Below are 238,565 nucleotides of genomic sequence, written 5' to 3'. Positions count from 1 at the left end.
TGAATAGCCAGCTGCACATTTTTTCCAAAGTTCTCCCAACAGTCTGTCAAATCACATTTGTAGACGAAAGCAAGAATGCATTCTCTACTCCATTTCCTCTGGTTTGTAGTCTTTGCAACCTATTGCTATATTGAAGCTTTGGTGAAATGTTTTATTCCTGTGAAGAGAAAATCTATAGCTGGTGAAATTGTCCTTATAACTGGAGCTGCATGCGGCATTGGAAGATTCACAGCCTTTGAATTTGCCAAACTGAAAAGCCGACTGGTTCTCTGGGACATAAACAAGGTAAGGCAATTATTCTACTTTAGAATTAGGGAATTAACAAGATTTTTTTTTTAAAGGGTGGGGGGGTAGAGGGAGGGAGAGCAAGAATAATAAGCAAAAGGCTCACAGACATTCCTGGAAACCAATCTAAACATATCTGTGGGACAAGTTCCAATGGAAATACAGTACGCTTTCTTTCTTTTTTTACAATTTTTAATTTTTATTAAACAAACAACACCCACCCACAATAATCATCTTGCATTACATCTTGTAGAAAGTGTGTCAAATGGTTACAATTAGCTTTTGTGCAACTCTTCCACAGTCATCACTTAGATTCATATCAAATGTCAAAGTTCTTAATGAGTCTTACTTTCAACATATCATAGTTCTCATTTGACTGAAATTGTTTTAGTGTCCTTTTGCCTAGAATAATGCATAGTTAAAAAACACAACCACCTAATGGCATTTCATTAATTATTACAAAGTCATCCAATAGCCTTAAACCTTTATAACCTATTCTAAACAAGAATTAGTTGAACTCATTTATTACTTCTATCCAGTTTCCTCACCTCCAGCCAACATAGAAATATACCTTGTTACCATTATCAACTATTTATTTAAGCAAGCAATCTAAAAATTACTAAATTTGAATTGAATTGAATTTGAATTGATTTTATTTGTAGGCCGCCCTTTTCCCTGAGGGGACTCAGGGCGGCTCACAGAAAACCAGGGAGGGGGGAATACAACACTAAGACGACAACACATAATAAAATAATACGCAACATGCATACAACATTCGGGCGGGGTAATGGTCCTACTTACTAATCATCAAACTTAGCTATTTTGTTTATTATCATATTTTCAATAAAACAAGTATTACACACAATTTATTTCTACAAGCTGCTTTCTTATTTTCCAAACGTAACAGAAAGCGCACTGTATTTCGGAGGAGGAACCAATGTCCCTATGGTACGGACGTGCGATCTCGATGTTTTGAGACTGCAGCCAATACTTTTGCCATTGGGGGGTTCAATTGGACCTAAATTGTCCCGAAGGCACGTAGTCTTATTTCTTTTGCCATTTGTGGAGTTAATTTCCTGTTTATTTCCTTGGTAAAGTTTTTATGGACATCACTCCGCACCTTGTTGTCTGGTTATTTTTTGGTATAGACTCTATCTTCTTAAAAATTCTCCAAGTTATTGTAAAATGTGATTGGTTGCTGTTTTCCTCAATCGGCCATAAGAGGGAGCCAGAACGACTGTTAGCTCTCTGTTAGATGCTGGGCTGATCTGATCTGAGTGTTTTGGAAGCTGGCTGTTAGAAAGTGCTGTGAACTATTGTAAGTTTTGCAACTGCTAGCAAACTTTGAGTACCGGACTATTTGATGGACTCTGATACCTCTATTTCCATGAAAGTAAAAGCCTATTTAAACTGCAGTGTCTCTGTATGCTGGTTTATGTGTTGTACAACACCATTCTCACAATGCTTCTCTGAACGCACTCGCTCTCCCAACCGGGAGCTTACATAACAGTTACTATGGTATTTTTATTGGAAAATAACAGAGGAAAGGAAGAACATTACAATGTTTAATTGTTCAATGTATTACCCTGTTTCTCTGAAAATAAGAACACCCGCCCCCGATAATTATCCCATTTGGGCTTTTGAATGCATGCTCTACAATAAGCCCTCCCCCCAAAATAAGCCCCCCAATAAGATTCCTAAGTCCTAACAGCAATGTTCCCGTTGTCGGCATACTGTATAGTAGTCTGCCTGTGCGCAGTTCACTGTAAAATGTTCTGCGCATGCGCAAAGAATAATTTACATTGAACTGTGCATGTGTGTGCACATGCATCTGGCACGCGCTTGAAGCAAACCAGTAGTAAAACTGGCAGCAACCCACCCCTGCATATGACCCTGTTTAAAAGTTAGGAAGGGGAGAGGAGTGAGGAGGTGCTACAGCACCCTCCCCCCATACACTCTTAAATCTAACCACAGGAATGATGCAACACACATACACATACAGAGAGAGAGAGCGCTTAGCTTTTGGAAGACAATTGGCTACTTGCAGGCGCTAACTTTATTGTTTTAATGTCATCTTTTTCTTCAGCAAATAAATTCCACATAAAGGAGCAAAGGAAGCTTTTCTTACAGCTACAGAAAGTTTGTGCATATGTATATGTTTATGCACACAAGAATACATGCGTTTGTATAAATCGCTTGAAGGCCAATTTTGTGGTCAGTTGCTTGTTTCGTTGTAGCACCAAAAATGTATAAAACATGAAATGCAGAGCAGAAAATGTAGTTGATATGTGGGTGGTTTGCTTCAGAGCAAACGGGTGGGATTCAGCCGGTTCAGACCAGTTCGGGCGGAGCGGATGCTAATTTTGCATCCGGTTTGCCGAACTAATTGTTGCAAGGAGGATTGTAGGAGACCATCGTGGCTGGAAATGGGGCCCAGGAGGTGCATGTCGTCCTGTCCCCCCTGAGTTCCATTTTCACTGGCAGAGGGCCATGACCCCGGCCCCCCATGGTCAAACACAACACTGATGTGACCCTCAATGAAATCGAGTTTGACACCCCTGATATAGGTGGTCATAGATATTATCTTAACATTTTTTACTCTTTCTCCTATAGACACCCTTATTTACACCATAGAAATAAGACGTGGGTGGAGCCTGAATCCAGAGTCAAAAGAGAAATCAGCCTGGAGTCATCACGTACTCTTATCTAGTGACAATGGTTAACTAGATTCTTACACATAGGTCAGAACCATGAACTAGCTTAACTGGAATTGAACATGTGGCCATTACTCTTTGAATCCTGTCATAAGTCAAGCTAGTCCTGGTCGCCACAATGCAAAAAAGATGTTGAAACTATAGAAAGAGTGCAGAGAAGAACAAAAATGATTGGGGGCTGGAAACTGAAACATGAAGAATGGTTGTAAGAATTCAATAGGTTCTAATCTAATGAAAAGAAGGACTAAGGGGGGATGTGATAGAGTTCCAATATTTCAGGGACTCCTACAAAGATGAGCGGGTTAAATTATTTTCCAATAGTGCATGTGCAGGGGATCATGGGCAAATGTGCGGAGGCGGTGGATTGCCCATATATGCATGGGTTGGAGCAGCGCCCTCTGTGCTCCGTTTTTGGGGTTCGGGAGGCTTTAGGGAGACCTGTTAGGCTGAAAATGGGGTGTGGGGGTGTAGTGCCCCTGTGGCCCATTCTTGGTCTCAGAAGGCTTCAGAGATACCTGCTAGGCCCAAATCAGGGTGTGGGGAGAGTGCAGAGGGTGGTGCGCATTTGCGGGGGAAGCACAGCGGCATGTGTGCATGCGCAGGGGGCTGGGGCACATTGCACTATGAAGGTGAGCACGCAAGGAGAAAAAGGTTAGTCATCACTAATACAGGGTCTTCTGTTTGAGCAGGGGGTTGGAGGTCCGAGAACCCTTTCAACTCTATTATTCTATGTTCTAACCTGAAAGGTGTCTCCACCTCTAAGTCAAATATTACCTTCTAGAACTACTGATTAGTGGGCTGGAAGAAGCCAGAGAAAAGAAATATTTAGATAACGTAGCATTCAACGGGCAAGAACTGTTAATTAAATAGATTAATTACATATATGGGTCCCTTGCTTCCTGCTACATCCTTGACAAAGAATGCCTTGTGTTGTTCAAGATTATCAACTAAATTGAGACATTCCAAGATTACAATCGCATTGAAACAGGAAACAAATGATTTTATTGTATGGTACTTTTTATTACTGATCTCAAGGGATGGCCCAGTTCATTCCAATAGAGGCCAGGCACATCTGTGGAAACTTGAGATGAGTCTCAATGCTCCATACATTAGTATAGGATTTTATAGGGGTTCGTGCTAAGACTACTTGACCCTAAATCCACAAAACCACACCCCTTACGGTCCGCGGGGAAAAAAACCCTCTCCATGGAACCGGTCCCTGGTGCCCAAAAGGTTGGGGCACCGTTGCTCTAAATCATCCTTCTATCTTACATTCTCTATTTCCAAGACACAATGCATCCCCTGGTGAAAACAGGACATGTATAGTGGCCAACTGAATGGGACCTTTAGGCTCCTACCATTGGCCGCGCCCAGTTCTCCTCCAGCCACCCGCCTCAGCCCATTCACAGTCAGCTTTCCTCCTCTGCTGACCCTCCCCTGGTGATTCTCCCTGGACAATGGGCCTCTGGCCCTCCACTCAACCCATTCACCAAGACACTATTTGTTCCGGATGTTTCGCTCCATGAGAAAAGAAGCCGCCAGCCAATTGGGTGGCAAGCGGCAATGATGGTGCTGCGAAGGGTGACCGAGGGGGCTGGGAGGAGTATGTTATTGGCAACAGGTTACAGAAGAGAACAAGATCTGGGGTGTGGGGGCAGGCAAACGCTGCCAGTGCGTAGCTTGTGGTGGTGCTGGGGCGGAGCATTGGCCAGGGAGAATCGCCGGGGGAAGGCCAGCAGAGGAGAAAAGCTGGTTCTGAATGAACTAAGGCAGGTGGCTGGAGGCAAAATAGCAATAGCACTTAGACTTATATTCCGCTTCATAGTGCTTTTACAGCCCTCTCTAAGCGGTTCACAGAGTCAGCATATTGCCCCCAACAATCTGGGTCCTCATTTTACCCACCTCGGAAGGACGGAAGGCTGAGTCAACCTTGAGCCTGGTGAGATTTGAACTGCTGAACTGCAGCTAGCAGTCAGCTGAAGTAGCCTGCAGTACTGCACTCTAACCACTGAGCCACCTCAGCTCTTAAAATGGTGGGAGCCTAATGGTCCTAGACATGTGACCATCTAGTTCCGACTACTCCTTGGACAGCGTAATGTGGACATGGCTCTCCCATTGATTCAATTAACAGTCTAGTGTCAAACTCAAGGCCTGTGGGCTGGATCCAGCCCCCGGGGTACTTAGATCTGGCTTGCGGGCCGCCCTGGAAACAGTGAAGGACCACCCATGGTGCCTCTGCCAGCGAAAACGGAGCTCGAGAGGACTGCTGGCAGGCTGCAGGACATTGAGCTGGCCACGCCCACCCCAGCCACGTCCACTCAGCCCCCTGAGATCAAACACGACCCTGATGTGACCCGCAATGAAATCAAGTTTGACACCTCTGATCTAGTCCATGTAGAAGGAAGCATCCTTTCACAGAAGCCAATCCGTGACTCTTCAGAATATCTATCTTGGTTTGATCATACATGAACTTTAAATTCTCGAACTATGATTTTGTTGGCACTGTAGTAACTTTTACCCCCTTCTTTGATTCAGTAATATTTTGTTGGCAGAACACAAAAAAAATGAATTATATTTATTCTTTCTACTGTTTGTAGAGTGGCCTAGAGGAAGTCGCTGAAGACTGCAGAAAGCTGGGAGTCGAAGTATATCCTTATATGGTGGACTGCAGCTCGAGAGAGGAAATCTACGCTGCGGCTGAGAAAGTAAGAACAGTGAATGTCTGTCTTCTTTCCCTAGTTTTTATAAAGTTTTGGAAAACAAGCTTTAAGCACATTCTAATGAACTTAAGAGACTGCTTATTTTCCCTTCCTATTCAGTATGATATAGTTCTTATGTTGCATATAATAGTTTTCCAAATTGGGTATTGGTATTTTTTCATTCCTTGATATATAGCTATATCAGTCCTCAACTTACAACAGATCATTCATATTTACAACAGTGTTGAAAAATATGACTTATGACCAGTAGTGGGATTCAGACAGTTCGTACCACTTCAGGAGAAAGTGGTCCGAACTTTCTGAGCAGTTTGGTGAACTGGTTGTTGGAGGAAATTATTAAGGCAGAGAACCGGTTGTTAAACTATTTGAATTCCAACGCTGCTTATGACCATTTTTCACACTGACAACCTTGGTATCATCCCCATGCTCATATGATCACAATTCAAATGCTTGTCAACTGATCCATACTTATGACCGTTGCTGTGTCCCAAGGTCATGGGAGTCACCTTTTGACCAGCAAAATCAGTGTGGAAGCCAGATTCCCTTAACAACTGTGTCACTAACTCATCAACTGCAGCGATTCACTTAACAACTATGACAAGAAAGGTCGTAAAATGGGGCAAAATTAACTTAACAAACGTCTCACTTGACAACAGAAATTTGGGGCTCGATTGTGGTCATACGTTGAGGACTACCTACATATATTTATTTATTTAACTCCATCTCACCTACAAATGCTCCTGTGTTTGCTTTCTACGTCATATTTTTGTCCAGTGAATGCTTGCTTGTTAATTTGAAGTGTTGTTGTTAGTTGCAAAGTCGTGTCGGACCCATTGCGACCCCATGGACAAGGTTCCGCCAGGCCTTCCTGTCCTCTACCATCCTCTGGAGACTATTTAAGCTCACACTGACTGCTTCAGTGATGACTCCATCCAGCCACCTCCTTCTCTTTCGTCCCCTTCTTCTTCTGCCCTCAGTCTTTCCCAGCATTAGGCTCTTTTCCAGGGAGTCCTTCCTTCTCATTAGGTGGCCAAAGTATTGGAGTTTCATCTTCAGGATCTGGCCTTCTAAAGAGCAATCCGGGTTGATCTCCTCTAGGACTGCCCGGTTTGATTGCCTTGCAGTCCAAGGAATTTGCAAGTGTACTTTAGTTCAACTCTGGCAAGGAGCCAACAAAATTTTAAAACAAAAACAAAGGGCTTTTGTTTTACAACAATAGTTTCGTCATATAATTGTTGTATGTATATAGGCTGATTGTGTCACTTGCCCCCTAAATCAGCCTATCCAGATGTCTCAAGACTTCAGCTCCCAAAACTCTAGTGTTGACATACTAAATTACAGCACATCTATAGAATGCCAAGCCTGATCTTGTAAATGTGCTTTTTTTTTTTCTTTTAAAATATTCAGTCTCTGCACGGTCTATTTGGCAGCCCCCCCCCCCCCAAGGAAGAAAACCAAATTTAACCAGTGCACAGTTTAATCATTTCTGTTTCTTAATTTTAAAGGTAAAAGAAGATGTTGGAGATGTTACTCTTTTAGTGAATAATGCCGGTGTGGCATTAACAGGAGAGCTGCTTTCCATCCAGGACAAGCAAATACAAAAAATATATGATATCAATGTTCTAGCTCATTACTGGGTAAGTATCACTGAGAACTTAAATTTTAACTATTTAATTAATATTAGGAATACAGGGCTTAAGCTTAATTGAGCTTACAGTACCACCAAGTACCTTAAAAGTGTGATCATAACTAAAGATATGTTGGGGAAGCTTATTCATCTGCCAGCAAAACCAGTTTCTGCTACCTGCTTGAAAGTATTTCACATGGAAGTATTACTACCGCTTTATAAAGTCTTGATATGACCATGCTTGGAATACTGCATCCAGTTTTTGGTCAAGATGATTAGCGGGCTGGAGGCTAAAACATATAAGGTTGACTCAGCCTTCCATCCTTCCGAGGTGGGTAAAATGAGGACCCAGATTGTTGTTGGGGGCGATATGCTGACTCTGTAAACCACTTAGAGAGGGCTGAAAGCCCTATGAAGCGGTATATAAGTCTAACTGCTATTGCTATTGCTATATAAAGAAGGCTTGCAGGAATTGGATATGTCTAGTCTGATGAAGAGAAGGACTAGGGGCAGTGGTGGGTGGCAGTGGTGGGTTGCTATTTGTTTTACTACTGGTTTGCTCATGCGTGAGCGTTGTGATCGCGCAACACTTCCGCGCATGCGTAGAAGCTTCTGTGCGAAGAATCCGGGTGGGTGGGCGGAGCCTCCTGCCACTGCCGCTACCGGTTCGCCCGATCCAGGCCGAACTGGTAGCAATCCACCTCTAATTAGGGGAGACATGATAGCAGTGTTCCAGAATTTGAGGGGCTGCCGCAAAGATCAAGGGGGTCAACCTATTTTCCAAAGTACCAGAAGGCAGGATAAGAAGCAATGAATGGAACCTAACCAAGTAGAGGCCAATTTTTATTTTATTTTAAAACTGTATACTGTTCATTCCCGTTAGTGGTCCTGCACATATATTTTGCAAGTGTAATTAAAAAAAAAGTTATTAGATCTTTGCGCCAAAACTCAGGCAAACTTTTTTTTTTAACTCTCTAAAAAGTCTCAGTAAAAAAACTGTTTTGAGTTGCATCCTTCTGTAAGAAGCAGACCTTTTTAACAGTAATTTCCACAATGAAAGTCCCATGGAATTATACAGGATTAACAAAGAGACTCCTGAAAGATCTAAGCATATGAGGGAGCATGTATAGGCCTTAAAAGTCCAGCAAGTAATTTGGTCTCAAGTCACATAAAGCTTTATATACCCTAATGCATATCCTGGACCACATCCAACCCTTTGGCTGTCCCTGACCAGCCAGTGTGCGGTCAATCAGAAATTAGAAATCTAATAAACGCAACTGAAACGCAACTAATAGCAATAGCACTTAGACTTGAAGGCCCATTCATCATCTGTATTACCACCCTTTAGGGCCAGGGATGTCAAACTGGGTAGCCTGTGGACCGGATGTGTCACACGCAGCTCACGTCCACCCCAGCTCCATGAAAGGGGGAAATGTCGCAAAAGTCACGTGATGGCAACATGACGCGGCGTGTTTGACACCTGTGCTTTAGGCCAATGGCTGTATCCAGCCTCTTTTTGAGGACTGCCTCAAAGATCTCAATGTGCTATTCTAACCTTGAGGTTATTATGGTGGCCTCATTGTACAAAAGCCGAGCCTGAACTTGGACGGGAGAAGACCTAATATAACTAAAGCTCAAATCCAGATCATTCCGGATCAATTATTCTCAAAGAAATAGCCTATGGCTGAGGTTAAATATTTCCTATTATTAACAAACGAGAATATTTGTAGCACAGGGTTGAAATGTGGGGTCCTTGATGCTCTCTGAGGTTGTTTTCTTGCTGATGTTTCATTACTCAAATGACCGTATTTTTCGGAGTATAAGACACATCTTCCCCCTCTAAAAGAGCTTGGAAATGTTGGTGCATCTTATAGACCAAATATAGCCATTTTTGGCCTTCCAAAGCCCCACCCCTGGGCCGTTTTTTGCAAAAATTGAGGCGCTTTTGCCTTCCCCCCAGCGGCCAGGAGCACTCTGCAGGCTTCAGCAGGGCTGGGGATGGCAAAAATGCCCCTGTTTTCCACAAAAAACGGATGTGTTTTTGTCTTCCCCCACTCCCCAGAATCACTCTGCAGGATTCAGCAGGACTGGGGGAAGGAAAAAAATCCCTCCGTTTTTGCAAAAAAAGCGGCCCATTTTCCACCCATTTTTTGCAAAAACTGGGGCGTTTTTGCCTTCCCCCAGCCCTGCTGAAGCCTGCAGAGTGCTCATGGAGGGCTGGGAGGACAAAAATTTTTTTTTCTTACTTACCTCTTCAAAATCTTGGTGCGTCTTATACACAGGCGCGTTTTATAGTCCAAAAAATACGGTAGGTAACATCATCAGTGCTAGTCAGTCCAATTACCAAATATGAAAAAAATAATATATTTTAAGAAAGTTAATTCGTATGCATTCATCAATGCTCCTGTATCACATTACACATATGTATAAAACTATTACGTTCACACTGCTTCCAATGATTATTGGAGGGGGAGAAATCATCTAATTATAAATAGCATGCACATCAATTATTCAGTTTAAGAATATGTGTGCTTTTGAATGAAAAAATACAGAAATGTAACCATACTTTTTTTGGGGTCACACATGACATCTTCATTACAGACAATAAAAGCTTTCCTGCCAGCTATGATGAAAAATAACTACGGTCATATTGTCAGCATTGCATCCGTTGGTGGGTTTGTGTCGGTTCCTTTTCTGTTCACTTATTGGTAAGTATAAGAGTCATGTGTTTTTTTCTATTGAAATCTAAAAGTACCATATTTTTCAGAGTATAAGACGCACCAGAGTATAAGACGCATCAAGGTTTTGAAAAAGCAAATTAAAAAAAAGTTTCTGCACACTGCAGACCTCCCAAAAATGGCCCGTTTTTCGTGAAAATGGGCCCATTTTTTTTTTAAAAAAAAATGTCACGAATAGCCTTTAGGAGGCTTATAGAATGCTCCTGGGGATTGGGGGGGGGGATTGAGCAAGAAACGGCCTGGTTTTCGCTTATTTCTGCCCTCCCCAAGCCCCAAGAGCTCTCTGAAAGCCTCCTACAGGCTCTGCATGGCCATCTTGGTGAAGGAGGTGGGGTTTGGGAGGCAAAAAATGCTGTATTCAGTGTATAAGATGCACCCAGATTTCCAGCCTCTTTTTTGAGGGAAAAAGGTGTGTCATACTCCGAAAAATACAGTAGTTTGTTTTGGAAGAAAAATGCCCTTAAGGGAAAGAAAAAAAAATTTTTTAGGAACAGTGTCAATATTCATATGGCTCTTTTGCACCATTTTGGGGTCAATGCTAGTTCAGAGAATAGAATTGGGAGCAAATTGTACTGACCTCCCTCTGACATGCAAGAAATGCTGGCATAATAGCAGACCAATAAAGCAGGATTCTAGTATGGGGGTATTTATATGGGGTATTTAAAAAAAGGGACATGCTCAGCATTACAAGACAAGATAGAAAGTATCCCCATGGTCATGTGATTTACATTCGGATGCTTGATAATTGACTCACGTTTATGACAGTTGCGGTGTCTTGAGGTCAGGTGATCCCCTTTGCGAACGTCTGACAAGCCAAGTCAATGGGCAAACCAGATTCATTCAGCAACCGTGTTACTCATTTAACAACTGCAGCAATTCACTTAACAAACGTGTCAAGAAAATTTGTAAAATGGGGCAAAACTCACTTGGCAAATGTCTCACTTAGCAGCATAAATTCTGGGCTCCATTGCGATCATACGTTGAGGACTACCTGTAGATTATAAACAGAGATTAAACCCCACACCCTTCTAGCACTGAAGAAATTACCTAGCTGGGTAATGAAACATCTTAATAAGAGCCGTGGTGGGGCAGCCGTCAGAATGCAGTACTGCAGGCTACTTCGGCTGACTGCCCGCTGCCAGCAGTTCGATACTTCAATTCTTCGATACTTCAATTCTTCCCGGCTTGAGGTTAACTTCCATCTTTCTGAGGTCGGTAAAATGAGGACCCAGATTGTTGCGGGCAATAGGCTAACTCTATAAAACACTTAGAGGGGGCTGTAAAAGCAATGTGAAGCGGTATATAAGTCTAAGTGCTATTGCTATCTTCAAGAAAACAGCCAAGCTCAGGGAGCACCAAGGACTCCACAGTTCAACCCAGAGCTACATATATTTTCTTTTACTGCTGACATTCATGAGAAAAGAAAGCCATCAGATCAGAGTTGCATAAAACTCTGGTCAATATTATGTTGCTTCACTTTGTAAGCTTGTTTATAAGCCTCTTGAAGGGATTATTGCATTTGCCTAAGTCCATGATGGTGGTTATACGTTCCCTCTCTGCATATCAGGCACAGATCAAGCCAGACTTCCAGGACCTAGAGTTCTACATTGCATGGGACCAAGTCCAGCAGGAAGGACAGCATGTTTCTGGTCCCATAAGCCACAGAGTTTCAGTTGGTGGGGAACCCACCCCTTGGAGCAGGGGTGTCAAACTCAAGACCTGGGGGTGGAGGGCGGATCCAGCCCATGGGGTTCTTAGATCTGGCCCACGGGGCCGCCCTGGAAACAGCAAAGGATCAGCATCTGCCAGCAAAAATGGACCTCGAGAGGGTTATGGGAGCCCCCCCCCCCCAAGCTCTGTTTTCGCTGGAAGAGGTTGCAGGAAGCAATCGCAGCACAAAACAGAGCTCGGGAGCCCGTTTTTGCTGGGCAAGTGCTCAGGCCACCATAGTCATCCGCGACACGAGTGACGTCGAGCTGGCCATGCCCCCCAACTACACCAACTCACGGTCAAACACAACCCTGATGTGACCCTCAATGAAATTGAGTTTGACACCCTACTTGTGCTCCAATCGCAGCACAAAACAGAACTCGGGAGCCTGTTTTTGCTGGGCAAGTGCTCGGGCCACCATAGTCATCCCCGATACGAGTGACGTCAAGCTGGCCATGCCCCCCAATTACCCCAGCTCAAGGTCAAACACAACCCTGCTGTGACCCTCAATGAAATCGAGTTTGACACCCTACTTGTGCTCCAATCGCAGCACAAAACAGAACTCGGGAGCCTGTTTTTGCTGGGCAAGTGCTCGGGCCACCATAGGCATCCCCGACACGAGTGACGTCGAGCTAGCCATGCCCCCCAACTACACCAACTCAAGGTCAAACACAAACCTGATGTGACTCTCAATGAAATCGAGTTTGACACCCTACTTTGGAATATCAGGTGAGATTGGCCCCAATTCTGCCAGCTTTCTGGAAAACCCTCAGAATATTGGGCCTGGGCAGCCCATGAAGGGCCTGTATAGTTTTAATTGCATTCTTTCCTGTCTTTTGGTCGTTACAGTTTTGAATTGGTTTTAACTGCTTTAATAGAAAGATTAAGGTTCTTTTCTCCCCTAATTTTCCTCTCCTGTTTAGCTCCAGCAAGTTTGCTGTCATCGGGTTTCACAATGGCTTTACCAAAGAATTATCTGCTTTGGGAAAAGATGGGATCAAGACTACCTGCGTGTGTCCATTTTTTGTAAACACGGGGCTTGTAGAAAACCCAAAGTCAAGGTAAGAGGCAAGATGGGTCTAGTTAGCAGAACAGTTCCCCAATCTTGGCAAGACATGTGTCTGAGGAAATTCTCGATCCTCCAAGTCATGGTTGTCCCAAAGGTGCTTTTTCAAGAAGTAGTTGGACTTTCTAGTTTTTCTCTGAAGACATTTCGCTTCTCATCCAAGAAGCTTCTTCAGCTCTGATTGGATGGTGGGGAATGGAAGGATTTATACTCCTTGCAGACAGCTTGCCATTTGCATTCCTTTTAGAGAACCCTTAAGGCCCTCTGGAGGTTTATCTGTGTCATCAGGGTCACCTGAGTGGTGCAAATGGGTGTGGCACCTTCTTGGAACTGTTGAGAGACATTAAGACATGTGGAGGTCAAGTTCAACATGCTGGTTGCGGAATTCTGGGAGTTGAAATCCAGACGTCCAGTTGCCAAGGTTGAGAAACACTGGCTTAGATGCACATTGCTAATCATTTGAAACCAACAGAATCTGGACAGCATATTTTGGGCGTTTCTCCCAAAATGGCTGCCATGGGAAAGAGTAGCTAGGTCAAAACCTCAGGGACCACAGGAAAGTTGATGAACCTTTCCCTCACCATGGCCAGAAGCTTCTTCCCTCCATCTTGCAACTTTATTTTTCTGGACAATATATGCAGACTTCTGAACCAGATGCTGGACTGCCATTCTCTCTCCCTCCCCCTCCCCCCCCGCCCTCTTTCATAAATGCTTTCAAGGCCTTTTGGCTAAGATCAAGTGTAGCTTTCAAGGCCAAAAATATTCCTATAAAAAAAGATAAGTTATCGTGGTGGCTGCAAAACAGGAACTAGTGTTCCTGCATCTTTGAGATCATGGTTTTGTCACAGTGGTAGGTTCCAAAAAAATTTAGAACCTCTTCTGTAGGTGCGGCCTGCTTTGTGGGAGTGGCTTGCCGGCCATGTGACTGGGTGGGAGTGACTTGCCAGCCATGTGACTTGGTGGGCATGGCCAACTTGTAAAATGTGGTGAAACTCACTTAACAACGCTCTTGCTTAGCAACCAAATGCTGGCTCAGAAACCCTGGCATTTGAAGCACGCAAGTCTTAAAGCTGTCAAGTGACAAGACCCTTAAACCCCTAAACCTTTAGAAAAAAAAAACCCAGGGGTGTTCAAACTTGACAGCTTTAAGACTTGTGGACTTCAACTCCCAGAATTCCTCCTCTCGCTCTTCATCTTGATGATGTGCAGACGGGCAGGGGGAGGGAGCTGGAACCGGTTCTAAATGGCACTGTAGATTTGTGGAACCTCTTCTATGGAAGAGGTTAGAACTGGCAGGAACCCACCCCTGGTTTGTCACCACCATATTTGAGCAGATAGAATCAATATCTCTGATAACTGTAGTCAGGGGTGGGCTTCAAACATTTTAGTAAGGGGTTCTCTGCCCGGTTGCTTGGTAGGGCGTGGCCATGGTAGGCGTGGCCCAGTTGGCCTCCTGCACCACGATGGTGGGAGTTTTTGCCCTCCCGAGACTCCCGAGACTTTTCTCGAGCTTCTAGAAGGCCGAAAACAGGCCTATTTCTGGCCTTCCCGAACTTCTGGTAGCCTTTTTTTTTCGCCCTCCCCGAGTCTCCGCGCATATCCCTGCACTTATCTACATCCAAAATGGGCTGCGTGGAGACTCCTGGGAGGGGAGAGATGGGCGGGGCGGGGCCAGCCAGGAATGGGATTTGGGGGTTCTCCGAATTGGACAGAATCTTAGTTAGTTTTCCCAAACCCTTCCGAACCCCTGGCAGCCCAGTCACTTCTTTTAAAATATAATGAATTAATAGCTCACCATTAATAACATTAACAATTATAAATTGCAGGGTAATACCTGTTTTGAAACCTGAGGCAGTTGCAAAGAGGCTTGTGGATGGGATACTCTGCAATCAAAAGAAGATCGTGATCCCATCTCCTCTTGCAATGTTCCCTGTGATGGAGACGTACGTATGCAGAGTGCTTAAGGGCTGAATTTCTGCACTGACAATTAGATTTAAAATACATGTTGCAGCATATCGGGGGGGGAAAACCCAAGCAATTACATCAACGTCTTGCATTGAAGATAGATGTTGAGATCTTTATTTAATTTTCTTGTTTTTTCCCCCCCAGAATTCTTCCAGAGCGTGCTATGGTGGCTTTGGAAAAGTTTCTGAGTGTCGGATTTGATGTCAAGAAACAAGAATGACTCAAAGTATCAAAGCTTTTCAAACGTTAAGTCATGTGCAATCACATTTCTAATATCATGGTTTTATATTCCTTATGCAAACTGCAAAAGCTCTATTCTTCACAAAAATCTATATTAACATATCATATACTGGTGTGAGTTTATTTCTTCCTCACAATAAAGAAGACGTAAACGTAACTTCAAACTCATTGGGGTCTTTTTAAAGTATTTTCTGAAAGAAAACTGAAGATCTCTAAATTCTGTGTGATCTTGTTTCATGTTTGCTTTACTTATTTGATCTCATGTGTGTTTTAAGGAAATTAATTGGCACAATATCTCAGAAGTAGTGTTGTGGCTCACCAGTGGCCAAGGGAGCTGGCAGCAGATTCGGACAGTGAGGAGGTTGGGGAGGAAGATGGGCCAATCTTGGAGTCTGGGGAAGGCTCTGTTGAGGGCTCTGTGTCAGAAGCAGAGAGGGGGCCAGAGCCATATGTCAGTTATCAGCTACCTTCAGTGTCAGACATCAGTGAGGCAGATGAACAGCTGGAGCCTGTTCCCAGTGTGTGCATGCGTAGAGTTGCCAGACGAAGGGAACAGCTAAAGAACAGGGGTTGACTTGGGAGTATGGCCACAGATGGACGATGAATGGCCTCTCCCAGAGGAAATAAAAGAAGAGCGAAACAGGAGTGAAGTTTGCAAGAGACAATTAGTTTGCTTCATTGGTTTGTGGCTCTCTGAGACTCCTTGCCAAGTTTTGCAGATAACAGCCTGTCAGATCTTCAAGCCAGATAAGGTCTGTGACTGTAAATCCTCCCTCAAAAGACGTTGCTGGATGTGAATGAGCAGAATTCCCAGTAAATTAATAAAAGGGTTTTTTTGTCGGGACAAGGACTTTGCTTCATGCTCGGGAAGCCTCGGTCAGAACAAGAAGTGACCGCCATGTTGGGAGCAACATGTTGAAATTGTTAAGAATAGAAAACACCCTCTGAAGGAAAACTAAATTGGAATGGCAGGCCAAAAAAGATACGGAAGCAAGACATACAAATATTAGCCTGAATACCAGATAGCTGTGCTATCATTGTGCAAATATGTCCTTGTCATGTCTTTACAAATGTTCATCCAGAAACCTCTACTAATCACCCGACAGATCATTCCAGAATGAAGGAATGGAAGACAAGTGTTTTCGGACACATTCACTATTGTGAGTAACTCAATAAACCTACCAAAGTGTAGCAGTCTTAACAAGGTGCATCTGTTAAGGCCATTATTATAAAACCATGTTTCTTTTCTCAGAAAACACTTTTAAACAGGCAAGTTGCAGAGCACAAAACAGAAATACTTTGCCTAAATGTGGTTGTAAGGATTTTGGTAGAAACCCAAACAAGTCATCTTCACCTAAAGAAATCTCTTGAGAACAGTGCTCCACCCAAAGCAAGGAGCAATAAATCAACTGCAAGGATGGTTGGAACATCACCTGTTTTCCGGCTACGAAATCATAAAGGTAGAAAAAAATGTAGACATGTGCTAAGCCATCATGCATTTGACGGACGATATCACTTCATCCCACATTCCTCTGTTTCTGAAGTAAAGAAATGCCAGTTTTCTATCCTTTGCATTCATATTTGGACAATAAAATAGCAATAGCAATAGCAGTTAGACTTATATACCGCTTCATAGGGCTTTCAGCCCTCTCTAAGCGGTTTACAGAGTCAGCCTATTGCCCCCAACAATCCGGGTCCTCATTTTACCCACCTCGGAAGGATGGAAGGCTGAGTCAAGCCTGAGCCGGTGAGATTTGAACAGCCGAACTGCAGAACTGCAGTCAGCTGAAGTAGCCTGCAGTGCTGCATTTAACACTGCGCCACCTCGGCTCCAAATGTTTTCCCACTGGAGCTGCAAGTTAACCCAAGTTAAACACTGCACAGGGCACATTCGCACAAACTTCACAAAGGACCACCTCTACTATAAATATTACCAGCCAACTTGTAAGCTACCTCCAGTGCTGTTTCTGTGCTCTCAAATAAACTGTTTCTGTGCTCTCAAAATCTTCAAGCAGCTGAGTCCCATGTCATTCTTATGCAATCCCGTCTTGGATTTAGAATACAGAATAGCAAGAGTTGGAAGGGACCTTAGAGGTCTTCTATTCCAACCCCCTACTTAGGCAGGAAACCCTACACCACTTCAGGCAAATGGTTATCCAACATCTTCTGAAAAACTTCCATTTTTGGAGCATTCACAACTTCTGGAGGCAAGTTGTTCCACTGATTAATTGTTCTGTCAGGAAATTTCTCTTGAGTTCTAAGTTGCTTCTCTCCTTGATTAGTCTCCACCCATTGCTTCTTATCCTGCCTCAGATGCTTGGAGAACAGCTTGACTCCCTCTTCTTTGTGGCAGCCCCTGAGATACTGGAACAGTGCAAACATGCAAAATGTTTCTCCTGAGTTATATTACTCACTCTGGCAATGAAGCATGTTCAGAAAATCAAGCAAGTTCAGAGAATGCCCCAAGAAAAGCCAACAATTTATAAATAGTCAAGCTCAATCTCTTTTATCATACTCCGCAGGCTCTGACATGAATAACTCATACCTCTTGCCACTCAAAGAATTGTGTAAGTCCCTGGATAATTATTTTCCCAGCAGTAACTATGTAAGTAGGGTTGTAGTACAGTAACTGGCTTATTGAGTCAAATCTCAATTGTTTTGCCAAAGCAAACAAATCATGTTCTAGTTTAGCACAAAGCATGGCCACCCTCACTTCTTCAGCCCTCTCCCTGCTTGTGAGATTGTACAGAGCCATTATGATTTGACAGGTCCAATCAATGGTGGGATTCAAATAATTTAACAACCGGTTCTCTGCCCTAATGACCATCTGGGTAGGTGGGGCTTGGTGGTCATGTGACTGGGTGGGCGTGGCCAACTCAAGATCATTCAGGTCAATGGACGCTTCGCCTTAGCTGTTACAATGTAATAAGGGTTAACCGGAGAGGCAGTTTCTGTAAGCAGGTCAATAAAGATTAGGCTAGAAACAACACCAGAATGTTTCCTTCCTGCCTTCCTTACAGGATTAGCCCTGTAAAGTGGAAAAAAAACAAAAGGAGATTTCTTCCAACAACCGGTTCTCCGAACTACTTAGAAAGTTACCAACCGGTTCTCCCGAATAGGTGCGAACTGGCTGAATCCCACCACTGGGTCCAATCCTCTGATTCTAAGCTACGCTCTTCTTCTCATTCCCAGCTGATGAATCAAACAACCTTAATTCATAGTTAATTCATAATTAATACCTAGGCAATATGAAGGCTGTATTTCCCTTCCTAACTGATAAAAGCTTATCTCAGCTTCAAGGTGTGCAAAATCTGCAATTCTTTGCAACCTGGGAGTCAGATAAATAAATACGATAAATGGTGAGAAGGAGGTAGAGAAGGCCTTTAATTTACAGGAGAAGAGGTGACACAACACAGGTGAGAGCCACGAGGAAGAGGTGTTTGAAATAAATTTTGTGTTAAGTAACCTCCTGAGAGTTTACTCTTAAAAGATTTCAAGATTTTTGTTTTTATACCCTCATGTTACCATATATTTATCTAAAATGTGTGATTCTCATCTTTGGTTTGCCAGTTAAACTGCCTTGACAGAATCCCAAAGAGTGGGATCACACACAGGAATATTTAAGGAATAATGGAAGTCATTATTCACACTTCTCTTGGTCATGAACCAGTGTTTGTTGCAACCATTTCACTCCCAGCAGTTGGCTTTTCTGTTCATTTTCCTAAATTCCATATTAGTTCTACCCACCCTACTTCTGTTACCAGACTCCTGCAAGTCCCTTGGGCTGCAAGGCGATCAAACCGGTCAGTCCTAGAGGAGATCAACCCTGATTGCTCTTTAGAAGGCCAGATCCTGAAGATGAAACTCAAATACTTTGGCCACCAAGGACTCACTGGAGAAGAGCCTAATGCTAGGAAAGATGGAGGGCAAAAGAAGAAGGGGACGGTGGAGAAAGAGGTGGCTGGATGGAGTCACTGAAGCAGTGAGCTTAAATGGACTCCAGTGGATGGCAGAGGACAGGAAGGCCATGAGATAACAATGGGTCAGACACTTCACGAGTAACAACAACTTCTGTTACCAGCCTTTCTCCAAGCTTGCAAGAAGGTAGAAGAGAGTAGAAGTCCATTATTTATCTAGTCCAATTATCTGTCAAGCAGAAGATTCTATACCAATGATGGCTAATCTTTTTGGTGCCGAGTGTCTGGCCTTCAGGTGCTTTGGAGAATAGGTTGACCCCCAGATTGTTGCAGAAAATGACAGGCTTTAGACTTCTCAGGATACAGGAGAAGTTTATTTGGCAGCCAGGTTCAGAAAGTTAGCGAAATAGCTAACATTGCAAATTCTGAACAACCTTCATCATCAAAAAAATCTAGTTAATTTTTGATGATTATTAAGTAGAGATTTTAGTACCTTATAGACTGTTTTAGATTACCATTGAATGTTTATCCATTAACATAAATTTACTATGATACTAATAGAGAAATAATAACCCTAGTTAGGATAAATAACCAGGCCATAGAAATGCTAATGTATATTTTCAGTGATTGTCAAGTAGAAATGTTAATATCTCTTAGATGTCTAATGTTTATTCTCTTAGCACGTAATTAACTAATTTGGGATTGAGGGAAAAGTCCTATAAATCTTATTAATAAATCATTGTTTAAAGATGGCTATAAAGTTATAATATTGTGTGAGCCTGGAGAGGAGAGGTGAGATAAACAGTAAATAACCTTTAGTTATTTACAATGAAATGTTAATGGACAATATTTAATGATACATACAGGTGTGTTACGGTGGGGGAATGCTTAGATATCTTACTTAACCGAATTAATTTTAGAATATGTTATAAAGGTGCAATGTTATTGGAGATTTATTGAAATTGCAAATAAATGCCAGTAGGTGGTTGTGTCTTCTAATATAAATGATTCTAGATAAAAACATGTTTAAACAATGGCAACTAAATGAGATTTATGGTACAGGGATAGTAAAATACATAATTTTTCTTTCTTGACTTAAAATGTACAACCTGATTTGAATGAAGCATATGTAAGGATTGTGGAAGAAACGCACAGAATATATTTGTAACCAATTGATACGCTTTCAACCGTGGCACGACAAAACCGCGGTCCACTAAAGCGCGCCTGATTAAAGCGCGTACCTGACGTCATCAGCAGCACGACAAATACGACCACGGAGAAAAAAGGGCGCTTTAAAAAGCGCTTTTAAAGCAAGCCGATTCACGTAAAGGTAAGGGTTAGGGTTAGGGTTAGGGTTAGGTTAAGGGTTAGGGTTAGGTTTAGGGTTACGTTAAGCGTTAGGGTTAGGTTTAGGGTTAGGTTAAGGGTTAGCGTTAGGTTTAGCGTTAGGTTAAGGGTTAGGTTTAGGGTTAGGTTTAGGGTTAGGTTAAGGGTTAGGTTTGGGGGGGTTAGGGTAAGGTTTTCGCGTTAATTTTAACTTTACCGCTCACAGCATGATGTTTTCGTCGTGCTGTGATGACGTCAGGTACGCGCTTTCGTCAAGCGTGCTTTAGTCTACCGCGGTTTTGTGGTGGAACCGCTTTCAACAAGATGTAATGAAAGTTGATTTTTTTTTGTTTTTTTGTTTAACTAAAACAATAAAAAAAAGTCTCAAAAAAAAAAGGCAAGCATACAAGCAAAACATATCTTAGGGCTTATCTTCCGGAATCACTTTCTCTACTTCTAAGAGTGCAATTTGAATATAGGAGCTAGTATCTGAAGCTTCATCTTCCTTGAGGGTATGTGGGATTAGGCTTTCCATTAATTATTAACTCCTTTTCAGCCCATATTTCTTTTACAGACCTCATAACAAACTGTTTAAACAAGGATATTATGCAATGGAGGAACACTAAACTTGCAGTTCCACATAATAAAAGAAATAGCATTTAATTAATCCAACCTGTTCCTGGTAGCCAAGAGAACCACACATCTGTTCCTCATACTTTTTGACCAATAGAGGAAGCTCGGTCTCATAGTTCTTGGATCACCTCCCGGACTGCTCCTGATTTATTCATATAGAAGCAACAATCTTTTCCCAGGAATACACATAGCCCACCCTTTTCAGCAGTTAAAAGATCGATGGCCCGCCGGTTCTGTAACGCGATGGTTGCTAAGGAATCTATTTGGTCCTGTACTTCAACCAAGGTACCAGCAATTTTGTTCAGGCTTTCTCTGAATTCTTCCGACAGTTGCCTGAACTGTGTAATGGAATGGGTCATTCCACCTACACCCGTTCCAACTGCAGTCCCTATTCCCAAGATTGCTAATAATGGAATTAGGAGTGGCACTCTTTTCTGGACATGTCCCATGAGGGGTACAGGGAGGGCCTGTTCCCCACTTACTACCCCCATTTTGGGGAGGAGGTATACTTGGGTGCATGTGCCAGTCCAATTAGTGGGCAAGCACAGATAGGCATTTCTCCCACATAGAAAGAAAACTCCATTTTCTCCTACACATACGCCGATGTTCATGGAGAAGGCATGGGCTCGGAGGTTCCTTTCATTAGTCCAGACTTGTAAAGTTCCTGCTAGGAACATATCAGTCAGGGGCTGTAATGGAACTTCTTGATTAGGGTCCATTAGCTTATTCCTGAGGACTGGACCTTCAAAGAGATATTGGGAACTGGCGTTTCCAGGGGGAAAGTAGCAATAGCAATAGCAGTTAGACTTATATACCGCTTCATAGGGCTTTCAGCCCTCTCTAAGCGGTTTACAGAGTCAGCATATTGCCCCCAACAATCCGGGTCCTCATTTTACCCACCTCGGAAGGATGGAAGGCTGAGTCAACCTTGAGCCGGTGAGATTTGAACAGCCGAATTGCTGAACTGCAGTCAGCTGAAGTAACCAGCAGTGCTGCACTCTAACCACTGCACCAGACTCCCGTAGTGGACTGTATTGAGAGCCAAATGGGTAGTTGGGGTGGTTGGAATGGCCTTGGGCAGCTTCCAGTGGTCAGATTCCTCTCCCATCGGTTAAAAACAATAGGAGGTGGGAGCGAGAAAGTGACTTTCTGTTGGAAGATCTTGTGAGCAGAGGGAGACATGCTGCGAGTCAATTTTACGTCTACAAGGGTTTTCCTGGGGGCAAGGTACATTTCAGATGGGCATTGTTCCTCTGATAGTGACCCCCACAGGAATGCCAGGCTCCTGATATCGTTTGATGCACAAGGAGGGTGACCCTATAACTTCTACACCAACTGCTATGGGCCCCAACGATGGGGAGATGGCTCATCCCCAGTCTTTTAAGGGCGTCATACAGATCGCCACGTAGCTGGGCCTCTGCCGTTCTAGTTCCCCATCTACCTCCCTTGTCAAAAACTATCGTAGCTCTGGTCTTTTCCCAGAGTTCTGACTCCACTGGCACTGCATGATAAGATGAGGGTCCAGCAGACAAACACAAACAGCATTTCTGACCCAGGGCAGGGTCAAACTGATTGATTAAGCTTTGTCCTAATTCCAACACTCTTAACATGTAATCCCCTTGTCTTAACTATTGCAGGCAGGGCTGGGTTTCAACCGGTTCGCGGCGGTCCCTGCGAACCGGTTGGTCACCGAACCCGGAAGTAAGTAACTTCCGGGAACGGCAAAGCCCCCCCCCCACGCCTGCGCGCGCGCCCACTCCTTACCCGGTTTTGATGAATTCTGCACTTCCACGCATGCGCAGGACGCATACAGCACCTGCGTGATCCTCCAGGAGCAGCTGGAGCATCGCACAGACGCTAGTACGCATGCGTGCGCCGCACGCATGCACACGTGCGCGGCGACGACGCCGGCCTCGTTCCAACCGAACCGGTTGGAACGGGCGAGAAACCCACCCCTGATTGCAGGGGTCCGTTTTCCTTAGGCTTTGCTCTTTTTCTTACAGGGTTTGCCAAATAGTTGGCTGGAAGTGTTGGAATTGGCTTGCGGTTTCATCCCCAAGCATACATAATCCGCCGCTGACGGGACCAGTTCCCCACCCTGTAACGGGTTTTTATCTTGTTCTCCGGAATTTTTGACATCCTCGGATCCTTCTTCAAGAGCTAAGGGAGTTTCTTGGGTATTTTCGCAACATGGGGAGTTAATAGTGAGGAAGGTATCACTTAGCCTGCCTTTTGCCAACAACAGCCAAAGCCACAAACAATTCATAATTATTCATTACACAAGAGTTTCTTTTACACAATTCCCTTTTGCCTATAGATTCATCACATCAGGGAGAGGGTAAAGGATTATATGTGGTTTGGCGGGTTACAGCATCGGCTGCTGGTTCTCCACAAGACCAAATCTTATTTGCTAGAAACACACAACAAATTATAATAAGGATAATCAAACTCACAAAAATAAAAGATATAGTGGCTACAGTTATAAAAGCTTGCACCGCCATATTCTGATAGGTGCTTAAATTCTCTAATTCATCTTGCAACTGATAAGTTGGAACGTTGTTTTCCTTCCTTCAATTCTTCAGCCTTACCTCGAGAAACCAGCTTCCGGTTGTGATTCCAGTAGGGCTTTTTCTGCCCAGTAAGAGCTTCCCGTTGCCGGTAGGAAAGCTTATAGGTGGCGTTTCTTTAAACGTATTACTAAGGGATGGGATTCATCTGAGTCAGCCTCCCAGTATTCTTCAGCGGCTGGTTTAATGCGGGTCCAATGAATCCAAGACTTGGATTCTAAAACATTTACTGCAAGTGGAGAACACATAACTACAGTATACGGGCCCTTCCATCTAGGTTTCAAGTTCTCCCCTTTCCAGTGTTTTACCCACACTCTGTCCCCCACCTGAATATTATGACTGGAATTTGTTAAAAATGGTGGGGTAAGGGAAACACAATACTATTGGATTTCTTGTACTTGCTTATTTAATTCTCCCACCATTTGATTTACCCATGAGGCCCTCCCAGCTGTCCCAGGTCCCCTACGTGATTTTTCAAATTAGAACTTATTATTAGTGGTCGTCCAAATATCATTTCAAAAGGGGACAGTTTGAGTCCTTTACGTGGAGTACATCTTACAGACCAAAGGGCTAAAGGTAAGGTGTCAACCCATTTAAGGTGGGTTTTGAGACACACCTTAGTTATCTTCTCCTTAATAGCGCGGTGCGCGCGTTCTGAGCAGCCAGCGCTCTGGGGATGCAGAGAACAGTGGCGCCTCCATTGGGTCCCTAAAGATTTTGCTAGCTTTTGGGTTACTTGATGCACAAACTCTGGCCCGTTATCTGATGATATGAATGAAGGAATTCCATATCGGAGCACGATGTCTTTAAGTAGGATTCTAGCTACTTCACGGGCTTGCTTTGTCTTTGTGGGGAAAGGCCACCCAGTGTAATTGCACACCATGACCAAATAGCTTTATAGAGTCCACCCTTGGGCATATCTGTGAAGTCAACAACTAATGAATCCATGGGGTAATACCCTTTAGGTTGGCTCCCAGGGGGAAGTCTAGGTCCTTGCCTTGAGTTAACTTGGGCACATGTGTTACATCTTTCACTGGCATGAGCACATAGAGAGTGAAGGCGATCGATGTACGCTATACATTGAAGCGTCTCAGCTAATGCAGTTTTCCCCATGTGCGTTGTTGAATGGGACTCCTTCACCACTTGCCAGGCAATATTAGCGGGTACAAAGATTCTTCCGTCTGGAAGTACATACCATTCTCCCTTTTTTAGTCCGTTCAAGTCTACAGTCGCTTGGAGTTTCTAGGGCTGAGTTCTTTTGGCATTTCTAGCGCTACGTAAACTGATATATCTCGCTTCTTTATCAGCTGCCCTATTCCCTCTGGCTATTTCATCTTGTCCCTTCTGATGGCCTTTACGATGCATAACAGAGACTTTTTTTGGCATTTTTACTGCAGCTATCAGCCTTTCAATTAGGAAGGGGTGTTTGATTTCCTTCCCTGAGGCCGTTAAAAGACCTCTTTCTCTGTAGACAGCAGCATGAACACGCAAAGTGAGAAAGACGTATTTAGAGTCAGTCCATATATTTACTCTTTCATCCTTTGTCCTCTCTGATGCTTTAACTTTAGGATTTAACTCTAACTTTAGGCTTGCCTGCCTCTTTGTGCTGTGCCAAGGGGTGGTGGGTCACATCCATCCCCTGAGCTTACTTTTGGGGTAGGGCTTATATTAGGCCCATCCAGTGGTGGGTTTCAAAAATTGTTCAAACCTGCTCTGTGGGTGTGACCTCCTTTGTGGGAGTGGCTTGCTGCCCATGTGACTGGATATGAAGATACCGACGACACTTGTCAGAACCACCTTAAATTACCTCACACACAGCACTGGCATGCATATGAATAGGATGTAAACTTGTTTTTTTAAAAGGCATCTTTGTGTTGCGTTAAAACAACTTCAACACACACAATGTTCTGATTGCACCACAAATGCAGTAGTCATCCTTACTTTCACAGAGGCACTGAGTTTTATAAATATGAGCATGATAGTGTAGGATAATCATATCCAAGGACCCGTGGTGGGTTTCAAAAAATTTTGGAACCTCTTCTGTAGGTGTAGCCTGCTTTCCGGGTCCACTGGTGGAACCTCTTCTAACCGGTTCGGTAGATTTGATGAACTGGTTCTACCGAATAGGTGCGAACTGGTAGGAACCCATCTCTGGGCCCATCCCAAAATATCAGGCTACGGTTTGTTTTCGGGTGGATCTTACTTTTGGGGGAACATGGTATTATGTCCATCCCAGTCCTTCTTTTTCTAGACTAGCCTTACCCAATTCCTGCAACCGTTCTTCCTATGTTTTAGCTTCCAGCCCCCTAATCATCTTTGTTGTCCTTTCAGTTTTTCAGATTCTCAACATCTTTTTTTTAATGCTGTGGTGACCCAAACTGGATGCAGTATTCCAAATGAGGCTTACCAAGGCCTTATAAAGCAGTACTAACATCTCATATGTGTTCTTGATTCTATCCCTCAGTTGATGCAACCTAAATTTGCATTGTCTTTCTTGGCAGCTGCAGCCACTGCTAGCTCATATTAAAATGATTGTCTACTGGAATCCCACGATCCCTCTCACAATTAGTGCTAAGTTGCAAGCATTATTAAGACTTTTGGAAACAACATCATTTTTATGCAGCCGTGAACTTCTTGATCACCGGGCAAAGGGTGTGTTGAAAGAAATGTCCTTCTGGGTTCAGCTCCAAGTGGGGAAAAAGACACTGGAGACATGGAGGTGGGCGTGATGTGGTGGGCATGGTTTGGTGGGCATGGCATGGGAAGGACGTATTTTTCGGAGTATAAGACTCACCAAGATTTTGAAGAGGCAATTTTTTTAAAAAAAGGTTTTTGCACTCTGCAGACCTCGTAAAAATGGCCTGTTTTTCATGAAAACAGGCCCATTTTTTTCATCAAAAAAAGGACATGCATGCATAACCTTTAGGAGGCTTATAGAGTGCTCCTGGGGAACCGGGGGGGGGGACGAGCAAACAGATGGGCCATTTTTTCCTCATTTTTGCCCTCCCCAGCCTCCAGGAAAGCCTCCCAAAGGCTATGCACAGACATTTTGGTGAAGGGGGCGGGGTGTCGTGAGGCCAAAAATGCTGTATTCAGTGTATAAGACGCACCCAGATTTTCACCCACTTTTTGAGGTAAAAAGATGCTCCTTATATTCTGCAAAATACGGTAATTGCACTTAAACTTATATACTACTCCATAGTGATTTTTGGCACTCTCTCTGACCCATTTAAAAATGTCAGTATATTGCCCACAAAACTCTGGGTCCTCATCCTTGAAAGAATGGAAGAGTGAGTAAGGCCTGTAAGCCATCTTTTGCTTTGGGCCCTCAGGCCTGCCACATTCAATGCTGTGGGAAAATGGGAGGAGGCGGAGGATTATATGGAGTATGGGAGATATATATATATATTCATAATAACATTCCGTTCTCAAAGAGCCAAGGACATCTTGCCCTGCATCTGGAGGGGTGTGACTGGGAGGCATCTCCAGTTGGGATGGTACCTGATTGGGCCATGTGATGGACAGGTAGGTGCTGGGCAGAGTCTGAGACTTTCACTTGGGTGGGGAAAACCTGGAAACTTTCAGATTCTGGTTTTCCCAGATGTGCCAATATGACATCTCTAATAAAATGGAATTTTGAGGAACTTTAAGCCTCAAAGTCTTATTTCGTTGGGGGTGTTACTTGGAACCCAGACAGCCAGTCAGGATCGAACTCCAACAGTGATGAAATTCTTTTTTTTTTGTTACTACTGGTTCTGTGGGGGTGGCTGGGTGGGCGTGATATGGTGGGCATGGTTTGGTGGGCATGGCAGGGGAAGGATACTGCAAAATCTTCATACTCTCCCCACTTGGGGGCCAGCCAGAGCTGGCATTTGTCGATTCTATGATCTACTCAAAATTTGCGCTACCGGTTCTCCCGAACCTTTCAGAAACTGCTGGATTTCACCCCCAAACTCCAGGTTATAGACAGAGTTATCCTGTAATACTGCATTCTAACCATTCTGCCATCAATCTGGATACAGTTGAATAATTGCACATTAAAAGTCGGCTTGGCTCCAGGGCTTAGTTTTTTTAATGCTTTAATCTGTTTTGTTTTCATCATTCTAATATGGTTTTATATGTTGTTTTAACTCTTGACTGGGAGCCACCCAGAGCTGGATAGAAAGTGGACGTCTCAAAAAAACATTTCAAAATGCATTAAATAAATATTTATAGCCTAATTTTGAACCTTTCAGAATTGGCAGGAGTTGGAAACCCGCTAGAGCCCTGTGATTAAGAGTTGGAGGAGGACCAGAGAGATTTGGCTCAAGTTCCCCTTTATTTATGAAAGTTCAGGGAGTGACATTGGATCATTCACTTCTTTTTCAATTCAAGTTGCCCCGCAGGGAGCTTGGTGGGTGAAGAGGACAAAAGGAATCTTGAAAAAAACTTGGGCAGCAGTAACAGAACAATACAGAGTTGGAAGGGACCTTGGAGGTCTTCTAGTCCAATCCTCTGTTTAGGCAGGAAACTTTATACCATTTCTGACAAATTCCAATATCTTCTTAAAAACCTCCAGTGTTGGAGCATTCACAACTTCTGGAGGCAAGTTGTTCCACTGATTAATTGTTCTCACTGTCAGGAAATTTCTCCTTAGTTCTAAGTTGCTTCTCTCCTTGATTAGTTTCCACCCATTGCTTCTTGTCTTGCCTTCAGGTACTTTGGAGAATAGTTTGACTCCCTCTTCTTTGTGGCAACCCCTGAGATATTAGAACATTGCTATCATGTCTCCCCCAGTCCTTCTTTTCATTAAACTAGACAACCCAGTTCCTGCAACCGTTCTTCATATATTTTAGCCTCCAGTCCCCTAATCCTCTTTGTTGCTCTTCTCTGCACCCTTTCTAAAGTCTCCACATCTTTTCTACATCGTGGCAACCAAAACTGAATGCAGTATTCCCTGTGTGGCCTTACCAAGGCATTATAAAACGGTATTAACCTTTCACGTGATCTTGATTCTATCCCTCTGTTTATACAGCCTAGAAGAAAAATAGGGTGAAAGCATTGGATATTTAATACGGTAGTTGTAACATATTTATGAAGTAGAAGATATCCGAGGAAGACAAGAAGAGCAGATTCTTTTTTATGAAACCTGAATGATCCTTTCTTCAGGGTCATACTCTAAAGTCCCATATGAAGAGGTAGGAATAAAGAACATTGTAAAATGTTCTTTAATGGGTGGAGGGGAGTCATATTTCCTGATTGACTGATTGTGTGGATTCTTGCCTCATCTTGGTCTTACTTAATCTCCCAACTCTAGCTTCATATATATTCAGGTTAATTTATCTCTTCTTTGAAACTCCAGTGAACCAGGAACAAAACGACAAAGTATTGTCTCGTGAAATTGCAAGCACTTGTTCTGGCATCGTCTGATTAACCGGGGGAGAGGAAAATAAAGCATCTAGCTCAGGGTGTGTCAAACTCAATGCTTGTGGGCAAGATTCAGCCAGCAGAGTGTTTAGATCTGGCCTGTGGGACCACTCTGGAAGCACCGAAGGATCCAGCCCGCAGCGCCTCTGCCACTGAAAACAGAGCTCAGGAGCGCCGCACGCAGTCCTCCCAGGCTCTGCTTTTCGCTGTGACAGCCTCCTGTCACCCTCTGCCAGAGAAAATGGAGATCAGGAAGGGACGTGCACATTTTCGCTGGCAGACTGCTCGAGCCACCACAAACGCCCCCGACATGAATAACATCAAGCTGGCCATGCCCCCTGGCCATGCCCCCCCCCACCTCCCAAGATCAAACGCAACCCTGATACTGCCCTCAATGAAGTCGAGTTTGACACCCTTGCTCTAGCCCTAAAAGGACGTCCGTGTAGAACTCAGGGTGGGCAATTAATTTTCCCAAGGTGCCACATGAGAAACTGGGATTGTTATGGAGGGCCGAACCAATGCGACCAACAATTCCTCTGAAGGTACATAGGCCCGCACACATTTACATCAGGAGTGGGTTCCAGTAGGCACCAATGCCGTTTCGCTCGTAAAAAGCGGGGGAGAAAAGCGGGGAGAAAGCTTCCGACGATAGCGCGGCTCATAGCTGAGCCACGCGATCCTCGGAAGCTTTTTTTTAACATTACCGCTTCACAGAACCAAGGAATGTAGTCCCTACAGGTTAGGCCAAACAAGGCTGAACTGGAAGGAGAGAAGCAACCAAGAATTAAGGACAAATTTCCTAACAGTGAGAACAATTAATCTCTGGAATGGCTTGTCTTCAGAAGTTATGGGTGCGGCATCACCAGAGGCATTTATGAAGAGATTGGACAATTTTTGATCTTTGGCTCCTCTCTTGCTGTCCTTCCCAGTCTTTCTCTGCTCCATCTGTGCAATCACCTTTGCCAGAATGTGTCCGAAAAATATACTTATTATTCTTTCTCTCCAGAAGTAGACTTCAACTTCAAATAATGCAATTTACAGCTGATGAAAGAAATGTCCTTCTCGGTTCGGCTCCAAGTGGGGGAAAAAACACTGGAGACATGGAGGCTGCTTGGAAAGATGGTTTAATGGTGGACAGGACCACATGGCTTGAGCTCCTGAACAGAAAAGGTGATCACATGCTTCAATGTTGGGTGGAGGAGAAGAGAAGGGCCGAGGGAGGGGCTCGCTAGGCTTTTTATAACCTGTTCAGTCCCACCTCTCTGTTTCCTGTTCCTGTGTAAGAAATGTATTCTGATTGGTTGTCAGACTCCCGTAGGGCCATGCAGGGGCAACTCTCTAGGCTGCGTTTTGAATCCAGGTTTGGTTGAGTTCTCAGATGCCATGTGGTCAGTTGAGTAAAGGGCCAATATTATCATGCTTTAATCCCATCTCACTGGAGATGAAGTGGAGAAGCCTTTATTATGTAGAGGGACTAGCTTGGCTTCCTTAATGGCCCATTGACAAAGTGGGGATGGGCAGGAAGCTACAGGGAGCTATTCCGTCTTTTAAAACGTGTTTCTTTCTTTTCACATCCAGAGAAATATTCTGCCTTTTCAATATTTCCTAGGATATTTCATTTTTCTGGGAGAGGGCTGGGTGATAACTTCCTACACAGGACACTCAGGGCAGGGAGAAAGCCAGACAAGAGCCTCAGTCCTATGTGGTAGGTCAGATGAGGAGACAGACACCACAAAGACTACTGGAACTCCACTTTATTGTTGTGAGGTGTAATAATAGAACCTCAAAATCTTTCCAGTATCCCTCTGCCCCATCTGATACCATACAGAAAACCCAAGGCAAAGTTTAGACAAATATTTTATGAAGGGCTTGCCTGGCATCACACAGCTGTTCCTATTGAGGTAGGTGCCCAGTCTCTCTTGCAGCTGCAGGAAGTTAGCGCCCAGCCCTCTCTTAGAAAAATGAAATATTTTAGGAAATATTAAAAGGGCAGAATATTTTCCCTAAAAGGGAGGCAGAAACTCATCCTCCCCATCTCCTTTGTCAATCAACTATTAAGGCCTGGGCCAGTCTATTCTACATTACAAAGATCTACCTCTTTCAGGCAGAGCCATAATAGGAATCCCAAAGCCCTTTCATTACATCATCACCCAGCAAGGCTCAACCAAGCCTGGGACTCAGGACAGCCTACAGAGTTGCCCCTGCCCATGGGAGTCTGACAACCAATCAGAATACAAGCTCAAATTCAAAAGCCCAAAGAGGACATAAAACTAGGGCACTCCCAGGATCTCTTCCCTTCTCCCCCCCCCCCAAGACCTCAAACCATCTGGTCCTGCCCATCATCAATAAACCATCTTTCCAAGCAGCCTCCATGTCTCCAGTGTCTTTTTCCCCACTTGGAACTGAACCCGGATGGACATTTCTTCCAACAGAGCCTAAGCCAAAATGTTCTGTTCAGAACTGTGACCCGAGAGCTTAGATGTGGCCACTGCACCTAGATTAGCCATATTAGCTGGCAAATCATCAACCACAGCGTCCATGGAGCATCATAGATTGTATTCCCAGCAAAAACTTTGTTGGGAGAAGAAACTCCTTTAAAACTAGAACAGCTAAAGGAGAATTTCGGTCTGCGTTTCTCATCTCAACTCCCACAATTACGCAGCCAGTTCTGGGAATTGAAGTCCACCCGTCTTAAAATTGTCAAGGCTGAGATGCACTAATCTATCTTGAATATGGATTAGGGATAAGATGAAGGATATACGTGTATTAAAAAGGGAAATTACCAATGCAAATTCATACTGCAAAAGGTGACATGAGGACAAGCCCAAAGTTATGGGTTGCTACCAATCTGAACTGCTCTACTGATTCTATTGTTTTGAATTGTTTGAGCCTGTTTTACTGCTATGCTAGTTTTACAAGCTGTCAAGTCACCAAGTCTAATCTGTTGATTTATTTACCATCTGCTAATGATAAACTATCCACATACTGGGTAGACTACTAAATCCCGCATGCATGTGGAAACAAAGACTAGAGAATGTGCAGAAATCACATTGCTAGTGACGTGAGCACCCCCTGTTGGTGGAAAGGCAGAATATAAACTCCAGGGAGAAGGAATAATTTAATAAATGGAAGTTTACTAAGGCTATGGCTGTTTTATATGAGGACAAGATAGCAAAGCAGCTGTTGGGTTCATGCTCGCTTTATAGAAGTATGTAAACATACCAGAGGTGGGTTCCTACCAGTTCGCACCTATTCGGTAGAACCGGTTCGTCAAATCTACCAAACCGGTTAGAAGAGGTTCCACCAGTGGACCCGGAAAGCAGGCCACACCTACAGAAGAAGGTGGTGAAACCCACCACTGACACACACACACACACACTCTCACACTGACAGAGAGAAAGAAAGGAAGAAATAAATAAAAAAAGAAAGAAAAAGAGTGAAAGAGAGATGAAAGAAAAAGAAGAAGAAAGGGACAGAGAGACAAAAGGAAGGGAGAGAGAGAGAGAGAGAGAGAGAGAGAGAGAGAGAGAGAGAGAGAGAGAGAGAGAGAGAGAGAGAGAGAGAGAAAGAAGAAAGAAAGAAAGAAAGAAAGAAAGAAAGAAAGAAAGAAAGAAAGAAAGAAAAAAAAAACACATGGCTGGCAAGCCACTCCCACCAGGTCACATGGCCAGCAAGCCACTCCCACAAAGGAGGCCACACCCACAGAGTGGGTTCCAAAAAATTTTGAAACCCACCACTGAAACATACTATGTTTTCTTTATAGAAATATATAGAACTATTGATTTGCACAAATATAGATATCACAGAAATATGATGGCAAAGAGCAATGGTGGTGCAGTGGTTAGAATTCAGTACTGCAGGCTACTTCTGATGACTGCCGGCTGCCAGCAGTTTGACAGTTCGAATCTCACCAGGGTCAAGGTTAAGTCAGTCTTCCGTCCTTCCGAAGTGGATAAAATGAGGACCCAGATTGTTAGGGGGCATATGCTGACTCTGTAAACCACTTAGAGAAGGCTGTAAAGCACTGTGAAGCGGGACATAGGTCTAAGTGCTATTGCTATTGCTACTACAGGTAGTCCTTGACTTATGACTGATTACTTCGTGACTGATCAAGTTATAACAGACATTCTTGAGTATACTTACAACCTAGTTCCAAAGTTCTGATGAATAGATGCCCGTTGCCAACCAACTCAGTTTTGATCACGTGTCCATGGAGATGCTGCAACAGTCATAAGTGCCAGGACCAGTCCTAAGTCATTTTTTCAGTTGCGTTGTTTCTTTGAACTGTTGCTGAATGAATGGTTGTAAATTGAGGATTAGCATGCTAAACAAACCAAGTAACCAGTTTTCCAATATTTGAGGGGCTGGCATAGAGAGGAAGGGGTCAAGCTATTTTCCAAAGCACTGAAGGCCAGACAAGGAATAATGGATGGAAACTGACCAAGGAGAGATTCAACCTGGAAATAAGGAGGAATTTTCAGACAGTGAGATCAACCAACCATTGGAACAGAAGTTGCCTTCGGATGATGTGGGAGCTTCATCACTGGAGGCTTTCAAGAAGAGATTGGACTGCCATTTGTCAGAAATGGTATAGGATCTCCTGCTTGACCAAGGGGGTTGAACTAGATGATCTATAAGGTCCCTTCCAACTCTGTTAATCTGTTATTTCCATCCATTTAAAAAAATATTTCAAATAAGATCAAGAGTTTCTTTTTGAGATAAAAGTCTTTCTTTGCCTGTGGAAGGAGATGAAGAAGATTCCTTGCAACCTACATGCTTATGAATTATCAATTAATCATATTAATTAATATGATTAAGATCTAATTTCCCCACAAACCGTTTGACGAGGATTCTCCTTCGGACTCTCCTCTTCATGCAGGCAAATGTCCCAAGGGTGCTTTTTCAAGAGGCAAGTGGACTTTCTGGTTTTCTCATCCAAGAAGCCTCTTCGGGTTGTGACTGGATGGTGGGGAATGGAAGGATTCTCCCATTCTTTTATTCTTCCAATAAATCCTTCCATTTCCCCACCATTCAGTCAAAGCCGAAGAAGCTCCTTGGATGAGAAGCGAAATGCCTTCAAAGAAAAACCAGAAAGTCCACTTGCCTCTTGAAAAAACACCCTTGGGATAACCATGACCTAGACGCAGTGGTCTCCAACCTTGGCAACTTTAAGACCTGTGGACTTCAACTCCCAGAGTTCCTCAGCCAGCAAAGCTGGCTGAGGAACTCTGGGAGTTGAAGTCCACAAGTCTTAAAGTTGCCAAGGTTGGAACTCTGGGAGTTGAAGTCCACAAGTCTTAAAGTTGCCAAGGTTGGAACTCTGGGAGTTGAAGTCCACAAGTCTTAAAGTTGCCAAGGTTGGAACTCTGGGAGTTGAAGTCCACAGGTCTTAAAGTTGCCAAGGTTGGAACTCTAGGAGTTGAAGTCCACAGGTCTTAAAGTTGCCAAGGTTGGAGACCACTGACCTGGAGGACTGAGAATCTCCATAGACATGCAAACAAATCTGCTGACATTGGATTTCACCATAATCTGAAAGAAGAATGACACATTTTGGAAAGGAATCAAAATTGCATGTCTGTGCCTTGTCATTATGAATTCAGATTTTATCAAAGCTGAAGAAATGTGGTTAAGTCAGGCACCGGCATTCTTTTGGGAGGGCTGATCTGTTGTGCAGTAGTGATGGGGATGGAATTGTATAACACAAATGCAGATGTACACATGGGGGAGCAGTGAGAAAGAGAAAGAGATTGTCTCTTCCAAATGCAGTATACAATACTAGTAAAAAGTGAGTATAGGCTAGATCGTGACTTACAACCCCAATTGAGCCCAGCATTTCTGCCATTAAGTGAGACATTTGTTGATTGAGTTTTGCTCTATTTTACGACCCTTCTTGCCATAGTGGGGAATGGAAGGATTTATATTTAGCGTATTTTTCAGACTATAAGATGCACCGGAGTATAAGACACACCAAGATTTGGAAGAGGTAAAAAAGTTTTTAAAGGTTTTTGTACTCTGCCGGCCTCCCAAACCCTCTGCACGCCTAATTTTTTGTGAAAAACGGGGAATGTAGAGAGTTTGAGAGCCTGCAAAGTGCTCCTGGTGACACCCCCCCCCCAAATGAGCAATAAATGGCCAATTTTTTGCAAAAAACCAGGGCATGCATAGGCTTTGGGAGGCTTGTAGAGAATTCGTGGAAGCTGGGGGAGGGAGGAAAATGAGCAAAAATGACCTGTTTTTCACTCGTTTTTGCTCCCCCCAGTCCCAAGGAGCACTTTGCAGGCCTCCCAAACCCTCTGCACATCCATTTTTGTGAAGGGGAGGGGTTTTGGGAGGCCAAAAATGCTGTATTCAGTGTATAAGACGCACCCAGATTTTCACTCTTTTGGTGTGTCTGTTTGTGTGAAAGGTGCATCATGCTCCAAAAAATATGGTATATAAGTTCCCCTCTATCCTGTTAGACAGAGGCTGGTTCTGGCAGGCACTACTGGCAGTTTGCTCCTGTGGGCGCTCTGAGCGCTTGATGCGCACTGTGCACGCATGCGCAGTGCAATTAAAATAGTTCTGTCCATGCATGCGCAGAACTGAAAAACAAGATGGCGGTGCCATCAGCATGGAACTGGTTCAGGGGTGTGGCAGGCCTGGCTCGGTGTCGGTTCCAGCGACCCAGGCCGCCAAACCACTACCGGTTCGGCTGAACCGGTCCTAACCGGTAGTAACCCACCACTGCTGTCAGAGCTGAAGAAGCTTCTTGGATGAGAAGCGAAACATCCTCAGAAGGAAAAAGAAGAAAGTCCTGTTGCCTCCTGAAAAAGCACCTTTGGTTCAAATCAGGTCGGGTGAACGATGGCATTGATAAAGGTACGATGGATGGCAGTGACAGAAATGAAACAGGGATGGAATGCATTATCCTGAGTAATGTGTGAGTAGACCACTGAATAGGAGGATTCCATGTGGTAACATTTTGTCCAAGAGCCTACATCTACACACACACACACACACACACCTACACACCTGGACACAATTACTGAATGAGTAAAATTCATCCAGCTTGCTCAGACAACACTGGCAAAGTTACTACTCTATAAGTTGCTATAAGAAGAAACCTGTTGAATAAGCAAATCAAAAATGACTCTCCGCTGATTTATTGAATTCATTTTTTTCTCCACCCTTCCAGTCAAAAGGGCTTACAAAACAAAGGCTTACAAAAACCTCTCCTGTCATTAGACTGTCCAGGCCCTTGGGCGTATACTTTAAAAACCTCACCTGTGAAAAAAGGGATTAGGGAGGAAAGGTGATGCTGATGAGTTCAGGTATACATTCAACTCTGAATCACCTCATATTGTAATACTACATTTACGGTATTTGTTTGTTTGTTTGTTTGTTTTGGAAATTTATATGGCTGCCTACTTGCTCACAGTGACTCTAGGTGGTTTACAAGCAGTAAAAACACTGTAGGAAGTTATCATCCAGCCCTCTCCCAGAAAAATGAACTATCCTAGGAAATATTGAAAAGGCAGAATATTTCTCTGGATGTGAAAAGAAAGAAACACGCTTTAAAAGACAGAATAGCGGCCTGTAGCTTCCTGCCCATCCCCACTTTATCAATGGGCCATTAAGAAGGCCAAACTAGTCCCTTTACATAATAAAGACTTCTCCACTTCAGCTGCAGGGGAATGGGATTAAAGCATGATAATATTGGCCCTTTACTCAACTGACCACATGGCATCTGAGAACTCAACCAAACCTGGATTCAAAACGCAGCCTAGAGAGTTGTCCTTGCATGGCCCCATGGGAGTCTGACAACCAATCAGAATACAAGATCAAGATCAAAGGCCAGAGAGGGGGTAAATCAGGGTATCAGCATCTCAGTCCTTTTTCCCCATGGCCCATTGACAAAGATGGGGGCTATGAAGAGTGAGTCTGCTTCCTGCCTAAACACACGTTTCTCCATTTCTGATGCAGGGAAATATAATATTCTGCCTTTTCAATATTTCCCAGGATATTTCATTTTTCGAGGAGAGGAGAGTTGGCTTCTAACCTCCTACCGTAGCTTACTAAACTACGTCTGCAAAGCTTCTTTCGCGTTTCTCAAAATAATGGGTGATTTAAGAGGATTAGCTTTTATTAGCACACAACCATCGCTTGCTGCCCAGTTGTAGGAGGCAGGATATTGGCAGTCATCCATGTTCATGCCAGATGAAGCTCCCAGATGCTCAGTGGCCTCCGTTTCATTGTTGTGAACTGAATTAATCACAGATTCCTGCCCTTCAGTGAAAAGCAGACATTCCTGTCTGCCTCATTAGAGGCTCCTTTTGTCTCTACACCCGTACTCTTTCCAAGAATGACTAAATACAAAGAGATTCCAGTCCTAATAGCAGTGTCATAAGTTTTTGTATATATATAATTCTGAATGGTATGCTCTTTCTCTCTTAACAAGAGCCCTGTGGACTAATCAAACGCTTTAACTAATTCTCCTGTAGCTCTGGAAGCTTTTCCTGGGATATTGGCATTTTGCTTTGCTTTTTGTTGATTGTTGCTTTTATGGTAAGGTTTATATTGTTTTTTACAGCACATAGGTAACATCTTTGTTGATTCATTTGCTGAATAACCACAGATGGGGGGGGAACCAAAATGAGGGGGATTATACAATAATTAAAGAGGAAGCACTTGGTGGTATTTAGTAGGCAACAAAGGTCAATATAATATGATAACTCAAACTCAGCAGAGACTAAAGATTGTTGTCCTAGGTTTCTATATGGAAGAACTGGGAACGAAGCAGTCAATAAATGTATCGTGTTTCCCTGAAAATAAGACAGGGTCTTATTTTCTTTTGACCCCCGAAATAAGCACTTAGCCTTATTTTGGGGGAGGTATTATTTTTGAGGTGCAGGAGATGCCGAGCGTGGCTGCTGCTGTGTTGCAATATTTTGGGGAAGGTCTTATTTTAGCATGTGTGCTCAAAAGCCCGATTGGGCTTATTATCTGGGGAGGTCTTTTTTTGGGGGGGGAAACAGGGTACAAGTGAATGAAAGAACTGGATTTAACTGATTATAGAGTAAATTCAGCTGTTTCTGTTGGCCTTTATTTACCACATCTAAAAAATTTGTAGACTTTTTATGTTGCTTTTGCCACAGACAATGCGCAATCACTAATTGTAGCAGATGGGAAACATTGCTCATAGATGGTTCAATGACATCAAGGTGCCAGAGGTGGCAGGAGATATTCTAGTTGCAAATGTGGCACAAACTCAATCTTTAAATGACTTCAAAGGAATGCTAGGACAGTGTTTTTCAACCACTGTGCCGCGGCACACTAGTGTGCCGTGACATAGTGTAAGGTGTGCTGTGGGAAAATTACTTTATATATAGTCAATATAGGCACAGAGTTAAATTTTTTTAACATTTTCTAATGGTGGTGTGCCTCGTGATTTTTTTCATGAAAAAAGTGTGCCTTTGCACAAAAAGGTTGAAAAACACTGTACTAGGAGGTCTTCCTATACTATTGTCTCCAGTGAAGGCAGGGCATCTATCTGAAGGTACACGCTTGTCTATACAGTGAGTGAAAGATGATGAAAACATGTTAAGTATGGCAAAAGAAGTTACAACTTTTTAAAAACTGCCTTTTTGGAGTCAAGGTGTACCTGAGCTAAGCCAAGACTTTATCTGGACTCTGTGGAATAGCAGACTGCTTGACAAAATTGCAGGGACCTATGCTGCCTTGTTGCCAATAGCACTGTAACTTTGACAAAGATGTGGGGCGAGGTGGGGGTGAGATGTGTATTTTGGAAGAGAACAGAGTAATAGGTAATAATAATTGAACAGTAATAGCATATATAGTACATGGAATAATAATATAATTTAGTGTAAACATTTGTTGTAGTAATTGAAGAAGAATATATTATAGCGATAGTTGTCATAGTAATGGTAAAGCAGCAATAGTATAGAACAGTGGTGGGTTTCAAAAATTTTTAGAACCTCTTCTGTAGGTGTGGCCTGCATTGTGGGAGTGGCTTGCCAGCCGAGTGACTGGATGGGAGTGACTTGCCGTCCATGTGACCGGGAGGGAGTGGCTTGCCAGCCATGTGACCGGGTGGGAGTGGCTTGCCAGCCATGTGACCGATTGGGAGTGCTTTGCCAGCCAAGTGACTGAGTGGGAGTGGCTTGCCAGCCATGGGACTGGGTGGGCGTGGCCAACTTGTAAAATGTGGTGAAACTCACTTAACAATGCTCTTGTTTAGCAACCAAAATGTTGGCTCAGGAACTCTGGCATTTGAAGCACGCAAGTCTTAAAGCTGTCAAGTTACAAGACCTTTGCACCCCTAACCCTTTAGGGAAAAAAACCCCAGGGGTGTTCAAACTTGTCAGCTTTAAGACTTGTGGACTTCAACTCCCAGAATTCCTCCTCTCGCTCTTCATCTTGATGATGTGCAGATGGGCGGGGGGGGGGAGGAGGAGCTGGAACCGGTTCTAAACGGCACAGTAGATTTGTGGAACCTCTTCTATTGAAGAGGTTAGAACTGGCAGGAACCCACCCCTGGTATAGAACCATGATGGCGAACGTATGGCACGTGTGCCTGAAGTGGCACATGGAGCCATGTCGCCTGGCACGTGTGGCATTGCCTGTTCCTCTTCTGGGTTTCTGGTGTGCATGTGCGCATGACAATCACCTGGGCCTTCGTGTGTGTGGCAGTGCCAGAAACTGGAAGAACTAATCTTATGTTTTCTGGGGTGAGCATGCGTGTCAGCCAGCTGATCCTCACATGCACATGCGCAGCAGTAACGGGAAGACTAGCTGGAAACGGGAAGTTTATTTCCCGGTGCACGTATGTCCCCTGGCAGCTCCTCTTCCAGGTTGCGACCAAGACGAGCGCATGCCCACTCATATGCACTCCCTTTTCATTACTCAGTGCCAAAAAGGTTCACCATCACTGGTATAGAATATAGGAAGCAGTCACATATTATTTGATATGTTTATTTTAACAAAACATTTCTCCGAATCCATGGCATCTCTAGGTGACTTACACAATTACTTCCTTCCCACAACCCTGGCATCATTAGATGCCACCTAGGATGCTGAGCGACTGAGAACCATCTTTCTAGATTTACGTTCTCTGAAGAGCTGAGAGGCTGCAGAAAGACTCTGAAATACCCACAATGATGGATTAATACAACACAATAGCAGAGTTGGAAGGGACCTTGGAAGTCTTCTAGTCCAACTGCCTGCCTAGGCAGGAAACCCTATATCATTTCAGACAAATGGCTATCCAACATCTTCTTAAAGACTTCCAGTGTTGGGGCATTCAAAACTTCTGGAGGCAAGTTGTTCCATTGATTAATTGTTCTAACTGTCAGGAAATTTCTCCTCAGTTCTAAGTTGCTTCTCTCCTTGATTAGTTTCTACCCATTGCTTCTTGTTCTACCCTCAGGCGCTTTGGAGAATAGTTTGACTCCCTCTTCTTTGTGGCAACCCCTGAGATATTGGAACACTGCTATCATGTCTCCCGTAGTTCTTCTTTCTATTAAACTAGACATACCCAGTTCCTGCAACCGTTCTTCATGTTTTAGTCTCCAGTCCCCTAATCCTCTTTGTTGCTCTTCTCTGCACTTTCTAGAGTCTCCACATCTTTTGTACATCGTGGCGACCAAAACTGAATGCAGTATTCCAAGGGTGGCCTTACCAAGGCATTATAAAGTGGTATTAACACTTCAAATGATCTTGATTCTATCCCTCTGTTTATGCAGCCTAGAACTGTGTGGGGCTTTTTTTGGCAGCTGCTGCCCACGGGTGGCTCCTATTTAAATGGTTGCCCACTAGGACTCCAAGATTCCTTTCACAGTTACTACTATTGAGCAAGGTACCACCTATACCAGTGATGGCGAACCTATGACACGCGTGTCAGTGCTGACACGCGTAGCCATTTGGGGTGACACGCACAGGATTTCATGCGATTCATCCTCGGCTCCTGCACGGCCGCCGAGGATGAAAGAATCTGTGCTGGAGGAACGGGGGGGACGTGTGATCTCCCCCACTCACACTCACTTACTGTATCGCCGCCACCCCTTTCTGAGCGCAGGGGCTGCTGGTAAGGCGTGCGTGCCGTGCGCACACACGTCATCAGCGCGGCGAGGGAGGACCCGCAGGAGAGGAGCGCGGGAACAGTGCGCGCCTCTCTCCAGTCAGGCCGGCACAGAGAGTCTTATGTTTTTGTCGAAGTGACACACAACGCGAGTTATGCTCGATTTTTTGCCGATTTTTGACACACCACGCCAAAAAGGTTGCCCATCACTGACCTATACTGTACCTGTGCATTTTGTTTTTCTTGCCTAAATATAGAACCTTACTCTTTTCACCATTGAATTTCATTTTATTATAGTGCCCAATGTTGGTGTTGATTAGTTGGTGAAGATGACAGAATTCACCAACATGGCCAAATTCGTGTTTGATTATGGAATGGACAATAGCATATATTAGTGACCGGATCTCCGTTGTGAACTTTTGGCTGAAAACAGAAAAAAAATGATTTATGGGTTAGAAAGGGTAGAATATGGAAAGAAGAGTGCCATGATGTAAGCTCAGAGAGAATAAAATGTAAATGCATTTAGAACCACTGTAAAGAAGTTTGGAAATTGCTTCTTTGTGTGTGTGTGTTTTTTTACTTATCACTTTTCCTTTTCTTATTATATTTCCTTTTCTTTTTTTCTTTAAATTATTTTTATTTTGCAGATTCTGCAGACACTGTGTGTGTGTGTGTGTCTGTGTTTGTGTGTGCTGTGTGTAAAAGGAGTCCAGCTGGCAGCTGTCATCATACGATGAAATCCCGCCCCTTTATAATGGGATCCACATACACAAGAGGCAGGGATTTGATTGCACAGTTTTAGATACCATTTTGACCTTTAGGGGACCTGGCTTTTTTTCAGTAAACTTCAAATGATGATGATGATGATGATTGATACTGTGCATTACAATTCAAATTGTCCTACAAGAGGCAATCTTTCAAGCTTTGGAAGGCTCCTGGCGCCTTTAAGGAGTTGGTACTTTAACAAGATTGGAGAACGAGGCGCTTAACTTGCTTCGCCTCCGGACATTACTACGATTCCCATCATGCCTTATCCGAACCTTAAAAAACAATCCTTTGATCGCAACGCATGCGCAGAAAAGAAAAACCTCTCCTGGAGGCGATACGTCTCGTCCCGACCCGTCCCCCCCCCCCTCTCTCTCACACACAGAGAACGGTAAGGAGCCGCTAAGGGCACCAAAAACAACCGCATGCGCAAACCAGTCGTTTTAAGCTCTGGGCGCAGACGCGCTTACCCTTTCTTCCACCTTCCCTCAAGTTTGTTTTGGTCTGCCCCGCCCACTTTCTGGGTTTTTTTTCTCCCTGCCCCACCCACTTCGCCCCCGCGCCAAACCACGGCGCCTGCGCATTCTCATTGGCGTTTGACGGATGGGGAGAGCGCTTGGCGGCGGCGGCGCGCGCGTGGACGGTAACGGTCCTCGGTGCGGCTGCCTGGGACTTGTGATGGAGGGAGGGAGGCGGGGAGGCTCAGCGAGGGGGCGACGGGGCTCTGTACCTGGAAAGGGGAGAGGGCTGGGCGTTTGGCTTTCCCGAAAAGCCGCCATATGTCTTCGGGCTTCTGCCTTCGCGACAGGAAGGCACTCTGTACTTGCCCAGAGGCGCTTTTCTCCTTCAAAAAGCACGCTTTCCTCCCGCATCCTGACGTTGCAAGCAGGCAGAGGAGCAGTTGGACCAAACATGGAAGGAGTGGGGTGGGAATTGGGTCGAGGGAAGGCAGCTGACTCTCCAGGTGGTCCTCCACTTACGACCATTACGTTGCTAAGTGAGAAATTGATTCAGTTTGGTCCCGTTTTACAGCTTTTCTTGGTGTTAAATTAGGTTGTTAAGTGAATCTGTCTTCCCCATTGACTTTGCTGAAGGTGGCAAAAGGTTTGTCACACATGATTCAGGCATGCGGCAACAGGTGTAAGTGTGAAAAGTGGTCTTAAGTGGCTTTTTTTCAGTGCCGGTGTGACTTTGAACGTCCGTTGAACAACCTGTTGTAAGTCGAGGACTAGTTGGGTGAAAAGACATGGGGGGGGGGGTCGGGCTACAAGCTACAGTTTTAATCTTCAGTCATGGTGGCTTGGTTTGGAATGATGGCTCGAGAACATCTGGGGACCCAAGGTTGAGAAAGAGAGGCTGAAGGAGTTGTGTTAAACCTAGGGGGGTTAATTTTTGCATTTTGTCTTATGTATTTTGGGGGCGACGCGGGTTTTGTGTGGATGGCTAGAAAGAGTGTTTGGAAATCAGGTGGGGAGAGCCTACTTGGATGAAGGAGAAGATTTTGCCATTGGGTGAAGGATCCAGTTCTCTTTGTAAGTGTATACAGGATATATTTTTTTAAATTCTCAAGATGACATCATGCAGGATATGAGGAAAAACATATAAGAGGAAACCAACTGAGTAAGAGAGTGTTTCAGATACTATATGTGTGAAGTATATATATAAACTTTTAGAGAATGACAAAGTAATGGAAAAAGATAATTTCAAGAGGGGAAAATGGGTTATTATGAAAAAGAATGATGAATGCTAAGAATGATGACCTTTAAATGAACAATAAAAGGGAGGAGAATTTTAATGCATTACACACACCCCTGACTGAAGGTTCATGTTACTAGCCTAACATAATTGCTCCACTGTTAATTGTTTCCTGCTTATGGTTTCAGTGAAGTCTATAAAACATTTATAGTTACTTGAACTAGGAACTCGGTAGAAGGAAGTTACATAGATGCTTGCTATGTTATGCCTTGGCTGACTTTGAGGAAGCTATGGCGTTGGTATTTGGGCTGTTATCTTATTTAGAATTGCTGGTTTTGTATTAGCAATAACTCCTGGGGGAAGGAATTTCCCAAATTACCAAATGTTATTGCAACATAAATGGTTCATTCTTGAGATCTTGCAAGGGTAAAATGTGTTCATTTCCATCAAAGCAGCATAATTTTCCAGTATATCTTATACTTTAAACAGTATATTTTATTGTGAAAGATCACTTATTTTGAGTTGGAAAGTCAATGCTGTACAGTATATAATACTTGAATTTTGTATCGGTTGTACTGATTTATGATCAGTTTCTGGACTCAACTAAAAGTCTGGAAGGATTTAAAAAAAAAATCTAGCATGGTTTGAGAGCAGATTATGACATCAGTTACATGCACGTAAACTTGCCTTTGTTCTTGTGAATTGGCCTCCCAGGCATACTTTCAGTCACATCTCTAGTATGATCACAGAGAAAACTACTTGATTCACCTATATTGCAAAACTGATTGCCTAAAGAAATCTAGCTCTCTCTGTTTAATCCTCTGTGTAAAACCAAAGAATTAAAAATCCCCAAACTGATCTTTTTATCCTCCTGCACATATTATTATAGAAGCCGTAGGGGTGCGGTGGTTGGAATGCAGTACTGCAACCTACTTCTGCTGCCTGCTGGCTGTCTGCAATTTGACAGTTCGAATCTCACCAGGCTCAAGGTTGACTCAGCCTTCCATCCTTCCGAGGTCAGTAAAATTAGGACCCAGATTGTTGGGGGCAATAGGCTGACTCTAAACTGCTTAGAGAGGGCTGTAAAGCACTGTGAAGTGGTATATAAGTCTAAGTGCTATTGCTATTTTATCTAATGTTGTGTTCTAGCAAACATTGTTTTAAATTGGTAGAGATATATCATTTTTGTTACAGAGAATATATTGATTAATATCTAATTCCATTGGCATTTGTGCCTTCAATCAAATTCAAACTATAAGAAGGTACTCTTCCATTCATATGCATAGCATGCACATTTTTCTCCATTCTTTCGACTTTGGTGTAGTATTTGCCTTGAAATAGTGACTTGGTCTGCTGAGTTGTGGATCACAGAACAGCGAAGTCAAGAAGCTCTTGTTCTATTATTTTACATTTCTCTCCTTGGTGCATATGTCAAAGGTTAGCCGTAGTTCAGGAAAATGTAGAAGCTGTGAGTGAAGCAAGTGAATCGGTTTGTATGTGAAAAAAATGTGCATTCCAACTCCAGGTCTGATTCCAAAGACAAAATCCTGAAATGAATATGCTCAAGCATTTAATTCTGCAGTCCTAGCCTTGCCTAAATTTAACTGCTGTTCACCTACATCAGGGGTCAGCAAATTGCGGCTTTGGAGCCGCATGTGGCTCTTTTATCCCTCTGCTGTGGCTCCCTGTCTTCAGTCAGCACCACAATTTTGAGAGGAGCTTCCGATTAGGAACGGGGCAAGCAGAGCGCGCCAGGAGGAGACTCTATCTCAAGGGATGGCTTTTCCGGTCAGCTCCACAATTGATAGGGCTTTCAGTTAGGACAGGTAGAGGAAAAAAGGATGCCGCGCTATGGTGGGGGAAGCGGACTTCCGGTCGACTCCAGAATTGAATGGGGAGCTTCCGGTTAGGACCTTTGTGGCTCTTTGAGTGTTTAAGGTTGCTGACCCCTGACTTAGATTTACAAGGTGTTGCCAACCTACAACCACAACTGAGGCCCAAATTTCTCTTGCTAAATAAAGACAGTTGTTAAGTGGGTTGTGTCCCATTTTATGATTTTTTGCCCACAGTTGTTGAGTGAATCATGCAGTTGTTAAGTGAATCTGGCTCCCCCCATTGCCTTTGGTTGTCGGAAGCTAGCTGGGAAGATTACAAATGGTTGACCCTGGGACACTGCAGTTGTGATAGCAATAGCACTTATATACTTTACAGCCCCCGCTAAGCGGTTTACATAATCAGCCTATTGCACCCAACAATCTGGGTCTTCATTATACCCACCTCGGAAGGATGGAAGGATGAGTCTATCGTGAGCCTGGTGAGATTTGAACTGCCAAATTGCTGGCAGTCAGCAAAAGTAGCCTGCAGTACTGCACTCTAACCACTGCGCCACCGCGGTTCTTAGTATATGCCAGTGATAAATACATGCCAGTTGTCAAGCGCCCAAATTTTGATCATGTGATTATGGGGATGCTGCAACAGTTGTAAGTGTGAAAGTGTGAAATTATTTTTATAAACGAGATATCTTAATTTAGAATAAATAAATTTTAATCAGCAATTAAGTTATGGATTCAGTTTTGGGTAAGGATATTTTTAATATATGTGCATATACAGATGTAATGCATGCACACATTTCTTGGGAAGAAAATTTCAAAATTTTATTTCAGCTGACGGCTCTATTCAAGAAACACCAGAGGATCTTTATTTATCTAATTTTGTGTTTTGCTTATTCTTTCTTTGGAGGTCATCATTTTAAATATAGATCTCTTTCCTCTCAAGTAATCTTGAGAGATGAAACTTGTGACTATGGAGATTCATTTCCAAATTTAGCAATGAAGAGAAGGGGGATAGATATTGTGTCTTGTATTGTGTTGTGACTAGAATGGAACATTTTAACATTATTAGAAGTAGATTTAACATTTTCTGGTTTATTGTGGAACAGCTTCAGACAAGTTGGGTGCCATTTCTATTATTTGAGAGTTATTTCTGTGAGTGAATACTGTTCATGGTTTTTTTTAAACTTTGCAACAACTGCTACTGCTTTGCTCACTTTGTTACATAAATCACAGGGATTCTCATGCAGAAATGTCACAAATAGCCATAACATGAATTTGACATGTGATTTATGGCGTGTCTTAAGATAAAGTTAAGATGCTCCATTTTCTTTTTTTTCTTTTTTTATTATTATTTTTTATTTTATCAATTTCATATATACATTCACAATTATATGATCTCATAACTGTTATTAATAATATGTATTTATAACATTTTTCCCTACAGTTGACAATATACTTGAAGATTGCTTTCTTACCATCCCATAGATCCATCTTATCTTACAACGGTCCTACTTCTTCTTCCCTCCCTCCCTCTTTCCTTCCCTCGTTTCTTCTCTCCTACTCTCCTTCCTTCCCTTTTCCTCCATTTTCTTAGGGTTGACAGCCTTGCTAATTTTCATATGGTTCATTGAGGGCTTCATTGCAAAAAGTTCCAAGTCACTGTTTTTAAAGTGTAGGGCCATGATAGCAAGCCTATGGCACGCCATAAGTGGCATGCAGAGCCCTCTCTGCGGGCACACCAGCCATCGCCCCAGCCTAGCTCCACCACGCATACACGTGCACTTCCCACAGCCAGCTAGTCTTTGGGGCTCTGCTGCACATATGCGGGAGGCGGGGTGCATGCTGGGGGTGTGCCCACATGCATGGGGAGGTGGGACGCATGCGTTGTTGCTTACATTTAAGCAAACTAATCGTCTCCTGCAAACTCCACTCTCCTTTCACGCCTCTTTTATTTCCTCTGGGAGGGGTCATTCATCATCCACATGTGGCCTTACTCCCAAGTCAGCCAAGTTAGCTGTTCCCTTTGTCTGGCAACTCTGCGCATGCGCACTTTGGGAACAGGCTCCAGCTATTCTTCAGCCCCACTTATCTCCAACTCCAAAGGCAGCTGATAACTGTCAGATGGCTTTGGCCCCCTCTCTGCCTCTGACACAGAGCCCTCATCAGAGCCTTCCCCAGACTCCAGGACTGGCCCATGTTCCTCCCCAACCTCTTTACTGTCCGAATCTGCTGCTAGATCTACTGGCTGCTGGCGAGCCACAGCATAAGGCCTATTCTGGGGATCCTACCCCTAGATTCTTGTTCATATTTTGGAATACGGTTACTTGCTTTGAGTTAATTGTAGGCTATAATTCAGAAACCACCAAGTTAGAGCATACTCTGTAGTTCCCATTACTGATGACTTCACCTAAACTAAAAAGGTTTCAAGCATTTTTGTTTAAAGGTATAATCCGCTTAAATAGTAAAAGAGTAAATTTACGTATCTGTGGTAAAAACATCTAATCTCTTCTCAGCAATAATTACCATTTTGATTCACAGTTCTTCATTTACGCTGAATTTTGACTAAATTGTGTTCATGTGTTGGTACAGAAAACTGTTTGCATCTAGAAAAAAAGAGTGTCCTACAGTTTTGACTCTGAGTTCAATAAAATGCCCCCCCAAATGTCAGTGTGACATGATCTATTTCTTGTTTAGTAGAAAGATTGCCAATTTTCAGTGATTCTTCATGCTATACTAAATAAACCTGCAGAACATCACGTGTCCTTTGTCAGCATATACAGAAAATAGGCATCATGAGCTTCTAAATGTCGAAGACAGTGCATGATTTCACCTTCCTTGATTGTCTCTTTTCAAAATATACTAATTTTAGTTCCCGTCAAAACCTATAAGCCCCTTTCTTGATTCTCCATTTATTTGCATTGATCTGTTCAAAGAAGCAGAAGAGTAGCTGGCAAAGTATTTGTGGAAATATGTGTTTCAGGCATACCATTGAGATAAATACTGTATTTTATGTTTTCTTTTTAAATCAGAAGATATTGGCTATACCCAAATGGATGTCCGCTGGTGCGCATAACAGGATGTGTGCTGGGTCTTTTCATGGAGACTAAAAGTACACTTGGAAAAAGATTAACAGCTAATGGCTTCTGAATCAATGGTACCAGAGCAAGGAAAACATACGGTGACCGGAAAAAGACATCAAAAGCAGGAAAGGACACCTTTGAGCTGTGATGGGGAAGACGACACATTTGTATTTGAAGCAAATGAAGCTTGGAAGGATTTTCACAGCTCTCTTCTCCATTTCTACGAAGCTGGGGAGCTTTGTGACGTGACGCTAAAGGTAGGGATTTATAGTTTTCTATATAATTTTGAGTTTCTGTATGGAATGTCCTGTGTATTTTGGGAAGTACTAGAAGAGGTATTTGCTTTTCATCACTTGTGTTTCCACTGACTGACTGGGAATGGATTTCCAGCATTTACATTGCTCTTTTTATTGAAAAGTTGCTAGAAATCTTATAATAGGACGGTGAATACTTGTTGAATCTTGCAATGGCTCTGTATAATGATGGGTATGAACACAAATGAAGAAAAATCACTTTCTGTCTAATTTAAGGATGTATAATTATTAGAAATTTAGTACCTAGGCAAGTTCACTTAGCTGGCATGAAATATACCATTGAATGAACTTGTAGGATGAAAATGTACATGTACCAAGAATTTTTGCGCAAGTAAGAGATTCCTCCATCATGCCCATGTTAAGAGAGTGTGGGGGGGGTTCTTCTTTGAATGGAGAAAGAGGTATGGTAGCTACAATGGGTTACAGTGTATTGTGCAAATAGTTATAAACAGGTTATAGCTGAACAAACATTTTTTGCACCAACAATTTAGCTAACAGTTAAGCAGAAAGTCGTTAACATAAAAGATACGTTGAGTACATGTGTATAATTTATCATACAGCTTTTAAAAAAGTATAGAGGAGTTGAGTAGATATAGTGATAGTTCTGATTCAATTAGCTACCTGTAAATAATGAAAAAGGCAGCAGATTCAGGAACAGAATAAATTTACTAATCATTAATTGTAAAATAAAACAGTGGCCCCCAATCTTTTCAGCACCAGGGACCGGTTCCCTGAAGAGAGGATTTTTTGCAGACTGGCGTGGGCATGGTTACATGCTGCCTGAATCCTGCAGATGGGGCTTTGCTTGGTTGCGTGGCCCAGTTTCTGGTGTGCCTCACACCAGTGCCGGTCCATGGCTGGCCGGGGGTTGTGGTTGGGGGACTCCTGAAATAGAAACTAATACTTCAATCATCTTCAGGCAGGAAGAAAAAAGGGAAAACTGGAAAAATTTATACCAGTCAGATAAGTAACACTTTCTAACAGTAGAAGCAAAATGAAAACATTTGCAAGAATTTTCAATTTACTGAAATATCAAAAAAACGTATTATCAAACATTCTATTTGATTTGTGGACTTGCGCGTTCCTTTAAATAATGGGCCTTTAGTAGCTTAACTAAATAACGGAGGGCACCTGAATTCTACCTCCAATACTTATTTTGTCATCTTGCTTTATTTTTGTACTTTCACTTCTGAAAATTGAGTTTGATCAGCTATCCTGGTATTAAATGTTCTGGGCTTGAGAACATGTTTTCAACCTAGGATCAGTTTTTGTGGGGTCAGGACAATATCAATAGAATGTGTGTTTAAAAACCCTCTTCAGTGTTCAAGACTCATAATTTTACTTAGGCGCCGTTGTCTCTGTTTTGCCTTAAGCTAAAGTGAGCTACTGTTAACTTTCTTATATGTTTTACTTCCAGGTGGGCTCAAAGTTGATTACCTGTCACAAGCTTGTCCTGGCTTGTGTAATACCTTACTTCAGAGCCATGTTTCTTTCGGAAATGGCAGAAGCTAAACAATCATTGATTGAAATCAAAGATTTTGACGGTGATGCCATTGAAGACTTGGTCAAGTTTGTGTATTCCTCCCGGCTAATGCTGACTGTTGACAATGTCCAGCCTCTCTTATATGCTGCCTGCATTCTCCAAGTGGAGATAGTGGCCAAAGCTTGCTGTGAGTACATGAAGCTGCACTTTCACCCTTCCAATTGCCTGGCAGTGAGGGCCTTTGCAGAGAGTCACCACCGCATTGACTTGATGGACATGGCTGACCACTATGCCTGTGAACACTTTGTTGAAGTGGTGGAATGTGAAGACTTTGTGAGTGTATCTCCTCAGCACCTTCATAAACTCTTGTCTTCAAGTGACCTGAGCATTGAGAATGAAAAGCAAGTTTATTGTGCTGCTATTAAATGGCTTTTGGCCAATCCCCAGCACCATGCTTTATGGTTAGATGCAATAGTTGCTCAGGTAAGAACCACATGAGAGAAGGATAAAAGTGCTGTTAATACCTGTAATGTTCCTCTCATTGTATTTTTAAAAAAAATTATGATGGTATGTTCAAGCAGCCATATTTCTTTCTTTATGTAGCTTTAATGGTATATGTATAAACTGAGCACAATTGGTTCTCTTAACTTCAGCCAAATAGGTGTCCTTTGCTTTTGTTAAATTCAACTCCTTCTGTCCATTGAGACTTGGAGACAGTATGGAAATAGATTCCATTCATCTAGCCTTCATATATCCTAGTGTTTTCCCATCCAGTTACTGATTAGCCTAGGTCTCCAGGTTGAAAATTAGCAGCCAGAAGATGGCCACTGTTGTTACAGATTTTGTTGAATATTGACGGTCCTGCACTATATAATTATGTAAATGACCACCTGCAGCATAGAGGCAGGATGACCAAAGAATGCCTTATAGGAGAATTGGAATTAAATTTATTGCTATTTGTCCTCAAGGATATTCCCTCTCCGTATAGTCCTACTAAGGTGAGATAATGTCTGTAGTTCGTTTTGAATAAATGACAGTATCTGGTAGGTTCATTAATGGAGCTGATCTTTACGGCGTGATAATTAAAATGGCTAGCTTTCTATTTGCACGCTTTTGACTATTGAGCTCAAAAGATATTCTTTCAGGACTTCTTCAATAGGTAAGCCATTAGGAAGCAGTTTGGTAGCATCTCTAGTGGTTCAAAGTGCTTCGTTCCAGTCTGAGCTTGCATTGCAGTGTTATCCTAATGAAATATGCATATTACACCCTTGCACTGGTTAAATAAAATTAAAACTAGTTTAACCAACCAGACTTGTTGATAAATCAAGGTTATTTATTCTTGAAATTCATTGCCATTCATTGAGATTCATGATACCATGCCAAGTTATCTGGTCAGAGTAGGCAAAATCCCCATATCCTTGGATAATGCAGCAGTAAGAATGAAAGTGCTCTGTAACCTGGCATCCTCTTGTTGGTCCAAGTGAAATGGGAAGATGTTCATTTCGATCTTGATGCTGTTCAATTCATCATTTTTGTTTGTTCCCTTAGGTACGCCTGCCCCTGTTACCTGTTTGTTTCCTCATGGGAGTTGTTGCAAAAGAACAAATAGTCAAGCAGAACTTAAAATGCCGAGATTTGTTAGATGAAGCAAGAAACTACCATCTTCATTTAAGCAGTCATACGGTACCAGATTTTGAATATTCTGTTCGGACAACCCCAAGGAAACACACAGCAGGTATATATTTTTTCCTGATACGGCGCTGGTATAGGTGTGAAAATTTCTTGTTCTGTTAATGAGTTCACAGAGTGCTTTATTTGATACCTGCTGAATTTTATTAATTAATTTAAATCTTATCAAAGAAGCTCCTCTCCATTTTGTTATTTTTCCCGTTAGGTGTCCTTTTCTGTGTTGGAGGACGTGGGGGATCAGGAGACCCATTTCGCAGTATTGAATGCTACTCGATAAATAAAAATAGCTGGTTTTTTGGTCCTGAAATGAACAGTAGAAGGAGGCATGTAGGAGTAATCTCTGTAGGAGGTTTGTAAGAAGAAAATTCTATTTTCAAATAATTCTGTATTCTATTGGAGCTTATGATTCAGCCATTCTCTCTACCCTATAATCACTGTATTTCCCGAGGAGGAGGAAAGTTCTGAATTTAAGATGATTACCACTAAAGCAAAGCAAAAAAGATAGTTGGGAGGGAAAATAGGACTAATGTCCCATGTAGTGCACAATGTCCTCATTTTTTCAACCTAGGAAATCCCCCCTAATAAATTTCTTAAGAGACATGAATATTGGTTTGTGCATCACGGTTGTGTCTGTGTACACTTGCCATAAACCACATTCCAAAAATAGCACCAGAGCAAAAATGAATTACTAATATCTATAATTCTTCATTTATAAAATTTACCTCATCTATATATACCAAGCTCTCTCTGTCAAACACAAAATTGCATTATATTTCATGCATGTATGAGTGACGCAGTGGCCTAGAGGTGGAGCTCTTGCCTCACGATCGGGAGGCTGTGAATTCAATCCTAGGCAGAGACAGATATTTCTCTCTCTGGGCACAATGAAAGTATATCTGCTGAACAAAACACTGCATTGCCGACAGGAAGGGCATCTGGCCATTAAAACACTCCGCTAGCTCCATTCAGTTGCCCAGACCCTGGGGGGGTGGGGAGAACCTTTCAGTTAATTTTGCAAAACATTTATTAATTACAATTGGCTATGTCTGAGCAGATTGTAATATTAGTGATAAATAGCAATAGAATAAGATGATGGGCTACTCTTACTTTACTTCCTAAGAAATATATTGCCTGACTGTTTCAGGTAAAGTTTATGCTGTGGGTGGGCACGATGGAAATGAGCACCTAGGCAGCATGGAAGTGTTTGATCCGCTCACAAATAAATGGATGATGAAAGCATCAATGAATACCAAAAGGTAGGTAAATTTGGAGGAATGGATAGATTCATATGAGACATTGTTTATTACATAATTGACATGGACCAAGTAAATAAACACATCCAGTCCCCCCATAATCATCATTTTTTATTGTATTTATTATTCACATTTGTACACCCCACCAAAAGCAATTCTGGGCAGCTTACTGCAAGTGGATAAAACAACAAATATAAAAACAGCAAATCTAAAGCTACATAACGTCATCATCCAAAATAAATTTGCAATATGGGGAAAGAATGATGGGACTATGAAAGATAGATGAGGCTTTAAGATTAAAAGAACAAAAATCAGTGCAAAGCAATCATAAAGTTCTTTTAAATATCTCATTTGTAGCTAAAGTGGATTAGGAAAATATTTCAGACAATATAAGTTGTAAAACAAATTAGCTTCTCAAAGTTGGCAGCTGATTGATTGTGATAAAGGAAACTAGGGGCAGACTGGATATTGAAATAAAAACATTTACTGAAAATAGATAATTTATCATGTACAGAGTTGTGCAAAACCAGTAGGTTTTTTGTTTATTACTGTGGAGACACTTTCAAACTTCTGTTTGCCAGAGTAAGTGGAAGCAGAGAGACTTTTGCTGAGCCAAGGCTTACACACCAGTTACAACTTTACCTGGACTGGGAAGTCTTGGCAGTAGTAATTCTTAGCCTTATCAGCAGGCATTTTGGCCATTGCATCCCTGCCAGCATAGCACTATCCTTAAAGACAAATCAGAGGATAACATACAGTGTCCAGGATGTTAACGGATGAGAGCTGCCGTGTGAACATAGAATATATGTCCAGGCACTTCATTGGTTGCTGATATCCTTTCAAGTTTAATTGTGGGTGCTGACCTATAAAGGCTTATACGACTTGGCTCTGTGGTACCTAAAGGGCTGTCTCCTCCAGGTAGACCTGGCTTATGTGTACTCACTGAGAGAAATCAAAGGGCTATGGGCTTTGCTGTAGTAGCCTTCACAGTATGGAAAACCTTGCCTTGAGACTGGCGGTATACCTAGCATGCTCCCTAACGAGTTTCCATAAAGCAGTTAAGATGGAGCTTTTTGAATGGGTTTTTGGAAGCTCACTGATGGGGAAAGGTGTTGATTGGTTAGTCATCTTCTTCTTGTGCCATATCTGTCATTGGACGCTGGCGATCATCTTGGCAATCCTATTTTTATCAACAGCCACATGAAAAAGTGCTGTTGAGTTTTGGTCCAAACCGATCCCTTAGATTTTGAAGCCATGATGTTCTTCTTCTGCCTGGACCTCGTTCATGAGTGAAGAATGCTTTATTTTTCTGGGTGTCGCATCACAGGTCCAAAATAGTCTAACTTTTGCTTTTTTATGATTTTAATGAATTCCCTTGGCTTTCCCAGGCGGTTTATCCCTTGGTTAGTCTAGTGGTTCTTTTTGATGACTTTACCGTATTTTTCGGAGTATAAGACGGACCTTTTTCCCTCAAAAAAGAGGGTGAAAATCTGGATGCATCTTATACACTGATTACAGCATTTTTGGCTTCCCGAAACCCCGCCCCCTTTGCAAAAATGGTCGTGCATAGCCTTTAGGAGGCTTCCAGAGTGCTCCTGGGGGCTGGGGAGGGCAAAAATGAATGGAAAATGGGCAATTTTGTGCTCATTTTTTGCCCCACCCCCACCCACCAGGAACACTCTACAAGCCTCCTAAAGGCTTTGCATGCCCTTTTTTTTCACAAAAAAACAAACCCATTTTCACGAAAAATTGTCTGTTTTTTTGGAGATCTGCAGAGTGCAAAATCTTTTTTTTTTTTAAATTTGCCACTTCAAAATCTTGGTGCTGGTGCGGCTTATATTCTGAAAAATACGTACATATTTTCTTTTTCTTTTTGGTAAACTATAAATAAAATTTGGGTTTTCTTACATTACATGTTGACCTTTGTTACCCAAGTGAATTAAAGATAAAACTACATATACCTTATAAGGAACAATGGCTCAAGTGGTTGGAACTGGGCAGGAGGTTAATGTTCAAGACCCAAGAACTACCCTGGGGCGGGGTTGAGCTCTTGTCCTCCACTCCAGCTCCTGCTGGGGACATGAAATGAGCCCCCAGCTGAGTGTCCCCAGGGCAACAATGATGTCAGCGGCTAATCCTTTCAGTCCGGAATTGCCTCAGGGCTTCTGACACGAGTGCAAAAATATACCTTATGAGTACATTTGCTGTTTTATTTTTAAATATAGTTGGATAAGTGACAGTCTGCATTTTTGCTAGGAGAGGAATTGCTCTGGCCTCTCTTGGAGGCCCCATTTATGCCATCGGAGGCTTAGATGATAACACTTGCTTCAGTGAGGTGGAGAGATACGACATGGAATCCGACCAGTGGAGCGGCGTTGCCTCTATGAACACCCCTCGCGGAGGAGTTGGCTCTGTAGCTCTTCTGGTGAGTCCCTTGTGCAGCCTTGAAATGGACAGCAAACATTGCCTGCCACAGCCGAAATAGTAAGATCTTATGGTGTCCTTCAGTTATAACTATATTCAGTTCAGAGGCTATTTTCCAGTAGTAAATGAGATGTGGAATGGAACAGGTGAGAGAAATACAGCAATGTAGTAGTATAAACACCTAAGACAGTTCAATATTTTTCAGAATTTTGCACTAAGTTTTAGTTTATCCAGTTGGATTGCAATTTTTATTGTTTCATTATTTTTACAATTTCAATGTGAGATAGTTAAACTTAGGCTGACAAAGGTAAATTAATACATGTGTTTTAAGATAAAGTATGGGTTTGTTTACACACATACACACACAAATTTATAGAATCTTCCTTTTTTTTCTCATTTCAGAATAATGTATATGCCGTTGGTGGGAATGATGGTGTAGCTTCTCTGTCTAGTGTGGAGAAATATGATCCTTATCTTGATAAGTGGATAGAAGTGAAAGAAATGGGTCAGCGGAGAGCTGGCAATGGGGTTAGTGAACTTCATGGCTGTTTATATGTGGTAGGTGAGTAACATTCAGCCCTTTCTCACTTTTGATCCCCTTATATTCTCATAGCCTTGCTTGAACTTCAATAATAGAAGCAGATTATGGTGAAGAGAAGACACCGGTTTTCTGTTACATTACAGCCAATATCTAAGGAGCTGCCCCAAAGAAGGGGAGGGGGGGAGGGTCAACCTAATCTCCAAAGCACCTGAAGGCAGAACAAGAAGCAATAAATGGAAACCAGTCAAGGAGAGAACCAACCTAGAACTAAGGATAAGTTTCCTGACAGTTAGAACAGTTGATCAGTGGCACAGCTTGTCTTCAGAAGTAGTGGGTGGTCCATCACTGGAGGTTTGTAAGAAGAGTTTGGACAACTACTTGCCTAAAGTGGTATAGGGTCTCCTGTTGAGCAAGGGCTAAGGAGGCCTCCAACGTCCCTTCCAACTCTATTATTCTGTTAAGTATGAGTGTCTGTGAACTCTGACTGATGAAGGAGCAGGTGTGGGGGATGGACAAGCAGATTGGACATGGCATGTTGAGTTACGCTGAGGACTTAGTTTGGCCAGTTAAGTTACAAGAGTCTGTTTTGGTTTTCAGACCCAATCTCTGCATGCTCAAGGGAGTGAGGAGAAGAATCTTCATCAGATTACTTCACCTTTAGAGGGTTAGTTTTGGCTAGTCAACAAACTAGTTACTTGCTAGTCAGTTCCCCTCCTCTCTGCTTACATGTATGTAACATTATTATACTTGGTAATGTTAATTTGCAAATGGTATGCTAAAGTAATAGTTTTCCTTGGGGTGGAAATAATTGTGATGGGCAATCCATCTTTTACAATAAACCTATCATTGCTTGGGTGAAGAATTCTCTTAGTAGATCTATTGCATTTTGATACGATGTTTGAATAACAGAATGTATGGTATGCTTCCAGTGGTGGGTTCCAGGTGGTATGGCCCGGTATAGCCATACCAGTAGTAGCTGGGAGCAGCGGCTACCATACCGGTACAGTGGCTTGTTTTGCCCACCCACCCGCTTTCCATAGCTGTTTATAATGCGACTGGCCAATTGTGCATGTGCGGGCGGCACTTGCGCAACCTCTGCCGAGCAGCTGGGTGTCACAGGGCGGTGGGGTGTGCAACATGCATGCCCAACTAGGACGCCCGGCCCCATGCACAGCGTACCGGTTGTAACAGGATCCGGAACCCATCACTGTATGCTTCCTATATTGTGGGGCTATAAAGCCATTAATTACCAAGAGTCATGTACCTGTCTGTCTGTTCTTGTGCAGGTGGTTTTGACGACAATTCTCCACTTAGCTCGGTTGAGAGATTTGACCCTCACACTAATAAGTGGGAATACGTAGCAGAACTAACAACTCCTAGAGGGGGAGTTGGCATAGCAACATTAATGGGCAAAATTTTTGCTGTTGGAGGACACAATGGGAATGCTTACCTGAACACAGTGGAAACCTTTGATCCAGTAGCAAACAGGTAATTGGAAGCCCTCTTTGTACTCCAAGCGTTTGAAAGTAATGCTTCACAATGTGGAAGAGCACATGCAAAGCTCTATATGGCAACCAATTCAGCTACTTTAACCATTTGTAAGGAAGCTACTCCGTACTCTTTACATTTTGTCAGGTCTCACTGGGTGATTTTTCACAGCTCTTTTGGCTTGTTCACTTCTTAGTTGGCTGATTAAAAGTAGGAAGACTTTGGTATAGTCAGTTTTAATATATAATTTTCCTGTTTTTACATACTACTCATTAAGCAGTTTTTTTGACTCGATATAAATCTCTACATTTTGTGCCATGAATCAATCTTGAGAAGATCGTCTCCTTGAATGTGGAGTAACTTGAGGATTTTTAAGCAAGCACTTGCTCTAGGAGAGAGGCAACATTAAGGTGCGGATTGGCATCCTGCCTCACTTTTCTTCAGGATTAAGTTTGTAGCAAAAGCTGAATTGTTAATGTGTTTTCAACAGTTTATATATTAAGGGAGAATGTGTACAAAAGTTTTAAATTTGGCACTTTTATCTGTTTGAATCTCTTTTGTTACTGATTATTTTTATACAGTTTGGTTCATCCATTATGTCATCTCATAATGTGATTTTTGGATCTCATTTTGGCTTAGTTTGCTATGTTAATTCAGCCATTGTGATTCAAACCATAGTGCAGTATGAAATCCATCCAGTGATTGAAATCATATGTTGTTATGAATCATATGTCAGGGTTCCAAATAGCATTCTCAATCAAATAAGACTCTGAGGCTAGAGGTTCCTCAAAGTTCCAATTTATTAGAGAAGCCACGTTGGCACATCTGGAAAAACCCTAATGTGAAAGCTTCCAGATTTTCCCCACCCAGTTGAAAGTTCAAGACTCTGCCCCAGAACCCACATGTCCATCACATGGTCCAATCAGTCACTGTCTCACAAGGAGATTCCTTCCAGTGAGGCCTCTCCAGGTTCCAAGGCAAATGACCTTGACTCTTAAGAAGGAATGTTATTTTGACTACATATCTCCCATGCTCCATACAATCCCCACTCCCAGTTTCCCACAGCAGAATATGTGGAGGCTTGAGGCCCACTGTAAAAGATGGCTTCCAAGCCTGACATCATAATTGTCAGGGTTCCAAATAGCATCCAAAATTAAATCAGAGCCCAAAATTCCAATTTATTAAGAGAGCCATGTTGGCACATCTGGGAAAACCCAAATCTGAAAGCTTCCCGGTTTTCGCCACCCAGTTGAAAGTTCATGAACTTGCCCCACACCCACCAGCCCATCACATGATCCAATCTTTCACTGCCATGCTGGCAGTTCCACCCATCCAGTTCTGGTCAGGTGCAGAGACAAAAGATGACCTTGGCTTTCAAGAAAGGAATTTTGTTTGGGCTACAGACACGGGTGGGTTTCGACCAGTTTGCACCGGTCCCTGCGATCCGGTTGGTCGCCGAACCCGGAAGTAAGTAACATCCGGGAACGGCGAAGCCCCCCCCCCCGCGCCCGCCCGCACACCCGCGCCCGCTCCTTACCCGGTTTTTTCACATTTTGCGCTTTACACGCATGCGCAGAACGCCTGCGCGATCCTCTAGGAGCAGCTGGAGCATCACGCAGACGCTAGTACGCACGCGCGTGCTGCATGCGTGCGCGAGGATGCCGCGTGCGTGCGCGAGGACGCCGCCGGCCTCGTTCCAACTGATCCGGTTGGAACGGGGTGAGAAACCCACCCCTGGCTACAGAGCATCTAACTCCGTACAATCCCCCCTCCCATTTTCCCACAATAGAAAAGGCATAGTAGAATAATAAAAGTGTGGCAGGCCAAAGATCCAAAAGGAATACGGCTGCAGGCCTGAAAAATTTATTTAATTGTAGTTTGTTGGGTGCATCTCTCTTATACAACAAGCTATGGCATCATTTATGAGCCACGGTTTCACAATAGTTCACCGTTTTGCTGACATGGCTTAGCATTTGTGTGATTTCCAATCTTGGTTTCAAATGATCCTTACTGTTCCATCTTCAGCAAACTTTTCTTCGTGTGTTTAATTTCAACTTAAATATTTGAATGGACACCAAAATAAAAGTATTTTAAAATTGAATTGGTACACGAGATTGAGATGTATTTAGCCTGCAGGCTAACTTTTTTCACATTAAGATCAGGAAAAAGCAAAATAACTTGACTTGCATTTCTTTTTTCTTTTCTTTTTTTCTTTAGATGGGAGCTGGTGGGCTCCGTGTCTCACTGCAGAGCTGGGGCAGGAGTTGCTGTGTGTGCTTGCCTAAGCAGTCAAATTCGTGATATGGGTCAAGGTTCCAGCAACGTGGTGGACTGCATGTGAATTTGGGTTGAAGCCTGCTATGATTGTGAAATGCTTTCAGCCTCCTTTACTATTGTACAAAGACTTCTGAATGTTTAAAGCAATATATGTAAATATACTAGGATATTTTTTTGTATGAAAATCTGAGTGCTGTGGAAGTTTTAAAATATTTACTTACAATAAAAACTTGAAAAAATATTGAAGTGTTCAACAAAAATAGATGTCATTCAATGGAGGCTTAAAATACGTCCCTTTATCTTCACAGAAAATTTGATGAGTGATTTCATTTCAGTCATTACCTTACAAAGTATTCCAGAATGTAACGACTATCAATCTTATTTTGTAGTTTTCTCAGATACACCTTCTGAAGTGCTTATACATTAGAAGAATTCACTAAGACCCCACAAAGACCTCTATAAAGTACCATATTTTTCGGAGTATAAGACGCACCGGAGTATAAGACACACCAAGGTTTTGAAGAGGCAAATAAAAAAAAAAGGTAGGTAGATAGGGAGAGAAAGAAAGAGAAATACAGTGGGTAGGTAGGGGGAGAGAGAGAAAGTAGTGAGGTAGGTAGGTAGATAAAGGGATAGAGCGAGAGTAGGTATGTAGGTAGAGGGATAGAGAGAGAAATAGAGAGAGAGATAAATACAGTAGACAGGTGTTTCAGCTGGCACAGCACTTGATCAATGTAATTCTCATCGATCAGTTAAAGAGCTTTCCAAAAGGAAAAAAAAAGTTTTTGCACTCTGCAAACCTCCCAAAACCGACCCATTTTTCACGAAAACGGCCCCATATTTTTTTTTCAAAAAAAGGTATGAATAGCCTTGGGGCTTGCAGACTACTCCTGGGGGGGGGGGCAAAAGGAGCAGAAAAGGCTCATTTTTCGCAAAAATGGGCCTGGTTTTTGTCAAAAAAATTGCATACATGCCTTATGGATGCTTATAAAGTGCTGCTGGGGGGGGGGGGGAAACAGCCCATTTTTCCTCATTTCTGCCTTCCCCAGCCCCCAGGAATTCTTTGAAAGCCTCCATAAGGCTATGCACGGCCATTTTGGTGAAGGGAGCGGGTTTTGGGAGGCAAAAAAATGCTGTATTCGGTGTATAAGACGCACTCAGATTTTCAGCCTTTTTGAGGAAAAAAGGTGCATCTTATATTCCAAAAAATATGGTACACATCTACTACTATTGTAATGTGGAAGACATTTTTTGGAGGGAAACCATGTCTTCCATGAGTCAATGGACAAAAGCACCAATGGCTACCTGGGTTTTTAGAAATTTTAGAAACTAAAATCAAGATTAACTCAAACCAGGGTTCCAAAAAAAACCCTATAGCTGGTCTTTGCTTCTAGTATTTTCTTTCTGGATGTCTGATCTTGAGTGTCCTTTCTAAATTCTCAAAGTCAGTGTGGCATATCTGTAACTATTCTCAGTATTTGTGCCAAGATGGATTTTCAGAAAAGGCTAATCGTCATTGGGGTGGGGGCGGGGGGTTGCAAATTCTTGGAACTATTGTGATACATGCCTGGTTTAATGCTCCTGGCTGCTAGCCAAGCATCATGAGTTGTTGGACCTGTTTAGCATGTATTGGTTCCCATTCTTGTAGTAGTGTGTCATTGGCTTTCATGAATTTCATCTTGTAGGGTACAGCTGCATTCCCTCTGCCCCATAGGAGAGCCACCATCCTATGTCCTGTTCCACAATGCATTTTTCTTCCCTTGAACATTCTGAAAACCTTTTTTTCCCAACTTTTCTGCTAAACGTCATTGGCAAAGTCATTTCTTCTCCCCGATTGCTTTCCTAAGATGAAAAATGCCCTTTCTCTTTCCCAGATGTATTGTGCAAAAAGTAAGGTGACAGGAGAGCTGGTACACCTGACAAGAAATTGGTTTTTAAAAATCTTTTCTATTTATTTACAGGACAGCCCTATAAATGTGCAGAGAGGTCAACCCATTTTGGTTGAAAAAAGATTGAATTGCTAGATGAGTGATAAGTTTTGATGTGGCGCTTGTTGTGGGCTCAATTTAATGCCAGTAGTGAAACGGCAGCCTTGATTTTGGAAAATCTAATCTTGTGGCATAGAGATGTATGGATAACAACAGCCATTATTCTTGCTGAAGATGCTATGGTGTTAACACTGTATTTCAACACATCTGTATGGTACACCTTTGTGGAAAAGTTAGGTATTACATGGACTTAACGATTGTCTTGATTACTGTTATCTTTTTCTAGTGGATCCAAATTTTCCATTTGTAGAAGATTAGAGCCGAGGTGGCGCAGTGGTTAAATGCAGCACTGCAGGCTACTTCAGCTGACTGCAGTTCTGCAGTTCGGCGGTTCAAATCTCACTGGCTCAAGGTTGACTCAGCCTTCCATCCTTCCGAGGTGGGTGAAATGAGGACCCGGATTGTTGTTGGGGGCAATATGCTGACTCTGTAAACCGCTTAGAGAGGGCTGAAAGCCCTATGAAGCGGTATATAAGTCTAACTGTTAAGTCTAACTGCTATTAGTATGTTTAGATACAACAGGAAGATAAAAGCATTTTCTGTGAATGTGGAGATTCTCAGGTCAGAGTTGTCCCAAAAAGTGTTTTTTCAAAAGGCAACTGGCCTTTGTTTTTCCTTGAAGGGGATTCACTTCTCATCCAAGAAGCTTCTTCAGTTCTGTTCTTCAAAGCAATTTTATGAACTAAAGCAGCAGCTTAAGATGAGAAACGTAATATCTTCGAGGAAAAACAAAGGCCAGTTACCTTTTGAAAAAATTGGGATCTTCCATGAATTATATTTTTTTTAATAGACTGGAAACTTATGAGTAGAAAAAAGAGGAATTGCCTGGGAAATCTGGTTAGCCACTCTCATGTTGTGCGCCGAAATTTTTTCATAGACAACCTTCAAAAATTCTTGCCTATCAAATTGCATTAAGCAGCCGTTTCCAAAAGAGGGCGCCAAAGAGCCACATTTACCACTCTAATAGAGCAGTAGCATCAGACAAATTTGTTCTGTGAAATTTTTATCTTGAACCATGAGACTTTTAAAATGGAAAGCTGCTCTAAAGTTTGGCTTAGTCTGATTTAAAAACTGCCGTAGGCTTGCTCATTACCTCAGTAACATAGACAGATAGGACTTCCCTACTAGCATTGAACCATTTATTTAAAACAATCGGAGCACCAGCCTAGCGTTCTAAGGAAGAATGTATGTGTTAAATCCAGAGTAGCTGCATGATTTATACATATGCTGTAAGTAGATCAGGAACCTTTGCAAGAGACTGTGAAACTCACACATATAGTTGGTATCCAACATAAAATCTGCTGATTTCTCTTGAGGTTCCACTGAATTGATGGGATTCCTTTTGCCACTTGAGGCACTTAAGATTGGAAGAACAGATTGAGTCTAGGAGTAAAACATGCTAATGATACAAGTCTCTAAAAAGAGACTATTTGGGAAGAGGTGGGAATAGTACATTTTTTAAAATCTAGGATAGCTGGAAAGACTGTACTCCAAATCCTGCTATATAATAAGTTGGAAAAGATTGATACATGAAAAAATTATGGTATTTTTGACGGACGTCCACCTTTATTTCTGAGGTTTGGCCAAAAATAAACGCCACACAGCAAATCATGGGTTCACTTAATGACCACGCATATTTATCAACTGTGGCGATTCACTTCATGACTGCTGCAAAAAAGATCATGAAATAGGGTCAGTTATGTTATTGGACACTTTATGACCATCATAAATTTAAGATTATCTGTAATCAAGAATAATCATTTAACGACCCCATAATCCCAAGCGGAGTGGAGTCTGGGCAATTGAATGGAGCTAGCAGAGTGTTTACTGGCCGGATGCCCTTCCTGACGCCAATGCGGAGCTTTGTTCAGCAGACAAAAAAAAAAAAGGAAATACCCTTGTTAATGATTAATGATCATAACAACTGACACAAAAGATGCTGCTTCATTTAATATTTATTTATTACCCCACAGAATTTAAACAAATCAATCTGGAAATACCACCAATATACAGGGCAGAAAATATTTACAAGATGGAGACACAACATCCCATAATAAATTTAAATGTACAGATTTTTTTTCCACTCTGTTCCCATGGTTTCTTTATTTTTAAAAAAAGGATAGTTAAGAAGAGAAATTGCCCTTTAAAAATAAAATTGTCATCAACCTAATAATGTTCAGTCCGCATCTCCAGTGTCAATGGAACTTGCAAATTATTAAATTATGGTTATCTTAGATATATAAGAACAATTTTAAATACATTAATTATAATTCTAAATAAATATCTGGGAAGAGAGCTGCTTTCAGCCTGCAGCTTCATAGACCTGTGTTTAAAAATGGGAAAAAACATTTATTTCCTGCTCCTTGGATGGAGAACTGAAAGCTTGACTCTGGGTAAAATTCATGAAACATCCATGTAGAACTGGGAAACAGAATTTAGAGTAGGGATGAAATGGGAGTCTGCTCATTCATTAAATTGGTCTTTGAGAGAGAAAAAAAAATTAAAACCATAAGGATCTTAAACCTGATCCCCACAAATGGACTTTTTCTCTGCAATTCCGTGTAAATTAAAACAAACAAGGGGTTTGGGGGGGGGGGGAATCACAGAACACAAAAGCTTTTCAAATTGGAGAAATACTTCTCTGGAAAACTGAGAAGTTTTTCCTCCCCTTTGATTCCGGAAGAGGTTCTATACAGCCTTTTCTGAACCAAACCAAACTTTTTATTTTATTTTCATGAAATGAAACCTCTATTGCTTTTTTTTTTTCTTCCCCCGCTACCATTTTATGAACATATAAAACCAGTCGCACAAATGCACCGCAGTCTTTTCGTTTCTTTTTTCACAAGAGAGATTAGTCATCTGAATCTCACCTGGGAGATTCTGGGATTGAACGTACTTTTGGAATAAAGTGCTCAAAGAGAGTGGGCTGAAATGGGGCCCCTTAACAACTGAGGATTCTTTATATCAGAATATAGATCCTAAAGCAAAAGCAGCAGCAAAGCTGGTTCCGGGGTTATTCGGGAGAGAGAGGGAGAAAGAAAGAGAGAGAGAGAGTGAAGGAGCTAGCGGGAAATTTTGATCCTGAGTCTACAAAGACTGATGGGGAAAAGGGAGGGTTATGCGGTTTGCAAATAGGGAGACAAAACACAGGTAGGAACACTCCTCCGTTTCCCATCCATGCTAAGAGTTTTCGTATCCGTTTAGTGTGATAAGACAGCCAGTACAAGCAGCCCACATTCCCATACTCAGACCAAATCCTTCCCTGGGGAAAAGCAGGTACCGATCCAGTTGCTTTTAAAACCTCATCTTTTGACGCACGTCCCGTCCCAACACCCCCCCCCCCAATTTCCTGAGATATCACTGCAGCAATGTTGGGAGTTCAAATATTTCCGATCGAGAACCTGTGACGTCCCTGTATAAATAGAATGTAGTGCTCACGGAGACTAATACGTTGGACTGGGAGGTGCCCCAGAATTCCCCCAAAACCTGACACAATCTCCAAATTCTCAGCCAATCTGTCAGTGACCTCAAGCAACATCTTACTGACAGGAGGTCTCGGCAGATCAGGAAATCGGAGTATTAGGTACCCCCAAAAGGTGGCTGATGACTGCAGTACAGGAAGCATTGGGAAAGTGGGCAGGGCCTACATACTTCTGCTCTCTGCCCAACAGCAATCAGGATGTTGCTCTTCCCCATCTTTCTACAGTTGCAATTTGAAAATGCAGGCAATGCAAGATTCCTATTACCCATCAATGCATCTTGCACCGATTCGGAAGGCTTCAAGGTCTCCACCTCGTCTTCTTCAAAATTAAATAACTTGGATTTAAACACTTGGAAAGGGGGGAGGGGGGTGTTTCTCTAAGTAAAAGTAGGTTATTTCTGGAAATCTTTATGTTCCCTTGTTTTTTTAATCCCCTCCCCCTTGTGGGGACTGCATTATCCCCAAATCAAATCTGCCCTGAAAGAATCAGTAAGATTCTCTACAATGAGTCTATCTTCAAAAGGTGGAACCGTGAGGTTTATTACTAGTGTTGGTAAGGAAATAAATCTATGGTAAAAATAAGAAATGCTCTACATTAACTCCAGAAAAAAATCATTGTCTGCCCTTACAGCAAATATACAACTTTTTGACTCTGAGAATCAGCCCAGAAGAAAATAATAATAATCGCACTTAAGAATCATTTATCTGGAAGATATTCGCTCTCCGAGTGGCCTGCTTAAGTCAAGCGATAGCAGATGCAAATGGGAGAATTAAAAGCACGGCTGAAAAGAGGGGGGTAAAATACATATTTTAGAGGAAACCAGAATCCTTGTGTTTCTTATGCTCGACAAGCTATGGGAAACAAATAGCTCATTCACTGTGATTTTTATAAATTAATAAAAGAAGCAGAGAGAGGTCTGTGGACCAGAGAGAACTATCCGTACTTGCATTGAAGAATCGAGGGTTTTCCAGGGAGACGGAAGCAAAGTATCTTACAACGGAGGAAAGAGAATCCTCTGAAAAGGAAAAGGATCATAAGGAAAATGAGCCAATCAGTGTCCCAGCCAGCACGAATGAAAAATTGTGTAGCAACCAAGGCACTATCTGAACCTATCATGTTAGGGAAGGTGAACTGAAAAGGGCACCCTTCAAAGTTCCTCCCCTCTCAAAGATCTTTAAATATCTCCCAACACATTTTTATAAAAGTATAAGAGGCCCCTTCAAATGCCACTCCTTTTATTTGGTGCTAGGGAATTCTCCCCCTCCTTGGCCTGCTACTCTCTGCGTGGAGCTCCTCAGATCTAATGGAGTAGCATCTTTAACAGCAGTGATGGCAACACCCATTCCCCTTAGTAATGTATTTTTATCACAGCTACTCCAGGGATGAACCGGAAACCGTATCCCTAATTTAGAGAGGGGCGTTAGGAATCAACATCGCATCTACTGGGTGTTCTGCTCAAACGTGAATCTGACACGGTAGGCCGCCTTGCGAGATTGTCAACGTGCCAAGTGCAGAATCATGAACTACCACCCAGGATAGCTGAAAACTGCTACAACTGCTCCTACAAAGAGAAGAAAGAAAGAAAGAAAGAAAGAAAGAAAGAAAGAAAGAAAGAAAGGAAGGAAGGAAGGAAGAAAGAAAAGCAAACTAGGAAGAAGAAAAACCCATGGGATAGGCCTGCTACAGGTCAGGAGAACAGAAGAAATAGTGCAACAATTGGCCACTCGTAGCACATGGAGAAGCGAGAGGGGCAGGAAGACGGCTTTTTTAGTGTGAACAGAAAATTCAATTTATGGCTGAAGAATTGCTTCCTTCCACCTGCCAGAACTGAGATGAGTTGGTTATTTATACTTAAAAATAAAATAATAAAATTCATCATTACGCACTAGACCCTCTGGATATCAGCGCATCCTTAGATGCTGTAGAAAATTCTTTGGGAAATGGATTTCGACGGTGCTTCTTCGTGTGTGCTGACTGATCGATTATCTTGCTGGTTATTCATTACGAGAAATGTTTATAGACCATTGAGACAAAGAAACCATGATGGGAATGGGGAGGGAGGGAAGGGAAGTGGGGGGGGCAGGGGTAGAGAAAGGAGACAATTGCACTTTGTCCTTTGAAAGAAAGGCATCTTCTACTTTGAGGCCTCTTCTTCACTCTCTTTATCTTCTCAGTGGCCCATTGGCATAGTAGGAATGCAATCTCTAATAAAAGTTTTCCAGTGGTGCCAGATCCCTTCAATCATGCTTAATTCCAAACTTGTTCCATGTGCTTTTTTTTTCTTTTTCTCCTTCTTCTCTTTTTTCAAATCCAACCAGTCAGCCCCATTCAAGGCTACGTTTCGGAGGCTTTCAAAGTGCAAAAGAATCCAAGGCAAAAATCTTCACCTTGAGTCACCCATTAAGGCATGTTCGATTCCAGTCTCAGCCATTGCAATCCATGACGGGTGTAGTGTACAAGTTCGATCATACTGCTGTTCAGCGAGAGAAAGCAGGCGGCAGCGTTGAGCTTGGAAAAAAATTCTGAAAGAGGGAAGGGGAAAAAGAAAAAAAAGAAAAGCATCATGTCTGATTCTTTCGTGAAACATACTGAGCCAGAAGACTCTGGTTCTTAAAAACAGGTAGAACACATTTTCTCAACCTTGGCAACTTAAAAAAATAAATTGTATTAATTTTCTATTCCTTACATTTCTTACTGCTTAATAAACCTCGTGTTATCTGGGTATTTAATTTGCTAAGTAATACAGATTCTGTATTGGGGATGCGGGGGCTCAGTGGCTAAGATGCTAAGCTTGTCGATCAGAAAGGTCGACAGTTTGAATCCCTAGCACTGTGTAAAGGAGTGAGCTCCCATTACTTGTCCCAGCTTCTGCCAACCTAGCAGTTCGAAAGCATGTAAAAATGCAAGTAGAAAATAGGAACCACCATTCTGTGTGCCTTCAGCGTTTAGTCATGCCGGCCACATGACCACGGAGACGTTTTCAGACAGCGCTGGCTGTTTGGTTTGAAACAGAGATTAGCACTGCCCCCTAGAGTCAGGAACGATTAGCACATATGTGCAAGAGGAACCTTTACCATTATCTTTACCTTACATATTCTATTCTTAATCCTCACCCCTTTTTTCCCAACCACTGAAAGATATGCAGATTTCCACTCCCAGAATTCCCAGGTCAGATGCGTACTCTCTCTTTCATTCTACTCACATGGAAAACTTCAACAGAATGATTGATCATGAAAAGAGCTTTACTTTTAACTTAGCGTAGACATTTTTTTTCCCCTTAAGTAATTTTCTACCTCTTATTTTCTTCAAAACTTTGGCCTTGGCTACCAATTGGGGTTACTTGAAGATACTAGTCCAATAAGCAACCACTTTATTAGTCATGCAATAATTCTCTTTTATGAGAATTAGGATTATCCATGTATTGCAGGCTACGCCAATGACGGCAAACCTTTTTGGCACCAAATGCCGAAAAGGCCGCGTGGAAACATCGCATGCGCCTGTGCGTGCTCGTCGGGGCTGCACTCCGGAAAAGCCGAACTTCCAGGTTCTAGCGCACATGCACGCCCAACGATCAGTTGGCTGGCACGCATGTGCAGGCCGTTTTTTGGCATTGCCACGCATGCGAAGGGATCGCACTCCAGAAAGGCTGAACTTCTGGGTTCTGGCACACATGGGCATCCGACAATCTGTTGCCTGGCACATATGCGCACACTGATTTTCGGCACTGCCACATGCACGCTGGACAGCTGATCATCATGCGCATCAGAAATCCGGAAGACAAATAGGCAAGGCTGCACATGCCAGGCAACATGGCTTTGCATGCCACTTTGGACACACAGGTTCACCATCATGGGCCTGCGCACTATTAATACAGCAACAATGGTAGAAATAATCTGGCCCAACCAGATGTTTTTTGGGGGTCTGGGTCTTCCTGGTGTCCTTCAAATGAAGAATTTGTACCGACCACTGATGATATTAGCCAGTTTGGAAAATCCGCAAGACAACAACCAAGCTCAGAGAGAGGGCCAAAGACTCTTCATTTCAACCCTGACCAACAAATATTCCCCTTTATTGGTCATTTGTACGGAGGAGTGGTGCGGTGGAGCTCTTGCCTCACAATCAGGAGGCTGTGAGTTCAAATCCTAGGTAGAGGCAGATATTTCTCTCTCTGGGCACACTGGGAATATATTTGCTGAACAAAACCCTGCATTGGCGACAGGAAGGGCATCTGGCCATTAAAACATTCTGCTGACTCCATTCAGTTGCTCAGAGTCCACCCTGCGAGGGATTATGGGGTCGCTAAAACACGACCTTGATGTTGATTGGTAATTTGTACTCAGCTGATAAACATCCGATTTACAGGAACCAATCAAAGTCATACTTGTTTTATTCTGGCTGGAAGTAGATCCTGAGGGTGCAAGCAGAGTCTCTTGTCAGCAAGGAAAACCAAGGATTATTTAGAGGTGCTGCTAACCTTCAGATTCTCCCAAACAAACTTGCTGAGCCATGTGCACAATTGTCCTCAAGGGGAATGGGGACTTTAGGAAAATGGATTTGGAAGTCAGTAGTAAACAAACAAACAAACAAACAAACAAACAAACAAACAAACTTACTCTTATTTTTCCTAGCCAGAAGATCAGCTTGTTCCCAGAAGTCGTAGGCGTACAGAATATAAGAAGTGATGTTAACGAAGGAGGAGGTGATGGTCGGGATATAATGAGGGACGCTGACTGAGGAGCCGAGACTGCTACTTCCACAGCTGCTGGCACTGGAACCCGTCTGGGAGCTGACTGAGCCAGCCGGAGAAGGGATCGGGGAGAGTGGAGAAGGGGTGCCAATGCCCCTGAAGGAGGAAACACAAGTGGGCACCGCATTACATTCAATAAACACACAACGTAGAACCAGACACTAAAAAGGGATGAAGTCTAAGGAGGAGGCATGAACAAATCAAAGGGGGGGGGGGGATAGCTGAAAAGGATTTCTAACAGGGGTGAAATCCAGCAGGTTCTGACAGGTTCTGGAGAACCAGTAGTGGAAATTTTGAGTAGTTCAGGGAAGCAGCAAATACCATCTCAGGCAGGCCCCAAGTGGGGTGGGAATGGAGATTTTGCAGTATCCTCCCCCTGCCACGCCACGCCCACAGAACCGGTAGTAAAAAAAAAAATTGAATTTGACCACTGATTTTTAACCTTTATTTCCAACAAGGGGCTAAAAGAGGAAACGAGCGTGCCCGATGGCCAGTGCATGCTGACTACTAGTGATCAACCCAAGGAGGGAAGGAAAATGGAGGAGGAGATTTTGAGGGAATACAGACAGTCCTCTGGTTGATTGTCCTCCAGCGACCATTCAAAGTTGCAATAGGTACTGAAAAAGTCCTCACACTTATGACTGCCATAGTGTCCCCACAGTCACACGATCAAAATTTGGGCACTTGGCAACAGGAATGTACCGTATTTTTCGGAGTATAAGATGCACCAAGATTTTGAAGAGGCAATTTTTTTTAAAAAAAAGTTTTTGCGCTCTGCCAAAAATGGCCGGTTTTCTTTGCCAAAAGAAGGGCATGCATACTTTAGGAGGCTGATGGAGTGCTCCTGGGAGCTGGGGGGCAAAAATGAGCAAAAAATGGCCCATTTTTTGCTCGTTTTTGCCCTTCCCAGCCCCCAGGAGCACTCTGGAAGCCTCCTAAAGGCTATATACAGCCATTTTGGTGAAGGGGGTGCGGTTTCGCCAAAATACAGCCACAAATGCTGTATTCAGTGTATAAGACCCACCCAGATTTTCACCCTCTTTTTTTTTAGGGAAAAGGGTGCGTCTTATACTCTGAAAAATACGGTATTTATGATGACTGCACGGTCCTGGGGTTGTTTGCGACCTTCCGACGGGCAAAGCCAATGGGGGAAGCTGAATTCACTGAAAGACGGTACAATTCATTTAACAACTGCAGCTATTCACCGTTGCCTAAGAGGTTGTAAGAGCAGGCATGATTCACTTAATTGCCTTATCGATCAATACCTTGTGTATTTTCCGAAATCTCTTGCTCTACTTCCCTTCCTTCTTTGGTTGATCCCCTATGCTCAGCATGCATTGGTCACCAACAGAAACTCTGGTGCTAATTCTGATTTTAAGTCGAAGTCTATCCTAATGCTAAGCTTTGAACAAGTGCATTTTAGCCTGTTCGGTCACCAGCACTTGTTTAAGTCCTACTGATTCCAAAGCTATTTTGATAACTTTTGATTACCCAACCTGGTGCCTTTTCCTTCCGTTAAGACTTCAACTTCCACGTACCCCTTAAGTCAGCATGAATTCTATTGATTTCTAAATTTATGACGAGGGCCTTGACATTACAAAGGGTGGCGTATTCTGCTTTTGGAGAAAAGTTAATGCATTCTGTTCTGCCCAGGACAGCAAAGATAAAAACATGCATCATAAACCAGCTTAAGAAGGGAGGGAGGGAGGGAGGGAGGGAGGGAGGGAGGGAGGGAGGAAGGCCTTGCTCTAAACTATGGATCCTATGAGTTTTATAACGGAAGAAGGATTTGAACTCAGATCACCTCATTCCAAATCTACCTTGTGATACATACGTTATTTTTCAGAGTATAAGACCCACCTTTTTTCCTCAAAAAAGAGGGTGAAAATCTGGGTGGGTCTTATACACTAAATACAGCATTTTTGGCCTCCCGAAACCCCACCCACTTCACCAAATTGGCTGTACATAGCCTTTAGGAGGCTTCCAGACTGCTCCTTGGGGCTGGGGAGGGCAGAAATGAGCAAAAAATGGGCCGTTTATTGCTCTTTCTCTCCCCCCGCCCCCAGGCCCCAGGAGCCCTCTATAAGCCTCCTAAATGCATGCTCTTTTTTATGAAAAATGGGGCCGTTTTTGCACTGCAGAGTACAAAAACTTTTTTTCTTTTAATTTGCCTCTTCAAAATCTTGGTGCGTTTTGTACTCCGGTGCGTCTTATACTCTGAAAAATACGGTAGTTTCCTTTGAGCAGAATGCTAGGCCATCTCTACATCCCTACTCAAAAGCTAACCCTCCGAATTCCACAGCAAGAGGCCATCAAATAAAAAGTAATAAGCAAGAGCCTGAGACATTAACCAGCAACAATTGTATTTTGAGATCATCAAACTGGTTTCCAACCAATTCATACTTTTGGTCTACATGTAACCTTACAATTAACCAGAAAAGAAAATTAATGTTTGTAACAAGAATTAGTTTGTGGTATTACCTTCCGACGCATGGAGAAGGTGCTTGGGCAATTCTAGAAGAACTCTGTAATAAGCAAGGAAATTCTATTTAGATCGCAAGTAACTTCAACTCGTGTTCTTATTTACACAAAAGGGAAACACTTATTTTTCATGAACGTTTTATTTATTTAATCAAACAATCAAATTTATTGGCCTCCCATCTTACCACAGGGTAACTCGATTTAATATTAAAATGAAAAATAAAACTATATAAATCAAATACAGGTAGTCCTCAACTTACGACAAATGAGCCCAAAATTTATATTGCCAAGTGAGACATTTGTTAAGTGAGTTTTGCCCCATTTTACAACCTTTCTTGCCACATTTGTTAAGTGAATCACTGCAGTTATTAAATTAGTAACATGGTTGTTAAGTGAATCTGGCTTCCCCATTGATTTGGCTTGTCAGGAGGTTACAAAGGTACATGAGCCCAGGACAATGCAATCGTCATAAATCTGAGTCAGTTGTCAAGCACCCAAATGTAAATCACATGGGGATGCTGCAACAATCATGTGTGGGAAACGGTCCTAAGACACTTTTGTCAGTGCTGTTGCAACTAAATGAACTGTTGTAAGTAGAGGACTACCTGTACTACAAAATCTGTGCTACAAAACTTTAAAAATACTGGTGGAAATAAAGTGGAAATACGAAAAGATCCCTACAGATGAAAGTCTAATAAAAAAAATATTAGAAAGTGCAGAAATGGATAGATTAACGCTTAAAGTTAAGGAGAAGGAAGACAAAATATTTTTTAACATGGGATTTCTTCTACCAATGTTTAGCTAATAGAAACAGAAGTTAGAAATCTAAAAGTTTAAGAGAATGATTATATACAATGAAGGTTTATTAATATGGATAAGCAAATATTATGTGATTATTATGAATGTTATGGATAGTTATTACTATTATTGTTTCTCAAAATTAAGTGTACCCAGACAGCATAGTGTTCATATAGATATTGCATTTTTATGTTTACTAAAGATAAATGTATAAATAAAATATATATCTAAAAAAAAACTTTAAAAATTGTTAGAGTATTCATGACTGGGAGAGACTTAGTAACAAGGTCAGCCAATGAATAGGCATAGCAACTAAGTCAGCCAATGGGAGCTTAAACAGATCTGAGTCTGTGCTGAGAATTGAAACTGAAACAAGACTGATCTTGTGTGCCCTGAACTCTGAGATGAATCTGTTCTCTCCTGCTCGTCTTTGGCTTGTAACTTCTACACGCTGAAAGAATCTACTATTGGCATTGTACATTTATTCATCTGTTATTATGTATATAAAGAAATTAATGAACCCAGCGGAATCAGTTATCAGTCTGTGCTTTCTGGATTCGATTTTTCTGCAACAAACTCTGACAAAAATACTTGTTAGTTCCATGTTACACTGTTCAGATATTAATCGTTCACTTGGGAAAACCATTCACCCACTGGCATAACATTGTTGGAAATACCCTCCCTTCCACTTTCAATTGAAACTGTTCACTCTCTACCTTGAAATGTTCATTAAGAGTCCGGGAATACTTTATTGCTGTGTCCTTCTTGTAGCGAAACATTGCCATGTAGAGAATGGCTTGGCAGCGCATGCTGTAAAAAGATAATGAACATAAAACACATGCAATTCTTTAGAACAGGGGCGTCAAACTCGATTTGATTGAGGGCCGCATCAGGGTTGCGTTTGATCTCAGGGGAGGGGGGGGCTGCCTGGGGGCGTGGCTTGCTCAACATCACTTGTTGAGGCCCCGTTTTCGGCCACACCTGCAATTCTTTAGAACAGGGGCGTCAAACTCGATTTGATTGAGGGCCGCATCAGGGTTGCGTTTGATTTCAGGGGAGGGGGGGCCTGCCTGGGGGCGTGGCTTGCTCAACATCACTTGTTGAGGCCCCGTTTTCGGCCACACCTGCAATTCTTTAGAACAGGGGCGTCAAACTCGATTTGATTGAGGGCCGCATCAGGGTTGCGTTTGATCTCAGGGGAGGGGGGGGGCTGCCTGGGGGCGTGGCTTGCTCAACATCACTTGTTGAGGCCCCATTTTCGGCCACAATGGCCTCCTGCAGTCCTCTGAAAACAGAGCCCGGGCGGGCCGCGCATGGCCTCTCCAAACTCCGTTTTCACTGGCAGAGGCAACACAGACTGGTCCTTCATTGTTTCCAGGGTGGCCTCATGGGCCAAATCTAAGCATCCTGCGGACTGGATCTGGCCCAAGGGTCTTGAGTTTTACACCTCTGCTTTAGGACCTTGTTCCCCATAGTTGAAGCGCTGTCATACATTGCATCAAAGCAAAATAGAAAGCATTTTTAATGTTTTTTTTTCTAAAACTTAGAATGCTTGGAAACAGAACACAGAGCCACTCACCAAAACACAATGAAGATTTTTTCTTGTGTGGTTGTTGAAGAGTCCGCAAAAGATTTTAATGTCATTATGAATCTATGGGAAGACAAACCACACTTTATTTTAGTTCCATCAGCATATAAAAGCATAATACTGGGATGCCCTGAACTAGCAGTGAAACAGAAAATTCGTTTACAGAATTGGGCAGATAATGGGGGGAAAAAAATCCCCAAAGATTCCAACAGCAAAGTTTTTCCAGGATCTAATTTCATTTAATTTCTAATATGGTGCATCTTATACTCTGAGGCGCCTTATACTCCGAAAAATATGGTAACTGGTTTACTCAAAGAAAAGAAACTATCTTTGTTTCTACTTAGGCACCATTTCCAGATTTTTGTGCTGAAGGAGAGAAAGAAAAATGAAACGTTGAGACTTTGGGTTTTGCCGATTAGATGAACTTGTTGTTAAAATTATTGGCTAGCACATGTTAAGCATGTATAAAATTAAAAACTTGAGGCTGCTTTGTTATTAAGTTATGCTACTGTGCTCAAAAGTCAATGTTTTTCTTTCTTTTTTCCTTTTTGCTTTATGCCGTTTTGTTTCCCTTTTTTCTTCCCCTCTTTTTCCACTGTTTTCATTTTTATTCCTATTTTATAGTTTGATAAGTTTATTTTAAAAAACACACACACATCAATTGAATCAGAGAAGGTGACTTCAACGAACCAGATGTCTAAGTGGAAGCTCTTGATGTTGAACAGAACGAGAAAATAATTATATGTAGGAGGATTCTCAGTGCTCAAGAGTCTGCAATGCAGATGCTGGAATGAAGCCATTATTTTGATAACAGAACCTCAAAGCAGCTGTTGTGGTTGGGACTGATAGGAAAATGTAAACATGCATCCTCCAGTCCAAATTAATAGAAATTACTTTATCTTGCTCTTTTTCACGATTAAGTAGGAGTGTGGAGCAGTGTGGTTATATCTGAGGAGTCACTGTGCTGCCAGATTCTTCAAAAAACGTTAAAAAAAGAGAAAATCAAGATACAGCTATTTTTTTTTGGGGGGGGGGGAATAAAGGAAGAAACGGATATTTAACTTTTTGTTTATGGAGGTTTTATCCAACAACTAAGCAATAACTTCTGATAATTGCCCTCATTATTTAAACAAAGCAAAGCAAAAGGAATATAGCAAAGTTACACTAGCGTGTGTGTGTTTTATACATGTTAACGAAAGGAAAGATAAAAACGGGAACTTAACAAGAATTAAAATATGAGACACACACACACACATAGAGAAAGAAAGTGTTAGGTTTCTCACTTCTTTTTATACATTCGCTAATTTGCATTATTTGAGAATATTTAGGCTCCCTTAGACGCATAACTGTAAGTGATTATATTGGCTTCCAACTATTCGTAAATACATGAGCTTATTCCAGCCTTCACTAAGAGGTTCTTGACCTCAGTAGGTTTGTCCACTGCCTTTTGCAGGCCTCCTGAACTAGAAGTGCTATATCTGAATCTTATCTGAAGTGGGCTCAGAGCACTTGCTATATACTTCTTTCCTTAGCTTCAATGGAATGGAATAGAATGGGGAAGGTAAAAGGGGAATGGAAAGGAAAAGGGGGAATGGAACAGTATGGCTAAGGGTATATATATACGGATAAAGGTAAGGATAATGATAGAATAGAAAGAGTAGAGTAGAGAATAGAATAGGAGTAGAATAAGAGCAGAATAAGAGCAGAATAAGAGTAATAGAATAGAACAGAGTAGAATAGAATAGAGCAGAGTAAGGAGTAGAATAGAACAGAATAGAATAAGAGTAGAGTAGAATATGGAATGGAGTGGAGTGGAGTAGAGGAATAGGCTAGGCTAGGAGTTGAATAACAAAAAGAGTAGAAGAATAGAATGGAATAGAATTCTTTATTGGCCAAGTTTGATTGGACACACAAGGAATTTATCTCCGGTGCACTGCAAGGAATAAGCTCTCCGTGGACATAGAAGCAATGAGTGATAAATCATGATCCTAGCCATCATAAAAATTCATTCACTATAAATCATAAGATACAACCCTAGACTAGAAGGCCCAGACAATAAAAGGAAGACAAAAACAATATCTAGAAGGGGAATGGTTTTGGATAGGAGTAACAACAGGGAAGGCCGGATTCACAAGATAGGCAGAGAACCAAAAAAAGCTACAGGGAAGAACAGTGAACTCAAGGTGGAACCTTCTGAATATCAGAGGAAGAACCTGAAGTCAGCAGGTTAGAACAGAAACGGTTGTTTACTTACTTAATGAGGTCTATGGTTTCTGCAAACATGGTGTAGGCTGGCTTTGGTGAGAGCGGGTCTGATTCCATTGCAATGCCACACTCAATGAAGGATAGGGCAGCATCCAAGTATTTGAAGGCCTTTCCAACTTTGTCTGTCTATTGGGAACACAGTTAGCACGGATTAACCCACAAGCCAGCCAAGTGAGGCATTTTAGTTTTCCTGACATACTTCCACCGTTTTGTATACAGGCACTAACTATATAGTCAACGGCCATTCCAGAGTTGCAGTCGAAGGCATTGGAAGAGCACCAGACAAAAGGGATTCAATTCAAACGTTATAGTGGGCTTGGTGGCTTCAAAACTAAATTACCTAAAGCGATTGGTTTCCTACAATGTATTAAGTTTTTTTTTTTAAGTTAGGAAAAACAGTATGATGAATCTAGCCACTTTGAACTGAACCTCAATCTCAATTTCTCTCCTATTAGAAGAATGGAATAATTAAGCGCAACGGAAGACTCGCTAGGAATGAAGGTGGTCTATTATTGGGAATTGTAACATATTTTTATTCACCTATACCAGGGTCAGCAACCCGTGGCTCTGGAGCCGCATGTGGCTCTTTCATCCCTTTGCTGCGGCTCCTTGTCATCAGTCGGCTCCACAATTGATAGGGCTTTCGGTTAGAACAGGTAGAGGAAAAAGGATGCCACACTAGGAGGAGACTCTATGGTGGGGGAACCGACTTCCAATCGGCTTCAGAATTGAATGGGGGGGGGGTCCGGTTAGGACCTTTCTGGCTCTTTGAGTGGTTTAAGATTGCCAACCCCCTGACCTATACAATTCTTATCGCTTTTCTGAGTGAGAGGATATCCCCAAAGTGGATTTATAAAGCAGACTGACCATTTAATAAGAACCTTTCAGGTATATTGTGAAGCATTTGTTTGTTTACCAGTCCATGTGGATATGGTGATGTTGTCCTCTGTGTCTAAGTTAATTCAAATCATCACACTAGAGGAAGTATGTTTCTTCCCCTTAACTTGGATAATGTTTACAGACATTCTCAACTATCCAGGTCACGGCTATCCCAAAGCAGTGGTGGGTTACTACTGGTTCGGGCGCATGCACTCGCTGCTTCATCCGGGAGGGTGGGTGGAGCCTCCTGCCACCGCTACCACCAGTTTGCCCGATCCGGGCCAAACCGGGAGCAACCTACCTCTGTCCCAAAGGTGCTTTTCCAAAAAGTAACTGGGACTTTTTTTTCCCCTTGAAAAACGTTTTGTTTCTCATCCAATAAGCTTTGAACTGAACTGAAGAAAGTTTTTCAAAGGAGAAAAAGAAATCAAAAAAGTCCAATTGCCTTTTGGAAAAGCACCTTCCGGATTTAACTTAGTTACATGGCGTTATGCAAGAAGTTTTGGGTGTCTCGTCACACAAAAACTTTTAAGCAACAAAGAAAGTGCTTTATCTTTATATGTGAACAGAGGTCAACCCCTTGGCAGCCTGCCTCCTCCGTCTTTCAACAGACTCTTCCAACCCCAGAAGAAGACAGCTTCCCAGTTGGAAATCTCCACAGTTTTGACCTTGGAGTGGGTGTTCTGAGATGGAAACATTTCCAATTTGAACTGCTTGGCAAAGCTTTCAACTCGCTCTCGATCACAGAAAAGACATATGGCAAGAGAGATTTCATCTCAATTTTTAAATCATGACAAGAGAGCTCTTTGAAGCTGATCCATGGCTATTTCTCGAGGTGGGTTTGCTTTATCCAGCAATCCCTCAAGTTAACTGTACTATTTGGAGCCCAGCCTATTCACACTCACTTGCAACTTTTCTGCAGGCAAACCTACCATTGCATCAGCTTTGTGCTTCAATCTTTTGGCTTCCTTTAAGTGAAATTCTACTGGATGTTGTCTGAAATAAACCAGAGAGAAAAGGGTTTTTCAGAATAGCCAAAACATATCACATAGACATTTTATTTCGCAGTTCTGAATGAACAGCCAAAAGATCTCTAAATATTTAGTAAGTTGTTCACTGTCAGTGAGCTTATATAATCTATTCTGACCTAGGCTTCCCCAAAAAGTATAAAACAGATTCCTGGTCCCGGCAAAACCCCTTTTATTAAACGAATGTGAATTCCTCTCATTCACATTCAGCAAAGGCCTGGCAAACAGTCTTTCAAAGGTGAATTTATGACCAGAGACCTTATCTAGCTTGGAAAGCTGCCATGTAAATATTTACCAAACACAGTGCAGTGCAAGGAAAGACTTGGCACAGAGTCTCTGAGATTCACGGACAGATCTTCACACTCCTGAAACGAACTAATGAATGACCGAACGAACTGTTTCCTGCACAAGCCCACTCCCCTTTCGCTCCTCTTTTAGTTCCTATGGGAGGGGCTAATCACCTGTGGCTTTACTCCCAAGCCAACACCGACCCTGATTTCTTAGTTGTTTCTTCTGGCAGTTCTGCGCATGTGTACACTGGGAACAGGCTCCAGCTGTTCCTCTGCCTCACTGCTGTCCGGTTCCGAAGGCAGCTGAGAACTGCCAGATGGCGACGCAGAGCCCTGGTCCAAGCCTTCCCCAGCCTCCAGGACTGGCCCATGTTCCTCCCCAACCTCCTCACTGTCCGACTCTGCTGCCAGCTCTGCTGGCCACTGGCGGGCCACAACAAAATCAACCCAGCAGGAAAATAAAAACCCAGGTGAAAACCCAGGCTGTTCCGATAGGTTACAACAGAAATGGAGCTCTCAAAAGACAACCTATCACAGCCAGAAGGAAAAAGAAAATATTCTTACCGGTGAGGCTTGCTTTGAGGCTTCATTGGCTTGGAGGTACCGTTTGGCAAAGAAGGCACTGGGAAAGGGTTCGGGACATCATCTGCAGAGCCCTGGAAAGATGGAGAGGAAGAATGTGAAATACCTGTAACTCAGTTCACAACAGAACATTTGCATTCTTCAACGAGCATGCATTTTTATTTCTCCCAGCATTACTAATTGTAATATACAATGCATATAATGTGTGGCATGATAGCAGTCTTCCAGTAGTTGAGGGGCTGCCACAGAAAAAAACGAAGTCAATTTATTCTCAAAGCACCTGAGAGCAGGACAAGGAGCAATGGGTGGAAGATCATTAAGAAGAAATCTAACTTAGAACTAAGGAGAAATTTCCTGACAGTGAGAACAATTAATCAATGGAACAGCTTGTCTTCTGGAGTTGTGGGTGCTCCATCACTGGAGGTTTTCAACAATACACTGGACAACCAGGAATGGTATAGAGCCTCCTGCTTGAGCAGAGGGGTGGACTAGAAGACCTCCAAGGTCCCTTTCCAACCCTATGATTCTATATTTTAATTTGATCTCTTCTTTTTATAACCACGAGGACGCTTGTTTTTTGTTTTTTTTTTACAAATGCCCCAAACAGGAAACAACTTTGCATCCATCAGTGTTAAGAGAATCACAATATCCCAACATAATCTCAATTTCTGAATGAACTGCACATGGGGTTGTTTTAATTTGGGAGGAAACGATGAGTCACTTAACAGCGTTCTGAAAGACCCTGTTTTAGAGACTAAGGCAGACAAATTTCCGCAGCAAAGAAATATATTATCTTCACAGTCGCAATCGAATGACAAAATTACACAAATTCAAAAGCTGAGAAGCAATCTCATCAACTGATAGCTCGGGGTTATTTTATTCTGTACATTGGACTTTGTTTTCTTGACTGTAAGAAAAGTTATAAAAAAAAGAAGGGGAAGGCAGCGAATGAGGTGGCTGGATGGAGTCACCGAAGCAGTCGGCGTGGCTGAAATAGACTCCAGAGGATGGCAGAGGACAGGAAGGCCTAGAAGAACATTGTCCATGGGGTCGCGATGGGTCAGACACGACTTCTAACAACAACAAATCTCATTAGAAAGTCAATTTTGGTCAAATTGTAGTTTTTGATGGAGGCCACACCATAATTAGAAGAAAAAAAAACCCCTGGTTACATATACGATAGTTAAGCACATTTCATCCTATGCTTAAAAACAAGATGCTTCTGATAACTATTTTATCTCTTGTCTTGAGGCATCAACGTTAAAAGTTCTCATTCAGCTCTCATGCCCCAAACCCATTGACAAACTTAAAGATGATTTTATACAATCATTCGTAAAAGCCACCTAGCCTGCTGGCCATCAAGGTATCTGAATTCTGAATAATGCAACAAGCAGGTATATTACAATATCTCTACTTCTCTCTATATTTAAAGAGAAGTTTAAGCATTCCCCCATTTTCCCATCGAAATTTCTAGCTGGGATATCCACTATGGAGAATATACCTGCAGCAGCTCATATATAGATACATTTTGATCCAAACAACTGTGATATGTAAGACTCCTTAGGGGGAAGGAATCGCCTTCACTATAGAGGCGGTCCTCGACTTATGACCATAATTGAGCCCCAAATTTTTACTAAGCGAGACAGTTAAGTGAGTTTTGCCCCATTTTCTTGCCACCGTTCTTAAGTGAATCGCTGCAGCTGTTAAGTTAGTCCCCCGGCTGTTAAATGAATCAGGTTTCCCCATTGACTTTACTAGTCATAAGGTCACAGAGGTTGATCACACGACCACGGGACACTACAACCGTCATAAATAAGAGCCAGTTGCCAAGCGTCTGAATTTTGTCCAGGTGACCATGGCTTTTCTGCAATTGTTGTAAGAATGAAAAACCACCGGAGTTTTCAATGCTGTTGTCACTAAACAAACTTTTGTTGAGTCCAGGACTAGCTGCATGGTGATATCCACAGCTTTTAGAACTGTTGCTCTGAATATCTATGGGGATTCTCAATCATCCAGGTCATGCTTGTCCCAACGGTGCTTTTTCCCCCCTTCTTTCAAAAGGCAACTGGACTTTGTTTTTCCTTGAAGATGTTTTTGCTTCTCCTCCAAGACGCTTCTTCAGGTTCTGACTGTCAGAACTGAAGACGCTTCTTGAATAAGAAGTGAAACGCCTTCAAGGAAAAACCAAGCCCAGTTGCCTTTTGAAAGAAGAAAGCCAAAAGCACGTTGGAGTGCTCTTCTGAACAACCCAAGTTCCAAGAATGATGTGTCCTTCAATAGAAATGATTTACACTTACTTTGTCACTTTTGGAGTTTTCCAAAGGTTTTCCCTCCAATTTCCTGTGCTTGGAGGATGAAGATTCCTTGTGGCTCTCTTTGCTCTTGGCAGTGCTGACCGTGGGACCGGGAACTTGATAGCAGGCATCGTTTTCAGTCTTTGGCCTCTTTTGAGCTGTCTTAGGCGGCTTCTGAGCAGGCTGCATGGGAGACAGTGGTGGTGGCATCGGCAGTGGCATCTCTCTCCTTTGCGTCTCTGTTGCCGAGAGCTTTGACATCCTAGGGAAAGGAATAACCAGGTCAGGGTGAATTCGAAGGAATATTACTTTAAAACTGTAGCATGGAATAAAAATTAAGCGCACAACACCCGAGTTCACTGGATAAAAGATACTGAAACATGCAGATAACTAATCAACATTTTCATCTTGAGCCACAAAGGGAGGAAAAAGTCAGGGACTTTTGGCAGATTAATTAACATGCTGATATTCTTAAGCAATAGTAAAAATGCATACAAAGGCACTTCTTGGATCTGAACCAAAGCTAAGTATATTGACAGGCTATAGGTTTCTTAAAAAGTTGGGTGTGGCAAAGATGGGTTCCAGCTGTTGGGATTCAAAGAACTTTCCAATTGTTTAGAATTCAGATATTCACTTGTGAGTAAAATGTAAAATAGATGTGCGATAAATGTACTACTAGTTTACATTTGGGATTAACCACTAGTAATTTTCAGTTCCAATTAAATGACACCAATTCGTTTCAAAACACTTTATTATCAGCTTTTCTAAGCTCATCAGAAATTGCTACTTAACTGCATTCACATTTTTAAAAGAGTGTTGCTGGTCTTCCCAAGAGAAAATACATGTCATTAACATGCCTATGTATGCACAGATATTAGAATAAAATGTTTATCCATGCAAGTGCATTGATTAAAAAAAATCTTGCACAAAGTATCCATTCTAAATTATATTGTCAAGGGACACCAGAGTATTTGCAATGGAACCCAGATTATTTTTTTAGACATTTCTATTTTGCCTCTATTAAAAAGAACACAAGACAATATAAGAACCCTCTACACACAACACACACATAAACTTTGCCTTACCTCCTAGGGAGCTAAAATTGAGCTGAGGCACATTGAGATAATTTGAAAGTAAGTCTCTCGACTCTGACAATTTCCCCAGCCTTAATGAAGAAGACTGACTCTCTATTAGAGCTATCGCATTTAACATGGATTCTATTTTGTTTTGCACACTTAAGTGTGCAAACCTAAGCAAGTTGCCTTCAGACATTCCTCATCCCCCCAGACATAGGTAGGACAAAAAGCTAGTCAAACTCACCCTTTTAAGTCTAGCTTGTCATTTGAAAGGATTATTTATCACCATAAGATATTCCAAACAGCAATAGCACTTAGACTTATATACTGCTTTACAGCCCTCTCCAAGTGGTTTACAGAATCAGCCTATTGCCCCCCAACAATCTGGGCCCTCATTTTACCCACCTCGGAAGGAAGGCTGAGTCAACCCTGAGCCTGGTGAGATTCAAACTGCCAAATTGCAGTCAGCTGGCAGTCAACAGAAGTAGCCTGCAGTACTGCATTTTAACCACTGCGCCACTGGGGCTCAAATGCTGTTGATCAGCTCATCTGGTATTGAGGGAGGGGAGGAGGAATGGATGGGACACCTTGTCCTAAACATCTAAATACCACTGCTGGCCGGGAGATTCCGGGAGTCAAAGTCCACCCTCTTAAAATGATTGAAAAACACTGATCTAGGTGAGCAATGTGCAGGCAGCTCTGTGATGGGACAGGCATGGAAATAATAAATACATGTATGCATTTATTACACATGCATGTTATTATAATAATACACGTTTGCACTTTGCATTTACAAACAAGATCAGGAACATTTGCTTCCACACACAAACAGACCCAGCCCGGGTTGCATGTTAAGAGATTGACCCAGGGATTATCATTTTTAGGTAGTCAAAAAGACAAGTTATCTTATCTGCAGCTCCCAAAATTTACTACGTGCTTCAGAAGGAATCCAAAGGAAAGAACAGTGTGAACAAATGCTTAGTATTAACGAAGTCATTGTTTGCTGATACACAATTAATTTAAACAACCAGAAGTTAAAAGTTTAAATGTGGTTATTAGGACAGAATTTCAATTTTAATTGTATAGAAGTTAGATTTCTCACTTAAGAGAGAACCATAATAATTTTGTTGTATCTTTGTTCTTATTAGATGACTAATAGGCAAAAAAAAAAATTAAAATCACCAAAATTCAATGAAGAAGAAGGGAGCCGAGTGTTCTACTTACTAGATTTTACTACTTTAGTTTTTCTACATAACAGCTTTGTACTCACTTAGTTTTACTGGAATCTTTATGGCCTAAAGATGAGGAAGATTTGGTTTCTCTCTCCAGCTTGATCTTCTTCTGATCATTTCTCAGTGCATCTTCCTGCTGATGAAGAAAAAAAAAAAAGAGAAATATAACCCTTAAATACTTCAGAAGAAGCTGCCTTTCTGACTGCACACCTGTGCAACATGGAAAGCCGCACACCTGTAGCCACATCAGAAGCAACGATCAACTCTACCATGACCAGCAAGACTAAGCTCAGCTGTTATCCCATCCTGGTTACTCTCGCCTTCTTAAAAGTAAATCTTAATTCATTCTGTTGCCAATCGTCAGAGGGTAAGATAACACCAACATTTTAGGGGGAAGAGAAATTCGAAACAGCCTAAAGGGGACTCATTATTTAGAAGGCAAAAGAAATGGTTTCTCTTGGAAGATAACTTGGAAGGAAGTTTAGTCTAGTGCCATGATGGTGAATCTGTGGCACGCAGAGCCCTCTCTGCGGGCACGCAAGCCGTCGCCCCAGCTCAGCTCCACCACACACGTGCACGTACCTCCCACCAACCAGCTGGTTTTCAGATCTCTGCTGCGCATGCGCGGAGGGCAGCACACATGTGGGATACGCAGGTGCATGTGAGGGGGGTCACTCGCACATGCACAGGGATCATTCATGCATGCACAGGGTGAATGTGTGTGGGTCACTCACGCATGCACGGGGGCCGGGGGGTCGCATGTGCATGCACACCACACACACGAGTCATGCACGCATTGTGCTATGGGCGCACATGCGCGCTTCTGGCACATGACGACAAAAAGGTTAGCCATCATCACTGGTCTATTGGTTAGGACACCAGGGTAGAAACCAGGAGACTGAGTTCTAGTCCTGCCTTAGGCATGAAAGCCATATTGGTGACTCCAGGACAGTCCTTCTCTCTTAGCCCAATCCATCTCACAAGTTTCTTACTTTGGGGAAAATAGGAAGAGTGAAGAATATTAAGGACTTTCACAGCCTTAAATTACTTATAAAATAATGAAGGTATAAAATCATAATAAAAGACATAAATAAAATGAAAGAAGGGAGATTGGATGGCGGCCTCATAGGACTGCTATACCGCAAGCTTCTTCTCACAGGCTGTATAATTAAACTACTGTACTACAGTCCAAAAGGTCCATTGCAGTGGTTCTCCACCTTCCCAATGCCGCGACCGTTTAATACAGTTCCTCATGTTGTGGCGACCCCCAACCATAAAATTGGTGTCTCGGTTCCTACGACCATCGAAACTATGTGTTTTCCGATGGACTTAGGGTGACCCCTGTGAAAGGATCGTTCGACCCCCAAAGGGGTCCCGACCCACAAGCTGAGAACCACTGGTCTAATGGCTGTTTCCCTGGGTGAGACTGAATCGTGGATTATTACCAACATTGTTGGCTTTTCGTTGAAAAAATATGATGCTTTTAAAATTATGCAGTTTACAGATCAGGGAGGCATAGAAATGAAAGGAAAACGTTCACATGAGATTTGAAACTCCACCTTTAATACTGCTTACTAATTCAGCAAGTTTTTTTCATCCAGCAGGCTAAATTATAGCATTGTCATTCTTTTTTTATTACACTTGTAGTGAGTAGAATACACAAATGAAATAGAGGTAGTACTATTAAGGAATCTACTATTAAGCAATTATTGTATTAATCAATTATTTAAGACAACCTCATGACCAACGTAAATTGTTTGGGCAGCCTCTATGCCAGTGATGGCGAACCTATGGCACACGTGCCAGAGGTGGCATGCAGCGCCCTCTGTGATGGCACGCAAGCTGTTGCCCCAGTTCAACTTCGCTACGTATGCGTCTGCGCCTCCCGCTGGCTAGCTGGTCTTCGGTTCTCTGCTATATATACACGGAGGGGGCAGAGGGCAGGTGCAGGGATGTGGGACAGGTGCAGGGCCACCCGCATGCGCATGCGCAGGACACATGCGGGGGCGCACATGTATGGGGCCCAAATTTTTTGTTGCAACTTTTGTTGCTAGGTTTTGCCCCATTTTATGACATTTCTGGCCACAGTGGTTCAGTGAATCACTGCCGTTGATAAGCTAGTAACCTGATTGTTAAGTGAAGCTGGTTTCCCCATTGACCTGGCTTGTCAGAAGGTCCCAAAAAGTGATCATGTGACCTCGGGAACCTTGCAACCGTCATTAAGTATGAACCAAGCACCTGAATTTTGATCACATGATCATGGGGATGGTGCAAAGGTGAAAAACTGTGAAAAACGGTCCTGTCACTTTTTCTCACTGCGTTGTAACTTTGAATGGTCACTAAATGAACTGTTGTAAATTGAGGGCCACCTGTTCTCTCGCCTTTCTTTTCTCTCTCAGTTCTTTCTCTCTCAATACTCTTCATCTTACATCTCTCTCACACACACATCTCTCTCATCTTTAATCTCTTTCTCTAATATCCCGTTTTTGTTCCTAGAAAAAAACGAGGAAGTTTTGAGAAAACACTTTTCTGAACACCCTTCTATTGATGCAGATAATTAGATCTTAAAAGAGCTGCTTTGAGATCTTTATCAGAATCTCACTTCCTAGACTCCATTTGATTTGAGGGCCACATCAGGGTTGGGTTTGCCTGGGGGGGGGGGGGCTGCCATGACGGCCTACTGCAGCCATTTGTCAGCAAAAACAGGGGAAGCCATGAGCCAGTGGTGGGTTCCGGCCAGTACGCCTCGGTACGGGGGTACCAGTAGCTGCTGGGAGCAGCAGCCACCCTACCAGAATGGTACCCACCCGCCCGCCCTCGTTCCTTACCTGTATTTAAGCCAACTGGGCCATTTGTTTACACGCGCGCAGCATGCGGTGCCTGCACAACGCTCCGCCAAGCAGCTGGAGCATCGCAGGGCGGTGGGTGCGCATGCGTGCTCAGCATATGTGCCCATGGTGGACACCCAGCCCCATCGCAGCGTACCAGTTGCGACGGGATCCGGAACCCACAACTGCCCTGAGCTCCCTTTCGCTGGCAGAGGCACCCAGGGCTGGTCCTTTGCTGTATCCAGGATGGCCCCCGTGGGCCAGATTTAAGCACCCTGCAGGCTGGATCCAACCCACGGGCCTTGAGTTTGACACCCCTGTCCTAGATACTGGTACAGCTACTAAATAGCAACTGTGAAAGCTTGAAAATTACCTCTTTTGCTGCCTGCATATTATTCCAACTCCTCCATCTTCCACTTAGAAGCACTTATTCTAAAATAAGTTAATTGATCTAGAAAATCCTATCAGCGGTTGAGATTGTAAGACTTGGTTATTTGTTTTCAAAGTTTCATTTTGCACCCTACCTCCATTGGCTTTTTGAAAATTGAAATTCAAGATTTTATCCAGTCCTCCTACAAGTTAGAAAGTCTGTAAGTTAGAATTTTATGTGACCTGAAACCAAACAGTGGGAAGTTAATAGTTCTTCATAAATTGTACATAGTTAAGCTATATACCACATTTTTGGAGTATAAAACGCATCGGAGTATAAGATGCACCAAGATTTTAAAGAGGCAAATTTTTAAAAAAGTTTTTGCATTCTGCAGACCTCTCCAAAATGGCCTGTTCTTCGCGAAAACTGTGTCCCTGAATTTACCTAAACCCACACTAAATATATATTTATCATAAGTCCAAAGTTTCATAGCCAGTAAATCCCCCGTGTTGATTACAGTTTTCTTCCTGTTGATGTCGTTGGTTTAATTTTATTTTTCCCCGTCTGGTTTTAATAATCCATGCAATGCAAAAAGGAGCAGAGTTGCTATCCCTAAGAGTATAAATTCATGGATTATTAGCTTTATCTTATTTTGCCAACGCTAGAGCCACCCCTCCTCCGCCCAAGTCTCTTACCTTTCTCTTTTTGAGAGTTTTGCTTGGCGCCTCTGTGCTTCTTTTGTCGATACCCTGCTTTGTCATACCATGGCTGTCTTTCAGTTCGTGTTTTTTAGGGAAGAGCCCCTTCTCGGGTGGCTGAGGGATCCGCGAGAGGAGAGCCAGCTCAATTTTAACCACAAGGCCCGGCAGGGCGGGGCAATCCCTCAAGGGCGACAGCAACTTCTTATCCCTGATAGGCAAAATATATTTGTCCCTTTGAAGTTCCTCCTTGACGGTAACCGATACCTTGGAGCCGTTAGTTCTACTGGTGGCAACCCCCCTCGGGCTTTCACCGAGAGGACTGAGTGGCAACGGTTCCAGGACACTTCCCGCCACCTCTACTTTTGCTTCATCGTGAGCAAATAAGGTTTTAAGGGTTTTGTGTTTTTTCTTCTCAGTGGTTTCTGGGACAGTTGGTTTCGATTCCTTCTTGTCATCAGATTTCGGCCTCCCTTTCGTTTTCACCTTCGGCTTGTCTTTGGAAGACTGGTCTTTGGCCCCGTACAGTCCGGGGGGCTCACTTTCAACTGTTAGGCCTCTCTTTGGTTCCTCCTGTACGGTCGCCTTGTTGGATCTCCTCGGTTGCTTGCTGCCCACCGTCTGGTGGAGAGACTCTTCTGCGACCACAGGCGACTTTTGGTAACTGCGTTTGGTAGGGAGATGGACATCTTGATTTGACCGGGAAACTCTGCTACCGCTTTTGGAGTGACCGTCTGTCATCGGACATTCCCTCTTGCCTCCATTGCCACTGCTAGAGCTGGCTGTTTTTCCTTGTCCTTTGCTCTCCTGGACGCTGCTTCTGCTATGGTCATCTTCCAGGAAACTCTCTGTGGGAGATACTGGCTGGTTGACTTTGATCAGCCAGTTGTTCAGCTGCCAACATCTGTTGGAGGTTTGTGGATCAGGCTATGGAAAAGACAAAGGAAAAGAAAAAAATGAACGCATGCCCAAGAGATTATCAAAAGTTGCATGGAATCCTGCTTTAAATTAATAATTGTCTGCACTCCAGTTTGAACTAAGAGATTGATGAATCACAACAGACCATGACTACTCAACCTAGAAATAAGGAGGAATTTTCTGACAGTGAGAACAATCAACCAATGGAACAGATATTGCCTTCGGACGTTCATCACTGGAGGCTTTCAAGAAGAGACTGGACTGCCATTTGTCAGAAATGGCATAGGGCAGTGATGGTCCAGAATGAGTGTTCAAAGCGTGCACGCCTGAACCCCCAAAATGCAATGCACCTGTGCCCCCACACACGCTGCCCCCTATCCATGCGTGTGCATCCCCCTGAAAGTGCCCTGCCCCATGCATGTGCGTGTCTGCACGCGCACTGCCCCATGCATGCGCACACGGGGGGCCCTGCACGTGCCCCACACCCCTGCACATGCACCCTGCCCCCTCCGTGCATATACAGCAGAGAACCAAAGACCAGCTGGTTGGCGGGAGGCATACACCCATGCGTGGTGGAGCTGAACTGGGGCAAAAGCTGGCGTACCATCAGAGAGGGCGCTGCGTGCCACCCTTGGCAAGCGTGGCACAGGTTCGCCATGACGGGGTAGGGTCTCCTGCTTGGGTGGGACACATGACCTACAAGGTCCCTTCCAACTATCTAATCTAAACTAATCTTATCTAAGTAGATTGACTATAGGGACACAAACAACAACAATATTTTTTGCTACGTTACGTGTCCAGAGACAAAAGTGTACTCTACAAAAAACAGATTGTGCCATCCAAAGGTATCTTTTTCCTCAAATGTTTATCTTCCCTCGTTATCTCCCAAGGCACATGACCCTGGATGGCTCATAAAAATATCATCAAAACATCCCTGCCGGGACTGTTTTGTTATGTGCAACCACGTACCTATTATCATTAAAGGCTAAACAAATAGTATATATTAAATATGAAATGCGGAAATACCCTTGAAAGTTTTTACGGGGGTTTAGTTTAGCTGTTTCCTCAACTGGGCACTTTCCAAAATCTCACTGTCAGGTCTGGGAACTTAAGTCCTTCTTTTGAAAAGACACTGATTTTGGAAAAGGCTGAGCTATGCTGTACTTATGTGATAATGACTGGTTAAGGCAGAGTTCTTCAAACTTGGCAACTTTAAGACTTGTGGACTTCAACTCCCAGAATTCTCCAGCCAGCAGAGCTGGCTGGAGAATTCTGGGAGTTGAAGTCCACAAGTCTTAAAGTTGCCAAGTTTGGGGACCCCTGTGTTAAGGTCAGGGGTGGGTTCCGGTAGTCACTACTACTGGTTCGCTCGTGGCTGTGCAAGGCGCGCCCACTTTGCGGGCATGCACGTGCTTGGTGAGCACTGCATGCGCATGCACAGTACAATAAAAATTGCTCTGCGCATGCATAGAAGCTAAAGACAAGATGGCGGTGCCTATGGCGCCGCCCGGAGAACCGGTTCAGGGGCGTGGCAGGCCTGGGTCGCTGCCGCTTCCAGCGACCCAGGCCACCAAACCACTACCAGTTCGGCCAGACCAGTCCAAACCAGTAGGAACCCGCCCCTGCTTAAGGTTTCCAAGGAGGCCTAAAACTTTCTACCTAGCCATGCAATTTTGAATGGTCCTCTCTATGTAGGGAAGATGCTAAAAAGGAAAGAAAGAAAAATAATAGTCGCCATTCTTTTTTCCTGTCCCAACGAGATATAGGAAACACATTATGTAAAGCGGGCTGGGGCACAATCTGTCAGCGGGTTAGCTTCCCAAGCACTGAACAGAATGGAATTCAGGAGGGGGGGGGGCTGAGGAACTGGCAAAAGAAAGATAGAATTTGAACATGAGCCAAATTCACTGCGGAGAAAAACATTCCAGAATATCTTCCTCAATGCATCTTGGTTCTAAGCCCCATCCGCCTTTCTGGTCAGGAAAACAGAAACACCACACACACACGCTCATGCTATTGTTTCATTACATAGGAAAAAATGCAGACACTTCCTATGGCCACAGTTGGCCAAAGAGTTGAAAAGAATTCTGCAGGAATTATTATTTATTCTTTTCAATCCTGTCTATCAGCAGGATAATTCTCCCAAACCAGAACAGAACAGGACGGAATTTGGCCTGTCAAGAGAAGCCAAATGGAAGAAATACCGAGTTTGAAAGGGCTGGATCCAGGCACGAGTTGTGAAGGAAGGAAGGAAGGAAGGAAGGAAGGAAGGAAGGAAGGAAGGAAGGAAGGAAGGAAGGAGTTGTGAAGAAAGAAAGAAAGAAAGAAAGAAAGAAAGAAAGAAAGAAAGAAAGAAGGAAGGTAGGAAGGAAGGAAGGAGAAAGAAAAAAGAAAGAAGGAATGAAGGAAAGACAAAGAAAGAAAGGAAGAAAGAAAGGAAGGAAGGAGAAAGAAAAAAGAAAGAAGGAATGAAGGAAAGACAAAGAAAAAGAGGGAAGAAGAAAGAGAAAGAAAGAAAGAGAAAAAAGAAAGAAAAAGAAGGAATGAAGGAAAGAAAGAAAGAAGGAAAGAAGAAAGAAAAAGAAAGAAGGAGTGAAGAAAAGACAAGGAAAAGAAGGAAAGAAGAAAGAAAGAAAAAAGAAAGAAGGAAAGAAAGAAAAAAAGAAAGAAGGAAAGAAAGAGAAAGAAGAAAGAGAAAGAAGGAATGAAAGAAAGACAAAGAAAGAAAAAGAAAGAAAGAAAAATAAAGAAGGAAAGAAAGAGAAAGAAGGAATGAAGGAAAGACAAAGAAAGAAAGAAGGAAGGAAAGAAGAAAGAAGGAAAGAGAAGGAAAGAAAGAGAAGGAAAGAAAGAAAGAAAGAAAGAAAGAAAGAAAGAAAGAAAGAAAGAAAGAAAGAAAGAAAGAAAGAAAGAAAGAAGGACTTGGGGAGGGGTGTTGGGCAAGAGTATACTGACTGTTCTAATGTCTCAAAGGTGCTTTTTCCAAAAGGCAATTAGACTTGAAAGATTTAAAAATGAAAATAAAAGCTCACTAAGTGCAGGTGGTCCTCGATTTACAAGCACAACAGACCCCCGAATTTTTATTGCCAAGTGAAACATTTGTTAAGTGAATTTTGCCCCATTTGACAACCTTTCATGCGACCATTGTTAAGAGAATCCCTGCAATTGTCAAGTTAATAATTCAGTTGTTAAGTGAATCGGACTTCCCCATTGACTTTGCTTGTAAGAAGGTCACCAAAGGTGACCCCATGACCCGGGGACACTGCAGCCGTCATAAATATGAGTCAGTTGCCAAGCGTCTGAATTTTGATCACGTGACTATGCAGATACAGCAACGGCTGTAGATGTAAAAAACAGTCAAAAGTCACTTTTTTCAGTGTCGTCGTATGTTTAAACTGTCACTAAATGAACTGTTGTAAGAAGGAGATTACATTTACATTCAAGTAAATGTCTGATTCCTTGGGATTGCAGATTTTGAAGGGAGGCATATTTTTGGCATCTCCCATTAACCAGAATACCTAAATCCATTGTCATGGTTCCAAGTAACACCCCCAACAGAAGTCATTATCCAGAAGGGATCATCCATAAGATCGATGAAGATCCCTTGAAAACAGGAGGAAAGAATCTTGTCTCATCCACTGGTCAAATAGAACTCAGAATTCAATTTTTTTCCCTCCCATTCTCTCATCTCCATTTCTTTTCCTTTTGCATGGTATAAAGATTTTAGACACTTATTTAGTTAAGTAAATAACTTTAATTTATATAGCTCTCCATCTCTAGCACATGATGTTGGACAGTTTACAATTAAAAACAGAACCTATTAAAATAAAATGCAATTTAAAAAAAGAGACAAAGTGTATAAAAATCCAAATAAAAAAATTGTACATTAGTGCAGGGGTCACCAATCTTTTGGACCTCAGGGATCACTAAATTCATAATTTTAAATCTAGTAAATTCTAATATGAATCAGTGAGGGGATGGAGTCCTTCGGGCACTTAGCTTGGCCGCCTGTTAGCGGAGAGAAGCGCCCAGGGTCAACCCTAGGTTTGCTATCCATTGCAGCTAGGAATCTCAAATACGGCCAAGAATGAATGTTTCGTCTTGTAGCCAGTCCAGGCGCTAAATTGTCCCCCCTGCAAACTCTGTCTTTTGAAGTTTTGCCTGCCACTCACTGAAGCGCATGGACTCCCAGGGAGGAAGAGAGGATAGGGCTGGAGCTACTAAACAGGCAGCCAAGCTAAGTGCCTGAAGGACCCCATGACGTCAGTGCGCGGGAATTGCTTCAGTGAGTCGTATCCGGCCCAGGACTGTAGTTTGAGGATCCCTGATTTATTGCAATATAAAAAATGCAAAGATTTTTCTGCGGACCACCAAAACTTTCTCATGGACCACCAGTGGCCCACAGAACACCAGTTGGGGACCGCTGTATTCGAGTATTTGTTGCCAACAATCTAGTTTTCTACATGTACAGAATGATATCATTCATTTTCCGCCAAAGTAGGGTAATTCAGATATAGAATTGCTGCCTTGGCAAAAATTATGTTACGTGTCCATAGAAAAAAAGTGTTCTCTACCAAAAATGTTTTTGCATCGATCCAAAATTCCTTCAACATGTCGCTATTCTACCACGGCAATAGATGATGAAGTCAACTTTTCTTTTTTGTTTCCGAAGTCGTTTCAACCTAGGCCTGCTTTTAATTATGAAACTGGTGCTTTTTTCCTATTTTGATTTCACAAGTAGGTCACTGGAAGTCTCCAAAAATGAAGAAACCAAGCCAAGTAAAATTATATGGCGCCCACCCAAGTCCAAGGGGGAAAGAATAATAATAACAGGAGGAGAAAGAACTTTGCTTACAGGACTCAATGTTCCATACAAATTCTTAACTAACTTTTAAAACTTTTCTCAAAGGGTTATTTTTGAACTTTGTACCGTCTGCTAAATGCATACATAAGCAACCAAAACAGGGAGGACGAAAAGGCCCGAGTTCAAATTTAGAAACAGAGTTGGGGTGCTGAGTAACCCACATAACCAGCAGGGATCCAAGTTCAAGTACTCTTTTGTGGATACCCAAAACCTGGAGAACATGACCGTTATATTCAGAGAATGACTTAGAATGCTTCCATGTGACAGATGGCCTTCAAAGAGGATATGATTAATTGGCCAAAAGTTCAGACACACTGCAATTTTATCCTTATACAAGTTTTCTTTAAAAATGGCTCCTGGTGGTTGAAGAACATCTACTGTGAATTTTTAATTTAATCGGTCAGTGGAGAAAAAAATGTATTTTCCCACTTCCCTTATTTCATTCAACAAATGAAAAGGCGCCAGAATAACTGATTAATATCCTGACTCTATATTTAACTCTTTTTGAGAAACTAGCAGATCCCCATTAACTACCATATTTTGGGGGGTATAAGACGCACCTTTTCCCCTCAAAAAAAGAGGATGAAAATCTGGGTGCATCTTATACACTGAATACAGCATTTTTTTGCCTCTGGAAACCCCACCCCTTCACCGAAATGGCCGTGCATAGCCTTTAGGAGGCTTCCAGAGTGCTCCTGGGGGCTGGGGAGGGCAAAACGAGCAAAAAACACAGCCTTGGGGGGGGGGCATTTTTGGGAGGTCTGCAAAGTGAGTGCAAAAACTTTTTAAAAAAATTTGCCTCTTCAAAATGTTTGTGTGTCTTATACTCCGGTGTGTCTTATACTACGAAAAATACAGCAACTACATTTTCACAAAATGACTGGACTTGTGTTCTGTTGGATTGCAAACTCTCTAATTCCTGATCAGCATGGCTAACAGCCAGGAGTTGTATTGCAGCATATTTTGGGGTGGAGGGGATCAGAAAAAGGGGAAAAAAACATTAACTCTTTCTGTGTAAATTCTAGCTGGTGGTTCCATGTGGAAAACCCTGGTGGTTCCATGTGGAAACCACAGTATTATAGGCTGGCTTTGCTTGCTTAACAGAGGTAATGTAGAAAATAGGGAGATGGTGCAAAATTATCCAAAACATGGTAAGAATAGTTTTCTTATGCATGTTCTTGTACAAAGAGGGAGAGAAACATTAAAAAGGAAATCACTGTTAGACCAGTGTTTCTCAACCATGGCAGCTTTAAGACGTGTGGACTTCAACTCCCAGAATTCCCCAGACAGCATCTTGAACATAGTAAGGTGGAGAAAACACTGATCTAGACCCAGTTTTTCAACAGTGACAATTTAAGAGATGTGGACTTCAACTCCCAGAATTCCCCAGACAGCATCTTGAACATAGTAAGGTGGAGAAAACACTGATCAAGACCCAGTTTTTCAACAGTGACAATTTAAGAGATGTGGACTTCAATTCCCAGAATTCCGCAGCCAGCATGGCTGGCTGGAGAATTCTGGGAGTTGAAGTCCACATGTCTTGAAGATAGTAAGGTTGAGAAAACACTGGTCTATGTTACAACTATTAACATGTGCGGACTCCAACTCCCAGAATTCCTCAGCCAACATGGCTGGCTGGGGAATTCTGGGAGCTGAAATCCATACATCTTAAAAGTTGCTACGGTTGTTAAATACCGATCCAGACCACGCAAAGGACACATTTAGAAAATGGACGCTGTACCTCAGGTGTCGAGACTCTTGTTGGCGGATCTGTTCCCTCGCTGTCACTAGAGCTGCTTTCGGATTCAGAATCGGAGGAACTGTCCGAGTCACTTGTGCTTTCGGATTCTGCACTGCTGGAAGGAGCCACGGCCACACTCTCAGGCTGCGATTGTGGGGCACTGCAAACGAAAAACAGGAGATAAAATTAGAAATGGGGGTGGATCATCTTTCTGAATTCTCTTCTGCTTGACCCTGTGAAGCGAAACAGTTCAATCAGCACAACTTGCAAACATGACACCACTGTTCGCCAATCAATGTCAAGACCCCAAGAATGACGGAAGATCTTTAGTGAGATTTTAGAGGCTGAGAAGGATGCTGCTAAAAATAAAATACACGCAACAACGAAGAGGGAGATTTCCATAGTTAGGCTGTGTTTGAGTGATGTAACTGCTGGCAACGTAAGGAACCTTGAATGCTTTTAAATCTAACTGCCGAAACATGCTGCAGGCACTTGAGGCCAAAACCTCTGTTGCTAAGTGAGACAGTTATTAAGTGAACTTTCCCCCATTTAACAAACTTTCTTGCCACGGTTGTTAAGTGAATTACTGCAGTGGTTAAGTTAGTAACACAGTTGTTAGATGAATCTGGTTTCCCCATTGTCAGAAGGTCAGAAAAGGGGATTCTTATGACCCCAGGACACTGCAACTATCATAAATATGAGTCAGTTGCAAAGCTTCTGAATCTTGATCATGTGACTATAGGGATGCTGCAATGGTCACACGGGTGAAAAATGGTCATAAGTCATTTTTTCAGTTACTTTGAACGTTATTAAATGAATTATTGTAAGATGACGACTACCTGTATTTTCCTTCCCATGTTGAACTTTTTATTAGTTTATAATGTAGCATACACAGAAAATATAAAAGTAAATAATAGGAAAAATAGGGAAGGAAAAAGGGAAGAGAAAAGTGAGGGAAAGAAAAGGGGGAAAAGAAAGAAAAGGAACTGACTTCAGACTCCCTTTGGTGCAGTAGAATAAGATATTAACATCAAACCTCACTTTACTTTTACATAATAGTTTAAACTAGCCATTTCTATAACAACAAATCTGTCTGATCGGTAAAGCCCAAAATCAAAGTTTCATTTTTTTGTCCACCTCAAGCACAAAGTCCAGAAGTGGTTTCCAAGTAGAAATAAAAGTGTTTGTATTTTTTTCTTTGATCAGGACAGTCAATTTAGCCATCTCTGCTAACCCCACCAGCCATTTCTTCCACTGTGGGACTTGAGGTGACCTTCCATTTCTGTGCGCAGGGGAGTCCTGCTGCTGTCAGGACTTCCTGTATTTTCCCGAAGAAAAATGTTACATATATCTGTCTGCAGCCTTCCATTTTCATCTTCTTCCGTTCTGTATTATTCCAAATAAAAATTCTTCAGTCTGTGTACATATGAGAAATCAATTTGATTGGCTTAAAAACCCAATCTTAAGACATATTTGTTCAAAATGAGACCCACATCTTGCAGGAAATTTATTGTCCAGAAAGTTTGCGTGGTTTGCATTCTTTTGAGGGCAATCGAGCCTCTGCGTCTATCCAAAGAAATTCTTGCAGTGCCAGGCATAGAAACATACATCATCCGACAAAGAATGCACTCTACCGCTGACCTTCTCCCTGCCGTATTTGAGTAATAGCTAATGGAGTTGCAGTCACTGGGCAGATCAATAGCGGATCATTCATTACAGCACATATTTAACAGAGCATGTGTGTTTGTGAGCACACATTACTTGCTCCATTCTTAATATACTGTCAGTGCTTGGTGGGAGTAAAAGCACAACATTTAATTTCTAACTCTTTCTTTACCCAGTCAATATACATTTAAAATAATGGGACTGAGCACTTTAACAATAAGTACTTTAATGCTAAATAATTGCAGAGGGGGGCGCAATGGCTCAGTGGTTAAAGATGCTGATCTTGTCAGATGGAGACTTTGCCCCAGCTTCTGCCCGCCTCGCAGTTTGAAAGCACGCAAATGGAAGTAGATGAGCAGAATAACAGCGTTGGAAGGGGCCTTGGAGGTCTTCTAATCCAACCCACTGCTCTGGCACGAAACCCTGTACCATTTCAGACAAATGGTTTGCCCACTCTCTTCTTTAAAACTTCCAGTGTTGGAGCATCTACAACAGGGGTGTCAAACTCAATTTCACAAGATCAGGGCTGTGGTTGACCTCTGGGGGGACAGGGCAGATGTGGCCAACTGGGTGGGCGCAGCCCTCTTGATGTCACTCACTTGGCCACTCCCCAAACTGTTGGCATGTCTCCTCTTCACCCTGGGTAGACCGGGTCGGAGCCATGCTGGCTCGTTGTTTCCTCTTCGCATTGGGTAGACCGGACTGAAGCGATGCGGGCGGGCCCCTTACATTTTCCAGGACGGCCCCACAGGCTGGATCAGAACCACATCACGGGCCAGATGCGGCCCGGGGGCCTTGTGTTCGACACCCAATCTACAACTTCAGTTCCACTGATTAATTGTTCTCAGTGTCAGGACATTTCTCCTTGGTTCTAGGTTGATTCTTTCTTTGACTAGTTTCCATCAGAGATGAGTTCCTTGGTTCAGCCGAGTAGATAGTAATTTGGCCACGCACCTGGACTGGTTCTATCGGCGGCAACATCTTGTTTTTTTGCTTCTGTGCATGCACAGAAGCAATTTTTTTACTACTCTGCATGCACGCATAGCGTGTCCCTGAGCAAACCGGCAGTAAAAGAAGCCGGAACCCACCCCTGGTTTCCACCCATTGCTTCTTGTCCTGCCTTCTGGTGCTTTGGAGAATAGCTTGACTCCCTCTTCTTTGGGGCAGCCCCTGAGATATTGGAACAGTACTATCGTGTCACCCCTGGTCCTTCTTTTCATTAAATTAGACCTACCCAATTCCAGCAAGCATTGTTTATATGTTTTCGCCTCCATCTATTAGATTAATAGGTACCACTTCGGTGGGAAGCTAACAGCATTCCATGTGCCTTTGGCATATAGCCATGCTGGCCACACGACCATAGAAATTGTGTTTGGACAACAATGGCTCCCTTGGCCAAGAAACAGAGATGAGCATCGCGCCCCAAAGTCAGATACGATTGACAGGGAAACCTTTACATTTTTTTAATTACTATTTCTAGAAACAAGTTCAATTTGTGGAGGTAAACTATTGTTTTGGGCTGATTCACACCTGTGGTATTTGTATTACAGGTACAACAGCATTACAAATTGTGACATTACACATTACAGAAGTGTGAGGATTGAACTCATGACCAATCCTCACACTTCTGACTATCCCAGTATCCCCTCTGGCCAGATGATTAAAATTCAGGCGTTTTTGCAACTGGTATGTATTTATGATGGTTGAAACCTTCCAGGGTCACATGACTGGCCTTTGCAAACCTCCTCTGCTAGTTCCGACAAGCAAAATCAATGGAGGAAGCAAGGCTTGCTTCACGACGATGTGGTTCACTTAGCAACGGCAGTGATTTGCTTAACAAGCTTGGCAGAAAAAAAGGCAGTAACAATGGTAAAACTCATTTAACAGCCTTCCCTAGCAACGGGATTTCTAGTCCCAAGTGGAGTTGTAAGTTGAGGACTACCTGTGGTACTGGACCAAAACTTTACTATCACATTGCACATGATAAGAAACCTCAGCATGAACTAATTATTTTCTCTCTCTCTCTCTCTCTCTCTCTCTCTCTCTCTCTCTCTCTCTCTCTCTCTCTCTCTCTCTCTCTGTGTGTGTGTGTGTGTGTGTGTGTCTGTCTCTCTCTCTCTCTCTGTCTCTCTCTGTCTCTCTCTCTCTCTCTAAAACACAGCCTATGATAATTTTTCCAACAATAGCAAGCATTTGACTGGCACAAGTGAAGCAATGCCTTTAGTTGAAAATGCTCCTATCTTAAGGTTTGCATGCTGAAAAATGCCTTGCATTCAACTCAAACCGCTTGAACTCCAATATAATTAATGGCTTGTTACTGAACTTCCCACACACCAAACTGCTTGAAGTTATTCTTCCTCCTCGCTCCATATTTAAACCGTAATCTCCTTTTATTCTGAGATTTGGTTGCTTGTGTTTCTTTTGGGAGGGCGGGGGGGGGGGGTATAAGCATGCATATACTTTTCTAATGTATTTGTTTAAAGAACAGGGTTTTTTTAAAAAAATTGCCCAAACTAGTGGATTTTGCATCGCTTAAAGGCAAATTTTCTGCTAATTCCAGATCCACAGTTGAAGAATGCAACAGCTTCAGGAACAAGGTAATTACTAGTGTCAAGTTCAAGCATCATGGAGTGAAATATTAGCAGTTGCTTAAACAGCTTATTGGGAAATATGCCCAAAAATAATATGCATTTGGAATCAATACTTTTATCCTGAAGGACGCTGCTCAAAACTTACAGTGTTTATGTTTCCAGTAAACAGAAACAATTTTTTACAGATACCGGTAAATACCCTCCAGCTCAGATTCAGAGTTTAGTCGTGAAGCTTTTACTGTGCATGCATAGCCTTTATAGAGTGCTCCTGGGGGTTGGGGGGGGGGGCAAAAACAAGCTAAAAACAGCCCATTTTTTGCTCATTTTTGTCCTTCCCAGCCATTTTTGTGAAGGGGGCAGGGTTTCGGGAGGCCAAAAATGTTGTATCCAGTGTATAAGACGCACCCAGATTTTCACCCTCTTTTTTGTGGGAAAAAGCTGCATCTTATACTCCGAAAAATATAGTACTTAGCCAATATTTGAGACTGCTCTGAAAATTATGAGTACATTTCTGAATACGCATTGTTTCAAACTACCTAATTTTCCTCCATGAATCTGATATTAGCATACATAACAGGTACTTCATATCATATTTACTATTCCCTCTGCAAACTGAATGTTCAATGAGTTATTAAGGAAATAATCATTATGCTCCTTCTTATTATCACAGTCTTGAGGTCAAGGAACACTCAGTATTTTTCCAAGTTTTAATAACTTCTGTTGGTTTCAAATCAGCCTTACAAGTATTTCATCTCTTTTAACTTTTCCTACCTTCTGGAAACTTTTACAGAAATTTCTAGTTACACATAGTGAATGTTTACCTCACCCCCACCCACCCTCGTCCCGGCCTCACAATTCCCTCTTATTCTACATAAAGGAATTGTACCTTGGAGGTGTTGATGAGGAAGACGGTTTATCAGAAACCTGATAAAAGGGAAATACAAAGACCAGTCCATACAGAAAATGAACTACAAAAAAATGTAAATGCAGTCTATGAATTATAAAGATTAATCTACCCCAACCATGTGCCCTCCAGATGCACTATATTAGAACTCTCAAAATTCTTTGCTAGCCCAGCACAAAGGCCAGGAATTCTGTGAGTTGCACACAAGGTTAGGGAAAGACTGATTCATAGGTGTGTGTGTCTGTGTGTAGACAGACAGACAGATGATAGATAGATAGATAGATAGATAGATAGATAGATAGATAGATAGATAGATAAATATGGGAGAGAGAGGCAGGCAGAAAGACAGAAAGAGATAGAGAGAGAGGTAGGTAGAGATAGATAGATAGATAGATGGATGGATGGATGGATGGATGGATGGATAGATAGATATAGGTAGAGACAGATAGATAGATGGATGGATGGATGGATGGATGGATGGAGGTAGGTAGGTAGGTAGGTAGGTAGATTAGATAGATAGATAGATAGATAGATAGATAGATAGATAGATAGATAGATAGATAGATAGATAGATAGATATGGGAGAGAGAGGCAGACAGAAAGAGAGAAAGAGAGAAAGAGATAGATAGGTAGAGATAGATAGATAGATAGATAGATAGATAGATAGATAGAATGACAGATATAGATAGATAGATAGATAGATAGATAGATAGATAGATAGATAGATAGATAGATAGATATGGGAGAGAGAGGCAGACAGAAAGAGAGAAAGAGATAGATAGATAGGTAGAGAGAGAGAGAGAGAGAGATAGATAGATAGATAGATAGAATGACAGATATAGATAGATAGATAGATAGATAGATAGATAGATAGATAGATAGATAGATAGATATGGGAGAGAGAGGCAGACAGAAAGAGAGAAAGAGAGAAGAGATAGATAGATAGATAGATAGATAGGTAGGTAGAGATAGATAGATAGATAGATAGATAGATAGATAGATAGATAGATGGATAAGATAAGATAAGATAAGATAAGATAAGATAAGATAAGATAAGATAAGATAAGATAAGATACTAACTTGGTCATCGTCACAGTCTTCACTGTCGCTGATCTCTAGATCTTTATGCAATGTTCTGAAAAGCAAAGAAATCACCAGTGTCGATCAATACTCACTTATGAACTACCTTAAATTCATTTTGGAAAATGCAAGCTTAATTCTCATGCAACGATCTTGGGTTTTGTAGGCCATGTTCACAGTCGAGATTGAAAAGTTTTACCTTTGTAAACTTCCCTGTTTAGTAAAGAAAGTGTCCTAGGCAAATTACGGTGGACACAGTAGTTTTTCAGAAAATGTTCTTTATGGAACACAAATTTCAGATTTGCGCTGCAAAAAAAAAAAAAAAAAAAAACCCAACCCAACCACATCCTCTTGAAAGCGAAGGAGACTCATGCTCCGCTCAGTGTTGCCTAATGCAGAAAACAGCCATGCCATGAAAGAAAATCTACAATATATGCTCCTATAAATATGATTCTGCGATATATTCCTAGGCATTGAAACAATTCCGATAGGCAAAACAAAATCCTCAAAGTCGGTCACAACAATAAACTACTTAAAGCTTGCCATAAAAAGAAACGTGGTATTAACGTCTAGTTTACATTTACTGAGATTTGGAGAACGGCTATGGGTAAATTGAGCCGAGAACAATTTAACGATATGTAACATAACAAATTAATACATTAAAATGAGAAAATAATTTGTTCTAATTAATTAAGAGAATTAATTCAATAGTTCCTCTGTGATGAATAATTAAATATGTGACACTTAAAACTCTTAACTCTTTCAAAGCTACCTGTAAAAATCGTGAGAATCTACATGTGACATATGCAGGGAAACTTCCAAAAACGCAGAGCTGAATTGAGTTAAAATAAAAATCATTAAAATAGCACCCTAAGATGTTTTGGTTTCAATTCTGAAAATATAAGAATGTTCTTTGCTCCTTCCAATAACTTCAACATTGTGCTCAACGTGTTAATGTTTCTTTTTTTTTTCCCATTTATCCACAGAAACTGAAGAATACAGTATATTGAGCTGTTCTCAAAATGCGGAAATATGATCCCTTTGGGGGTGGATCCCTGGCAGGGGGCTTGCTATCAAACAAATAATGCTTTTAAGAGCCAAGAGAACAAAGTGATGGATAACAAATCCAAGTGAAAACACAAGAGATTAGTTTCTAGATAAGATCTATTTATTTAAGCCTGCCAGCTGGCAGTCCTTTTTAAGTATACCTCTTCCCCCAACCCTGTGGGCGACACACACACACACACAGACACACACAAAAGACTGAGTATGACTGATTAAAAGTGTTTTGTGCCATGTGTTTGGAAATTATTAGAGTGCCTAGAATGTACTCATGTTTTGGCAGAAGAGCAAGTCACAAGTACCCCAGCATTTCCTGGAAGGCCTTTATACAGCATTTGTAGACCTTAAATCAATAATTGATTCAATTCCCATACACAGGTCGTGGTGATTAAAACATTCCTCCATGTAACAGCGACTCTTACATCTCAAGATACTATCAGGATGTCCGAGGACAATTGTCTGTTCAAATAGGGTCTACCACATGTTGGCTTCTGATGACCTTATACCTTATATCAAAGCAAAGGTTATGATATTCTCAAGAAACAAACACGTACGGATGGGATGTAGGCAATGTTAACAGACACACACACACACACACTCACAAATCTGTATCCAGGTTAAGTCCCAAGTTTCCTGTCTACTGGACAGCAATTACATACGGGTGGCACTTAAAGTTGTTAAGGCCAAGAAAACCAGTCAAACGATATAAAATTTTCAGATGGGTAGCCATAAAGATTCCCAAAACTGAAAAATATTCATTAAAATGTTTATATTCCAGACCCTCTGATGTATTCCCATTGTGTGTTTACGCTTGGAATGAGTGATGGCCCTCTGCAGTAGAGTGGGGTTGCTTAAAATATTGACTTGAGTAGAGATTTTTATCTTGATCTTTGACCTCCAGTATCCTGAATGATTATATTTTCTTGGAAGAAAAAAACTTGAAAATCGCATTTAATATTTTAGATTTTCCAGTCAGTTTCTGAGAAGGTTAAGATTATATTCAGGTCGTGGTTGTTAAGATATAAGCCACCAAAAATAATTTGATGGGAGGAGGCCAAGCCAAGAATCTTTACATTATTATTTAATCTTGCTTATGCTTCACATCTCCTGATGAATGTCTTACCATCAACGTCTCTGGAAAAGAAATATAGCAAGGTTAGAATTGACTGATCTACATGCAGACAGACAAACAGATGTAACCATGCACCAATTCCTGCACTGCTGCTAAAATGCAGGCACTCATTCAGACCTATTAATACCCCTTCTAACCAAATTAATAGTAAAACAGAGTCATTATACAATCGTTTATCAGATCAGTCATTACAATAAGACTGTGTGTATGATTGACTGTTAAATATGTTTTAGCAGAATAGCTGATTTATAATCTTGATACTTTATAGATGATGCTAGGCTATTAAGTGAGAATATTTTTTGTGCTGAATATTGATTGCACCCAAACTACTTTTTGACCATAAATAAAGACTATCTAACAGTTACACACATCTAGGTTTTCACCAACATCAATCAAGGAAATAGTAATAGCACTGCAGACTTATATACCGTTTCACCGTGCTTTACAGCCCTCTCTAACCGTTTTGCAGAGTCAGCATATTGCTCTCAACAATCCGGGTCCTCATTTTACCGACCTTGGAAGGATGGAAGGCTGAGTCAACCTTGAGCCAGTGAGAATCGAACTGCAGAATTAGCCTGCAATACTGCATTTTAACCACTGCGCCACCACGGCTCTTTCAACTATACTGTATGAAAGAAAAATGTTTGAAAGTTATTTTAATCATTTCTGTCACTATTTCTCCTTCAGAAGATATGCAAAGCAGCTGAAATTTACACATATTTTGCATGCAAAAATCTTAGCTTCCATCCCTGCCAACTCTAGGCAGAAAGGATTCAGGATCAAAACTAGAGAGATTTGTGAATAAGTTGTCATATGATTCGGGGCTAAATGTCCCCAAATTACTGTAAAGTAGCCTGCATGTTACTAAAAATCTGTTATTAAAAGGGGGGGGGATCCCACTGGAGAGAGTTTTAAATGAGAAGTCAAAACTATCAACATATATCTCGCTATCGAGGGAGAATAGGAAGAAGACGAACACCTGCCTCCATTAGATCTATCATCATCATCATCACCACCACCACCACTAGTCATAATACTATATACCATATTTTTCGGAGTATAAGACGCATCGAAGTATAAAACGCACCAAGATTTTGAAGAGGCAAATTAAAAATTTTTACATTCTGCAGACCTCCCCAAAAAAATTTCTTGTCAAAAAAAGGGCATGCGTAGCCTTTAGGAGGCTTGTGGAGTGCTACTGGGAGCCGGGCCCCCCCAAAAAGGAGCAAAAAATGGCCCATTTTTCACAAAAACAAGCCCATTTTTTTCTTTTTTTTAAAAAAGGGCATGAATCACCTTTAGGAAGCTTATAGAGTGCTCTTGGCGGCTGGGGGGGGCAAAAAATGGCCAGTTTTTTGCTCATTTTTGCCCTCCCCAGCCCCCAGGAACACTCTGGAAGCCTCCTAAAGGCTACGCACAGTATTTTTGCAAAGGGGGTGGGGTTTCAGGAGGCCAAAAATGCTGTATCCAGTGCATAAGACGCATACAGATTTTCAGCCTCTTTTTTGAGAGAAAAAGGTGCATCTTATACTCCGAAAAATACAGTAATTATATTGTACCTTCTGTATATTGCAGTCTTCATGATGGGCCTCCAGATTATCCATAATCATATGACACAAAATCATTCCGTGACACTGGCAAGTTACCGAATACAATTACTAGCGGGGAAATCAACCCCTTGTTTAGCCTTGATTAGTGTAAACACACATTCTAATGAAGTTTGGTCCTTCGGCATTTGTATTGTACAACAAATCCTATTATGTAAAGGAGGAGATATATCAAGGGATTATGTCGGGATCAGTAAAACCCCAGAAGGCAAATCCTTCAGCTACCTATTGAAGTTAATAATAAGATCCCCTGCATGAATGTTCCTTTTCTTCCTGGTTCTATGGTATCGATTTCTACAAACACTATAAAACAAACAAGACACGGTTATCCAAGGAGAGGAAGTCTAAACACTATGCAGAAGAATTGTGGAAAAGCACACAAGAGAAAGGTTCACGTCCCACATTCCGAACTGGTACAAGATTTTTGAAAATTATTCTTTTGTTCAATGGGCATCTCGTGGGCGGTGACTGTGCATTTACCATAGTCACAAGTAAAGGAAGTACCCCAAAAAAGGGGACAAAAATGATTTCATTCCATCCATTTACATCCCATCGTTTACAGTTTTCCTTTCAGGTACTGATTAGATTTAGATTTATTTTGTTACATTCCACTCTCTCATTCCATGCTTCCTCAGTTCTCATGGGTCTTCTGAACTGATCTACAAACCATGCAGAATAGATGATGGAGCTAACTATTGGAGTTCAGGGATCTCTGGTTTCATGTTGCCACATCATTCATCTAAGCACGTCCTGGGAAGACTGCTTTAATAAAACTTTTCATGAGACATTAGTAGGGACATTCAAAAGGATAAACTACAACCTGCTAAGAGTTTAGAACTGTTTAGGCTTTCATTCTGCACAGTGGACTAGTAGAAATAAGAACAACTCCACAATTGGTCATCTTAACAAATGCACATGCCATTTGTTTGGTACATTTAGTTTGATATAATGGTTAAGACGCCGTTCAGCCCATGTCACAAGGTTGCTGCTAGGGGGAAAGAGGGAGCACAATGTTTCTTTATGTTATACAAAATAAAATGATAGATAAGGGGTCAGCAACCTGCGGCTCTGGAGTCACATGTGGCTCTTTCATCCCTCTGCTGCGGCTCCATGTCGCCAGTCAGCACCACAATTTTGAGAGGAGCTTCTGGGGTTTTTTTGGCGCCAGGAGGGGACTCTATGGCAAGGGGCGGGTTTTCCGGACAGGTAGAGGAAAAGGGACGCTGCACTAGGAGGAGACTCTATGGTGGGGAAACCGGACTTCCAGTTAACTCCAGAATTGAACTGGGGGTGGGGGGCTTCCAGTTAGGATCTTTGTGGCTCTTTTGAGTGTTTAAGATTGCCAAACCCTGGGATGGATGGATGGATGGACAGACAGACCTGGCAGTGCATCCTTATGGTTGCACATTATTGCTAATTGGTCTCATCTCTGTTGGTAGGAAACCACATCATTCTGGGAGTTGAAATCCACCCATTTTAAAGAGTTACTGAGATTGGGAACTTTTTATGTGTGTTTGTGCGCGCATAAATAAACCAAAACATAATTTCCCCTCTTTAAAATAAGGTGCCATTGTAAAGACTACTTTTATTGTCCAAAGATGGCCGCTATTTATTTTCCCATTATCTTAGCATGGGTGTCTTCAAAAAGACAGACACAAACTGTCTCTATTGGCACATTATTAATAGCTTCCAGATAAGCTATGAATAATGCAGCAACAACCTTGCAATCAATGGATTTTTGCCAGGAAAGGACGGGACGCGCCATTCATGAGTCAGCAGTCTAAAAAAATGGGAAAACGTGAAGAACGTTCTGTAGGGGAAAAATTCTAGAAAATTTTAAGAGGAGAAGCAAAACTTAATGAAGTTACATTTTCTCAAAAGCCCATCCCCTCCCTTTCTGCATTCTAAACAAACCCTTTCAGACACAGTACATTCTACATTTAAAATCTGAGATTCAAGTTCAGTGAAATTTCAAAACGTATTAAGAGTACCGAGAATATTTCTCAAATATTTTAAAGCCTGTCTTCTTAAATTGTGACTTACAATGCAGATATAATTTTTAGCACTGCTAAGCTGAGAAGACAGTATCAAGACCACTACCAGATTTTTTTAAGGTATTGAATTTTTAGGCTTGCTGGAACTGGAGGAAACAAAAGAACCCATGCAAGGTTTTTTTTTTTAAAAAAAATATATTATCTACTCTCCATCAGGAACTGTCTGATCTCTCTTTTAGTCACTGCCAACTAGAAACAATGAGCTTGCCCCTGCTCTTGTAAACAAGCAAAGAAGCTTCCATTCCAGCAAAGCCAGGTGTTAAATTTGAGAGCCAAAGTCAAGAATGAAAAAGCCCTTTGGGAAATCCATGTTTGCTCTGTAAAGCTGCATGCTTAATTTGGACGCACAGATGCAGAGGGATTTCAGCCTCTAATTAGCCAGCACAAATGCTGCTTGTTTTTAGTTGGCTATGCTATGCAACTGAAGTGACTCAAGGTAGCTGGGATTTCAGGTGGTCACAAGGGAAGGGAAGCATGAAGGGAAAGATAAAGAGAAAGAGAAAGGGAGGGAAGGATAAAGAGAAGGGAAGGGAAAGATAAAGGGAAAGAAGGGAAGGATAAAGAAAAGGGAAAGAAAGGGAAAAGAAGGGAAGGATAAAGGGAAAGGAAGGGAAAGATAAGGAGAAAAGAAGGCAAAGATAAAGGGAAAAGAAGGGAAGGATAAAGGGGAAGGAAAGGAAAGATAAGGAGAAAGGAAGGGAAAGATAAAGAGAATGGTTCATCACTCAGCAGAAGAAGCATGAAAGAGATTCAGTGATAGCCTTATCTCCTTATGTTGTTTAATTATTGAGACTACGGTCATAAATTATCTGTATGTAGTATCCAATACACCCTTCTCTTTCCTTTATCCTTCCCTTCCTTTCTCTTTATCCTTCCCTTCTTTCTCTTTATCTTTCCCTTCCTTTCTCTTTATCCTTCCCTGTCTTTATCTACCCCTTCTTTTCTCTTTATCCTTCCCTTCCTTTCTCATTCATTGGGGATGCAAGTTTTCCTTGGCAAGAGAAAGGAGAGCATCCGGATATTGCTTGCCCTTATATAAATAAGCATTAACCATTTTAAAACACAGCCACATCCAAGGACTACACCCCATGTCCAGACATAATCAATCGAAAAGGATGCAGACAAAACACTGGAGCTGTTCTTTCATATTAGAGCACAAAATCCTCCCGGGCAAATAAGCCCGCTATTCTAAATTTGGCATGGGGGGATATGCATGGGGCCGATGATTCACAGGAAGACAGACAAGCAATTCTGTCTCGAAAGCCTGTGGAGTAATCCCTTTTCATCCTTGGTTATAAAGAGCTTGACTTTTTTTTCCCCCTTGCTCCTCTAAGACCAATCTGTCGCTAATTATATGGATTTAAGGTGCTCCTCTGGGGGATGAGATAGGCCGGAGGGGCAAGGTAGCAACAGTCTGAATTATGTATTTTCTTGAAAGAACTCTTACTGCACGGTTCCAAAACATGAGGGTGGTTTCCTACATTTACCGTACAGGTAGTACTCGACTTACAACAGTTCATTTAGTGACTGTGCAAAGTTACAACGGCACTGAAAAAAGTACCTTTTTTCACCGTTATCACTTTTGCCTCACAGTCACATGATCAAAATTCAGATGCTTGGCAACTGGCTCGTATTTATGACTTATTTATGACCGTTGATGAGTAGCAAGGCCATGCAATTCACTTTTCTGACCTTCTGACAAGCAAAGTCCAATGGGGAAGCCAGATTCACTTAACGACCGGGTTGATAGCTTTATCAACGGTGGTGATTCACTTAACAACAGTGGCAAGAAAGGTCATAAAACGGGACAAAGCTCACTTAACAAATATCTCGCTTAGCAACAGATATTTTGAGCCCCAACGTGGCCGTAAACCGAGGACTACCTGTATTTCATTCAGGGGAAATCATCCCCCTCTCCCTCCCCCCAACATAATTAGGCACAGCATAATTTAAACAGCCGTTATCCTTGGTAAAGCATGATCAGCCAAGCTTAACCTCTGCAGTTTTCAAGTAAGCCTGCTTTAAGTACCGTAGCACTAATATAACTGCTATTCTCTTTCTTGCAAGAGAAACTAACTTAGCGAAACTATGCAAATATAAAAAATGCTTGCTAGAAAAGGAACTAAATAGCTACGTAACGTTCACATGCAGCAAGTACAGTCTTGACTTAACATTGTTAGTTTAACGACAGTTCTGACGACCTTGGGGGGGGGGGAATGATTTACGACCACCCCTGTGGTTACACGGTCACAATTCGAGCTACTTGGCCAATGGCTCACATTTATGACCGGTTGCAGTGTCCTGTGGTCACGTGACAGAGGTGGGTTCCTACCAGTTCGCACCTATTCAGTAGAACCGGTTCGTCAAATCTACCGAACCGGTTAGAAGAGGTTCCACCATGGACACGGAAAGCAGGCCACACCTACAGAAAAGGTCCCAAAATTTTTTGAACCCCACCACTGGTCCTTGGATATGATTATTCTACACTATCATGCTCATATTTATAAAATTTAGTGCCTCTGTGAAAGGTAAGGATGACTACTGCGTTTGTGGTGCAATCAGAACATTGCGTGTGTTGAAGTTGTTTTAATGCAAACCAAAGATGCCTTTTAAAAAACAAGTTTACATCATATTCTTATGCATGCTAGTGCTGTGTGTGAGGTAATTTAAGGTGGTTCTGACAAGTGTCGTCGGCATCTTCATATCTGGTCACATGGGCAGCAAGCCACTCCCACAAAAAAGGCCACACCCACAGAGTAGGTTCGAACAATTTTTGAAACCCACCACTGTCATGTGACCATGATTTGCGCCCTTCCCAGCGAGCTTCCCCAACAGAAAAGTCAGTCAGGAAAGCTGAATTTGCTTAGTGATCGTGTGTGTAGGTTAAAATAGTAAAGAAACTGATCATAAAATCGGGTCCAGGGATGACTTGCTTTGCAACCTCAACGACTCTCGATGGAATTACGACCCAATTGTGGTCATAAGTAGGGGGTGGTATTCACTTTCCTTCCCTACCGGCTTGCAAATGATAGCGCGTACGTGCGTGCATGTGCTCAGCCTTACACACATGCGCTTTTGGCTTTTAAAAGTGCCTAAATGGGATGCCACAGAGCCGGGGAGCATGGGCGAAGCCAGCCACAGTTTCCGCTACTGGTCTGAACCAGCAGACACTGGTCATAAGTCAAGGACGACCTCTATGGTATTGTACATACTCCCATTAAAAAAACACTATAAAAATGTCAGAATTCTATAAATGTTTTCATCCAAACTTCTCCCTTCCTCACCTTTAAACTAGTAAGCTTACATCTCTTCATGGCCACAACTGCAGTTCTCACACTCAAGAGGAGAAAGCTTTCAATTTCATGCTAATATAGGTTGCCCTAAAGGACAAGATAATTTTTTTAAAAAAAAAAAAAACCCTCTTGGCTTCAGAAAGTGGTCTGCTTCTTTTTTCGGTAGCCCTTTTCCAAAATAGTCTTTCTGCCCCAGGTGTAGATTTTCAGCTCCCGTGGCTGGAAAATTATAAAATATACTGAGTTTTGGTGTACATAGCACGCAGCGATCTAAATTGGAAGGGCTATCAAAATAAATGCATGACATCACGCATAAGCAATGAGATGCTTGAAGGCTCTTTCCATGCCTTGGTGATCTATTTTGTTCTTTAAATGATGGGGAGAACTTGAGTGAGTGTTTTATAGCAAGCAAATCCTCCTGTGGGAATTCCATGAAAATTTCAAAAGTGCCCTCAATATCATACAGCAAATATTTCCAAGAGAAGACAGCAGATTAATTAAACCATTTGAACTTTTTTTGAGACCTGGGATGTTTCCGGGAACATTAGAAAACCATTATGTGGTTACTTGCCCTCACTTGTTTTTGGCATCAGCCTGTCTCCAGCAATGAAACCTGGTAAACATTTTGTTTACTTGCAAACAGTTCGGCCCAGTGGCAAATCCTGAAGAGTTGCTGACTGGAAAAATGTATTCATCTATTAGGACAGCCAGGCAGGATGGAACCTGTGCTTTGCTTAAGTAAGACGAAAGCCTTGGCAGAGATGTTAATCTTCCAGAAAACCCAACGCTATTCTCTAAAATCCCCTGAGCTTTCTTCCCACATCCATTTATCTCCCCACACACTTCTAGATGTTGTTTTTCTCCCCCCCCCCCCTACAGAACAAAATCAAACAAAAATCACACTGGAGTCTACTGAGGAGCAGACTCAAATTGGAAATGGTTGTTAAGGAAGAAGCAGCTAAGATATACCTGCAAAAGCCCTGCTATAATTTTAAAATATTCCTGGGATTTCAAACACAGTCAAGCTTAAGGCAAACATCTCATTTTGCTAGGGAAAATATATTATTTATATCCTGTATTTCAGAAGTGTGTGTGTGTGTGTGTGAGAGAGAGAGAGAGAGAGAGAGAGAGAGAGAGAGAGAGGGAGGGAGGGAGGGAGGGAGGGAGGGAGGGAGGGAGAGAGGAAAAAAGAGAGCGGGTGAGGGAGGGAATGAGGGAAAGGGAGAAAGAGAGGAAAAAGAGAGAGGGGGGGGAGGGAGAGAGAGAGAGGGAAAAAAAGAAAGGGAGAGAGGGGGAGAGAGAGAGAGAAAAAAAATATCGTCCTTGACTTACAATCACAATTAAGCCCGAAATTTCTCTTGTTATGGAATACATTTGGAATGTCTCACTTAGCAACTTAGGAATTTGGCTGCATTTTACGATCTTTACCTTGCCACAGTTGTTAAGTGAATCACTGCCGTTAATTTGGTAACATGGTTGTTAAGTGAATCTGGCTTCCCCATTCACTTTGCTTGTCAGAAAGTCACAAAATGGGGTCACATGACCCAGGGGCACTACAACTGTCATAAGTGTGAGTCAGTTGCCAAGCAGCTGGATTTTGATCACGTGACCATGAGAATGTTGCAACGGTAAGTGTGAAAAACTGTCATGATAAGTCACTTTTTTCAGTGCCGTTGTAACTTCAAATGGTCACTTAAATGAGCTGTTGTAAGTCAAGGACTACCTGCAAATGAATTTTTTTTAAAAAAACCCTTCACTGACTGCATGGTCAAACAGACAGCCTGTTTTTCTCAACTGTAGCCAACTCTGCATTGAAGGTACTAGTTCTTAGTAAAGGTAAAAGTTCCCCTTGCACAGATGTGCAAGTCGTTCCCGACTCTACTGGGCGGAGCTCATCTTTGTTTCAAAGCCAAAGAGCCAGCACTGTCCGAAGACGTTTACGTGGTCATGTGACTGGCATGACTAAAGTGCACGAACGCTGTTACCTTCCCACCAAAGGTGGTCCCTATCTTTCTACTTGCATTTTTACATGCTTTCGAACTGCTAGGTTGGCAGAAGCTCGGACAAGTAACAGGTGATCACTCCGTTACATGGTGCTAGGGATTCGAACTGCCAACCTTTCTGATCGACAAGCTCACCGTCTCTCTCTCTCTCCCCCCCCACACCCACCCTCCCTCCCTCTCTCTCTCTCTATGCATACACAGACCCACACACAGACCCACACACAGACCCACTACACAATACACTTTATCCAACCTAAAACTGAAGCCAAATGCAGATAGAAAAACATTTTCATGGAAACTGGAGAATACTAGATGGAAGGAGAAAAGATGCTCTCCCGGTTCCTTCTTTCAACGTTTTTAATTGATATTACCGCCGAACTGCTGACCTTTCTGATCGACAAGCTCAGAGTCTTAGCCAGAGTCACCCTAGAACTAGTTCTTAGAAATACCCAAATGATCTCCTTAACAGTATCTTACACATAAAAAAAAAAGTTGATAAGACTATCAGGTTGTTGCCAAATCCCTAATCAATTCAAATAAATATAATTAATTTAATTAATTAATTTGCCAATTGGAGTGTACTATATCTCTGTCCTCGTCGAACTTGTTGAATACTTCGCACAAAGAGTAACCATGTTTATTAATGTTATAGTAACCCTATTATTTTATTTTTTTGCAAGTAGAGAATCTCCATTTGAAGCAGGCAAAGGCAGTGCCAGAACCTAAGTTGCTCTTTCTGCAGCAGTCACATTTCAATTAAGTTAAAGCTACCTGCAATAAATCTCCTCTCATTCACTAATGACTGGCAGATTTCGCTAATGAATGACAAACACACCAAGGGTGGAAAAAATACAGTGACTTACGACGTCCGTTGCTGAGAAACAGACAAAGTCTTCAAAGGCGCATCACACTGTTCTGAAAGACACCAAGGGGGCAGGGAGGGAGAGAAGAGAAGATTTGGGGTGATGAACATTTTGGATTTTTTGCATTGTTTTCTATTGTCTTTTCTCTTTTTTCTCTGTCTCTCTGTGACATTTACGACTTAGGCAAAACTTTTCCATTTTTATTTTTAATCCCTAGGTTAAAAAAATGTGATACTTCCAAATAGTCTCAAATGTGCCCCTTTTTTTTCTTCAAAAGGCAACTGGACTGTTTTTTTTCCCCCTTGCGGAATAAGAAAACGTTTCACTTCTCATCCAAGAAGCTTCATCAGTTCTGATAGAGGGGAGGTTGGGGAGAGAGAATTTTTTCTTCTTTTAAAGAAAAAAGCTCCCATTGAGATAACTATGATCTGGATGACTAAAATCTGCACAGACATTTATTTACCTCCAAACACGTTGAGGGATTTTTAAAAAGGAACTTTATAATGAGTTTGATTTGTCTCTACCCCATTAAATATTATAAGGTTGGATAAATATAAACAGACTAACGCTAAAATGAGCTAGCTTGAGAGAATGGTTGCCAGTAAAAATCCATTAAGCTTTTTTTTTCTTTTTAAAAGAGGGCAGAATTAATCCATGTTGCCTTCTAATATTCATGACATTGCCACGTATGAGACGTAGAAAATAATGTTTTAAAGGATAGGTGGATGATGTTTTCTAACAGCACTAGCAATTTCCATTGTCAGAATAATCTGAAGCAACAGATTTCAATATTTCATCACTGCCCCCATCTCCATAGGCATGTTCATGCTTTTCTTTTCACATCTTTTGCAATGTGCTAGTGACCCAATGACACATACATTTTTTTTAAAAAATGTTATTCGTTTTTTAAAGCTTAATTTTTATTGATCATCGCCCAGAGAAAGATGGTGGTTTTAAAAGTGTGAAATACAAACAAATACCTAATGAATGAATAAATATGTCTTGTGACATCTAAAAGCAGTAGAACTGTGATGGCAAACCCATGGCACGTGCGCCCGAAGTGGCACACAGAGCCATGTTGCCTGGCACGCGCAGCACTGGCCATTCCTCTTCCGGGTTTTTGGCGTGCAGGAGCAGGCACCGATCAGCTGGCCTTTGTGCGTGCAGCAGTGCTGGAAACTGGAAGATCTGGTCTTCCGTTTTCCAGCATGAGCATGTCTTCTGACCAGCTCACCTCCTACCCTGTTTCCCTGAAAATAAGATCTCCCCATATAATAAGCCCAAACGAGCTTTTGAGCGCATGCGCAAAAATAAGCCCTCCCCTAAAATATTTAACCGCATGCGCTGCTATTTAAGGGGGGAGGGGGGAACATACCTCACATGCACCTGCCATCCATGAGGAACGGCCTCGCGGAGGCAGTTTCCGCAAACTCTAGCTATCACGCCCCTTCTCTTACTAGCGACTGCAAAGAGCAGCAAGCCCAGCGATGCTAGGGGTGGCAAGAGTGTGCCAGAAAGAAAGAGAACTTCCGGCCCTCTCTGGATCAGCTGATCTGTGGGCCACAGGCTGAGATTAAGGGGCGTCCTGCACCACAATAATAATAAGACCTCCCCGAAAATAAGGCCAAGTGCTTATTTTGGGGGGGGGGTGTCAAAAGAAAATAAGACCCAGTCTTATTTTCGGGGAAATATGGCAAAACTTATCAGAATCAAAGATTGCTTCACTTAATCTCTAGCCAAAAACCTGAGATGCCATTCCTTTTTTTCACATTTTATGTTACATGAATTCTGTGTGTAATCTGTGAAAATGAACAAATAACAGCAGGTTGCGGCAGTTTATAAGTTTAAACTATGGTCTTTATACTTACTCTGAATTACTGATCCAGGCTGCTGAGTTTCCTAGAAAGCAGAAAAGGAGGGATTTTTATAACAACCCAATAATTTTAGGGGTAAAGTAAACATAAGCAAACGTAAGCTAAAAAAAATACTGCACTATTTACATTTCTATTTCTTCTTTATCATAATAAATATGTATTTCTTTATAATTGCCATCATCATATTATTATAGTATTATTATACTGCCTAGTACGTTCCATAGTACTAATGTTAACATTCTAAATTGAAAAGAATAGAAAACAGGGAAACTATGCATTTATTTCATTTATTTTTGTTAGGCACAAGAAACCAGGAGTCAGAATAAAGTAAAGAAAGCACTGTGGGTTTATTCCAAGCAACCTATACCCAAGAATATGAATTAATAACAGCCAAGCTCCAGATAAGAATCATGGACTTTAAAGGGGGGCGTACTTGGGTCTCTTTTGCAAGTGTGTGGATTCCGGTTTGATGACGTGTTTCACCCCACCCTTGGGCTCAACCTGGTCATCTCCTACAATTTGCACCCGACACATACCACCACCTCTCATGATGACTTACAAAACTAGCAGGATAGGAACAAGAAGGACTGGAAGAAAAATGTTTTCAATTGTGAAAGAATCGGGGCAAAAATCAAACTTCTGTTAAGAAGCAATTCCAGGATCTTATAAGTAGTTAAAAAGCACAAGCAGAATAACAGTAGCAGTTGTGAGATTATTGGCATCAAATAATGGAGCATAGTGGCTCACATGGTTAGGATGCTAAATTGGAGGTTAGGAAGCCCACGTTCAAGACCCGAGTGCTGTCCTGGGATGGGGTAAGCTCCCGACCTTCGCTTCGGCTCCTTCCGGGGTCATGAAAAAAGCCCGCAACTGGGCATTCTCCGAGCAACAGTGATGTCACTGGATAATTCTTTCAACCCAGAAGGCCTCAATGCTTCTGACATGAGTGCAATGCAATTGGCATCAAGTAAGTAACTCGGGAATTATATGTCTTTGGGCATAATGAATACATCTAGTGTAGCTAATTTGTTATGGATGTCCTACACAACTCCTAAAATAAACAGGCAAGTATGACCATAATGGGGAATTCTGGGAGTTGCATTTACTCTTGTGGAGTGTATTCCCACATTGTAGAAGGCTTCAGGCATTTAGGAGTTAAGGGAAGAGAAGTTCTGAATTATGACTTTCTACTATGGAACATTTGTACATGTCATGATTGATAGGAAGACTTACTACCTTTTCTTGAACATAAAATGACTCACCTTTTAAGCTACATGTTAAACAAAACAATGATTCCAAAAACATAAACATAACGAATATTTACATGCCCAGAGAGATTAGTTCAAAGCAACACTTGCACAAAAGAAACTATCTTTTTATGACTGTTTGTTTTGTCCTGCAAACTTTTCTTCTTTGCTAGAAACAATACATTGCTAAAATGAGTTGAATGACATGCATTTTCATACATTAATTCACATAGATGGAATGAAAGATTTTGTTTCTTCACCTTTACAGGAAATGGAAACTTTGATGGCTCAGCTGTGCTAGGAGTATGGATTGCTGTCAAAGGAGGTGGCCATGAATGGGTCATTTCCTGGGAAGAAATTGAGAAGAACAATAATCAGCTCTTAATTCCTAACTTTTATTACTTCCTCAGCTGCAAAAAGAATAAGAAAATCTTCCAACAGTAACATGGGGATGTAACTGAAACATTATTTTTCTCGGCTTTTGCATCCTAGATTTGGAAGTGATCTTTGAAACTATCATCAAAACAGTCAGACTTTGATTCCTTAATATTTGAACACTCTGCATTCAGAGGAACGCATGCTATCCTTCTCTTCTCCTTTCATATTCCTTTATCTTCTATTCCTTTCTACAATTTTGAATGTGATAAATAATGGCAATGTGTGGGGCAGCATTAAGAGAAAAAAAGGAATATCCCAATATGTATAGGGAACCCAATCCAAATTCTACCCCTCCCTTTCTTTTTTCTGAATTTATCATATTTTTCAGAGTATAAGATGCACCAAGATTTTGAAGAGGTACATCTTTTAAAAAAAGTTTTTGCACTCTGCAGACCTCACAAAAATGGGCCCATTTCTTGTCAAAAATAGGGCATGCATAGCTTTTAGGAGGCTTATAGAGTGTTCCTGGGGGTGGGGCAAAAACGAGCAAAAAATGGACCTTTTTTTGCTCATTTTTGCCCTCCCCAGCTCAAAGGCTATGCACGGCCATTTTTGCAAAGGGGGCGGGGTTTTGTGAGGCCAAAAATGTTGTATTCAGTGTATAAGACACACCCAGATTTTCACCCTCTTTTTTGAGGGGAAAAAGGTGCGTCTTACACTCTGAAAAATACAGTCGTTTGAACTATCTTTTAGTATTGAAAAACTCTTCAATCAAAAGTTTTTTTTTTTTTAAAAAAGGAAGCCCAATCAAAATAAATTCAGTGGGTTTTTTGGATTTCCAAGTTGTATTTCTTCCAACAAGCCAAAGTTTGAAGCCAAATTGTTTTTGGGATTCCTGCTTTATTAAAGATAAAATAAACCACAAATTGGATTTCCTTATAAAGTTTAAGCTTGGATAGGAAGTTCTTGGTCATCTGTGCTAGGACGAGGAGCCCAGCAGGACACAAGAATGCTTTTTTTGTAACCAAGAAGCCAAAATTTCAGAGAATGATAACTCATCCGCTTGGATAAACACAAGACAATGTGTTGTTTGTAGTCCTTCTATTTTATTTTAAATTTTTGGTCTGAAACCAGAAATTATTTAAAACATTCAAGATGATATTCTGCTTGAAGCCTACTGATCAAATTCTGCAGCAAAGAAACATGAGCAGCATTATAGACCGGGGGGGGGGGGGAGAACCCTACATTTTGATGATAATGATGACCCAGTCATTTAAAAAAAAAAAAACATGAAATTATTACTGCTTCCTTTATGGCATCTTTTTCCACTTAATGCGAATATACTCACCTTCAAAATTTCTTCAACACAATGGGCTTCATTGGAGTAAGACTGCTGAAAAACATAAAGAGAAGAATTGTAAATCCATGAAATTAGGAGTACATTCATGTACAGAAAGATACATCACAATACAAGATTTGATGTACAATATCTATTGCAAGAGAAAACAGGAGTGATGAATGTTGGCATGAGCAGCTAGTTTAAAGACAGAATTTTCTCTCCCTGCTTTTTGTCTTAAAAGGAGATTATTATTTTTTTACGGGTCTTCAGTTAAACTATACAGCAAAATCTGCATGAAGACTACCGTTGACCGACCTAAGACCAACAGTGAGAAACAAGTGATTGTGTTGTTTAACTGGCTGAAGTTGTGGCAGGTTACCTTAACCCACATTAATAGGAATTCCTGCACGGAGGTGAGTTATTTCATCTGCAAGTCAAACCTGAGCTTCATGCCTTAAGAAGGAATTTCTCACACCATGCCATCACTGTCGTGAACTATTTTTGCTGCTGCCTGGAAAGCACACAATATATTCATCACAGGAAGCTGCTCTCTTGAGAAATAAGCTCTAGTAACTGCCATTAGAGGCTATTCTCCAAAGAATAATCCCGCTTCAACTATAGATGAAGCGGGGTTTTTTTCCCTCCTGTTTCTTTCAAGACTGATGCCACACCCCATCACTGCTCTGAATGCTCAGAAATTCACCTCCGTCCATTACACACATGCTTAAATGCTCCAGCCTTCAGAGGGAAGTAATTTTCATCTACACAGTACTGAGAATAAGGCAAGTCTCGGCATGATTCCAGCGTATTATTCCAACATGTTTTAGCTTCCAACAGGCAACTAGAGTCAAGCTTCTTCAAACAGAAGGCAAGTGCTTAAGACAACTGCTTAAAATTAAGGGGAGGGGGGAAGGGAAATCTTTAAGAAATAACATTCATAATTAAGCACTGTGTAAAGTACCAGAGTTAATCTAGCAATAACGAGAAATCTAAAACCAAAACGTTGGTGAGAAACTTGTGAACCAATATGAACATTTAGAGGAGTCCTCCCACATCTTTAGTCTTCTGGGGACCTGACCTCTCTCATCTCCTCCGTTGTTCACAACTTCAGTATAACCCGTAATTCGCTGGACTGTGTAGAGTAGGGGTGTCAAACCTGCAGCCCGCATGCATCACGTGCTGGCCACGCCCACCCCAGTTTAGCAAAGTGGAGGGAAATCACGATACATCACAGGATGACGATGTGATGACGTGAGTTTGACACACCTGGTGTATAAACTCCTCACCCCACCCGACTCCACCCCAACACACAAACTCTGCACCTTTCATCTACTATATTCTCCCTTTCTTCATCCTGTCCCTTACTCTTTTGCATGTGTTTCCTCAGTCTTCCATCTTCTTAATAATTCAATATTAGATGAACATTAACTTTCCGTTTTCTTATCATTATGTGCATTATTTATCACAAATTATTAATGAAAGCATTCCATGTCTTCATACCAGGTCAGCTATTCTGTCAGCATCACTCCATTACATAATCAGGAAAGAAAACTAAGAGACTCCATGGTTGGGAAATCCAAAGTACTTTTACTAATTATAAATGGTAAGCAAGCAGTTGCGAAGCAAAGTCTACTTAATTAGGCGCGAAAGCGATTGATATATAGAATAGTCCATTCTCCACCCCTTAGGATCATAGCTCCAGGCCAATCATAAGTCCTTCAAGTGTCAGGTGTGAGATAACTTCAAACAGGCATCACGAAGATGGAATGTCGAGGCCGTTAATCAACGCGGGAAGCTCTCACGCATGCGCCATCCGAGCATCTCGAACATCCTAGAAGATTCCTCCAGCACATCAATTAACCCCTCCCAAATACCAGCCCTCCCTCCCCGTTTCATGGCAGCTGAAGCAACAGCAAGGCAGAAGCTGACATATTCTATGAAAGGTCTCCCCAGGGACCAGTCTTTTTTTTTAAACTTAGTTTGGATAATGAAATGCCTGCAAGAAAACAGCCAAGCTCAAAGAGGACCCCTCAATTCAACCCTGTGCTACAAATGTTCTCCTTTATTGGTACCAATGTACGTTTTCCCATGGATGAAACTGTTCTGACCTAGGCTTCACAAAATCACAAAGCAGATTCCTTGTCTTGACAAAACCCCTTTTTATTAAGCTAATGTGAATTCCTCTCGTTCACATCCAGCAAAGTCCTGGAAAACAGTCTTTCGAGGGTGAATTTACAACCACAGACCTTATCAGGCTTGGAGAGCTGCCAGGCCAATATCTTCCAAACACAATGCTGTACAAGAAAAAACTTAGCAAGGAGTCTCTGAGAGTCACAAACAAATCTTCACGCTAATTAAACAAATTGTCTCCTGCAAACTTCACTCTCCTTTTGCTCCTCTTTATTCCCTATGGGAGGGGCCATTCACCGTCCACCTATGCATTTACTCCCGAGTCGGCCCTTGTTCCTAAACGTTTCTCTTCTCCTGGCAGCTCTGCACATGCGCACATCAGGAACAGGCTCCAGCTGTTCTTCTCCTCCACTGATCTCCGACTTCAAAGATAGCTGATAATTGTCAGACGGCCCTGGACCCATCTCTGTCTCCGACACAGAGAACTCATCAGAGCCTTCCCCAGACTCCAGGACTGTTCCTCCCCAACCTCCTCACCATCTGAGTCTGCCACCAGCTCCGCTGGCGGGCCACAACAGAAACCAAAGTTAAGTTGTAGGACTGATTTACAAATTTTACAGTAGTCTAAGACTTCCCAGCAGGTTGTAAATAACTTCAAGGGGGATCACACTATTGCCTCAGAACTCAAACTTGGACTTTTGAGTATGACTCATCTAATGAAATAATTTGCTTTACTAGGAAGGGAGCACAAAAGTTCATCAGTTCAGGGGTCAGAATATCACATTATTTCAGAATCACAGGGCTATAATTTTAGAGAAAGTATGCATTGTTTCCTGCAGTAACCATCTTAACCAAATTGCATAGCGAATAGATTTATATTTAAACAAAGATCCACTGTATTTATGAGCCAGTGTGTGGAAGGCAGGATGCTCAAGATAAGTCTTTGATCAAGGCAAGATTATACTTACTGTTTCATATTGTGTTTGGGACTCTTGCAAGGAACTCCAAGCCTAATAAAGCTATCTGAGGTACATATTCAGCAAGTTCTCTTTTGCAACCCCTTCCCGCCCTTGAAAGTGAGACAGATGCATGCTTCCATAGAGCTTTCATTTTTGTTAGGAAAGTTCGTAAAGAAGAATTGCATACTTTATTTGATACAGTCTCTAATTTCCAAACATCATAATTGCAAATAGTCAGGAACCATTAAAAGAAAGAAAGAAGGCTTGGCTGGAAGGATGACATCTTGTCCTTTGCACGTCAATTTGACAGTCATAAATAATAGTATTTTCAGGAGAATGAGCTACAACATGCTCTAGTAAGATTGAGGAAGACTTCCTCTCTGCTATGGTTTTTAGAAAACTAGTGAGGATATGATTTTGCTCAGATAGAAATGGGCGATATTAATTATGGCTTCCTCTAATTCTTCTTCATTATCCGAGCCCTGAATTAAAGTGGATGGTGTTTTTTTTCAAATCAGATAAAGAAAATCAAGAAACCACTTATTACTATATAACCTTAATCCAAATTTCTGTCTAGAGCAGTGGTTCCCAACAATTTGATTTTTTAATGGGGGCAATTTGAACCTGGTTTAAACCAAGGGTAATGGCCTTTTAGGCTTCCTCCGTGAGAGTAGAGTTCACTTTTTGAGTAAAGTATGAATTATATGTCACGGGGAGGGGAGGGATCAGGATTTTAGAGATGCTTAGGTGGGGCACGGCCAAAAAAAGGTTGGGAACCCCTGGCCTAGAGATATAGAAACTTGCTAAATAGCACCCAGCAGTGGGTGAGTTCGCATCTAATGGCAAGATTCAAGCCAATGGCTACCTGGCTAACATTTCACGGTGTCAGTTATACCGCCTGCAAATTCTCACTATATCACAAAGTGCTCTTGAACAAACAACAAGTCTTTCCTTTTGCTCTTCATTGAGTACAGCAAACACACAGGGCTATTTACAACACCCATAAAGCAGCACAGAGGAGAAATCGGAGGCTCAGAAAGGAAACCAGTTCAAGATATTGCTTATATGATTTTTTATGACCCAATCCTGAAAGGTTTTATTCCTAGTCAATGTATTCATTTTCTCTTTATTTTTATTAACTTGCCGAACCAGTCAATAAAAAAGGGAGCTTGTTTTCATGCCCATTAGGCACGTGACACAGGCAAAAGGACGGCTATTACTAAACACTGTGAAGTGCACGCAAAATTTCCAAGTTTCACAAGACCACTAGGTTAAATGTAAACATAGCATATTTTCTCTCCAACATGGTGGGCTCCGATTTCTATATCCAAAGAGGAGCCTCTTTGGAAAGAGATGGCAGGCCTTCATAGGCATAAACAATTAAAATTTGTATTGTCATAAAACCAGGAACGAGTCACTTAACATCTGCCTTGCTTAGCAACAGAAATTCTGGTTCCAGTTATGGTTGTAAATCGAGGAACACTTGTCCATAGGTAAAGGTAAAGGTTCCCCTCTCACATATGTGCTAGTCGTTCCCGGCTCTAGGGGGCAGTGCTCATCTCCGTTTCAAAGCCAAAGAGCCAGCGCTGTCCGAAGACGTCTCCGTGGTCATGTGGCTGGTATGACTAAATGCCGAAGGTACACAGAATGCTGTTACCTTCCCACCAAAGGTGGTCTCTATTTTTCTACTTGCATTTTCACATGCTTTCGAACTGCTAGGTTGGCAGAAGCTGGGACAAGTAATGGGAGCTCACTCTGTTACATGGTGCTAGGGATTCGAACTGCCGATCTTCCTGATCGACATGCTCAGCGTCCTAGCTACTGAGCCACCGTGTCACTCTACTTGTCCATACTAATTTATAAATATATATACAAAACTGTGATGACTACATAGTATACTTTATCCAACCTGAAGCTGAAGCCAACTGGAGATAGAAAAACATTTTCATGGAAACTGGAGAATACTAGATGGAAGGAGAAAATAGGCTCTCTTGGTTCCTTCCTTCAACATTTTTAATTTATATAATGAATTTTCAAAAACGAAAACCTTGCTCCTGAGATATTCTGAGGCCAACCTTTCTTGCTCCTTCTGCTTTGAGGAGGCATTTGTGTCCACAAACCCATCCTATACTTTCACCTGCAGAAGTTTCCGTTGTCACCACAATTCTCTTGCTTTTGTAAATGGGACTTCGGTTTCATCTCTTCATTTTAAAAAGGAAACTACACTCCGCCATCTTTTCAATTTCCACGTCAGGACAAAAACAAACAAACTCTAAAGCAAGGGTGACGAACTACAGCCCTTTTATGACTTCAACTCCCAGAATTCCTGAACCAGACATGTTGGCTTAGGAATTCTGGGAATTAAAAGTCCACCAGTCATAAAGGGGCCATAGTTCCCTACCTCTACTCTAAAGGTACATTTTCTGGTTTTCCAACCAGAGAATTTGCATGTTCAATGCCCAGTATCAACACCTTTTCCTAAACTATATCACAGGGTGCAGAGATTTTAATTTTGTACGTGGTCAGTCTTGCTGCAAGGGAACCTCAGCATTTATCTGCTAAACCACAAGTCAGCAATAAATCCTCCGGATGGCCTTTAGCTCAATTGCGCTCTCTCTCTCTCTCTGTCTCTATTTGTACTTGGTAAAATGAGAACAAGAGTCACCTTCCTCTCTGGATCAGCAAGCGAGCAATATATATATATATATCAGCCAAGACTCTGCAAATTATTCATAATAATCTTTTTTTCATAAGTGCATCAAAATGGTTTTAGACATTTTGAAGTTAAGCGCATCCAGTTAGAATTATAAAATAGTATAAGCCAATCTGAAGGGCATCAGATTGAAGAAGACTCAGGTTGAAGAAATTGTGCTAGATAAGAAAACGACTTATCGTGTTCAGTTGTTTTCTTAAGTCCCTCAAAACATCAAAAGGATATTGCAGGTCAGGGGAGGCAAGTTGGCAAAGTGATCAGTCTGTGGGGGTTTTTGTTTTGAAACAAAATTCCAATTTTAATTTTGATTACCTTGAAAAATCCTTTGTTATAGTTGGATTTCAAATCTACATTCATTCCGATAATTGTCTTAACTTGGCTATTAACGGCCTCTTTTACATCGGAAGCAAAGGATGATCTCCCAAAGCCACTCTTATAATTATCTTCCAAAGTGTCGTTTCAGAAAATGGTGGTGGTTGTGATACCAACCGTGTTTCCCTGAAAATAAGACAAGGGTCTTATCTTCTTTTGACCCCCGAAATAAATGTTTGGCCTTATTTTCAGGGAGATCTTATTATTTTTGAGGTGCAGGAGGCGGTGAGAGTGATCACCTCATGGCTGACTGCTGTGTTGCGCATCACTAGGCCTGCCGCTCTTTTTGCGGCGGCCATTAGCATGGCAGAAGGATGGCGGTGGCCAGGGTTGCGGGACCGGCTGTTAGGCAAGGGCATGTGGGGTGCATAGGGCATGTTCCCTACGCCCTTTCCCCCCTCCGGCCTTGCCTCATCTCGTGTTGGCGGGGACCGGCTGCACATGTGTTTAAATATTTTCAAGGAGGGCTTATTTTCGGGGGGAGGGCTTATTTTAGTGCATGTGCTCAAAAGCCCGCTTATTATCCAGGTGGTCTTATGTTCGGGGAAACAGGGTAGTTTTTGTAAGGAATCCATTTTCAGTAGAGATTGAGAGGCTCTTTTTCAAAGGAAAGTTGAATGACTTTCATGTGGATTTTTAAATGTTTTTAAATGTTTTTAAATGCGTAGGGTAGTAGATGTGCTTGATTGCTAAATACAGAAAATTTAGAGCCAAACCTGCCAATTGTCTATTTATTTCACTCTTCACTCTTCACTCTCCTAAACACTATGCACGCCCTTTTTTTGACAAAAATGGGTCCGTTTTTGCAAAAAATGGGCTGTTTTTTGCTCATTTTTGGCTCCCACCCCCAGGAGAACTCTACAAGTCTACTAAAGGCTATTTGTGCCCTTTTTTTGAGGAAAAAAAAGTGGGCCCGTTTTTGTGAAAACCTCCCAAAACAGTTTTTTTGCGTTTTTGGGAGGTCTGCAGAGTGCAAAAACTTTTTTTAAAAAAATTGCCTCTTCAAAATCTTGGTGCACCTTATACTCTGGTGCGTCTTATAGTCCGAAAAATACGGTAGTTGAACACAAATGTCAGCTACAAACAAAAACCTAATTCCCTGAATTTTTGCATTCTTAATGGCCAACTAGTTCGATCTCCCACAGGATGTAAAAAAACTCTTTTATTGAATGCATGTCTATTTGCATGTCCTGGTTATTTCCCTCCCGTGCCCCCCCCTTTGGAAATTAAGATTTGCAAATCTTCTGGTTGGCGGCTACAAATCGTTAATTAAATCCCCCAAAACAAACAGGGAAAGTTTTAAATATACGTAAAACATACCGCTCCAGGACAGGAATAGAACATTCTGAACTTCTACAGAACAATCTGTTGACTCCTCCATATCATGATGATTTGGCTGACCACTGTCGGAAATAGTAAGTTCTATATACACAAAACACACACACACACACACACACTTTATAATAGGCTGTCTGTTGTGGCTCAGGCAAAACATGAGCAAGGATACGTGACCCACACAAAAGAATCCGGCCTATAGAGTGAACTCAGGCTGAGAAGACTGAATTCTAATATCAAAGTCATTTTGGATCAGTCCTTTATATTCTTAGGACAAACAGCTCCAAAGTCCTGCATTCTCCAAATAAGTTAGATCTGACACAACAATTCCCAACAATTCTTTAGCTCAACCTAACTAAAGTTTTATGAAAGTTATAGAGAACACATTTGAAGAAGATACAACCGTGATTGCGAACCTATGGCGTATGCCGGAAGTGGTCGCCCATTGCTCTTCTGAGTTCCGGCACGTGCATGCACTCCGGGGAAACTGGTCTTCTGGGTTTCGGCACTCCCACAGAAGCTGTTTTTCCAGTTTCTGGTGCTCCCTGCCCTGTGCACACGTGCTCCTGTTTCGGCACTCGGTGCCAAAAAGGTTCGCCAACACTGAGATGCAAGATCAGAAGGCCTACCCTACACTTTACCCTTGTGTAGGCTTGAGCGAAGGTCACCAATCACCTGGTTTCATAAGATATACAGAAAGAGTTTTTTGAAGTACTCTCTCTTCTGAATTAAGATTTTACCTAAATCTATTCCACCATGGAAAGAGAAAAGCATAATACTTTCTTGTTTACATAAACATTCTCTGTTATTATGGTTAGTCCTGAAGCAGGAATATATATATATATATAAATTAAATAAACATGTTAAGATTTCCCCAAGAATCATCTAATCCAGGGCTGTCAAACTCGCAGCCCGTGGGCCAGATGCGTCATGTGCTAGCGACGCTCACACCCGGTGTAAAGAAGGGGACAAAAGTTGTGATACGTCACATGACGCTGCCGTGATGCCACGACTTTGACATCCCTGATTTAATCTGACTCAAATCTTTGGCTGATATACTTGGTTAAGTTCCACTGTACATAATGATCTTCCTTTTAAAAGAGGAGTTGAATTTTGTTTTAGGTCCATGATAGCAAACCTATGGCACGCATGCTGCCTCCCTCTCCGGGCACGCAAGCCACCTCCCCAGCTCAGCTCCACCTAGCATGCATGCGCGCCATAGGTTTGCGTGCCCCAGCTCAGCTTCACCTAGCATACACACGTGCCTACCGCCAGCCGCCTGATTTCTGGGTTGCATCCATGGGGGCAAGGTTCATGTGCACATGTATGGGGGGTTGCATGCACATGCGTGGGGGCGTGGCGCCTCCCACACCACACCCCTATTTTGGTCCCAAAACAGGGCACGGAGGGATCAAGTGCACATGCGTAGGATGGTGGGGTGCACTGCATTATGGGTGTGAACATGCACACGCTGTTACACACTCACGCTTTCGGCATGCGAGGACAAAAAGGTTAGCCATCCCTGTTTTAGGTAGTCCATTATTTACAATAATTCATTTAGTGACCATTCAAAGTTACAAGAGCATTGAAAAATGATTTATGACTGTTTTTCACACTTACTCCATTGCATCTTCAAAAGATCAAAATTCAGATGCTTGGCAACTGGCATGTATTTATGTGATCCCCTTTTGCAACCATCTGACTAGCCAAGTCAATGGGGAAGCCAGATTCACTTAACAACCATGTTACTAATTGAACAGCTGCAGTGATTCACTTAACAAATGTGGCAAGAGAGGTCGCAGAATGGGGCAAAACTCACTTAACAAAACTTTTGGGTTCAACTGTGAGCGTAAGCCAAGGACTGCCTGACTTTTTTAAGGATTACTACATCAAAACACTTCTCTTTCTTTCAAATCATCACACCTCTTGTGTTCATTTTTGCAGTCACAATAAATCAGAAAAGTTACAGCAAAACGCATACAAGACTGAGAAAAATGAATAGAATAGCAGCTGTAAATACTTATCTACATGGGTTTTAAACCTCAAATTTCTGTTTTTTATATAATTGTAGGCCACCCATGAGCTAATTCATTCAATATTACACATACACACATACACACCACACCCAAATCCCTCTACTGTAATGACGTTTTGATGTCAAAAGGACTGATGATATAGCTGTGTAACTTGTAGAAACTCGCTGCTGTGAGTATAGCTAATGAGTATTGGGTTAATACAAATCTGATTTACCCAAACCTATAACTTCCAGATGTGTTGAGATTACAATTCCAAGAATTCCTCGTCACTTCTGTCCCAACTTTCCTGGGAAGGCCCTGGGTTGGGGTAAAGTTGGTATAATATATGTTGCCATCAAGGCAGAAAGCAAAACACTATACACACTATCCAGAAAAGAAAAACTAATATTCTTTTGAGATTCTATTTTCCGATGATCAGAATTGTCCACAGCTGTAATTTATAGCTTTATTTCAGATGTCACATCAAACCACTGTTAAGAAATACTCCAACTGGGTTTACATCTTGCCAAGCCTTTATGTACTTCGCTTGGTTTTGGCTTAGCGTGTTGTGAGAACTCAGCTCCGGTAATTTGTAAACATGGTTTATGGCTAAGTAAACACAACAAAGTCAGCCAGCTGTCATTATTCAAAATACATGAACTCTGTTTATAGGTTGACACCATGCTTGCTGGACAAACTATAATTCACAGCTACTTATGCCCGTGGAGACCTTTGCACCTAATTTTTATTCATTTGAGACAAATATAATGCAAAAACTTGATTTGACATTATGACTACAGGCAAGCATGGTCCCTGATAGTTTGTTTGCTCACCCATCACTTTCCTGACATCACTTTCTTACTGCATTTCTTGACAAGTGTGGAAAGGAAGCTTAATGTTTGCATTTGCAGTTTCCCATTATGGTCAAATATGGGAAATGTTTGTTTTACAATAATTGTTAGGAAAACAGGTGATTACTTAAAGATTTGATCCTATATCTGTTTAGACAAGTCTGGAAAAGCGTACACTTTCAATTTCAACAGATAGCATACTGAATGCTAATTTTATACCAAAATACAGGTTTTAGCTATTTATTTAAAAGCTAAAATTCACGGAATGGCAGACTGTATGAATTGAATTGAATTGACTGCCTGATTTCAACCTTGTATTGAACAGAGAAGATAATATCTTGCAGCACATCTATCTTAGCAAAATGCAGCCCGACTCATCTCTATAATTTCAGTAGGACTGTTCCTTCCTCCTTTACCAGCCTAATTCTCTGCCCCGCCCCACCCCCACCATCCTAAGATCACACTTGGAATACTGCATCCAGTTTTGGTCCCACCAGGGTGGGATTCACCCGGTTCAGACAAACCGGATACTAATTTTACATCTGGTTCGCCAAACGAGTAGTTGAAAGGACTGGCTGGCCCCGCCCATCGTGCCCCTCCCCTCCTAGGAGTCTCCATGCTCTCCATTTTGGAGGCCAGGTAAGTGCAGGGCCCATGAGGATGCTCTGGGATGGCGAAAAATGGGCCTCCTTGAAGTTCCAGAAGTGGGTCTGTTTCCAGTCTTCGTACCCTGAGGGAGGTCTTTTTTGCCCTCCCAGAGGCACGGGGAAATTCTCTGGATCTGGGGAAGATGAAAAATGGTCTCCCGAAAGTTCCAGAAGTTGGGAAATGGGCTTGTTTCCTGCCTCTGGAGGGCCTCCAGAGCCTGGGTAAGGTGAAACACACACCCCCCCTCAAACCTCGTGGTGTAGAAGGCTGAGTAGGCCACTCCCACTATGGCTACACCCACCCAGCAACCAGGCAGAGAATCGGTTGCTAAAAATTTTCACCTCTGGTCACCATGATATAAAAAATTGATGTTGAGGCTTTAGAAAAAGTGCAGAAAAGAATAACAAAGAAGATTAGAGGACTGGAGGCTAAAACATACGAAGAACAGTTGCAGAAATTCGGAATGTCAAGTTTAATGAAAAGAAGAACTAGGGATGACATGATAGCAGTGCTCCAATACTTGATGGTCTGCCACAAAGAAGAGCGGGTCAACCTATTCGCCAAAGTGCCTGAAGAAGAGAAGTAACCTAAAACTAAGGAAAAAACCCCTAACAGTGAGAACAATCAACCAGTGGAATGACTTGCCTCCAAACGTTGTGGGTGCTCCAACAATGGAGGTTTTTAAGAAGAGATTGGACAGCTATTTGTCTGAAATGGCATAGGGTTTCCTGCCTGAGCAGGGGGTTGGACTAGAAGACCTCCAAGGTCCCTTCCAAATCTGCTATTCTGTTATCACCATTGCAATTGCTTGGGAAAGTGATTCTCCAGCCATTTGTGCCATTTATTCTCCAACTCAAGAATGCGATAATGGAAGGAAAAACAAAATGGAACCCGGCATGAAGATTTGAAATACAAGCAAAAACGCACACAAACACACAACACACATACTTGTTTCTATTATCCTTCCTGGCTTCAGTTATACTGGAAAAAAGAGGGGTTCAAAGACTGAGAACACAGACGTAGAAGCCAGCTGGCTCCTTCTCAGAGTAGTAAAAAGTTATGAGCTGCAGTGCAGTGAACAGTACAGTACAGCCCTGAGGCATCTCCTTATGCAGTTTTGATGAATCGCACTTCAAAATGTGGAGCTACCTTTATCAGCATGCACCCTGGTTTGCTTAGCCCAGAATGTCTATCTTTTGGAGCTTGTAAGCCTGTTGTTAGAAGATACTAAACAACCACACTCTTTTCCTGCATATATGTGGCCCTAAATTAAAAGTCAGCATGCTCCAACGTATCTCTGTCACCTTAAATGAAGCATAATGTGTCGCGTCACTGAACATTTTCGTTCCAATTCAAAACACACGCAGCATGTCCTAATCGGACAACTTATGCCACAAGGCACCTCAACCAGCAAGCCAGACATTATTTCCACCACAGAGGCTTGGTTTTGATCAGGCACATAACAACCAAATCTTATCTCATGTTGAAAGTGAGCCTCCACGCTGTCACAGTTTGACACTGTCAAAGGTGAGGAGATTGTGAACAAGGGCCTCACAATAGCCATAACCTTTCCATAAGTCAAAGACGGAAAACTACCATATTTTTCGGAATATAAGACGCACCTTTTTCTCTCTCTCTCAAAAAAAAAGGCTGAAAATCTGGGTGTGTCTTATACACTGAATACAGCATTTTCAGCCTCCCAAAACCCTGCTCCCTTTGCAAAAATGGCCATGCATAGCCTTTAGGAGGCTTCCAGAGTGCTCCTGGGGGCGGGGAAGGGCAAAAGTAGGTGAAAAATGGGCCATTTTTTGCTCGTTTTTGCCCTGCCCAGCCCCTAGGAGCACTCTATAAGCCTCCTAAAGGCTATGCATGCCATTTGTTTGACAAAAAAAAACAGGGCCCATTATGGCGAAAAATGGGCCGTTTTTGGGAGATCTGCAGAGTACAAAAACTTTTTTTTAAATTTGCCACTTCAAAATCTTGGTACACATCTTATACTCCGGGAAAAATACGGTACCTATGGCCCTTTTATGACTTGTGGACTTCAGATCCCAGAATTCCTGAGCCTGTACACAGCCTGTATGTATGGCTGGCTCAGGAATTCTGAGTGTTGAAGTCCACAAGTCATAAAAGGGCCACAGGTAGTTCCCCATCCTTGCCATACACTCTGGAAATTAAGTGGACTCACAGACACTTGCCTTTTGGGTTCAGAAAGACCAGAGATGAGATGCTGCACCTTCTTTTGCAAACTTAGATTTTGCCCAAGGCGCCCTTAAATCTCTTAAAAGAGGAAGTAGTGATACAGGCAAATTGGCTGTCAGAAAGACTTGATAGGATTAACGAAGCTAATGATTATACATAGCTCCCAGTTAAGAGTGTTGGCAAGAATTAATGCAAGCTCAGCACTCTTCTTTCACTTGCAAATGGGAAGGTCATTTCTCTCCCCACCCCACCCCCCCTCTGCCTGGGAAGTTAGGGGTAATTGGGTTGAAATGGGAGGGAAGAAATTTCCAGGGAGTTCTCGCTTCCCCTTTTTCAAAGGAACACTGCATGACTGTTCTCCTCAGCTATTTCAAAGGGGCATGCTTTTTAAAACAATGGCTGCGTTGTGTACTTCCGAAATACATGTCTGGAGAAAAGCAAAACATTCTTTTCGGAATTTTACACATTTTTCTGACCCAGTGACAGATCATTTAGCGCAGTCTACAATTCAAGGCCTCTGATAAAATATTTCAAAAAGAACTCTGATTAATATCTATTTGGGGTTTAAAGCTCCAGATTTGGTAGTTGTATGTTTTGGAACATAAAAATGATGTATTTAAAACTAAAACAAAAAAAACAGGGGAGGATAAAGATCTGAGGAGAGACTCAGTACAGGTGAAATATTCACAACATTGATTTTTCCCCCCTTTGATATAATAATTGTGAGTTTCAAGAAAATTGTTTATCTCTGGCACAATGGATTAAGGCTGTAATTTCTTTTCAATTAAGTGGCTTTTCTGTTGTTTTTCAGTTTACTCTTTTGTTCACTGCGCAGTTAGTAAAATGGAAGGTAATATAATCTGTTTATATAAATATAAAAACAAACTAGAGTATATTTTCAAATTAGTTAGTCAAATCTGCCCAAATCTGCTAATCTAATTGCACAGTTGATGCTGTCACACTTTAGATAAGGCGCAACAGAGATGTGTAGAATAACAAGTTCTTTATTGACCTATTAAGATACAGGATTCTGATTAATTGAACAATAGGCTTAAGCATTACTATGCCACTCAAATTCTAACCTTAAAGATTCACTATAATAATGCCTCTGTCACTGAAACTAAACATCCCACTTGATGGTTGGATTGCAGAACTAAAAGAAATTCAGGCATATGGAACCTTTCTGGAGGTGCAGCTGAAAATTCCAGTTCAGGAAACCATCATTCAAGAAAGTTGGGCGCACCTGACAAAACTCTATCAAAAGTAAGGTAAAGGTAATGGCATATGTGCTAGTCATTCTCGACTCTAGAGGGCGGTGCTTATATCCGTTTCAAAGCCGAAGAGCCAGCGCTGTCCGAAGACATCTCCATGGTCATGTGGCCAGCATGACTAAACGCCGAAGGTGCACAGAACGCTACCTTCCAAAGTGGTCCCTATTTTTCTACTTGCATTTTTATGTGCTTTCAAATTACTAGGTTGGCAAAAGCTGGACAAGTAACGGGAGCTCACTCCGTTATGCGGTGCTAGGGATTCGAACCTCTGAACTGCCAACCTTTCTGATTGACAAGTTCAGAGTCTTAGCCACTGAGCCACCGCGTCCTCTATCAAAAGTATATGGACACAAAAACATTGTTCATCCCAATGGTTTATACCAGTGTTGGCCTGGTGAAAATGGGGAATTCTGGGAGTTGAAGTCCATGTATCTTCAAGTGGCCAAGGTTGAGAACCTACAGTCCCTCAACCCTGGTTTCCATCAGTCCAAAAAGTACAAAGGTAGAAAGAGCCACCACCATATACAGATTATGTATCGGGACCAAAATCTAGGTATAAGAAGAAATCAAATGTACTCACTTAAAAGCAGTTATGATGTTTTAATACAATAGAATATAGAACTCAAGATTTTTCAGCATCAGCCCAAAACTCTGCAATTCCAGCCCAAGCATATCCAGTAGTATTCTAATGCCATTCTACTTGTGTCTACTCAAAACAACTAATTAAAAACAACCTGCACTTGGATATGAAACACCTCAATTTAATTGGGGTGTGAAGATTAGTGAAGTAGTGGAATACTTCAGTTGCGTAATTGATTTTAAGAATATCCAGGTACTGGATATTTTAAGAGATCCAGATCTCTCACAGTAGGTGGCAGTACCTTGCCTCCTTTTGGAAAAAAAAGAAAGAAAAAACCCTAGGTAGGATTACTGTTTTGGTGGGAGACAATCAGGAAACTAGGGCTACAGTCTAGACCGAGATGCCAACAACATTCTAAGTTAAAGGTAAGGTTCCCCTCGCACATTCATGCTAGTCGTTCCCGACTCTACGCAGCGGTGCAATGCTCATCTCCGTTTCAAAGCCAAAGAGCCAGCGCTGTCCGAAGACGTCTCCGTGGTCATATGGCCGGCATGAGCAAAGGCGCACAGAACGCTGTTACCTTCCCATCAAGGGGGTCCCTATTTTTCTACTTGCATTTTTACATGCCTTCGAACTGCTAGGTTGGCAGAAACTGGGACAAGTAACGGGAGCTCACTCCGTTACGCGGAGCTAGGGATTCGAACTGCCAAAACTGTCGACCTTTCTGATTGACAAGCTCAGCAGCTTAGCCACTGAACCACCTTAAAAACATTGTAGAAGTCAATATCAAGCAATATCTGTGCCGTTGCCGAGTAAATAGCATGGACATGTTCATGTAGCAAAGTTAAACTCAACACATTTTTAAAAAAAACTAATAATATAGTTTCACTCTATTGAAGATGGATTTTTATAATTCAATTCCTGAAGATGGGCAACACACCTATTATTTCTGTACCAGCAGAAATGATTTGTAGGACAACTATCATCTAGAATTTTGAGGTGCTTCCTGCAACTGCTAAGCATTACATCGTGCAAATGTTTTCAACCTCCACAGTCTCCAGTGGTTCTCTTTAATATCTGGAGATAATTGCCCTTAACGACTGATGATTCCAGACTTTCTCTTTGTTTCAGGTGTTGCTTCCTATCTGCAAAACATCCCACTGCTCTCTCTGAATTGAAACATCATCTGTATTCAATATATACTACATACATAAAACATTTAACCTTGGAAAGGATCCAAAAAAACCATGCCCTTCGCTAAATATAAAAACTAAACATAAAAACATTAAAGGGATGTTAACTGGCCTCCATCTATAAAGCAGCTACTCCCAATCATTCCCAATCATAATGATCTCAAAAGCATTTTTTTTACCCAGCCCAGCAATCCTCATTAAAAGGATTGGTGAACAGGAGAAACTTGGTTATCGTTAGAATACCTATGGTAGGGTACATCTCATGAGGAATGGTTTTGGAGGAAGGAGAAAGGTAACCAAAAGGAGGGAGTGGAGAAAAAAATGGTACGAACGAGAAAGCATGTGAGAAGGCATGGGGACATGATTCAGTAGTCTTCATAGCAACTAGATGATTACCATGGAGGAGGTGCATGGAAGCCAAGGCAATCAAACTCATTCATGGAGCAGCCATTGCTAAGAATCACACACTACTCCTGGTGAAAGGAAACCTATCAGGTTCCATATGCCAAAGTAATTCAGGGCTATGTCACAAAAAGCCCAAAAAGTATGTATAAAGTCATTGCTTTATGTTGAAAGTTCTTCAGATGTTGGATTGCAACTCTCATAATCTCTTGCTCTTGGACATATTGATTGAGACGAAGGGGCATTTGAGTAGACACAGGGAGACTACTAAATACCGTCCCCTCGTCTTAGGTATTAGGAGAATGTAATCACAATGATGTCAGTATCACCAAAAATAAAAATGTTGATGCCAAGGCCTGGTGCAGGAGTTAAGTTTAAGTTTTATTTTATTTATATGCCGCCCTATTCCCTAAAAGGGACTCAGGGCAGCGAACAACTTAAACGGGAAGGGGAAACATACAAGTACAAAATAAACATATTAAAATGACCAACAACCACACCTGTCGAGAGGGGAGGGGAGCTCATCAACCCCAGGCCTGCCGACACAGCCAGGTTTTAACGGCTTTTCGGAAAGCAGGGAGAGAGGTGAGGGTCCAAATCTCCGCGGGGAGTTCGTTCCAAAGGGCCAGAGCTGCAACAGAGAAGGCCCTCCCCCGGGTCCTAGCCAGATGGCATTGGCTGGTGGATGGAACCCAGAGGAGGCCGGCCCTGTGCGATCTAATGGGTCTTTGGGAGGTAATTGGCAGCAGGCGGTCTCTCAAGTACCCAGGTCCAATACCATGGAGTATCAAACTGGCGGCCCATGAGCCGGATGCATCATGTGCAGACCTTGCCCACCCCAGCTCCTGCACTAGGCCTTGACACCAACACCACAAAGGCAAACAATGTCACTATACGCCACGATATGTCATGTGATGGGATCGAGTGGCTTAAAGCTCCACGTTAACAAAGAAAACTATAAAGAGAGCCTGAAAGAGCCTAAAAGCTAAGAAGCCTAGGCTGAGTAACCTAGGTGAAATAATAGTCTGAACTTGCGCTATTAAAATCAACTTGCAAGAGAAACAAGATTCAAAATTGTTGGGCCCAACACAGCAGCTACTTTAGTTGATTATTAACAACAGATGGGAGGTGAGATTAAGCAGTCTCAAGAATAATTAGATTGACCAAAGACAGAAAACAGAAATCTTGCCTGCACGTTTCCAGCTTTGTTGACACCACAAAAACCTGGGAACAGTGATTCATCCACAGTAGTCTTGATTAAAGATGGTATTCATGGTGGAAGTTTTTAACAGGCATTATCTTATTTTTTTTTTCAACTCCATTTTTATCTCAAGAGGTGGAAAGAAGGCAGAAACAAATGAACAGATAGTCATCCAAGGTAAACAACGTCCATAATTTCTGCAATGCTGTTTTCCAATTAAAAATAAAACGAAGCACGTATATGACTAACAAAAAAATATGTGTACAGTACTTTGTGCACCAGCACATATTAGAGGAAACAGCTTGCAAAAATGAAACCTATTCACTTGCTTGTAAATAGGAAATGAAATATTTAGGTTTTTCTTTTCTTTTTTTGTTTGCTTTCTGCACATAATTTGTCAAAGCATTTGAAGAAGCACACATACAAAGATGCACTGGAACTTAACTGAAAACAAGTACTGTTTTTAGAAAATTGAGTAATGCCGGGATAGCTAGGAAGAATTGGGGTAGTCCTTGATTTACAACAGTTCATTTAATGACCATTCAAAGTTACAATGGAACTGGAAAAGGGAATTATGACCGTTTTTCACACTTACAACCATTGTGGCATCCTCATGCTCACGTGATCAAAATCCAGCTGCTTGGCAACTGACTCACATTTATGACGGTTCTCCTGTCCCTGGGTCATGTGATTCCCTTTTGCAACCTTCTGACAAGCAAAGTCAATGGGGAAGCCAGGTTCGATTAACAACCGGGTTACTAACTTAACCACTGCAGTGATTCACTTAACAACTGTGGCAAGAAAAAGGCGTAAAATGAGGCAAAACTCGCATAACAAATCCCTCACTTAGCAACAGAAACTTTAGGCTCAAATTGTGGTTGCAAGTCAAAGACTTACTGTAAAGGTTTTCCAACCCAAAGGATAAAGTATTTAAGCTGTGTTTGTTGCACAGATAAACACCAAGCTGTAACTAAGCAGGAAGATCTGGCAGCTTAAGAAAAGAGGGAAAAAACATGTAGGTATTTAGACTCTGAGGAAATTGTATGCGCAAAATAAGACTCAGCTAAAGATAGCTGGGATTCTTGCTATTGTAACATCCAGTCATAAATTGACATCCATATCCCTTCTTTCTGAGTTAGCAGCAAATAACTTTTGACAATATTAAGAATATTTAATGCCTGATGGAATACTTGGTGTTTTGCAGATGTGGGAGGAGAAGAGACTCTTAGATGTGAAATAGTGAAATTGCATTCATTCTGAGGAATCAAAGCAGCTTTTTCAACTGTCTCTCCTCCCCAAGTCTGCTAAATGGAATGAATGTGCATTGGGATTTGGAACACGCAAGGTGAGTTATGAAACCTTTAAACCAGCCAAGACTAGCTTTTTACAAAATCACAATGCCTGCCTTAAACCGAAAGGAAAATACATTTAAGCTAGGATTTAGTTTGGACTTTCAGTTCTCTCTCTCTTTCAGTTCTCTCCCTCCCACTCTACCTTCCTTTTTCTTTTTCTCTCTTCTTTTTCCTTCCCGCTTTCTTCTTTCTTTCTTTCTTTCTTTCTTTCTTTCTTTCTTTCTTTCTTTCTTTCTTTCTCCCCCCCCTCTCAATAAAGTTGGTTTGTTTTCTTATTTAGAACATCTTACTTTCTGTATTTTTTTTTCATTACAAAAATAAACAGGAACACTAGGCAGGAAAATAAATGGTTATTAAATTTCCCCTCTTTTGCGTGAATAAAAACAACAGACTGGAGGAAGGCTATGAACTCTTAGGGATATAGCTATATAAATAAGGGCATAGCAAAATAGCTGCAGGAGGTTAACAAATCATGCCCTTCAAAAGAGCTAGGATCAACTCTAGTTTTGGCTTACATGCTATGCCAATCAAATGGTATTCTCCAGCTATTGCTTTGCTAATTAATGTAGAAATGCTATAGAATGACGTTAATTTTAGCTCTTTTAGATGCAGACATAAATTTATTGGCTTCTATAGTTTGGTCAAGAAGAGCTGCAAAATTCAGAGCATTCTCCCAATCTCTAGTAAATAAATATACAAATAATTACTGTATTTTTCAGAGTATAAGCCACACCGGATGATAAGGCACATCAAGATTTTGAAGAGGCAAATTTTTTAAAATAATTTTTGCACTCTGCAGATCTCCCCAAAATGGCTGTTTTTTGTGAAAACGGACCCGTTTTTGATCCAAAAAAGGGACATGCATAGCCTTTAGGAGGCTTGTAGAGAGCTCCTGAGGGCTGGGGAGGGCAAAAACAAGCAAAAACTTCCCTGTTTTTGGCTCATTTTTGCCCTCCCTAGCCCCCAGGAGCACTCTGGAAGCCTCCTAAAGGCTGTGCACAGCCATTTTTGCAAAGGGGGCAGGGTTTCAGGAGTCTAAAAATACTGTATTCAGTGTATAAGACGCACCCAGATTTACACGCTCTTTTTTCAGGGAAAAAGGTGCGTCTTATACTCTGAGAAATACGATATTTAAGTATCCAAAAAAATAAATGAGATCAAAGGAAAAATAGTACAGGTAATCCTCAACTTATAACCACAATTGAGCCCAACATTTCTGTTGCTGAGTAAAACATTTGTTAAGTACATTTTGCCTCATTTCATGATTTTTTTTTTGCCACAGTTGATAACTGAATCACAACAATTGTTACATTACTATCATTGTTAAGTGAATCTTCCCCATTAACTTTGCTTGTCAGAAGGTGATCACATGACCCCTGGACATGGCAACCATTTTAAATATGAGCCAATTGCTAAGCATCCAAATTTTGATCATATGACTATGGGGATGCTGCAATGGTCATAGGTGTGAAAAAGGTTCAGCAGGTTCTGGCCAGTTCTGGAGAACCAGTAGCAGAGATTTGAGTAGTTCGGAGAACCGGTAAATACCACCTCTGACTGGCCCTGCCCCCTTCTATTTTCTGCCTCCCGAGTCCCAGCTAATCGGGAGGGAATGGGGATTTTACAGTATCCTTCCCCTGCCACACCCACCAAGCCATGCAACGTCCACCAAGGCACGCCCACAGAACTGGTAGTAAAAAAATTGAATTCCACCACTGGTTGGAAGTCACTTTTTTCAGCGCTGTTGTAACTTCGAAGAGTCGCTAAATGAACTGTTGTAAGTCAGGGATTTACACATTGCCATCTCTTATAAAATCTTTTGGTACTGCCACATGACTCCAAGTATTTGGTAGCAGTGTCGCAACAGGGACTCTGAAGGAGTTCACAGCAAGTTCCAAATTTCTAAACTTGCTAGAATGATATTAGGATGATGATGATACAAATATCAGTCTCAACCAACAGGGACAGATTACATCACATTTGATAACCAGATTTTCTTTTACAATCCTGATTGATTGATCAAAGAAAAAAAGGTCTACCCATTAAAAGCCACCAAGTACTTTTAAAAAACCCTCAAGCAGAATGCTAAGGGGGGGGGGGGGGGAAGCAATACTAAAAATACAATTGGCATTCTTTTTAATTAAAATGATGTTCTACCTGAAAACCAATTGGCCTTCACTGCTCCTCCACTCTTTAAAGCAGTTTTTCCCAATCTTAGCAATTTTAAGATGTTTGGACTCCCACTCCCAGAATTCTGAGAGTAAAAGTGCACACATTTTAAAGTTGCTATGATTGAGAAATGTTACATTAGATGAATGCCAAGAGAAACAGGAGAGTCCAAAACTAAATCCTGCATGTACTACTAAAGATAAAAGAGAATGACAATGATATATATACAGTTAGACCTCGACTAAGAGATGCAGTGGCTCAGTGGCTAAGATGCTGAGCTTGTTGATCGAAAGGTCGGCAGTTCGGTGGTTTGAATCCCTAGCACTGCATAATGGGGTGAGCTCCCAGCTTCTGCCAATGTAGCCGTTCAAAAGCACATAAAACATGCAAGTAGAAAAATAGGAACCACTTTGGTAGGAAGGTAACAGCGTTCCGTGTGTCTTCCGCATTTAGTCATGCCGGCCAAATGACCACAGAGACGTCTTCGGACAGTGCTGGCTTTGAAACAGAAATGAAATGCCCCCTAGAGTCAGGAACAACTAGCACCTATGTACAAGGGGAACCTTTACCTTAGTCCTCAATTTACAAGTTCATTTAGTGACCATTCAAAGTTATAACGGCACTGAAAATAATGATCTATGACCATTTTCCACATTAATGACCATTGCAGCATCCCAATGGTGACGTGGTTTAGATTCAGATGCTTGACAACTGACTCATATTTATGACGGTTGCAGTCTTCAGGAGTCATTTTGTGACAATCTGACAAGCAAAGTTAATGGGGAAGTCAGATTCACTTAACAATCATGTTATTAATTTAACAATTGCAATAATTCATTTAACCAATGTCGCAAGAAAAATCTGAGCTAATCCACATGACCTTTGGAAACAGATTGCCTGCCCTAATTGGACCTTACTGGAGCCAGTATCAACGTTGTTAATGTCTGACACAACTTTAAAAAGGTCTGTAGCCACCCCTTCTAGATTTGACTCATTTAAGGAAATCCAAGAATCACATTCTTCAGACATCAGAACTGGTATATTTGCTTGATTCATAGTTTGTCCAAAAGCACATGAACAGGGATGCCAAACCCATTATTAAAAAAATCTTGCTTGTTATTAATGCTTATGTTAACAGCTAGAAGGAAAAAATGGGTCCATCCCCACCACCCAATTCTATGCAAGTACACTGGAAAAAGATCCCTTGTGTTATTTTGGTATAGAACATTTTTATTTATGAAATAGGATTGCACTAGTTTGGTGCTCTCTTTAATTCATTTTGATTCTACATTTTACATTCATTCTGTTTATCTAAAAGGCTTGTTCCAAATAATTTACCCTTAAAGTGGGAATATTAAGATTTATTCAGAATAAAGTAAAAGTACTCTCTTTTCTAATGCTCATTTGTATGCTGATTGTCCTAAGATTCAGTCTTGATCCCATTGGGTACATAAAATACTAAACAAGCAACTTGGCATAAATTTTATTTAACTACCAGTAAAAGAAAAAAAAAAGGCCTTAGAGATAGGAAGCAAATGAATAATTGATGAAGTAGCCTTTCATTTAGCTTGTAAAAGTCAAGCCTATAAATGGGAAAAATGAAAGCAAATTAAAAAGAATCATGAAACCCTAAGGCATAAATCCGATATATGAAGACAGAATATTCCCACTATATTATTATACCAGAAGAATAAAGTTGTTGGGGTAAAAAAAAGAGACTATTGATGATTGCCCTAACTTTCCATTCTTGGACATTGTGGAGAATTAAAATACTACATTATCTTCCAAAAGCTTGCGCTTCTCCAACAGCAATAGCACTTAAGACTTATATACTGCTTTACAGCCTGTTCTCAGAGGTTTACAGAGTCAGCCTATTGCCCCCAACAATCTGGGTCCTCATTTACCTCCGAAGGATGGAAGGCTGACTCAACCTTGAACCTGGTGAGATTCGAACTGCCAAATAGAAAGCAACCGGCAGGCAGCAGAAGTAGCCTGCAGAACCGCATTCTAACCACTGCGCCACTGCCACTCTTAGAAGCCATATAGCAATGATGTCACCAATCAAGTAAACCAATCAGAAAGAGCTCTTGATCAAGGAAAGACCAGTCAAATTATCAAGGCTCTCAGTAAAAGAATATTTGTAGCTGAGGATTGAAATGAGGGGTCCTTGGTGCTCTGTGAGCTTGGTTGTTTTCTTGCAGATGTTTCATTACCCAAACTAGGTAGCATCATCACTGATGTTATTCGTAAGGACCTCTCGTATCAAGGTTCAACTTCACAGAGACTTCTGTTTCTCATCCGCAAACAACTGCAAATCAGACTTTTGAATATATAATATAATAGAGCATTCTTCTGCAGCTTGGCACCTCCAGATGTGAGGAGTTCAAGTTTCCCTAATGGCCATTTTGGCTGATAATCCAGCAAATTGAACTGCAAACACTGGGGTGGGGGGAGGCAGTTTGGAAAAGACTGTGATAGGGCACTGCCTAGAAAAGTGGGAACTTCTTTGAAAACTATTCAATAGACATACACCCTCCTCTACTTGAGAAGGTACCATATTTTTGGAGTAAAAAACGCACCTTTTCCCCTCAAAAAAGAGGCTGAAAATCTGGGTGCGTCTTATACACTGAATACACCATTTTTTGTCTCCCGAAACCCCACCCCCTTCACCAAAATGGCCGTGCAGAGCCTGTAGGAGGCTTTGAGTACTCCTGGGGGCTGGGGAGGGCAGAAATGAGCAATAAATGGGCCATTTTTTGCTCCGTTTACCCCCCAGCCCCCAGGAGCACTCTATAAGCCTCCTAAAGGCTATCCATGCCCTTTTTTGATAAAAAATGGGCCATTTTTTGCTCATTTTTGGCGTCCCCCCCCCCCCCAGGAGCACTCTAGAAGCCTCCTAAAGGCTATTCGTGCCTTTAAAAAAAATCTGGCCTGTTTTTGTGAAAACGGGCCATTTTGGGAGGTTTGCAGAGTGCAAAAACTTTTTTTTATTTGCCTCTTCAAATCTTTGGTGCGTCTTATACTCTGGTGCATCTTATACTCCCAAAAATATGGTAAATACAGTTGGACACATGCAAGTTACTTATCAGATAAATTGATCCAGTGCACTAATCTTTTCATCAAGGAATCTTAATAGGATTTCCTAAAATCTATTTAAAACTGTATTTTGTTACTGGCATGGCCAAACAGAAGCCAACAGAAGAAGCTAAGCAAGGTATAAGGAGTCATTTACTGCTGTTGTTGCAAGAGCCGTTATCAAAATGCACGTTGCCTGCAATAAAAAGATTAAAATTTCCTGACTTAAACTTGACTCCTGAGAGCTTCATGGACATGTACAATTTTTCTAAGAAAAGAAAGTATTCTTTCTTCTGAGATGATTTTTTGCCTTCCCTACCTACCAACTGCTGTGGTAGGCAGGGATATCTGCCAATATTTAAGGTAATATATAGATAGCTTTAGAACTATTTGCTGATAGATCTTACCTTCTATTAATTAAGGGAATTGTATTTAAAACTACCAAAGATGGAGGCTATTAACAAATTCTGAGGAAAAAATAAGCAGTTAAGTTCTTGAGCAGAACACTTGAAGACAACCAAATGTACTGAAAATCAAGTTAAATCAAGCAATTTCCATGGGTTGACCATTTTAATTAGTTTCATTTGTTGGACTAAAAAAATGAGGCCAAATTATGTTTTACACCATTACCATTGGGATTATATGAAAGCATGGGATAGAATAAACTACAAGATTCTAGATGTCATGAGAATATGGATGGGATACCAGCTGGAAATTCTGTTTAGATGGCATCTTGATTTCACAGTGAAAGACAAGACATGACAACAAAGGAGAATGAACAAAAACAGTTGTGCATCCCGATTTGCACTTTCTGCCAATCACATACAGGCAAAGCAATGTTTTGGCCCTTATCAAGTCAGCTGAGGTCAATTTGCCCCAATGTGGTAAATATAGTAGCAAGAATAATGCCAATATGCAAATTTTCTATTACAAAGCCACTCCCCTTTGGGCAGAAATGACATTATGTCACAGTCCTAACAACATGCCCCGTGTGTGTGTGTGTGTGTGTTTGTTTTTAAGCTAGATCAGTGAGCATGATAAAAATGGTGTGCGCTCCGAGTAGGAAGGAAGTACATATACACAAGAGACACTCACCAGACTAAAACATCTCCCCGTAGTATAATGAGTCTTTCAAAATGATAAGACATGGAGAAGCTTCAAGCCAGAGCAGGCCTTAGGGCCTTTAATGGTCTTCCACCACAACCAAACCATAATATTTGATTATAGTTTTCCTTGAAAATATCACCAACTGGAGTCTATTCATTTTCCCCCCACCAAAAAATAAATAAATAAAATCTTAGGGCCTTCTGCTCCCCAATTAGAAAATCCTTATCTAAAAGAACAATAGTAACATGTATCTTAAAACTCTAGATTTCTATCTTGCCATATAGACAGAGGGCTGTTTATGGAGAAGAGACACCAAAATTATTCCAAGCATCCACCAGATTACATGGCATGACATCTCTGCAATTCCCCCCTCTCCCCCCACCCCCAACATTTGCACACACCTGGCCAATGTCAAGAAAGTTTCTTCTGCCCCAAATTCCTCTGTTCGGGGATGGAAAGAGAGAACTGTCATCCTGGGAGCAAAGTTTCAGGTGTCCATGACATGCAACCGGCCCTACAGGTAGCTTGATTGCTTAGCTTTGATAAACGCTACCTTCAGCTACTGCTGAGTTGCACATTTCCCCAGGAACTTCCGAGGAACGGATGCCCTGGAATCCAAGATGCAGCTTGTCAATTATCCGTCAAATCCTTTGCAAAGGAAGCGCGGGCGGGAGGAGGAGCGTGACTCTGCCCGAGTGCCTCACCCACACCAAGCCGTCCTTGTTTACAAGCCAAAAATTCGCTGGGAGAGCTACTTTCTACCTCTTGGCTGCAAGCAGGGCATCAGCTGGAAGACGTCCCTCCTTTGGGCTACTGGTAGCACGTGCCAAAACATGACCTCGGTCCATCCTCCATAGTCACCTCCTTTGCTGCCCCCCTCCCCCCTGTCCCTCCTATGGAGAAGATACCTGAGCAGCCACGGCCAGTTTCTATTTGTGGCGGGGCCAGAGGGGGGGAGAACTTACCTCCGTGAACATGTCTTACTGCCTTCCTACATGGCAACAGAGGTTTCCTGTTTCCATACATTCCCCTGCCAGCTGTAATCAGCATCAATAACATGAGCGTCTTTCGCTCTGGCAGCTGGAGTGGCAGAGCTGACAGGAAAGAACTTTCACTTCTCTCCCCTCGCACTGAGCCATGCAAAGCCAGCAATCGCTCCCAGGCATAACTCCCTTGGCGTTTCTCCTAAAAAACGCTCCCTCAAGTGCCGGTTGCTAAGCAATATTCGCCATCGTGTGTTGCCCCCCCCCCACGCGCTCCCCGCCGTCCCTTGCACGTTTGAAATCGACAACATCTGTCCCGTTCTGACTCGTGCTGAGCACCTGGAGGAGAGGGGAAGCTCAAAAAATAAATAAATAAATAACAATAAACCACAGAGGGCAACGCGCATCGGCAAAGCTGTTTCGTCCGCGTTCCTCTCATGGCTGCTTTGGTTAATATTTTATTTCTGGATTTACACAGGGAGGGGAAATGCAGCAGCTGCACCCAGAGGAAGGGCAAGGAAGGAAAAATCCAGCCCAAAGTCCAGTGGGAATGCAGCAAAGCACATACAAGAAAGTTGCTTTTTTTGTTTTCTACGTGTTTCAATATTGTGAGCCGGCAGAATTTGGCTGTGATTTATTTATTTGAAGGCCATTGTTTTCACTCGCTGGAGTATCCCAGATAAATATTTAGCCACAGAGTTAACTGCTTTATACATACATGCACACAAGCACAAGCCCTATTTTCAGTTATGCCATTTTGTACCATATAAAATACTTTTCTTTCATTTATGTTATTAAATTTGTAAGGTTGTTTTTTTTAAAAAAAATAAGTGAGTTTTCATTAAGCAGTTCCTTTAAAAGGAGCACTAAATTAAGATTATTAATAGGCAAGGAAAGAGACTTTAAAAACTATTTTCAGGCATTGGTTTCTCTTTCCACATTAAGGTTTTGTAATCACGCATTCGTAAGGTACTTTTTTTCTAGATGTATTATCTTTCTCAAAACCTAAGTCAAAAGAAAAAAAAGCAATTTAAGTGGCAATTAAAAAGCATTTTATCACTTTTGCACTTTGCATATTTAATCTAACTCCACAGTATTTTTCAATTTAAAACAGAATTTTTTGAAGATTCTACTTTAATTTCACAGCTCATTAGAAGAGAAAGTGAGAGAACGCTTCCCAAAAAAACCTTATTTAAATAATGTTAAGTCATTCTTCTCTTTTTGCTGATTCTTACAATGAAAAAGGAAGAAGATAAATTCAAATCTTTTTTTAAAGCAAGAAACAGCTGGCAGGCCATTTTAGCAGCAGTCTTTTAGTTCTTTTTTTTAATTGTAGTCCTGTATTATATATTTTTTCCTTTATTTAATATGATTTATATAGCTGCCCATCATGCCATTATGACCCTGGGCGGGAATCATAGAATTAAAGCCAATGATAATAGAAACAAACAATAACAATACAACAATATAATGGCATCTGAGGACAATCTAACCCAATCCATGCAACGACAATTACAAAACAACAACAACACACACACACACCTGATGGGGTTACTCAATCGCTAAAATCCATGCCCAAGGGAGCATTTAAAGTTTTTACATCCTGTCTATTCAGCAAGGAGAACAAGGCAGCTCACAACATACAAATATTACATTTTTTAAAAGCACTTTCAGTTTCAACACTCAAAGTGTGTCAGCAATAGGTTGAAACTGCACTTCTAAGTGATAGCAAGCTTGAAAATAGCTAATCATTATTTTGAAAGTGCATTCTCATTCATGAGCTGGATTTTACTCACTGTAAAATCACTTTGCTGTACAAGATAAAATACAAGAGGAAAACCAATGAAAACTTTACAAAAATGCATATTCAAAAAAAACCAAAAAACTAAAATCGAACAGTATATGTAAATTTATTTTAAAAGTTGGCATATTTTTCACAGGAATATGAAAGTGTGCATTAAGTCGTACCATTTGTATAGCAAGACTTAAATGACCAAAATAAAAGACAAAGGGGAGTATTTGAAAAATATAAAGGACAGCTTTGTAAAACAAAGGACTATATAATAAAGAACATATAGTTACTGTAATCTAATATAGAATAACACATTTTCAAAAACATGTTCTCTGACCAGAACTGAAGCCAATGGATATTAAAACCTAAGAGGGAAATTCCCAAATAATATACACATAAAATATAGATGTATAAATATAAACAAGTTGTATATTCAAAACTACTTTCCTCAGGAAATGTTCATTTTCTTCACAAGAATAATTGTGAGGCATCATGAAAACCTTCAAAATGTAGGCCTTGTCTTCACAGACAGCCCCAATTTTTCCAAGTGAATCATTTTTTAATATTTATTCATGTAAGATAAATTATCCAGCGGAACCAACATTAAATCACTACAAAACCTAACCCAACTGTTTAGTGATAGTGTAATTAAATAGTCAATGAAGTAATGGAGGGGACAAAATGGTCGCAAATATGAGCTTCCAGAAACAAGTTAGAAAACCCTTGATAGGTGATATTTAATTTATAAAAGGAAGAATTCGACTACTTTTGCAAATGTATGAGGAACTTGCCACAAAATATTATCCAGAACAGCTTGTGGCCCAATCAGCTATGCCACCCAATTACCCTGCAGTAAGATGGGCAGCCAAATCAATAAATAAACAAATACAAATACACAAACAAATAATCATTCTATTGACTTTAGCAACCCGCTCAGCATCTGTGGCTACTGAAAACAATTATAAGGAAGTATAATTAGTATTTGCTGTATTCACAACCTACCTTTTCTTCGATAAGTTCTTCATGACCTGTAGCGTATTAAAGATCATAGGCCTAGATATAGTAGATTAATGTCTAAAGCATCAGGGAGCACTCAACCACTTTGAACCAAAAAGGTGGCCCTTTCAGATCTTAAGTCAGCTCACCACAATATCTTTGCATACTGATGAGCGGCATCACAACACACCGGACAACACCGCAACCTCACGTTTGATCCAGCAAGATTGCACCAACTTCTCTTTAAGAAAAACTGGACGCTGCCATTCCCTAGTTAACACTGAAAATAACATATATTAACTTATCTAAGATGATAATGATTTCAAGCACATGCACACTCAGAGACCTTCCATAAATCTCCTGGTGAAAACAACAATAACATTGGCAATAGAAAGGAATAAAAATTCATGGCAGACTGAATAGCAGAAGTGACACCACCAACTTATCAAAACTTACAAAAATAGATGCTGTTGTTTCAAAGGGCACAGTTCTTAGCTTATTAACACGACACCACTACAATATTACCGGTGCTTCTTACTAATTATATCGCTTTTCTACATCTTGCCTTGTTTGTAACTGTTTGCCTGTCCCCTGCTCCCAAGTAGTATTCAAATGTTTCTTGCTGGTTCTTGCTTTCATCTTTTATTTTTAAGATTGCAACCATCGCACTAACACATAGAATGACCCAACAGCTTTATAATTTCTCTCGACATCAAATTTGGCCTATTAAAACTAAAAGCCAAGTTGGTTATTGCTCCAAACAAGATAATATCTAATCACCAGCAATCTAGAAAACAACATAAAAAGATCAACAAAATCTTTAATACCCTTCTTCTTCTTCTTCTTCTCTCTCTCTCTCTCCCTCCCTCCCTGTTTTATCTGGGTGACATTCACCTTTCTAGCTTGTTAAGAACAACAGCTTAGCAGAAGGATTACCTCTGAAATCAGTACACACCCTTTACGTTTACCAAAGCGAGGTGCGGTACATAGCCAATCCAGAAATCCTTCCACTTGACTATACTGTTCGACACAAGATCCTTTTGTGAGATTGTAGAAAATAAGAGAGCTGCATTTTAGATGGGTTTTACTGAAATTTGGCTTGCACGTTTGTTTGCACTACTACCAAGATACATTCTGGCAAATAGAGGGAAAAAATAGAAAATATATTTCTCCCATAGGGCTACGGTGATGAAGACCTCGTTCTTGCAAAGGGATTAGCTAAGCAGCTTGGCAGCTGAACAGAGACAGCCAGGACAATTCGTACTGGGCCTTCATCTGTTTAAAAACGATTTTCTTAGATTTTTAGGAGTGTTCTAAGATGAAACATTATACGCATTCAATGTGGGTTGAATGGAATCAATGCACATACAATTGGAGCCAGCAGCTGCTACATTCATGTATTTGTTTTTATACTATCAATCCCCTAATTTGGTGAATTTGAGAGTAGAGGGCAGCGATGCACCAAAAAAATAAATGCAGCTTATGAATCACTTGAGGAGATCCCTTTTTCAGCTTGCCTGCCCACACCCACCCACCAGTTCTTTTACTTTTGCATGGTCTTTTGATTCGGGATTTTTTTCAAGGAGAAAAATGGATGTCTAAAGTTGTGGAGAGGCCGGATTCCCCCCAAACTGGGATAATTAGTTGGGTATGTGCATTTAAAGCTAAATGTTCCCCTCGCAAATATGTGCTTCCTGATTCTAGGGGATGGTGCGCATCTCCGTTTCAAAGCCAAAGAGCCAGTGTTGTCCGAAGATGTCTCTGTGGCCATGTGGCCGGCATGACTAAACGACGAAGGGGCACGGAACGCTGTTACCTTCCCACCAAAGTGGTCCCAATTTTTCTACTTGCATTTTTACGTGCTTTCGAACTGCTAGATTGGCAGAAGCTGGGACAAGTAATGGGAGCTCACTCTGTTACGTGGCGTTAGAGATTCGAACTGCTGAACTTCTGATCGACAAGATCAGCGTCTTAGCCACTGAGCCACCGCGTCCTGCAAACATGCATTTAGGGAAGGAAAAACTCTTCGGAGGTTTTTTTAAAACAAAAATAAAAACAAAAGAACAAAAATAACATGTTATTTCAGCCACTAGAATTTTTTCTTTCTTTCTTGGTATAATATATGAGAAGACAACTCTTCAAATGGTGGTCTCTAAAAAGTTTTTTTCTAAAGCATTCTAGGAAGGGTACAGCCCAAAACATAAATGATGCATAAAATAAGAATTGACATTTTCTTAAATCCCAACTAGTTTTTAATTTAGATGATTGGTAAAAACGGTTTTGATTCCAAACAAACACTAAATCAATCTTTACAGATGCGACTCATACACATGCTGCTGGTTTTCAAGTTCACTTCCCACAACAGGAAATGAAATTATAACAGCAGTTTCATAGCAACATTAACTTGAGTTGATAAACCAGAGAGTTGCACAAATCTCTGTTTGCTGCAAACCTCAAGAGCCAGGTGTGTATATCAGGCATAAGCCATGGTTGCTTAATAAAAGCATCATTACTCGTTGTTATTTCAAATTCTTGTTCCCATAAACATACATCACAGCCCATGAGCAATCGTGCCTTTGCATTGCTAGACACTTCCAGCTTATCTGCCATAACACCCACGACCACTGTTAAATAGTAATAGCACACAAGAGAAAGAATATAAAATAAGTAAGTCAGGAAAGAAAGGTTAATTAAGATATTTTCATAACTTTGCACGAGTGAAAGTCATTTGTTTTTGGAGCCCATAGCTACTCATTCTGCAAACTATCACCCAAATGTCTATATCCCAATAACAGAAAACACAATTTCCTCTCAATCTGAAGTTAAGGGACATATATTTACAACCAACATATAGAACATAACTTTCTTGTACTAAATTCTTCAGATTTTGCTTGTCTAAAAATTCTAAACTGGATGGTCTTATTGATCGACAGCTGCCAGGTTTTTCTGCTCAACTTTCCCATTATTTAAAAAATATTCTAACGTTACAGAAATAGATCATTTTATAATGACTCCTCCATTAAGAAGAGCAAAATAAATTAGGTTTCCCAGTGAAGTATCTTTTGTATCACAGCATGCTTAAGTCCAAATGTGTGGCTACTTGAATCCCGGAATTGGGAAGATGTCAGCCTTTCAAGCAACCAGAAGACTGACACAGAGTTAGTGTTTCTGCAGTACAAAGTGATTCATAACACAATTCTCCACAATAGATTAATAGGAAAGACAATTCCTGTGTTCAGCTGGAAAAAGCTTCACTTTTCAGTGCTGCCAAGAGCTGAAAACCGTCAACAGTTAATTCACAGCTGCAAGTGACATACAAGCGTTGAAAAATTCAATGAGCTAGTCATTATTTGATGAAAAAAGTGATGTCAAAGGAACACAAAGGGGAGGCAGAATGGAATTTTGTGCACTGTTTTCGAGCAAAATCTCCATAGTATACAACTCAATCACAGTTAGCCCCATATCAAACATAGGCCAAGCGCATATCCTTGTTACTGGCAACTCTGGGAGATCGATTTGAGCTTTTCGTTCCATTACTAATTCAAAACGCTTGATTCTGCAAACGCATTTTGAAAAATAATTCTAGTTGGCTCTCCACTGGGTTTGAATTTTAACTGCTGCTTTTGTTTCTTTAATATTCTTTATCAGTAATGCTTAAGAGCACAGCAGTGATTATTATATTATTTTAACTCTCTTTTATGATGTGGTTTGGGGAAGAAAGGTAGGTTGGGGAGAAACTTGTTCTAGTAAGTGAACAAGATCAAAACTATTTGGCTTAATTGCAAGAAAAAAAATATCCAGGAAGTTTGTAAGGGCTTGAGGCTTAATTCCCCTAATACTATATAGAGCTCCAGATTTTTATTATTTATTTATTTATTTATTTATTTATTTATTATTAATTAGACTTATATACCGCTTCATAGGGCTTTCAGCCCTCTCTAAGCGGTTTACAATTTTTTTTAGCAAATTGAGTCAGCAACTTGCCCCCACAGTCTGGGTCCTCATTTCACCCACCTTGGAAGGATGGAAGGCTGAGTCGACCTTGAACCGGTGAGATTTGAACCGCTGAACTGCAGATCACAGTCAGCTAAAGTGGCCTGCAGTACTGCACCCTAACCACTGCGCCACCTCGGCTCTTTATAGACAATATAACAATAATAATGCCTGAACTTGACAGCCAATTGAATCCTACTATTTACTAGAGATGCCACCTAACACAAAAAAAGAAAAAATGAGTACATCAGTACACACACACACACACACACACACACACACACACTTTTGAGTGAAAATTGGCATCACATTCTGGCCACCTTGTACAACAGTGCTTGCTCAAATGACAATTTTTTAAATTCTGGGAAACAAAATTATAATAAACATTGCCATCTGCCACTATTTTGCCCTTATTTAAAATATGTCAAAATCTATCCTTTAACACCCCCCGCCCCCAACTCCTGGTCTGTGGACTGGCACTAGTCCACGGTATGCCAGAAACTAGGCTGCACAAATAAGTGAAGCCCCCTCCATGGAATGCCAGCAGCATGTGAAACCACGTCCATCCGTCCCCCGGTCCACAGAAAAACCTCTCTCTACAGAACCAGTCCTTGGTGCCCAAACGGTTTGGTGGGGGCAGTTTTAACAGATGCAGGAACACACCTATTATATAGATATTATCCTATTGAGGGTTATGGCTACAAGTCCCAGAATCCACGACAAACTATCCCATATTTGGTTCCTGGTGGAAGAAGATGCTCCATTAAAAACACGAAACAATCAGTACTACTGTCTTTCCTAAGTTTATGCATCCTTTGGTAAGGTGAACTACTTGAGTGCATAGAGCCACACTAGGGCTGAGTAGCAACTGATTCTCATCTTAAAGAGCCCCATAAAGAGAACTTCTATGGAGCATGTTCAATTCTGATTACCGTCCTACTTAAAAACGCATGACCATACCCAGCCTATGATTTTGGATATTAATTATAAAAATAATTGTGTTTGGTTTTGAGGCCAATGAACAATCAAACCGAACACAACTAGTACACCAACCTCAATTGGTTCCGCAGGTATTTTCAATTTGGGCAAGTTGGTCTTGACGTTGGTTTTTAAATTTGTTATTTTCCCATAGGACTGTTCCTGGTATTCCTCCGGCAGTGGCTTGAGTTCGGGGGACTCGTCTGGCGCCTGGTCTTGGCCATCCATTGGTCTAACGTAGGCAGTGGGTTTCTGTTGTATTGCACTGGTTTTTGATAAGGATGAGGGAAATGTCTGGTTGGAAAGCTGAGCATTGACAGCTACAGTAGCGGTCGAAGTGTCCTCGTTTTCATTACCGCGTATGCTGGTCGGGAGCTCCTGAGACGGGGAGCTACTTTGCCCACGCTTTTCGATCTTACTGCTGTGGGATCTGGAACTGACACACTGGCCGGAATGTAGAGGGGACAGAGGTGGTACAGTGGAAGACAACGCAGACAATAAGGGAGAAAGTTCCATAAGTGAGGGTCGTGTCTCAGGTGCAGTAGCTTTTTCGGTGGACTTTTTACTTTTTGGCTGACATCTACCGCTTTGAAGTCCTTCAGTCTTGCAGCTCTTTGCGGGACCTGGCTTCTGATGGCTAGGCAATCCGGCGCTTTGTGAGGCTGGCTCCACCCTGGAGTGAATTTTTGGGTGGGAGCTGCCTCCAGACGGCACGTCCGAGCTATGAGCTCCCCCGTGTTTGCGGTGGTGGCTGTGGTTCTGGAATGGGGCGCCAGTCTTTTCAGAGAAGAGAGGGCGATCGGCTTTAGACGGTGGGAACAGAGGCATGACACTTGTAGGGATCCCTATGAAATTCTGATAGAACTGGTTGACGATGAGCTCTTTCATCTCTTCATAATTGCCAAACATTTTCTGAATTCGGCTAGACAATTCATCGGCTTTGTTATTCTGAAATGAGACAGAATGCCAAGGGGGGGAGAAAAAAAAGCAGTGAAGAAAAAAAAACAGGAAGAGCAAGAAAAAGCAGAAATTAGACATGAAGCTATGAATTAAACCCAAAGAGCTGACTGTCCATCAGCCTAAGAGCTCACTGATCAATTTGCAACCATAGCACAGGTTTTCTAAGAACCTGCAAACTACAACGGCTTGCAGGGTGTTCTTTGTGCGAAGGTGCAATGTCATGCAACTAAAATTACTCCACTTCCTCCAGCAGTCCTTTGAGGGTAGCCTGAGCCTTTTTAACACATTGCTGTTAAGGGAGAGGAGAGTACTAGAGTCCCAGACAGATATTTCTATTTTTTGAGGCAATAACCCAAAAATAGATGGGAAAGAAATGGCACCACAAATTAAATAAAATCTAAATATAGGTACCTTAATATACCTATGTGGCAACAACAAAAAAGTGAATATTCCATGCATTTGGAAAAAGTATTGCATATCTTTTGTATTCACCGACCACAACATTAGGGGGGGGGGGGAAGGAAAGGGTAATTCTTGACAAATTATCTTGATAAATCATTGGCCTACATAGAACTGCAATTTCTGGGAATAAACTATCTTCCTAACTAGGAAAGGCTAGAGGTAAGGTCTTGCTTGGACTTTAGGCAAATGAAAGGATGGTTCAAGAATAAAATGGATATAAATTTTACAGAGGTTAATGGCTGTCACAATCACGGGGACAGCGATACTAAGGTCTGGAAAGGTGGGATTTATTTATTTACAGTGTTTAGATAATTTATATGGCCACCCATTTACTTTCAAAGACTCTGGGCACCTTACAAAAAGTAAAAATAAAAACTCAATTTAAAAAAGAGTGAAAACAATACCCCCCCCCTTCCAACGACAAGAGGCAATCAAACAAGCCATTTGATGAGTTCCATCCCACTCTGGGTTCCCCAGGCCCGTTGGCAAAATCAGATCTTTGAGGCCTTGAGAAAGCGTATGGAAGGGAGACCAGGCTAATCCCCACAGATTTGATATTCAAAAGGGATGGAGCCACCACAGAGAAGGCCCTTCTCCTGGGTTCCGCTAGATGTATCTCTTTAGAACCCACAACATTCCCTGCTTCTCTGGTCTAGGTGGATGTAACCAGGAAGAGATGGTCCTTCAGATAACCTGGCCATGAAGAGCTTTAATGACAACCAAAGCTTGAACTGCACCCGGAAGCAAATCTGCAACCCGCAAGAGAGATGACACAGGTGCACACCTGGGTCTGCACAAAATCATATGGGCTGCTGCATTTTAAACCAACTGAAACTTCTGGGTGCTTTTCAAGAGCAGCCCCATGTAGAGCACGTTGCAATAGTCAAGGTGGGAGGTGACTAGGATAAATGTCTTAAGTTTTGCAAAAGCTTACACCACCCATACGGTGTATTGCAAACAAAATAAAACACTGGCTTAGCACGAAGGATAAACCAAATCTAACTTTAAAATCCCCTTGAAGCAAAGAGGCAAACTGGAACATATAAAACGATCAGCTCACTCTATGATATAATGGAGATACGCTATGGATACCTTGTAAGGCGCTCCAAAAAGGGGAATATCTGCAGAGAACGGTTCTCTCTCTTGATGAGCTTCCTGATTTCGCCTTTCTTTTGCTTGAATGCGGAGCAAATTTCTCTCTTCATTGTACAAGCTGTTGGGAGAACAAGCATTTCATCATGAAAGCAACACATTTTCAACTGACATTTTTAACAATTTCAAAGGAAGTTGGGTAACTCAGCAACTCAGGAAACAACACATAACGGTTAGTTTCACAACCCCACATATATCCACTTAGCTATAGACATACAAGTAGATATGCAGAAAAACCTTTGTGGGGGGGGAAATAGCAAATCTCTGAATGGCTGTATTTCCCAAGGTTACCAAATCATTGTTCAATGTGGCTTTGTAAGTTTGAAGGTTGCATAGTTATTCATGATGATCTTCATTTCAGCCACTTTTTGGATCCAACCCTTTAGGAAATAATAGCTTTCATGCTCAAAGAGTGAATGGAAGAGGTTAATATTCTAAACTGAATCAAGAAGTGTTGCTTACTTTAGCAATATAAGATCCAGTTCAGGTTTGAAACTTACACAACTTGTCTGACACAGTAGGCAATTGGGTAGAGGGAAGGAATGTTATGATATATGCAACAGCTTCTTGGCTTTTCTAAGCATTACACAATTTCAACATCTACCTTAACACATTTCACAACAGTTGTCTTTGTGTCTTAAGGCCCAAGAATATCCAAGAAGGATGAATGCCCTCGTATTTACAAAAAGTAGTTGTTTTCAAAAAGGACTTATTGCTCTCCTAAGTTGCAAAGGGTCCTTTTTAATGCTGCTCTATTTCCAATCTTTAAAAGATTAAACAAAAAGAAATAAGAGTCTGAAATTTCCCTAAATCAGGGTCTTCCATGACTGAATGAACTGGCGTTTTCCCTTCTAATGTTTTATTCTAAGGGTAACATGATAGCAGTACTCCAGTATTTAAGGGGTTGGGACAAAGAAGAGGGGGTCAACTTATTTTCCAAAGCACCTGAAGGCAAGGCAAGAAACAATGGATGGGAACTAATCAAAGAGAGAATCAACCTGGAGTTAAGGGGAAACTTCCTAACCGTGAGGACAATCAACCAGTGGAGGAGCTTGCCTTCAGAAGTTGTGGGTGCTCCATCACTGGAGATGTTTAAGAGGAGACTGGACAGCCACTTGTCTGAAATGGTATAGAGCACAGGTGTCAAACTCAATTGCGTCATGTGATGTATTGTGACCTTTTTTGCCTTGGGGGAGCCGAGGTGGGCGTGGCCTGCACGTGAAGCATCCGGACCACAGGCGGCCAATTTGACACCTCTGGTATAGTCTCTCCAGAGGGTTGGACTAGAAGACCTCCAAGGTCACTTCCAGTTCTACTCTTGATTGATATTCTATTACAGTTTTTTTTTAAAGGGGGAGGGAGCAACAAGAGCTGCAGTGGCGCAGTGGTTAGAACGCAGTACTGCAGCCTACTTCTGCTGACTGCCAGCAGCCTGCAGTTCGGATCTCACCAGGCTCAAGGTTGACTCAGCCTTCCATCCTTCCGAGGTCAGTAAAATAAGGACCCAGATTGTTGGGGGCAATATGTTGACTCTATAAACTGCTTAGAGAGGGCTGTAAGGCACTACGAAGCGGTATGTAAGTCTAAGTGCTAGGTGCAATTGCTATTTCATAGGTAAAAAGCATGCAGGATAGCCCTGACCTATGGCATCTTCCATCTCTTCTCCCTCCATACATATCCTTCAGGGTTCAGGTTTTCCAGCTCTCCTCCCAATGCAAATGTTGACCACAAATGGCAAAATGTTGGTGGATCGTTCTCTGAAAAGAGGCTCAGTTTTCATCAACCATAATGAAATTTCAGTGTTTCCTTAAGCTCCTAGCCTAACATAAAAGCCATGGTTTGTCAGCATTTTTCTTGCAGAGATCATGAAAGCTGCAACAAATCCTGTTCCCCAAACAATGGCCTCTTTTGGTTTCCATCCTTGGATTGAATGTGCAGTTTTACTACATCCAGGGGGTAGGGGGGAAAGGAGCTGCAGCCTTTTCAATCATTTCCAGTGCAAGCAAGTTAATTGAAAAAGCCTCCGAATGTTGATATATGTGTGAACCTTATCCTTTAAATCAACCCTCTATCCACAATAAGAATAAAAGACAGATATGCAATATCAGGAAAAACAAGGTTATGTAAGAAACCTGGCACAGTTCGCTGGGAACCACAATCTGATCTGTACTTTTCTTCTGCTTTCAATATTTTTAGCTATATTAATTTACAACACCTAGTGGTGCTAATACTGCAGCCTTTGGCCAACCTTGACTGATCTTGAAGCAAAAGACTAAACAGATTCAGATGAACAGGATGGGTAATACCGAAAGCCTAAGTTAGACTGAAAAGGTTTTTTTTTAATATTACATTTTTGAAAAGGCAGTAAAAAACCAATTCCATAATGTTGCTTGGAGGGAAGGGGGTTGTCCATATAGTTTGGCAGAATTGAGCTTGACTGAAAAGGGAAGCCGGTTTACCAATTTTAGGCGTTAATTAATCAGTAAGGATTCCCAGGTCTTAATCACATTTGGTAACATTACCATATCTATAATTAAGATTGTAATTAAAGGCTAGGGGTGGCCAGGGGAAAGGTGATCACATGTCCTAGCTTCACCCTAATCCTACAGAGTGGATTACATGGTTGTTTAAAATTGTTGGTGTCAGATTAAATTTATATGCTATACTTAAGATACTGGGTAGATATCCGGAATGTTTTCACTACAACACAGTGAAGTGACTTCTTGCCAATTCCGTAGTGCCATTTATAGCCCTTTTTAAAAAAGCCTCACTTTTCACGATCCTGTAATCCCTTAATTTGGGGTAGAGTTAAGGTGACTGGATGGAGCTGAGCATTTACTGGCCACATGCCCTTCCTGATGCCAAGCAGAGTTCACAGCAGATATTTGTTCTTTGCATCCTAGGAGAGAAATATCTGCTGCGGTTTGAACTCTCAACCTTCCAAGTGGGAGGTGAGCGCCTTCACCACTAAGCCACAATACCGCTCATATCGACAGCCATTTCTACTGATTGAAATTGTATTAATGAAAGTCGGCTTTAATAAATTTCTTTTCTGTGCATCAAATTGTGCCTACATGAAGGCATAACTCTACAGAATTATCAACAGTAATGGCAAACAGAGATTGCAGTTACCATTAAATAATTTTAGCTCACCTTTTTATTCCCAATAGGTAAAGTGTATTCCTTATTGTCAAAGTTACCCAAAGTAAAATTTCTGCATATTGATCTGCCCTCCATTATCCCACTCTTGATAGTTATACCTGTTGATAATAATTCCATAATGTTGAGGTTAGGCTGATAAAACAGTCCAATCAGGGGTGGGATTCAGCTGGTTTGGACCAGTTCGCACAAACCGGTAGTTCCAGCGACCTGTTGGCTCCACCCACCCACTCCTGCACTAGTCTGTCCTATATTTCCTTTGTTTGAAGCCCAGCTGATAGGCGCGGCTGCAGCTCAGCTATTTTACTCACCGGGGCTGCAATAGAAGGTAAGTTTCAGAGCAGTTTTGAAACGAACTGTGTGTGCTCAGCAAACTGGGTGTTACACTGGTTAAATCCCACCACTGTTTCCGATTCATAACTAATGAAAGTGGGTTCCATAAAGAGCTTTCTTTCAGAAAGCTACTCTAACCACTACATATCAATGCTTTTCAAGTGTCATTATTTCTAAAAAAATATTAGCAGAGCAACTAGCAGGGTCTCAGCTTGGGAGACTGGAGAGATTTTCATGCTGGGAGAATCTTATCAATAAAGACAGCTTTTGTTCCATGCAATCTGATCCATTCATAAGTCCCCATTTACGCCATCTCTTTTCTACGCTTTCCCCAAAAGATCAGGCGGTCAGGCGTTTAGAATAGGAGCATCGTTTTGGTCACCGCACCAAACGTTCCATCTTCCTTGGCAAACAGGTCCCCATGTTCTACTGCAATTTTTGTTTGAGAAGATATTTGGGGAGAAGAGAATATTACGTGCTATTTGAATGCTTTGGTTGCTTTGAATATTTTTCTTAAACAGAAAAACCCAAGTATAAGTATTCCACTTTTTTAAAAAAAAAATAATAATTTGATATGAATAGAATCTACATTCTTTTGCTAACCAATTTCCTGTAACTTTCATTTTTAGAGTACTTAGGTACCTTTTTTTTAAATAAAGGAAGTCTATTATAGTCCACTGGTTACCTGGAATGACCTCATCGCAGCCACACCAGAAGCAGTTAGAAGGTTAGCTTCTTTAGATATTGAATCATAGCAATAGGACTTAGACTTATACCTATTCACAATTCATCCATCCCTTTGCAATTCTATAGCTCTATATTACGGTAATTTATTATTATTCATCGTAATTTAATATATTATCTCCTACATTGTGAGAGAGAGAAAGAGAGAGAGGGAGGGAGGGAGAGAAGAGAGTGAGAGAGAATGCTGATGCTTTATTTAAACTAAATTTAAATAAAATTATTGCAGTGATTGCAGTGATACACTAAATAAATAAAATAAACTGGTTAGAGGAGAAAGTAAATAATTCACCTGAATTCAGGCTAGATAAGGAACATCTACTATAACCTTTCCACTGGCAAAGAGGAATTGCTACCTTCTGCAATAGAAATTGCATATAAACTGATTGGTAGTTGGATACAATATGTTGCTGGCTGGGATACAGTTATAGATATTTGATTGGTCATATCTGAAACTCATATCTTACCGTGAGAAAGAAGTCAAAGATCCAACAACTCAATCTACCCAAAATGGCACACCCACAGCAAATATGTACAAATCACTAGCATTATAAGCAGCCTTCCCAAGATAATACTTAATGCTTTTTTGTATTGTGCCAATTTTAGATGATGTGGAATTAAAGAAACTGCAACCAATTCAAGCCACCAAAAGGCTGCAATTTGACTGCACGGAGACAAGGGAACTATTTTCTGCTTTTAAATGACAGGGGGTTTCAACTAAGAAGCAAATATGGAAAAAGAACACTGCTTATTTTCGTTTGAGGGCTGAAATTTGAATGAACTAACTGCTTCACGGCACAAATAGTAACATTAACCAAACTGGGATGGGAAAGTAGTGTAGAAGAGGCCATACAGATGAATTAGCCACTAGCTTAAAGCCAAGATTGGTTTAAATTCACTATCTCATTTCCTTGTTTGCTTCTTAATGAAGAATATGGGCAATGATTATGTGCCATAAAGTTACTTTTGTCTCTTGGCAACCATACAGATAAGATTTTTCTCCCGGATAAAATGAGGAATATTACTGATGTGCTATTTACGAAAAGATATAGTTACTGCCTCAGATTTTAATTCAAGTAACTACTGCCAGTAGAGGGAACCAGAATGGGCCAACTCACCATGGCCAATGTGCAAGAGCCATATTTGCCACCATCAACCCAGTACAGCCATCTTAACACAGGACAATCCATAAGGGATAGCTCAACATAATAAATGTCATCCGTCACTGTTTCTTCAACATTACTTCCATTGGTAAAAATAATGTGGAAGAAATGGTGGTGGATAACATTTATTGTATTGAGTTATTCTGCATGGATTGTCCCATAGAGAACTGGCCATGGCAGGATGGGCGCGCCAGACTGGCTGTCGTGAAACGGCCACGGCAAGATGGCCGCAGTGAGTTGGCCGTGGTAAGTTATACCTGCTTATGCAAAATAGAGTTAAATCCCTGCCTGCATCTCTTTCAAATATCTGCCTTGCCACTACCATGCTGGTTAAACACAATTATGAATACAAAAAGGAAATGGAGCCAAAGTTCTACTGTGTTTAGAATATAGTTGCCGTACTAAAATAAGTAAGAAACACAATTAACTCTTCCCATCCCCTCACATCCCCCAAAAGGTAAGAAAAAACTAATTAGACCACATTCAATTATATCTCTTAAAAATAAGTGGGATGATGTACCTCTGAAAGTAAGTTGAAACATCTTACTTCATTTTAATTTATATATGTGTGTGTGTGTGTGTGTGTGTGTGTGTGTTTATTTGTGCTGATAAATAAATAAAGGGAGACTAGTATAGATCTATTTCAAGCTATTTAGCTCTCATCAGCTAGCCATACCCTTACTGGGATTTGAACCTGGGCTATATTGCATACTAGGCAGACTTCTTAGCCATTAGGCCACAGGCTCTTATCCGTTATCAAATCTAATACACACACACACACACACACACACACACATACATATATATATATACACATATTTATCAGCACAAATAAAAAAACATATATATATATATATATACATACACACACACACACACACACACACACACACACACACACATACATATATGTATACACACACACACATATTCAAGTCAAATCAATGTTACACTTTTATGATATGTGATAGCTCTACAAGTGGAAGAAAAAGTCAAAAGCATAAAAGCTGTAAATGCATGAATATATGTAAAATAATAAAAATAGTAACTGATTGTTAATTCTTCTGTATAAACAATTTTGGCTAGTAGAAAACCTTGAAGCACTATTGCATAACACTTGTTTTTCTTTTACATACTGAATAAAGCCTTCCAGTCCATTTTTCTTTCACATACCCAAATGAAATAATTTCCCAAAATTGTGTTTCATGCATTATATCTTAGCATACTGAAACTGACAGCTGTAGCACATGCATAAATATAGTACGGTAGGCTTGAGGCATACTAAGCTAAGGATTAATTTGCTTTTCAGAAAACTAGTCTGTCATTTACCCAAGTACTAAAATTAAGATGTCAAAGGTCAGTGAGGAAAAGTGAACTGTAACCATTAAGAGCAGCATGTTACTGCAAAAAAGAATTTCCTGAAGTGTATCTGGCACTCTGGTTACTGCAATTCTGTTAAACTTTTGAAACACAGTTTTTCACCCCACCCCACAGTTAATTTGGGATACTACTATATTCCCAGTCTATTTATAGCTTTATTTATTGGCTTTTTTTTTTTTTGTAATTGTTACAGTTTTATCTTCATTTTGTACGTTGTTGCCGCAACTGTGGGCGGCATACGAAATAATAATAAAAATATAATAGATAAAGGTAAAGGTTCCCCTCACACATATGTGCTAGTCGTCCCGACTCTGGGGGGAAGTGCTCATCTCCGTTTCAAAGCTAAAGAGCCAGCACTGTCCGAAGACATCTCCGTGGTCATGTGGCTGTCATGACTAAACATTGAAAGCGCACAGAACGCTGTTACCTTCCCACCAAAGGTGGTTCCTATTTTTCTACTTGCATTCTCACATGCTTTCGAACTGGTAAGTTGGCAGAAGGTGGGACATGTAACGGGCGCTCACTCCGTTACGTGGTGCTAGGGATTCGAACTGCCAGCCTTTCTGATCGACAAGCTCAGCGTCTTAGCCACTGAGCCACCCTTTCAAAAATACAAATAGAAAAATATAATACAAAATGATTAAAATTAAGAGAGTTTAAATAAAGTTTAAAAAAAACGGAAGACAGGTGACATGGGGATGAGGGTCTTCTATCTCAGTGGCGTCAAACTCGCGTTGTCATGCAGCGTCATGCGACGCATCACAAGTTTTCCTTCACTAAACCAGCTGTGGGCGTGGCCAGCATGTAACGCATCCAGCCCATGGGCCAGCAGTTTGACAGCCCTGCTGTATCCCAACAGCCACCCCTCGCATAGAACACCCTGTCCGGGCTCCAGACCAGCTCGCAGAGCCAGGTTTTAAGGTTCTTCTGGAAGGCCAGGAATGTAGGGGCCAACCTCACCTCTGATGGAAGAATATTCCAAAGGGCAGGAGGCACAGCAGCAATGGCTCTTCTCGACCCCCGCCCCCTCCTCAGCTGCAATTCTTTGGCAGATAGGGTATGAAGTAGGCTCTTCTGATGGAGTGATCGAGACAGACCAATCCCATCGAGGCCTCAGATACCCTGGACCCTGCCACAAAGGGCATTGTGATGTTATGATAAAAAGGCATCATGGATTTTAACATTGTTGTATAATTTTTATTCTGGGTCCAGTTGTACTAAGGGCCATTGGCTTCCTTTTTGCCACAGTGAAGAAAAGAAAGGGAGAAAGTCGTGAGGAAACAAATACTACAGATTTCTGGTCAAATACACAGCACCTTTTCCTCACGAAATATGTAACACCAGAAAACCATCAAACACGATCAGTGCTCACTACAAGCCTCATCCTGCCATGAGGACCACTGTGGTCGGTTTTCTCAAAACCACTCCTTCCGTCTTTTCAGGGTCAAGCCAGGGTTATTTAATTTAAATAAATAAATAAAACAAAATCCCTCCCGATATACGTATATCTCTGTGGCACGCCAAAACCGCGGTAGACTACAGCGCGCCAGACGAAAGCGCGTACGTAACATCATCAGCAGCGCAACAAATAAAATTAAAAATAAATTAAATTAAAATTAAAATAAAATTAAAGCAAGCCGATTCACATAAAGGTAAGGGTTAGGTTTAGGGTTAGATTTAGGGTTAGGTTAAGCATTAGGGTTAGGTTTAGGGTTAGGTTAAGGGTTAGCGTTAGGTTTAGAGTTAGGTTAAGGGTTAGGCTTAGGGTTAGGTTTGGGGGGGGGGTTAGGTTTAGATTTACGCATTAATTTTAAGTTTACCACTCACAGCGTGCTGTTTTCGTCGCGCTGTGATGATGTCACGTACGCGCTTTCGTTGAGCGCGCTTTAGTCTACCGCGGTTTTGTGGTGGAACCTATATCTAGTGAGATGAGTCATCCAAAGTCCTTATTTTGTTTCTTAACTGAAATCCTGATGGCCATGAGAAGTCACCATTTAAAATATTCGCAAAGCGCCTGATGCAGTTGCGAATTCAGTCTCGTTTTCCGGGACGGTTGACAACCCTGATGCTTTTCATCTAGCAGTCAAGGTGACCATCTGGCTCTTCTCTCACTGCAGCTTGGTTGAGCCTCTCCTTATAATGTCCATGGATATATCTTGGCATAGCAAGATTAAGAAATGCCTTCTAGGTATTTCTGGACTGTTTGAAGTATAAGGTACCTTTTACTGTGGCTGTGTAGATATAGAACATAAAACACATTGGATAGTCTAGAGCAGTGATGACAAATATTTTCGGCACCGAGTGCTCAAACTGGAACATCTGTGCGCGCTGGAGCACTGGAAACCTGAAGGCCAGCTGGCCAGCACGCACATGCCTGTTCTTTGGCTGGTTTTGAGGATGTTTAGGGGGATTTGGGCTGTTCTTCGGGCCATTTTCAGGCTGTTTTTGTAATGGTCTTCGTGGGCGCAAGCTGGTCTTCATGGGCACCGGAGCGCTGGAAAATGGCCTGGGTTTTGGCCATTTTTCGGTGCTCCGATGTCCACAAAGGCCAGTGTGCCGTAAACCAGAAGAGCAGGTGGCATCGTACATGCCCACAGAGTTCATGTGTGCCACTTCAGGCCATAGGCTTGCATCAAGGGGCTAGAGAAAAGAAGGACATGGGGGAACATGATAGCAATATTCCAGTATTTGAGAGGCTGCCACAAAGAGGAGAAGGCCAACTTATTTTCCAAAGCACCAGAGGACAGGACAACCAATTTCGTTGTATTTAAGTACAATGACAATAAAGATTATACTTATACTTAACAAACAATGGGTGGAAACTAATCAAGGAGAGAAGCAACCTGGAATTAAGGAGAAACTTCCTAATAGTGAGGGCAATTAACCAGTGTAACAGCTTTCCATCAGAAGTCGCAGGTGTTTCATCACTGGAGGTTTTTAAGAAGAGACTGGACAGTCACATGTCTAAAATGACATAGGGTCTCCTGCTTGTGCTGGGGGCTGGACTAGAAGACCTCTCAGGGTCCCTTCCAGCTCTTTAACAAAACTGAAAAGGTTCAGTATTTCACAATCTGTTCTAAATTAGGAAAGTGCATATAGTGCATAAAAGGCTGGCTGGCAAACTTAGATGAGCAATAGCGTAGCTTGGATCTTGTTTAGCCTGGGAGGGCCATCTCTCCACAAAAATGTAAATCACAGAGAAACACAAGCTTAAAGTACTTAAACAAGTGGTAGAATTATCTTTAAAAAGAGCAAAACAAAGATTACATTAGCCTAGGGTTTTATAAACTTAATGCAAAAATGTTTTGTTCCAAGATCTCTTCTTCCGGTGAGTTGAAGGGAAAAAAACAGTATAAATCAAAAAAAGGAGTCAGAGGTTGAAGCCACTTAAATTTAGTTATTATAGATAGAAAATGGAAATAGACTGCAGACTCAGATGAAATTTTATCAGCGACTGGAAGCTTTCGGTATCATTCTGCTGAGCTGAAGAAACAAAACACAAAGATCTTAATACATCTCTGAAACGACCAACTTTCTCTATTGGCTACTAAATCCTATGCAGATAGTAAACTGTCTGAAAAGGTGTAAATTCCCCCCCCCCCCCCGCAAAAAAAAGTGGGGGAGGAAGATGGGCCATCCTAGGCGGCTGAGTGAAAGAAAAAGGGAAACTGGTAATTAACTCACTCTTCGATGTGTAAAATAATTAAAATTGAGACGGACTGATTTGAGGTGAGGGTCTCGGAGGTGAGGGTCTCGGAAGGGGGGAAGGCATCTCCAGGCATTGTGCCCAGACTCATGGAGTAGGCTTTTAAGGATTTATCTTTTGTTGGATCAGTTTGCTGGGTTTAAGGAACAAAATATATTGTATCTCAGCAGGGCTGCTCAAAAACAAAACAGAGAATGGAGAGTGCAGAATACAAAGAATGGAATGTGCTTACATTCAGTCAAATGGGGAGGGTTAATTAGCACATCAAAGGTGCAAGACAACAAAAGGGGAAAAAATCTGAAGCAAGCAAGTCAGCTTGATAAGAGAGTTGGGGGCGATCAAATATTTACAGGGCTGTCACTCTTTTGTCTCCCACTCCCTCCTCTTTCCCCAGGTCTCGCTCAATCCTTAAGGGCTGCAGTGACTGACAGGGCGCTGAATAGGAGCTTCCTCCCACATTGCTGCTGCTTGGGGATACTGTATTGGGGAAACAAAATAGCTTGCTGATTCTTTACTTGTCTGGCAACTATTAAGTGTAGGAGGACTCTGCCAAAGGGAATGAGAACAAAAAAAAGCACCAGGCCAGCTCCATGCATCGCCTCTGTTTATAGCATAGGTCCTTAACAGAGGGCCTAGCCTGCATGCAACATCCAGAGCCACTTTGGTTGGTGTGATGGGTGCTGTTGAAAGAAATGTCCTTCTGGGTTCGGCTCCAAGTGGGGAAAAAGACACTGGAGACATGGAGCTTGCTTGTAAAGATGGTTTAATGGTGGACAGGACCACATGGCTTGAGTCCTGAACAGAAAAGGGGAATCACATGCTTCAATGTTGGGTGGAGAAGAAGAGAAGGGCTGAGATGCTGAAAGTCCCTGGTTTTATGCCCTCTCTGGCCTTCTTTCTCTTCTTCTCCACCCAACATTGAAGCATGTGATCACCTTTTCTGTTCAGGGCTCAAGCCACGTGGTCCTGACCACCATTAAACCATCTTTCCAAGCAGCCTCCATGTCTCCAGTGTCTTTTTCTCCACTTGGAGCCCAACCCAGAAGGACATTTATTTCAACAGTGCCATATACAATGAAAGAATAAATAAATGTCATTTCAGGCGCCTAGGTTTGGGGGTGCAGAGACTGGTAAATCAGGCAACATGTACGTATTAGCAGTATTTTTTTTTAAAGTTATAAATAAGGTGCTCTCAGATTACAATTTCTAATGAGACAGGAAAAAAAGTTGGGAGTAATCACAACATCTGGGTTTCATTCATGGAATATCATCATCTTTTTAAAATTAATTTTAATTAACAAATAGCAATGTCATCAAATCAGTGCTTTTTTCTGTTGACCACATGGAAGGACCTTTTCCAGGATAATTTGTCCCCAACTCTGGCCTTTCAGATCTTCCTGCACTGCACATATCACTGATGTAATCAAATCCCTCCATCTATCATCTTCCTCTCTTTCCATCCACCTTTCCCAGCATTATGTACTTCTTAAGGGGGCTGGGCCTTCTACACATGTGTCCAAAATATAATCATCTGTTACTTGGCTATTTCTGCCTTGAATGAAGACTCTGGATTGATTTTGTTCAACGGTGCATTATTTTTGCTTCTCGGCTATTCTCAGGAATCTCTTCTCAAACATTAACATTCAAAACTCTTTGTATCTTACTTCCTCAAAAACCCATTTTTAAACTTCCCAAGCGTCACAGGGTAAATCATAATTAATAATAATAATTCATTCAATAAACGTTAGTTATGGTCCTAGTTCAACCCATTGCTCTCCGTAATTTAGGGAGTGTCTCTGTCTCTATCTGTCTCTGTATCTCTCTCCATCCATCCATCTCTATCTCTCTATCCATCACATACGAACAGGAAAATTTAAAACCCTTAAAGGAAGGGTTTTTTTTTTAAATAAATCCATCCAAAGGGAGTAAAGGTGGGAAAGCAAGATCACAAATACAATTTCACTCCAACTTTAAAAACAAAAAACCTAACAGATGAACACAAAGTTCACCAGAACTTTCTTCTTTCCTTCCTTAAAGGAGCTTTGGGGAGGTCTCCAAAGAGGTGGCGTTGGGGGTGGGTGGGTTGCCTTTATTTTTAGGAATACTACCAAGCCTCTCATGTGACCCAAAGGCATCCTTGAAAATGAAATGGACAGCTTCAGCTTGATGGATAGTATTGAAATGGAAGAAAAAGAACAAAGATAAGAAAGAATGCAAGGGCGCATCCGGAGATGTTTGTGTGACAGGCTGCATTTTGGTGAACTGGTGCTTTCCAACTGGTTGTATCACCCATGGCAGCTATTATGTGCTGGGTGGGGGAAGGAAACTATTACTCAAGAATGGCAATGATGTGTAGTCAAAGGCCAAATGAGCCCACCAGCCTCCTTCCCTGCCAGTGAGGTCTATCTATATTAAATTTTGACTTTGCAACAATAGTTTGCATTTTTAAAACCTTTCTACAATGCTTAATTTTTAAAAGTCCTTAAATTATCCACCCAGAGTCATTGAGAGTCAGGCAGCATACAAGTTTAATTAACAATTAATATTATATATTATAATTATATGGCATAATATATAATATTATTGTTACAATAATATATTTATATGTTAATTAATAATACTATATATTTCTAGATTTGCCTATGGTTATACTTTTTTCCTGGTCTCTCACTTCTATCTGTATTGGAACATTAGGTCATACCAATTATTTACCGGTATTTATTAAATTTATCTGTTATATTTATTCGCCAACTATCTCACTGCAATTTGCAACAATAAGGAAAAAATGTAAACAAAATAGAAATAAAGTAACAATGAAAAAGGAAACAATGAGAATACATCGATATGATTTTAAAAAGAATTTAACAGATATTTTTTTATTTACGCATTTATCTCAAAAGAAAAGAAAACTGCCAAAAGAAAAAAAAACTATTGTCTTTAATTTGTGGCTGAAAGGACTGAAGCAGGCCCAGTAATAAAAATAATTGCCAACCGTAAGTTATGTATGTACTATAATGCTCCAAATATTCTAATGATAATTACAGGAACCTTTTGTGAAAAAGACTTCTGTCTTCAATAAATAATTTCCACATAGATTCATCTGCCTGGAAGCATTGCAATTTTGCCATGAAACCTTATTGTTTTGCCAAGAAGACAGTTTTGTGTTGAGAATTCCTTAGTTCTGAAATAATTTATACACACGCACATACTTTGGAGAACTTTCCATCTAAAAAACCCCACAACACTTGCCCTTTTTTTGCTTTTAAAAAACTCTCACACATAAAGGAGAAAACTTCTTAGAACTGTCTTCATAAAAGGCTAAACAGTTAACTGTAAACCAAATTTTAGTCCTTTGACAACAAAGAGATATTCTTTTTAAATATGAGATATACAAAATTGTCAGAAAAAAACCCAAGTGAAAGCAATATAGTATTTTTCAGGTGTGTTTACAGGGCATTGGTTTAAAAAATGTCCAAGATTGTGGCTACAATCATTTGAGCAAAGTCCTGCCCATCCTTACACCTATAGAAATTGGGCAGAATGTCAATCATGCCATGGCAGCCATCGTGATTTTGTTGACCACAAGCTACAGACACCTCTGATACTTCTATAAACTTATTATTTAAGATGTTTTGAGCAAAGAGGTTATGATCTTTCAGTTATAATGAATGTGTAACTTGATAAATTACAAATGATGGCTAGAATAAGCAGAGGCAAGTAGATGAATATTCTCCTCGGGCACTTCAATTTAATTTCAATCTTCTAACTTGTTCTTCCCCATTGGGACTTGACGAACATGTAACCGTCTGTCTTTACAGAAATGAGTAGTTTTAAAAGAAATGCCTGAATTTAGTTCCTCATAGCTGAGTTCATTTACCTATAGTGATTTTCTAGTACCTAATTACTTAGCCTTCAAGGAATTTGCTATAGCCATTGGATAATCCATAGATTAGAAGTAGAATTGTCCCAAAGGTGCTTTTTTCAAGGGGAAGCTGGACTTTCTGGTTTTTCTTTGAAGACATTTCACTTCTCATCCAAGAAGCTTCTTCAGCTCTGACTGGATGTGAGGACCATGGATGAGAAATGAAATGTCTTCAAAGAAAAACCAGAAAGTCCGCTTGCCTCTTGAAAAAAGCACCTTTCGGACAAGCGTGACTTGAATGACCGAGAATCTCCATAGACACTTAGAAGAAGATTGTGTCCAATGCTCAGAGTGAAATCAGCAGCAAATGAAGCCAAGGTTTGATAGGGACAAAATTAAATAGCATGGGCTATTTAATCATTTTTCATAGCAGGTGGTCATACTGAAGTGACTTGGCTAAGGTTTTTTTTTTTTAAAGACTACATGGAGCCAAAGCAGATACTTGGATGAGAAAGTAGCAAGAAATACCACACCACAGACAGGGCTGGCGAGTTGAGAAAAATATTCCATGCTATTGCCAAACCAACTAAATGGAGATGTCTATGTGGCTTACTGGAACTCAACTCCAGGAAGATTTTACCCTGATCAAATCACTTCCAATTTCCTTTTGCATCCCATGTATGCAAGAAAAGTGTTCTCATATAACATCTTAAGAAATGCTCTGTCTATGCAATTTTCACAATTCCACTTTCAGCTCTCACTCTCTCCCCGGAATTTACATAACTGATGTTCCAGCTAAATAAAATTGGATACTGGGCCTAATCAGGTCAATTAGATAATCACATACACTTATTGTTTTCACACCTGTTAAAAATCTGTGGTAACCATAAAGTTTTGAAACCATGAATTCACAACAATATTATTTTTTATTCTCTCCAAGAACACCAAGTCCTGCCAAACCAGTATTTGGAGAGCAAGTGAGATTAAAGGCAGACATGAGAATCAGGTTTCTTAATGTCACAACCCAACACTCATATATTAGATGCAGAAAAGTCAGCACCAGATTAATCATTTTGCTGCAATCTAGCAGGTTTAGGAAGCATGACTGGGATTTGGGGAAGATATTCCGAGAAGCAGAAGGGGGGGGGGGGGACAATACATTCTCAAGGGCCTTCTATGAGGTTTTATGGGACAATATAAGCCGACTACATTGGCAATGGATGAGGGAAGAGAAAGTGATCATTGTCCTACATTAACAACTCTTGGGAAAATTAAAACACCACTCTGACAGAAAAGCAGTATTATTTCCTTTAGAAAGTAATGAGTATTACCAACAATACACATCATTGTCTTAGTATTCTTTGGTGCGAAGATCTTATGGACTTACATAATATCTGCCAAATGCCCAGCATCATATCTACAGTATTTATAAAAACTGTACTTGGAGTTTCCACAAGGTACCATTTTGGTCACCATCCTATTATTGGGCCAAAAGGAGATAAATAAGGCCAAACTTGATCACTGAAGATGAAAGTAACTAGAAACAAGAGTTAGACTTCAGCAACATAAACCTCTAACTCCATTTCCTTGTCAGTTGCATCTTCTGAAGTCTGAGAATGGACTAGGTCTAATTATATTATTATTTTGGGGCAGAAGAGACGTGAATAGTGGTTGTTACAGGCTAACTCTTATTTGAATGTGTTGGGGTTTTTTTTTTTCAGAACCTAAAATGTATTATCTGGTTCTAGGAAGTAGTCTAGGAGGTTGGAGGGAGTAGGACTTTTTAAATTAAATTTCCTGTCTAAAATGGCAGCCAGGAATGAAGTACAGGAGGAAGAGATGCTACCAAGGCACTGGCCAGTTAAGGGGTTTGAATCCAAGCCAAGAAAATAACATGAAAAACCCCTCTTCCCCCCCCCCCAACGCAAGCTCATCGTGGTTCACATGAAGATAAGAAGGAAGAAGAAGCATATTCAGACTTCCAATATTCTGTTATTAGAATAAACATGTAGTACATGGCACTGGTTTCTTAGTCTTGATCTATCTTGGCTTTTTGTGAGTAATTTTGGTAACCAAGCATATATTCTCAAAAATAGGCCTCCCAGATCAAAAAGACAGTCCATCTCTAACATAATTCCATTCCCCCATTGGTAAAATAAGATAGATATTGAACAACCATAAATGACTGGCAGGAATAATTATCAGAGGGTTCTTGACTTTATAAGTGTGAAATTCCAGGCAAAACGCCAGTTAACTCTGCAAAATCTTTCCAACCTAAACTGTACTGCAGTAATTATGGATTCTGCCCGCTAAGTACTACTTTTCCACTTCTATACAACCCTTCATTTAACCAAGCTATTTTATATGAAATAAAAGCAATAAAAGGTTTTTTTTCGGGGGGGGGGAGGAGGACACATGCCACTCAGACTGTAGTACAAACAAAATATTGCAAAATTTCACTTTAATTTATTTTGGGAAAACAAGCTTGCTATTCACCTGTCCAACTTACTGCGTCTGTTGGCATGCAGCTATTCACCTGTCAGGCTGCTTCACCATAATTAAGAGTTATGGACACAGAGATTATTAGCAATAGTCATGGAAATAATGAATTCGTGCAACTACCATACGTCAATACAATATATATACAATGTACGTACGTATGTACGTACATACATACATACATACATACATACATACATACATACATATATATATATATATATATATATATATATATATATATATATATATATATATATTTGACATAAAAGATATATAAGCTATTACACGTCAATACAATATATATAGTATTGATGTATAGTAGCTTATATATCTTTTACAGTGCATATATATCTTTTACAGTGAATATTTTGAGAATCTTAATCTTTCCCTGCATCAAATGATTAATCTAACTAATATCCAGAAATTGCCAGCTATTTTACATTCAGCATGTACCTTTTCTAAAAAAGAAATTGATGATGTGTTCCAATTTCCACAACTATGTTAATTGCTTTTCTAATTTTCTACAAATTTGAATTAATGCCATCTCTTCTTTTTCATAAATTAAAATTGTATTATGGCATTGCCATTCAATCCACCCTCTCATAGGAGAGTAGAAAAGTCTTTTGAGGGATGAAACTGAAGCCAAATCCACTTTCCTTGTGAAAATCGTCACTTAATCATTGTGATAAACTGGCTATTAATATTGGACTGGGAAATGAGAGACCCGGGTTAAAATGAAAGATTATAAATTGTGCAACAAATGTTTTATTTTTAATATTTCTTTGCATTGTTGTGCACTACTTTCAAAAGTAACTACCAAAAGAAAAAGAATACTCTGAATGTAATCTTGATTTTATTTTAAACTATGAGCTTTGAAATGGCTCATAAGAACCAGACTGGTTTTTAAAATACCTCTGACCTGAATATTTTCCTGTGCAAAGTCCAAGTTCTTTCAGTAATATTTGCACTTGAAAATATCCCAGTGAATTATGATCCTGGCCTTTTACAGAAAATACAACTGCAAGCAATTAAATTAGTTGATACTAATTTCATATATGAATTCCATTTTCTAATTTATTTAAGTAACTAGTAGGGCAAGATTTCTTTCTTTTCCTCAGGATAGTTATAAATGTTTAATAAATACAGAGGACATCATCTTTAAAAAATAACTTCACAATTAAACACCTAATATAACCTATTAACTGAACTTTGTACCAATCTAATTCAGCAAATTTGTTTAGGTTTTGAAGAAGCTGCTATACAAATCAAACTACTTTTGTAAACTCCCATTGTCTCAAACAACGCTGAGTGCTTTACTCTGCAAGCTTATCTCTTAGGAATACTTTAAATAATTTGCTATGTTAGTGAACATTAAGTTTATAGATAGCCTTCCCTGAAGGCCCAAATTGAGCCTTCAGCCTCAATTTACCATGAATCTAATACCCATCTTATTTATCACTGTAGACACCACACCTAGTTTTTAAAGCAATATTTAAATGGAACTAAGAATGTGATTTGCCAACTTCCTTTAGAATTAGGAATGAGAATAATTTGCTATGGCAAATTTTCTTTGCTATCCCTCCATCCTCCAGTTCCTTGATAACATGGTTGCCAGTACAAAAATATACCCTTATGTTGCCAAATGGTTACTTCTTGTCAAAAGGGGAAAGCATTATAAAAAAAAAGAACAAGCTACACAAAGTTGCATTAAATGTGGAAAGACTAACTGTGTCTGGCACGAGGGGGCATACAGACATAAATAGACTCATAATTCAAGTAAATGAGGTGGTTTTGACAACATTTATGGATAACGTCTAATAAGCTTTCAGTACTACTGACCACGGAATTCTTCTGCATCAGATTAGAGCAGGGTGTCAAACTCATGGCCCATGGGCTGGATTCGTCCTGCGGGGAGTTTAGATCTGGTCTGCAAGGGCGCCCTGGGAACAGCAAAGGACCACCCCGCGGTACCAATGCCAGCAAAAATGGAACTCGGGGAGACGGGTGGTTCTCCCCGAGCTCCATTCTCGCTGGCAGAGTGTTGCAGGAGGCCATCCCAGCTGAAAATAGAGCGTGGGAACCCATTTTTGCTGGCAGAGCGCTCAGGCCTCCACAGGCACCCCCAACACAAGTGCTATCGAACTGGCCATGTGCACCCTGGCCATGCCCACCCCAGCCCCCCAAGGACAAACACAACCCTGATGCAGCCCTCAATGAAATCGAGTTTGACACCCCTGAGTTAGAGGGTTGGGAATGCACAACATGGTGTCATGGTGGTTTTTCCTTTCTTTGGGGGTCAATTCCTGCTAGTGTTGATAGTTGGGGAGAGGTTGAGTCTTGGCCTCTGCTTGTAGGAAACCTCTGTGCTCAACTCTCTCCCCATTCTTATTTTAATTATAATATAAAGGTCCTGCATTGGAACAGAGTATACTGAGATACTCAATTTTTGTAACTCTGCCCTGGGCCATCCAAGTTATCAGAGTTATCCTAGAGCAGGAGTGTCCAACTCAATTTCATTGAAGGCTGCATCAGAGTTGTGTTTGATGTTTGGGGTGAGGGGGTGAGGGTCATGGCCAGCTCAACGTCAGTTGTGTCAGAGGCACCTTTGGTGGCCCGAGTGCTCTGCCAGAGAAAACAGACTCCCGAGCTCCGTTTCCGGCTGTGATGGCCTCCTGCATCCCTCTGCCAGGGAAAATGTAGCTTTGTTGCTGTCAGAGGCACCACAGGCCTGTCCCTCATTGTTTAGAGGGCGGCCCTGTATCCGGCCCCCGGGCCTTGAGTTTAACACCCCTGGCCTAGACGTTGTGAAGATCAGAATGGGAAAAATACGATGGAACTCAACCCTCAGAAGACTGAACTTTCCTTTCCTTTCAACAGTTCCAAGAAGGCTCCACACTCATTTGCACTACTCAGGTGATCCTGAGAACACAGATAAACCTCCAAGTGGCTTTAAAAACTCTCTAAAAGAATGCAAATGAGTAGCTGTCTGCAAGGGATACAAACCCTTCCATTTCCCCCACCATCCAGTCAGAGCGTAAGAAGCTTCTGGGTGCAAAGCGAAAAGTCTTCAATTAAAAAAAACAACAAGAAAGTCTATTTGCCTCTTGAAAAACCACCTTTGGTTCAGGACTCGTGGTTCAGCCTGCTTTGCAAAAAACCCATCTTATATGCCAGTTACATCCATTCCTAAATTAGAAAGTTCTCCTCACAGTCATTCATGATACTGTAATTTGGGATTATTTCAATGTGCTGCCCTTGAAAAGCATGGATAGTCCAGGATGCAACAGCGGGTGCAGTTTTGGGCACACCGTACCATACTCATGTAACACCGCTGTTATGTGAGCTGCAGTGGGTTCCTGTAGTCTTCTGGATGGAATTCAAAGTGCTGGTTGTCATCTTTAAAGCCTTGCGTAACACAGGATCAAGTTACTGTGGAACTCCTGTCTCCAATGGGTATCTGCCCATCCCATTACATCCAGCAGGCTGGGTATACTTTTGGTCCCTTCAGTGAAATAATTAAACAGTGTTATCTACGGGGGCCTGGGAGACGTGCTTTCTCTATCATAGCACCTGCCTTTTAGAACAGCCTCCCTGGATGGCTACATAACTTCCTAAGACCTTGAAAATCTAGCTTTTTTTCCCTCACTCAATGCTGGGTCAAAGATGTCAGTGGAGTTTTGTTTGCTTGGTTCCTGGGGCTATTCTGACATTTTTAATTATAGCTTTTGCACTGTGTTATTTTATGTACTGATTTGTGGGTACCCAGAGTTATTTGATTAAGAAATGTACTTTCTTTAAATCAACCATCGTAGAGGTGAGTTCCTACCGGTTCGGACCGGTTTGGCCGAACCGGTAGTAACTTGGCGGCCTGGGTCGCTGGAACCAGCAGGGACCCAGGCCTGCTGCACCCCGAATTGGTTCTCTTGGTGGCGCCATCTTGTTTTTGGCTTCTGAGCATGCACAGAAGCATTTTTTAGTACTGTGCATGCGCAACCAAGAGCAAACCGGCGGTAGCGGCTGCCGGAACCCACCCCTGAATCATCCATTCATCAATATATGTTATCAAAGTTGCATATTTCCCATTTTTAAAAAAAAAATTCAACCAGACAACTTTGCAGTTACCTGTAAAGTAAAATGGGATATATGGTGTCCAATATCCTGTCTCCTATATGGGTGTCCCCATGCTATCAAAGGAATGTATTGATGTCCCTCTAAGATGAGGGAGCTTTCCAACATCTAGATTGGAATCTAAAAATGTGCTTAGTTAGCGGGCCAGGTCATATTACCTTAAATACTGTATTTTTCGGAGTATAAGATGGACCTTTTTCCCTCAAAAAAAAAAAGGGTGCAAATCTGGGTGCATCTTATACACTGAATACAGCATTTTTTTTTGCCTCCTAAAACCCCGCCCCCTTCACCAAAATGGCCGTGCAGAGCCTTTAGGAGGCTTATAGAGTGCTCCTGAGAGCTGGGGAGGGCAGAAATGAGCCAAAACCGGGCTGTTTTTTGCTCAATTTTGCCCCAGCCCCAGGAGCACTCTATAAGCCTCCTAAAGGCTATCTATGCCCCTTTTTTGACAAAAAATGGGCCCATTTTCATGAAAAATGGGCCATTTTGGGGAGGTCTGCAGAGTGCAAAACTTTTTAAAAAAAATTTGCCTCTTCAAAATCTTGGTGCGTCTTATAGTCTGAAAAATGTGGTAAACATATTGCAAAAGTAAGGGGATAGCCCACTGCAAACAGCCTCCCTCAAGCTAGGATGAGGGTTACGGAAATTGAAATTTAATACCTCAAGAAAAGTCTGCAATTTGGAAAGGAAGATCTACATCCATGGCCACGCTTTGTCTCAATTTCACTTAGGCATCTCCAATTTCATGCCGCCTATCCACTTTCTGGCAAGTTTGCTAATTATAGTATAATAGATAGCATTTCATAACTCTCTCTCTCTCTCTCTTCAAGACACTCTCCAAACTTTTAAAGAGGATAATTAGTCCTGAAAATAGAAATTATTTTTTTAAAAGGGGGGGGGGGAGAGTGTAGATTCATTTCAAATTTAAAAGCCCTTTTTTAAAAAAGTCTGTACAAGGCAAAAGAGACTCAGCTCCTTCCAATTATCAGGAACTTTCATAATCAGCTTCAATTTCGTGTTCTTGATAATCGGTTCCTGACTAAACAATGCCTTCTTCTTCTTCTTTATTCTGGTAGCAGGCCTCTCTCCTTGCCTATTTTTACCTTTCATAGCTCCTGATTGAATAACTCAACTGCGTAAGAAACCTGAGACATTTCAGGCATCGAATGTTATACAAGCTTCTCTGCTTTCATACCTTGGTGCGGTGCGTATGCATAAAGTTGTCAATTCCTTGCATTTCAAATTATGAGAGATTTCTCTTTTGCTCCCTATTTGTCTGACCAAGGTTTCCCGAGAGCATGAAGCTGACTCCTTGTCCTGACCAAAAAAAACCCTTTTATTAATTGACTGTGAATTCTGCTCATTCACATCCAACAAAGTCTTTCAAGGGAGGATTTACAGTCACAGACCTTATCTGGCTTGGAGAGCTGACAGGGCGATATCTGCAAAACCTGGCAAGGAGTCTCGGAGAGTCACGGACCAATAATTGTCTCCTGCAAACTCCACTCCTCTTTCGCTCCTCCTTTATTTCCTCTGGGAGGGACCACTCATAGTCCACCTGTGGCCTTACTCCCAAGTCGACCGCTTTTCTTCAGCTGTTCCCATCGTCTGGCAACTCTGCACATGTGCATAGTGGGAACAGGCTCCAGCTGTTCATCTGCCTCATTGATGTGAAGGCAGCTGATAACTGGCATACGGCTCTGCCCCCCTCTCTGCCTCTGACACAGGGCCCTCATCAGAGCCTTCCCCCAGACTCCAGGACTGGCCCATGTATCTCCCCAACTTCCTCACTGTCCAAATCTGTTGCCAGCTCTGCTGGCCGCTGGTGGGCCATAACACATATGTAGCTGAAAAGGAGCATCCAGAAATAATTAATACAATAGAAACCAATTTGAGACCCCCAAACCTGCAGTAGTGGGGCCTTTATCCTGTTCATGTCGGAAGTACTTCCAGGTTTGAAGGATTAACCAGTGGCATCACCATGTCCTCGGGGGATGCCTGAGAGAATGACGAGCTCACCCCACCACGCAGCAACACACGGGTCTCAAACACGGATTTGCTAACCTCCAATTCAGTGTCCTAGCCATGTGAGCCAATGCACTCTCTAGTAGTGTGGTTTCCCACTATTTTAAACCAAAAACACTTTCCCCAAAAATAAGACAGGATATTATTTTCTTTTGACCCCTGAAATAAGCACTTGGCCTTATTTTCAGGGAGGTCTTATTATTTTTGAGGTGCAGGAGACGGCGAGCGTGGTCACCTCATGGTTGCTGCTGTGTTGCAATATTTTTAGGGAGGGCTTATTTTCGTGCATGCATTCAAAAGCCCAAATGGGCTTATTATCCAGGGAGGTCTTATTTTCAGGGAAACAGGGTAAGAAAACCACATAATTCTCCACAGGGTTAAAGGCAAAATCTGTTTCAAGTTGAACCTGATTCCTGATGACTAATATTGACACTTCTGTAAAGCTTTAAGATAGTTTTGTACTGGTTGGCCACTGCCTTATTATGTAATTTTCATGTCTACTAACAGAACTGGACTTCGCAAATATTTCCTGATCCAAGCAACCAAATGGAGCCAAATTTCACTTCACTTTCTAGATCAGGAGTGTCAGCCCACAGGCTGGATGTGTTACGCACAGGTGACGCCCACCCCAACTGCGTGAATGGGAAAAACGTCACAAAACATCACGTGATGGCAAGTTTGACATGCGTGTTCTAGATCAACCCCCACCAAATGGTGCTTTTATCTGTTGACCCTAAAAGGGTTTAGAAATGAAAAGAAACCCCTTCCCAAATTCTTCTGTCACCCCCCCCCCCCGGAAAAAAAAAAAGCAACGCCACTTCCAGGATGCCCCACCTACTTTTTCAGCAGTGCCCTCAGTTCACTTGTCATTCTTCCAAAAAACCACTAAGGGCAGTCGCTAATTTCCAAAAGTTGTCCAATAGCACAATTAATTGTGAAGCTAGCAAAATCATTACCTCAAAATGTTTTCATGATTGGCATTTTCTCTCCTTGGTGCTAACTTTAATGAGGGCTTGGTTCCCAGCCAAGGCAGAACATAAATCTCAGAGAACTCATAGGGAATTAGGACTAAATGGTAGGCTTATATCTATGAGCCTTTGAAAACAGGAACTTCGGCATAATTTGTAGGGGAGAATATAATGAGAAGAGGGATATTTTTCTGGTTTTTGTGACCTAAGTTGGTGGCCAAATGTCAACCCTAGACTTAGTTCATACACTTGGTCTATTTAACTACATTGTGAATAAATAATGGGTGGGATCCTATCGGTTTAACAACCGGTTCGCTGCGCAGACGTACAAAATTTACAGAAAACTCACCTTCCGCATTACTGCTGGCGAGAAAAACAGCTGAAGCGCAGCAATCCACTCTGCCGCACCGATCAGCTGGGCTCCAGAAAAGGAAATAGAGGTGAGCATAGCGCAGGGGCAGGTGGGCCCACTTCAATGTCGGAGCGAACCGGTTCACTCCCAGCTGACAGTCGGAGCTACCAGTTCGCCAGAACCGGTCCAAACCAGTAGAATCCCAACCCTGCAATAAGCCATCATTGACTTGATTCATGCAACAGACTTAAGCCACAACATATATTTTACAATCTGTAGTGGCCAAGTTCACAATATATGCTAAAGCCAAAAAAGCAAACAAAACACATTTGAGTCGATTTTGTGAACACAAACCACTGCCTTGCTTAAGCTGGGGTTCAAGTGGGTTTGAAAAGAAGATTTGGTTTGCACAATTTTCCTGACTGAGTGAGTCACCAGAAGGTAATTTTTTTTGGCTCAACATTCAGAGGCTATTATTAAGAAAAGAACAGGCTGTTTGGAATGGAGCAAAATTTTTTTCAAAAGCTGGCGACATGAGAGAGTGTAATCTTAGACAACTGCCCAACCGCAAAAACCACTGCATTCATCATTACATTACTATCTTTTCACATTTACCTACCCTAAATAGTTCACACTAGTAGTACTCGTAATTCCTGCTTCCTATTATTTGAAAAGCTGCGCAGGACTCTAAAACAGGGGTATCAAAATCAAGGCCTATGGACCGAATCCGGCCTGTTGGGTGCTTAGATCTGACCCACGGGGCTGCCCTGGAAGCAGTGAAGGACCAGCCCACAGTGCTTCTGCCAGCGAAAACGGAGCTCAGGAGGGCTGCGCGCAGCTGTCCCAGGCTATTTTCAGCCGCGACGGCCTCCTGCAACCCTCTGCCAGCAAAAACGAAGCTCCACTGTTGGTGGCAGAAGGCTACAGGAGGCCGTCATGGCCAAAAACGGGGCCCAGGAGCCCATTTTCACTGGCAAAGCGCTCTGGCCACCACAGGTGCTCCTGACATGAGTGATGTCATGTGCTCAACCTGGCCACACCCATCCCGACCAACCGAGGTCAAACACAACCCTGATACAGCCCTCAATGAAATCGAGTTTGACCCCTGCTCTACAATAGCAGTTAGCAATAGCAGTTAGACTTATATACCGCTTCATAGGGCTTTCAGCCCTCTCTAAGCGGTTTACAGAGTCAGCATATTGCCCCCAACAACAATCCGGGTCCTCATTTTACCCACCTCGGAAGGATGGAAGGCTGAGTCAACTCTGAGCCAGTGAGATTTGAACAGCTGAACTGCAGAACTGCAGTCAGCTGAAGTAGCCTGCAGTGCTGCATTTAACCACTGCGCCACCTTGGCTCTACAACCATTTCCCTGTAGTTAAATGTCTTTTTGTTCTGTTTTGTTTTGTATCTACTGTGTAACATGAAGTCACTATTGACCCTTAACAATCACATAAGCTCATCAGAAGAAGTTAAGTGGAATATTAGTTGTTGCTTGCCTGGAACAGAAAAATAGATGTCTGAATGGTTTTGTCCTGACAGGCTGCCATGGGGGCATAAGTTCTGCTTTAGTACAATTTTCCAATGAGCTCTATTGGCGGATACAACATAGTTTCTCAGTCACATTTGACTGAGAAACACTTTTGAGCTCCACTGACGGGGTTCCGTGGAGAGAGGTTTTTCTGCAGACTAGAGGGGGAGTGATTTCGCATGCTGTCTGCATCTCACAGATGGGGCTTCACTCGTTTATCCAGACCGGTTTCTGCCATGCCACAGACAGGGGTTGGGGACAGGGGTTGGAGACCCCTAACATACAGAAAGAGTACACAGCTGCATGTTAAATGATACTTGGCAATATCCCCCCTTCATTTGTTTAAAGAAAGGTAAAGCAGAGACTAAGGAAGATGACCTTGACAGAGACGGCAGGCAAAAAGAATTAAAGCATTTTTTTTAAAGCCCAGAACATCCAGATAAATATTCAGAAGTGATTCAGACGGAACACTTCCCTAATTCACCAAACTATAAGGAGGAGAAGGTAAAGCACAATCAGATCTGCAAGATTATTATAGAGTATTTGTTGCTGTTGTTATTGTTAAACTTTGCTAGCCACCCAATGGAATACTTTTAGCCTTTCTATAGAGTTGATTTCAGGTCTGGTCTAGCCAGCGGAGCACATAATCATTCACAGCAGTTTTCCCCAAGTCTACATTCCGCATCCACAACCACAACATCTTTGAGGATTGGAAATTATAGATGTTATTTGTACAACACATAATGGGGGTTAGGTTGTGATGACTCTGCCTACAATTGCGCCAAACAGAGAAGTGAGCAGTATATAAATTTAATAATAAATAAATAAGTTGTTCCAGTGCATGTGTTTGTATCATTTGCCTTACTTTGCAATTCTTCTTTTAAAACTGAGCCATCACGTTTTGCCAATTTATTTATCCTTCTTTTGTCTCTAGCCCATCTCTAGCTTTTTAATATAGGTAAAGTTAAAGGTTCCCCTAGCACATATATGCTAGTCGTTCTCGACTCTAGGGGGAGATGCTCATCTCCGTTTCAAAGCCAAAGAGCCAGCGCTGTCCAAAAACGTCTCCATGGTCAGGTGGCCGGCATGACTAAATGCCAAAGGTGCACAGAATGCTGTTACCTTGCCACTAAAGGTGGTTCCTATTTTTGTACTTGCATTTTAACATGCTTTCAAACTGCTATGTTGGCAGAAACTGGGACAAGTAACGGGAGCTCACTCCATTATGTGGTGCTAGGGATTCGAACCACCAAACTACCAACCTTTCTGATTGACAAGCTCAGCATCTTAGCCACTGAACCACCGCATCCCTTCCAATATAAGTATACTAAATATCAACATTTGTTTCTTATCCAAAAGGCATTCAGTCTCTATGAAGGTTTGAGCTCTGAATGGGCAGCATTTTAGATATTGAAAAATTACCCTTTCTTCTAATGATTTGTGCCCAATTCCTTCTACTGATGTCTGCTTTACATTTCAGTTTATTCATGCTATGCAAACATTCACTCTAAGTTGATTCAGGACAGAGAAATGTCAACAAGCAAGGAAGACAAGATTCTGCAAAGTTTGCATGAAAGTAACAATACCATTTCTGTGTTATTTTTGCTCTTCTGCATGGTGACATTAAGGAGACAATTCAGATACAAATGCGAATAAACTTTAGAAACGGTTGTTAAATCTAACCCTGTCCTTTTTCATTTTAATTTAATGATGCTTCTCCAGGGAGACAGCTGTGCACCTCAACTGATCTCACAAGTTAAGCAGGCTTGTGCTTGGTTAGTATTTATTTAGATGACAAGATTATCTGAGAATTTCTGGGACGCAGTCTAGACTGGAAACCTAACAAAGGAAAAACCAACTTCAGTATTGTTGCCCCCTCCGAAAAAGGACCTACCCATTCAAGCTCAACTCAAGATTTTACCTCTTTTGGTTTTGCATTTATGACACTGCCATCATTTCTACAGATATGAACCTGCTCACAAAGTTGCCACCTACGATTTCAGGTGCTAAAGTTGTATTTCTTATTCTTTCTCACAAGGTTCTCATTCTGGCAAGGAGGTAGAAAAGAGCAAAAGCATAATCCAGGCGTGAACAGTACTGTACCTCAAGATTATTTTTCATACGTGTATGGGGCAGGGGCGGGCTTCAAAAATTTTAGCAAGGGGTTCTCTTCCCGGTTGCTTAGTGGGTGTGGCCTAGTCGGCCTCCTGCACCACAGTGGGGGGGGGGTATTTGCCCTGCCCGCTCCGGAGGCTTTGCTCGAGCCTCCGGGAGGGCGAAAATGGTCTCCCCAGGCTCTGGAGGCCCTCTGAAGACTGGAAACAGGCCCGTTTCCAGCCTTCCCAATTTTCTGGTAGGCCCGTTTTTCATGCCGCACCAATCCTTGATGTTTCTGGCCTGTTCCAAGGCCGCTGGTGCTCATTGCTGCGCCGCTGGGAAGAAATCACCCCTAAAGTAGAGTGAACACGTGCCAGGCTCCACCGAAGCCTCTGCCCTTCCCATGCAAACCAGCCAAGCCAAAAGGCCCCCTCTCCGAATCGCAGGACCCTTACTGGCGGCCGGAAGCAGCCACACCCAGGGAGGATCTCAAGGAAGCAAATGGAGGCAGATGAAGAGAGGCAGGGTGGAATTAGGACCAGGATGGATCAGGATTGAGTTTTGGATACAGAGGAGCCAAAAGCAATAGTCTCTCTTAGGCCAGAGTGAAACTGGGTGTCAGAAGCAAGGAGCACAGAGGCATGGCTTCAGTTTAACTCTGTCTCAAGTCCAACTGGACATGACAATACCCACTCCTGGCTCATCCTGCAAATTCCTCCGGAAAACGGGTCACGTGGAGCCTCTGGGAAGAGGAGGGGTGAGCGGGGCCAGCCAGGAGTGGGATTTGCGGGTTCTCCGAACTGTACAGAATCTTCGCTAGAGGTTCTCCCGAACCCCTGCGAACCCCCAGCAGCCCACCCCTGTGTGTGGGTGCACATTGTTCTCTTAAGATTTTAAGAAACTCTTTAAAAAGAGATTTTGTACTCTTTTGGAATTTTCTTGTTCGTGAATGTAATCACATTTTCAAGGAAGGACACAGATGCCTCAAGAGATCTGAAGTAACACTCAAGCCACTGAAACCCTAAAATCTCTTGAGATTTCCAATTTTTTTGCAGAAGATCTCATGAGATGTTGGCTTTATTTTATAACACAAATATTATATTTATACATTATTATGCGAAGACTTTAGCTGTTTTAAGACAAAATTATTGCTGTGTCATTGTGAAGAATTACATGAGGTCACCAGACATTTGGAAAATCTGATGAGTCATAGAATATTCACATGTGGCCTGACAGCAAAGAAGATTAAAGTCCTGGAGAGAAGATGTGAGAGTCATCTAATCCAAATCAATGGAGAACATAATCAGACCAGATCATCTCCATTCAGCTCCTGCTTGAAACATTTCAACGAAAGGAAGGAAAGCACTGTGATTTAGGCTAGTAATTTCCTAGAATACATTTTGCATTTTTTAGCATTTGTAACATAGCACTTTATAAAAACTGCCTACAACTTTAGACATTTGTCCACATCTTTTAGCTTCAGCCAACTTTCTGCCTGCAATTTTCAGATTCACTTAAAGAAGAGCATAGCATCTGGAAAAGTAACACAAGTTCTAGGAAATAATAAAGCAATTTTCAATCAAATGTCTCCTACAAGGGTTACGTTTGTGCCTTTCCTTGTTTTTCCTCTCTCCTGTCATTTACATTGCTGAAGGAAAAGGTTAGCTTATGGAGTCCTTGGTGCTCTACGAATTCAGTTGTTTGCTTGCAGATGTTTTATTACCTGACGAGGTAACATCATCAATGTTAGTGATTGTGGCTTGCCCTGCCAATGTTGAAGGAGTGTGGTTTTCTCCTTGGTAATGCCTTGATTAGGGTATTGTTTTCTACTCCTGTTGTTTGTTTGGTTCTAACCCCTGCTTATCCAAGTGTTAGTCTATGGATGGCTGATTTGTCTGAATGCCAAGCTTCCAGGAATTCTCTAGCATCTTTTTTGGCTTCAGCTTGATCTAGGATGCTCACAGTTTCCCCTCTAAAGCAGCAGGCAAACATGTGCACCATTTGTGTGAGTAGCAGCTGCACATGCACACTGCTTGCGCAAATGGAGCTGTGCACATGCACACTTGCTGGCTGAACCATCCCTTCTTCCTCCTCCCCCCCCCCACGCCGCCAATCTGCAAAGCTGAAAAGTTTGGGGAACTCTGCTCTATGAAACCAAGGTGACTTGTAAACCTTGATTTATGATTTAGGGTGTGCTATTTGGGTCTTATTTACAAACTATGATTTAAAAAGCCACAGCGACAGAATTCAAACAGAGACCGAAGCAGATATCCTTGTGTTAAAGATCCACGTTACTATTTTTATCAAATAAGAAATCCAGCTTTAAAGTAAGATATCCAACTCAAGAAAAGAAACAATGCTTAAGGAGAAAAATAGACATCTTCAAAATGTCCCAAGTTTGAAAGATTTTGGACTTGAAACACCCTGCCCAGTGGTGGGTTACAACCAGTACACCCTGGTATGGGCGTATCGATGCCTGCGGGGAGAGCCAGGTACCGTTCCGGTACAATGCTTCGGAGGGCCCACCTGTCCTCCCACCCTCCTCACCTGTATTTGAGCTTTTCAGGGCTTCAGCACACGCGCGACACTCCACCGAGCAGCTGGAGCATCACTGAGGCATCGCGGAGCATCGCAGATACGCATGTGCGCGCTGCACGCATTCATGTGGTGGACGCCGGGCCCTGTTGCACCGTTCCGGTTGCACCGGGATCTGGAACCCACCACTGACTCTGCCTCTGCCTCAGAGAGGGATTGTCCAGTCTTGACTGTTTACTGGTCTGTCCAGGAGTGTCCCGTGCTGAAACCAGTTGTGTTTTGTGAGGCCATTCCCCCACCCCCCACCCCCTGGATTTTAGAATACCTTTGCAATAGTCACAACAGCATTAGAACAATTCTAGCAAGATGACAATAACTGCATGTGAAATTTATCCAAGTTGGTCAAGCTTGAATACAGGTGGTCCTGGACTTATGACCACTGACCCCAAATTTATGTTGTTGCCAAGCATCCAAATTATAATGACATGACCACATGGATGCTACAAATGGTCATAAGTGTAAAAAAATGTTCCTAAGTCACCTTTCTCAGTGCTGTTGTAACTTTAAAACTTTATCACTAAACAAACTGCTGTAAGTCGAAGCCTATCTGTATTTCAAATCCTAAGCATTTTATCCTCTAATAGGTAGTGAGCAGAATACATTCCTATGTGGAATTACAACAGTTCATTACAAGAGATAGGTAGGTAGGTAGATTGGTAGGTAGGTAGCCAAATCTATCCCGGACCATGAGGAGGAGCCAACTAATTTAGACTCTTAATCATGTGAAACAGGAAGAGAAGCAACAGCTGTGTGTGTTGGAGGTGAAATTCTAATGCAGCATGCAGCACAAGTTTTAATTTTCTGATGCAAAAATATCCAGACGACATTCAACTAGGGAGAAAAATAAATCATCACAACTTTAAATGATTACCTCTGAATAGTAGGAGGCATAAGCGATATTGATTTATAGTTAAGATAATAAGATAGTTATGATTACAGATATAGTTATGGCAATGTTTGTCAAGCTTGAACACTTGAAGATGTATGGACTTCAACTCCCAGAATTCCCCAGCCAGCAATGGACCAGCAAGTGATTCTCTTAGTAAATTGCTAGTTGGTAGTTTCTTACAATCCTCCAATCCCTAGGAAAAAATATGAAACAATGTGGTTCTGGGTGTAAACCACGGGTGTCAAACTTGCGGCGTTACATTGCCATCACATGACGTTTTATGTTTTTCCCATTCGCGGAGATGAGGTGGGTGTGGCCTGCGCATGATGAATCCGGCCCGCAGGCCGCCACTTTGACACTCCTGGTGTAGACAAATAGGAAGCTGTAGAAGCAGCTTTTGAAACAGTAGCACAAGCCTCAAAAAAGATGTGGCTGCTTTAATGATTCCAAGAGAGGAACTTCATACATTTGCCTGCTTTTCTGAAGCCCTTTTGTCAAAGTTTTTGCACAGCCCTAAGAAATACAGATGTTATGTAAATTACCAAGAATCTGGCTACAACAATTAGTCACCACCCAATACAGTTACAGGAAGTGATGTAATTTCCTGAATCAGAGAAACATTTTTCAAATGATTAAGCTAGGATTCCAAATAAGGCATCTTCTAAACACAATGGGCTACTATCTCCGTCATCCCTACATTTTTGGCTCATATATTTATTCATGCAATTTAGGCATCGCTCGATTTCCAAATAATATATCTCACCGATATAAAGAAACATGTATCAAATTTCTCCAAAATGGACCCAGAAACTCAGTTGAAATCATTCTCTCTGACTTTTGATTGGAAAACAGTGGTTTATACACATCCTATATGTCTAATATGGAAAGCTCTGAGGTAAATCCCAAGGGTGATTTTTTCAAGAGGCAACCGGAAATTATGGTTTTTCCTCGAAGACGTTTCGCTTCTCATTCAAGTAGCTTCTCCAGCTCTGATTGGATAGTGGGAGATGGAAGGATTCTTCCAATAAATCCTTCCATTCCCCACCATCTTGTCAGAACTGAAGAAGCTTCTTGGATGAGAAGTGAAACCTCTTCAAAGAAAAACTAGACAGTCCAGTTGCCTCTTGAAAAAGCACTTTTGGGACAACCATGACCTGGATGACTGAGAATCTTCATAGACTCTAAGATAAATCCAGATTTAACCATATACAACTGAACTGGCTGAAGCAAACTCACTATAAACGTAAGCTTGAAGCATTTATTTATCCACTTAAATACTGATATCTGGCTCCTGTTCCTCTCTATTTGGGAAGCTGGGCTCTCAATAAATATAGAAATCCTTGAGCTAATACAATATGGATACCTAGACTAATTACAATGACACCAAAGGAATTAAGAGAAGTACATTCCAAATCCGTAATACAACTTTCTTGCTCATCTTTATCACAGTGAACAGATGAAGTTACAAATTTAAGCATACGTCATTTGTCAATGTGTGGTTCTTTTCAAACTATCACTCAGTCTGAAATCATCAACGTGAAAAACAAGAACTATATATAAGACCGGGGAACTATATATGCGATTAACTATTTTACCTTTAATAGACTCAAAAGATTAAATACTGAGATATTAAACAGGAAACCTGAACATTAACTCCATCCTTTAGAAGAACAGGTTCATCCCAGTCTGTCCTGGACTGCCTTGGCATTTTGAAAATAAAGTATCTTAACAAGCATCACTAAGCCGAGGCATCAACTGAATGCTGTTTCTCAGGATTCACCACTGATGAGTTACTCCAACTGCCAATCTATATCCCAGGTATCTTGGTTCAGTGATTTACAAAGCAGGTCAAAACACAACCAGAAGTGCCACATCCGTTGCCACTGTATTAATCACTCTCTTATTAACGAGGAGTTGGGAACAAGAAAAGAACACGGCTGTTTTTTGCCAACAACTGAAGCAACTATCAGTTGCAATTACAAGCAGGAATCCTGGAATCACAATATTTAATTAATTGTACAGGATACAACTTGTTGATAAAAAGAATGTTGGTCCTTACCGGAACGTTTATTTTCTGCAGCAAAGGCGGGAGGGGCTACAACAGGGTTAAGTCACAGCCTGATTGGTCCAGAGATTGAGGAAATTTTCTTAAAGTCACCATCCTTCCCTATTGGCTCTCAGTTTCCTCAAGGTCGAACAGAAAAGCTGTAATCTTATGTAAGGCAACAAGTGGAAAACACATACAGAACATACACACACATCCTCCCCAACCGCGACCTCCCCGGGCCTATCTGCACTTCCAAGGGCGGGATGTAGCCCCTCCCACCTTTGATGCCCATTTTCGCTGATAGAATGCTCAGGTCACCACAGGCGCTTCTGGAGACAAATGACGTCAAGCTGGCCATGCCCATCCTGGCCACGCCTCCCCCAGCCCCCCAAGGTCAAACACAATGTGCTCCTCAATGAAATCGAGTTTGACATCCCTGCCTTAACCTATAGATAGCACAGTATGAAAATGCCAGGTTGGGACTAGTTTAACAAAGGAACAATTTCTGGGGCCGATTTGAGATGTTGGCCATTGTTCCTGTTACCTCTGGCACTGCCTCCTCCAGGTGAAATCTGCTCACATAGTACAATCAAGATGGAGACTGGCAGGAGGAGAGGCTGAGCTTCTTGGTAGCAGCACCCTCCCTCTGGAAGTTTCTACTGCCTTCCTGAATGTTATCAAGAGGCCATCCTGATCTCACCCCACCCTGATAACCTTCAGCAGGACAGTCCTGAGGCAGGGCCATCTCTGAGCAGAACCTCAATGACATCAAACACCATTATGAAGGCTTTTTGAGATGCCTTTCTGTTTTAATTTGCCGATAGCAAACTAAAGTTCTCAACTTTCAACCCAAAGGCGCTTTTTTCAGGAAGCAAACTGGACTTTCTTGTTTTTTCTTTTTTTTGACTGAGAACCTCTATAGCAGGGATGGCTAACCTTTTTGCCATCGCTTGCCAAAAGCGGGGGAGCGCGGGGGGATCGTGCATGCACATGCCCACACCCATAATTTTATGTGCCCGCCCCCCGCGCATGTGACCCACCCCGGGCACTCCTCCCGCTTTTGGCATGTGATGGTGTGGTGGATCCATTTTTCGCCCTCCCCAGGCTCCAGGTCCTTTCTAGGAGCCTGGGGAGGGCAAAAAAGGCCTTCCCCACTCTCCGAAGGATGGAAAGGGCCCATTTGCAGACTTCCAATTGGACTGGAAGGTCCACTTTTCGCACTTCACAGGCTCCAGAGTCTTTCTAGGATCCTGGGAAGGGCGAAAATGGCCTTCCCCACCCCTTGGAGACCCACCGGAGGCCGAAAACAGCCTGTTTCCTGACTTCTGGTGGGCCCAGAAGGCCCGAAAATCAGCTGATATGGCTCCACGTGCCACCTGAGGCACACATACCATAGGTTCGCCATCACGGCTCTATAGAAGTTCAACTTTCAACCACCTGTTTAATGACTGTTCAAAGTTACACCACTGAAAAAAGTGACTTAAGACCACCTCTCACCCTTAGTGCCATTGTAGCATCCCAACAGCCATGTGATTGACATTCCAAGGCTTGGTAACCAGCATGTAGCTACAATGGTTGCAGCCTTTCGGGATCCTGAGAATATCACTTGCAACCTTCCTAGGGAAGTCAATGGGGGAAGCTTAATGATCCACATAATGCAGTGATTTGCTTAATAACCATGGCAAAAAGGTCATAAAATGGCCCATGGCTCATTTAACAACTGCCTTGCCTTAGCAACATAAATTTTTGGGCTCAATTGTGGTTGTAAGTCGAGGACTACCTGTACAGTGTTTGCACAATTGTCAGTTGTACAGAGTTCAAGCAGTAGGCAGCCAATGGCTGGATAAATTAAGAGTAAAGGTAAAGATTCCCCTCGCACATATGTGCTAGTCGTTCCCGACTCTAGGGGGCGGTGCTCATCTCCATTTCAAAGCCAAAGAGCCAGCGCTGTCCGAAGACGCCTCCGTGGTCATGTGGCAGGCATGACTAAACTCCAAAGGCGCATGGAACACTGTTACTTTCCCACCAAAGGTGGTCCCTATTTTTCTACTTGCATTTTTACGTGCTTTCGAACTGCTAAGTTGGCAGAAAAAGGGACAAGTAACGGGAGGTCACTCCATTATGCGGCGCTAGGGATTCAAACCGCCAAACTGCCGACCTTTCTGATTGATAAGCTCAGCATCTTAGCCTCTGAGCCACCGTGTCTCGCGTTAAATTAAGTGTAGCCCACAATAAATACACACGTGAGCACACAAACACACACACACACACAAGCAATGCAATAAAAAAAGATAGGAAACAAAGTTCTTCGAACACTACAGAACTTGGGAGAGTCTTAACTGGAGTAAACATCTGGAAAAAAGTTGTCACGTCCCACTGTTGACGCACGGGAATGCATTTGTTTCAGATCTTGAAATTTTCATTCTTGGCTTGAAGAGCCTAATATCATAAAATATAATTAATAATGTTCTGGGCTTCGGTGAGAAGCCAGGCTGTGGGAGTTGATTTGTAGAAATGTCAGTAGATGCATAGGACAGAAATGGCGATGTACAAAATGTTCCTTTGAGCTTGAGGTTAGGTAAAATGACCCCTCTGGACATCCTCCAAGTTGGAAATTGTATCTACAGTTCATCTGCAGACCCTTTTGCATCACAAGTGAGCATTTTTCTTTCTTTCTCTGTATGTAGAAAACCAGGAGCAACAATTCCAGCCAGAAATAATTTACAATTCCAAGAATGGACTGTGGTCTTGTTGGGCAAGTCAAACATTAACGTTTTGTTTGTCAAAAGGGAAAGAAGCTGGTTTTCGCAAAATCCATCGCCTCCTGAAGTCTCAAAGTGACCGGGGTGCTTTACCTAATGTAACCATCAATATTCTAAAGAGCTATTTTATTAGCAGACCTTACACAACACAAACAACATGTCATTACAACAATGTATTTTTTTAAAAAAAAGCCGAAAGCATAATTCACTCTACATCTCCTTTAAACAAGCAACCGCAATTACATATCTCACTAAGCTACGATTTGGCTTAAATACCATATTTTTCAGAGTATAAGATGCACCAAGATTTTGAAGAGGTACATTTTAAAAAGAAGTTTTTGCACTCTGCAGACCTCCCAAACCCTCTACACGCCTCATTTTTTGTCAAAAGTGGGGCATGCTGAGAGTTTGAGAGGCCTGCAAAGTGCTCCTGGGGGCTGGGAGAGAGGCAAAAATGAGCAAAAAACCAGCCTGTTTTTCGCAAAAAAAACGGGGCACACAGAGGCTTTGGGCAGCTTGTAGAGTGGCTCCTGGGAGCTGGGGAAGGGGCAAAAATGAGCAAAAAATGACTCGTTTTTTGCTCGTTTTTTCCCTCCCCAGTCCCAAGGAGCCACTCTACAAGCTGCCCAAAGCCTCTGCACATTGATTTTTGTGAAGGGGTGGGCTTTCGGGAGGCCAAAAATGCTGTATTCGTTGTATAAGACGCGCGTCTTATACTCCAAAAAATACAGCACATTTTCTCAAATAATGTTGTGCCATAAACTATAGCTTATATCTAAATGTTTGAAGTTACTGGTAGTCCTTGACTTACAAGTGAGTCCTACTGCATCTATAGATATCATCCTTCCTTGGTGCCCATCAGATGTACCATTCCACCGGTAGGTAATCATGGGAGTAGTTGTCCAAAAATTTGGACAATAACAAATCAGGAAAAGCCCTTTCTACCATCTTTTATCGAGATTAAATCAATTGTCCTATAAAGGAATTTCAGGAATGAAAAAGCATTGGGCTAGATACTATATATTGTTCTTTTGACCCTCCAGTTTGTGAAGCTTTCTTCCTGCCATTCCTTCAAAATACTTCCATTTAAAATTCCAGAATTGCCGTCTACAAACTTAGCCATTGGGGGAGGGGTGGTGTTGAATTTCTTTCCTGTGGGAAAAAAAGCTCCTGCTTTTAAAAAAAAACACACCAGGAAATGGTCTCTCTTTTAACCCTGAAGAAAGTCACCTATTCCTAAGTAAACTACCATCAACTTCTCAAGAGCCGGAGGGGCGGAGGCCTTATCAGGAATATACAGAAGCAAGATGGCCCTTCAAAATTTCCCATTTTACTCACAGGATCACCTCCCCACAAATGACGTTGTGGTCTCCAGTTAAAAGACATTTTCCAGAAACCAGATGATTCACTTCTTTCCCGATCTATTCCCCTTCTACAGAATTGGAAGAGGAGAAAAGTGAGGGTAAAATGCAGCAGATGCTGTTACTACTTTTTAAAACTTCCAGAAACCTCCAGATCTTGCAAGCAGGCAGAAAAGGCCAAAACGAAACCCAAGGGAGCCATGAAGATAGCAGAAAATCTTACAAATTAAAAGAAAGAGGGGGGGGGGGGAAGCTATCTAGTGTTTTTAAAACAGGAAAACCGCAAAAAGAAAACAAGCCAGCTTAAGCGGTCTGCAACTGCTATCACAAACGCCACAACTGAACAAGTGGGAAACTAGCAGGGATCAAAGCAAATTATCAAAAGTTTAGCCTGTCATATTCTCTTTTTTCTTAAAAGCAAGCTGATAAAACGGCAATTGCATGCGTGTTTAAAAAGAGCTAAAAACAGATTGAAGTATATCCGGTGGTACTTATGTCCTCATAAATACCCCTTTGGGAGTTGAGCTCTTGGAAGCTTATCTTCTAGAAATTACATGCTATCTTTTATGCAGGACAACATTGTTTGAATTTGCCCTTGCATTTTTTTTTCAATTCCCTCCCCCCTCCTCCTTCAAAGAAAACCCAAAATCCCACATAATGATTACCTACTTTAAAAGAAAGAGTTGGTAGAAAATTATCTCTGCATTAATATACTTTATTTTTACAAGCCTGCAATTATCTCACACCTTTCTCCGAGGTGACAAAATCCTGACACCTTATTCTGAAGATCAGAATTTAAATCACTGCCTTTCCACCTGTGAAATTAAAATAATATTTGGCACCTGACGCACTCGGTTGGCACTCTGGAGTCTAGTTTGCTAACTGGGACAGGGTATTATGGCAGCATGCTAACACTTGGGGAAGAACGCTTCGCCACGTGATTTATAACTTGGAAAGACCCAAAGATATCTCATTATGTTCTGATGAGTAACAAATCTTGCTTAATTTAGCCAGCCTGTCAAAATCTGTTCTTGTTCTGACCTAGGCTTCCCCAAAAAGCAGGAAGCAGATTCCTGGCCCATTTTATTAAATGAATGTGCATTCCTCTCATTCACATTCAACAAAGGCTTGGTCTTTTAAAGGTGAATTTATGACCACAGACCTTATCTAGCTTGGAAGGCTGCCATGCAAATATTTTCCAGACACAGTGCTGTGCAAGGAAATACTTGGCACAGAGTCTCTGAGATTCACGGACAGATCTTCACACTCCTAAAATGAATGAAGAACAAACAAACGAATTGTTTCCTGCAAAAGCCCACTCCCCTTTCGCTCCTCTTTTATTTCCTATGGGAGGCGCCATTCTCCATCCACCTGTGCCCTTACTACCAAGTCAACCCTGATTTCTTAGCTGTTCTTTTCTTCTGGCAGCTGCACGCATTGGGAACTTAGCAGTTCGAAAGCATGTAAAAATGCAAGTAGAAAAGTAGGAACCACCTTTGGTGGGAAGGTAACAGTGTTCCAAGCACCTTCCAGCGTTTAGTCATGCCGGCAACATGACCACAGACACATGTTTGGACAGCGCTGTCTCTTCGGCTTTGAAACGGGGATGAGCACGGCCTCCTGGAGTCCAGGAACGACTAGCACATATGTGCGAGGGAAACCTTTACCTTATGGTCCATGGGGTCATGAAGAGTTGGGCACAACAAAAATCCCCCCCCCCCGATTTCTATTCTGATATATATCTCTCTATATAATAAACAATTGTGTTTGCGTTTATCTGCGGGAACAAAGCAAAGATGCACAAGGCTCATTTTACAGATGTGAAAGTCAAGCTGGGGCACATGGATTATGGTAGAAAGCTAACAAATGAGCAAAGGATGAGCCAGAGAATGTTTTTAAATCCTGCTGCTAAAGGTGACAACAAAACTAGCAGAGCAGGGTGTATAAAGCAGAAAGGAAGGAAGTAATTTGCTAGGATTGCAGTTTCCATTGCAGTCTGTTCATACTAGAAGGGATTCCAGACAATAAACGTTCTTCCAGTCAAAGAGAGCTGGCTATTCCAAATCTTCTCTCACTATCTCTTCAAACTCAGTTTACCCGTGAACCATTTAAAAACAGAGAATTAAAGTCACGCCAGAAAGGGTTCATCTTAAAACACCCTCCTTATACAGGTAACCTAGGCCCAATCTTTTGATTTTTCTGGTGAAGGCCTTATAATTTTCTCTGGTGTTTCAGGAAACAATTTCGGTGTTGCTCAATGCTGTTTTGTTGACTGTGCGATTAATATTAACTGTTATCAACAAGAGCATTTGTATTATTGCCGCTATCTAGATGATGGTGAGGTTTTATTGTTTATTAGGTTGATTTATCAAACAGATCTGTCAATAACCCGGAGAATGAAATTGTTGGACACCGAGAAATGTATTGTTATTTCTGAACAAACAATCACATGAACACCTGAATCTGAAACGATCTCCATGATCTGCAATCTTTACAATTCCCCCACGTTTATCTATAATAGGGGTGTCAAACTCAAGGCCCACGGGCCAGATTCTGCCCATTGAGTGCTTAGATCTGGCCCACAGGGCCACCCTGGAAACCGCAAAGGACTGGCCCGCAGTGCTTCTGTCAGCTAAAACAGAACTCGCGAGGGCCACACATTGCCCTCCCGGGCTCTCTTTTTGCCGTGATGGCCTCCTACAGTCATCTGCCAGCAAAAACGAAGCTCAGGGAGGCCACATGCAGCCCTCCGGGCTCAGTTTTTTGCTGCGGTGGTCTCCTGCAGCCCTCTGCGGCAAAAATGAAGCCCCCCCCCCCGAACTCCGTTTTTGCTGGCAGAGAGCTGCAGGAGGCCATCGCAGCCAAAAACGGAGCCTCAATGAGTGATGTTGAGCTGGCCATGCCCACCCCAGCAACACACAAACACGGAAGTCAAACACAACCCTGATGCGGCCCTTAATGAAATTGAGTTTGACACCCCTATATGTTAAATGTTACCTTAGAACCAGCACATATACGCATCAGAAAAGTCATGAAGAAGCACTGGTGGGACCAGATGCCTCCTATTTCAATCTTTTCCCATGAAAATAGCTTCCCGAACTCGAGAAACTGTTTTGTTCCTCAACTAAATTCCTCCAGCCTGAAATAGTATGTGATCATTTTGATGTAAACCACAAAATGTTGTTCTCAGGAAGAAACCAGTCATCAACAACTTGGCACTCTCTGTGTGTCTAGGACTGAAACTTCTCATCATTGCGGATCACAGCAGAGGTGGAATGGAAATAATGGATGCTGTAATTTAAAAGCATCTTATCAGGTGCCATCTCAAAGGGAAAATGAGAGTTTCAGAATGGCCAGGGCAGGTCCCAGCACCCTTTCATTTACAGAAAATGAACATATAACTCATCAACTTTTTCATTTTCATTGTTCGAGGCTGCTGCTGCTGCTGTTAGGCAAAACCCCGAGACAGATGTTTTCTTGAGATATACTTTGGTTGAAAGGAAATAATGATAAAATTCCAAAGATCTGTACGACTTCCTCAACTGAACTTAAATATATATATCCCAGATTGTTGGGAATCTAAAAGTTACAAAAAAGATAATTTCTGGAGTGGAGCTTCACTTTAATTGACTGGAAAGTAGGTTGTGTGCACTCACTCATGCCCACACATATATAAACATTCTCAGTAGGAACTGAATCAATGAGGTTATCTCAAGAATATAAGGACAACAAGGAAATGATTCATCTAATGTTCCTTCAAGATTTCCCCATAAAGTGGGAAATCCATGGGCCTTCAGAAGTTATTCACTGAACTCTGACTAAAGCAGGGATCTCCAACCCCTAGTCTGCTGACCGACACCAGTCCGTGGCCCACCAGGAACCAGGCCACACAAGTGAGCAAAGTCTCATTTGTGCATGTGCGAGATCCAGGTAGCACACGAAACTGTACCGTCTCGATCCACGGAAAAAACATCCTCCACGGCAGCAGTCACCAACTGGTGGTCCATGGACCACAGGTGGGCCGCAAGAAAGTTTTGGTGGTCCACAGAAAAATTATTTCCATTTTATATTGCACTAAATCAGGAGTCCTCAAACTGCGGCCCCTGGGCCAGATACCTGCAATGAACATCTGTGTTGCTGCAAACAGTCTCCCCCTTCGGGGTCTTTCTTCGGGGGGAAAAGTCTGACTTGGGGTCTGCTTCAGCCTTCTGGTGCAGGGCTTTGGGAGGAGGCTGGAGGGAAGTGCCGCTGGCGGCAAAGAGCTAGAGGGCCTTGTTTCAGTGGACAGCATCATGGCCTGGAACTGGCTGACCACCTCAGCCCGCTGAGCCTCCAGACGTGGTAGCAATAGCAATAGCACTTAGACTTATGTACCGCTCCATAGGGCTTTCAGCCCTCTCTAAGCGGTTTACAGAGTCAGCATATTGCCCCCAACAACAATCCGGGTCCTCATTTTACCCACCTCAGAAGGATGGAAGGCTGAGTCAACCCTGAGCTGGTGAGATTTGAACAGCCGAACTGCATAACTGCAGTCAGCTGAAGTAGCCTGCAGTGCTGCATTTAACCACTGTGCCACCTCGGCTCCTGGCCTTGCAGTCCCGCGGGTCTTCCCTCTGCTTGGAAAGCCGATGCTTGTAATCCTCAGAGAGGGGCTTCTGCTGAGCTTCCTCCTTGGTCAGATCCAATTTGAATTGAGCCAGCTGTTTTGCCAACTCTTCCTCACGGTGGCTGCTTAGCTTCAACAACTGCTTTCTGTTAGGGCCCTAAGGAGCCCGGGCAAGCAGGCAAGGAGTGGTTGGGAGGGAAGGGGCAAGTAGAGGCCCCTCGACATGGGTGATATCAAGTTGGCCATCCCCCCCCCCCCCCAGTTACATGACCACCTAGCCACGTCCACCCGGAACATCATTAGGCAGATCATATTAGTGGTCCACAGGATTTAAAATTATAAATTCAGTGGTCCCTGGGGTCTGAAAGGTTGGTGACTCCTGCACCGCAGAACCAGTCCCTGTCGCCCAAGATTTGGGACCGCTGACCTAAGCGACACTGAACTTAAATGTGTGTGTACTTTAAATGTGTGTACATCTGAAGGATATCAGAATGAGGAAGGCTTATTATAATATATTTGCTCTTTGGCAAGAGAACGTAATGGAGCAAACCTGAGCAAAGCAATATGTGCCCAGCCCTGTTGTCATTGCAAAAACAAGTTAAGCAACCTGAGTCTTCCTGGATACAGTAGTCAATTACAAAAAACTCTTAACAATACTTGGACTGGAATGCAAAGACAGAGCTAAAGAAAAATGAAATCACGAAGAGGCAAATAGAAAACTTGCCTTTTGTACCTCGGTGTTTCCACAAAGGTGGCCATTTCTAACCTTACATAGATGGATTTGTTTTTCCTTGATTAAAAACAGTCTTTCCAGCTGTAGTACAACACGTCTGGAAAATATCATGTTTAGAAGGCTAGTGAAGCCAGTAGAAAGACATCCATCCCTACGTGCTATATTACTCATACTTTACTTTCCAGAGTTGAATTTTACAAAGATGTTAATCATGTTGGCAGGGTTTTAGCTTGCTTATTTTCCCATGTCTCTTCCCAATTATCAGACTCCTTTACATGACAGAAATTTATTTGAGAAGCAGGTTGATATACATACTGTTTCCATTGGTAAACCTCTCAGGTTTCGGCTCTATTTCTTTCACTATTTTTTCTTACTTCAAAAGACAAGTGAAAAACACACTAGCTGAACAGTATTTTTTGCTCCTCAGTGTCCTGTCCATTTGGAAACCCCTAAGTCAGGGGTGTTCAAACTTTATTTCATTGAGGGCCACATCAGGGTTGTGTTTGACTTGGGGGGGGGGCAAGGCCAGCTCAACGTCACTCATGTCAGGGGCGCCTGTGGTGGCCCAAGCACTCTGCCAGCGAGAACGGATTCCTGAGCTCCGTTTTCAGCTGTCACAGCCTCCTGCAATCATCTGCCAGTGAAAACGGAGCTCGGGAGGGTTTCAGGAGGCCGTGGCAGCTGAAAACAGAGCTTGGGAGCCCCTTTTCGCTGGCAGAAGCACTGCGGGCTGGTTCTCCGGTATTTCCAGGGTGACCCTATGGGCCAGATATAAATACCCCATGGGCTGGATCCAGCCTCCAGGCCTTGAGTTTGACACCCCTGCCCTAAGTTGTTTTTTATTCGTTTATATTTTTTCTTCATTGTTTAGAAATAATAGTATCCTGGGCCTTCTTTGTCCCCAGCAAAGATTTGGAAAATGTGGCTAAAGGGGTAAGAAGAGGCTGTTTGTCTGAGCCTCAGAAGGCTGGAAATTTCTAACACTTGCTTCCAATGTCTGATATTTTTTCAAGAGAGGGAACAGACTAGAACTTAGGAAGTTTGCTAACTTGATTACGGGTCGCTTACAAAGGTCACAAGATGCAGGTTGGCAAATGTTTTGCAATATCTATAATATAATCTTAAGAGATAAGGGCCAGGCACAGAAATGTCTAATTATTAGGGCTGGAAAATTTACTTAATCTATTTATGCTACAAAACCAATACAACTTGCAGCCTATGCAAACTTTGCAGAAAAAGTCCTGTTGAATTCTGTGGCAGGCAATGCAAGAACTACAGTAGAAATCTATTTCTTTTAAAAGAGGCATATATATACATACATACATACATACATACATACATACATACATACATACATACATACATATAGTGTCACAACCCCTGGTATATATACAATATATATTTTGTGTCACAACCCCTGGTATGCCCAAATATGGGAGGGAGCATACTGCTTCCCTTTTCTGTCTATCGGCTCACTCTGGGAGCCATCCAGGCAGAAAGGCTCCTTTTTTTTGGCTCCCAGAGTGAGCCGATAGACAGAAAAGGAAAGCAGTATGCTCCCTCCCATATTTGGGCATACCAGGGGTTGTGACACAATACATAGCTATTTCCCTGGCTTAGCTGATAAAGGAGGAGAGCCTGTGGCTTAGTGGCTAATATAACTGCCTAATATGTAATACAGCCCAGGTTCGATTTCCAGTAAGGGCATGGCTAGCTGATGAGAGCTAAATAGCTTGAAATAGAGCTATACTAGTCTCCCTTTATTTATTTATCAGCACAATTGCAATATTGATTGCCTTGATATACATATATGTAGTGCAACAAATGCTAAAATATCCAACTTTTAAGAACCTTTGGTCAATTCCTACCCTTGTCCTGCTACGGAGATGCTATGATTAGATCCACAGTTCTCTAGACAATTTTAATTCCCTGTTATTAAAGGTTGTTTTTGGATACGTAATATGAAAAGTGGGCTTGAATATCAGTCCCATAAAATGTACAAACTAAAACATAGAGCTGCTGTGAGTCAATCTGAAAACATGGATACTTTTAGAAACCTATTCAAGTCACCGTAATGTCAGAAAATGATGAGAAGGGATTAGACACCAATAACAAAACATGTGCTTTCCAGACTGAAAATCATAACCAGCCCACCCAAAACTGGGGAGGACTTGAAACCGAAAACCATAACCAACAGGAATAGATAATAACGGCAGAACAGGCTAACTCAGCTTCCTATATTCTACACATTTATATATGTATGCATAAAATATGTAAATCCTAGTAGATCTGAATACACTGTTCTAGAGGTGGTGTATACTGATGTCTACAGGCTAAAGAAATCAACCTATACTAATGTTATGTGACTTTAATATTCATCTTTGGTAGTACCATAAAACAGAGATGAAAACGCTGGTCTAGGCCATGAGCATTAGCCCTGGAAGATGAAAATCCAGGACAATGGGATGAAACTCACAGCCAAAATGGCTCCCTACCAGATAAGCCTAGCTAGGATGTTTATGGCAACTTGAGTAAGACAGAACATACATGTAGTATAGGGCAGTGACCTTGTCACGGATTCTTGAACCAACAGATCATTTTATTTCTGTAAGCTATCCTGGGAGAATTCTTGCCCTTTGAGGTGGCGTAGAAACATTTAAAATCAATCGATACAGCAAGGCGTAAGGAATGAATAATGAATGAAGAACTATTTTATTTATGATCTGCTTCTGTAAGAAATCCATCAATAACAACTAATCCCTGGGTGTTGCCTCCATGTGCGCGTTCCTCAGAGGGGACGAAATAAAATGCTGGTCTGTTCAACAAAGCATCTTCGTAGCCCATCAGCTGAGGTTGCATCCTGGTCCAGCAGATTTATTTAAGTTTCTCTACCTCCAGGGCGGCAAACTTGATTTCATTGAGGGCCGCATCAAGGTTGTGTTTGGCCCGGGGAGGGAAGAAGGTGGGCATGGCCAGAGGGGGGATGGCCTCGTATCAGGGGCACCTGTGGTGGCCCAAGCGCTCTGCCAGTGAAAACGGGCTCCTGAGTTCCATTTTAGGCTGCAACAGCCTCCTGCAATCCTCTGCCAGCAAAAACTGAACAGCCCTCCTGAGCTCCGTTTTCACTGGAAGAGGGTTGCAGGAGGCTGTCGCAGCCAAAAACAGAACCTGTTTTCACTGGCAGAGCCACTGCAGGCCAGTCCTTTGCTGTTTCCAGGGCAGCCCCCACGGGCCAGATCTAAGCACCCGGCGGGCCAGATGTAACCCGCGGGCCTAGAGTTTGACACCCCTGCTCTACATTCCCAACATCTCACTTGGTCCAAAAGAACAACATGCCAAACCTGGAAAAATATTCATGCCCAAATCTTCAGGCTCAGCTCTTGAATCTGGAAGCATTTCTTCCAAATCTTGCATACAAGAGGAAAGGTTGTGATTAATGATGAAAAAACAGCTTGCCCTATAGTCGTATTCTCCATTACATATGCTCTAGAGCAGAGTATGAACCTGCTGTATACACCGTATAAACCAAGAAGCAAAGGTTCCTTGAGTTTGTGCCCTTGTGTCTTTTCAAAGTGATTATGATTATTATTTAGATGGTTTTACATCATGAGTAATCACATTAACTGAATATAAACTGAGATTGTAGATGCAGATTAAATTAAATCAGCTTCAGTCTTGATCCTGGACATTCACTTAACAGAATAACGAAGTTAATGGGCCCTTGGAGGTCTTCTATCCCTTGTGTATACCATTTCAGACAAATGGTTTTCCAATCTCTTCCAAAAAGCTTCCAATTTTGGAGCACCCACAACTTCTGGAGGCAAGTCATTCCACTGATTAGTTGTTCTAACTATCAGAAAATGTCTCCTTGGTTTTAGGTTAACTCTTTCATTTGACCTTTCCTAGTGTTGGGACAGTCCCCAGAGTACCCCTTTTTTTGTACCCTTGCACAAGGAGTGGTGTGCCAGGAACCAGGATTGAGAATAAACTGCTGATGAACTTGAGTTCTGAAGTGCAATTAACACAATTCTAAAAATCATTTGATTTGGCTCCATTATCTGTAAATACAGATTGGTCTAACATCAGTTTCCTTATCGTAGGTTTTCCTCTCAAGAAAAGATTATAAAACTTTCACTATGATATAGCTGCCAGGGTGCTTAAGGCAGAAGAGGAAATTTTTGAAAAACTACTTTTATGTCAGTAGAACCTACAGCCAAGTATGTAAGAATTATCTAGCTAAATCTCATTTCCTTGCAAAAAAAAAAAGATTGTTTAAAATAATTTGCATGCTTTCGAGATGGTTTTTAATGGTTAACCCAAAACTTTCCAAAAAAAAATATGATTACATTAGCCTCAACTCTATACATTTTTAATATAGCTACGCCGAACATGAGCCTTATTCATAAGAGTTCATGAAAACTCTGCATCCTATAATGGCAATTCCAGTCTCAGCCTGCAGTGAACTTTGCTCTCAAGTAATTATGCTAAGGGAGCGGTGGCTCAGTGGCTAAGACGCTGAGCTTGTTGATCAGAAAGGTCAGCGGTTCGAATCCCTAGCGCCGCGTAACAGAGTGAGCTAATGTTACTTGTCCCTGCTTCTGCCAACCTAGCAGTTCAAAAGCATGTAAAAAATGCAAGTAGAAAAATAGGGACCACCTTTGGTGGGAAGGTAATAGCGTTTGCCGTTTAGTCATGTCGGCCACATGACCACGGAGACGACTTTGGACAGTGCTGGCTCTTCGGCTTTGAAACGGAGATGAGCATAGCCCCCTAGAGTTGGGAACGACTAGCACATATGTGCGAGGGGACCCTTTACCTTTACCTTAATTATGCACTGCATGCAAGCTGTGGTTATTTTCAAGATTCAACAGTGCAGAGTTTGCATCTGCACAATCTTTATAGCATGGGTTCCTTTTTGAGAATGCCTCAAGAGACAAGGCAGTGATTGATGTTCCCAAATTTTAGTTTCAGGCATGAAACTATTTCCACGGTAAAGATTGAAGAGGGAGGAAAAGAGATTAGAAATGCGAGGGATGACATTTTGCTTTGGAAAATAAATCCCAGGCCATTAGAAACAGATAGGCTTCCCCTTTCACGAGGGTCACTTTAAATATCAAGATTTACATTTCGTTTTGAGCTTTCCCAAGGATGCTACACAAAATTTGCACAGTGCAGGGGACTCCGAGGCAGCAGGTCAGTCCAAATGGGTAGAAATAGTTTTCTGTCCCGAAGTAAAAAACAAAACAAAGCCAAACAATCTGATCAAACAAGCTGGTATTAGAATTTTCTGGTTGTCCGGCTCCTGACTCATTCCTAAACCTACAATTTGCTTGAAAGCAAATTAACACTAACTTGCCTGCTTGCTACTGAAAGGGCCAGCTCTGTAAAGCAGTAATGAAGTAGTAAAGGTGTGGATTAGACCACTTAATTGAGGGGGGGGGGGGAATAAGCCATAAAGGGAGGGGAAAAAACCAAGAAAGAATGGCAAAATGGGGTTGTTTAATCGTCAGAGGTTATTGTGCCCTTTTAGGTCTCTGATGGCACTGCAACTATGGAGTTATCTGGATACTGCCACCATTCTGCTAATGGACTTCCTGCTAAAGCTGCCATCTGAAGAATGGTAGATGACATGTTGCATCCAAGAAAGAATGTAGCATCCTCTATTAATCTTGGGCATTATATTTGGGCTACAGCATCCAGTTTGAATCCTAGAATCACAATTAGAAGGATGATTTGGAGATGGGGAGATAATGAGTTGCCTGCAAGCGAGATGGGCAGCATACAAATCTAATAAATAAATAAAAGGCCGTAACTCCAATGCCACAAGCGGGTGATTTGATCCTCCTGCTGGTAGTAATATCAAGCAGAGCCCATTCGTTCCCCCAAACGGATCTTTCTCTCCATCCTGATGGCACAACTTTTATATTTAAGCAGAACAAAAAAAATGAAAAAGCACTAATCCTTACCTTCAATCTCTCCTGGCATTAAAGGTAAAGGTTCCCCTCGCACATATGTGCTAGTCGTTCCCGACTCTAGGGGACGGTGCTCATCTCCGTTTCAAAGCCGAAGAGCCAGCGCTGTCCAAAGACATCTCTGTGGTCATGTGGCTGACATGACTAAATGCCAAAGGTGCATGGAACACTGTTATCTTCAAACCAAAGGTGGTCTCTATTTTTCTACTTGCATTTTTACTTATTTTTGAACTGCTAGGTTGGGAGAAGTAACGGGGGCTCACTCCGTTACACGGCGCTAGGGATTCGAACCACCAAACTGCCGACCTTTCTGATCGACAAGCTCAGCTTCTTAGCCACTGAGCCTCCATGGTGGGTGGGTGTCATTACCCACCTTCTAACATTACTCAGTACTGCAGAAGGAAGAGGTAGAAGAAAGCTGACAAGACAGGTGATGAGCATACCATAAACATTCTTGAATGACATACTGCAATTAGTGTACAAAGAAGGGACATTTTGGAGATTTAGTACTGTACGTTGTGTACTATGCAAATATGCAAGGATTTTAAGACCCACACTGGGAGGGAATTCATAAAAGCTGCAGTTCCAACCCAGCTTGGAGAGGCTGTACAGAATTATGAAAACAAGCATAGACTCTTTTCCAACAGAAGCACAATTTGCTACCTAATCTATGTACACCTTTGCTTGGAAGGACTTACTCCTCAAGCGCGATTACACAAAAATGCAACCCAAGAGTGAAGATTTCATACATACTCTAACTACCCAAAGGTGATACCAACTGACAAGATGTGAAAGCATGATGTGGTTCCATTGGTTTGTGACTGAACATGTCAACCCAACATACTAAATTTCATAGATTAACCTACTGTGTAACCTAGCTCACTATGGATTATTCAGTAAACCATGGTTAAGCCAATCAAGGCTTTCAGTAATACATGAATATATCCTTTCCCCTCCCCCCCCCAAGATTCAGTGGGGCCCTTCTCAGGAAACTTCAAACAATCCCTAAAGTAATTTAGACAGTGCAGCTCCAGGTAACAAAAAAACACACCAACTTGTTCACAAGAATCAATCCAACCAATTGACCTAAAATGGAAGCCATGCACTAAGCACATCCTTCCATCAAATTCATGTTACTTTATACCCGTGATGGCAAACCTATGCCACCTGTGCAAGTGGTGGCACACAGAGCCCTCTCCAGCTGCTCTTCTGGTTTCCATGAGCGCACATGCACAGCTGGTCTTCACGGGTGCTGGAGCACCAGAAAGCGGCCTGAAAACAGCCCCCCCCCCCAAACAACCATAAAACAGGCCATTTTTGCTGTTGTTTTCAGGCTGTTTTTGAGCCGTTTTGTAGGCCAAAAGCAGCCAGAAAAACGTCCTGAAAATAACTCGAAAACAGACATGTGCATGCCAGCCAGTTGATCTTCGGGTTTTCGGTGCTCTGGCCAATGCACAGGCGTGTGCTGGAAACCGAAGACCAGCTGGCCAGTGCGTGAATGCACACTGGCCAGCTTGTCTTCAAATTTGCGGCATTGCAGCACGCCACACCGGTTTGGGCGCACGGTGACCAAAAGGTTCGACGTGATTCGTTTATATTGTTCTTTCACTGATTCTCAACAATCAATTCTTCCTGAGAAAAACTAGGCCGCCCAATAGGTAATGCTGCAATATATCCTTCAAATAAATAAAAGTGTTGCCACAAAGCAACAACAATTCTTTTATTTGTTGTTGCTTCTAGAATCTAGTTTGGATTACCTTAATGGCTCTCCCATATAGCAGACAACTTGGCTCCTGATCCTAAAATATAACCATTATAAGGAAACTCTTGTCTCAACATTTGTAGACTTGACTCTTTCAATGTAGATATCGGCATTAATGCCTTCAATGGCTTGTTCTGGCATCAAACAGTTTTTAAATGTCTCATAAACAGTTAAAATCAAGTGCAAGGGCTCTTCTTCCCTCTCCCATTATACATATGATATACTCAAGACTTTTTTTTTCTCCCCGCAGACAACATAATCTGTGGCTGCCATCTGTTTCATCCTGCACAAAATGCAACTAGGCTCAGCGTTATCACCCAAAAGGTACCGACAAAGGTAGACTTCTCTTGTTCTTTTGCCTCCGACTCTCCGAAGTAGGCCATTGCGTGCTTATCGGCCAAGGTTTTGAGGCTGGCAATTTATATAAAGCTTTAGAGTGCTTTGGAAGATTCTGGAAAGCAGCCAACAATTTGTACTTCCAATATCAAACCTTCTGAGGACAAACGGGAGTCGCAGATCCCAAACTTTACAAAGCACCCAACTTCAGTTGCAACTTCCAGTTTCCACATCTGGTTTTTACCAACCATATTTTCTCTACATTCTGGATTCCCACCACCACCACCAAGAACAGAAAATACCCACTGATTTACCCATTCCAAAACTGGGGTAACTACTTTTTCCTTAGCATACCTTTCCTCCACCTCCAACCTCCACCTTATTACACAACTTTTAAGTTTTTCCAGCCCGGAAGGAACACTGGAAATCCGCATTTGCAACTCACAGTGGTGGGGAAAAGAAACTATTTTGAATAAAATGCGATTACATGGAGGAATAGGGGAGAGAGAAGAGAAGGGGCGGGGGGGGGGGCTTTCAATTCATGTTCCTTTAAACCCACAAAAGCCAAAAACTCTTATTCAGCTTGGCGATTTCTCCCCCCCCCCCAAAAAAGGGTCACTTTTAACAATCATTTAAAAAGCCCTCCCTTCCCAGGAGTAACCCAGGATCATGAAGGGAAAGCGCTTCCAAAGAGTTCATCTTCCATCCCATTGTTTTGACAGTCACCAGAGGTAATTACTCCCGTTTTACTCCTCTCTCTCCTTTTAGAGTCCCCAAAAAGCCTTGCCAACCTTTGCCGACTCAGCAGATTCCAAGCTCGCCAGAAACCGTGCCCCCGCCCCCCCCCAAAGCTACCATTTTAAGGGCTGATCCAGTGGGGGCAAAACAAACCCTGGCAACACACACACACACACACAAACACACACATAATCCAAAACCAGACACAGCATTCATTGTGCTAGCAGTTCATTTCCCCTTCCCCGACATCCCCCCCACCCCAATTATAATCCCGATGCAGATCGGGGTGGGGGTGGGAGAAACGCGGCGGGAAGAGTTGTTGGAACAATCAGCTGTTTCACAAGATCCGAGTTTGCAAACGGCTCTTCCCCCCCCCCCCCAATGCCTTCGATTCCTACGTTCAATTTAAAAGCGCGGAGGAAAACCACAAAACGTCCTTTACTGTCGGGGGGGGGGACGAGAGAGAGAGAGAGAGAGAGAAATAAACGCGATGGGGAAATGTTTCCTTCCCTCACCCGCTTTGGAGCAACTGAAAAGGCGCTTCGTTCCCCCCGATCCCAAAAACTTTTCGAACCCCCCCCCGAAGGGCAAAACAAAACCCGCGGGGATCAAACCAACCCAACCAGGACTGGCACGACGCGCGGCACGATTCACACGACCCGCGAAAAGGAGACGCGATCATCCTCCCTCCGTCCTGCGTGTCTGTAATGGGGATCACGACGGGGAGCCCTTTTGTGGTTTCTTTCCCCCCCCCCCCCTTTACAATCCTTACCTTGACTGGGCAGCCATCGTGAAGCTTTAGCAAGCCGGGCGTCTTCTGGCCATCAGCGGATGTTTTTTGGGGGGGGCTCTTTCCTTCCCTACCCCCCACCCCGCAAAAACTTCCCGGCCATTTGCCGACCGCCGGGATGAGGAGCCAAGCGCGGCGAGTCTCTCTCTCTCTCCGCCGTCTCTCGCTCTCGGCAGCTTTCTCCCCCCCGCCCCTCGGGCCAGCCGCCCACCTTGCTTTAGCTCAGCCCTGCGCTAATTTTGATCGACATCCGGCGGGCACGCGAGGGCCTCCTCCAGTTCGGCTGGACGTACTGCAAGTCACAAGGGAAGGGCCGGCGGCGGCGGAGGAGGGGAAGGGCAGGGCAAGGCACGGCAACGATGGGACCTGGGAAGTGTATGGGGGGGGGAGGACGCTCTGGGCTCCCCGCGCAGGTAAAGCCCAGCCCGGCCCGGCACTCATGCCTGAAGCCGGGGCTGGAGAGCCGCCCGTGCGTAAAGGCGCGCGCCAGGACCGTGCCAAGGCGCGCGCCGCTGGGGAGTGGTTCCCCCCCCACCCCTCGCCAACCGCACAGCGGCTTCCCTGCTTGGGCTGGCCGCCTCTCCACCACGCGAGCCCCCCCCCCACCTCACGACCTTCTCTTTCTCCCCCTCCGCCCCCCCAAAGTTGGTACAATCCGCCTCCTTAAATGGACATCTAGCGCGCTGTCAAAAGGCCAGAGGACCGGGAGGATTGGCTAAAGGGGAGGACGAGCCCGGCGGCGCTGGACCTATCGATGAGGGAAGGGCGCGGGAAGAGCTCCCCAGAGACGGACCCCGAGAAAGGAGGGAGCGCGGAGGCGGGAGGAAGGCGACCCCGCCGGTACCCCCAACCCGCCCCCAGGGACCAGCGGTGCCCGACGGGTCGCCCAGTTCTCGGGGGTCCCCCTTATAATAGCAAGACCGGGAGGGGATTCTCCAGCTGAATGGGTGGCGAGGGGTGGGCAACTGCCAAGAGGGCGCAGCTGTGCCAGCAGCGCTGCTGGAAGGTTGTTGGCATCACACCTTTGCCTTATTTAGGCCAGGCAAAGCCAAAGAAAGGCACAGGTATAGAATAAGAGGTGGAAGATCATAGAATGCTTAGCTGGATAAATGGACCAAGGAAATTCAAGGAAAGGAGGAAACGGAGCACTACTTAATTTGGGGAAAATGGTATATTAAGTGGTTAGGATGATAGAAATAGGAAATAAGAATTTGGGAAATGTAATTTGTATTATAGAAGAATTAGGAAACAGTGATAAGTAAGTAGGAAAAGTAGAAAAATATAATAGAAGAAGAGTAACAATGACTGTCTGAATCGAATGACCGAACATAAGACTGTTAAGCAAAAGAGTAAGAAATAAAAGGATCATAAGTGTAAAATTAGAATGTATTGAGGGAAATCATATTTGTAAAGATGCACAGATAGATATCTGCTGTAAGAAGGAATGTGCAGTTCCAGTGTTGTCTGTAAGTTTTGTGTATATTTTTGTCAATGTGTTTAGGTGTTGAAAATTAATTTTTTTCTAAAAAATAATAATAGGCGATACCTGGATCAACAGGGATCTTGTGAGTAGTAGTGAGCAATCACTTAAATGTTGAGCCAGCAGGGTATGGCAGCAGCCAAAAAAGCCAATGCAATCCTAGGCTGCATTAACAGGGATAGAATCAAAATCCCATCATTTATAATGTCTTGGTTAAGACCACACTTGGAATAATATCCAGTTTTGGTTGCCACCATATAAAAAAAGAGAGTATAGAGAACAGCAAGAAAGATGATTAGGGGAGTGGAGGATAAAACATATAGGAAAAAAGATTGCAGGCATTGGGTATGTCTAGTTCAGTGTTTCTCAACCTTGGCAACTTGAAGATGTCTGGACTTCAACTCCCAGAATTCCCCAGCCAGCATTTGCTGGCTGGGGAATTCTGGGACTTGAAGTCCAGACATCTTCAAGTTGCCAAGGTTGAGAAACACTGGTCTAGTTTAATGAAAAGAAGGACTAGGATTGACATGATAGCTGTGTTTTAATATCTAAGGGGTTGCCACAAAGAGGGGGTCAACCTATTCTCCAAAGTACCAGAAGGCAAAGCCAGAAGCAATCGATGGAAACTAAGAGAGAAGCAACCTAGAACTAAGGAGAAATTTCCTGACAGAACAATTGATCAGTGGAACAACTTGCCACCAGAAGTTGTTAATGCTCCATCACTGGAGATTTTAAAGAAGAGATAGGACAAGAGATACCCAATTTTCTAAAATGGTATTGGATTTCCTACTTGAGCTGGGGGTTGGATTAGATGACTCCAAAGTCTCTTCTAACTCTGTTATAAGCTTGGCATGAACCCAAATCCCTGGACTGGCTACCCAGGTGGCAAGTTCAAGGATTTACAGAAGCCCTTGCCCCAGTGCCCCATGGCATCCTTGTTCTGGGTTCTCCCCATAAAGGAAATCACACCCTTAAGCCAACCACTTTTTTAGCGTGTAAGTTTTTAGCTTGCAGCTTGTCCAGCAATTCAGTGCATCGCAGAAAACTGGATAAGCCCCTCATGCGTAAACATCCCATTTTCCCCTCACTGCTTTCTGCCAACTGAAGTCAGTGCATGATGAAGAGCATCTCTACCGGGATTCTCCATCATCCAGGTCATGTCTGACCCAAAAGTGCTTTTTCTCAAAAGGCAACTGAACTTTGTTTTTTCCTTGAAGATGTTTTGCTTCTCATCCAAGAAGCTTATTCAGTTCAACTTTGGGATAAAGGAGCATGTACAGAAAATACAAAAGTATTGGCAGAATGATTGGGATTACCATATTTTTTCTGAGTATATGAGACACACCGGAATATGACATACCAAGATTTGGATGAGGTAAATTTAAAAAAACAACAACAGTTTTTGCACTCTGCAGACCTCCCAAACCCTCTGCACGCCTCATTTTACAGAGTTTGAGAGGCTTGTAAAATGCTCCTGGGGGGGCTGAAAGGGCAAAAACAAGCAAAAAACCGGCCCATTTTTCACAAAAGGGAGCCCATTTTTTGCCAAAAACAGCATGCATAGCCTTTAGGAGGCTTGTAGAGTGCTCCTACGGGCTGGAGGAGGGGGGCAAAATTGAGCAAAAAATGTTTTTGTGAAACGGGTGGGGTTTTGAAAATGCTGTATTCAGTGCATAAGACGCACCCAGATTTTCACCCTCTTGGGGGGGGAGGTGCGTCTTATACTCTGAAAAATACGGTATATTGATCCCGTTGTTGTCTTGAAAGGAAATGATGAATCTCTCTGACTGTGACATATATAGAGGAATATATATATTACATTTTGTTGTATTTGTGCTGATAAATAAATAAAGGGAGACTAGTATAGATCTATTTCAAGCTATTTAGCTCTCCTCAGCTAGCCATACCCTTACTGGGATTTGAACCTGGGCTATATTACATACTAGGCAGACATCTTAGCCATTAGGCCACAGGCTCTTATCCGTTATCAGCGAAGCCAGGGTGAAAGGTATCTATTAAATTCCCAGTAAGGGTATGGCTAGCTGATGAGAGCTAAATAGCTTGAAATAGATCTATACCAGTCTCTCTTTATTTATTTATCAGCACAAATACAACAAAATGTAACAAAAAGGCAACAGTAAAAATATTGGGTTTCTGCCTGGATGGTCTCTTGTGACGAGCCGAAGGACAGAGAATGGAAGTAGTGATCTTCCTCCCATATTTGGGCATACCGGGGGTTGTAAAAATCTAACACACACACACACACACACACACACACACACACACACATATAAAATGAATGGGGTACCATTCCAGTATGATCCCCCAGGTCAATTAAATCTATTGATTTCATTTCAAAATGAGCCTGTATTGATTTTCAATTGCAAACCAGTTAAAGGGGAGGGGGGAAAAACCCACAGAAAAAGCAAAGCCCATTGACAACTCCCTCACTCAATTAATTTGTTCAGCACTTTGATCTCAATATGACCAGAGCATGATATGTTGTTGTTTCCTCTATTAAAATATTGTTAGGGAATTAGAGTAATTATTGGTTTCAAGCAAAATCTCTTGGATAAAGTAAAAATGATGCCTAGGTCAGGCACCAAGCATTTTTTTAAAAATCATAACATAGAGCAAAAGGTATTTTAAAACCATTAATAGGTAGTCCTCCACTTACTACCACAACTGAGCCCAAAATGTGTGTTGTTAAGCAAGGCAGTTGCTAAATGAGTTTTGCCCCATTTTATGACCTTTCTTGCCCCAATTGTTAAAGGAATCACTGCAGTTGTTAAAAGTTAGTAACACGGTTGTTAAGTGAATCTGGCTTCCCCATTGACTGTGCTTGTCAGAAGGTCGCAAAAGGGGATCACGTGACCCCGGGACACTGCAACCATCAGAAATATGAGTCAGTGTGCCAAGTGTGTGAATTTTGATCACATGACCATGGGGATGCTGCAACAGTTTTAAATGTGAAAAATGGCCAGTTATAACAGTGGTGTTGTAATTTGGTCACTAAATGAATAGCTGTAGATAGAAGGCTACCTGTATTTAGCAGATATGCCACTCCTCTCACACTTTTAAATCATTCTTATTAAAATCATTACATGCCCAGTCTTATAAAAAGTGTCTACAACTAAAATTAAGAGAGAGACTACTTGAGTATGTTCAACTCAATCTCTTTAGCATGCATAATTGCTATAATTCCCTGCTTAGTTATGAAGTTTCTAGAAAACCTCGAACTAATCCCTTTATTTCATCCAATCCTGTTTCACAGGATTGTTGAGACTAAAAAAGGAGAATATTCCGTGTTGAGAACATTAGACAAAAGACAAACCAATGCAAATTCATTATTTTATCCTAGGCAATCTCTTAAAAATGGCTAAAGTACCCCTATCAAAATAATACAATGTTTTCATGTATGCTTTGTAATACTACTAATAAAATTTACACTTATTAAATTTGATTATACAAAATGAGAAAGAAATATATTTTTTTCGATTCATAAATTTCTCTTTGCTAAATCATTCACTTTTATATTGAATAAATATATTCTTCAAAGTAGAGCATGTATTATTTGCAGTGTAATATGGACAGGTGGTTTTAGATAATGCATCCCCCTTGCTTATATTACAGCTCAGACCATTGTTTCCATGCACTAAAAATTCTAAGCAAGTTTTAAGAATTATTTTTTCAATAAAAAGATTTTAAAAAAACGGACTTAGCTGTGTAAAAATTGTACAGATTCCCATATCCACTTCTGGAAGTAAAAGTTTTTTTTTTTTTAGGACTGATTTTGTGTTGGAAAGGAAATTGAATGATTTTTTTAAATTTTGTATCATTTTGGTTCTCTGTTATTTTTCCAACAAGAATTTATTTCAAACAGATTGATTGATTTATTTTTTGCATAAAGGTAAATTTCGAATATTCTGCAGAGTTCAAAATATAGGATGTGTAAGAAATGCTTAGCAGGAAAAAGACAGTCTTGGCTGTCTGTTGCACAAGGTGTTTTAGATTTCACAGCAACCCTGATGGGGAAAACTTCAAACTGCATGTACATGCAGCAAAGATCAAATGAAGCCTTCAAGGTAGAGCTGTGTGCTTGCCAGCATGTTTGCTTTTATCTGGAAAAAAAGGAGCTGTCAGGTTGGGAGAGCAAGTAACACAAGGACAAGTAGATAATCAACAGGGTAAACAGTGCAAAACAAAGATAAAAACTAAATCAGCCTCTCCTTCTTTCTCTCACTCTCACACGCAGTCGCACACCCATTTAAAGCCCAAGGAAAAGGAAGAAGAAATGCTTCAGTGCACTTTAAAAACTCCAAACTTCCAAAAGTCCCAAATGGGCAGGGCAAAATATAAAAGCTGAGCTATTTCTGAATCAGTACACACACACACACACACACACACACACACACACACACACACACCACACACACAAACATTAGTTGTACCACTTATAAAGCCTTGGTAAGACCACACTTGGAATACTGCATCCTGTTTTGGTCATCACACTATAAAAAAAGATGTTACGACTTTGGAAAGAGTGCAGAAAAAGCAACAAACATGGTTAGGGGACTGGAGGCTAAAACATATGAAGAACGGTTTCAGGATTTGGGTATGTCTAGTTTAATAAAAAGAAGGGCTAGGGGTGAATGATAGCAATGTTCCAATATTTGAGGGGCTGCCACAAAGGGGCCAACTTATTTTCCAAAGCAGCAGAAGGCAAGACAAGAAACAACGGATGGAAACCAAAAAGGCACTAAGAGTTGTTAACCTAAATCCTGCGTAGCTTCTTCTCTGGGAACAATGCACTACTAACCAGAGCATACAAAACATTTGCTAGACCAATTCTCGAATACAGCTCATCTGTCTGAAACCCACACTGCATATCGGACATTAATACAATTGACCGAGTCCAGCGATATTTCACAAGGAGAGTCCTCCGCTTCTCTGCTCGCAACAGAATACAATATGCCACCAGACTTGAAATTTTGGGCTTAGACAACATAGAACTATGCCGCCTTCAGACTGACCTAAGCATAGCACATAAAATTATCTGCTACAATGTTCTAAATGTCAATGACTACTTCAGCTTCAACTACAACCATACACAAACACGCAATAGACACAAACTTAAGGTAAAACCTGCTAAACTCAACTGCAGAAAATATGACTTCAGCAACAGAGTGGGCAATGCCTAGAATGCTCTACCTGACTCTGTGGTTTCTTCCCCAAACCCCCACAACTTTAACCTTAGACTGCCTACTGGCAACCTCCCCCCATTCCTAAGAGGTCTGTAAGGGGCGTGCATAAGCGCACCAGTGTGCCTACCGTCCCTGTCCTAATGTTCCCTTTTATTCGTATCCATTTCCTGTATTCATAATCATGTTTATACTTCCATCTATTATCTTATACACGCTTGACAAAACAAACAAACAAATAATAAATAATCAAGGAGAGAAGCAACCTAGAACTAAGGAGAAATGTCTTAACACTGAGAACAATTAACCAGTGGAACCACTTGCATTCAGAAGTTGTGGTTGCTCCATAGCTTTTAAGAAGAGGCTCGGTGGACAGCCATTTGCCAGAAATGGTATAGGGCCGTGATGGCGAACCTATGGTACGCATGCCAGAGATGGCACGCAGAGCCATCTCTGTGGGCATTTGTGCCGTTGCCAGCTACTCTTCTGCTTTCTGGCGCACATGGGTGCAGGCCAGCTGGTCTTCGTCGGCACTGGAACACCGGAAAACAGCCTGAAAACAGGTTGTTTTGGGGAGCATTTTTGGGGCTGAAAAACCAGCCAAAAAACAGGCAGGCGCATGCCGGCCAGCTGGTCTTGGGGTTTCCGGTATTCCGGTAGCATTCCAGTTTGGCCATGGTGCTGAAAAGGTTTGCCGTCACATGTATAGGGTCTTCCACTTGAGCATGGGGTTGGACTAGAAGACCTCCAAGGTCCCTTCCAATTCTGTTATTCTATTATTTGTTCTTAACACGGGGCCCTGCTTTTGGTTACTCTTCCACAGCAACCGAAACCAGAAACCCTATTAATAACAACAGTTCTTTAGAAGGCCTTTGCAATTCACAGCCTTAACGCAAGACAGAAAGACAGACAAATTGGACAAGCCTCTAATAAAATACGGAGGCAAACTTCAGCCAAGACAAATGAAGACTCATTAATTAAGGCGATAGTCTTAACCACCATTTGCATCCCAAAGAAGTTTCTCTCGGTGGAAGGTGAAAGAGTCAGCTGCCCATTGTGAATCCCAGTTCTTTAAACATGCAAACAAGGGGCCTTTCATTTTATTTTGCAAACAAATGAACTCCTATTGAGGAAGGGCTTTCCCACCCCACCCCAGCAACTTCCTAAAATAATCCAGCTCCTCAGCTAAAATTCATCGCTTCAGAAGCAGCACAGTAAAATTTTTGGAGTCAAAGTACAGCGCATCCTACAACATCTATGGATATTCATTTGTATTCAGGAGTCCAGAGTTTCTGTGTACTTTCATCCATTGCTTGTTAGAACCCTTTGAAAATGTCTTATCATTGTGAACCCTATAAATGGACCGTGACCCATCAAAACCGTGCTCGACTAAACCGCGCCCGATTAAACCGCGTCGCTGACATCATCAACAGGGCGACAACAGCCAGCGCGGAGAAAGAAGGGCGCTTTAAATAGCGCTTTGAAAGCAAGCCGATTCAACTTAAGGTAAGGATTAGGTTTAGGGTTAGGTTAAGGGTTAGGGTTAGGGTTAGGTTTAGGATTAGGTTTAGGGGGGGTTAGGTTTAGGGTTTACAGCGTGCTTCTGTCTCCGCGCTGTTGTCACCCTGTTGATGACGTCAGCGACGCGGTTTAGTCGGGCACGGTTTAGTCGGTGAACCTAAATGGACAGTGTCACTGATAAAGATCATGCTATTTAGTTAGTTAGTTAGTTTACTGTCATTGCACATGGTGCAACGAAATTAAATGCTGTCTTCAGTGTACATTATAACGAAGTGCGCACACGAGCGAACCCTGGAATGGTTGTAAGGAGAGGACTAGCTATACTCACATATGTTCGACCTTTTAGCCACATTTCCAAAAGAATTGCTTCAAGAAAGGCCAATGTTATGCAGAGGTAGCTGTGACGGGCAGTTAGGAGGATTTTTAACGTGCCAGAAGAATGCCTGAGCACAGAATTTTAGCAAGAAGCTATAAGCAGGAATCTCAACATTTTTCTAAACTGCTCTTCCTCATCTCCACTGGTGTACGAGTAGCGTCTTCTTGATCTATGGCGCTTCATCGCCATGCTACCGTCATTCTGGAAAGCTTAATAGTTTACAATACAATACAATAGCAGAGTTGGAAGGGACCTTGGAGGTCTTCTAGTCCAACCCCATGCCTAGGCAGGAAACCCTATACGGTTTCAGACAAATGGCTATCCAACATCTTCTTAAAGACTTCCAGTGTTGGGGCATTCACAACTTCTGGAGGCAAGCTGTTCCACTGATTAGTTGTAACTGCCAGGAAATTTCTCCTCAGTTCTAAGTTGCTTCTCTTCTTGATTAGTTTCCACCCATTGCTTCTTGTTCTACAGTCAGGTGCCTTGGAGAATAGCTTGACTCCCTCTTCATTGTGGCAAGCCCTGAGATATTGGGACACCGCTATCACGTCTCCCCTAGTCTTTCTTTTCATTAAACTAGACATACCCAGTTCCTGCAACCGTTCTTCATATGTTTTAGTCTCCAGTCCCCTCATCCTCTTTGTTGCTCTTCTCTGCACTCTTTCTAGTCTCCACATGTTTTCTACATCGTGGCGACCAAAACTGAATGCAGTATTCCAAGTGTGGCCTTACCACAGCATTATAAAGTGGTATTAACACTTCATCTATCCTGTTCTACAAGCAGCATATCCTTTTGCAAGCAACTGAATGTAACATATGCAAAAGCTTATGTGTTCCTGACAGTGAGAGAGGAAGCTGCAAAGAGTGTTAAAATATCTTGATTTATATGCCAGTTGAATGGGGCAAGAATCCGCAGGCAGAAGACAATTTGTTCTCCTGATTCTCTGCAACTGTCAAGATTTGTCTTCGTGTGATATCGGAGGCAGGTTAAGGGAGATGCATGTCCAGGCAGAACACTACTCCAGAGAACATGGGTTTTTATATACTACAGTTTTAAAATTTGAATATGTCCTCTTGTGATCTAGGAACGTTAATGTTGCATAGCCCAAAGTAGCCCCCTCAAGGTGGAATCGGAAGAAGGGGGGAAGGTTAAAGGGGAGGAAGAGTAAGGAGAGAAGGGAAAGGAGAGGTGGAAAGAAGGAAGGAGAGAAGAAAGAGAAGAATGCGGGGTAGGAAGGAGGGAGGGAAGCAGGGAGGGAAGCAAGGAGGGAAGGAGAGAAGAAAGGAAGGAATCTAAGAGAAAAGAAAGAAAGGAAGGAGGGAAGGAGGGAAGGAAGGAGGGAATGTATGAGAAAAAGAAGGGGGGAAGGAGAGAGGAAAGGGAGGGGGAAGGGAAGGAGAAAAGGAGAAAAGAAAGGAGGGAAGGAAGGAGGGAAGGAGAGAAGGAGGGAGGGAAGGAAGGGGAGTGGCAGAGAAGAAACGAGGGAAGGAAAGAGGGAGGGAGGGAAGAAGATGCCTAACTTTTGATGTCTATAATGATTTTGTTATTATGGAAATGTCTCGAAACGTAGTCAAATGTAAAGCAAAACAGTGGCGGATGTTGTATTGTCTTTTGCAATCTATTGGCTGGTGTATTTTTCTTTTACTAATAAAAAATAATAATAATAATAATAAAAAAACAAAGTAGCCCCCTCAAGCACCTTTTTAGTCAAAAGGCAGGGTACAATTTTCAACCAGTATAAAATAATTATCCATCAATTCAAAATCGTGTAGACTAGTGGTGGGTTTTAAAGCAACCAGCCAATTGTGCAGGCGTGCACAGCGTGCAGCACCTGTGCAACCTCTGACAAGCAGCTGGGTGTTGCAGTGGCAGTGGGGGTGCGCATGTGTGCGCAGCGCACGAACAGGACGCCCGGCCCCGTAATCAGCATACTGGTAGCGATGGGGAGATGAACTCACCACTGGGGCAGACCCACCATATACGGCCGAGTTTCCTCAATCTCAGCAAGTTTAAGATAACGCGGACTTCGACTCCTGGAATTCCCCAGCGCTGTATCCCTCCTCCATCCCACCCCAAATCTGGTTGGGGAATACATGAAGTCCATATTTAAAATCGCTGAGATTTTGGGCAAGTGATACACAGGACATCAATAAAGTTCTTTCCAAACAGTGACGTCAACCACCACCATCTACTCATATGGTGGTTTTTCTTTTAATCCAAGACGTGAATAATTAACCTATTAGCTCATCTCTTTGAAAATAGCCGCTGATTTAATAAAAAGGTAAAGACTCATTCGAGTGATTGCATGTACAGTTTGCATTTGGGTTGTTCTCTTTGACAATATTGAGCTGGAATCCCACTTATTGCGTGTGGTTGTAGACGGGGTGTCGCTGCCGGCATTACGGCTGGTTCGTCACGCAAAAAAATCTCTTATTGGTATTATCATGGTTCCACCACAAAACCGCGCTCAACAAAACTGCGTCCGACTAAACCGCGTAGCTGACGTCATCAACAGGGCGACAACAGCGCGGAGACAGAAGCACGCTGTAAACCCTAAACCTAAAATTAACCCCTAAACCTAAACCTAACCCCCCTAAACCTAATCCTAAACCTAACCCTAAACCTAACCCTTAACCTAACCCTAAACCTAACCCTAACCCTTAACCCAACCCTAACCCTAACCCTAACCCTTAACCTAACCCTAAACCTAACCCTAAACCTAACCCTAAACCTAACCCTAAACCTAATCCTAAACCTAACCCTTAACCTAACCCTAAACCTAATCCTAACCCTTAACCTAACCCTAAACCTAACCCTAACCCTTAACCTAACCCTAACCCTAACCCTAACCCTAACCCTTAACCTAACCCTAACCCTAACCCTAACCCTTAACCTAACCCTAAACCTAACCCTTACCTTAAGTTGAATCGGCTTGCTTTCAAAGCGCTATTTAAAGCACCCTTCTTTCTCCGCGCTGGCTGTTGTCGCCCTGTTGATGACGTCAGCGACGCGGTTTAATGGGGTGCGACTTAGTCGAGCGCGGTTTTGACGGGTCACGATTATCATTATACTCATCATTATTTTGTTACTTTGCATGTACACTTAGAGCTTCTGCACCAGAGAAAAAATTCCTTGTGTGTCTAATCATACTTGGCCAAATAAAGTATTCAATTCAATTCAATTCAATTATACCAGGTGTGTCAAATTCAAGACAGCGGGGTGTTTAGAACTGGCCCGCGGAGTCACCCTGGAAACAGCGAAGAACCGGCCCAAAGTGCCTCTGTCAGCAAAAACAGAGTTCACGAGGGCTATGTATGAACCCCCCCCCAGCTCAGTTTTCACTGGCAGGGGGGTTGCAGGAGGCCATCACAGCTGAAAACAGAGCTTGGGAGCCCATTTTCGCTGGCAGAGCATCCAGGCCACCACAGGCGCCCCCGGACACGAGTGATGTCATGCTGGCCACGCCCACTCTCGGCCCATGAAGTCGAACACAACCCTGATGTGGCCGTCAATGAAATAGACTTTGATACCCCTGAAGTATACCATCTGGGAATTCTAAAAATTGTACAGTAATCTCAAACCCATCTTACAATAATATCATCAAGTTTACTTCAACAGTATTCAGCAGATCACAAATCTTCATAAGATCAACAACCTGTCTCAAATAGCTATGGGAAGAAAGCAGGCACGCAACTATACACAGATCTTCAAGAGGTTTCTATCAATTCCCTCCAACAATTCCCACCAAGCCGTAAAGAATTCCAAGTACCAATGTTAACACGTAATGTTTAATTCTTGCGTTTCTTCAGGAAAAAAAGAAGGTACCCAAAAGAGAAGCTACACAAGACTGAATATGGGACTTTTAAAAGAAGAAAGTTTTAAAAACACACGGAGAGAGAAAGAAGTAAGAGGCATGCAGAGTCTTAGATTAAAATCTTACCTGTTTTTGCTGCTTCTGTTTGTGGAAGTCATCTCGAGAATTCTGTGCAAATCAGATCATCTTGGAAATAAGAAAAATAAATATCAGCCGTCAATTGATGATGTGCTTTTTTGAAGAAGACCATTCTATTTATATACTGCTTTTAAATAACCATGTCATGTCATGTCATGTCATCTCTCTCTCTCTCTCTCTCTCTCTCTCTCTCATTTCTTTTTCCTATTTCATACTCAAGATTTTTGAGGAAAGCTTTAAGGAGGCATTTAATAATCTGTAAAGCTTTGTCCTTTATAATGACAATGAAATTTAATTTAGATCAGATAGCTTAATACTCCTATGTAATGCAAGACGAAAGACTCAAGTCACCATAAAGCTCATTTGGACCATGTTTTCTTCCAAATAGATATCTGCAGTGAGGGGTCTCTGGACATATAAAAACAGGGAACAACTTGCTGAAAAGCCAGGCTGACTTTGAAGATTACTTTTGGCTCTGCAGTTGAAGAAACTGCTTATGTAATGTGTTTTAACCGTAAGAACTCTTAAGTACTTTTTCCTGATTCTGCTGCTTCTCCTTTTTGCTTTCCATAGATTCATTTTGCCCTCTTTCATCTTGCCCTTCCCTTTGGACCTCATTTCCAACCTTTTTTTTTTTCCTTTTGTTTTGGCTGGAAGTGAAGAGGAGAATTTATGTAAATTGTATTTGTCACCACCGATATTCTGGCAGTGGTGAAATTCAATTTTGTTTACTACCGGTTCTGTGGGCGTGGCTTGGTGGGTGTGGCAGGGGAAGGATACTGCAAAATCTCCATTCTCACCCCATACTGGGGCCAGCCCAGGGGTGGGTTCCTGCCAGTTCTAACCTCTTCTATAGAAGAGGTTCCACAAATCTACCGTGCCGTTTAGAACCGGTTCCAGCTCCCTCCTCCCGCCCGTCCGCACATCATCAAGATGAAGAGCGAGAGGAGGAATTCTGGGAGTTGAAGTCCACAAGTCTTAAAGCTGTCAAGTTTGAACACCCCTGGGGTTTTTTTTTCTAAAGGGTTAGGAGTGCAAGGGTCTTGTAACTTGACAGCTTTAAGACTTGCGTGCTTCAAATGCCAGAGTTTCTGAGCCAACATTTTGGTTGCTAAGCAAGAGCATTGTTAAGTGAGTTTCACCACATTTTACAAGTTGGCCACGCCCACCCAGTCACATGGCTGGCAAACCACTCCTACCCGGTCACATGGCCGGCAAGCCACTCCCACAAAGCAGGCCACACCTACCGAAGAGGTTCTAAAAAAATTTGAAACCCACCACTGGGCCAGCCAGATGTGGCATTTGCCGGTATTTCTGAACTACTCAAAATTTCCGCTACTGGTTCTCCAGAACCTGTTAGAACCTACTGGATTTCACCCCTGTATTCTGGGGTTATATTCTCGTACCTGTAGCCATTCAAATTGCTGAAAATGCAATTTAGATGCGAATGTTCTGCAGCCCAAATTTAAAAGACTTATCTTTTGGGGATGGCTTGTGGCAAACAAACAAATATACAGATATGCATTGATGAGTATGACAAAAAAAGTAACACATGCACATATTTTATTGGCATGACTGTTTCCAGTTGGAAATTCTAACAGCTGTAATATTTGCCTAGTTGTTTGTATCTGTTTCCATACAGTGGGTAAAGCTAAGCTGTGAAAGCTGGACATTGCATAAGGTACAAAATCCTAGTAAGAACACACCTGGAACACTGCTATCAATTTTGGTCACCATACTACAAAAGAGATGTTGAGACTTTGGAAAATGTTCAGAGAAGAGCAACTAAGATGATTAAGGGCCTGGAGACAAAAACATATGAAGAACGTCTGCAGGTTTTGGGTCTGGCTAGTCTAAAGAAAATGAGAATTAGGGGTGACAGGATAACAGGGTTCTAGTATTTGAGTGGCTGCCACAAAGAAGAGGGGGGTCAAATTATTCTCCAAAGCACCGGAGGGAAAAACAAGAAATGGTTGGAAACTAGAAGCAACCTGGAGTTAAGGAAAAACTTCTTGATGGTCAGGACAATTAACTAGTAGAACAGCTTGTCTTCAGAAATCTTGGGTGCTCCGTCACTGGAGGTTTTTAAGAAGAGACTAGATAGTCACTTGTCTGATATGGTACAGGTCAGTGTTTCTCAACCTTGGCAACTTGAAGATGTCCGGACTTCAACTCCCAGAATACCCCAGCCAGCAAAGCTGGGGAATTCTGGGAGTTGAAGTCCGGACATCTTCAAGTTGCCAAGGTTGAGAAACACTGGTATAGGTTCTCCGCTTCAGCAGGGGGCTGGACTATAAGACCTCTAAGTTCTCTTCCAGCTCCATTCTATTCTAGTATTCTACACACATACATGTACATATACATGGGTAAAACTGTACATAGAACACCGTGGACAGACCAAAAGATAAATCCATGGCGTATAGAAAAATAAATAAACCCACATACAGGTAATCTTTGACTTATGACCATAATAGATTAAGTTACAGAGATGATGAGTGGATTGGTAGAAGGACTGAGTCAACATCAACCTGATAACATAATTCATAAATATGGGGGGTATGGAATTGGCTCAAATTCAGAACTGTCCTCCTTTCAGGTAAAATGCCTATTTAAGCTATAAATGCAATCTATTTACAGGTTGATTAAAAATATCAGACGGAAATGGAACGCAGAGGAAGAATTCAAATAAATATTAGCAAAACAAACAGCGGGAACACCAGACATGTGGTTCCTTTCCCAGCAGCACAAATGAACTCCCCCACCCCAATCCTCCAGTATGCGGGCCATTTACTATCTCACAGTCATCTTCAGCATTTTAAGAATGCCAAAATGCCAGAGGCTTCTTCCCTAGCACAACATAGCAAGATAGTTCTTTTTCAAGTGGTTTTCTGAAACCCAGCATTATTTTCCCCAGTAGCCTGCAAGTCTAGAATGTTCACTGTTGCTCAAAATACCGTATTTTTCGGAGTATAGGACGCACCCTTTTCCCCTCAAAAATGAGGCTGAAAATCTGGGTGTGTCTTATACATCGAATACAGCATTTTTTGCCTCCCAAAGCCCCGCCCCCTTCACCAAAATGGCCATGCATAGCTTTATGGAGGCTTTCCGAGAGCTCCTGGGGGGGCTGGGGAGGGCAGAAATGAGCAAAAAACGGCCCGTTTTTTGCCCCCCCCCCCCTCAGCAGCACTCTATAAGCCTTCATAAGGCTGTGCATGCAAATTTTTTGACAAAAACAGACCCATTTTTGCAAAAAATGGGCTGGTTTTTGCTCGCTTTTGGGGGGCCCACCCCCTGAAGAGCATTCTGCAAGCGCCCCCCCCCCAAGGCTATTCATGCCTTTTTAAAAAAAAAACATTTTTGGGAGTTTTGCAGAGTGCAAAAACTTTTTTTTTCCTTTCGGAAAGCTCTTTAGTAAGAGTGATTGATGAGAATTACATTGATCAAGTGCTGTGCCAACAGAAACAAAGTCTTAGGTGCTGCAGATTGTCAGTGATTTCCTTCTCCAATACATGGATAAATACACCTGGAAACATCTACCTACCTACCTACTCTATCTCTCTCCCTACCTACCTATCTACTGTATTTCTCTCTTTCTTTCTCTATCCCTCTATCTACCTACCTACCTACTCTCTCTCTCTCTCCCTCCCCCTACCAATCTACTGTATTTCTCTCCCTCCCTCTATCTACCTACCTACTCTCCCTCCCTCCCTCCCTCCCTCCCTATTTACTGTATTTCTCTATCTCTTTCTATTTCTTTCTCTATCCCTCTACTTACCTACCTACTTTTTAAAAAAAATTGCTTCTTCAAAACCTTGGTGCGTCTTATACTCCGAAAAACACAGTACTTACAAAGTAGATATACAATAGTTAAATCCTTGAAAAACCCTATAACCGTGATGGCGAACCTATGGCACCCGCGCCACAGGAGTTACGCCATCTCTGCGGGCACACCTGTCATCACCCCAGCCCAGCTCCACCATGCATGCGTGTGCACCTCCCGCTGGCCAGCTTGTTTTCTCTGCTGTCCATGCACAGGGGGCTGGCTGCATGCGGGGGATGTACAAACACATGCATGGGGCGAAGCGCATGTGTGGGGGTGCTTGCATTGCATTTTGGGGGCTTGCGCAGTGCCCCCACACCCCGTTTTGGATTTCAGATTGGTGCAGGAGGCCTTCCAGGCCCAAAATGAGGGGCAGGGGGGTATTTGGCCCTGGAAGGCCTCTTGCACCAACCTGGAAGCCAAAAATGGGTAGAGGGGGAAGGGTGCATGCACGGAGGAGTGCAGGAGGGGTCAGGCGCACATGCGCAGGGGACAGAGTACATGTGCAGGGGCAGGGCACGGGGACACACAAACATTGCATAATGGGTATAAGCGCTGTCACACACGCACACACTTTCAGCATACAACGACAAAAAGGTTAGCCATCACTACCCTCTAAGCGTCTTCCTTCCTTCTCTCTCTCCTTACCTCCTTCTTTCCTTCCTCCCACTCTCCCTCTTTTCCTCCTTTCTTCCTTTCTCCCTTCTTTCCACACAGCATGTAAAAGGTTCCGTAAGACAAATGAGAGCAGCTATAATTTCTGAGAATTCAATGAAAAAGCCTAATGTAGCCAGGAAGAAGTAGGATATCTTGTATATTACGGTGTATCAGAGCTGCCCCCATATTTTCTAGCTACCCAATGGAGGCTAAAGTAAGAATAATCTGCTGGAGAAGAGGATTTCCTAATTGAGGAAACATTTGTTGCAAGAACTTTTAAGGTAGTAACAGACAGTGGAGCATGTGGAGCAGGCTGAAAATGTTTGTTTGAAACCAGTTTTCCAAGTTCCAAAATTAGAAAAACACAAACGGGTGAATTTAAAAATGGTTAGTGTCGAATTGAGTATACTCAATGCTGCTTTTCTGGAAGAAAAGTTAATTTATAATATATGCAGCACTTTTTTTTATTAAGAAGGAATGCAGCTACCTTGGATATGGAGCCATGCTCACTTTAACCACAGAAGCGTGCAAGATTTCACTTTCTATCTGGGCAAAGCTGCCAACCAGCTATCTCGGTCCTTATCTCTTGCGGGTTGCAAATCAACGAAGTTTTCACAGGATGCTAACATGTACCGGCTAGCCAGCGATGGTTTTACCAAATCACTCGCAGGTTGTCAGGCTCAGAAATTTGTGCTGAGTAAAACCACGCCCAGCACAATCGGTGTGCTGTGATGGAGTCTGTGCAGCTCCAGTTTTTGGAACAAGAAAAGCAGGAAAAACAAAAGCTGAGGAAAATGTGACTGTAGGAGTGTTTCTCCGACCACAAAGGTCCATGAAAAATCCTATTCCGTGTTTTTCTTCCCACCGCTTGCGTTTGAAAGGAAAACATTTCAACTTACGCAGTTTTCACTTGAAATGCAGCCCAAAGCAAATTCTGAACAGAAGCCACAATGTTGGCTATTTTAAGGTGAGCTATGCTGAAAACATGCAATTTAACTAAGGCCAGTGTTTTGGGGCCCTGTCAGTTGAGATGGACCTTTCAAATCAACTACGACTATAGTCAAGGGAAGTTATAACAATTGCACACAACCAATATTCACATAGACTTTATTAAACAATTCATGTTAATGCATTAAATTATATTAAATATTGTTCTGGCTTTTCTCCATCCATTTGTGTTATCTTGGTCCCATTCATTTTTTGATGTGAAGCCTTCAGATTGGTTACTCAAACAAAATCCAGTATGATTTTAGCCAGGGGGGAAAAAATAACATCTCGTCAATTTATTTTGTGGGTTTATAGTTGGGTTAAACATTTTCAATAATGATGCCAGTGTGTGTGTGTGTGTGTGTGTGTGTGTGTGTGTGTGTCTGTATGTATGTATGTATGTATGTATGTATGCATGCATGCATGCATGTATATATATAAATGTTGTATTTGTGCTGATAAATAAATAAAGGGAGACTAGTATAGATCTATTTCAAGCTATTTAGCTCTCATCAGCTAGCCATACCCTTACTGGGATTAGATTATGGCTAGCTGATGAGAGCTAAATAGCTTGAAATAGATCTATACTAGTCTCCCTTTATTTATTGTATATGTATGTATGCATGTATGCATGCATGCATGCATGCATGTATGTATGTATGTATGTATGTATGTAATTAGAGTTGCAACCCTGGTATGCCCAAATATGGGAGGAAGTCCACTGCTTCCATTCTCTGTCCATCGGCTTGTCACAAGAGACCATCCAGGCAGAAACCCAATATTTTTACTGTTGCCTTTGTTACATTTGTGTTGTATTTGTGCTGATGCTTGTGCAGTCTCCCTTTATTTATTTATCAGCACAAATACAACATATATATATATATATATATATATATATATATGTATGTATGTATGTATGTATGTGTGTGTGTGTGTGTGTGTGTGTGTGTGTGTGTATATATATAGCTGATGAGAGCTAAATAGCTTGAAATAGATCTATACTAGTCTCCCTTTATTTATTTATCTATCAGCATATATATAACATACATATATACATATATACATATATACATATACATATACATATACATATACATATACATATACATATACATATACATATACATATACATATACATATACATATACATATACATATACATACATACATACATACATACATACATACATATATATATATATTCCAAAGTTTGCTTATCTTTATTAATTCAGATGAGGTGAATGCATAATTACTGTAATAACTATCCCCTTTACTCCCAATGTATTCATTAAACGCAGACACTATTTTTAATGCTTTTAATTTCTCTGTTTCACAATCTCTAGATCTGTGGATAGTTATCATTAATTAATGCGCTGAATTTAGATGGCTGCCAAATTCACAAGAGTGATTTGGGCCGACTTATAATTTGAAGTAACATTAACACAGGATAACATAAGTGAAGACCTTGAAAACTGCAGGCTAACGAAATAACATAAATACCTTGTTTCCCTGAAAATAAGACCTTCCGGGATAATAAGCCCAATTGGGCTTTTTAGTGCCCTCCCCTAAAATATTTAAACGCATGTTCAGCTGGTCCCTGCCATTTCCTGAGTGGGGAAAGGGGGTAACATGCCCCACATGCGCCTGTCGTCCACGCGGAACCCCCTCGTGGAGGCTGTTCCAGCAAACTCTAGCTACCGTGCCCCTTCTCTTAGTGGTGGCCGCAAAAAGAGGGGCAGGCCCGGAGACGCTAGGGCTGGCAAGAGTGTACCATAAACAGAGACAGAACCTCCGGCCCACTCTTGATCAGCTGATCCACGGGCCAGAGGCCGCAGTTAAGGGACTTCCTACACCTCAAAAATAATAAGACCTCCTTGAAAATAAGGCCAAGCGCTTATTTCGGGGGACAAAGGAAAATAAGACCCTGGATTATTTTGGGGAAAACATGGTAATAAGAGAAGCAACTAAAGCTATCAAGACATAACTCATTCAAGAGTTTTACACTCTGTACATCCTCATCCCATTGTCTGGCTCAGTATGTGAGGAAGAACCAAGTCTTTGGAGCCCTGGAGAAGGACAAAAAGATTCAGGAGACTCCAAATCTATGGAATTTTGTTCCATAGGGCAGGGCCTACATCAGGGAAGATGTATCCTTGGGCCCCACTAGGCGACATTAATTCATGGAAGGGACTTGAAGAATGCCAGTTCTGCTATATCCCGTGAGATAAACCAATGCCTAACCTTTTCGTCGCTGCATGCCAAAAGCACCCATTATGCAAAGCACATGCGCAACTCCCTGCATGCACCTTACCCCCTGTGCATGTACGTGTGGCCCCCCTGCACTCCCCACACCCCCGTGCATGCGTACACGACCTCCCCTGCATGCACCCCCGCATGTGCACGTGACCCCCCACAACCACCTGACACCCCCCCACAACCCACACTCATGTACACACAACCCCCTGCTCCCCCAGTGCATCTTCTGCATGCACTCCACCCTCCACGCATACACGGCAGAAACCCGAAAACCAGCTGGCCAGCAGGAGGCATGCGCGGTGGAGCGGAGCTGGGATGACGGCTCGCGTGCTCGCAGAGAGTGCTCTGCGTGTCACCTGTGGCACACGTGACATAGGTTTGCCATCACAGGCCTAGGGAATGGAATTGTACCCTAACATCCAGGCGTGTCGCTGTAACTACTGATCTAATTCTGCAGAAAAGAGAAGCTATTTTCAAGTAAACAGAGATAAGTTCAAGATGTCAGAGCACCATTTGATTGGTGAGTATCTTCACTTCAAACGCAAGTTCCAATTGAGTTCAATCCTTTACAGATAGTCCTCGACTTACAACTACAACTGAGCTCCAAAATTCTGTTGTTAAGTAAGACATTTGTTAATTGGCTTTTGCCCCATTTTACAACTTTTCTTGCCACTGTTGTTAAGTGAATCACTGTGGTTGATTCATTACTAACCCGGTTAAGCAAATCTGCCTTCCCGGTTGACTTGGCTTGTCAGAAGGTCGCAAAAGGTGACACTGGGTCACAGCAACGGTCTTAGGTATAAACCAGTTGCCAAGCATCTGGCTTTTGAGCACATGATCATGGGGTTGCTGCAAAGGTCATAACTGTGAAAGATGGTTGTAAGCAGTGGTGGGATACAACCGGTACACCCCGGTACGGGCCTACCGGTGCCTGCTGGGAGCACCAGGTACCGTTCCGGTATGATGCTCCGGAGGGCCCACCTGCCCGCCCACACTCCTTATCTGTATTTGAACTGTTCGGGACTTCTATACATGCACACGAAGCGTACGGCGTCTGCGCAACACTCCGCCAAGCAGCTGGAGTGTTGCGGAGGCATCGTGGAGCAACGGGATCCGGAACCCACCACTGGTCATAAGTCACTTTTTTCAGTGCCGCTGTAACTTTGAACAGTCATTAAATGCACTGCTGTTAAATCAAGGACTATCTATATCTGCTTATACCTAATGGACGGAATCTTGCCAAACTAAAGTTATAACTATAGCTTGATCTATCGTTAAGAGATTCTAGAGCAGGGCTGTCAACTTCCCGGCCTGTGGTTCTAATGCGTCACACTCTGGCCACCCCCATGCCCGGTTTAGTGAAGGGAGAAAAAGTCCCGATACGTCATATGATGCCGCCGTGGCGACGTGGGTTTGACCACCTTGTTTTAGAGAGTGGCTACCCTGAACCTCTTCCCCACTGCTCCATCCACTTTGAGGCTGCAGTGTCCCTTAATCTGGGCCTCTTTCTGAGAAACCTCTGTCTTCCCAAAAGTCTCGCCCACTGTTCCCGCAGGTGCACATTCCATCAGGGCACTTGAGACTCAGGTAGGAGCCATCCACCCAAGGTGCTTCAAAACATTCAAAATCGTTAGAGGAGGTAACATTTTTAACGAAATATTTAGCGTTTAAATAGCTATTTATAAAACAATTGTTAGAATGCAGTAAATCAAACATTCAAGAATAGAGGAGACATGGATTAAGGAATAAGGAATGCCCCAACGGAGTATTTATATATATTGATGGAAGTTTAGTTCAGAAACTCTACGTCACATTTCTATATACAGGTAGTTCTCAACATACAATCACAATTGAGCCCAAAGTGTCTGTGGCTAAGCGAGACAGTTGCTAAGTAAGTTTTGCCCCATTTTATGACCTTTCTTGCCACAGTTGTTAAGTGAATCTGGCTTCCTTACTGATTTTGCTTGTTAGAAGGCCGCAAAAGGTGATCAGAAGACTTCAGGAGACTGCAACCGTCATAAGTATGAATCAGCTGCCAAGCATCTGAACTTTGATTACATGACCCATGGGGATGCTATAACCGTTGTAAGTGTGGAAAATGGTCATAAGTCACTTTTCTAGTATCTAGTATCGCTGTAACCTCTAAAGGTCACCAAATGGTTATAAGTAGAGGACTTTTGATCATATCAAAGAAAGGAAAAGCTAATAAGACCCACGGCTTTTGCACTAAGCGGAACTAGTTTTATCCATATATTTATTTTATAGAATTAAATGATTAATCTATAATTATTTAATAATTTCTACAGGTGGAAATTTAAGCACCTACACTGAACATGGGGCAAATAGCAATATGTTTTTTCCAAAACAAAATACTTAATTTAGCTAATGAATTTAGATGTGGCATTCAAAATGCTGTGTGGCCATTCAGTCTCCCCTTTTGTCCGAAAGGGGTTTCCCATTTGCTAATTATGTTCTGCAAAATTCATGGGTTTTTATGCATGCAGATGTCATTCTGAATTAAATGCCAATTGTTTGAGAAAGTAATGGGACAACAGAAATTCATATTACAGCACATGTTCAGTGTAGGCACTTTTCCGTCTTTAGAAATTATTAAATAATCATAGGTTAATCATTTAATTCCATAAAATAAATATATGGGTAGAACTAGTTCTGCTTAGTGCAAAAGCCATGGGTTGTTTTTTTTTTTAGCTTTTCCTTGTTTTAATATGATCCAAAAGTAGCAATGCTTTCATTTGATTAAAAAGTGCATGCCTCATCCACATTATTATTTTTACTTCCTTTTATATTCTGTTCCTTGCAAATGACAGTAAGACAAAGTATTCAGCACAGGTTAGAATGGTGTGGGTTGTTTTTTTTAATGACACCAGGAAAAAAAAGGGCCATTCTTAAAAAGAAGCGTTGTTTTTCAAAGCTTTAGCCAGGAATGTCAAATGCAGGCGTCCAGCTGCCTATTACTTATTTTGTAAAATCTCTCAATCGCTCTCCCTCTTTCTCACTCCAAATTGTCCTTGGATATATTTGCTCCGGACCCAGTGATTTATGGATGGCTTAGGCTCCATGGAGTCAACAGAGTGACGGATCACAGCTATTGCAAAATTCATAGCTATATGATATCTTTATTAAGATCAGTCAAAATACACAAAGGGGTGTGCCATTTTCCAAGCCCTCCAAAACTCTCAATTAATCCCCATTTCGGTAAGTCACATACTCCCATAGTCTTCTGGGTGGTCCTAATAAAGGAATTGCTAAAAATTCTGGTTTTAGTTTCCCATGAACTTTGGCAGAACATTTTTAAGAACAGGTAGTGGGTGGAAACTAATCAAGGAGAGGAGCAACTTAGAAGTGAGGAGAAATTTCCTGACAGTGAGAAAAATTAATCAGTGGAACAACTTGCCTCCAGAAGTTGTGAATGCTCCAACACTGGAAGTTTTTAAGAAGAGATTGGACCTCCATTTGTCTGAAACAGTATAAGGTTTCCTGCCTAAGTAGAGGGTTGGACTAGAAGACCTCCAAGGTCCCTTCCAACTCTGTTGTTCTAGTCCTCAATTTACAACCATAATTGAGGCCAACATTTCTGTGGTTAAGCGAGACATTGGCCCAGTGAGTTTTGCCTCCATTTTACGACTTTCCTTGCCACCATTATTAAGTGAATCACTGCAAGTTGATAAGTTAGCAACCTGTTGTTTTTTTTAAAGTGAATTTGGCTTCCCCATTGCCCGAAGGGTGCAAAAGGTGATTGCATGACTTTGGGCAAAGCAGCAGTCATAAGTGAGAACCAGTTGCCAAGCACCTGAATTTTGATCGCATGATCATGGGGATGCTGCAAAGGTTGTAACTGAAAAGTGGTCATTTTTTTTCAGGGCTGTTGTAACGGTCACTAAGTAAACTTTTGTAAGTCAAGGACTATTGTATAGCTCCCAAGGGACACAGTAAGAAATATGAACCAAGGGGAAGAGCTGAGTGCGAGACTGCTGAAGGAGAGATCTCCAGTGCTTCAATTCCACACAGTATGATTTTTCCAGAGATGCCTTTTGCTCAGACAAAAGGTAAACAAAGCAATAAATGCAATAACAAACATCACAATGAACCACTGGTGGCTTTCTTCCAGTTCGGACCGGTGCAGCCGAACTGGAAGTAGTTTGGCGGCCTGGGCCGCTGGAACCAGAAGCGACGTAGGCCTGCCACGCCCCCAAACTGGTTCTCCTAGCACTGCTGTAAGTGCCACCATCTTGTTTTTGGCTTCTGCGCATGCACAGAACATTTTTTATTGAACTGTGCATGTGCGCGCAGCATGCATCAAGTGCCTGCTGGAACCCACCCCTGCAATGAACCTATCTCTATCTTACCACATCACTAATTTAATCATCATTTAATTATTCACTTTTGCATTTCAAATTCATTTCAAGACCGTCTGCAACCATTATTATTACAGTCACACAATTTCACCTTCAGTGCATGTTGATGCAATTCTCTAAGTATGTCAAAATCCCACCTTTTACCTACAGCAGCCCTTCCTCTGCCTTGTCAATTTCTAAGATGTATAGACTTCAACTCCCAGAATTCTCCAGCCAGCATAGCATCTTAAAGTTGCCAAAGTTGAGAAACACTGCTCTATGCTACAGGTAGTCCTCAACGTACGACCACAGTTGAGCCCAAAATGTATGTTGCTAAGTGAGAAATTCATTTTTCCCCATTGTACGACTTTTCTTGCCACATTTGTTAAGTGAATCAGTGCAGTTGTTCAATTAGTAACGTTGTTGTTAAGTGGATCTGGCTTCCCCATCGACTTTGCTGGTCAGAAAGTTGCAAAAGGGGACGTGACACCACCACCACCCAGACACTGCAACCAGAAGAGTCCTCAGCAGTCCTTAAAAAACCCCATAATTGATGACATTTGGAAAGACAGAGGGAAATGATGAAAGTCACTGTATTAACTATTGTTAGTGCTTTCCATGCAATTTAAAGTATTTTGATGTTTTATTTCTGCTTTGGGTCCTATTTTTTTTTGGCTGCACCGGGACAACCCCCCCCCCGCCCATTTTAGGGAAGGCACCCTCCAGAGTTGGTCTCAAATGAAATAAAGAGTTGAAATATCTCTGAACTTCACAATTGCTTCAGTCAAAAAGAGATCTGTGAAAATATTTACAGACCCCCTCGCATCCTGGACACAAATTGTTTCAACTCCTACCCTCAAAACGATGCTATAGAGCATTGCACACCAAAACAACTAGACACAAGGACGGTTTTTCCCCAACGACACCACTCTGCTAAACAAATAATTCCCTCAACACTGTCAAACTATTTACTAAGTCTGCATTACTATTAATCTTCTCATTGTTCCTATCACCCATCTCCTCCCACTTACGACTCTAAGACTGTAACCCTGTTGCTTGTATCCTTACGATTTATATTGTTTCCTAGTATGATTTGATTGCTTATTTGTACCTTATGACTATCATTAAGTGGTGTACCTTACTGTGACGAATGTATCTTTTCATGTACACTGAGAGTTTATGCACCAAAGACAAATTCCTTGTGTGTCCAATCACACTTGGCCAATAAAGAATTCTATTCTATTCTATTCTGTTCTAAAATTGCAAAATACTGTCCTGTTTCCCCTCTTCTTTCTCTGCACTCTATCTACACAGATTCAGCAGAGTGACTCTTACTTTTCAACCTAACGCCTTCCAAGATTCTAAAGTCTATTTTACATTGCGGTGGAAAGGAGTCCTTAACTGTGCACCCTTACTACACAACTGTGAACGTTTACACAACACCCATCAGCTTATTATTCTTCAGTGAATCCTACAGGTCTATGGCCCCAAGAAGAGGAACTCATCGCCACATCCCAACCTAAGCACACCCAGAGGAGCCACATATGGCATAAAGCAATTTCTTCCTGGGAGAAAACATCCGCCTTTTTTTTTTTAATTTAAAGAAATTTAAGCAAGTGGATGTTTTTTCTTCTTCTTCTTACAACTGAAGAGTTGAAGGAACTGAAGAAGCTTCTTGGATGAGAAGTGAAACATTTTCAAAGCGGGGGGGGGGGGGAAAAACACACCAAGAAAATCCAGTTGCTTTTTGGAAAAGTACCTGGATGACTGAGGATCTCCATAGACATTTACCACAAAAATTCTAATTTGTAGCACATATTGTTGTGCTAATCTAAGAATGCCAAAAAAAAAAAAAAAATAGTGGATCGCATCCCCGCGGAGGGAGAACGAACTCGCAACTCGGAAAACCTGACTTAAAAAACAACAACAATCCAAGTAACCATTTATTTTTTTTTAAAAAAAAAGAAATTTGAAGAATGTAGAAACACTTTGAACAACAACTTGTCAACAAATCCCCGGGCACGCTTCTCTTGCCATTCAGGCTGGATGCAGCCGAGCAAAGACGAACCCACGTCACACACGCCCTGCATGCATAACAATGCGAAATCCAGCAGCACAGACACACACAAACACACACACACACACAAGGCACACACAGGCGAAGACACACGTTCCTTCCAAACCCCCATCTAGCCCGAGAGAAAGAGAGAGAGAGAGATCCGCGTGCAAACGCCCGGCACGACTCGATCGTCGCTAGCTTCACTTTAAAAAGCCAGGATTTGCAAAGGGGAAAGCCGGGGGCAATGGGGGGGGGGGGGAACCGCAGGAAAAGTTGGAACACACAAGGGAAAGGGAGGGGAAGGTAGGAAGGAGCCATTTAATGAACCAAATCCTTCCCCCCCCCCCCAAATACCCTTCCCCCCCCTTCCCGGAATGGGAATCTTCATTCTCTGCAAGCCAGAAATAGAAACTTTATTTTTTTTAATTGTATCGATCTACGGTATATCTATAGCTATCTATGTATAATTATTATTTTTTTAATGAATGGAAATCTTCATTCTCTGCAAGCCAGAAATATAAACTTTCTTATTTTTTAAATTGCAATGCGTTGTATATTTATTTTATTTTATTTGCTGAACGACGATCTTCATTTTTGCAAGCTAGAAATCGAAACTCTTATGTTTTAATTGCAATGCATTTTATACACACACACACGCACATAATTTTAAATTCTTTGCTGCAAGCCAGGAATAGAAACTTTATTTTTTAATTGTATTGATATACCGTATATCTATCCATTTTATATGCTGAATGACATCTTCATTCTTTGCAAGACTATATATATATATATATATAATTAGATTTTTTAAATTGCACACTAGTATACCTAGTGTGCAATATAGCCCAGGTTCAAATCCCAGTAAGGGTATGGCTAGCTGATGAGAGCTAAATAGCTTGAAATAGATCTATACTAGTCTCCCTTTATTTATTTATCAGCACAAATTAAAAAAACACACACATATATATATATATATCAGCACAATAAAACATATATACACACACACACATACATCCTCAGGTTGGTGTGTGTGTGTGTGTGTGTGTATCTGTCTTGCAAAGAATGAAGATATCATTCAGCAAATAAAATGGATAGCTAGATGGATGGATAAGATATACGGTAGAAACTTTATTTTTTAATCGTATTGATATACGGTCTCTCTCTCTCTCTCTCCATTTTATTTGCTGAATGGCAATCTTCATTCTCTGCAAGCCCGAAATAGAAACTTTCTTATATTTTAATTGCATTGGATTAGAAAGAAAATAATTTTTGTTTTTGCTAGGAATTTATTAAGAAAAGAGGGGAGGGGGAAAGTCTTTTTCTCACCTTGGCTCAATCCAGGCAGTTCCCATCGGGAGGCGAGAGGCTAAGAACGGGGCGCCTCCCCACCCTTCTCAAGCCAGCCGAGGCAGGTGAAGTGGGCGGGGAGAAGAAACAAAGTTATAAGAGCAGCATTTGACGTTCGTTGGCTTGCTGGTTCTCCACTCTCTCTCTCTCTCTCCGGCCAGGGGGGGCGGTTACGGGAGCAGCAGCTGGAACTTGGTCACGTGGGGGGAGAGGCTGGCCGCCCAGCCTTCTCGGGATTGGCCCCGCCCAAGCCGCCAACCAGGGAGCAGCAAATCCAGACAGGTTCTAGCCCCGCCCCACCGAGGCATTGACAGGCGCCTATGCACTTCGGCAGACCGCCCCGAATCGTCTCCGGAAAAAGCCGAAGAGTTGGTTTTTTTTTGGGGGGGGGTAACTTTTTATGGGCATCCTATTCTCAAGGGCAGGAAATGGCTTGGGGATATTCAAACCCAGCGTAGAAAAGCCCCGGTAATTTTTATAAATGCCGGGTTTTCTTTTGTTTTTTTTTAAATAATGCAATTATTTTATAATGCAAATTACAGACAGGCGAAGATGGTATATATAACATTTGCTAAGAAGATCGACGTGAAAGAGAATTTGGCTTTTCTATCTTAGTGTTTCTCAACCTTGGCAACTTGAAGATGTCCGGACTTCAACTCCCAGAATTCCCCAGCCAGCGAATGCTGGCTGGGGAATTCTGGGAGTTGAAGTCCAGACTTCTTCAAGTTGCCAAGGTTGAGAAACACTGTTCTATCTCAGGGGTTGGAGACCCCGGCTCTATCGGAAAGAATCAGGCAACATGCAAGGAGAAAATCTACTTTCTAGAATGGGGGTCTCCAACCTTGGCAACTTTAAGGTTGGCGGACTTCAACCAGGTGGCTGGGGAATTCTGGGAGTTGAAGTCCGCCAGGCTTAAAAGTTGCCAAGGTTGGAGACCCCTGTTCTAGGACAGCGGTCACCAACTGGTGGTCCGCGAGAAAATTTTGGTGGTCCGCAGAAAAATTATTTGCATTTTTTATATTGCACTAAATCAGGGGTCCTCAAACTACGGCTGGATACGTGCAGTGAATGTTTGTGTTCCAAGGTGGCGCAGTGGTTAAATGCAGGACTGCAGGCTACTTCAGCTGACTGCAGTTCAGCAGTTCGGCTGTTCAAATCTCATCACCGGCTCAGAGTTGACTCAGCCTTCCATCCTTCCGAGGTGGGTAAAATGAGGACCCAGACTGTGGGGGCGATATGCTGACTCTGTAAACCGCTTAGAGAGGGCTGAAAGCCCTGTGAAGCAGTATATAAGTCTAACTGCTATTGCTATTGTGTTGCTGCAGAGAGTCTCCCCCTTTGGGTTTTTTTGTAGGGGTTGGATAAGGGCAGAGATTCCAACTTGGGGTCTGCTTCAGCCTCCTGGTATAGGGCTTTGGACGAAGGCTGGAGGAAAGCATCGCTGGTGGTGAAGAGCTGGAGGGCTTCATCCTAGTGGGACTGCATCAGAGGTGGGTTCCTACCAGTTCGCACCTATTCGGTAGAACCGGTTCGTCAAATCTACTGAACCGGTTAGATGAGGTTCCACCAGTGGACCCGGAAAGCAGGCCACACCTACAGAAGAGGTTCCAAAATTTTTTGAAACCCACCACTTCTACACACACACACACACACAAACACACACACACACACACACACACACTGACACAGAGAGAGAGAAAGAGAAAGAAAGGAAGAAATAAAGAAAGAAAAAAGAAAGAAAAAGAGTGAGATGAAAGAAAAAAAGAAAAAAGGGACAGAGAGACAAAAGGAAGGAAAGAGAGAGGGGAGGGAGAGAGAGAGAAAACACATGGCCGGCAAGCCACTCCCCCCAGGTCACATGGCTGGCAAGCCACTCCCACAAAGGAGGCCACACCCACAGAGTAGGTTCCAAAAAATTTTGAAACCCACCACTGGACTGCATCATGGCTGGAACTGGCTGACCGTCTCAGCCCGCTGAGCCTCCGGGC

At 42.0% G+C, this 238,565-nt stretch overlaps 3 protein-coding genes across 13 annotated transcripts in view; 2 read left to right on the top strand and 1 right to left on the bottom strand.

Annotated features, from left to right (window-relative positions):
- HSD17B11 (hydroxysteroid 17-beta dehydrogenase 11) overlaps window positions 1-15,222 on the top strand; it is a 15,571-nt gene extending 349 nt beyond the window's left edge. The window contains exons 1-7 of the mRNA XM_087724084.1: window positions 1-285; window positions 5,597-5,704; window positions 7,225-7,356; window positions 9,948-10,054; window positions 12,718-12,855; window positions 14,687-14,803; window positions 14,970-15,222. The exon at window positions 1-285 is cut by the window's left edge and continues 349 nt beyond it. Coding sequence (XP_087580210.1) covers window positions 76-285; window positions 5,597-5,704; window positions 7,225-7,356; window positions 9,948-10,054; window positions 12,718-12,855; window positions 14,687-14,803; window positions 14,970-15,045 — 888 coding nt within the window. The 5' untranslated portion in view covers window positions 1-75 and the 3' untranslated portion in view covers window positions 15,046-15,222. The remainder of the gene's footprint in view (window positions 286-5,596; window positions 5,705-7,224; window positions 7,357-9,947; window positions 10,055-12,717; window positions 12,856-14,686; window positions 14,804-14,969) is intronic.
- Window positions 15,223-42,315: 27,093 nt separating this feature from the next.
- KLHL8 (kelch like family member 8) lies at window positions 42,316-60,072 on the top strand. Of its 7 annotated transcripts, none has more exons than XM_087724078.1 (11): window positions 42,364-42,411; window positions 44,340-44,466; window positions 48,312-48,619; window positions 50,094-50,642; window positions 51,708-51,894; window positions 52,054-52,197; window positions 52,993-53,104; window positions 55,358-55,526; window positions 55,928-56,087; window positions 57,353-57,554; window positions 59,772-60,072. In XM_087724078.1, the coding sequence occupies exons 3-11, from the start codon at window positions 48,419-48,421 to the stop codon at window positions 59,893-59,895; spliced, it is 1,848 nt and encodes a 615-aa protein (XP_087580204.1). In that variant the 5' UTR covers window positions 42,364-42,411; window positions 44,340-44,466; window positions 48,312-48,418; the 3' UTR covers window positions 59,896-60,072. The 7 variants fall into 7 exon arrangements, with proteins under 7 accessions (XP_087580208.1, XP_087580209.1, XP_087580203.1 ...); XM_087724079.1 differs by having other exon boundaries at window positions 42,384-42,398; XM_087724082.1 differs by lacking the exon at window positions 44,340-44,466 and having other exon boundaries at window positions 42,316-42,398.
- A 3,744-nt stretch (window positions 60,073-63,816) lies between these two features.
- Window positions 63,817-236,655, bottom strand: AFF1 (ALF transcription elongation factor 1). 5 transcript variants are annotated; one of them, XM_087724075.1, is made up of 22 exons: window positions 236,557-236,655; window positions 221,084-221,143; window positions 155,964-156,084; window positions 153,525-154,397; window positions 119,142-119,186; window positions 117,676-117,762; window positions 116,163-116,193; window positions 114,295-114,346; window positions 102,281-102,335; window positions 101,183-101,220; window positions 96,041-96,200; window positions 88,515-89,444; window positions 84,660-84,757; window positions 82,317-82,575; window positions 80,002-80,093; window positions 79,052-79,115; window positions 77,230-77,366; window positions 74,967-75,038; window positions 74,104-74,197; window positions 72,590-72,633; window positions 69,975-70,204; window positions 63,817-67,883 (listed from the first exon to the last, which is right to left on the bottom strand). In XM_087724075.1, exons 2-22 carry the CDS (start codon window positions 221,113-221,115, stop codon window positions 67,762-67,764), a joined length of 3,636 nt encoding a protein of 1,211 aa, XP_087580201.1. In that variant the 5' UTR covers window positions 221,116-221,143; window positions 236,557-236,655; the 3' UTR covers window positions 63,817-67,761. The 5 variants fall into 5 exon arrangements, with proteins under 5 accessions (XP_087580201.1, XP_087580202.1, XP_087580200.1 ...); XM_087724076.1 differs by lacking the exons at window positions 221,084-221,143; window positions 236,557-236,655 and adding an exon at window positions 208,544-208,716; XM_087724074.1 differs by lacking the exons at window positions 221,084-221,143; window positions 236,557-236,655 and adding an exon at window positions 158,795-158,906 and having other exon boundaries at window positions 84,660-84,754.
- Between the last annotated feature and the right edge of the window lie 1,910 nt (window positions 236,656-238,565).

The sequence above is a fragment of the Thamnophis sirtalis genome, unplaced genomic scaffold (assembly GCF_051295495.1).
Source record: "Thamnophis sirtalis isolate CommonGarterSnake01/CBP01778 unplaced genomic scaffold, rThaSir2_p1.2 scaffold_10, whole genome shotgun sequence".
NCBI lineage: Eukaryota > Metazoa > Chordata > Lepidosauria > Squamata > Natricidae > Thamnophis > Thamnophis sirtalis.
This window is presented reverse-complemented; position numbering and strand designations above follow the sequence as displayed.

Bases quoted from the DNA above. Each gene is read 5' to 3' on its own strand.
- KLHL8 (XM_087724082.1), top strand. From the start codon at position 48,419: ATGGCTTCTGAATCAATGGTACCAGAGCAAGGAAAACATACGGTGACC. The intron at 50,643-51,707 runs GTAAGAACCACA...TTGTTCCCTTAG, and splicing joins TAGATGCAATAGTTGCTCAG to GTACGCCTGCCCCTGTTACC. The intron at 57,555-59,771 runs GTAATTGGAAGC...TTTTTTCTTTAG, and splicing joins TTTGATCCAGTAGCAAACAG to ATGGGAGCTGGTGGGCTCCG.
- AFF1 (XM_087724072.1), bottom strand. From the start codon at position 158,871: ATGTGGCCAGTAAATGCTCAGCTCCATCCAGTCACCTTAACTCTACCC. The intron at 116,194-117,675 runs GTGAAGAAACAA...TCTGCTTTCTAG, and splicing joins AGTTTCCATTTCCTGTAAAG to GAAACTCAGCAGCCTGGATC. The intron at 67,884-69,974 runs GTAAGTTTGTTT...TCCCTCTTTCAG, and splicing joins TCTGGCTAGGAAAAATAAGA to AATTTTTTTCCAAGCTCAAC.